General features: G+C 44.2%; 1 protein-coding gene across 3 annotated transcripts; it reads right to left on the bottom strand.

Annotated features, from left to right (window-relative positions):
- Positions 1-65,643: 65,643 nt before the first annotated feature.
- On the bottom strand, positions 65,644-254,434 carry SYNDIG1 (synapse differentiation inducing 1). Of its 3 annotated transcripts, none has more exons than XM_055321329.1 (5): positions 254,349-254,434; positions 170,855-171,413; positions 140,139-140,276; positions 115,600-115,653; positions 65,644-66,820 (listed from the first exon to the last, which is right to left on the bottom strand). In XM_055321329.1, exons 2-5 carry the CDS (start codon positions 171,332-171,334, stop codon positions 66,662-66,664), a joined length of 831 nt encoding a protein of 276 aa, XP_055177304.1. In that variant the 5' UTR covers positions 171,335-171,413; positions 254,349-254,434; the 3' UTR covers positions 65,644-66,661. The 3 variants fall into 3 exon arrangements, with proteins under 3 accessions (XP_055177304.1, XP_055177303.1, XP_055177305.1); XM_055321328.1 differs by lacking the exon at positions 254,349-254,434 and adding an exon at positions 253,850-254,031; XM_055321330.1 differs by lacking the exons at positions 115,600-115,653; positions 254,349-254,434 and adding an exon at positions 253,850-254,027.
- Between the last annotated feature and the right edge of the window lie 31,247 nt (positions 254,435-285,681).

Here is a 285,681-nt window from a genome sequence, read left to right as displayed (position 1 = left end):
AGGCAAGATTTTCCATTCTTACCACTTCTATTCAACATGGTTCTGGAAGTTCTAGTGACAGAAATAAAATAAGGAAAAGAAATAAAAGGCATCCAAATCAGAAGAGGTAAAGCTGTGAATATTTGCAGATGACATGATACTACTATCGAAAATTCTATAGTCTCCACCAAAAGACTGTTATAATTGATGAATTCAGTAAACTTGCAGAATACATCAATATACACAATTATGTGGTATTTCTATATACTAATAACTAACTATAAGTTGGTTATTTGTAAAGCAGTTTACAATTGCATCAAAAAGAATAAAAGATATAGAAATAAATTTAACCAAGGAGGTGAAAGACTTAAATCTATAAGACATTCAATGGTACCTAAGTGTCTTAGTTGGTTAAGCATCTGCATTCTGCTCAGGTTATGGTCCCGAGGTCCTTCCTAGGATTAAGCACTGTGTTCTTCTCCCTGTTTAGTGAGGAGCTTACTTATCTCTCTTCCTCTGCCCCTCCCCTCAGCTTGTGCTCTTTCTCTCTCTCTCATAAATAAATAAATTTTTTTAAATTGAAAAAGAAATGTAAGACATTGATGAAAGAAATCGAAGAAGATACAGATTAACAGAGAGATAGCCTATGATCATGGATTGGAACAATCAATATTATTAAAATGTCCATAATACCCAAAGCAATTTACAGATTCAATACAATCCCTAGTAAAATTCCAATGACATTTTTTTATAGAACTAGGACAAATAGTTCTAAACTTTGTATGAAACCGCAAACGATCTTAAATTGTCAAAGCAATCTGGAGAAAAAAAAACAAAACTGGAGGTATTATGCTCCCTGATTTCAAACTATGCTACAAAGCTATAGTTATCAAAACAGTATGGTATTAGCACAAAAACAGACATACAGATTAGTAGAATAGAATAGAGAAATAAACCCACATATATATGGGCAATTAATTTTTCCTTTGTCAGAAAGGAGGTCTCATCAATAAGTTGTGTTGGGAAAACTACACAGCCACATGCAAAAGAATGAAACTGGACAGCTACACCATACACAAAAATTAACCCCAAATGGAGACTTGAATTTAAGACTTGAAACCATAACATTCCTAGAAGAAAACATAGGTAACAAATTCCTTGACATTGCTCTTAGAGATATATTTGTGAATGTAACACCAAAAGCAAAGGAAACAAAAGCAAAAAATAAACAAATGTAAATACATAAAACTAAAAAGCTCTGTGCAATGAAGAAAACCATCATCAAAATGAAAAGACAACCCCCTGAGTGAAAGATGTTTGTAAATCATATATCTGATAAGGGGTTAATAACCAAAATATCTAAAGAACTCATAGAGCTTAAACCATTAAAAAGGCAAACAAGCCAATTAAAACATAGGCAGAGGATCTGAATAAACAGTTTTCTGAGGAAGACATGCAGATGGCCAGCAGGCAAAAGAAAAGATGTCCAACATCACTAGTTATTACAAAAATGCACATCAAAACCATCACATCACCTCACATCTGTTAGAATGCAATTATCAAAAAGATAAGAAATAACAAACATTAGAGAGGGTGTGGAGAAAAAGAAGCCCTCCTGCATAGTTGGTGAGAATATAAGTAGGTGCAGCCACTATGGAAAACACCATGGGGATTCCTCAAGCACTTTAGAACAGGCATGTGTGGGTGGCTCAGCTGGTTAAGAATCTAACTTTTGATTTTGGCTCAGGTCGTGATCTCAGTGTCATGGGATCAGGCCCCATGGCAGGCTCCACATTCAGTGTGGAATCTGCTTGAGATTCTCTCTCCTTCTCCCTGTGCCCCTTCTCCCACTTGTGTTCACTCACTCACTCACTCAATAAATAAATAAATAAATAAATAAATAAATAAATAAATAAAATCTTTTAAAAAATCTATCTACAATATAACCCAACTATTGCACTTCTGGGGATTTTTCTAAAGAAAATGAAAACACTAGTTCAAAAAGATATATGCACCCCCATGTTCTCTGCATCATTACTTACAACAATTGAGATAGGGAAATAATCTGAGTGTCCATTGATGCATGGATGAATGAGGATGTGGTATACATTTATAATAGAATACTACTCAGTCATAAAGAAGAATAAAATCTTGCCATTAGAGAGAACTGGGATGGACCTTGAGGGCATTATGTAAATGAAATAAGTCAGACCTAGATAGGCAAATACTGCATGCATTCATTTATATTTGGAATAAAAAAAAACAAATGAAAAAAGCAAAACAATACAAAAACAAACTCAGAGACATGGAGAACAGATTGATGGTTACCAGAGGGGAAGGGAGTTAGAGGTGGGCAGTGGACAAAGTAGATCAATTGTAGGGTGATGCATGGTAACTAGACTTTTTATGGTGATCACTTTGTAGTGTATACAGTTATCAAATTATAATCTTATATACCTGAAACTTATGTAATATTATATACCAATTTCCCCTCAATAAAAAAAGGTTGGAAAAGTTAAAAAGAGAATTCAAAGGAAGGGTATCAGGAGCCCATACATTCAAGTGGCATAGCTGGACTCACAGGCTGGAGGCAGGCTCCCCCACAGACCATGAAAGAGAACTGAAAGGCGGGAACTGAAATAAACCATCTCTCCAGGCTGCCATCTGCCTTCCCTGGGGTGAATGAATCCCACCACTGTTGACTCTCTCACTTTCCTTGAGAGCAGACACTACAGAAACATTCAGCTCACATGTCTGCCCCTTGGCCTGAGGCCTGGTTCTATCAGACCAAACCCAAAGAAGAAAAGGTCATTCCCTAAAAGGAATCGAGATGTGGGTAGGATGGCAAGCTGGCTAACAATAGCCACCTCTCACCTAATGGTGAGAGGGGAAGAATTATCTTTTGCTTGTGAGTTCTATTCTTTTCTACCAGGCACACTGCCACCCCAATATGCCAGCCCCTGCACTGCCTTTCAGTGTGGAGATTGTGGTTCATTTTCCCAATGATGCAATGCCACTGCATCTAAAATCTTGTCACAAATTTTCCCAGCACCGTTTATTGAAGAGACTGTTTTTTTTTTTTTTTTCCAGTGGCACAGGCAACACTCCTTTTGAACTCGGCCACAGTAACTTCTTGCAAGATACATCCATGAAGGCAAGAGAAACAAAAGCAAAAATGAACTATTGGGACTTCATCAAGATAAGAAGCTTTTGCACAGCAAAGGATACAGTCAACAAAACTAAAAGACAACCTACAGAATGGGAGAAGAGATTTGCAAATGACCTATCAGATTAAGGGCTAGTTTCCAAGATCTATAAAGAACTTATTAAACTCAACACCCAAGAAACAAACAATCCAATCATGAAATGGGCAAAAGACATGAAGAGAAATCTCACAGAGGAAGACATAGACATGGCCAACATGCACATGAGAAAATGCTCTGCATCACTTGCCATCAGGGAAATACAAATCCAAACCACAATGAGATACCACCTCACACCAGTGAGAATGGGGAAAATTAACAAGGCAGGAAACCACAAATGTTGGAGAGGATGCGGAGAAAAGGGAACCCTCTTACACTGTTGGTGGGAATATGAACTGGTGCAGCCACTCTGGAAAACTGTGTGGAGGTTCCTCAAAGAGTTAAAATAGACCTGCCCTACGACCCAGCAATTGCACTGTTAGGGATTTACCCCAAAGATACAGATGCAATGAAACGCTGGGACACCTGCACCCCGATGTTTCTAGCAGCAATGTCCACAATAGCCAAACTGTGGAAGGAGCCTCGGTGTCCATCGAAAGATGAATGGATAAAGAAGATGTGGTTTATGTATACAATGGAATATTCCTCAGCCATTAGAAACGACAAATACCCACCATTTGCTTCAACGTGGATGGAACTGGAGGGTATTATGCTGAGTGAAGTAAGTCAATCGGAGAAGGCCAAACAGTGTATGTTTTCATTCATTTGGGGAATATGAATAATAGTGAAAGAGAATAAAGGGGAAAGGAGAAAAATGAGTGGGACATATCAGGGAGGGAGACAGAACTTGAGAGACTCCTAACTCTGGGACGTTTCCACTAGGGGTGGTGGAAGGGGAGGTGGGCGGGGGTGGGGGTGACTGGGTGACGGGCACTGAGGGGGACACTTGATGGGATGAGCACTGGGTGTTATTCTATATGTTGGCAAATTGAACACCAATAAAAAATAAATTTATTTAAAAAAATAAATTCTTTAAAAAATAAAAAATAAAATAAAATAAAATCTTGTCACCACACAATGCTAAGTGTGGGGTGTTCTCTCCTCTGACATGAATTTTTGTTTAAAAAAGTACAATGCAGTCTTTGTTTACCAAGGCTTTAAAGATTGCTAATTTTCTCCCAGCTCCTAATAGCACCAATTCTTTTATTGCTTTAAATATGGAGTTTATAATGGATTATTTTAGATTTTCAGCAACCACATGTATTTAGCAATTAAAGATAGTAGTGCTGCCAAGTGATTTTGCAAGATGCTGGCTTGTGCTGTTTCTGTTAAACAGAAATCCAGATCACAGGGGCTGTATGCCATCCTCTAGTCCCCAAGCTGTCCAATTAGCTGAAAGCACAAATAATACACTTTTGTTCTTATTTAAATAGACTCTGCTCCACATTAATTCCAAAAGGTTTTATATTAGTTACCATATTCCCAAATATTTCAATAAAAAATTATGGGCCTGCGGTCTTCGTCAGAGCCAATACTGTGGGTGACCTGTCCACAAAACCCCAGTTCTTGTGGTTCCCCACCCACCAATGCCTCCCTGCAGGTCCTGGAGACTCTGCCTTAGGGCTTTTCCTGGCCCGGTGGGGTCAGGCCCCAAGAGACAGAGAATTAATGCCCCAGAGGCAGCCTTAGTTGATTAGAAATGGGGCTAGAGAGAGCCCAGCTTCACAGCATCTTGGCCGGAACAGCTCTGGGGAAACTATACACTGTCATCCAGAGGGCCCCCATGGGCCAAGCCCCATGCCCATAGCTTTGCACAGACTAGTTCTTCCCCATCACACTCCTCTTCCCCTCCTGGAGCCCCTGAGTTCTCCCAGATAAACTATCACACTCAAGCCCCTGTCTCTCCTTGTCTGCTTCTGGGAGAACCCACCCAAGCCACCCACCAATTCACCACCACAACTGCCTGCTCTTCATGCAGTCCATAGGAGAAGTGGCCATGTGAGAAGGAGGCTTCCGGGAGACTGAGGGGCAGCAGGCAACTGTTTTGACCCTTCACATGTAGAAGCAAACCCTTCCATCTAGGAAAAGAGGCAGCTGTTGCCATGCAAGGGGATGGGGATTTCCTTAGATGCCCCTAGTTAGAGGACAGCCCTGCTCCTCCTGCAGGAGTTACCTGCCAAATCTTAGCAGCAGCCCTGAAATCTAATCCCCTTCTTTTCCACCCTTCTTTGCAGATACTTAGTAGATCCCTCCCAGGAACAGGGCCAAACAGCAGCTGTCTTTGGAGCACTTGTTTCTTCCTTGCACAAAGCACACGTGGCCTGAGGAGTAATTTGGCATGGGCCCAATCTGCTTGCACCACCACCATCAGCCCGTCACTCCAAATGGCCTGCTCAGAAGCCCTGTGCATCATATGGGCTGCAGTGTCGCTGGGTATCACTCTCAAGCTGAGAAGGCCAGAAAGAAGATAGTCACCTGGCAACAGGGGTGAGGGCCTGTCTCAGAAGCAGGCTCTGCCACAGGGATCTGGTTTATTTGAAAGGCAATTCTGAGGGGCAGAAAGAGGGGGTGAGGAAGCGGGGCAGGGCAGGGGGCAGCCTCTTCCAGTCACTCCCAGAAGACCATTCTCCAGCCATACAGGTCAGACAACTTGGGAGAAACAGGCTGGACCCAACAGTTAACAGGGCAAAAAGCAGAAGGGATGTCAGCCCACATGCCATCCCGCACTGGACTGAAGCAATCCTTGTTCATACCTGGCAAGACGGAAGGACGAAAATTCAAAAACAAAAGTAAAACATAATACAGTAAAAGAACTGAAAGTTCCCAAAAGTCTTCATTATTTATTTGTTATTCTATTTGATATCCCTTCTGCTCTTCCCTTAACAGTATGTCTTGGAAATATTAGCAGAGACAAAGTCCCCTCATTCTATTTATTCATCTTGTCCTGAGGTGTACGCAGAAAGGAAAGTGCACAGACCATAAGTATCAAAATCTGTAGAGCTATCAGAATCTCATTAGTTGATTTCTTAATGATGCACAGCTAAATTTTTTTCTGGTTTTCATTATCACAATAATATTTATACTGGCTTCCTGGCTGACTGGTGTGAGTACAGGCACCAGGCCATTCCCTGGCGGGGTGAGGGCCATTATTCACCATGATGGAGGGCGCCAAGAGCTCCCCAGAGGAGGCCTGCCCAGCGTGTGATCCCACTATGGATTTATAAGCATGCCTTCCGGGGATGCCCACACCAGCAGAGTATCATCCCACCTCTAGCTCTTGCTACTCTGCAGAGGAGTTTAGCTCTTTGTTCTTTTTATTTGCATTTCTTTAATTCTGAGTGAAATTGAGCAAGTCTGTCTTTTATATGCTTATTGACCAATTTCATTTCTATTTCTATGAACCTCCATTTTTCAGTTGGGTTTGTAAACAATTTTCTTATTGATTGATGAGAGCACTTTGTAAAATGTGTTGCTCAAAGAAGCATGTAAGCCCTACACCAGTTGGGCTGCAAATGTTGTCTTCAATTTGTTTACTTTTCCATCACTGGTGATTTTTAAAAATATTTCTAGTCAAATAGATCAAAGCTTCCAGATACATGTCCTGCTTAGAAAGGGATTTCCCACTCACAATTACAAACAAATTCACCTTTTTCCCTTCAGAATGTTTTAGTTTTAGTTTTGTCTTATCGGCAATTTCTTTTGGAGTAGTAAAGCACCGGGTCAGAGTTCAGCATTATTTTTCTCCAAATGACCAATTGTTTCTAAACCATGAGCTGAATAGTCTCTCTTTTATCTCTGATTTGAAACATCAGCCTAGGGATCCCCCGGTGGTGCAGCGGTTTGGCGCCTGCCTTCAGCCCAGGGCACGATCCTGGAGACCCCGGATCGAATCCCACGTTGTGCTCCTGGTGCATGGAGCCTGCTTCTCCCTCTGCCTGTGTCTCTGCCTCTCTCTCTCTCTCTGTGTCTATCATAAATAAATAAAAAATGAAATGTCAATCTACCACAGGAACTAAATTTGAATATTTGTTTATATATATTTTGGAACCCTCTGTTCAATCCATGAAAACCTTCAGTATGAACCTGGCTTAGGTACTGAAACTTCACAATTCATTTTATACCGAACTCTTCTTTCCTCATTCTTCTTTTCCCTCAGTTTCCCTCTTCCTTTCCCTACGTCAACTTCCCCGCATGTAACATGTCAGTATTTGCATTGGAATTAGACTGATTTTGTGAGTAATGCAAGGTTAGTGGTCAATTTTACAATATTGAGCCATTCTCTGGGCAGCCCGGGTGGCTCAGGGGTTTAGCGCCTCCCTTAGGCCCGGGGTGTGATCCTGGAGTCCCAGGATAGAGTCCCACATCGGGCTCCCTGCATGGAGCCTGCTTCTCCCTCTGCCTGTGTCTCTGTCTCTCTGTGTGTGTGTCTCTCATGAATAAATAAACAAAATTAAAAAAAATTTTAATATTGAGCCATTCTAGTAGGTAGCAAGTTCTCTCTTCCCATCTGCCTAGACCCAGATTTAATCTCTTTAGCAGAATTGTCAAGTTTTCCTTCTGCAATCCTTACCATTTCCCTTTTAAATTTATATCTTGTTAATGTCTCACCTAATTGCTATATTTTCTTTTTTAAGATTTTGTTTATTTTTTTAAGAAAGTGAGAGAGAGAGAGAGAGAGCACAAGGGGGCGGGGCAGAAGAAGAGGGAGAAGAAGACTCTCCGCTGAGCAGGGAGCCCAACGTGGGGCTGGATCCCAGGACCCTGAGATCAGGACTTGAGCTAAAGGCAAATGCTTAGCCTACTGAGCCACCCAGATATCCTTCACCTAATTGCTATCTTATGTGAAATATTTTTTCATAATATTTTAGCAAGTTATTTGTACGTGGAAAAGTTATTGAAGGAGTATAATTTTCCTACTCGAGTTTTTGCCTTCAATGAATTCTCAACCAATTCTCCAGACTTTCTAAAGCATACAATCATACCATCCCTGAATGGGGACACTATTGCCTTGATTTCCCAATATCCTACTCTTACTTCTGACTCTTGCCTGATTGTAATGTCAAGTCTTCCAGAACCAGGCTACAGTAGACAGTGAGGGTGCATGTCTTTGTTTGTTCCTGCCTCCAGTGATAAAGCTTCTCATTTTTCATAATGTAAGCATAATGCCAAGGGAAGTTCTCTAAATAAACCTCATAATAACAAAGTGAATTTTATTTTTTCATGAAGATAACTGCTCACAATATGATAAGATGGATATAAGGGGGTGAAACTAAAAGAGAAATTGACTAGGAGCCATGGAGCTGACTTTTGTGAGCATAAGGACATGTGGGCTCCATGCACTGGGCTCTTGGAGAGCTGTCCTGCAAGCTGCAGGATGGCCACAGGGATGCCTTCCTGCAATGGGATGATGAGGCCCTGAACTGCATAATGGCCATGGGCACAATGGGCAGACTTCAGCATCATTCTGAAAGCAGAAGCCACAGTATTTGCAGTCCAGATGAAAAGAGAAAGGATAGAAAGAAGCTGAGGGCCAGGCTGCAGAGTCTGCTGTGGAGGCAGGATGTGAGTGAGAAGGGCCAGATGTAGCCAAGAGTAATGACATGATAGGGCAAGGTACATGAGATTCCCCTGGGAGATTCCGGAGGAAAGTCCAACAGGTCTGAGGGTCAAGAAAGGGACTTGAGGCAGCAGTCAGAGCTGAGGCCCTAATTGTTGGGAAAGAATGGTTACTGTTAATGTGGTGGCCAGCATGGTGCTTAGGATTTATGTGGTGGCCTCATGTTACCCCTGTTAGGACAGTTCAGACAGTTTAGGACCTATTTATCCTGGGGATCCTGGGTACCTGGAAAAGACAACACTGGCTCATGGTGACCAGGGAAATTTCATTGACTCTGGAAGGATAGAACATCTGTGGGGAGCAACACTCTACCTCTAGCTCCTCTACCTGCTGAAGCTGGGGTGGTCTGTTCCCTAAGTTCCTCCCTCCCAGCATAAAGCAGGGGAAGGCTTTAGAGCCATGAGCCCTAATGGTAGCAGCACTATGTCTGATCATCCCTGATCACCTGACAGTGATCCAACACAGTGCTCCCCCATTCTTAGCCCCCAACTCCTGCACTGTCCCTCTGACTCACTCACTGCAGCCACACTCGCTTCCTTACTGTTTCTCAGTGTGACCTCAGGGCCTTTTCCCAGGTTGTACCCTTTCCTTGGAAGGCTCTTCCCTTAGATATCCAAATGGCTACCACCCTCACTTCCTTCAAATATTTTTTCCAATGTCATCTTCTCAATGTGGCTTACTGTTAGTAGTTACTTGGACATTTAAGTAGTCAGGGCCAGGGTCCCCAACAAGAAGATACATAGGACAGCTAAGACAAAACAGCGCTGACATCCTGTTTTGCAGCTGAGACAGAACTGCATTAGCAGCCTTTGCAGAAATGACTGCTGCAAAATGTCCTAAAATAAAACAATTAACCACAGAGCATCTGTCACCATCATGGGGGCAGTTAGCATATAAGCCCCCCGATGTCAGCCAAAAAAGACCATCAGCATGCAGACATTAACCTAATAGGTAGACAGATACGTGACCAAAGCCCTGACTGGCACGACTCAGCATGCCCTGACTTAAGATAGTTCCACAAGAGTTCATAAAAACCCCTAAACTTAGAAACCTCAATGGCAATTCTCTTGGGTAGCCTCCCTCTTTGGGAGCTTTGTACTATTGCTCAATAAACTTTGCTTCACTGCCAACCCTCTTTGTCTGATCTTCCTCTTCATTCTTTGAAGCAATGTGACCAAGAACCATGGACACCAAAGGCTGAGAAATTCTGCATCACTATCACAACCACCTTATTCAAAATGGCAACCTAGGGGATCCTGGCTGGCTCAGATGGTGGAGCATGTGACTCTTGATCTTGGGAATTGTGAGTTTGAGCCTTACATTGGATGTAGAGATTACTTTAAAAAAATAAAACCTTGGGACACCTGGATGGCTCAGCAGTTGAGCGTCTGCCTTCAGCTCAGGGCATGATCCTGGAGTCCGGGATTGAGTCTCACATCGGGCTCCCCACAGGGAGCCTGCTTCTCCCTCTATGTCTCTGCCTCTGTGTCTCTCATGAATAAATAAATAAAATCTTTTAAAAATAATAATAAAATAAAATCTTTAGAAAGAAATGGTGACCTAGCCCACACTCCCACCCACCCTGACCCTGTGCTCCTGCTCCTCAGCTTCCTCCATCTTCCTTTACATCTATAGCATTGACCATCTCTAACTGACCCTGTCATACCAACCGACTCACTGCTGTGAGCAAATAGGCTTCCTGATGGCAGGGTCACCAGCCACTCTGCTCCCACCAAGTACCCGGGACAGTGCCTGGCCCACCAGGCACTCCAGCAATGTGCCCAATGGAGGGACCTGAGACATCATGAGGTCAGTATTGACATCTTCCTCAGATCATCCACCCAGGTCTGCTAGGGCCATGGGAGCTAGAAGCAGGGAGGATATGGGGATGGGCAAGAACACTGTGGAATGACACTGCTCTAGGAAGCAGAGAGGCTCTCCATGAAGCCAGCTGGCCATCCAGCCTCCTCCACCCAAACTGCAAGAAGGAGGGAGTTCCAAAGTTTCCTTACTTGCCTCTACCACTCACCACTCATCCCACCTTGTTTCATAGAAAAACCTCTAAGCTGAATGCACATCAGCAGTCTCACCTGCCATCCCATGGGCTAAGTTATGTTCTCGCTCCATTCTGCAGATAAGGAAGCTCCTGGCCCTGGTGTGTGACACCACCACCAACCCCCCGCCCCCCACCAGGGATCTGAAGACAGCAAGCAGTCTCAGCCCCCTGAGAAGGCAGCCTATCTCTCAGGTCCCCTGGGAGGGGCCGAAGGAGAGTCCTTAACTGTTGGGCTGGTTTTAGGGGCCCTGGCCCTGTGCACAGCTGACTTCCAGCCCTACATCACCTGTGGCACCCAAGAAGGACAGAAAAGGCATTTGGGGGAAGCTCATAGTACAACAGAAAGAATTACAGATTCAGGATGGAGGCATTTCAGCCAACTGGAAATGGCTTCTCGTTTCCCTGAAAGTCATCCTTACTAGAATACACTAAAAGTAGAGATCTCTGAGAGGGGAAGGAGGGAAGTGGAAAAGGTGGCCCCCAAAGATATCCCCATCCTAACCACTGGAATCTGAGAATGTTGCTTTATGCCTCAGAAAAGGATTTGGGGTATGGTTAGGTCAAAGATCTTGAAATGAGGAGATGGTCCTAGATTTTCCAGTGGGTCCTGGAATTCTATCACATGAGTCCTCCTCACCAGAGGGAGAGCTGACCCAGAGAAGGGGTAGGTGAAGACAGAGGCAGAAGGACAGGGTGCCCACACAAGCAGAGGAGCACCACAGCTGCCTTAAAGAAGCAGGAACAGGCTGCCCTCAGGCCTCTGGAAGGGCACCCTCTGACCCCCGATTAGGGTCAGTGATGCCAACTTCAGATTCTGGCCTCCATCTGTCACTTTGAGCCCCCAGATTTATGGCAATTTGTTACAGCAGCTCCAGGAACATAGCACAGTAGGATGTATATAACTCACCACATGCAAATTTGCCCTGATATAGGAAATGCAAATGCTGCCAACATTTATGCTCAGCCTGCCCTGACCCAGCTCCGCGCTGGCTCTGCCCTACCCTTGAAGAAGACAGAGTCGCTTCTGAGCAGTGCTCCTTGACTTGGTCCTGCCATTTGACCTTCCCTGGGGCCACCTGCCAGGACAAGGTGCCTATTTGCCTTTTCATAGGAAAGTACATTTCTCTTATGCTTCCCATTCAGGAGATTGCACCCCCTCTGCCTTAGCATCCTTGATGCAGATCTGTGAGCAGGGGCAGTGCTGCCTGGCTGGATATTCCGTCACACTCCCAATTTTTATTCTTAGCTGGTCACATTTCCAGTTATTTACATATATCCTTTTTTTCTTCAGTACAGACCCTTTATCAGGTCCATCCAATGCCTAAACAGTTTGGATTCATGGAAATAGTTCTCTCAAGTTTGAGAACATTTTTTTTTTAAAAATCACTTCTTGTTTCTCTATGGGAGCTCAGAAATAGGCCACTCTGGTTTTGAGAGCAGGCTCTGGAGCCAAGGAAAGGTGTCCAAGCATGTGGGGTTGGGGGGGGGGGTGCCGGGTCAGGTATCACGTATGTGGAGGAGGGAGGCGCTGGGTCAGATACATGGGGCGGGGGATGGCGGCGGAGGGGGGGTGCTGCCGGGTCAGGTATGTGGGGCCGGGCAAGCCAGCCCAGCCCCCAGGCAGAGCGCTTAGCTGGAGCTGCCAGTCCCAACCCCGCGGGGACCAGCAGGGCAGTAGGGGCACAGCCAGTCCACTCCACAGAGTATAGGCCCAGGCATCCCTCCCTCTACTGGCTTTGTGTCCATTTGCCCCATCCCTATCCCTGAGCCTCTCCATGCCTGAGAAGAACAGAGAAACAATAACATGCAATGCACAGTAATAATACACAGTGACCTACATCTGCAGAGGACAGAGAGCCAGAGATCAGTCTGGGTTTGCTGAAGAGACCTCCCAGCCATAAGGCCCCAGGATGCTGAGAGCGTCCCTATCATCTTTGGATGGAGGTCAGTCACCAGAGTTCCCTGACACGGAGTCCACCCCTCCTACCCTTCCTCTGCTGCAGCTTCCTGGGACAGCTCTGCCCCAGACACAAATGGGGTGAGGCCCTATGCAGGGGTTTTATGTACTCACCTGGGTACCCCAGCCTTCTTTCTCCCCAGCCGGCAGCCACCTTCACACCTACATTCTCAGGCCTGACTAGGAAGCAGAACTTTTTGGCTATTCCCCTCAGACCCAAGCAGGAAATGTATTTTTGTTTTCTGTCAACCCTTTTATCAAAGGGGTGCCTCAAAGGCAGGACACTCAGTTCCCTGCAATGGGATCATTTATCTGTCCCACCTCCCAGTTCTACAGGAAGGCTGACTAAATGCTGATCTCAAGATACCTTGGGCTACTGTTCCTTCTTGATTTTTTAAAGTCGCTTGAGCCTGAGTGCTGGGGCAGCCTGCTGGTGAGGGCCGTGGAGGGCTCTGTCCACCACTGCCTCCGACCTGTCACCCATAGCCCATAGCTCACACACAACACTGCATGGAGAACATTCTCCAAAGAAGGCACTTTGGAGGTTGCTCCTAAGAATGTAAAGTATTCTGCTCACACCCTTGAAAAGTCACAGATGGTTACATGGGGACCAAGTGACACTCGACATTCTGTTTTGAAATTATTACCTCCCATTCATCTATAACCAGGGCTACAGTCTATGGATTAGAATAGTAAGACCTCAAAACCTAACAGCCCATCCCCTGCCCTGCCCACCAGTTCAGCCTCAAGGCGAGGGCTGTGCATGCCATAGTGGTATAGGGACACAGGCCTTGACCCAGCTTCCTTCCTTAGGATGAATTGTTTCTGAAAGATTGATCTATCCTTCATGCAAAGGACTCCTGGCAGGACCACACCTGAAACCTCCATATGGTCTGGAGTCCCAGGATAACTCAGTTGAGCAATAAAACATTATTCTGTGATGAATTTTTTTCCTACCCTGTGCCAGGCACCAGGGCCGGTGCTGGGGGAGCAAGCAAGGGAGAAACGCTCCGCCACTAAAGGTCCGGAGCCCTGGAGTCAGTGCGCATCGCCCACGGAACTTTTAAAATGCAGAATGTTCTCCATTCCAACCAGCTTAAAATGGGGGTCAGGGAGGGTAAGTACTTTAAAAGTTCCAAGTGATCACAATGTGCGGCCAAGCTTGAGAACCAATGCTTTTGCACATTACTTGCATTTTAAATGTTTACTTATTTTTAAAACAGTGCCTTTTAAACTCCATTGTGCCTATGAATCAATGCCCCAGGGATCTCATTCAGGGCAGGCACCGGGTCCGGGTCCGGAGCCCTGCATGGCTAACAAGCTCCCCCGTGGTGCCAGTGCTGCCAGCTGCACACTGTGCTTTGGGTCACGTGGCTCTGAAGTCCTTGTTTCTCATTTGGCTTTACTGGCAAGTCTCTCTGGTGGCTCTTCTGCAGCTGGCACGTTACAGGACCAGATGTTGAGGCTACATGGCAGGGGTTTTAAACCTCTGATGCTTTGTAGAGAAGCAGGGGCGGGTGCACAAAGGAGTGATACCGTGAGTGACATCAATGAAGCAGGTGTCTCTCCATCTCAGTGTGATCTGTGTGCTTGAACCCAGCCCTGCCGGTTCTTGAAATGTTTCAGATTGCTTCAGAGAAAGAGCCACTGGTTCACCGGCCTGTGTCCTCAAGCACACTGTGACTCCACACAGCCACGTAGAGCCTCTAATGTGCTTTCTGAAACCACCAAGACTCGGTGTCCTTTTCCCAACACCCAGATTGCAGGGTCTATGCACATTTCTCACCCAACTGCCCCAAGGAGAATGAGTTCCGGAGATCCCAACAGATATGCTGAGAAGCTGACAAGACAGTGCCCGGTGGCCAAACTAGTTACAGAAAACACTAGGTTCAGCTATATTAGGCAAGCTTCTCCATTCTGGAATTTTCCAGAGTCTTTAAAATTCTAAAGCCCAAGAAGAAGATGCAAGGCAGAACTTTTTGAGACTTTTCCAGGGAAATCTTAGTAATGTCTCCCAGAAGACTCTTGCCTAGGACATAGCTTGGAAAGACTCCCTCAGCCAGAGTCACGCCTTTGATGAGACTTTCTATGACAGTCACAATTCCCTCCTGGGATACACTAGTGCTACAGGCCACTCACCTGAATCCAGGCTGCCAGGTTCTCACATGGGAAGCACCAGCTCTGACCAGGAGGAAGCCAGTATTTGCATGGTGCTTCTCAGATTAGAGAAAATTACAGATTCCCATAAATGTGCATGCCAGGACCCGTCCCAGAAACCTCAGGTCTCAGTCCTAACAAACACCACTGCTAGAATTATAATTAAAGGAATCTAATATCCAGTGTGGATGCGTTTCAGACAAGAGGTTTTGTTGCTGTTGTTTTAAGTAGGCTCCACACCCAACACAGGGCTTGAAGATCCTGAGATCTTGACCCTGAGATCAAGACCTGGGCTGAGATCAAGACTCTGATGTTTAACTGACTAAGCCACCCAGGTGCTCCCTGCCAAGTTTTCTGACTGCACTGTTTTCTCACTGGCTTTCTGAGAACAGCTGCTTTATTTTGACCAGCATTCTCAAGGTGTGCTCTATGGAGCCAAGCATAGGCATCATCTGGGAACTCACTGGAAATGCAGAATCTCAGGCTCCTCCCCGAGGCAGTGAGTCAGAATCTCTGGGTTGTGGACCGGTGGTCTATGCTAACAAGCCCTCCAGGTGATTACTGTGCACTGCGATGTTTGACAATCACCACTTGACCAAAGTGCCCAGTGTAACAGTATCCATCAAGCTATATCCCATCAGCCATATCTTTGGGTTGCTTGTTAGTCTTATTTTCTTTGCAAGTTTATTTTACTTGGTCTTTCCACCACCTGCCCCTCATCACAAAGAAATTGATGCAGAGCCACGTGTGTGTGCTACAGAAAAACCATGCATACAAACTCCCCAGAGGCCTTTAGGTAGGGCACTTACAGGATGTCCTGAAGAATACACCCTGTTTCTAAAGCCTCTTAGTCATATTTGGGGCCATACTTCTTCCAGTTTCTAACTGTGCTCTTGGTAGAATTGTTTTATTCCCTAAATCCCCAAAGTGGGTGCTCTGACCCCATTTTCAGTTCCCCTTGGCTAGCTCTTAACCACTGATGAGCATTGCCTTCCCTGTGGGGCAGGGGAACCATGCTGGCTGCACAGGCAGCTCACCTGGAAGATATAGGCAGAGCATCACATAAGCACTCCCAGGGAGGGGAACTGAGTACTGAACAGTTTTAAAAGCTCCCCCATTATTCTAACATACAGCAGGTTCGAGAACCTAGTGTTAGGATTTAAAGCCTGAGAAAAACAAAACAAAATGCTTTGGAAACTGCCAAGGGCCAAACTGATCATGGCTGAGAAAAACATAAATGAAGCAAGGAAGGTGGGTCCCTGGTGGGATGGGGAATGAAACCTGTGTGGGGACTTTCCACAGCCTGACCGCGTCTACTGGTTCTTGTACAGCAGGGTCAGGGTTCACTGTCATTCAGGTGCCAGCATGGCCTGGGTCGATGGTGTCTGTGTCCTCACTACACCAGCCCAAACTCCTGGGTCAGGGCCAGGTGTAGAGAGGAGTCTGGATCTAGGCCATGATGCTGTATGTGCTGTCTCAGATATGCCCACAGGTACCCCCTGGCAGGTCTCATGGGCCCATTGCCCTCCCCACAGAGGACTGCTGCAGGATGAGGGCACTGTGGTGTCTGCAGGGCACTGTGGTCGGGACTCAGCACACCCTCCCCTGCTGCCCGTGTTCCTCTGTACATATTGCAGATGTCTGCATTCCTTGTCTCGGCCTTTGGCTAAGGCACTTCTCCTGACACAATACACTTTCACTCCTACACTACCCCATGCCCCCAGGGTCCATAAAAAGGCAGGAACCTTCTGTCTGGGGCTGCTTGGCAGGGAGATGACCCTACCACCACCACCCCCAGCCTGCACCGTGTGTGATCTGACCCTCACTGAGGGATGTTCCCCGGGGAAAGGAGCGGCTGGAGGGCTAGCACCTTCTTGGTTGAATGTGACTGTATTTGGAGGTGGGGACTTTGAAGAGGTGATTGAGTTGAAAGAAGGCCATTAAGGTGTGTCCTGACCCAGGATGGCCAGTGACCTCATCAGAAGAGATCTGAACACACAGAGATACCAGAAGAACGGCTCTGTGAGGGTACAGCAAGGAGCAGCTGTCTGTAAGTCCAGGGACACCAGGATCTTGAACTTCCAGACTCAGAACTGTGAGAAATCATATCTATGTTGAATCCCCACATGCGCGCTGCCCTGTCATGGCTGTCCCTGTGCACTCACACACTCAGCAGCTAGGCAGAGGGACAAGCACAACACTTACAACAAAGCTAGAAGGCAAGCTGCACCCACACCCAACAACAAAAGGGGACAAACACCCACAGCCACCAGCCCCAAACAGTGGGATGAAGTGGACTGCCAGGCCTGAGGAGAGAACCCCAACAGGATCAGAGGGCTTTGAGAGCCAGTCTGAAAACAGCAGCTGAAATGGGGAGGCCTTGTCCCATTCACCAGGGAGGGCCAGGGGTCCACAGTGAGGCAAGGCAGGCAGGCCGGGCCATTCCAACCCTGCACCCGGGCCCCCACGGCTCCCATCTAGGACAGAGCCCATGCTGGGGGGAACAGAGAGAGAATGGAGCAGGATGCCCTCAGCCACAGTGGTAAGGTGTGCAGGCCATCTGGGAAACTGTTGTTTGACATACAGCAGAACACCTGGAGTTAGACATGCTCTCCTCTGAATTAAAGGTTCAGGAAAACTTACTTCATTTAAGAAATGAGCAATAGAAATGAGTCAAGTCCAATACTCCACAAAATTAACATAGGAAAAAAGAGAGTAAGGGCAGAATAACATGCCCACCAACCAGCAGAGCATGCCAGAAATCAAAGCTAAGACCCATTCTTCCAACACAGACTAAGACATTAAGCACATTAAGTAACACGAACACCCTTCAGTATTTTTGGAAAAACTCACAAATAAGGTCAAAAAAACAAAACAAAAACAATTAGAGATAAAGGAACATTATTTCAGATGTAAAGACTAAGTTATAGGAATGAAGAACAAATAAACACAAGGACTTTCCTTAAAGAAAGAGAAAACAAAAGAGGAACTTTATAAAGGTAAGAACCATGGACAAAAATCTCACATAAAGCAGATAAGAGCCAGAGGAAAAAAATCAGAGGAATGGAAGATAATATCAACCCAGAATGACACTATCAAAACCTATTCAAGTAAAATTATGAAACTTTAAAGGAAAAAGATAAAAAATCCCCTGGGCATCCAGGCAAAAAGAGGAAGTGACTTGTAATGGAAAGGAAAAAGAATTATCACCAAACTTTTCTACAGCAACACCTGGCAACAGAAAAAAAGATAGAGCAGTATATTTAAAAGACTCATGAGGAAAAATGGGAGCCAAGCATTTTATAGGCAGCCAAACTGATTTAATTATAAAGACCACAAGCAAACAGCTCTCATTATGCACCAACTCAGGAAATGACATTCTCTGGGACACCTCCTGAGGAGTCTACTAGAAGGAACTTCAGAAGACCAAGATGACTGCAGGGTCATGCACCTGGGAGCTGGTGGTGGGCATGGGATGCATAGTTACCCACAGGACCAGAACTAGGTAGGGGCCACGGGAGTCTGGAGCTGAGCCAACCAGCGAGTCCCGTGCCATCACAGGGAGTTGGAGAACTCAGAGTGCACGCCGAAGATAATTCTACCTGGGCTGGCAATCATACTGGGAGCAGCAATAATCAGTTGTTATTCTTATTTTGTTGACTTATAATGTGGAATAAAACAATAATTATGGCATACTCTAATTTTGTGGCCTTGAGAATCAGGATTTTTGCTACGGGAGAAATGAGACAGCTAGAATAGAAAAGAGGGAAGTAAAAGTCTGTAAGTCCTAAATTTGGATCGACAATGGCCCTATGGACTCATTAGCTATTTTACCTTTAAGATAGATAGGTAGAGGGGTGCCTGGGTGGCTCAGTCAGCTGAGCATCTGCCTTCGGCTCAGGTCAGGATCCCGGGGTCCTAGAATAGAGTCTCGCATCGGACTCCCTGGTCAGTGGGAAGTCTGCTTCTCCCTCTCCCTCTGACTCTTCTCACTGCTTGTGCTTTTGCTCTCTCTCTCAAATGAATAAATAAAAAAATCTTTAAAAAAGATAGATAGGCGATAGAGAGAGAGAGAGAGAGAGAGAGAGAGAAACAATAAGCCACCCAGTAGCAATGAATGTGTTTAGCTTCAAGAATATGATCTTCATAATAATTTTGTGAATTTATTGTTCACTTTTTGAAGATACATGAAATCAATGCAGTGTCTTTATTTTTTTAATAATAAATAATGCAGTGTCTTTAAATAAAGGGAAAGCATCGACCATTTACTCTCATTTTCTTATACAAATCATACATCTGGGAAATCTGTAGTAGGTAGTAAAAATGTCTAAAGCACTAAGCATCAGCTGCTGACCTTACGAAAAGAGAACCCTTTTGAGTTTCCCTCATTCCTCCTGATGAAAGAACACACCTGCTTGGTCTGGATGGTGAGATGACCCCATGCATCGGATCAGACTCTGGGTCCAGCTGTGAAAACCAAGCACAGCAGAACCATTACTCCACACACTTACATTCTGCCTACAAAACCCAGCCTGGGAAACTCAGGCCAACGAGGCCGCATCCATCAATGGAAAGGAAAAGAAGTATGGAGGGGGGACTGTAAATTAAGAGACAAATCACGTTTATTTTTAAAGATTCAATTCTGTTTTTTTTAATAAATTAATTTTTTATTGGTGTTCAATTTACCAACATACAGAATAACACCCAGCGCTCATCCCGTCAAGTGCCCGACACCCATTCACCCCCACCCCCCGCCCTCCTCCCCCTCCACCACCCCTAGTTTGTTTCCTAGAGTTAGTCTTTATGTTCTGTCTCCCTTTCTGATATTTCCTACCCATTTCTTCTCCCTTCCCTTCTATTCCCTTTCACTATTATTTATATTCCCCAAATGAATGAGAACATACAATGTTTGTCCTTCTCTGACTGACTTACTTCACTCAGCATAATACCCTCCAGGTCGATCCACGTGGAAGCAAATGGTGGGTATTTCATTTCTAATGGCTGAGGAATATTCCATTGTATACATAGATCACATCTTCTTTATCCATTCATCCTTCAATGGACACTGAAGCTCCTTCCACAGTTTGGCTATTGTGGACATTGCTGCTAGAAACATCGGGGTGCAGGTGTCCTGGCGTTTCATTGCATCTGAATTAAAGATTCAATTCTTAAGCAATCTCTACACCCAACGTGGCTTTGAACTGACAACCCTGAGACCAAAAGTCTCATGCTTCACTGACCAAGCCAGCTGGGGGCGCCAAGACACATCACATTTAAACAGAGGAAGGGGAAACTATAGTGTCCAGGAAGTACACATAGTTGCTAAACTAAACAGTGCAGTGAGATGATCCCAGGTGGGCACAAAAGGGATTCTCGGGGCTAGCAGATCCGTGCCATCATCTGTGTGGTACTTTGAGGGTGTCTGCCTAAAATCATTTACTAGGCCATATATTCAATGGAGTCTTCTGCACCTGTGTTTTATTTTATGACACAAAAAGCTATACAAGAGAAAGTCATATAATCACCTAAAGAGCTTATAGATTCAGAGAATTTCTGGTGTGGTGGATCTAAGCTGGAGCCTGAGAATTTACTGTCCTACTTAGCTCAAGAGCAACATTGACTCTCCTGGTCTGCACACCAGACTCCAGGTAACGGAGACAGAGAGCAAGCAGATCATCTACTAAATTTATGGATAGTATTGAATAACAATAATAATATAGTGTGTGGCCACTTTGCATGGATTCCAGCTCTAAGTACCTCATTTTGCTTACTTATTGCAAATGCCCTGAAGTTGATATGTGCCTTTGAAACATGGAGCCACAGAAACGGAGAGGATAGAGTAATGAGTGCAAAGACCAAGGGAGTTGTTCTAGGGTTCACAGCAGGTACATCCAATTCAAAAGCCTGTGACCCCCAGTGACTCCCTTTGGATCGGAGCCATGATTTGACACTGAACGGTAAAAGTAAGAATGTAAAGCTGGTTCCGTTCTTGAAGCATCTTCAGGTGTTGGGAGTTAACCCATGTTTGCCAAACCCTAATAACTAAGAAGGCGTGGGGTCCTGGCTCACTGAGCACCAGCTCCCACATACCTGGTAAGCTGTTGTGCAGTGACGTTTCAGTTAGCTGTGCTGTGTGACAAAACGCCAAGACTTAGTGGCTTAAAACAATAACAAGTTCTTATTTCTTGTGATTCCATGGTCAGCTAGGCTCCTCTAGGTTTCACTCCTAGGCACTTACCTGGGACTGGATGGCATAAGATGGCCTCAAGCCCGAGCCTGGAGCCCAGGTGCTAGCTGCCAGCTGCGCCTCACTCTCCTCTCAAAATTTCATAGTCTAGATAGACTTCCAATGGGACAAACCCTGATTCACAAGACCTGTCAAGCCTCTGCAGACGTGGGGAGCCCAGTGTCCACGTGGGGAGCACTACACAGGTTGTGGATCCTGGGAAGCATGGCTTATGGGGGGGCCCCTAATGCAATGCACTCCCCGTCCCAACGCGACCAGGGGAACACTCGGAGCCTGCCACCATCCCTGGCCCATGCAGCAACAATGAAGGAAGCACTGCCCAACCACAATGTAGCTGGTGCAAAATTGTCCAAGCGGGCTTCAGGGCCACAGTCTCCAACTACAGCTACAGAAAATGATGGCTGGGGTGGGGTGGGGGGCTTGAGGCAGCTGGCCCCACAGGGTCTGAACTTGGCTGTGCACAGACCCACTGGGCATCAGAAGGAATGCACAGCACCACCTCCAGTGGACTCACCAGCATCTGTCTGAATCTTACCGGGGCCGGAGATCACCCCCAGCTTGCAGGAAAGATGGAGCAGAATCATGCTTGCACCTCTGCAATCTTCCTTCGAGTAGCCTCCTCCTCAAGTGTGGTCCAAGGACCAGCAGCCCCACACTGCCCCAGAGCTGGCTAGATACACAGAATCTGTATTTTAACAAAATCTGCCAGTGACTCATGTGCATAAGAAAATTTAAGAAGCTGTAGAGACCATGGACTTAGTTCCTTTAGCAAATAAATTTCAAAGACACACACACACACACACACACACACACACACACAAAAGAGAGAGAGAGAGAGAGGAAAAGAAATCCATAGATTAAGAGATATTTGAAACATGCCAATAAAATGCAATAGGCAGACTTCCTAGGGATCCTGATTTGTATCAGCCAACTATAAATACCTGAACAGGATACTGGATGTTAAGGAATTGTTATTGATTCTTGAGTGTGATAATGCTTCATGGATTATGTTAAAAACCCTCCTCCTTTAGAAGCATCAAAATGTTTACTGAGAATACAGTAGGATGCTTGGAATAGGCTTTACAAGGATCCAGTGTGCAGTGTATGCATGGGGCTGGATACAAAGATTGCTTGCATTGAGCAGCTAGCAGTGCGTATGTAGGGGCCCAATAAACTCTCATCTCCACTGCTGTCTGGATTGTAAAGCTCTCACAGGAAAATGGTCTTTTACTCTCCCACTGTTTTCATAAGAAGTTACAGACTCCTCATTTTCAGTCCTCTTGAATCTCTCTCTGAAAATTAGGCCCTGAAAAAGATTTTTGTTGTTGTTGTTGTTTGTTCTTATACTTCCAGACATCCTTTCCTGGTGCATTTGGTGCCAGGGCTGAGGTCTGGGAATCACTGATTGAACTCCAGTGTTGTATCGAGAAATAGTCAATCCCGCAGAAGCTCAGCACTGTATCAACAGGGCAGCCAAGAGAGGCAGAAGTCAGGAATATGGGGTATTGAAATAACCATGATAATTCAAAGATGGAAATAAGTCAGCTTCTTTCTTAACAACAGAGCCAGAAGAGCCTGCTCATTTTTGTCAGATTCTAAGCCCCAGGAAGTGTGATGGAGAGGAAACAGGATGCCAGCCCTGGGTGCTCTGCCACCAGCATTTGTGCAGCATGCCAGGCAGTGCCCAGGACCCCACAGTTTAACACAGGAGGGAAAATCTGACCTGTGATACTCCAGGCAGGATAACCAAGCTGAAAACCACAGTCCTACCACATTCCCTAAAATTCAGCCATTAGAGAGTCATTCCTTTTGAGTTAACAAGCATTCTCATTTAAAATGCATATGCCGGGATCCCTGGGTGGTAGAGCGGTTTGGCGCCTGCCTTTGGCCCAGGGCGCGATCCTGGAGACCAGGGATCGAATCCCACATCGGGCTCCCAGTGCATGGAGCCTGCTTCTCCCTCTGCCTGTGTCTCTGCCTCTCTCTCTGTCTCTCTGTGTGACTATCATAAATAAATAAATAAATAAATAAATAAATAAATAAATAAATAAATAATTTATTAAAAAATAAAATAAAATAAAATAAAATGCATATGCCTCTGGGAACATTAGCGCAGATATTGTACTCTGAACAACCTTTTTTAAATAAGATCTTGCAGGACTTTAGCAAATTCAAATGCCCACAGGATAGAAACCAGTTACATAAATGTGGAAATCTGGCCAAGAAAGAGAGCATAGAGTTGGCAGAGGCAGAAGAATTAGGACTGGTTGTCCCACTAAAAAGCCTTCAAATTAAAAATGGTGATAATGCACAGTGCTTAACAGTGACAGAACAGACATATCTGCCAGCCAATTTTCCACCCCTAAAATGCAAAGGGGCCTGGGTTAATGCTAGTGGTGTAACCCGGATGGCAAGTGATGCAGAACATTCTCTCATGTGCTTGTTGGCCATGTCTGTGTCTTCCTCTGTGAGATTTCTGTTCATGTCGTTTGCCCATTTCATTATTGGATTGTTTGTTTCTTTGGTGTTGAGTTTAATAAGTTCTTTATAGATTTTGGAAACTAGCCCTTTATCTATTTCGTCATTTGCAAATATCTTCTCCCATTCTGCAGGTTGTCTTTTAGTTTTGTTGACTGTATCCTTTGCTGTGCAAAAGCTTCTTATCTTGATGAAGTCCCAATAGTTCATTTTTACTTTTGTTTCTTTTGCTTTCGTGGATGTATCTTACAAGAAGTTACTGTGGCCAAATTCAAAAAGGGTGTTGCCTGTGTTCCCCTCTAGGATTTTGATGGACTCTTGTCTCACATTTAGATCTTTCATCCATTTTGAGTTTATCTTTGTGTCTGGTGCAAGAGAGTGGTCTAGTTTCATTCTTCTGCATGTGGATGTCCAATTTTCCCAGCACCATTTCTTGAAGAGACTGTCTTTCTTCCAGTGGATAGTCTTTCCTCCTTTATCGAATATTAGTTGACCATAAAGTTGAGGGTTCACTTCTGGATTCTCTATTCTGTTCCATTGATCTATGTGTCTGTTTTTGTGCCAGTACCACACTGTCTTGATGACCACAGCTTTGTAGTACAACCTGAAATCTGGCATTGTGATGCTCTTGCTGCTATGGTTTTCTTTTTAAAATTCCCTTGGCTATTCGGGGTCTTTTCTGATTCCACACAAATCTTACAATATTTTGTTCTAACTCTGAAGAAAGTCCATCGTATTTTGATAGGGATTGCATTGAACGTGTAAATTGCCCTGGGTAACATTGACATTTTCACAATATTAATTCTGCCAATCCATGAGCATGGAATATTTTTCTATCTCTTTGTGTCTTCCTCAATTTCTTTCAGAAGTGTTCTATAGTTTTTAGGGTATAGATCCTTTACCTCTTTGGTTAGGTTTATTCCTAGGTATCTTATGCTTTTGGGTGCAATTGTAAATGGGATTGACTCCTTAATTTCTCTTTCTTCAGTCTCATTGTTAGTGTATACAAATGCCACTGACTTCTGGGCATTGATTTTGTAACCTGCCATGCTACCAAATTGCTGTATGAGTTCTAGCAATCTTGGGGTGGAGGCTTTTGGGTTTTCTATGTAGAGTATCATGTCATCAGCGAAGAGGGAGAGTTTGACTTCTTCTTTGCCAATTTGAATGCCTTTAATGTCTTTTTGTTGTCTGATTGCTGAGGCTAGGACTTCCAGTACTATGTTGAATAGCAGTGGTGAGAGTGGACATCCCTGTCTTATTCCTGATCTTAGGGGAAAGGCTCCCAGTGCTTCCCCTTGAGAATGATATTTGTTGTGGGCTTTTCGTAGATGGCTTTTAAGATGTCGAGGAATGTTCCCTCTATCCCTACACTCTGAAGAGTTTTGATCAGGAATGGATGCTGTATTTTGTCAAATGCTTTCTCTGCATCTAATGAGAGAATCAGGGATCCCTGGGTGGCGCAGCGGTTTGGCGCCTGCCTTTGGCCCAGGGCGCGATCCTGGAGACCCGGGATCGAGTCCCACGTCGGGCTCCCGGTGCATGGAGCCTGCTTCTCCCTCTGCCTGTGTCTCAGCCCCTCTCTCTCTCTCTGTGTGACTATCATAAAATTAAAATAAAAAGCAAATTAAAAAAATTGTTTAATGAGAGGATCATATGGTTCTTGGTTTTTCTCTTGCTGATATGATGAATCACATTGATTGTTTTACGAGTGTTGAACCAGCCTTGTGTCCCGGGGATAAATCCTACTTGGTCATGGTGAATAATTTTCTTAATGTGTTGTTGGATCCTATTGGCTAGTATCTTGTTGAGAATTTTTGCATCCATGTTCATCAGGGATATTGGTCTGTAATTCTCCTTTTTGGTGGGGTCTTTGTCTGGTTTTGGAATTAAGGTGATGCTGGCCTCATAGAATGAATTTGGAAGTACTCCATCTCTTTCTATCTTTCCAAACAGCTTTAGTAGAATAGGTATGATTTCTTCTTTAAACGTTTGATAGAATTCCCCTGGGAAGCCATCTAGCCCTGGACTCTTGCGTCTTGGGAGGTTTTTGATGATTTCTTCAATTTCCTCCCTGGTTATTGGCCTGTTCAGGTTTTCTATTTCTTCCTGTTCCAGTTTTGGTAGTTTGTGGCTTTCCAGGAATGCGTCCATTTCTTCTAGATTGCCTAATTTATTGGCGTAGAGCTGTTCATAATATGTTTTTTAAATCGTTTGTATTTCCTTGGTGTTGGTAGTGATCTCTCCTTTCTCATTCATGATTTTATTAATTTGAGTCTTTCTTCTTTTTAATAAGGTTGGCTAATGGTTTATCTATCTTATTAATTCTTTCAAAGAACCAACTCCTGGTTCTATTGATCTGTTCCACAGTTCTTCTGGTCTCAATTTCGTTGAGTTCTGCTCGAATTTTAATTAACTCTCTTCTTCTGTTGGGTGTCGGGTCCATTTGCTGTTTTTTCTCTAGCTCCTTTATGTGTAAGGTTAGCTTTTGTATTTGAGTTCTTTCCAGTTTTTGAATGGATGCTTGTATTGCAATGTATTTCCCCTTCAGGACTGCTTTTGCTGCATCCCAAAGATTTTGAACGGTTGTATCTTCATTCTCATTAGTTTCCAAGAATCTTTTTAATTCTTCCTTAATTTCCTGGTTGACCCTTTCATCTTTTAGCAGGATGGTCCTTAACCTCCACGTGTTTGAGGTCCTTCCAAACTTCTTGTTGTGATTTAGTTTTAATTTCCAGGCTTTATGGTCTGAGAATATGCAGGGGACGATCCCAATCTTTTGGTATCGGTTCAGACCCGATTTGTGACCCAGTATGTGGTCTATTCTGGAGAAAGTTCCATGTGCACTTGAGAAGAATGTGTATTCAGTTGAGTTTGGATGTAAAGTTCTGTAGATATCTGTGAAATCCATCTGGTCCAGTGTATCATTTAAAGCTCTCGTTTCTTTGGAGATGTTGTGCTTAGAAGACCTATCGAGGGTAGAAAGAGCTAGATTGAAGTCACCAAGTATTATACCTAAGTATTTCTTCACTTTGGTTAATAATTCGTTTAAGTATTTGGCTGCTCCCTCATTCGGGGCATATATATTGAGGATTGTTAAGTCCTCTTGTTGGATAGATCCTTTAAGTATGATATAGTGTCCCACTTCATCTCTCACTACAGTCTTCGGGGTAAATTTTAGTTTATTTGATATAAGGATGGCTACCCCTGCTTTCTTTTGAGAACCATTTGAATGGTAAATGGTTCTCCAACCTTTTATTTTCAGGTTGTAGGTGTCCTTCTGTCTAAAATGAGTCTCTTGTAGACAGCAAATAGATGGGTCCTGCTTTTTTATCCAGTCTGAAACCCTGTGCCTTTTGATGGGGTCATTAAGCCTGTTCATGTTCAGAGTTACTATTGACAGATGTGAGTTTAGTGTCATCATGATATCTCTTCAGTCCTTGTTTTTGTGGATTGTTCCACTGAACTTCTTCTTAAAGGGGAATTTTAAGAGTCCCCCTTAAAATTTCTTGCAGAGCTGGTTTGGAGGTCACATATTCTTTCAGTTCCTGCCTGTCTTGGAAGCTCTTTATCTCTCCTTCCATTTTGAATGAGAGCCTTGCTGGATAAAGTATTCTTGGTTGCATGTTCTTCTCATTTAGGATCCTGAATATATCCTGCCAGCCCTTTCTGGCCTGCCACGTCTCTGTGGAGAGGTCTGCTGTTACCCTAATATTACTCCCCATGAAAGTCAGGGACTTCTTGTCTCTTGCTGCTTTAAGGATCTTCTCTTTATCTTTGGAATTTGCAAGCTTCACTATTAGATGTCGAGGTGTTGAACGGTTTTTATTGATTTTAGGGGGGGGATCTCTCTATTTCCTGGATCTGAATGCCTGTTTCCCTTCCCAGATTGGGAAAGTTTTCAGCTAGGATTTGTTCAAATACATATTCTGGCCCTCTGTCCCTTTCGGCGCCCTCGGGAACCCCAATTACACGTAGGTTTTTCTTCCTTAGGCTGTCATTTATTTCCCTTAATCTGTCTTCATGGTCTTTTAATTGTCTGTCTCTTTTTTCCTCAGTTTCCCTCTTTGCCATCAACTTGTCTCCTATGTCACTCACTCATTCTTCCACCTCGTTAACCCTCGTCGTCGTTAGGACTTCTAGTTTGGATTGCATCTCATTCAATTGATTTTTAATTTCTGCCTGATTGGATCTAAATTCTGCAGTCATGAAGTCTCATGAGTCCTTTATGCTTTTTTCTGGAGCCACCAGTAGCTGTATAATAGTACTTCTGAATTGGCTTTCTGACATTGAATTGTAATCCAGATTTTGTAACTGTGTGGGAGAGAGGACTGTTTCTGATTCTTTCTTTTGAGGTGAGGTTTTCCTTATAGTCATTTTGCTCAGTGCAGAGTGGCCAAAAACAAGTTGTATTGGGAAAAGGAGAAAAGAAGAGAAGAAGGAAAGAAAAAGAAAAAAGGAAGAAAAAAGAAAAAAGAAAAAAGAAAAAAGAAGAGAAGAAAAAGAGAAAAAAAAAAGGGGGGGGAAGCAAATGGAAATCAAAACGCGAAAAAAAAAAAAAAACAACAACAGGGGGAGTATCCTCTGGTTCTGTATACTGTAAGTCCCTTGACTTCCCCTGGAACTTCCAGTGCTGCTGGTCAATAATTGTTTTTCCCTGTTCCTCTATCTGGTCTTCTGGGGGAGGGGCCTGCTGTGCTGATTTTCAGGTGTGAGCACTTGGGGGAGCTGCTCAGCCCCTGCCTGCTGCAGGGCTCGTGAAGATATTAAGCTGTTTATCGGTGAGGCCACTGTGAGGCTCAGTGGGGTTGTTTACCCCGTGAGGCCCCAGGAGGAACAACCGCAGTGGCTGGGCCAGCTCTGCAGCCTGGAGTCAGCTCCCGCAGTAACCCCAGAGCTCTCGGTCTGCAGGGCCTGGAGGCTCCGGGGCGGGGCCACTGATCTGCTCAGCTCGGGACAGGAGCGTCCTCGCTGTCCTGGGCCCTCCCGGCCTCTGCCTGTCCCGGGGGAGGCCGGATCCTGGGCTGTGTCCCGGCGCCCTGTGCTCCGGGGACTGCGCTGTTGGATTCGGCTCCCGCCCCGCAGCCCCCTCCGCGGAGCCGCCGCCCGAGCCCCTCCGAGCTGCTCCGGCCCCGCCGTGCGCGCTGTAGCCCTTAGGGAGCTCGGCGCGCTCTCCCGGGGCGCAGGTGTCTGTTAGTGTCCCCGGGAGCCCGAGGGCATCCCCGCCCTCCTGGGTCCTGCTCCAACTCCCTGCGGGCCCCTTTCCGCCCGGGAAGGTTGGTGCAGCTCCTGCTCCTCCGGGACGGGGCTCTCCTGTCCTGGGGACACTCGCCCCGGCCTCAGCCCGGCTCCTCGCGGGGCCCCTCCCCCTCGGAGGCCTTTTGTTTCTTTATTTCTTTTTCCCCGTCTTCCTACCTTGATAGAAGCACGAACTCTTCTCACTGCAGCATTCCAGCTGTTCTCTCTTTAAATCTCAGGCCGAATTCGTAGATTTTCAGGATGATTTGAAGGTTATCTAGGTAATTTGGTGGGGACAGGTGATTTGGGGACCCTACTCTTCTGCTATCTTGCCCCTCCTCCCATTTGTATGTCTTTAGAGAAATATCTATTCAATGTCTTTTGCCCATTTTTGGATAGGGCTGTGTTTTGTGGTTGTTATTGCTGAATTTTAGGAGTTCTCTTTATATTTTGAATATTGATCTGTTATTACATTAAGGGATTATATCCTTTATTAGATTAACATTATCATAATTTTAATCTTGATTGCTTTTAGTAATATTTCTTACAAGATACATATCACAATTTATTTGTCAGTGATTTTTATACTGTTTCTTATAACACATCTACACGTTTGTTTGAGCTGAGAAATGACATATGCCTTCAATCCAGCAGGAAGTCCCACCTGGCAGTTGACTTGAGCCAGTCAAAGCTGTCATGCCCAGCTTTCTAAGCACACCATCATCAGTGACTCTCCATCATTTGGGCTGGCTAAGCCTTAGCCTCAAGGTCTTGAAGAAAATATGTTTAAAATATATGATAAAATAAGATATAATTCTCTCTTCATAGGTTGAACCCAGTGCCTCTGAATGAAATCAGACAGGCCTCTCTGATGCTCCTCTGTGAGTCATGTAATGGGACCTTTGTGCAGATGTCCCAGACACTGAGTAGTAATTATTTGAACGACTTGGTAACAAAAACCTTTCTCAGACAGGTGGTTTCTAATTATTTGCTTTCAACAAAATCAATAAGAGATCTAATTGCTATAACTGAGAAGGAGTTACGAGATCTGAGTAAGTTGTTGGCTAACAAAATCTTCACCTACTCTCAGATGTGAACAAAGTTTCTCTGTGTTTATAGGTATAAAACAAAAACACAAAACAAAAGAGGACAATAAAATTGATGCTAAATTTGTCTTGCTGAATTGTAGAAATAAGCAAAGTTCATCCATGGCAAGGCCCTCATTGAATTTAACCAAAGACGTGTAAGGCTTGTATGCTGGAAAATACAAAAAATTATTGAAAAAAATGAAAAGAATACCTAAGTAAATGAAAAGATACCCCATATTTATAGATTGGATAAATTTGTTAAGATGGCAATACTCTTCAGGTTGATTTGCAGATTCAATGTCCTCCTTGTCAAAAATTTTTTTCCCCAAAATGGGCAAGCTGATCTAAAATATTTATGGAAATGGAACATTGAACAGTGAAAACAGTCTTGAAAAAGAACAAAATTAGAAGACTCACACTTTCTTGATTCAAAACTTACTACAAACCTTTAGTAATCAAGACAATGTGGTACTATAGATCAGTGGAATAGAATTAAAAGTCCAGCAATAAAACTATGTCTCTATGATCAGTTGGTTTTCAACAAAGGTGCCACAACCATTTAACGAAGAAAGAATAATCTTTGCCACATCTTTACCACAGATGGTGCTGGCACCATTGGTTTTAGGCAAAAGAATAAAGTTGGACCCCACTTCAAACAATATAGAAAAATTCGCTCAAAATAGATTCAAGATCTTGATGTAAGAGCCAAATCTATAAAATCTTCAGAAGAAAACATAGAATAAATCTTTGTGACCTTAGACTAGGTAATAGATATGACAGATAAAAATCATAAAAAACAAAGAAAAATAAATTTGACTTTATAAAAATTAAGAATTATGAGCATCAAGGGACTGTCTAGAAAGTGGAAAGACAACTCACAAAATGGGAGAAAATGTTTGCAAATTATATATCTGATAAGGATCTAGTATCTGAAATATGAAAAGAGCAAGTAAAAATACAACAATTTAAATAATGGACACAGAACCTAAACAGCTATTTCTCCAAAGAAGATCTGCAAATATCCAACAAGTACATGCAAAGATACTCAAATAGTCACCAAAGAAATGCAAATCAAAACCACTATGAGATATCACTTCCTCCACACTAGAATGACTATAATCAGAAAGACATAAATAAGTATTGATAAAGATGTGGAGAAAATGGAACCCTTGTACACTGCTGATGGGAATGTAAAATGGTGCAACTGCTGTGGAAGACAGTTTGGCAGTCCCTGAAAAAGTTATACATAGAGTTATCAATGAGCCAGGAGTTTTACTTGAAGGTGTCTATCCAAGAGATCTGAAAACACATATTCCCCCAAATACTTTGTAAACAAATGTTTATAACAGCATTATTCACAATATCAAAATGGAAGACAACCCAAATAATAATCAAATGATAATGGATAAACAGTAACAATGAAATATTATTTAGTTACAAAAAGGAAGAAAGTACTGATACATGCTACCATTGATAAACCTTCAAAATACTATGCTAAATTGCAAATGGCTGATACAAAAGACCACTATTGCATACCCATGCCATTATGTAAAACCTTTGATATCTAAGGCATTTATATAAAATGTCCACAATAGGTAATTCCACAGAGACAGAAAGTAGATGAGTCGTAGCCAGAGACTAGGGGTAAGGGAGAAATAGAAGTGACTGGTAATGGGTATGTGTTTTGGGAGGATAGGGGATGATGAAAATATTCTGGAACTGGATAGTGGTTATGGTTGCAAAATCTTGTGAATATACTGAAATGACCTGAATTTTACACTTTGAATTTTATGTGAATTCACATAAAATTTTATGTGAATTTTACCTCCAAAAGAAAATCTCTGCATGTTGTGATGATACCATTTTCCATATCCTGAGTTGCTTTTCCCAGTAAAGATCTTGGTTTGCCTAAGCTCTAGGAGGATATATAATAGACAAATTTATGATTACTTTCCTCTTTGACCATATGTCATTTTCTTCTTAAAGGGCTTTAAGCCCAATGCTGGGAAATCATCCTATGCCTCTGTGAGTAAAACACCTTGCCTAAGCCTGTGAGAATGTTCTTCATTGTGAACAAAGAGGATATGGCCATCTCTACTTCTCCTTCAGGCAGTACCCTGTGTGGTATTTGGCACAGAGTGGTGCTTAATTGCAGGTAACTTCCCAGATGTCTTCACGGCATTCATTCATTTACTTGTTTGCTCCATTCCTCCCTCACCCATACCTTTCATGTCTTTAACACACATTATGTGTCAAGCACTGACATTTTAATTCAATTCAGCCAACATTTATTGAAGCACCTACTGTATACCAGATGTCATGTGTGGGGTGTTCAGGAAGTACAGTGGAAGCAGAAATAAGACCCTCCAGTGGCTCATAAGCAAAGAAGGGTAGGCAGTTACAGACCCAACATAGTTTATACTAAAATTAAGGTGAATAAAGATAATGGTGTACATTAAAAGAAGTGCCATGGGACCTGAGAAAGTCTAGCTTGGGCAATTGGGCCAATCGAAGAAGAGATTCCAGAAGAACCTCTGGAATCTCTCTGCTGTTGAAGTATACAAACCAACAGTTACCAATTGGTTACCGAGAACTCAAATCTCCTGAGTTCAATGCTCTGTTGACTATGACCCCCAGGTAAGGTCTTTCTCTGCTATACATAGAGATGAAGTTTTACATTCAATTTTGAGCTCATGGGCAGGGGCAGGAATGGTGGCATTTTCTAACCTCAGGAAGGGACAGGAAATATATACAAGGACACATCTCCCCATAACATACTATGAGGAAGGTATCATTACTCATCCTCACTCTACAAGTGAGGGTTGGGAGACTCAGGATGACTTGCAGACCTTCACAAGACCATCCAGCCATAGGTTTCAGTCCTAGTGCAGCAAGTGGCACTGGCTAATCCTTGCCAAGCAGAGGAAGGGATGCAAACTGAAGCTCATCAATGTCACTTTCTCTAGCACCTGGCCCAATTTTCCCCCAATTTCCCCCCAAATGCCTAAAACACCACTACTGAGAAACCTCCTAACAATGGGGGACCCTCTTAGAAAAATGGAGCATTTATTCAAGGCTGCAGCATGATATCTACATCTTAAGTAATTGATCCCATTGAATTTTAAAAATTATCATTTATATATTACCTACTTGCAGACAGGATTTCAAGTGGTTTATAGAAAGATTTCAAGTAGATATCTACATCATAAAAACATCAAAAGTAGCATTTTTGAGAGTGAATATAAAACCTAGAGTTACTAAAAAAAAACCCCTACAGTTACTAAAATTGGCCTTTAAATGTTGTTTTTGAGCTTCTTAAGAGCTAAGGGAGTAAAAAGGAAGCATAATGAGTTATAGAAGCACAGCAGCCTCTTCTTGTACTCAAATTCAAAGTATTTAATTACAATGGATCCTGAACAACTGTGATGGATAATTGGCTTCAGTACCAACTTAATTGTTTGCACTTGAAAATGCCAATATAAAATTATTTATATTCTATTACTTAGAATAAATGGAGAATGAAAAATGAAAATGAAAAAAAAATGGAGAAGAAACCTCTATGTTCAACTAAACTAGAAAAAGAGCCACCAACTCAAACCACACACTGTGAAGAACAGCCATAAAATTGGGATCTAACAAAAATTAAAAAGCACAAAGTAATGATGACTACCCAGGTGGAGTAAAGTGAGAGCATACAGAGCCACCAACACATCAGATTAGTTTAAATTAAGTAAAAGTGAAGTGACCACAACATGAAATTATGCTCCTGTGTTAGATTAAGTTTTACCAGCCCAGTTCATGTCCTTTCCCTCCTTGATCTCTATCCCTTCCTTCAATGGGTAACACTCAGAAAGCACCAGCATCTAATGCAGTGATACTATTTCCAAAAGAGGAAAGAACTTAACAAACAAGGGTAATGAAGGGCACATGTCTGAAGACTTGAGCTATAAAATAGAAGGGAATTTTGGATAAACCCTTGTGAAGTATGTTGGCTACCAAGCTGTTTCCTCTTGGCTGTGTGTCCCTTGCCTTTCTATTGCCTTTTGATGCTAGGGCTGGGACTCTGCAGCCACATTCCTGATCCATCAGTGGCTCCCCATTGGGCTCTGCCAAGAAGGGGTTGTTAGGAAATTTTAAGGCTGTAGGAGGGACAAGGACCTACTCCTTCCCTCCTGGACACTTCCTGGTCTTGTCTGCATCACCCTAGCAAACTTTCTTCACTCCAGCAGTAGCAATTCCTTCCTATAGCAGCAGCTGAATCCTAATAACAGTTTTTTCACATTCACAGAACCTCCTGCCATAGAGATGCAGGCGGCACTCAGCTGACACCCCCCTCCTTTGAGTCTGGACCATAGTGCCAGGAAGCCCCCTCCTGGTACCATGAGACCCTGATGTACAAGGACTAGCCAACCACTGTCTCTTCTCTGGTCTTTGGCCTCAGCTCATTGGGCATCTCCCTAACAGGTTAAAGACATCAGCCTCAGACAGACAGCACCCACTCATCAGGAGTCTTGGCCCCAGTACTCTCCTCTCAGTTCCTAATATACTAGCACTGGCCAACCCACCCCACCCAGAGATATCTGGGCCATAGGACCTTAGAAACCTTCCATGGGCTTGGAGACACCAGCATAACCAAGCAGCAACACCCACCCAAAAGTAATCTGTACCCAAAAGATTTTAGGAGACATAGGGCATATGGAAAAGATCTAACATTTGTTTAATTGGAGCCTGGAACAGAGAACAAAAAAATAGAGTAGAAATAATATTAAAGAGAATTGCAGAAAACTTTGCAGAAGTGGTTAGACATCAACCCACAGATCCAAGAAGTACAAACTATGTAAGATATATATAATAAAAACTACATCTAATAAAAAAAGAACATTATAGAAAAACTACCGAAAAACAAAAACTAAAACAAAATCTTTAAAGTATTTAAAGAAAAAAGTTATACTTTAATATGACTTCCCAACAGACATAATGAGTCAGAAAACAATGCAACAATAAATGGTTAGGAGCTAAAAAAAATAATTTCCAATCTAGAGTCCTATGTTTAGTGAAGATATCATTTAATAATTAATATGAAATAAAGATACAATCAGAAACATGCACAATAATAAAATAAGTCAAGTGCAGACCTACAATAAGAAAAATACTGAAGGGAAGAGAAAGATAATCCCTGGAGAACATTTGTAAATTTGGTGAGGAATGAACACACACTAGGTAAATTTATGAAAATTTAAATAAATATTGACTGCATAAGAATGTCTTTTGGGGTTTAAAGTATATAGTGAATATATACAATGAATCTATTTAGAGGTTGGAGTAAATAGAATTAAAATGTCCAAGTTCCTAGAATTGTCTGGGAAGAAGTAAAAACAACAAAAATATGAGACTTTGATAATGATATGTAGTGTAATTTCTATGGCAATCATTAAGCATAGTAAAAGCATGTATAATTATCAAAATAATAAAAATAGGATTGTGAAGTAATAAACATAATCTAAAAAAGGCATGAAATGAACAGAGAACAAATTAGAAATACAGAGACTAGAAATGTGGTAGATCACATCCAAACATATCAATTATTTCATTAAATATAAATGGAAAAAATTCTCCAATAGAAAAATGAATAATTTTAGGTTGCATAAGGAAAATAAAGCATATGTTGCTTATAATAGACCAACCTTATATATAAAGAAAAATATTAAAAACAAAAGGATAGGAAATATATAAATTAAATCATAACCAGAAGAAATTTTATAGTTAATATTGGTCAATATGCACTCTAAGGTACAAATTATTTATTAGAGAATCATTTCATAATAAGAGAATATGTAATTATTCTAAATTTATATATACCTAATAATATAGCACCAAGATATAGGGCAAAATTGATAGGACTAAAAGGAAAAAATACAAATCCACAATTTAGTGGGGGAATTCAATATGCCTCTTTCAGTTGTTGATAGAAAAAAAAAGACAAAAAGAAAATGCAGTAGGGAAATAGAAGATTTGGACAACATTGAGAATCTGGTCAGACTGATATATTCCAGTGCACAGAGAATATTAACATGGTTTGCTACTGAGGCACAAAGATGTCTCCTAAATTTGAAGGACTGAGATCATTCAAAGTATGTTTTAGCTGACTTAAGATAGAAAACAATAAACAATATGACTAGAGAATCCCCATATATATGGAAGTTAACTTCTAAAATACCCATAGGAACAAGAAGAAAACACAGTAAAAATTTGGATATATTTTGAAATAATTTAAAATTTATAACATATTAAAACTTGTGGAGTTGGGATCCCTGGGTGGTGCAGCGGTTTGGCGCCTGCCTTTGGCCCAGGGCGCGATCCTGGAGACCCGGGATCGAATCCCACGTCAGGCTCCCGGTGCACGGAGCCTGCCTCTCCCTCTGCCTGTGTCTCTGCCTCTCTCCCTCTCTCTGTGACTATCATAAGTAAATAAAAATTAAAAAAAAATACAAAAAACTTGTGGAGTAAAGCTAAAATATGATTAGATGGAAATTTATAGCTTTAAGTAGATACATTAGGAAAGAAGAAAGGCTAAAATTTGTGATATTAGTATCTACCTAAAGAAATTATTAAAAGAATTGCAAATTAAATTCAAAATAAGTGAAAGGATCAAAATAGTTAAGAAAGCAGCAACTACTAAATAGAAAATGTGCATGTAATAGAAATAATCAACAAAATCAAAATTGCTTTCTTGAAAGATGAATAAAATTTAATAATCCCAGAATGACTGGTCAAAAGTAAACCAAAATCAGAAATAGCAGAGAATGGAACTTTAGAAATAGCTTTAGAAACTTTATATACTAAAAACAGAGAAGACCATTATTTTCGATTATTTGTGGAGTACTTACAAAAATTCTCTTAGGACAATTTAAACTCTTAGGACAAGCACTGTATATATCAAAAGTTCTATTTTTTTAACCTTTACTTTCTCTTCTTTAAAGAACTAACCCCACATTCTTTGACCATAATGCAATAATTTCAACTTTGATGACTATCTAGAAAATAGTAAAAATAATTTCATGTAGCTGAATCTGCCCAGATATATTTTTTTAGCCTTGAATATCTTGTTCCCAAGAGTGAAGAAACCCCCCCCAACAAATTTAGCCTTAGATAAGACAAGGCAGTGAATTTAGTAGGCAGAGATTGATGAATTAAAAACAGAAAATGAGCAGTAGAAATAATCTCAAGTGCCTATTTGAAAATCATATGCATACATATTCACAAGCTCCTACGTGTGCACGTGTGGTATACATGGGCACATAAGCCCAGGCACACACAATCAGTGCAGCCAATTAAAATGAGGACAATTCGGGGGATCCCTGGGTGGCTCAGCGGTTTAGCGCCTGCCTTCGGCCCAGGGCATCATCCTGGAGTCCCGGGATCGAGTCCCACGTCGGGCTCCCGGCATGAAGCCTGCTTCTCCCTCCTCCTGTGTCTCTGCCTCTCTCTCTCTCTCTCTCTCTCTCTCTGTCTATCATAAATAGACATAAATAAATCTTAAAAAAATAAAATGAGGACAATTCACAAGGAGAAAGTGGAGGAAACCACTTTCCTGTATCCAGATACAGATACAAGTTTTCCAATTCCAATTCAAAGGAATACTTCGCTTACTCTATGTAAATAAATTTGAAAATTCATATGGACTGGATTGATTCCAGAAGACCCAAGAAACCTAAAGAGATCAATAGCCAATGGCTATGTCTACAGGTGAGAAATTGCTCAGATTATCTTCAAGAGGCATCATGCATGAAAGGAGATTATGATCAGGAAGAGGGAGTTATATGTGTCGATATGGGAAGGTCTCCAAAGTGTCCTGTCAATTTGAGCCTTCAAGGGCACACAAGTGCACACCCACATTTAGGGTGGGCTGCCGTAAGTGTAAATCGTGAACATTTGTACACAAACATGAGCATTGTAGTGTATGCATGTACATCTTCTGAGTCCTCAGTCCTTCTTGCACTCAGGAATACTGGGGTCTGGCACACAGGCTTGTATGGTGACAGGAAGCTGATTTTTCATTGCACTTCCTTTCCATTCATCTGGGTCATTTTTACCGTGCTCTTATTACTTTGTAATGAAAAAAATAGGGGCAAATAGAGTCTTACAGAAAATGCCAGAGGAATCTCCCCATGCCTATTCCTTAAAAACAACCCTGGGCACAACTGCAGGAGAACTTTGAAATGTGAGCTGGCAGGATAGTTTCTGAAATGAGAACAGTGATTAATACGCACAGCTGTCAGTCTTCAGCAAAAATTTGTCATATTATACAAAGAATTAAATTCATCATCCATTAAAAAATATGACTAAAAGAATTATTTTTTTGTTTTTTTAAGAATTAATTAATTTTCAATGTAATAACTTAAGCAAGCAAATCTTGCATGACAATGAGAGTTTTTGAACTTCTAATGAACTGTTTAAAACATTTAAATAAAGCTGAATTCAAAAAGCAGCTCTGATGATAATTGTTAAGATCCAATACTCTCGAGGGAGGAGCAAGATGGCGGAAGTGCAGGGTCCCCAAGTCACCTGTCCCCACCAAATTACCTAGATAACCTTCAAACCATCCTGAAAATTTACGAATTCGGCCTGAGATGTAAAGAGAGACCAGCTGGAACGCTACAGTGAGAAGAGTCCGCGCTTCTATCAAGGTAGGAAGACGGGGAAAAAGAAATAAAGACACAAAAGGCCTCCGAGGGGGAGGGGCCCCGCGAGGAGCCGGGCTGAGGCCGGGGCGAGTGTCCCCAGGACAGGAGAGCCCCGTCCCGGAGGAGCAGGAGCTGCACCAACCTTCCCGGGCGGAAAGGGGCCCGCAGGGAGTTGGAGCAGGACCCAGGAGGGCGGGGATGCCCTCGGGCTCCCGGGGACACTAACAGACACCTGCGCCCCGGGAGAGTGCTCCGAGCTCCCTAAGGGCTGCAGCGCGCACGGCGGGACGCCGGAGCAGCTCGGAGGGGCTCGGGCGGCGGCTCCGCGGAGGGGGCTGCGGGGCGGGAGCGCGAATCCACCAGCGCAGGCCCCGGAGCACAGGGCGCCGGGACACAGCCCAGGATCCGGCCTCCCCCTGGGACAGGCAGAGGCCGGGAGGGCCCAGGACAGCAAGGACGCTCCTGCCCCGAGCTGAGCAGATCAATGGCCCCGCCCCGGAGCCTCCAGGCCCTGCAGACGGAGAACCGAGAGCCCGAGCCCGAGCCCCGTAGTTCCTGCGGAGGCTGACTCCAGGCTTCCAGAGTTGCCATAGCAACTGCGGCTGATCCTCCTGGGGCCCCACGGGGTAAACAACCCCCGCTGAGCCCTGCAGCAGGCAGGGGTAGAGCAGCTCCCCCAAGTGCTAACACCTGAGAATCAGCACAGCAGGCCCCTCCCCCAGAAGACCAGCTGGACGGACCAGTGATACTCCCCCGTGTTCCAATACAACTTGTTTTTGGCCACTCTGCACTGAGCAAAATGACTAGAAGGAAAACCTCACCTCAAAAGAAAGAATCAGAAACAGCCCTCTCTCCCACAGAGTTACAAAATCTGGATTACACTTCAATGTCAGAAAGCCAATTCAGAAGCACTATTCTACAGCTACTGGTGGCTCTAGAAAAAAGCATTAAGGACTCACGAGACTTCATGACTGCAGAATTTAGATCCAATCAGGCAGAAATTAAAAATCAATTGAATGAGATGCAATCCAAACTAGAAGTCCTAACGACGAGGGTTAACGAGGTGGAAGAACGAGTGAGTGACATAGAAGACAAGTTAATGGCAAAGAGGGAAACTGAGGAAAAAAGAGACAATCAATTAAGGGACCATGAAGACAGATTAAGGCAAATAAATGACAGTCTAAGGAAGAAAAACCTACGTTTAATTGGGGTTCCCGAGGGCGCCGAAAGGGACAGAGGGCCAGAATATGTATTTGAACAAATCCTAGCTGAAAACTTTCCCAATCTGGGAAGGGAAACAGGCATTCAGATCCAGGAAATAGAGAGATCCCCCCCTAAAATCAATAAAAACCGTTCAACACCTCGACATTTAATAGTGAAGCTTGCAAATTCCAAAGATAAAGAGAAGATCCTTAAAGCAGCAAGAGACAAGAAGTCCCTGACTTTCATGGGGAGGAATATTAGGGTAACAGCAGACCTCTCCACAGAGACCTGGCAGGCCAGAAAGGGCTGGCAGGATATATTCAGGGTCCTAAATGAGAAGAACATGCAACCAAGAATACTTTATCCAGCAAGGCTCTCATTCAAAATGGAAGGAGAGATAAAGAGCTTCCAAGACAGGCAGGAACTGAAAGAATATGTGACCTCCAAACCAGCTCTGCAAGAAATTTTAAGGGGGACTCTTAAAATTCCCCTTTAAGAAGAAGTTCAGTGGAACAATCCACAAAAACAAGGACTAAATAGATATCATGATGACACTAAACTCATATCTGTCAATAGTAACTCTGAACGTGAATGGGCTTAATGACCCCATCAAAAGGCGCAGGGTTTCAGACTGGATAAAAAAGCAGGACCCATCTATTTGCTGTCTACAAGAGACTCATTTTAGACAGAAGGACACCTACAACCTGAAAATAAAAGGTTGGAGAACCATTTACCATTCAAATGGTTCTCAAAATATACCCTAAAAACTATAGAACACTTCTGAAAGAAATTGAGGAAGACACAAAGAGATGGAAAAATATTCCATGCTCATGGATTGGCAGAATTAATATTGTGAAAATGTCAATGTTACCCAGGGCAATTTACACGTATAATGCAATCCCTATCAAAATACCATGGACTTTCTTCAGAGACTTAGAACAAATTATTTTAAGATTTGTGTGGAATCAGAAAAGACCCCAAACAGCCAGGGGAATTTTAAAAAAGAAAACCGTATCTGGGGGCATCACAATGCCAGATTTCAGGTTGTACTACAAAGCTGTGGTCATCAAGACAGTGTGGTACTGGCACAAAAACAGACACATAGATCAATGGAACAGAATAGAGAACCCAGAAGTGGACCCTGAACTTTATGGTCAACTAATATACGATAAAGGAGGAAAGACGATCCACTGGAAGAAAGACAGTCTCTTCAATAAATGGTGCTGGGAAAATTGGACATCCACATGCAGAAGAATGAAACTGGACCACTCTCTTGCACCATACACAAAGATAAACTCAAAATAGATGAAAGATCTAAATGTGAGACAAGATTCCATCAAAATCCCAGAGGAGAACTCAGGCAACACCCTTTTTGAACTTGGCCACAGTAACCGGAGAAGGACAAACAGTGTATGTTCTCATTCATTTGGGGAATATGAATAATAGTGAAAGGGAATATAAGGGAAGGGAGAAGAAATGTGTGAGAAATATCAGAAAGGGAGACAGAACATAAAGACTTCTAACTCTGGGAAATGAACTAGGGGTGGTGGAGGGTGAGGAGGGTGGGGGGTGGGGGTGAATGGGTGACGGGCACTGAGGGGGACACTTGACGGGATGAGCACTGGGTGTTATTCTGTATGTTGGTAAATTGAACACCAATAAAAATTAATTTATAAAAAAAAAAAAGATCCAATACTCTCCTAAATGAGCTATTTGGTGAGATAATTTCCAAGGGAATTGATTTTGAGATAAAGACTGATGAATAAGGACAAATGAAGAAGGGAATCAGAGTTTGGAGGTGATAGCAGGCTATTGTATTTGTGGCCCATGAGCTACCCTTCCTGATGACCTTGCCTTGTGTGGCCATGGGCTTGGGGCACATTATTTGTTCAGGATGGGTTATTAAGCAAATATGATGCCAGCAGAGGCTTGATAAATACTTGCACATGGGGTTTGTCTTCTTAGAATGCTCCTTCATGGAAGCCAGCTGCCATGTAAAAGGTTCAAGTGGTCTGAAGCCACCACGTTGTCAAGGAATCTAAACTAGTGGGAGGTAAGGTCACTTGGAGAGAGAGCTGTGTCTGATCCGCTCTGAGCTGTTCTAGCTCTCCTAAATGGAGTACCAGATAAGTGAATGTTGAGTGCCACAGCCCTAGCTGTGTCCTACCAGCATGGAGGAACCACCCAGACAAGGCCAGGTGAAATTCATTATTGTTACTTAAGCCGAAAAGTTTTGAGGTGTCTTGTTAAGCAGCAAGAGATGAGTGAAACAGAGAACTAGGGATCTGAGCTGGGACACCTTGAGGAAAAGGCAGCAGGCACCAGAAATTAATATATAAAGAGTGATAGTATGGTCCCCACACTAGCAGCATTGACATGCCCTGGGAGCTTGTTGATTTCAATGAATGAATGAATGAATGAATGAAGGAATAGTTCAGGCCCTGCCCCAGACCTGCCAAATCAGAACCTGATTTTTTGTAAGATTTCCAGATGTTTCATGTGTTCAAGTCTGAGACACACCGGTCTGGATAAAAGAGTAGCAGTGTGGGTCTGGATCCCCATCTGAGAGCCCCCAGCGATGCCTACCTAGCTCTGAGCAGCAGGCAGGTGGAAGCATGCACACACACACACACACACACACACACACATACACACACACACACACGGATTTGACATGTCTGTCTCCTTTGGAGGCTTCTGAAAGGGAGTGAGTCATCCACTGAAGGTCTCACTGCCACCTACACATCAAACAATCAGCCTCTTACATTTTAGACTTATAACTGTAACTTACCAGGCCACTGTGGCTGTCCTTAGACGTAGTCAGTCTATGGTGCTCTTTGTTAACTGTTTAAGCAGAGACACTATATTGAGCAAGAAAGGGAGGTGAAGGTGGAAGTGACCTCCACTTGAGCAGGGACTTGAGGAGAGTGGGAAGGACAATGGCGGAGGGTTCCACAGTCTCTCAGCCCCTGCAGGTGTGGGGTGAGACCTGAGAATCTACACGTTAATAGACACATAGTGACTAAAAGTCGATGTGGGTGACTCCAGGACTGTCCTTTCTAATTTAATTTTAGAAGTAAAGAAATTTGACCAACCAGGCAGTGGTGTGCTAGTAAACCAGCAATCCAGAGGAGAATAATCCACAAAGAAACCCTGATCTGTAGTGTCTTCTGATCTCTGTGGTGTAAACACTCCTACCAACAGTTTAACAATTGGCTATGTAACAGGTGGCACTCACACTTACCCAATAAACCATGTGTAAGAGTGTTTTTTCTTGTTGCAATATTCATGCCGATAGTAACCCTCATGCTACCAGCCAAGAGTACGCCATAAGTTCACTGTGGGCAGGCAGCCTGCAGATCTCCCTTCCGCTCCCCTGGCCCTGATGACAGCCTACAGGGGCAGGGAGAATGAAGGAGGTTCAGGCCTCACTCAGGCTCCCAGGATTGGTCCCCTACTAAGTGAAGGGGTCTGGGCCTTGGTTTTCCACTCTGCGGCACTGCTGACCGTCCAGAAGGATCACCTGGTCCTACCTCATCTTTGTAGGCCTCAGAGTGGAGGTCTCTGTCTGCAGCTCCATTGCCCCCTGGTGGCAGGGCTGCAGTGCCCAGTGCTCAGTAGAGGGCACAGGTCTGTCTTGGGATTGGATCTGGTCTCCCTCGCAGCTGCCTGGGGCCTTACATCTCACAGGTGGTGAGAGGTGGCTCTGATTAGTGGGAGACAGAAGCCAAAGGGTGATTTCTCCTTCTTCTTTCCTCTGTTTCTCTCCCACTTCCCCAAATTTTTCCAACACAGCAGAACACATGCCTCCTTGCAGAAGTCAGGAGACCTATGACTTGTGGCCAGCCCACTAAGGTAGCTCTTTGGGTCTAATTCTCCCTGCCTCACTGTCCACCCTGCTCATGCTGCTTCCCTCAGGTTGTATTTTCCAGGGAGATGTTAGCAGGGATGCCTTTGTCTCAGGTTCTGCTTTACAGGGCACCGAAATTAAGACCAGTCCCAATTCCAAATCAGGTGGTTTTATTGGGAGTATGAACGTGTGCCTGCTGTGCTGCCAGCCTCCCCTCTCCCTGGTAATGATGTGGGGACTTCACAGAGTTAGTGTCCCTGCTCTGGCCAGGCACCCCTTCTCCAGCTGCCAAACCCCACTTCTGGCAGGACCGACCTCAGGAGCCGAGAAAGGAGCAGTCCTGCTCACTCCTGAAAGCCCCAGGGTTAGGAAACTGAATGAGGCAAAGAAGTCTTTCTTCCTAAAAGCCTTTTAATAACGTCTCAAAATCTCAACTAGTCAAATATATGTAACATATACATGCATGTAATCATATACAATGTCTAATTTTGTGACATGTTAATGTATAATATATAACCTGTTATGTAGTCCCAGGTTCCCAAATATGTACATGAATAATTATACGTATGTATTTGGGAAGCTGGAATTTTGAGAAGACATTAAAAGACTTTTAGGAAGAAAAACCTCCCTGCTTAGGGAGAAGTTCCTAAGTTATAAGAAAAATGCTCTCTATAATTTTGTCCAAGGAGAATCCCACTGGTGGTTCAGTGCATATTTTGCTACAGCTGTTCTCAAGTGATTTACGTATGCCTCTATATTACAAGGTGGTATGGCTTCTGCAGCCTCAGATTTCCTTAACCACCTGTGTCAGCGTCTTTCCAGAGGCATGTGAGCGCCAGCACCATCAAGGGCCCATGATGTGCCCTTCAGCAAATGCCTGCAACACATTTCGGGTGTGTTTCATCAGCCCCTACTGGGAGGCCCCTGGCGTCACACTTCCCACCCGTACCTACTGTGCTGCTTCCTGAGCAAGCACATCCCAACTCAGAAGTCCGGACGGGGGCTCAGTAGGAGACCCCAAGACCCCAGGCTGGCTCCTTGGCACCTCCCAGGCCAGACTGACATCTCTGTCCCCCTGGGCAAACCCCACCTTGAGAAGATTGTGAGGTGACGTACCCGCGTGCAAGCTAGCTCCCGTTATCTGTTTTAAGCCGAGAACACACTGCCATGCATTTCTTGTTCAGTTTTGCATGTCTGTCGTGCTGTTACTGGCCATGGAGGACTCAGTGACGCAAGGAGAAAGCCCCATCACATTTGGACCCAGAGATATGAAGCAAGGACCAACAGCTGCCTGGGAGAGGAGCTGCCACCCCCCCCCCCCCCCGGCCTTGTTAGAACGGACTGTAACCGCCTCCTGGCTCACCACCAGGGCTTCCCCACAGGCCCCAGGCCCCAGGCCAGGGGAAGCTGTCCTCGGAGACACTCATTGCTGAGGAAGCTCTCTCCGCAGAATAGCCACGGGGGCAGCTCCACGCTGCAGTCTCTGCAGACCTCCGTCCTCTAGTCCTCGTGTGCCCATCTCACTGCAGTTATCTGTGGCTTCTTCTTGGGGTTTGGCTTTTCTTCCACCTTCTAGGATGTCACACGTCCTCTTGTGACTAGAAAGGACTCTGAAGCTTGGCACAGTTTGGGTTCAAACAAAGCCACAACCCTTGCTCCTGATGTAGAAGAGGGAAGGTAGCACCCACATGAGCCTATCAGTGATAGCTTCGTGAATGAAGTGGTCGGTGCTATGGGTAGAGGGGGCCGGTGGCTCACTGAGAAGGCAGGGTGGCAGGAAGCAGGGAGGCAGCAGCGTGTCAACTCAAGTGACTGAGAGCCTTGTGCCCCCAGCAGGCAGGAGCCTGGGGAGCAGAGCCAGAATGCTGCCTGCAGGCCCAGCCTCCAGCAACCAACAGCCTTGCCCAGAGCTGAGCCAAATGGCTGGATGGAGGCCCATGAAAGCCATGTCCCTGCCTGGAAATGGAAATGTTTGTACTCTTAATTAATTTAGCTGTTCCTCAAATGGAGCTGCTGATGGAGTTGCCATGGCCACTGGGCTCTGGCGAGTGAGGAGCCCTTCGGGCTTTGATGCCATCTCTCCATACCCATGCAGAGTTTAGGCAGCTCATGCTCTGAGCACTGCCGCCTACAGCAGGTAGCGTGAGTTACCCAGCACCTGTTCCTTCTGACATCCAGAGAATCACCCTGGTGTCCCATGGCTGGGAATCAGTGACACCAGGCAGCTGTGGTGCATTTGTAGCCAGCTTCTGTGTATCCTATGTTCCTCATAGCACCACCACCAGGGATGGCAGGCCAGAGGCTCTTCTAGTCCCAGGCAGAAAAGAAAATGGAGGTTCATAGAAGATTGGTGACTCACCAAGCTCATTTCTGATTTGTCAAGGCCTCAGGCCTTGTGAGGATGCTGATGCTATGGGCAGGTCTATGGCATCAGGTGCTGAGCTGGAGCGTACATTATCCCACCCAGTACCCCAGCAATATGTGAAATAAGTACAGATATCATGGTTGCTTTACAGGTGAGAAGAGAGGCCTAGAAATGGTGAGCAACTTGCAAGTGAATGGCTGAGCTGGGATTCCAAGGCTGCCAGTTCCCATGCTTGGGAGCAGAGATAGGGTTCAGGGTGTGTGGTTTCCTGTGTGTGGCCCAGTATTAAGAAATGGCCCTGGCAAGGATCACAGCAAGGATGCTAACCACCTGCATCCCCCACTTCCCATCCCCAGTGTGTTGCCAAGGGAGAAGGCAGGGGAAGGGGGGATTTTACCACAGTCCATGCTTGGGTACATCTGGGCTTGAGGCACAGCCTAGAGCACATTTCAATCAGTTACATACTCCAACTAGAACTCCCCTGGTTGAGAAGTGAATTCTGTTCAGAAGGCTGCTGTGTCTCCTTCCAAAGAGGGTGAGTCTTTCTGGCTTGTGCCAGCGCATGGGGACCACACAGGAACCAGGCCAGATGTGTGGCAGGTCCTGCACCAGCTGTGGATGTGGTGAGGAACATGCGGGGGCCGGGGGAGGGGAGTGGACAGTGAGCAGCCTGCAGCTGTCAGGAGTGGCACCAACAGCTGGGCCTGGGTCCCTGTAATGAATGCCGCTTGCCCTGCTCTTCTTGCCTCCTAATTAGAGCATTCTCCTGCCATTTCGTTCAGATTTTTTCTTCACCAGACTAAGTAGGGCTATTAGACCTAATCATATTATGTGATTCTGGTAATAATCACATGGTCAGACATTTATTCTGGGAAGTTAGGTCTTCAGAGCAGGGAACAGTGGCTTAGTGCCCCACCTCTGAACCTGTCAGGTTTAAGGAAGGGCTGTGAGCCCTGGGCTGGGCTGAGCTGGCATGAGGTTTGTTCTCTTGCCTGAGGCATGTGCTTGTCTTGGACTTGACCAGATCATAGAGCACAGCCCTTTCTTCTCTTCTGAATCCCCTTGCTTTGTTCACACAGACAGGTCTCCCTGGCACCTGTCTCCTTGTAAGAACTTCTACAGATAATTTGGGTCTGTCTCAGGGTATACTGGCTGCTGTAGCAAAACGACCCACAAATATCCAGTCTCAAAGACAGAGGTTTCTTGCTTATTCATTGAAAAGTCCAGAGTGCTGACTTCCTGGCTGGCAGGTGGCTCACCTCTATCTGAAGGTTCCTGCTAGGCATCTGTCCTCTGTGTCCTCCATTCCCTAGGGCCTCATTGTCCACACCTGGATCCAACTGCAGAAGGGGAAGGAGCATGGGGGAGGCACAGCCACTTCTTAAATCCTGGACTAGAGATCGGCTCACCTCCCTCACCCACATCCCATTGGCAGGAACTCTGGTCAACTAGCTGCAGTTGCCTGCAAGGAAGGCCGCTCTCGGTCTGCCGGACACTGAGGAGGAGGAGCAGGGAAGAAGGTGAGCAGGCCCTCCTTCTGGAGCACCTCACGGCACAGCTGTGAGTGAAGAAGAGTGGGAGGGTGGAAGGCAACTCATCAAGGACTGCTGGACACCAGCTGCTCTCAGCTCTTTGCCTTGTGTCTCTGCCTTTCTTCATGACCCACTAGGTGGGAGCTCAGAATGCCTCTCAATACACAGAAAAACAAAAAGCTCAGAGAGCTGACCCAGATGACACAGCTAGAAGCAGCAGAGTGGGTTTGTATGTCCTCTTTCTGGAACATGACCACCGCTAGCTTCAGGGCACCTGTCCACCCATGAGACAGGACAGTTCACTTGTTCAGCCTCTATCCCTTGTACAAGCAAAAGTCTGAATCACCGAAGTTACCACAAATCCATTTGGTTACTTTCTGGTGCCTACATAACTCAAGAGAGGCAAGTGGATCTCCCTGAGTGGCCCATCTGGAATAGGTGGGAAGCCCCTGAGGTCAGGATGTTGGAGGTGGGCCACGAGGCTGATTGTTCCAGTGGCTGCACAGATGCGGCTCTCTCCCTGAACCCTGCAGGGCCCCCATGGAATGTCTCCGTGAGGCCACACAGCAGAGTCTGCAAAGACGAAGCCCACACAGCACTGCCTCTCCGCAGTTCAGACCCTGGGCAGACAAGGAGCATCTTCCTGCCTGTTGGACTGCCCTCCCACCCCCAGACCCCTTCCTGTGCCCAAGGACCACCTTGCCCTTGTCACTCCTGCCATTGCTCCACACATGGCCCTCACTTTCTCGGGATCCGGCTCAGAGTCACTAGTAGTGCTCCAGGCCTTCCATCTTCCCTTCCCCCTCCACTGTGTCTTTGACTTCATCCCGGCATTTCGCCCATGCTTTTCCCTTTCTGGCAAGTACCCCAGCTTAATGACCCCCATCTCTCACCACTAATCAATTTTACTTCCTTCCGCCACTCCCCTGTGAAGCCTTCCCCATAGTTCTACCCAGAAGGGCCTCCTGCCCCCAGCCCTGAGTACCTGCCTGCCCCCTTCCCATGGCCTCTATCACTTCTCTTGGCCAAGAGTGGAGTAGAACCACCTGCAGACTGCATGTTTGCCCCAGCCCCATCACATGGACCACACCACGTGTTCAGCACACACAGGAGCCACTGCCTCTGATGTGCAGAATCAAATGAATGTGGGTTCCATTAAACCAGACCATAGGGTCCTGGTTCTAGCTATAGGACATTTGGAGGAGGACGAGGGGTTAATGGTTCAGGCTGAATTCAGAGGAGGTTACTGATGGACTGTTTCCTGCCTTTGACCTCTGACTGCTCCCAGCTCTTCCCTTCGTCCTCCTTCTGGCAACCATGGAGCCCCACCATGGATGGTGGATCTGTGTTTGTCTTGGGGACTGCTCTGGAATGCTAGAAGGCTTCAATTTCTCACAGAACATCCCATGCACATCTCTTAGGGCAACAGTCTCTTTTTGCTGAGTCATTCATGTTTGCTTCATTATATATGTATTGTATAATTCATACATAATCATACCACACACAATCACTCATACGCACAAGACTGACCATTCCTCCTCTTTCCTCTCTCGAAGAATCCACCTAGTACAGTGCCTGGGACATGGCAGGTGCTCAGTTGTATTTGTTGAATGAAACAATACAAGAGTGAACGAATGAAAGAATTCACTTGCCAAGAATCAATGTATTTTTAACTCTATTTTGATATCCAACTGCAACTCAGCAATCAGGGGTATATTTAACCTGTTATTCACTCTGCATATTGTGCATTTTTCCTATGCCTGGCTTTAGAAGAAAATATGATTGAGTTGGCATCTGAATTAAATTACACTACAGCCAGCAGAGTCCCCTGTCTGATTGCATCAATGATCAGCTCTGCAGGATGTGGTGATTCCAGTGCTGGTTGGAAACTGAAGCAAGCCAGGCATGCAAGGGATTTTTTTGGAAATCAAAGAGTAGAAACAGAGGTAAGAAGGTCAGGTCTTAAGAAGTCTTGTTATTAGGCAATGAAAGTTGCTTTAGGACAGCCCTGGTGGCTCAGTGGTTTAGCGCCGCCTCCAGCCCAGGGTGTGATCCTGGACACCCGGAATCGAGTTCCGCATCAGGCTCCCTGCATGGAGCTTGTTTCTCCCTCTGCCTGTGCCTCTGCCTCTCTCTCTCTCTGTGTCTCTCATGAATAAATAAATAAAATCTTTAAAGAGAAAGAAAGAAAGAAAGTTGCTTTAGATATTGCTTGGTTTTCTTGTTTTGTCTCATCAACATTCATGTGAAGGAGTAAGAGGAAGATGCCATTTCTTCTTGCCTCCACTCCACCTCATCATCCTCATGATGAACATTATTCTTGCAGTTGAGATGTCCCTGGCACAGACGGGTCGGCTGTGTAATGATGTCTACACATCAAACAAATGCCCATTGGGACCCATTGGGTCCTTCCTGGTGTCCTCACTGCCCAAGAAAGTCAAACAGGACACTTGCCTCTGGGAACAGATGTCTTGAAGTTCACTCATTTTTGCTTTAGTTGCAGTGAGCATACTTTTCTATTTCTTGAAGATTAAAGGAAGAAGTTTGTTATAGCAAAGTCACAAAGCAGAGCACTTCCAAAGAGACTTTTTTTTTTTTAATTTTTAAGCAAAGTATTTTCCAAGTGAAGCTAGTGTCTCCAGTTTCTCTTTTAGGAAACTGAGGTTTCTGATGATGCTGGCAGGTTGGTTTTCATGTGAGTGGACAGCAATGCTGGACTTTCTTCCCCAGTGTTTTGAATAGTTTTCTTTTTAAGTTTGTGGTTGAAATCTCAGAGGCAGAGAAAATCCACACTCTTTCAAAAGTAGCCTTCCTATTTCTGCATTTTCCTCTGTCATAAGAGGAGCCACCTTGTCTGCTGAGAGGAGATTCCATTTGACCTCTCTGAACCTCAGTGTCCCCACTTGTGAACTGAAGAACAAATGCACCACCTGACTACTTCACAAGGGCATTTCTTGAGAGGATTAAATTTAGTCAGATTCATAAATAATACTTTTTTTCTCAAATGACCAATGCAGAGGGACACAAACAAATGCATAAAAATAACACATCTGTTCTAAAAAAATGTTAAAAGATAGAGGAAGCTATAGTCATGTCAATAATCATGATGCAGGGCTGAGTTAGTAATCTTAATGACAACAGCAACAGGATGGTGCTGGCTTTTCTTCTGCAGGCTGTTACCCGCCTCACCTCATCCTTTCCTTATGGCGCTTCTGTGGGAGGCAGGCAATGGGCCCTCCACCTTAATGATGAGATCGAGGCTCAGAGGTGTTCAAGAACATGCCATCTAGGACCCAGGCTCGTCTCACCAAGCCTGACGCCTGTGAAGGGAACAGCTCTACTTCCCTAAAGTTCATAGCAGTGGCAACAGAGAGCCTCTGAGCAGAGGGGCTCTCTCTTCTTCACCTCTTTATGCCTCCAACCCAGCAGTGTGCGTGGCACAAACCAGATCTTTGACTGTTTTTTTTTTTTTTTAAACCATGAACTGTGTCATATATCCAAGTAGTATGCATAAGGTAGAAGCTGAAGAGCAATCACCATGGAGCCCCAGCCAGCCTGCGAAGTGGATTGGCGCTGGCTCCCTCTGCTGACCGCCCTCCACCACAGCCCCCATGGGATTAACCACTATTGTGAATTGTGTGATTTCATGTTCCAGTTTTTCATTATAGTTTTAGCATGGAGGCATCTTTCATTATGGTTCAGTTTTTTCCCTTCTGAACCAGATCTAAATGGATCGTAACATGTATCTTCTGTGACATGCGTTTTTTTTTTGCTTACTGCCATGCTAAGATTTGTTCAGTAGATATTCCCTTGTTTTCAGGGCACTGGAGTCCCTCCAGGGTGGGATTAATGGCCATGAGTCTGTAATAAATGCTGTTGAGTAAATGAATGTATAAAGGTCTATATGTGCCCCAGCATGGAAGAAGGAGAGAGAAGTTCTGAGTCTGTAGGCAGCCTGAAGGCAAGGCTCGGTGGGTGTCTGTCTGCATTTACCTGGACCGCTGGGAGTGCACCTATCTGTGATGTGTACCTGTGCAGGCTGGGGATGATGTGGAGGGGATGGTGGGGGACATAGGCAGGACTGGGCAAGCCAGACTCAGGGATCAGCATGACCAAGGGCAGGGGCAGGGAAAAGAGCAGTGAGAGCAGCCTCCTAGGGGACAGAGTTAGGATTTCAGTTCCCTGTTCAGATGCTGCTCCCTACCCTCTTCCGAGGAGACTCCTAGATGTGTGCTTGTGAGGGGACAAAGGCCAGGCCCTGACACCTCCTGATTCCACAGTCTCTCTCATCTCAGAGCAGGAGGACTGAAGTGCATGCCTAAAGTTCTTCTCAGTTCACTGAGAAGGTTTGAGTCACCATCGCCAATATTTGTAGGTGGGCCATGGATGTAGCCATTCACAAGGTCTAGAGAGATTCATCCTACACGCTTTCTGTTTTTTCCTGTGCATGCCGATGTTCCCAGCTTTGTGCCCATCTATGGCTTTCCTTAGAATATCTGTTCATGGACACTGACAAAAATCCTGGATGGTCCTGGTCATGCCAGCAAGTGAGGTCCTTTGGAGTACAGCCTCTAGGGCTGGTGTCCCCAACCTCTGTGGATCTCTGTGTTTTCCTGTGGGATGGTTTCTGCCTCGGACCCCACTCCAGCTTCATGTTTCCGAGGAGAGGACTGAGCCCCAGACCTTAGGGTTGGGTGGGATGGACTTGCCCCTCAGGCTGAGGAGATGAGACTCCATTCTGCAGGAACTGTAGAAGGTTTTTAAGCAGAACCGTGATATGCCATGTGTGTACTCTGTGATCTTGTGAGTGTGCCTGTCAGGGAGAGAAAGAGACGCAGTTTGCTTCTGGGCCCCAGGGAAATATTCACTTTTAAGTCATTTATTGAGCAAAAACGAATAACCTCAAACTTGAGAAAAGTTAAGGAGCAAATTGGTGGCTCAGCGAACTGGCTGCAGGGGTGAATCAACGGAAAAACCAGAGGAGATCACAGCCACTTCCCCTTTGTTCTCATTGTTCAAGCTGGGCAAACACTGGGAGGGAGTGGTGCAAAATTAGCCCCTGGGGGACGTGAGAAGTGGGAGGTGCGGGGGCAAGGTGAGGAGGCATGTCCAGGTGTTGGCACTGTCATCACCTGTTTCTGCGTGCACGTGGGGGGCAGGGAGGGCTGTAGTCACAGCAGAGTCCACACACCATGGCAGGAAACTAATCTCACTGGGTGTGGTCCCATCTTGTCCATCTTCCTCTATAATGAGGTTAAATGCCCTCTCCCCAGTGTGTGCATCTAAGAAGGAGAGATGGAAGGGAGCCACCCCCCTGCACTCATCCTCACCAGAACCCTGTTCTCTGAGTTCCTCAGCTGCTCAGGGCCACTTCCACATGCTCCGCTTTTGCCAACAAGCCACTAAGGTTGCTGAGAGGCTGCCTTGGGGAGTCTGAAATAGAAGTCCCTTCCCAATGTTTCAGCAGAAGTTCATTTTATTTGGAATCAGGAGGCTTGGAAGGACCAGAATTCAAACTCTGAGAAATGCTGAGAAACCAGGGCTGAAGGCAGGATCGTAAGGTAACCCCAGAGCATGGAGTGCTCTCTACTCACCCTCCAGACTCCTGAATAGAGGATGCTGACTGTTGTGACGAGGATGATGGGAAGGGCCACTGAGACAGTCCCCAAGAGTGATGATCCATTGACATTTCCTGTGATTCTTCATTCCTGAGACCTGTGACCTTCATTCTCCAACTTCCAGCTCTTACTCATTTTAAGATGGGCCTCTCGTTTTGGTTTGGACAAGCTTAGCATACCACTCAGCTGGAGAGGATGGGCTATGCATAAAATTGCAAATACAATTTAATTAAATTCAACAAACATTTAAGGGAAGCCTTCCCTCCACGTCATTCTATACGTTACAGCAGAGTTCCACCATCAAGGTATTTAACTGACCTGTACTCCATGAATGCAAAGAAATAGAGAGCTTGGGAGGTGGACCAGAGGGAGGACACTCCTTAAATAGGTGCCCTCAGTCAATGAGCATTTATCCAGAGGACACAAATGCAACCAAGCCTGAAAAGAAATCAATGCATTTAAAGCCAACTGAGGGGAAGAATATGAGTGATTTTAAGGTTCTCTTGCCATAACGAGGGGGTAGAAGAGGTACTTGAGGGGATAGCCAGTGGGTGTGAGGTGAGGATTCAATATTATCAAGGTAGAATCAAAGAAGCAACTGGTGGCCTACAGAAGACTGGCCAAAGGATCAGAAAACCTGACTCATCATCTCCAGGTGAAGGGTGCTGACCACCAGTAAGGGCTGGCCCATTGGAACCTCCCACACTTGCAGCATTATCCCTAGCAGCGACACCCTGAGATGACCCTGTGATGAATGGGGTCCCTCCTGTGGTGAGATGAGCTGGGCTGTGTTGTGCACATGATGCTGGAGTGTTGCTGTGGGGAGCTGTGAGTCCAGCTCGTGATATCAGCTAAAATGATGTACGTCTTTTACATTACACTCTGTTTATAGGATCCCCACATTGTACATTACAAAATTTCCAGGGTAATTTTAATCACATGAGGTGGTTAAAATAAAATTTTACTTTATGCTCTTTTAGAAACTATTTCAAGATGCACCTCCAAGGTATCACCTGAGATCTTGTTATACCCAAATATAGCCATTTTTTTCATCTGCATCATCAGTGATTATTACCAGAGCTGGCATTTGTCACCACCGGGGCATGACAACCTGAACTCACCCCTCACCCCAGACCTCCTATCTCTTCTCTACAAGCCTCCCACATACTTTGCTGATGGTCACAGAAAAGGGGGCAGGGACAATGGGTTATGTCCATGACTTTGTTAGGAAGGAAAGACACTAGCCTGGGGCAGAGGCTCTTTTTTTTTTTTTTTTTAAGGCCACTGACATTATTGATTTAAAAAACTTAACAAGGGCAGTGACTGTTCTGCCAAAAAAGGAGCCAAATAGCACAAAACAGACCAGACCAGTGGGGGTGGGGGTGAGGGAGGGGCCAGGAATCTACTCGGAAAAGCTGATAATTGTTGACATAAAACTGGCAGGGGAAGGAGAGGGGAGATGCATGCGAGAGTGAGAATTTTAAAGAAGTTGAAATGGTGAGGGGACGAGAACTCCCAAAGACCTTGAAGGGTCAGTGTTTCTCAGAATTTGTACATCAGAAGTGAGTACAACAATAGCAATCTCTTCCTTTGTAGAGGAGAGGAGAGAAGTCCCCAGGTGGCTGCAAACTTTGGAGACTCAATGCTGGGGCTTGGGACTGGGGGCTCCCCAGAGAGCCTCATAAGAAGATGTTGCACCACCTCAAAGGAGTCCCAGGACTGCTTGGCGATGGCACCACATGTGTCCTTCAGCCATTTCCGGAAGAGCTCTTCATCTTTAGCACCAGAAACTGGCCAAGGATCACATAGGCCTTGTCAAAGCCCCTTTCCTCCAGATTCTTGCCCAAGACTTCACCAATCCCAGCCAGGCTCCCCATTTGCTTTTCCCCCATGGGCTTGGCCATGAAGTCTTGGTGCTTTTGGGAGGTTGTCATTGTGATCAGCTTAATTAGCAGCTCTGGCTCCTGTAATGGCTCCTTCCACACCTGTGTGTGATGCTTCAGCTGTCACAGAGGCCAGCATGCCTGGACCACCACCAGATACCTCCTAGTTGCTTACCTCTGGGGGAGGGGAGTGTGGGGAGAATTCTGAGTTGACCTTTGACATCCCAGGGCAGTGGTGCCCAGAGTGCCGTGTAGGCTGGTGCAAAACCTTGTCTTATGAAATATGGACCATGGCATGAGATCTCTACTGGAAGTTTGGGTCTGGAGGGCCCCTATTGGTTGCTAAGGGAAAGCCACAATTTGTGGGGGTAGAGTGGGCAGGGCTCAGGGGGCTCCTCATATCTGAAGTTTCTTGATTAGGGTGCAGAAAATGCTCAGGGGCTGCTGAGTAGGTGTGGGAAGCAGAGCCCAGTGCAGTCCACTTGCTCACGGCCTCTTTGCTGTAGCACATTCCTCAAGATCCATTCTTCAGGCTCTGTGGCTCAGCTGTGGCTGGGGGATCTGGTTCATTGTGCACGGAATCAAATTTGCTTTTGATTTTAAAGCAACTTTTAACTGACAAGCGTATTTATTTTTCTCTTTGACACACAACTCAGAAATGATGAGAGTTTTTCCTGGCTGCACCACTGTAATCCAGTCCTGCTCCCAGGACAACCGAGCTGGGTTTTAGTCCAGAGGGGGATCTCTTTTACATTGATAAGCCAGTGAAAATTGAGGAAGTTTAACTGCACGAGGAAACACAGAATGAAAAATTCCATGGCTCTGCAAACCGTGGTTCAGCAAACATCACACTGAACATTAGCTGCAACTTTTCTTTGCTTCACGGCTAACAGTGGCCTACTGCCTTTTGTGGATGGAGAGAAACAGAAGTTTGCACTGTGCTGTGGAGTCTGTGTGGACTTGCTCAATCTGTCAGATCTGTCTCACTCAGAATGAGTGCTGAACACTGCCAGCCCCTGGGGCAGAGCCCAGGGGAGGTGGGGCACCCTGTGGCTGTGAGTCCTGGAGCTGTGGGAAGAGGGGAGGCTGGGGTGCGTTGGGATAGGAGGACACTTCACAGAGAGCCGTGTGGCTTATGAGTGTGATGGTGGGAAGAGGGAGGCACCAGTGATTAGTCTCTAATGGCTCATGAATTCTCGGTGTATCTTTTTGCTTCTCTGGGCATCAACTTTGTACATCTGTGTTCTTGTTTCCCAGAATTCACCAGCAGGGACTGTTGCCAGCTACGTTCTCCTGGAAGCAATCCTAAGATGGGGGGTAAAGGTGTTTACTGGGGAGTGAATGTTTGTGTGTGAATGACAGAGGAAGCTGGACTGCACAGCCATTGGGCACCCGTGGCCAAGTCAAATGCTCACTGGGGGCACGGGTGCTGGATGGAAATGGCCAGGCCCTGTCCCACCACCTGACTCAGCCCTCGGCTGGGGCTGTCTGGGGAATTCTGTGGCCACAGCTCCCATTCCCACAGCAGCCAGCCAGGGTCTTAGCAGAGCTGTTGAAGGAGTGTTGGCTCCTACCCTCAGGAGCTAAACTGAAAGTTTGACCTGCCAAGTATTTCCGGGGATTCCTCAGAGGCACCTCCCTGTGTCAGCACTTGCAGGTAGCCATCCTTTCCAATTTCCCTTTCCGCCCCCCTTGGGGGTGGACCCATGTCCAGGCTTCTTTCACTTGTGTTCTGGTGGGCCCCACTATTCCCACCTGACCCAAGGGGCTCCATACTGAGGCAAGAAGAGCCCCAGCCAGGCCAGGCCCTTGGAGCCATCTGATGGGGCTCAGCAGTGGCTGGACAGAAGGCAGGCCCAGTGAGAACTCTCTGTTTCCTTGGGAGCTTCATTGCTGTCATGAGTCAAACCTGGCTCCTTCTTGTCTCAGATGCTGATGCTTCCTCTGCCCGCAGGATCCCGGGGGGGCCTGGCTCAGTCACACAGCCTCGTCAGGATCCCACGCAGGTCCAAGCTAGGTTTCCTGTTGTGGGGACAGCAGTGTCTGGGATACTGAGCACGTGGGAAGCTTGAGCCTGTTGGCCATCACACACAGATTTGGTTGAGACCTACAGGTGCAGGTGGACAGAAGGGGAGACATGGCTGGGGCTGAGGCTGGGGTGGAGGGGCGGAGCAGTGAGGAGGCCGGGATGACTATGGGCAATGTGTGGCCGCAGGGCGGTGGTCACAGGGATGGGAGGTGCACAGGCTTTGGTGGTGTATGGGCTCAACTGTGTCTCCCTCAAGTCCATGTGCTGAAACCCTGGCCCCCATTACCTCAAATTCTGACTAAGTGTGGAGATAAGGCCGTTAGGGAGGTAAGTAAGTTAAAATGAGGTCTTTAGGGTGGGCTGGTGTCCTTATATGATTGGTGTCCTTATAAAAAGGGGAGATGAGGACACAGACACGTACAGGAGGCAGAGCAGATGGAGACCCAGGGAGAAGGCAGCCATCGGCAAGGCAAGGGCAGAGGTCTCAGAAGAAACAGCCCTGCTGGCTTCTTGATTCTGGACTTCACCCTCTAGATGTGTGAGGAGCAGTGTCTGCTTTGCTGCCATCCCGTGTACGGGGCTTTGTGCCTGTGGTCCTAGCACACCAGTATAGGCTGTGACTCTTCAGGAATACAGTCGCTGTCCCAGATGCAGGATTTCAGCCTGGTGCACACGTTCTCAGTGATGTCTTATTCCTCTAGGGCTTCCATGCCTTCTGTGGATCCTTACCTTCCACTCCTGCCCAGGCAGGGCCCCCCAGAGGTGCCCAGGCTCTGTTCTCTAACTGATGAACTGATGCACAAGCAGAGATGTCACTGGGGAGGAAACAGTCCTCCCATCTGAACCCTGGCTCTGGCCTGCTGTGGATCAGCTCTGTTGTACAGGCAAGGTCCTGGTCCTCAGATCCCCTATTTCCCTATCTGTATGGTGGGAATGAAGAAACTGCAACAACCAGGAAGGGTTGAGATGGGATTTCAGAGAGAAGGAGCACACGATGGTGTCTACTACCCATGGAACATGTGCTGGCCTTAAGGGCACAGCCTTCCTCCTTCCCTAGGGCCACTACATCTTACAGGGATGTGGGGACATGGGTTTGATTTTCCCAGGCTCCAAAGAAAATAGGATCGATTCTATCCAAGGAAGGGGAAGGGGCCAGAAATCTCAGGCCAGGGCAGTGAAGAGAGCATGCCAGACCTTCTTGGTCCTGGGACTTTGAATTCAACACTTGATACTGATGAAAAACTAGAAAGGCCACCCTCTGTTTCTCCTGAGCACCAGTGGCAAACAAACTGGATTAAATTGTAAAGCATGTCTTGAGGCAGTGAAGGCCATGAACCTTGGATTCAGGTATAACTATAGCATAATTCAGGTTTTTGTTATTTGTGTGACTTGGGACAAATTCTTTCCCTCTTTAAGTCTTGGTCTTCCTGCCAGGATATGGGGGTCACAACAGTATGCAGCACCCAGCCCCTGGCATGGACAGAAGGGAAATCCTGAGAGCTTGGTGACTGGCAGATGCCCTGCTCTCTTTAATCCCTTGTTAACCTCAGTGTGCCAGCTCCCTTGGGCTTGGACTGACGTGTTACTCTTGACTAGAGAGGGACAGCCCAAACCAATTCTTCAGCCTCCAGATTATTCTTTGTGGGTGGCATTCTTAGTCTGTAGGAAACAAGGCCTCAGCCGTTGGCCATGCCCACCACAAACAGATGTGCGTCGTGACCATCTGATGAGCAGATGAGAATACCGTTAGGCTTGGAGAACGTCTCCACCTTGTGTACGAGGCTGGGCCGGAGCAGGGGAATCCACCATTCACATGGGCGTCAGTGACGGTGTGCTGTGGGCCATGTGCTACATTCATGAACAAATGTACACTGCAGGTGCAGGGACAAGCTGCCAGGAAGGCGGGACGAAAAGGTGGGTCTTCACTGAGGTTGCTGCCCCAGGCCTGAGAAGCACCCCCACTGCCACAGGCTTTTGGATTCAGGTGCTCTTCAGCCTGGACTTTGCCCCACCCCATCCTGTAGCCCATGTCCTTGGGCACTGGTACCCAGTCTTGGCTTCTACTCCTGTACGGCCTCTGTGAGGCTGTGTGCTTCCCCAGACATATCCCTTTATGTCTTTGTCACCTGAGGGCCCATCACAGCCTTTGTACATAGTGGGGTGCTCAGCAAATGCCTGTGGCTCTGCCCTGACTTGAACGAGGCTTCCCCAAGGGATTGAACCTCTGGTTCTGCTCCAAAGCCATGTCTAAGGGTTCTGAATGGGTGAATCCTCTGGATAATGAAGTTAAAGCCCACAGCTCCCCATGGCTCCTCTGAACTTTGTCCAACCTCCGTTTTCAAACTTGGTCCTCTCCTTCGTCACTGAGAAGAGATGGCACCCTTTCTGTGACCAGCTCTAGCCATGTGGATCTGACTTCCCAGCTGTGAGCTGAGCAGTGGAGGCATGTGGGTCCCTAATGGCACCTGGATCCGTGTCACAGAAATGACAGTATACCTGGTCTGGCATGACTGCCTCCTGGCCCACACGGTGGCAGAGCAGCAGGGGAGGGAAGCTTGGCCGCCAGTGAGGAGACCTGAGTTCTCTTTACCACAAACTGACCATGCTGAATGGAGTCAAGTCCCCTCCATGTAGAACCCTGACCCCTTCTCCCCCGAATGGGCCCTCGGCCTCTTCAGAAGCAGAGGATGGCTATGGGACTCAGAGATGGAGCGGGCAGGAAAGCTTCCTTTACCAACCCCAAGTCCTGTGAAGTGGGAGGGGTGCTATGGTTGTCCTGTGACTGTTTCACTAGGACTGACAAGGGCTGATAGAAGCAGGTGGGTGGGTGGCTGGGCAGCTGCTCTGAGGTTAGACTCAGGAGGCTCCTTCCAAGAAGCAGGGGCACCTGCCTATTTCTCCCCACCTGCCTTTCCCGTGTAAAAGTCCTAGTGTGACTCTGAGAAGGGGTTGCTAGTGAAGTGTGGCTGTTCAGTGAGGGATTCCAAGCTCACGTGGCTGGTCGGTGCTCCACCTGAGTGGTGGCTAACACAGACTTGGTTTTCCAAATGTTTATGCTGCTAGTGACTGAAGGGAATAATGGAGTGCAGGGTTCTCAGCCCTGCTGATGCTTGGGGCTAGCTGACTCTCTGCTGTGGGGACGGTCCTGTGCATTCTAAGATGTTTGCCGCACTCCTGGCCTCTACCCACTACATGGGCACTGGTGACAGTCAAAAATATTTTCAGACATTACAGATGTCCCTATGGGGTGGGGGCAGGGGAACTGTCCTTGTTTTGTTCACTCACTTGCTGCCAGACCTGGACCAGCTCTGTGCCCATGGTAGGTGGTCAGGGTCTTGGCTTCACTTTCTTCAGCCTGTGTGTCTCTGGCCTCATCCACTGCTGCCCCTACTTCCCTGTGAATTGGCCTCTGACAGCCCTGGGCCTCGGGTTAGGAGAGGTTCCCTCTCTGGTCTGAAAAGCCACACTGGCTCCAGCTTCCACTCTGCCTGGCTTTTCCAGCTTCTGGTAAGTGTATCAGATCCCCCAGCCAGGCACCTCCTTGCCCAGGCTCCAGGGAGGCTCTAGCAGAGCCCTGCAATCTCCTGGTTGTGGCAGGGAGGATGTTGGGCCTGACGCTGCCTGGCTGAGCCCAAGTCCAGGTTGTGTTCCTTTCTCGCCAGTGATGTTGGGGATGATAGCCTTCTGAGCTCAGTTTCTGCATCATGTCGGGCCTGGAACAGGGTTGCTTTGAATATGAAGCTGGATCCATTTGCAACACCCTCTCTGAATTTAAGGTCCGTGTTATTTTAAAAAGACCTATTATCTGAGAATGCACAAGATGCTAGATGGAGATTGATCTGGGTCACTTGAATTGCTGCATCTATTCGGGGATGATAAGGAGGGGAACGTCACCTGAGGACCTCCACACTTAATTCCATTGAGGACAGAAATGAAGGGTGAGGGATTCTGGAGTGGCCTGATTTCTGGTTCTAAATCAGGCACCATTGCTGGACAGTGACCATCTCTTGCTTCCAATGCACAAGGACCTCTTGAGAAAGTAATTGAAATAGAAAGAACTGCTTCAAGGTACCCAGCAGAATGATAACTATTCCCCATTTGATACAATCTACACATCTTGATTAGCTTAATAAAATAGTTTGAATCTATGTATGGATTCTCTGGTGTAGACAGACAACAGATCCACATCACTGTTTTTCAGCTGAGTCATAAGCTGGATTAGGTGACATGAGGTGTCATAGCCAGCAGCCTGAGAGAATGAAGAGCTATATGTGGTGTGGCCCCATGATGTTTTGAGTCCTCCCTCTCTCGAAGATGTAGTGACATTTTATCTATCATCTATCTATCTATCTATCTATCTATCTATCTATCTATCTATCTAATCTATCATCATCATCATCATCATCATCATCTATCATCTACTATCTACCTTTCAAATTGGCCCCAAATGATCTGATTTCAGTGAAAAACCAGGCACTGTCCCCTAGAATCCATAGGGATGCAGTGGATGCACTCCCTGGCACTTGACCAGCCGCTCACAGAATGCCTTGCATTCCATCAATTCCTGCTGGCCAGTCAGGCACATGACTAGGTGCTGAATTGAGACAGATGAGCCTGCCTCATTGGTCTGGGTAAGCACAGCTCTGAACTCACTGCGTGCTAGAGGAAAGGGTGTCTGGGTGGCAGAGGGAATGATGGCAGTGCTTGGTTCAAGGGACAGTCATCTCCAAGTCCAGAGCCTAATCTGCCTCGGTGGCCACTGCACGGTGGGGCCTGGTGGAGTGGCAGTGAGGACCATGGCCTGTAGATCAGAGGAGTCACAGGACTGATGTCAAAGTCAGTGAAGGCAGATGAGCTGAAACGTGTCAGACCATGCCTTGTGCCTCTCAGCACTGTCTTTGGAAAGCCCTGGGAATGTCCCTGGTCTGGTGCTTCTCCCCGGAGGCACCCACATTCTGCTCTATTGCCCCAATGATGCTTGATGAGCCAGCTGCCCTGTCTTTTCCACCTGGTGGATTTGGGCAAATTTCTTGGGCCCCCAAGTGCCTACCCCTGACCTAGATGTACTCTCTACTACTCAGGCCTGTGTGGCACTCTACTCCCCCTGGTCACCATGCCCTGCTGTGTCAGGCCGCTGTACTCACTCTCCTCATTTCCCTGGAGTGTGTTCAGAGGCTGCCGTGAGCCGTGCCCCCTCTGTTATCCCTGCAGCACAGGGCAGCTGCTGGCCCACGGACGCCTGCTGTACCCTGAGCACAGGATGAACAGTTCCCGCCCTTCCCTCCTCACCCATGTGGAGCTTTGACCCTTGCTATGGGGCTCAACAAGACAACAAATTGATTATTCGTTTTACATGCTTGTCTGGCAGGGAGCCAGCAGTCTGCAGGCCCCAAGCATCTGTGGGTTTGGTGTCTACACTGCTTTGTTAGGTTGAGCAGAATCTTCAGATGAAGCCCCAGGGGAATGAGGTCACCACTCCTTGGGCATTACATCCCATCCTGAAGACCAGGGAAGGGCTTTCAAGAGGTCATGAAAGAGGGGACATCACAGCCACAGTGTCTTTCCACTTGGGGTTCTATCTGAGGCTCCCAACATCAAAGGCAAAACACAGGTATGAATGTGGCCTCTAGGGAAGAGATGGGACAGCTGCATTTTCCAAGAGGGCAGCCTCAGCTCAGGAGCTGAATTTTACACTTAACGGTTTATTGGGTTACCAGAGGTCAACACCCATGACAACGAATACAGGTGAACTTTGAGGAGTATGAACCGTCCTCATAAGGGCTGGTGCTCAAGCCACTCCACAAGGGGCCCCTAAGAGACCCTATAAAACTTCAAAAGCAAGGACAGAGGCCCTGAAAAGCAGCACTGGCCTGGGACTCAGCTGCTGTAACCATTTGGCATCTGTGTGCTGGAGTGATAGCAGCTATTGGCAAACAGGCTGATGCATTTTAAAGCCAGAGGCTGCTCTGAATGAGATTTCCTCTAACATCTCAAGAGGTACATGGTGACTGGCTGGGTGTGAGGAATGTCCTGTCCCAGCTTCTGGAGTGTCTGGTCCTGTTTCCTAGTTAGAGCTGTGGGGCCTGACTGTGACATCTTGGGCAGCTGCTGAGGGCACAGTGATGGCCAGATGCAACCTCTCCCGCCAAGTCCTCCTTGGGAGCTACCATCATTTCCTGGGGAAAGCTGGACAATCTGGTCAGGTAGGGACACCTGTTGAAGTGGAGATCGTTGGTGAAGCCAGGACACCTGATGAATACAGGGTTGCCCAGTGAAGCAGGGGCAGAGAGGAGCTTAAGGGAGGTGAGATAGGCAGTCTGGGGATGTCTCTAAGGATGCGCGAGGGAGATGTGTAGAGGAAGATGACCTGATCTAACCACCTGTACCAAGGTTTTCTTCTCCAGGGAAGTCACCTCAGTTCCTGTCACACCCCTACTTGATCCCACCACCCTCTGGCAAAGATGATGCTGTGAAACAAAAACCAAACTCACTTTTAAGTTCCAAAGAGTCTCGGCTCACAAACAATGTGGTCTATGCCCAGATGAGATTGTTCTTGCTTGGTAGAGCCACAGCCGAGGCAGTGTGGTTTTTAAGAGGAAGCTGAGTGGGCTTCGGATGTGATGGTCAGGGTTGCATCTTGACTTTGCTATTTCCCCGGCATGTGATTTTTGGGGGAGAATGACTTATAAAATTATTGTAGTAAAGAGTTTTTGCAAGATTGCAGGGAGTTGCTATGGGGGGAACTTCACCTGCGGCCAGGGGCGAGCTGGCAGGTCCTACCTGTGTGTGTGTGGGCGGTGCCAGGCTGGGCCTCCCATCTTTGCTCTACAGCTGCCGCTTACATGGTGCTGGCTGAGCTGCCTTCTCTGAACTTCAGTTCTGCTGCCTGCCTGCCAGGGTTTGTGGGACCACGTGAGCTGCTGTGGGTCCAGTGCCCAGGGCAGGGCTTGGAGAGGACAGTGCCTCTTCTGTGGTGGCTACACCAACTAAGGAAATGTGAGTCTAGAAAGGTACTCACATTTCCCGCCACACCAAGAAGGTTGCAGTGCTAAGCAGCAGTCACCAATAGAGCCACCAAGGATGGCATGCAACCACCCCTGCAACACCAATGCCAAGCCCGTTGTAGGATGGGGCCACACCGGGTCTCCCTGTCACAGGAGCTTCAAGGCCACACATGCTCATTCAGTTGTCCTCTGGCTGGTTTGGCCTTGATCCTAGCACCCTAACTCCCAGGGCCATCTGCCTTGTGTGGTCTTGTGCTGGTTCTTGGGGAAGACTTCACAGAAACTGAGGAAGTACAGGGAGGCCTGAGTCCTTTTAGCCTAAAGCTTTTCCATGTTGAAAGACAGGGGGCTAAGAGAAGACGGGAAGGTGGTCTAGTGGGAGACAGAGCACCTGCGCACCAGAGGCGGAGATATAGCACCCATGACGGTGGTGGGGAAGACATCCGGCGTGGACTCTACTTCTTAACCAAATGCAAAGATATGGAACTTTGGGCACTTCTTGAACTTAAAATGGACTGATTTAGGAGAAATACAAAGGCCATTTTGCATAAGGCCGCTCACAATGAATACACCCTGAGATACTGGGCAGAAAAGATGTGAGGATGCAAACAAGTGACAGGATGAGCTATCCAGGATACTGAGAACCACTATGGCCACCCCATCTCCAGTACACCAACCTGGGCCAGGCATTGGCCTATGCCCGTGAATTCACCAGCAGTCCTCAGAAGTGGGCTAGAGATGAGATTCAGAGATGTGCACTTGTATGGATCACACAGAGGGCTTGATCCCAATCCATGTGTTCTATCACCAGGTCACTCTGACTCTTACAGGGAGGTTTGGGCTTCTTCCATATATTCTTCATTGAGTTGAGTCTTAAAATATATTTCTGGAACATTCACTAGAGACATAATGCTAGATGGATCTTGGATTTGGCCCAGGAAGGCAGTGCTAAAACTTTCAGAATATTAAGCATTTCAGGTCAAGGGGGAGAGGGACAGGTGCAGGAGACCAAACAGGAGTTCTTATTCCAGGACATCCCAGGACAGTGATTTCTGACTTATGCTGAGCACTGGAACCACCAGGCAGTAGCTCTGGTCAGTGACATCAGGATTTCTGAGGCCAGGATCCAGGTAGCAGGGAGCTATTGTCGTGGATGAATCATGGTCTCTGAATCCCTTAATATTATTAGTAGGATAAAGATACTAAGAATGTCCAAGGTGAAAACTTAAGCAACCAGGGATGTCATGACTCTCATCTTAGGGGACCTGCCTACTCTTCCACCAGCTGAGTCCTGAGTAGCTCTGTGGTTATTTAAAATAAGTGAAAAGTAGAAATGAAACCCAAGAGTGGATATTCATCAGAAAAAAAAGTCTTAAGCAAGAAAGCTAAAAGATAATTTCTGTTAAATAATGAACACTCATAAAACAGCAGTGTAATGGTATTAAAATGTCTGATTACTTATTTCTCAGCATTCGTCTGATAACTTAAGCAGCATGAAGCAGTAGTTGCACTTAAAAAAATGACAAGAAAATAGCTATTCATTTAGTTGACAGGGAAGGTTCATTTCCTTTTCAAGATCACTGGTGTCACTGCTTATTACCAGGGTGAGTGTCAACACAGGTGTCTTTATGCTGAGACGGTGTCCACAGTTCCTTTGCCTACAGTTCCTGGAGTGAACCTCGGTCCTTTCAGGAGGGGTTTTGGGAGGGGCTGCGGCCTGCCCCCTGCCCTAGATCAAGTAGGCCCCAAGACTGCATATTGCTGCGTGATGGCTGCTGAGTTTGGACACGTTCCAAAGGAGGCCTGATGTTCCTAGGCTGGGGGCAGCATGGAGGGAGTGTCTGCTGGGCCTGGGGCAGGCCCAGTGCTATCCTGGCATTGCATTCTCAGGGCTGGACCCTTCTGAAGACCAATGACAGCTGGGAATCCTGCCAGCAGTTTTTTCTTTCTTCCTGCCAGCCCCCTTTTCTTCCTGCAGGGAAGGTTCATGGACGGGGGAAATGCCGGAGGAGTCAAGCAGGGCCACAGACAGAAGTGACGTGTCCCCTGCCCTCTGCCTATTGCACCATATTTCATAAAAAATAAACACATTTGTACTGTTTATATATTGCTAATGCTATGGCATCCCAGGTACTGGCAGCTGCAGAGAGAGCTGCACTGTCATGAATCCACCAGAATCCATCCAGAGACAGCCTTGCAGGTCAGGATCTTTGGAGCTTCCCTTTGGACGGGTCAGCAGTGCTCATCTGCCTCGTGCTCTACACAGTGCTGTGAAAATGAAATTAAGGGATAAAAACAAAAGAAATCCATGGGTAGAAAATCCCAGGGCTTTATGGAGTTGTTTGGCAATAACTTATAGTGTACAGCATCGCACAGGTGTGTCTACCTGTGTGTCCACCCCTTGCCAGCCCTGCCTTCTCTGCATCTGTGTAGGACTGGCCCCAGGTTCTTTCCCTATGCGCCTGGATGAAGCTCATAGGTGGTTGTTCTTGGAGAGGTAGGCGATGAGGGCCACGGCCACGCCCACGTAGATGCCTGTTCCGATGGTGATGGACAGCACAGCCAGGAACAGGGCCCGCCGGGAGCTCGTGCTGGCTTGGTGGAAGTCCCCCTTGGCTACGGCTTTGTTCGTCTATTGGAGAGAAAGGAGGGAGGAGAAAAGGAAGTCAAGAGGAGCAAGTGGAAGCAAATGAAGTGAGCGTAGTGCTCACCTCTGGCGCCCTCCAGCCTCGAACTTAGCTGACACCAGAGAGGGAGGACTCATTACGAGGTAACTGGGCATGCTCCCAGCTGTGGTGGCGGCGGTTCTGTAACTGGTGAAGAAGAAATGCGGGGGCTATTGCTCCCCTACACTGCAAGGCAGTCAAAGCTTTAAAAAAGGAAAGGGGGCAGCCCGGGTGGCTTAGTGGTTTAGCGCTGCCTTCGGCCCAGGGCGGGATCCTGGGGATCCAGGATCGAGTCCCAGGTCGGGCTTCCTGCATGGAGCCTGCTTCTCGCTCTGCCCGTGTCTCTGCCTCTTTTTCTGTCTGTTACTCTCATAAATAAATAAACAAAATCTTTAAAAAATAAAAAAGGAAAGAGCCCCCAGGAATACCCGTGGCTGGCATCGCTCCATCACCAATGTGGGGCCCAGGACCCTGGGCATCAGGATGTGAGGGACAGAACAGATATTACATTCTCATTTCTACCGAAGGATGATACTTTCTTTCATTTGAATAACACTGAATTAAAACAAAAATATGTTCACACTTACCTGATTTAATCTTTACATAGTAGGAGTGTGGGGAAGGAAAGTCTAGTTCTCACTTCCCAGAGAAGAAACTATGGCATAAGATCATTAAGTCGGTTGCAGGACACCTAACACTTCCACTGACGATGGGATCATGCATTCCTAACTACGTCCTTCCTCACCATAGCTGGAGTGGATAGAAGTGAGCCATGAATAAAATATTTGATATAAGACCAGTACCCATATTTTTGTTCACTCAGTTGGTAGTTGCTTTGATAAGATTCATGTTTCTTGGGGTCACAAGGTGGATAGGCACATGGAGGTTTGGGACAAAGTGTCTGGTAGTGTATTTTGTAGCAGACCCCATATACCCACCCTCAATCCCTTCCTCTGTTGTCCTCCTCCACAAGTGAGATTCAAAATGTGACACAAGAGTGTAGGAACCACCATGTGCTTCAGCTGTAACCATCCTGAAGAGATCAGCTGAGTAAAATGGTGAATTTGGCTGATGGGAGTGGAGGCTACCATGGACCCTAACCCCTGGGAGGGTCAGGTGATGCTGTGGAGAGCTAACCCCAAGCTGGCTGGGGCTTCTTTATGGTCAGGATAAAGGCAGAACCCACTCCCCAGGTAGATAGCCTAACTCATTCTCTGGCCCATCTCCAGAAAGCCAGTTTTTCACTGGGTCGCATCTCCACATGTCATCAGTGGTATTTCTGCACTGTGAAGGCTGGTATGAGAGACAGTGTGTTGTTTACTCAAACTAAAATATGCCACCTCATCTGCAATGGATCACAACGGGTCAGACTCAGAGGTAACTCGTGAAATGAATTCCCACCCTCCACAGTCCTGGCCCTGATTGATGAGCTATGGAGCTCCGTGTCGGGCTGAGAAGGCACCTTGGTCTACTTGGTGGCCTCTCTTTCTCTACCTGCTGGATGCTGGAGGTCAATTTTTGCTTTCCTCTTCTAATTTTCTGGTTTGGAAGGGAGCTTGGGAGATCACTGCCGGCAGTTCTTGATGAAACAGAGCTCAGGGAATGCAGAATGGGAAGCCTCCTAGGACAATACCAATTAATTAATTAAGCCTTAATTAGCTGCATTTCATTTTATCTAGCGGTACTCCCAAACACTCCAGTGTCCCATAACATCATTCACTGGAAATGCCCTTCCTTAGCCGGGTGGCCACCCTCCATCGGAATGGGTTTTGCTGCTCTCTGGCATTATCACCACCCTGGGCCCTGTTGCAGGAGAGGACACAGATGTGCAGAGAAGAAGTCAGGGCACACTGGGCACTCCTTCCCCCTGAACATGGGCCCTGCCCGGAGCGCCTTTGTCCCAACTGGCCTATGCATTGGAGCTGACCCATTTCTATAACTATGTGAGTAGCTGCCTTCCTGGCTCAACTCCAGAGGCAGGTCCTTGTCTGCTTCATCCATGAGGTGTGCCTTGGAGCCTAGAGGAATGGAGGAACTCACTGAACACTTGATGAATGACCAGATGAGTGGGCTGTTCAAGATTAGCTCCCTTCAAATGCTCCCAGGTGCATGATCCTGGTTCTCTGGAGGCCTCTGTGAGGAAGGTAGTGGCAGGGGGCAGCCTTAACCTAAGCTGTGGCCCAACTCCACAGGCCTCCCCTCTGGTGCCTTCTGAGCCCACAGTGCCAGCGCTCTCATCCTCAGGAGCCGGAAGTGTCTGCTGGGGAATCCACAGTTTACTCTCACGGTCCAAGCTGAGAGAACCCCATCAACATTTTGTTTGGTTATAGGGCAACTGTCCCAGCAGGAAGTGTGTTGTGCTGGAGATGCTATCAACTGAAATATGTCAGAAACATCAAACAGATAGATCCCCATTGATAATCAGGCTGCTTTTCAGCAATGCTATTCAATGTCTGCATTTTGCAGAAGCTCCTGGAACTAGCCACACTGTTTGCACTCCACAGACTGGGCATCCTGGTCTAACAAAGGTGGTGTCCGGCACATCCTTTGTTGCAGACAATGGATCCTGTGGCTACAAGGCAGGTTGTACATCCTTCTGAGAGGCTGCAATCTCAGAGAAATATTTCCATCCTGAAAACTTCTGGGCTATGTGTCCAGGCTCTTCTTGCTATGCAGGAGGGCAGGGGTTGTTGTCCTGGGTCCAGGGGTCGACAGAGACCTCATGTTGAAAGCAAGACTGTGTATGCATGTGCGTTTTTATGAGATGAGGGTCAGCCATGCTTGCTGGATTCCCAAAGCAGCCACGTTCTCAGCTGCCCTGACTGCTGCATTGGGGTGGGGGGCTGTGGTGAGGAGGAAAGGAGGTATCAAGGAACAGCCAAGCTGGCAACTCCTGGTAGGGACAGGAGGATGTCACAGATGCTTCTTGGCTGGAATAAGCAGATGTTGTTTGCTTGTCCCAATTTGGAATATAGACTTGTCTACACCCTGGTCTGCACATGCAGCCCATGGTTTGTAAGTGAGCATGCTGTAGGCACGCTGAGAGCCCTCACTCAGGATGGCCCATGGGTATCGTTAGCTTAAACTGTGCCACATCAGACAGCTCTGCAACAGGAGTCCCCAAACCTGGTGCACATTCCAGCTGCCAGGGAGCTTTGTGAACTGTGCCCTGGTGGCACCCCGGCCAGGGAAGTCAGAAGCTCTGGCCTGGGACCTGGCTTCTGTGCCTTTCATGCTCCCAGGTGATTCCAAAGTGTAGGCAAGATGGAGAGCAAGGTGGCCAACTGTCCTGGTTTGCGCAGGACTAAGAGGGTTCCTGGGACCTTCAGTACCAGAATAGGGACAGTCCAGGCAAACTGGGATGAGACTTTGCTTCGCAGGAAGACAGCCCTGGATCTGGCATGGAGAGCATCCTCGTGACCCACATTTTTCCAACAGAATCATTGTTTCATGTGAGCAGGCTCGTGGTAGAGGGAATGATATTGGGGGAGTTGAAGCTCAGGGGGTGAGCTCAGCCTCTTGCAGGGTACTGACAACCTGAGGTCCGCCCTCATGTTTGGTTGTGGGAGCTGTGTGCCCTGATGGCCTGTCTGACTGGTGTGCATGGCACTGCTTTGATTCGTACAACTGGACGCTTGCAGGAAGAGAAGCCACCCACACCCTGGGCCCTCATAGTTTTGTTTTTACCTTGGAGGGTGTTATTTCCAAACCTCATTTCCTCTTGACTGGTGTGTGGCCCCCAGGAGTTTATAATTTGCTGGTATTTTACCTCCTGATAGCCTCCTTTCTAATAATGGCAGCATCGGGCTCCCCCTGTTTTTGCAGGGCCATTAAGCCCTGCAGGTGGGGGCCGCATCCCTAATCCTAGTTTGTCCTCCTAGGAAAATGCCTCCTGCCGTGGCAGGTAATGAGTGCCAAAGGAAACAGAAGGCTGGTCCACTTTATGCACTTTGTTCTTGGACATTGAAATGGCTTCCTTGAGCAGTCTTGGGCTTGTTAGGGGATCCTGCCCCAGGTTTGCCTGTACCTCTACCACTTTCTCCAAAATGCTGCCCATGGCAGACTTGCTCATGGGGTCTCTGGCAGTGCCTGCTGTTGGTCCCTATGGCCTGCTGCATGGCATGTGTGCTTTCTGACCCTGGATCATTTCCTGCCTAGCCTCATCTCCTCCCACAGTGGGGTGGCCTGCCACCAAGGCCCTCCCATCGTGGGGTCCAGGATACTACCAGTGTGTGACTTTACTTCAAATCAAATGCTCCACTGACTTTAAAAGGGGAAGAAGGACTCTGAGACTCAGTGTTCCCATCTGTGCAGTGGGCCCATGGGACTGAGGCAGGCCTGGTCAGTGGGGGCTCCGATACTGCCTCCTGTCCTTTGCCCTCTGGACCCATGCTCCTTCCACGTGGCTTGCCTGTGGCCAGGAGGCTGCCCTGGCTCTTTCTCTGGTCCCCAGCTTCTCCCTGAGTACTGCCCAGCAGCTCCATCAGACTAGAGGAGGGGATGGGCTCACCATTTGTGAAGGCCCCAAAACTGATACCTCCTGTGGGTTCTAATGCTCTGTCCTACTCTCTCTGGCCCTCTGCGTGGTGGTGGCTCTGATGCACCTGCCCCAGTCACTGCACTGTCCCTTGAGGCCCCAGGCCAGCCACCTTTGTAAATCAGTCCCCCCAAATGATCTAACTGGGGTGAACCATCTATTTCCCTGAAAGCAACAGCTACAGCTACACTGCTGATAAGATGTTTGCATCAGCCATGATCTGGCTGTGAGGACCTGACCTGTAGGCTTTTTGTCGCCGATGAGATGCTTTCTGGCATCTGGGCACCCAACCAGCCTGCTCTCTCCTGATGGCTGTGGTCATCATCCACTGCCGAGAAACACTTCATCCCTAACTTTGTGGTTTCAGACAAGAATAAACACTGATTTCTCTACCAGTTTCTGAGGGTCAGAAATTTGAGAACTGCTCAGTGGGGCAGCTCTGACCTGACCTCAGGTGGGCCTGGGCTGTATCTCCTCAGCATCCTTACTGTGTTGTGGGCTGAGGCAGGCCACCAGGCTGGAGGGGAGGCAGGTCTCATGTGCTCATAGTGTCCTCCTGCTGAAACCTTCTGGGCTCCTTCCTCATGGCCCTGTTCACATCTGGTCTGTTCAGAGTCCCCTCCTAGGACAGAAGGCCTCCTTGGGGCATCTCGGGATCTGTTCCTGGGTGCCCCTCATGAAAGTGCAGCCATGGCTGATGCTGGCTCATGCTGGATCCTGCTTGCACAGGTGAATGTAATCTCCCATGAGGCCATGGGATGCACCGATGATGTCATAGTCCGGGGCTCCTCCAGCCAGAACAGAATCCAACTGGTGCCATCTTTCAGGGCAGTGACGATTCTGGCTCCCGGGACTAGGCTAAGAGGTGCTTCTCTCCATTGAGCTCATGTTCCAAGGGCAGGTGCCTACAGGCAGCTCTCTCTCAATGTCACCTCTGTCACTCCTGAAGGCCGAACTACAAGGGAGAAGGAAGTTTGGACACTGGACAGAAGGAAGTTTGACCCTGTGAGCTGGCCCCTCTGGCCTAGTCTGCAAACAGCCATTCCCATTCAGGCCCCTGCAGAAGACAGGATGTCCACCTCCTCCTACTTTGGGCTGGGAAACTTATCTCTTGGGACTGGCTTTTCTTCCTCGCCCTTTCTCCCACAGGTCATGAATGAAGTTTGTTACTTTCTCTTTGGGCCTTTTGCTTAGAAAACAGGAAGTGCAGGTGGCCGACAAGGTCCTAAGAAGCGCCCAGCTGTACCGTCTGTGGGGTCCAGACCTGCACCCCCTGGAAGGCAGCCAAGAGTAAAAGTCCCAGGGGAGTGGGAGCATAAGCATCTGCAATCAGAAGTCAAGAAGCCCTCAGGCCCCAAGGGGCACCCTGGGGCACTTTCAGCCACAGCCCTGATGGGGAGGTGCCCTCCAAACCTGCACCCAGAGGTGCTGACCTCTTCCACATGCTGCTGGACGTCGCACACTGAGACATTACATGTGCACTCTGGATCTCTAGTTACACAACTACCTTCACTTATCTGGTTGTGAAAATACACAGAAACCCCCACTTTTAAACCTAAGAGCACAAAGAACACATTATTGCTACAAGTCAGGAAAACCACTGGCTTCCGTTCCTTCCCCTCGAGTGAAGGGATTTACACTGAATCAGTAAAAATCACATCACCAAAGACTGTGCAACCAGGACGAACCCACTTTGGCTCGGCATGAGGTCAGTCATGCCATTGGGTCACTCCTCCTGAGGTGGGGATAGGCACCGAGTCAAGCCACCATGTCAGGGCAACATATCCTTCATCACAAGGCAGGAAGCTCCTTACATTCAGTGGAAGCTCATCCTGCTCAGGTTTTCACGAAAATGGCCAGTGCACAGAGGAATGGAGGCAAATTGACATTCTTTGGGGGGCACTTTCGAATGCTTATACCTATTTATCACTCTCTCTGTTGCTGGTGACAGAACCTGCCCTGTGGTAACTTCTAGGAGTTTTAGCTGCAGGGACTGGCCTCTTCTTGGGGTCTCCAACTAGATTCGGGGCACTGCTTTCCTTGGATGCTTCCAGTGTGTCCAGATCCTGCTGGGGCCAGGGACCAGCCGGGCTGTCCCATTGTCCTCCACTTCCTGCTGTGGCTCCCTTCTTGTTGCTCAACCAGCTCTGGGATAACCTGAGATTGATCTTGGCATTTGTTGGCATGCTGAAGCCCGTGACTTTATTTGTACCCTGTTGCTTGCCTGCCTCTTTCTGCTCACTCACAATAGCTAGAAGTTTGGTCTGAGGCCCGACATCACAAGAGACATGGCCCACCATGGTTACACAGCTCCTCGTCAGCATTGCCAATTTTCAGAATGGGTGAGGAGAACCCAACTAGACGTCTGAAGCCCCGTGCCCCCACGGAGTTGGGTATTTGGAGGCCAGGAAGGGAATCTGAAGGGACCTTTGAGCATGTGGTAAGACCCAGTCCTCTCCGTTAGGAGGGGAGATGTTGGCCTTCCACCCTAGGAGAGGAGTCTAAATGGGGCGCTGAGGGGCCTTGTCTGAGTCCCCTGCGCAGAAGGCACAGGGCCAATTCCTGCCTGGAGAATCTAAAAGGCAGAAGGGGGCTGGCCAGGGACTTCTGGGTCAGAGCTGAAAGGAGTGCTGTTCTGTGGGGACAGGCCAGGCCCTCCATTGAGGACCGGCCAGGGTGAGCTGCCACGGGGACTGTCTTAGATCCTGTCCAACACAGACCACCTAAGAGGGAAGCAGACCTCCACAGAAAATGCTGACAGGAAATGCAGGGCTTGTCCCAAGCAAACAGTAACTGAGGATGCAGAATGTGCATGGGGTCCACTAAGAACCCACCAAAACGCACAGATGGGAATGAAAGCCATCTACAACCTCCAGGCCTGGAGGGCACGAGGCCTCGCATGACAGGCTGAGTGTGGTAAGACTGCTCTATCCCCTACCTGGGCACGCTCACCACACCTCACTTCAAGGGGGCAACAGCTTGGCTGGCAAGCTGGAAGAAGGGGAGGTGGAGGTAGAAACCACACTTGTCCTTCCTGTGCGTGCAGGCAGGGCCCAGCTGAGTGCATCTTGGAAGAACAGTGCTGCATACCAACTGCCAGGCTCAAATGGAAAAGAGACACAGTACCAAGTATTGGTGAGAATGTGGAAAAACCAAATTCTCATACAGTCCTGGTAGGAGTGTAAATTCTTATCACTACTTTGGGAAACAATCAGTACTTCTTACAGCAGGACATATGGACACATTATCCAACAATAAATCTACTCTTAGTAAATATTTGAGATATTATTTATATGCTTGCCAAAGCATATCTGCAAAAATGTTTGTAACAACAATTGTCATAATACCTCCAAACTGGGAACCACCCAAAGGTCCAACAGCAATAAAAAAAGATAAACAATAATGGTATCCAGTAATGGTAAATATATCAATCTCAGAAACATAATGTGGAACAGAAGAAGCACAAAATAAGCTAAAGTAGTCTGTGCAGTTGGCACAGAAGTCAGGTTACTGGATATCTTTGGGGAGGGTCAATAACTGGAAGAAAGCATAATTAAAGAACTCTCCTCTTTCACTCCAATGATTCAAATTAAGTGATCAGAAAAGAACTTTTCATAAAGAATAGAGAAACTCATTTTATGAAACTAGTAAAATCTTGATATCAAAACCAAAAAAGGGAAGTAAGAGAGAAGGAACGGAGATGCTCATTTCTCCATAAACACAGACGCCCATCAAGGGTCAAGTGTGCTCTGGCTTCCCTCTCCAGACTGCTCTTTGGCCTCTGTATTTGCAGTAGCTTCTTAAGCTCCTACCTCACCTCCCATATTCTCGTGGGAGCCTTACCTGCCCTGCTGGGAGAGGGACTCCTGGGGGTCTGGTGCTCAGCACTCCGGCACCCCCTATAGCTGCACATTGCAGGAGCCTGGACAAACTCAGCACACATCGCTCAATGAATAAAGAACAGAGGATGGTGCAGCCTTTTCTCCCACTGTTCCTGAGTGCAAACATGCTTTGGTCAGAAACATTTCCACCTTATACAGAAACCCCCTGGAGGTATCCCCATGGCTGAGAATCCCTGGCCTTATACAAGGTCTACAAGCTGATAAGGAAGATATAAATCAGGGGTATCCAGAGGAAATATTTACAACCATGGCTCCTTGCTATGCAAGGTGAAGCCTACTTGGCTCTGGTGCTGAGCACCAGGCAGGACTTGGCTGTTTAACTCTGGGCATGATGACAGAGGGAGAGGGGTTCGCTGTTCCTCAGGGAATCCAGGAGAGGAGGGGGAAGAGAAGAGCCAGGAAGAGCGTCAGAGGCTGGATCAGAGAGTGACTATCTCAGTGTATACCCTGCAGGAGAGTTTTCTCCTGAGGATGGAGGTATTCTATGTCTGTGCTGCTCAGTGTGGTGGCCATTAGAACATGTGCCTCGTGCAACCGTGGAATCTCTCATGGCCACATGTACTGGCCCTGCTAGGCCACCATCTCCCCTTCTGGAGATGATCTGGAATGTTCCAAAGGGCCTGGGATCTGGCCTTTCATGGATGGGCCAGGAACCTTGGGCCAATATTTCTCTTAGCTATGGGTTGGGTTTTTTACAAGCTTTGTCAACACCTTCACTTCCTTTAGCTGGAAGTGTTTGGGTTTCTAGTACAATCATGATTTCCTCTGAGAGACACCTTGCTGGTTTGTTTCTCCCACACTTATTTTGTGGGTAAGAATGGATAAGGTCAGATGTTTCCACATTCCATGTCACCCATGGACACATTCGCTCCATTCCTGTTGAGGAGCAGGGTTTAGGCACAGCTAGGAGGACCTGAGCAGAAGATGCCAGCACCTGACACCAGCCTCCAAAAGTTGTGACAGGCTCCCAAAGACACCTGCTGTCTCCAGAAACATCTCTGAAAATTTTTAGCACTTTGGATGCTTTATGGCTCATTTTTTCTCTAGTTACCAATGTCCATCTGGCTGGATTACATTTCTTTGCATTATTACAAAGGTTATCTCCTTTATTTATAACTGTTAACATTTGCTATGCACTGACAAGGTACTCAGAGCTAAATTCAAAGAGACAGTCTCTATGTAATATTTTGAATGAGAATAGCAAGATAATTTGGAGCTAGGCCACAAGGATGGAGAACCTCTCAGAGGCAGGCAGTCTCACACCAATCCTCAACACGCGTGTTCCTTTCCTCACGTGTATGTAGTTCTGCATGTGTATTTACGATTTCCCCACTTTTAAGCAACTGTTCTATTTTAAGCCATTTAAGACCATGGATCTTCTGTTGCTAGTTAGGTCTGAACAGCAGAAAAGAGACTGGTTGTGAAACAAATGTACAACTGTGTTAGTGTAAAACCTGACTCAAACCTCAGTCACCTGGGTGCGGGAACGAGCATGGGCCTTCCCAGAACCACCCCACTGTCCTTGATTTGGGCCACTGTACTTGGGGCAGAACTTCCTGCAAGGATGTCTGAGGGCCCCATCGTCAGAGTCATTTCTTCTTGGATCTCATCTCACAGAAAACACCACACACATCAACAGGAACAGCAATCACCCTGCTACGCTCGTGTAGGGCATGGGAGCTACTGTCATCTCGCATTCTCCATGGTGGATTAGAGAAGCTGTCAAACCCTGGAGAGCACCCAACTCCTAAGAGGCCTTCCCAAGGGGACTTCCACCTTGCAGCCTCCAGCTAGTTGATGCTTTCTCCCCTACAGGCTGGCCTCCAGTCCCAACCTGAGAGAAGCTTGCTGTGGTTTCCCTTCACACTTGTTTTGTTTGCCTGTGAGAGGAGGGCTGGAAGGCTGAGACTCCTCCAATGTGATCCCAGGGAACCTGAGAGGGACCCAGGCAAAATGGGAGCCCCTGGGGAAGCTGAGGGGGGCCTTCTACTCTGCCCTGCCTCCTGATGCCTCCGACTGCCACCTCCCTGCCCAGGCTGCCGCTGTATGCTCCTACCCAGTGCCCTGGCCCCTCCTGCTTCTTCTGGGGTCACAGGTGCTCAGAGTGCAGATTATTAGGGAATGACAATGATCACAAGATCATCGAAGTTCTATTGTTAGTCAGAATTAGAGATGAAATCAGAAGGACTGAAAATTGTCACCTTCTCCATTCTCAGATTTGAACAGCAGTAAATGGCCATATATTTGCATATTTCCTTATTCTGTGTCTTTCATTCTTTTTGAAAATGTGTCTATATAATACATATGCATGTCTGTACATACAGAGATACACATGCGCCATATATGTATTATATATACACACATTAATATATAATACATATACCTATACACACACATCCTCCCTAAATACAACATTTATAAGGAAAAGTGCACAATTCATAAACGTACAGCTTGGTGAATTTTCACAACATGCACACACCTGTGTAACCAGCACCTGGATGGAGAGCAGAACCGAGTCACTACCTGGAAGCTTCTCTGTCCCCTTGCTGTCACTCTCCCTAGCAGGAATCACTGCCCTGTCTTAAAATAGGCTATGTGAGCTTTGCTTTGGAACTTCTTATAATCGATCCTGTAGTGTAGATCCTAGTGTGTATGGCTTTCTTCACTGTCTGTGATTCATCCCTATAGGGGTACATAGATAGTTGATTCTCTAGTGTCTTACTGTATGAATATTCAGTAACTTCTTTGCCAATTATCCTATGCAAAGGTAGTGTCTAGTTTTCAGGTATTTATGAATAAGACCGCTATAAACATTATAGTACCTTATTTTTTTTCTTGTACCTTATTTTAATGAACATATATACTTATTTTTGTTGGCATACAGCCAGGAGTAGACTTGCTGCTAACAGAATATGCATATATTCATCATGTAAAATAATTTTTAGTCAGAGTAATGTGCACAGAGGGTTTTCTGATAAACCAATGTTAATACTTTATCATAAACTAAAGTCCATTTTTTTAAGACTTACTGTCCACCTTCTGTCCTGCGACCCCATCCAAGATACCACATTGCATTCAGATGTCAGGTCTCCTTAGGCTCCTCTTGGTTGTGACAGCTTCCCAGACTTTCCTTGTTTTGGATGACCTTGACAGTGTTGAGGAAGACTGGTTAGATGTCTTGTAGGATGCCCCTCTACCGGGAGTTATCTAATGCATTTTTGGGAGGAAGACCACAGGGGCGAAGTGCCCTTCTAATCACTGTAGTCAGATGGATGGTGCTGTGTCAGCGCGGTTCTCTCCTGGGTGGTGGACTGACGGAGCCTCCTGTTAGAACAAGGAAGCCAAACCATCTTTTGAGCACCCTCACTCATTATAGTTATCATTATTGTTTCAACTGAGAGATCTGCACCCTGTTGGATGTGGATCATCTGAATAGGAACATGAGCCCATTTACCCCAAACACAGATGAACAGACCAAATAGCCGGCTTTCCCACCATGAGCCAGCTTTCCTACACTGCCAGTCCGGATGCTGAAGGCTGAATAGGCACGGTCTGTTCCCGTGGCTGCAGCTCCCACTTTCAGTGGAAAGTGCAGCTCAGCAAGGAAAATCAGCCCTGGGCTCCAGAGAGAGGAGGGAGAGAGGATGAGGGAACAGGAATGGAAGGAAGCAGGAGGGAGAAAGGCCACCCCAGTATGTGAGGCAAGCCCTTAGCCTTGAGCAGGCTGTCTGGCAAATCAAATTTCTGCAAGTTGCAGATCTACACCTGAGCTCAGAAAAGTGGGGGCAGGGGAGAGAGAACCTCAAACCATCAGTATATATTGCTACCACTGAATTTATCTTGTCTTTGCTGGGCTGAAAATTCTCAGCAAATCTTCATGTGATACCATCTCAACAGTCTTAGGAACCAAAATATTCAGATCCTGGTTCCCTCTGCCCTAACCCAGTAGGACATATGAGAATTCCTGGTGCTGGCCAGCTGTAGATGACAGGCTTTTTTCCTCTAACACTGGCTGGCAGGAATCAAGTCACCCTCTCTCCACCTGGACAGAAGCCAAGCTTGAGACTCAGCTGGGGATGGATCTTAGCATATACCCTTGTTGCACACAGAGCTGCTTCCATCTGCCTTAGCCTCCGGGAAGCTCCCATGTCCACATCTGAGCTCTCTTCCAGTCAAATTCGATGTCAGAGTAGAGACCTGCCCTTTGAAATTCAACATCTCATTTTGAAGCCCCCAAATTCATGTCCAAATGCCATTCTAAGGAATCCATATGTCCCCCCTGAGACTGGGAGGGCCTGTAGACAGCCCAGGAAATGGGTATATACCCCTGAGTTCCACCACCTCTGTGAAAGGGTAGTTTTGAATTACTGGCATTAGAGGACTTTAAAAAAATTCCCCTATTCTTTTAAATCCAATAAAAGGAAATTTCTTGTCTTTGCTTTTTAATTAATTCCAACCAAGCAGTTTCTCAGTAGCTTGCATCCAACATCCGGCACTTCGTTAGAAGGTCTAACAAAGAAGTCAACATCAGCATATTTGTGATTTTGCACTCTGCTCCCAGTCAGGGGGCCTGGAGGAACAAAGTGAGGAGTTGGTGCACACGTGGGCAAGGTGAAGGATGCCCCATTCTCTACAGCTTGAAATCCATGCATCTGAGCTGAAACGGGGTGATGCAGTAGAATAAAGGGGTGTGTGTGTCTGTCTGTTGTGCACACATATCTCGTCAAATCATGCCTCAGAGGCAAACATTCTCAAAATAGGGAAAGGAAAAACATAGAAACATCCTCTTTGAACCAAACATTTCCCAAAATGTGGCACAGGGGATGTGGCCCAACAGACATTTGTGGGAAAGAAAGCTCAGCTCCTTTTTTCAGGTTGAAATATCAGGATTCTTCTTAAATGATAACTGTCAAGGACTCCGCAGGAGCAGGGGACATCTGGATTATTCAGAAAATAATCCCAGTTAGGACGGCTGGTCCAGCTGGAGCCTGGTTTCCAAATGGAAATGCCCTTTTTCATTTGGGATTTAAAAAACAAACAAAACAAAATTTGGGAAATGAGTGGTTTATGCTCATAATTAGGTACATACAGGAAGGCCTGTGGGAGTTTGGGGATGGACCAGAAAGTTTGTATCTTAGCTTAGGTTGCTGAGACACATTATCATAGATCTGGCACTCATCTTCCTCACAGTTCTGGAGTCTGGAAGCCTGAGATCAGGCTCTGGTGAGGACTTTCTTCCTGGTTTACAGATGGCTGTCTTTTTGCTGTGTCCTTGCATGGAGGAGGGAGAGCACTCTGGTCCTTTTGCCCCTTAGTAGGGCACTAATCCCATCATGGGGCTCCAACCCCATGGTCTCATCCTAACCTGATACCTCTGGAAGGCCCACCTCTGAATGCCATTGCACTGCGGGCAGGGATTCCACATTTGGATTTGGAGACACCAACACTCAGTCTTTTGCATTCTAGTTCACAGGCATGTTTCTGGGGAACAAAAAGCAGTCAACTGAACCAAAGATCCTGTCTTGAAGTGGAGAGAGGTGGTTTGTAGAGGCTCCTGTGTGATTTACAACTCTTATCCCTTAGGGTGTACTCCAGGGTCACGTCCAAGGGATGCCTGCCATGACCACCTCACTTTCATTCCACTTCACTCAAAAATAAATTCTGAGACTTGACTTCCTTTTTCCCACTAAGTCAGCAAACATTCAGGAGGTGTTTTATGTCAGGAATTCTTGCAGCAGGGAAATAAAAACAAATTATAAGCCCCTGAGGAAACAGAATTGGAAAGTGCACATCCTCAGCTGGCAGGCCTTGCAGCAAAACCAGAAGGCAGCGAGGTTCCTCAAGAAAAGGCCAGACAGCCAGGAGTGAGACCCAAACAGGGACCAGCACAGGCTACTCACTGGCAGTAGATGTGAAACAGTTTTAGCAAGTTCAAATCCAGCCCCTTGCTAAGCAAGCCGTCATAAGAGGCCTGACAATGTTAGAAATAAGGGAGCAAGCCAAGTGCAGCCGCACAGAGTCCCAGCCTTGGAGAGCCAGATGCAATCTCAGCAGTAAACACTGTGATGCTCACAGATTGGGGGCGGGGGGACATGTCTGCGGGACGCATCGTAACTGTATTCACAAGTCAGCATGGTGTTTGAATTCAGGATGGAAAAAGGTACCGATTCACTCAAGTTTTGGGGATAGAACTGCAAAATCATTCCTTAAAATCCTTCACTCGTTAAAGGAATATTTTTTTAGTGTCGCCCTCATGTAAGGTGCTGTGTTAACTCTGAAGGTAAAAGGGTGGGGAGTATGAACATTAATGTCGTAAATAGTTCCATGACAGTGCAGTGTGGAGGAGTATGGCTGGACCCAGGGGCCAGAGAAGACTTCCCTGGAGATTCAGGGCTTGAGTTTGGAGATGCCTTGTTGTGGGAATGGACAGGGGATGCGGGTGGAATACAGAGAGAAAGGACTGGTGAGGCCAGAGAGGAGAGAACAGAATGGAGATGCAGAGAGGCCCAGACCATGCAGGTCTGGTGCACCCTCTAACAATGGAGGCTAATGAGGGTGTGCTTGAAGAAGAGGGAAGGGAGTGTGGGTGGGAGAGCATGAGATATGCATCTTTCAGATGCTCCCCAGGCCTCTTCTGGGCCAGCCCAAGTGTGTGACAGGGACAGAAGACTGGCTAGTCAAAGGTGACACCAGTGAAACAGGGGGAAGTGTGTAGATTTGGGGGGTGGTCAGGGGCTGGCAGGGTGACCGCAAATTTGACCTCGGGCTCTGGATATCCAAGTAAAGACACATATTGGTCTATATGCATCTGGGCTAGAGTTATGAAATCAGAAATTCACTATATGTGAATAGCAGTCAAAGCTGTGGGCAACAATGAGATGGTCAGGGGTAAAACAGTTAAATCAGGAGATGAGGGGCTTACTGCTAAGCTTTTTGTTGATTCTTCCAATCCAAGCTCTACAGCCCCACCATGATGTGTCCTTACATGTATTCAGCTTACTTTTTTCTGCTCAGGACTCAGTGAGCTACTTCAGTCTGATGATTATACTTGTTTCCACTTTGGACAACTTCCAGCCATTACCATCTAAAATATTATTGTTACCCCATTCTGTCCTCATTTCTCTCCTTCTGGAATTCCTATTGGCTGCATGTTGGAACTCTTCTTTCTGTGTGCTGTGTCTCCTTCCTGTTTTCCATTTCTTTTTCTGTGCTTACTTGGATGATTCCCATGTATCTATCCCCTGGTGTACAAAATTCTTTCTTCAGTTGCAACTAGTCAATCTGCAATCTGCAACCAGACCCACTCATTGGGTCTTTTATTACAGGTACTTTCTACTTTCCAATTCTAAAAATTCTAGCTATACATTTTCCAAGTTTGAGTTTTTAAAAAAATTTAAAAGTTTGAGTTATTTACTTATTTATTTTCATTATAGTTAATTTATTTTTAATTATTATTTTTTTATTGGAGTTCAATTTGCCAACATATACCATAACACCCAGTGTTCATCCCATCAAGTTTGAGTTTTTAAAAAATTTTAAAATATGATCTCTTATTCTTTCATATGGATTTTTATTCCTTCTTAATCACTTAAGTGATTTCAATTATTTTAATGTCACTTAGATTGCTGTAGAATTCTATAATAATCTCAAGGAGATTAAAAATAAATTGATTTGAGATAATTGAATTCTGAAAGTAATAATTCTGTTTTGAGAGGAAAATCTGCTGACAACCCTTTTGTATGACTTTGCCCCTTATGCAGATTAAAATGTTCTATTGTGGTTTTATCAAGAGCTAGGATTAATTTGTCTCCTTGCTGGTTTGCAAAACTGTCAGTCCTTAGAAATCATCTTTTTATTGTCCGTGGTGTAAATTCTGAATCTATGTGTACCTTAATTTCTCAGCACAGTGCTTGTACCATGCCTTCATGTAAATTCAGGCCCCACATCTAGGATTAGCCTGGCCCTGAGGTGCTGACTGTGTTCTGATGGTCCAAGACAGACGCAGAGCTTACTGCCTAGTTTCTGAAGCCTAGGGGAGAAGTTCCTAACCCCTTTCATAGATGGCATGCTCTGAGGCTATGGATTTCTGCATGGTCCTCCCTGGCCAAACACCATATTCTCCCTTCCCTCAAAAGATTTAGAAACCCAAGCCACACCAGACTAATCTCCTGGAAATAAGTTACCCTTGATCTGCATGCTTTTGTGTCTTACCATGTTGGCCAGTTTTCCATCTTGCTGGAATGCAAGTCATCGTGCTGTGCATAGATAAACATATGACGATAGCATGTGTTGCAGGGATAAGTACTCCTGAGAGCAGACCTGAGATTTAAGAAATAAAGCACAAAGGAATCCAAAGGAACCCCTAAGATGAGGTTAAAGGGAGGGCATCAAAGAGCAGTCAACTTAAATCAGAACAGGAAGACAGAAGACACTAGGAGTGAGGTCTCCAGGAAAATAAGGAATCCATAGTTTATCTGATACATTTGGTCATATTATGAGATACTGTAGTTAGAGGCTATTGGTGAGTATGGTAGAGAGAAAAACTAAGTCCATGAACTACAATAACTGAGGCTGAGAGGAAAGCAATAATCCCAGTACACTTGTCTGGTGTAGATAATGAGTTCATGAGACACCGTGATAACCTTATAGGTGGCCACAGGGACAGAGGACTTTTGTATGAAAGGAGTCTTCACCCACCCCAATAGCTGGCCAGTGACAAATAAATGGTAAGCTGACAGATTAGGAAATAAAGAACTTTTATAACTTCTTAAGAAATTACTAAATACCAGACAAATCCACTAATATGTTCTAAATGTATCTGTGAAAGGGGCCTTGGCAGTTGGGAAGTACTGTCAACATCACTATTGATGCTTAGCACTGCAAACCTTTTGTGCAGTGTGTCTTATTTCTTAGTTGTGACAAATGTACTATGTCCTAAGATGTCAACAAGAGGAGAAATTGGATGAGGGGTAGATGGAAACTCTTTGTCCTGCCTTTGTAAATTTGTATAAATCTAAAACTGTTCTAAAGTAAAACATTTATTTATTTTTTTTAAAAAAGGCCAGGCTATGAGATGGGAGCAGGTGAGAGGCTGAGAACAGTGACTACAGACACAGGTCTACCTTCCTGCACTCTGTCCTTGGGGATCTGGAAGGCAGAGCAGGGCTCTGGGAGAGACACTCCTGGCTCAAATCCAGGGTTGGCATGAACAAGTTCAGCCCTTGCACTACTCACTAGTTTTTGAGTATCCAATTTTATTTTTCTTCCTAAACAGAGTTATGATACCTATTTAGCTGGTTGTTGTGACAAATATTAGCAACAGTAACACACAGACTTACTGCTTTATGTGAGACACCATGTGGGCACTTGTCCCATCTCATTCCTTCTTTGCATTGCACCATAAAATATGTGCCATTATTATTTTTTTTTAATTTTTATTTATTTATGATAGTCACACACACACACACAGAGAGAGAGGCAGAGACACAGGCAGAGGGAGAAGCAGGCTCCATGCACCGGGAGCCCGACGTGGGATTCGATCCGGGGTCTCCAGGATCGCGCCCTGGGCCAAAGGCAGGCGCTAAACCGCTGCGCCACCCAGGGATCCCGATAACCAGTAATTAAATTGCTTTAATTATCTTAAGAAAAGTTTATTTTTTAAAAAAGGAAAAGCTTTTTTCTTAAGAAGTGACAGTAAAAACTAGCAAAGACTTAAGTAAAAAATGGAAAAAAACCCACAGTGTTATTTATTAGACTGTAAAATTGGGGAAAATCTAAATGCTTTAAAAGGTAATTAAATAATTATGTTAATTCTCTATGGTGAAGTATTAGGTAACAATTATGCTCACTGAGCATTGCTAATTATATGAAAAATGTTCACAATATCAGTCACAAAATGGTAGACTTTAGGACTTAGTTTTACTTATATATAGAATAATGCATAGGAAAAGGGACTAGAAGGAACAGACTAAATTCTTAGATGTAGTTGTGTTTAAAGTTCCCCCCGTTGTTTTCATAGTTAATGCATCATCTAAGATTTCAGTGTGAACAGAAAGCAGGGACCATTTTCTCCCAGACATGCTCAGGCCAACCTCTGTCATCTGTGAAGTGTGTGCATTTGGGAGGTGTTAGGGTGGGTCCTTGGAGGGGGGGCGATTCAGGTGTAGCGACCCCCAGTGTTCCTCCAGCACTGTGGATGCTAGGACACAGCACAGAACCCAGTGCCCTGGGATGCCCCGGGGGCTCAGTGGTTGAGCCTCTGCCTTCAGATCCCAGGGTCCCAGGGGATCGAGTCCCACATCAGGCTCCCCACAGGGAGTCTGCTTCTCCCTCTGCCTGTGTCTCTGCCTCTCTCTCTGTGCCTCTCAAGAATAATAAATAAGAATCTTAAAAAAAAAAAAAAGAACCCAGTGCCCTGTTGTCTGAGCATCTGATCCAACTATACTCTTTTTTTTTATGTATATATTTTTTATTGGAGTTTGATCCAACTATACTCTTCTGACTCTGGTACATAGCACCTGCCTGGATCCTGGGGTGTGCCTCCCCTGGGGATGTGGGCCCCTTGCTGGCCATCTGACAGCCCTCTCCTGAACCTGGTCACACTCTCCTTGGCCACCATTTTCCTTGCAAAGACATACCTCTCCTGTCTCTACATTTCAGATGGTGGCATGTGGCTCTGGTATAATCATGTGAGTGTCTCTGTCACTCTTGCCGTGAGAAGCACACCTTCCTCACCTTTGCTTCCTGGACCCCCTGTTCATCTTCCTGCACTGGCTTCCCCTGGAGAGAGGACACATATGTGAGGAGGAAAGCAGAGTGGCTTTCCAGGCCCATGTGGTCTGTTGATTCAGGGCAAGGCTTTTAACCTTGGGCATTTGTGGGCTGTTGGGGGGATATTTCACAAATAACATAGTTTGTGCACTCTGTGCACTTGGAAGAGAAAAGAATACTGTCCCCGAGCTGAGAGTCATGGGAAGCCCAGGATTCTGGTTTCACATGTACTACGCCATTTATGTGCACAACTGCCCGGACTTTTTCTATGGGTTGGTTGGTTGGTTTCAGTAGCAATCACATCTATATTCATCCAGGGGCACATCTACAAAACACACCAATTCTGTTTTTACCTTTCACCATGTTGCTGTTATCGATAAAATTGGCACGTTTGTTAATTTTTGTCCCTTTCTGTAAAAAAATCCTATTTTGCAGCTGCAGCAGAAAAATGAAGACTGGTGAAGAGGCTCCTGTGCTCCAGGGGGTGACCTCACCTTGCGTGCCAAGGTGAGGAGCTGTTCCGCAGCATCCTGGACCTTCTTCACCCACTGGGTATTTATTCCTTTCCTTGCAGCTCCTGTTCTTACCAAGATAGGGAGGGAGGGATATGTTACAAATAAGGTGTTCTCATGGCAACACAATGCCAAAGGGCCTTTGGCTCTGACTCCTGTGTCCTGTGAGGTGGAAGTGAGGTCAGCTTTTGCCTTCTGAGTCTTAGGGAGTCACCCTCCCTGGAAGCCCTGCTCCTCCTGGCCCATAGTTGTATGCCAGGGGCCAGTTCGGGCTTCTGAGTCCAGGACCCAGCTCTTTGCCAAGGCTTCACAGGGTGAACTGTGACCACACATCCACCAAACTGGACAGCACTGGAAAGTGGCATCCATCCCACTTTCTATGGGAACTAACTTACTTGTCTCTGGGGTCTCTGTCACCATCTGTCCCTTTCAGCCTGTACTGTCACTGAGAGGCTCAGCTCCAATATGAGGTAGCAGTTCTGGGTTGTGCTGGTGGCTTTTCTTCTTTGCTTAGGGGACCTATTTGCCTTCCTGTTTTATGATCCTTGTGAGGTTATGAAATGTGATGTCTGTAGGGAGCACTCTCTCTGACACTGGATAGGCAGGCAGTAGTCCTGGCTTGGCCATTAACCAACTGTGGGCTTGGTCAAAGCATTTAACCTCACAGGGTCTCAGCAGGGTCTAAGATGTTTCCATGATGGCCCTGGATTATGTCCAGAGAGTTTTGACTGCAGAGTATCCACAGGAAGTGGAGACATTTTCTGGGAAATGGGATGGAGGAACTGCACAGTGAAGCAGGTAAATAGAGAATGCATCCAGCCTACTTGGTAGGTTAGAAAATGAACCCTACCTGCCCTGTCTCTGTTCCTGCAGCCTTCCCTCCTGGTGAGACCTCTGCCTCTGGTGCTGGATCTCTGGATAGTGCTTGTTGGGGGAGCATTTGTTTTGCTCTTTCCTTGCTTGTTTTGTTTCTGGAACATCTGCCTTCTCCTGTCCTTAATTTGGAATTGAGGACTTTAATGACTTGGTATGTATCACATCGAGGGATATCAGCATTTGAGAAAGCTCTCCTCTGTGGCAGGAGGCTAGCAGAGCCCACATTTTTCTGGGTTTGTCCAGGTTAGTAAGAGGCTTCTGAAGATGATCTGATGGCCAGGTGGGACATGAGGACATCCTCTCTGAACTCTGGGATTGTCATTGCAGGTCCACTTTCCCTCCCATCTTGACAGTGTCTTTACTTTTTGCTGTGGAGAGACTGTTCACGTGAGGGACGGGGACAGGGGGCAGAGGAAGGGTCTTACGGAAAACATTGCTCTGAGTGGAAGGGATTTTCAGTGACCACATGAAATACACACATGCATAGTGTGTTTTGTTGCTCAGTCTTCATTCACTGGCCTGTTCACTATGTATCTGGCACCTCTGCTGTGTGTGGTAGATCCTGTGGGTGCTGTGCCCTTACCCCTGGACCCCTCCTCAAGGCTAATACCCCCTCTTTGACTGCAGGAAGAATGGGTTGCTGATGGCTCCCAGGGCACAGCCTGCAGCTGTAGGGAACTGCCTTACTCAAAGTTCCCCTTCTGTGGAAGGTTGACCAATGCCTGGCAGCTGTAGAGGGGGACATTCTCAAGAGAGTTCCCTGTAGGACTGACCAAGATCAGGTTCCCTTATAATGCTACATTAAAATTGCTTTCAAAATATGTATGATGAAAAGGAGTTCATTGTTTTCCTCGATAATGGAAGGATCCTACTTCCAGTTTAGTCTTATATATCGGTTAATAGGGATATAAACTTTCACCATCTCTTTGTGTCTTCCTCAGTTTCTTTCCGAAGTGTTCTATAGCTTTTAGGGTATAGATCCTTTACCTCTTTGGTTAGGTTTATTCCTAGGTATCTTATGCTTTTGGGTGCAATTGTAAATGGGATCGACTCCTTAATTTCTCTTTCTTCAGTCTCATTGTTAGTGTATAGAAATGCCATTGATTTCTGGGCATTGATATTGTATCCTGCCACACTACCAAATTGCTGTATGAGTTCTAGCAATCTTGGGGTGGAGGCTTTTGGGTTTTCTATGTAGAGTATCATGTCATCGGCGAAGAGGGAGAGTTTGACTTCTTCTTTGCCAATTTGAATGCCTTTAATGTCTTTTTGTTGTCTGATTGCTGAGGCTAGGACTTCCAGTACTATGGTGAATAGCAGTGGTGAGAGTGGACATCCCTGTCTTGTTCCTGATCTTAGGGGAAAGGGCTCCCAGTGCTTCCATGCTCATGGATTGGCAGAATTAATATTGTGAAAATGTCAATGTTACCCAGGGCAATTTACACGTTTAATGCAATCCCTATCAAAATACCATGGACTTTCTTCAGAGAGTTAGAACAAATTATTTTAAGATTTGTGTGGAATCAGAAAAGACCCCGAATAGCCAGGGGAATTTTATAAAAGAAAACCATATCTGGGGGCATCACAATGCCAGATTTCAGGTTGTACTACAAAGCTGTGGTCATCAAGACAGTGTGGTACTGGCACAAAGACAGACACATAGATCAATGAAACAGAATAGAGAACCCAGAAGTGGACCCTGAACTTTATGGTCAACTAATATTCGATAAAGGAGGAAAGACGATCCACTGGAAGAAAGACAGTCTCTTCAATAGATGGTGCTGGGGAAATTGGACATCCACATGCAGAAGAATGAAACTAGACCAGTCTCTTTCACCAGACACAAAGATAAACTCAAAATGGATGAAAGATCTAAATGTGAGACAAGATTCCATCAAAATCCTAGAGGAGAACACAGGCAACACCCTTTTTGAACTTGGCCAGAGTAACTTCTTGCAAGATACATCCACGAAGGCAAGAGAAACAAAAGCAAAAATGAACTATTGGGACTTCATCAAGATAAGAAGCTTCTGCACAGCAAAGGACACAGTCAACAAAACTCAAAGACAACCTACAGAATGGGAGAAGATATTTGCAAATGACGTATCAGATAAAGGGCTAGTTTCCAAGATCTATAAAGAACCTATTAAACTCAACAGCAAAGAAACAAACAATCCAATCATGAAATGGGCAAAAGACATGAAGAGAAATCTCACAGAGGAAGACATAGACATGGCCAACACGCACATGAGAAAATGCTCCGCATCACTTGCCATCAGGGAAATACAAATCAAAACCACAATGAGATACCACCTCACACCAGTGAGAATGGGGAAAATTAACAAGGCAGGAAACCACAAATGTTGGAGAGGATGCGGAGAAAAGGGAACCCTCTTGCGCTGTTGGTGGGAATGTGACCTGGTGCAGCCACTCTGGAAAACTGTGTGGAGGTTCCTCAAAGAGTTAAAAATAGACCTGCCCTAGGACCCAGCAATTGCACTGCTGGGGATTTACCCCAAAGATTCAGATGCAATGAAACGCCGGGACACCTGCACCCCGATGTTTCTAGCAGCAATGTCCACAATAGCCAGACTGTGGAAGGAGCCTCGGTGTCCATCGAAAGATGAATGGATAAAGAAGATGTGGTCTATGTATACAATGGAATATTACTCAGCCATTAGAAACGACAAATACCCACCATTTGCTTCGACGTGGATGGAACTGGAGGGTGTTATGCTGAGTGAAGTAAGTCAATCGGAGAAGGACAAACAGTGTATGTTCTCATTCATTTGGGGAATATAAATAATAGTGAAAGGGAATAGAAGGGAAGGGAGAAGAAATGGGTAGGAAATATCAGAAAGGGAGACTGAACATAAAGACTCCTAACTCTGGGAAAGGAACTAGGGGTGGTGGAAGGGGAGGAGGGCGGGGGGTGGGGGTGCCTGGGTGATGGGCACTGAAGGGGGCACTTGACGGGATGAGCACTGGGTGTTATTCTGTATGTTGGTAAATTGAACACCAATAAAAATTAATTTATTAAAAAAATAAATTTATTTAAAAAATAAATAAATAAACTTTCACCAAAGGCTCATAAACTGAAACTTTTTTCATAATCTTCCCCTCGAAAAAAACAAAACAAAACAAAACAAAACAGAAAGAGGAGATGCACAGTGGTGGAAGACAGTTGAATACATTACCAATCTTCCTGTAGATTTCTGCATGGATGTTAAAAAGAGTAATATGGGTTTAGTAATAAACTTTGAGTGTTGGGTAAGTGTTGTCAGAGAAAACACCGAGACGCAGTAAGTGTGTCAAATCTTGCCTAATTTGAAATAAATGATAGGACCCTCACACAGGTAGGTGTGCTTGGTGCCAAAGTGCGTAGATGGGCACATTACAAATGGCTGAAGATAGAGGGGCTATGGTGGGCAACTGAAATGGTTAACACAGATGCCTGGTGAGGGAATTAGTGTGGGGACCCAAAGATCACATGAAAAAATAAGGAGTATGTGTAAATAATTGCACTGGTTCAATTTTCCAAAAATTATGTATGCTTTTTAAATGAATAAAGAAAAAAAATAGAGGCTATAAAAAGGTATTCCATTGGCATCCTCATCAAGATGTTTTTCTAATTTAGAAACACAAGTATTTAACAGGAGGCAGGAGTGCTGGGGGAAAGATGATGCAGCCCCCAGAAGATACAACATTATCCATTTAGGAAAATGAGCAATGCTCACCAGCATCCCTACTAGCCTTTGTCATGCCCATCACTTCCATTCTTTAGCAGCTCAGCTGGGAAAAACTATCAAAGACTACCAGGGAAGACTACCAGTCAGAAAAGTGGAAAGTTAAAAACCAGTGAATGATAAGCAGTTTCTGTGAAGAAAACGCAGGACGTGAGTGTAGAAGTAAAATGTGAGCTAAGCAATGGCAGGATGACTGGGATATTCTATACAACTTTCTCCTTTTCTGCCCTCATGAGGGAATAAAATGCACTCAATTCCACATGAGTTTATAATTCACCAATGTGAAGGAAGCCCAGCATGGAACCAGTGGCGGTCTTCACTACTTTTCTTCCCACATCCTGGAGGACTTCCTACTGGTGGGGGTGGGCAGTAGGAAGCCCATGTTTTCCTCCCATCTGAGAAAAACAAGAGGCTATGGAGTCATGAAGCCAGGGTGCCCTTGGGGCTGCTCTGTAGGAGATGTTCATTCAGATGGAGTCTGTGAGATTCCAGTACAGCCTTCTGCTTTCTGCTAGGCTGTGGTGAGATGCTCAATAATCCGCCTACATCAGAGATGCTCTCTGAGTTTCCTTCCTATTGGAAGGAATACAGAGAGATCTCAGGACTTCTCTGTATGGCAAACACTGTCATTAATAAGTCTGCTGGGAGAAAATGTGATAAAGCTAATGGCCAACAGGCTAATAGCTATAATATGAAAAGAGTGTCTGCAAATAAATAAAATATAAAAACTCAATAAAACATAGGTAAGCATATGAACTAGCAATTCATAGAGGAAATGATTAAAACAGCAAAGATGTTTAACATTGTAGTAACTGATGAAATGCAAGTTGAAAAATGGTAAGATCTCTATTTTTATCTATCAGAGGAGTGAAAACTGAACCTTGAACCCAGATGGGGAAGATAGCAGTCAAATCTTCTTAGTGGATAAAAATTGGCATAGACTCCTGGAGGTCAGCTTACAGTATCTATTAGGTTTACATGTGCGTAATCTTTGATTCAACAGGATTTCACTTGTGGGTGTGCTTGCAAAAGAAGAAATTGAAATGCGTTGTAGGCTTATTTTTAGGGAAATGATTAGACCGTGCACATTCATATACAAGAACACCACAGAATCACTAGAAACACTGTTGCTTATCTCTACATATTGATAGCAAAAGTATTTACCTTATGTGGAAAAAACAAATTGCAATGCTTGTCAGTCCTCTTTTATTTGTAAACCCAAACTGCATGTGTGCATATTATACACAGTACAAAGAGGTCCCCTTAGGGCGGCTTGGAGGAAGGGGCATGGAGAGGGAGATTCACTTTTATCCTTGCTCCTCTATTCACCTCCTCTTTGTGTTTACCGTAGGAGTGTGTTAGTCAGGTGTGATGACTGAATGGTGTCATATACTCATGGGCCTCCCTAATACTTAAAGGAAAATGAGGCAGAGAGTGGAAGGTTCTGGGGACTTAAAGAAGCCAGATCTGGAAAGTACCAGGTGACAGTGTGATGATGTGAGCCCTCTACCATGTCCCAAAACAGGGCATCTGGTTCAGGGTATAAACCAGTCAGCTCCCTCTTCTCATTTCCTCCTGGTGAAATGGGGAAAGCAGAAGAATGCCACTCGAAGGCTCACTGACAACTCGAACTTTGGTTTTTACTTTTGTCATAAAGTTTCTTTTTTTATACTTCTGGGCAGTATCTTCAGCAAGAAAGGAAAAAAAAAATAACATTACTTCCCCTCACCATATAACTAATAAAACTGACTGTGAAAACTCATTTCTCCAACTCAATACTGAATTGAGTCCCAACCATGTACTGCTCCCAAAGCCATGGGAGCAGATGACAGGACACCTGAGCATGGGAGCCCACTCCATCTCAGGTAGCCTAGAAGTGAGAGCAGAGAACCACATCCTGCATGACAGGGCTTTGACAGGAGCCTGTGCAGATCACCAGGAACAGGTGTTGGGGACACCTGAATCAGATGGGGTAGAGGAGGTCAGAAGGCTGCCTGCAGGAGGTGCTCTCTGAAACGAGTCCCACCATTCTCATAAGGGCCAACCTGGTGATGAGGGAGAGAAGGAATTCCAGAAGATAACCCAGCAAGAAAGTCTGGAGGTGAGGGAAAGTTTGGCTGGCCTGACATCTAGCTGAGAAATGTCAGGGTAGGGTGCAAAGGGAATGCCAAGGGGTGATGTTGGGCAGGAAGGCAGATGCCAGTGATCCCATATTTGCATTTAAGGCTGTAACACATGCTCTATAAACTGGCAGGGGAAAGGTATTCTTGGTCTAGGGATGATCTTTGATCAGTGTGAGACAATTTCTGGACCTGCCTACTCACCAAGTATTTATAATGGCAGTAAACTTGCCACGGGTTACCAAACCACATTGTATCCGTATTAAACACAATTCTTTCATCACTTCTGAGTGTCCTAGGGAGACAAGGACCAGAACAGAGCATGAAAGCCACTGGAAATGATGGAAAGATTACTCTGTGCAACAGAAGCTGACAGTAAATTTACTGGCCAAGAAAAAATAAACATCACATCATCCATGCTGTATGCTTCAGGGCTTTTGAAATGCAATGGTTTCTTTCACATTGTTTTAGCTTCTCACAGATTTATTCCAGCAGGGAGGAAACTGGTTATGAGACCCTGTCTCTAGAAGCCTGTGAGGTTCTCCCACTCCTCTCTCCTTTCTCAGTGCTCAGCTCCAGGAGACTGGCTTCCTCATAAAGGCACAACTCTTTACTGCTCTCTTCCCCAAAACACTCACAAAATACCTGACAGTTTCCTGCTGCTTTTCCTGGCTCATCATAGCCAAATTACCCACTTGGTAGCTGGACTTTCAACAGAAGAGGAGGGGCCAGGGTCCCTGGACAGTTTTGATTAAAATTTCATTGAAATGATGCAATTAGCATTCTCTATATTTTCACTGGGGTTGTGGTGCTGTAATTAAATTAGGTGCTAAGTCTAGGTGGCAAGAATTCCATATGACTGGAAAGGTTTAAAATGAATTGATTTCTGAGCTCCTCACTGCCCAAACCACCTTCACCCCATGGCCAGCAGCCTGCACTTCAGTGGTACGTTTGGAGAATGAAGAACCATTCTGGTCTTGTCTGAGGGCAGAGAACATGACCAAAGGGACATATGAGGCAGACAGTGGTGACCTTTTGCCCACAATTTTCCAGAATCTTGGTTGGTGTAACTACCAGAAATCTAAACTGTCTTCCAAATTTTGGGTCACTGGTTCCAGAAACCATCAACACTGCAAGTCCACTACCAAAACAAAAGTCAGGTAATGGTAGAAACAGCCAAGGAAGTTCATGTATGACCATTCTTTAAACGGTCATTGAAAAAAGGACTGACTTAACAGGGTATGGTTTTGCATATTATCCACAGAGAGAGGTGCTGGAGGCAAGGGGAGTCAGTCGTTAGGCTCTTTTCTGCAATTTTTATTTGTTTGTTTCCAGGTGAGACACTTAACGGTCCAGACATGCCAACAGATCTTACATCATGAAATTATGCTTTGAAATCCTTTCCAGTGTATTCCTGACAAACTAATATTATTTCACCTCATCCATAATGTAAAAAAGTCCCTCCTTTCTTTTTTCATATGTATACATTTTTATTGGAGTTCAATTTGCCAACGTATAGTATAACACCCAGTGCTCATTTCGTCAAGTGCCCCCCTCAGTGCCCATCATCCAGTTACCCAATCCCCCCGTCCACCTCCCCTTCCACTACCTCTTGTTTGTTTCCCAGAGTTAGTAGTCTCTCATGTTCTGTAACCCTCTCTGATATTTCCCACTCATTTTCTCTCCTTCCACTATAATCCCTTTCACTATTTTTTATATTCCCTGTATGAGTGAAACCATATGATTGTCCTTCTCTGATTCACTTACTTCACTCAACCTAATACCCTCCAGTTCCAACCATGTTGAAGCAAATAGTGGGTACTCATCCTTTCTGATGGCTGAGTAATATTCCATTGTATATACAGGTCACATCTTTATCCAGACATCTGTTGATGGACACCGAGGCGCCTTCTACAGTTTGGCTATTGTGGACATTGCTGCTAGAAACATCGGGGTGAAAGTGTCCCAGCGTTTCACTGCATCTGTATCTTTGGGGTAAATCCCCAGCAGTGCAATTGCTGGGTCGTAGGGCAGGTCTATTTTTAACTCTTTGAAGAACCTCCACACAGTTTTCCAGAGTGGCTGCACCAGTTCACATTCCCACCAACAGTGCAAGAGGGTTTCCCTTTCTCCACATCCTCTCCAACATTTGTGGTTTCCTGCCTTGTTAATTTTCCCCATTCTCACCGGTGTGAAGTGGTATCTCATTGTGGTTTTGATTTGTATTTCCTTGATGGCAATGATGCAGAGCATTTTCTCATGTGCGTGTTGGCCATGTGTAGGTCTCCTTTGGCGAAATGTCTGTTCATGTCTTTTGCCCATTTCATGATTGGATTGTTTGTTTCTTTGCTGTTGAGTGTTTTTTTTTAAGATTTTATTTATTTATTTATTCATGAGAGACACAGAGAAAGACGGAAAGAGGCAGAAACACAGGCAGAGGGAGAAGCAGGCTCCATTCAGGGAGCCCCAAGTGGGACTCGATCCCGGGTCTCCAGGATCACGCCCTGAGCTGAAGGTGGCACTAAACTGCTGAGCCACCCAGGCTGCCTTGCTGTTGAGTTTAATAAGTTCTTTATAGATTTTGGATACTAGCCCTTTATCTGATATGTCATTTTCAAATATCTTCTCCCATTCTATGGGTTGTCTTTTAGTTTTGTCGACTGTTTTTTTACTGTGCAGAAGTTTTTATCTTGATGAAGTCCCAATAGTTCATTTTTGTTTTTATTTCCCTTCCCTGCATAGATGTATCTCTTGTAAGGAGTTGCTGTGGCCAAGTTCATAAAGGGTGTTGCCTGTGTTCTCCTCTAGGATTTTGATGGATTCTTGTCTCACATTTAGATCTTTCATCCATTTTGAGTTTATCTTTATGGTGTAAGAGAATGGTCCAGTTTCATTCTTCTGCATATGGACGTCCAATTTGCCCAGCACCATTTATTGAAGAGACTGTCCTTTTTCCAGTGGATATTCTTGCCTGCTTTGTCAAATATTAGTTGACCATAGAGTTGAGGGCCCATTTCTGGGTTCAAATCTCTTCTTTCTTTGAAAATAAAAGTTTTGGGAAATGCTTTCCAGAATGAGGAATGTTGTGTTGGAGGCGGAGTCCTGGGGAGCTGTGGCCAATGGTGCTGTTTTTTTTTGATAAGACAATTAGACTACCGTGGCTTTGGGTGTGGGGCAGCTCTGGCTGTCAAGGCCTTCCATGGCCCTCCATGACCTTCTGCTGTCCTTCCACCCTCTGTAGCTCTCAGAGCCATCCAGGGTGACTTCTGCTCTGCACCAGAGCCACTGAGCTGTGGCTGAAGTCATGGTGTGGTTTCAGCCTCACCTGGGCCCACAGCCTGGGCATTCTATGAGCCTGTTTTCTGATTTCCTCCACTGTCAATTAAAAGCCACCTGCACCATAGGCTCTGCCAGGTGTGCCAGTCCAGTGCCAGCACTTCCACAGCTTCCCTTGTACTTCACAGATAGGTAGAGGCTCACCAGGTGAGACTTTTAGGGGAAGTACTGAATTCTCAACATTATCCTAGAAACAGTAATGCCCTGTAGAGGACACAGGAATCTGTGACCTCCCTAGTTAAAAATCTTTCCTACTTCATATTAGTGGCATAGCTAGTAAGTCTTTTGGGACCCTGTCATTGTTGGATCTGGCTATCCTCTAATCTTTATAGTGTTATTTTTGTCACGCTTGACAGCTTTTTCCTTAATGTTTATTTGTCTGGTATTAATATTGCTGCAATTGAATGCTTCAGAACCACCTACATCCTAGAAAGGAACTCCGTGACTCAGGGCTTCTTCTAGTAAAGCAATGTAAGGGAGGTAGACCTCAGAGAATGGGTGGCCCAGAGTGGTTAACAACCAAGGTGCTGACGGATGAAGCCAGTGCCAACTCTGAAGGGTGGAGTACAAGAGGTTCCAGGAACCAGTGTCTCAGGAGCGTGGGCACTGCTGCATGTAGCCCAAGAAGGGATCCTGCTGTCTTTGAAACAGAAAGGCTCAGCAATCCCAAATAAACTGACCTGCTTGGTGAGCCTCTCTCTGGTCATGGGGGCTTTAAGTCAGGCCTCTGGATGATCGTGGACCACCAGGTTGTTCCCAGTTGGGTCTATGATGCACGAAGCTGCTAAGAGCAATCTTGTACAGGTCTTTCGAGTCCTTGGGTCCATTTCTCTAGGGCAAATATCTGGTTGTGAAATATGGCGATTGATGTTTACATTTATAAGAAAATGTCAGAACATTTTCCACAGTGGTTGTAGCATTTACACTCCTGCCAGCAGTGGGTTTGGATCCCAGGGATCCACATCCTCACCAGTGATGTGATGTCAGCATTTAATGTTAACCATTCCACTGTGTGTGCAATGGTGGTTTTCATTTGTACTCCTCTGATGATAAGTGATGATGAGCACCTCCTGTGCTACTTGGTCCTTCACATATTCTCCTCTGTGAATGAACTATAAAGGTCTCTATTGTTTTATCACTGAGTTGTCAGCATTCTGTCTATAGTTTCCATATTACTGTTTTTACATAGGCATCATCACTGCCAGCAGCATCTCCCATTTCATGGATGAGTACAATGAGGCATAGAGAAGTGAAGCATCCATACAGCTGGTCCATGTGGCACTGGGCTTGTGATCCAGCTTATGACTGTGTGACTGTGCATGGCCCATCCTGACCACACAGCAGAATGTCTGGTGTGGAGCCAGGCAGAGGGGTGGGTGTTCCTGAGCAGTTGCATTGTCTACCTTGATTCCTGATGCTATGTCAGCTCCTGGAAGCTGCCTGTGCTCTTCACAGTCATCCACCTCCCCGGACATGATGAGCTTCTTTTCTGTGGCATGGTTATACACTGTGGACTCTAGAAAGTTCTGGAACACTGGAGGAGCTAGGGTGCATGTATTTTCTTTCTGCCTGATTTCTTCCTCCTCCCTACCTCCTTTCCTCTCCTCCTATCCCTGTCTTTCTCTTTGGTACACTGTTATTTTAAAACTGCTATCACTCTTTGAAAGGCCCTGACATCAAAGGCATTGTTTTTGACTCCTGCCTAAGAACTTGGACATGGGACCCGTCATCATCCCAGGACATGGCTCAGAAGTCTTGCCAAGGCAAGTAGCAGGCACCATCCATGGAATTTTAGAGGAATGCTTCCCTTGCTCTGGGGAGGTCTTTTAGGTTTTGGTGAGGAGATTTGTACCCATAGGTAAGTAACAAAGTGAGTCCTTGCCTACCCTGCCTTCAGAGTGGCTCACATGGAACAGGCTGGAACCCCTTTTTCTCATCTAAGGGCAGTGTGCAGCTTCTCATCCAAATGTCTACTGCCGGGGCAGCCTGGGTGGCTCAGAGGTTTAGCACCTGCCTTTAGCCCAGGGAGTGATCCTGGGGATCCAGGATCGAGTCCCACATTAGGCTCCCTGCATGGGGCCTGTTTCTCCGTTTGCCTGTGTCTCTGCCTCTCTCTCTCTCTCTCTCTCTCTCTGTGTGTTTGTCTCTCATGAATAGATAAAATCTTTAAAAAAAAAAAAAACAACAAAAGAAAAAAAACAAATGTCTACTGACACCACAGCTCAAACACTGCTTTCATTCTGCCCCACCTGGGCCCTTTACATGACATTCGATGAGACAGATACAGAGCATGGTGGTGGGCACAGCTCTGCCCCTCAGGGTCCTATTAAATCTCTAAATCCCATAGTTGTTTTCTGAGTAATGGCAGAGGTTTCCTCACCAACCTGATTGGAGCTGTATTTCTAAGGAGTATTTCTATCTCCCCTTGGTATATGTGCTGGCTCTATTTTAGGGAGTATGTTGGCCTTTGTGTGTAATGTCAATCCACCAGGTTCCCATGGGTCATTGCCAGCGTCCAAAGCTCTCTGAGAAGGAACAGCAGAGGCAGGGCAGAGCAGATGCTGTGTCAGGGCACCTCTGGTCATGTGGCCTTGGGCAGTCACTGATAGCATCTGCTGGGATCTTCTTCCATATGATGGTTGTGGGCTCCACTTCACTCCCCAAGGGCTCTTCCAGCCAGTGTGTGAGTGGTTCTGGCTGGAGCAGGTCCCCAAGCTACAGAGCAGTGCTCCCTTGCTTGCAATGACTACTACCCTCAGAAAATCACCATCCTTTATCTTTAGGGTCTAGATCTTGCAGTCCACATCGGGACTTTGAAGAGTGTACAGTATGTGCTTGACTTGTTTCTTGCCTGAGCTCTGACCGCTGAGGCTGGCTTTCACTTTTGGCTGGAATGACCAAGGGAAGACTGGAAATTCAGCTTCATAGAAATATCATGAGCCATAGAGAGCCTTCTTTACTTGGAAATCTTTTCAACCTTTCCGCTATAAAGCAATGAGCCGTGGAGTGAGGTAGCCCCAAATGACGGCTCATATGTTAATACACAAATATCAGGGTGCTAATTTTTCTGCTTTTTCTTTTTTATCCAAAGATTTTTTACATGCTGAGGACAGCCCAGTGGAGAGTTGTGCTGAGAGTTTGCCCGTTGGCCTCTATGTGCAGTTTTCTTGTTCTTGGTTGGCGACCACCCCCTCTCATCTAAGTGCCCTAAATACAAATGATTAAAAATGATTTCACATCCACATTGTACACCCACGACATGAATAAAAGATCTGAAGATACTGCCACAGCCACGAGCAGTTACTGTTCAATTTTTAATCACCAACTTTGCTCTTGGGACCCCAGAGACCCTGTGCTAAGCAACTGTGAACACTTTATTCCATAATGCGATGTTCATACACATCTGGGTGAGGAGGTCTTGCTCATAGGAAGTCCTGAGAAGGTGTTCCCTTCATGGTTCCTTTGCCCCTGTGCTCAGTATAGGGGTGAGACCATAGAATAAAACACAGGCTCACAAAGGGCTTCCTTTTTAGTTTGGCAGCAAAGCATTTTGCTGAGAATGGATTATTTCCCATTTCCAAGGCTGGTGATAAAAATCAACTCTAATCACTGCAATTTGGGAGACTTCATATTTTTAACTAGTGAAGATTCACTAAGAGAAAAGCTCCTGAAGAGCAGGGAAACATCACTTTGCTCAAAGGACACAGGAATGTGGAGACACAGGAAGTAGTAGTTTGGTTGGGCATCTCTATTACACAGGAAGTCCCCAGCCCAGGCCCCATTCCAGCTCCTGTCCCCAGCCACATAAAGATTGCCAGGAGTGGGACTTAGGCATCAATACATTTTCTAGTTTCTCAGGTGGTTCCAACATGCAGCCAAGCCTGAGAATCGTGGCTTTTGTGGCGGTAGGGCAATTCAAGTTCTCTATCCATCCTTTAGTTAGTTTTGGCAGTTTGTTTTCAAGGAATTGGTCCCTTTCATCTAAGTTATTGAATTTATGACCATAAAGTGGCCCGCCATTGGTTGAATTCTCTTGTTCTCCAAGGCATCAGTAGTAGCAGCTGTCTTTCACTCTTGATACAGATCATTTGTTTTCTCTCTCTCACTCTCTTTTATTGGTTAGTTAGGATACAGCTTTATTAATTTTATCAATCTTTTAAAATTGTACTGGTTTTTCTTTTCAAATCCTTTCAAAGAAGCGACTTTTAATTTTGTTGATTTTTTTCTAGTGAAGTGAAGTAAGTCAATCGGAGAAAGACAAACAGTGTATGTTCTCATTCATTTGGGGAATATGAATAATAGTTTGCCTGTTTTCAATGTTATTTTTCTCTTCTCTAATTTTAATTATATTCTTCATTCTTTTTGCCTTAATTAATTCTTATTTCTTGAATTTTCTAAGGTCAAAGTTTAGGTTATGAAATTTAGATCTATTTTCTTTGCTTATATAAGCATTTAATGCTATAAATTTCCCTTCTAAGCACTACTTTAACTACAGCCTACAGATTTTGTTAGGTTTTATTTTCATTTCTATTTAGTCAGAATCTTTTAAGATTTTTCTTGAAACTTCTTCTTTGACCCATGGGTTCTTGAGAAGTGTATATTTTTAAGTTCTAAACATCTGGGAAATCCCTAGCTATCTTTCTCTTCGTGGTTTCTATTTTGGTTTCTGGGTGGTCTAGGATGTACTTTGAATTTTTTGTATTCTTCAAAAATTTTGAAGGGTTGTTCTGTGGCCCAGAATGTGGTCTATCTTATTGAATGCTCTATGTGCCCTTGAGAGCAGGTACGTTCTGCTTTTGTTGGATAGGGTGTTCTTTTAATGTCAGTTGGGTGAGGTTGGTTGATAGTGTTCAGGTCATCTTTGTCTTTACTGATCTTCTTTCTGGTGGGTCTATCAAGCAATAACAATGGTGCTGAAGTCTTCTACTGTAATTGTATCCAATTCTCCTTTCAGTTCTAACAGTTTTGCCTCAGATTTTCACTCTGTGCTTAAGTGCACACATATTTGGGGTTGTGATACTTTCCTGGAGAGTTGACCCTTTTATCATTAAGCAATGTATCTCTTTATCCCTGAAAATCTTCCTTGTTCTGAAGTAAACCTTGTCTGAAACTCATACAGGTATTTCTGCTTTATCTTGATTTGTGTTAGGATAGTATGTTTTAATTTTAATATTTATTTTAATATATCTGGTTCTTTACATTTATGGTAGGTTTCTTTAAATACAGACCATACATACTTTATACTATGGACAGCATATCATTGGGTCTCTTTTTTTAACAAGTCTGACAATCTCTGTTTTTCAACAGGTGTGTTTAAACCACTCATATCTAAGTGATCAGTAATATAATTGGATTATAGCTGCTATTTTGCATATTTATTGTATCTGTTGTTTCTGTTTTCCTCTTTGTATTTAGCCTTCCTGATTTTAATGGACCATTTTATATGATTCCATTTGATATCCTCCTGACTTATGATTTACACTCAGAAGTCCTAGTCTCAGCAATCAGACAACAAAAAGAAATAAAATGCATTCAAATTGGAAAAGAAGTCAAACTCTCCCCCTTCACAGATGACATGATACTGTATATAGAAAACCCAAAAGACTCCACCTTAAGATTGCTAGAGCTCATACAGCAGTTTAGCAAAGTGGTAGGATACAAAATCAATGCACAGAAATCAGTTGCATTTCTATACACTAATATTGAAACTGGAGAAAGAGAAATTAAGGAGTCAATCCCATTTATAATTGCACCAAAAACCATAAGATACCTAGAAATAAACCTAACCAAAGAGGTAAAGAATCTATACTCTAAAAACCACAGGACAATTGTGAAAGAAATTGAGGAAGATGTAAAGAGATGGAAAAATATTCCATGCTCATGGATTGTAAAAATAAATATTGTGAAAATGTCTATGCTACTCAGGGCAATTGACACATTCAACGCAATCCTTATCAAAATACCATGGGCTTTCTTCACAGAGTTGGAACAAATAATCTTAAGATTTGTATGGAACCAAGAAAGACCACAAATAGCCAGAGGAATGTTGAAAAAGAAAACCAAAGCTGGGGGCATCACAGTGCCTGACTTCAAGCTGTATTACAAAGCTGTGATCATCAAGACAGTGTGTTACTGGCACAAAAACAGACACACAGATCAATGGAACAGAATAGAGAACCCAGAAATGGGCCCTCAACTCTATGGTCAACTCATCTTTGACAAAGCAGGCAAGAATATCCATCCAATGGAAAAAGGACTGTCTCTTCAATAAATGGCACTGGGAAAAATTGGACATCCATATACAGAAGAATGAAACTGAACCAATTTCTTACACCATACACAAAGATAAACTCAAAATGGTTGAAAGACCTAAATGTGAGAACAAGAATCCATTAAAATCCTAGAGAAGAGCACAGGCAACACCCTTTTTGAACTTGGCAGGAACTTCTTGCAGGACACATCTATGAAGGCAAAGGAAACAAAAACAAAAATGAACTATTGGGACTTTATCAAGATAAAAAGCTTCTGCACAGCAAAATAAACAGTCAACAAAACTAAAAGACAACCTACAGAATGGGAGAAGATATGTACAAATGACATATCAGATAAAGGACTAGTGTCCAAGATCTATGAAGATCTTATTAAACTCAACACCCAAGAAACAAACAATCCATTCATGAAATGGGCAGAAGACATTAACAGACATTTCTCCAAAGAAGATCTACATGTGGCCAACAAGCACATGAGAAAATGCTCTGCACACCTTGCCATCAGGGAAATACAAATCAAAACCACAATGAGATACCACTTCACACCAGTGAGTATGGTGAAAATTAACAAGACAGGAAATAACAAATGTTGGAGATAATGTGGAGAAAGGTGAACCCTCTTGCACTGTTGGTGGTAATGTGGACTGGTACAACTACTCTGGAAAATAGTGTGGAGGTTCCTCAAGAAGGTAAAAAATAGAGCTACCCTATGGCCCAGAAATTGCACTACTCAGTATTTACCCCAAAGGTACAGATGTAATGAAACACCAGGACACCTACACCCCAATGTTCATAGCAGCAATGTCCACAATAGCCAACTATGGAAGGAGCCACGATGTCCTTTGACAGACAAATGGGTAAAGAAGATGTGACCTATATACACAATGGAACATTACTCAACCATCAGAAAGGATGAATACCCACCATTTGCTTCGACTTGCATGGAACTGGAGGGTACTATGCTGAGTGAAGTAAGTTAATTGGAGAAGGACAATCATCATATGGTTTCACTCATACGGGGAATATAACAAATAGTGAAAAGAATTATAAGGGAAAGGAGTGAAAATGAGTGAGAAAAATTAGAGAGGGTGACAAAACATAAGAGACTCTTAACTCTGGGAAATGAACAAGGGGTTGCAGAAGGGGAGGTCGGTGGGGGGGATGGGGTGACTGGGTGATGGGCATTGAGGAAGGCACTTGACGGAATGAGCTGCTATTTTGCATATTTATTGTATCAGGAGTAACAGGCTCCAGGATCGAGTCCCACATCCGGCTCCCTGCATGGAGCCTGCTTCTCCCTCTGCCTCTCTTATGAATGAATGAATGAATAAAATCTTAAATATATATATATATATATATATATATATATATATATATATATATATAATCTCAGTGGTTGTCTCAAGAGTTACAGTATCAGTTTAAATCAATCCAAGTCTACTTGCAAATAATAACACACTGTCCCATGTGCAGTGCAGGTATCTTATGAGAAAATATTCTCACATCCTTCCTCTCTTAGCTCGTGACAAGCTTTTGCTTTCACATTCATTTATGCTATAATCACCTGATTTACTGTTATTATTCTTGCTTCAAACAGTAAACTTTGAGATAAATTTAAAAAATAAAGACATTTAACTTTTATTTATTCTTTTTTTTGCTGTTCTTTTTTTTATATGCAGATCTGATTTTCTAGCCTGTATCATCTTCCTGTTGCCTAAAGAACTTTAATATTTCCTGTAGACTGTCAAGAAATTCCTTCAATTGTTTGCCTGAAGCAGTTTTTCTTTATTCTTGACTTTTGAAGGACATTTTCACAGATCTCTTTTTTGTTGAAGGAAATACAATTCTAGGTTTGCAGGATCTTTTTATCCTTTAACACTTTAAAAGATTGCACTCAACTATATTCTTAATTGCATGGTTACTGATGAGAAATCTGTTCCAATTTTTATCATTGTTTCTCTATAGTGCAGGTGTTTTTATTCACCTTCAGGAATGTTTAAGATTTTTTCTCTTTGTTTTCAAATTTTTACAGTTTAAATATGTCATATCTACTTCTTGGGTTTTTTTGTTTGGTTGGTTTTTGTTCAGTTCTGCTTGGTCATCTCTGTAGTTCTTGGAACAGTGGTTTGGTTTCGGTTATTAATACTGGAAAACTCCTGGCTATTATTTCCTTAAATATGTCTTGTTTATTCTTCTTTTGGTATTTCAATTACATTACACATTACATCATTTTCTACAGTTCTTTAGTTCTTTGATGTTCAGTTCTTTCTTTCTCTCATTCTTTTTTCCTCTTTGTGTTTTAGTTTGGGTGACCTCCTATCTTCAAGTTCACTTATTCTTTCCTTGACTGTGTTAAATCAACCAACAAAAACATTCTTCATTTCTGTTACTGTTTTTAACTTCTACCATTCTTTCTTTACAGTTTTCCTCTTGTGTGCTCATTACCTGTCTGTTCTTGCATGTTGTCTACCTTTTTCATTACAGCTTTAACACATTGATCACAGTTTTAAATTCTCTGATAATTCCAACTGACATCTGAGTCATATTTGAGTTTGGTTTTTATGATTAGTTTATCTTTTCAATCTTTTCTTGATGTCCAGCATGCTTTGCAATATTTTGTTATATAGGCAGTAGATATTGAGGTAAGTAAGCCTTTAGTGTGAAAGTTTTTGTTAATTTGGCCAGGAGTGGAGCATCTTTGATATTTGTTGTAGTTTTAGGTATGAAAAATGCTTCAAAGTCCTCTAATGTCCTTCATCCCCCCTCTTAGCTTTGGAGTTTCTCTATATACTACTCTTCAAACAGAGTTTGTCTTTCATCTTTTCCCACTCAAATACATGGTTATTATACTGGAGTCTTATGCAGCAGGGGCAGGATGTGGTGGGACGGGGTGTTCTCTGATCTTCTAAGTCTCAGTTTTGCGAGTGCACAGTGGGCCTGCGGTACACTGCACAAAGAGTGATAAACTCTTTCTGGCACACTTCCAAGGTAGAGATATCCCCCCTATCAAAAAAATGCCAGAGATCATCTTGTAGCAGATATGAATACAGAGGAAGCAACGAGACCATCTCAGTCACATCATCAAAGAGGCTTGGGCCTAAATAGCAGGAGTTATTTAAAAATATGAATAAGCAGAGTGTTGACTTAGAAATGCAGTATTTCAGCAAATCTGAGAGGATGCATTTTGTAAATGGTCACTTAAAACAAGAGAGTGTGCCAAAATTGGTGTTAACTTTGTGCTAAGCCAAGCTCAAATCTCTGAAGCAAAATGCACTTATGACGTGATAAATTATTTACTTAGGCAGCAAAAGCAAATAGGATAGGTTTTCCTGGCACTTTGATTTTAGAATAATAAATGAAATCCATGTTGAAGATGAACAAATGCTTAAGGTGGCTCTTTTGTTGACACAATTTGTTTTTCTTTTCTTTACATACACATAGCATCAGGTGGCAGATATTTAAAGAAATATGCCAACTTGGCTTAGTTTTTAAATCATTTAAAATACTTAATGATATTATTTAGCCTTACCAATATACTGCTATTTGCCTTGCTTGCTGATCAAAGATTCACAAGACTCTCAGCCCTTCTATCTTCATTAGGCAGTATGTTTATCATCATTGTTATGTATGACAACATGCACTGATAAGTATAATAGCTTCTGAATAAAGATGCCTGTAATAATGCCGTGACCTCAGAAAATAGAAGGAATTTTAGGTCTCAGAAGTGTTGTTAATTTGACATATTCTCTTTGAATATAATATTTAGGAAAGAAAGTCATTCTGTCAATATTCATTTTCTTATAAACTTATAATACAAATATGTTGTGTGTCTAATTTTTTTCATCTTTACAAAGCATCTCTGACAGACAATATTTTCCCCCAAATAGCTGCTGCAATATTTCCCATCCTTCATATTCTTCTAGAGCCTTGATGTCTATGTTTTCTTCCACGAGTCTGGATAGTGATGTACAAGTTCTACCCATGAAGCCACCACATGATTTTGGAGGCTGGATCATACAAGCCTTATGCTCCACCTTAATGGCTTGAGATACTTGCTTTGGAAACCTACCTGCCATGCTATGAAGGAGCTCAAAGTAGTCCATGTGGAGAGACCTCATGGAAAGGCCATGCAATGGGCACTCCTGTGGGCAATCTGCTTAAAGTCCCAGCTAACAGCCAGCATCAACTACCAGACTTGGGGTGAAGACACCAGAGGTGTCTGTGTTGCAAAACCAGCCCAAGCTGGGAAGCCTTCTCAGCCTCAAGCCTTTTCAGACATTTAGTAGCAGAGACAAACCATTCAAATGGTGCCTCCCAAGCTCCCAACACACATAAACCACATAACCACATAAACTCAACACACATAAACCACGAACATAGTGAAATGGTCATTTTCTGCTTTTAGGAGTAGGGTGGTTTGTTTTCCAGAAATAATTGAATCAGCAGCTGAAATAAAATGTAGAGGTTTATCAGAAAACTGGGAGCAGTTGTTGCATGTAAAACTCAATTTTCACTGTAAAACCAGGAAGAATTAGATGGTGGAAGTTTGCAGGAAATGATATAAGGCCCCTGAGGTAGAAGAATTCATCTCCTCCTGTAGAAGTCCTAGGGAAATTCTCCTCTTATTAGCTGCTAGGCTTTTGAGTCCATTTTTAACTTGCCTGGCCCTCAGCTGCCTCACATGCAGAACCTGACAGAGTACCAAGCTCATGCGGGCTTCATGAATGCAAGGGTTACATCCATTCCCTCTCTTCCACCCCAATGATATTCTGAACCAGAGAATACTGAACTGTGTGAATTTAGACAAGAAATCTGGGTTGGGTCACACCATGTGAGGTCAGGGATATGGAATGTTCTGGTTGCTATCTAGGAGATGCCGTCCCTTTTATCCCTGGAGATTTATTGTCTGATTAGCTAATGAAAATATTATAGCCAGTAAGGGTACACTATTATGTGATCACAATGTTGCATTTATTTGACTTACAAACATTAAAAATATATACAATGTATGGTAAGATTCTAAACTGTGTGTGTGTTCATGGTTGTGTGTGTGCTCATGTGCAAATGCACATTCCTTTATAGATACCAGCTTCTATCTAGGAACAGGAACACCTGGATGGCAGGTAGAGGGAGAAGGAGCTGAAAAGAGGATTTTGAGGGGTGTCTGGGACTCATGAAGCTTCCTTCTTGCTCTTCCTTTGTTGTGTGGTTGCGCCTTCCAGAAGCCTCAACATCTTTGCCACCCTCTTTCCCATTGTAAGAAACAAGAAGAATCTCCAGAAGAAAAGGCCTTGCTTGCTTGGAGAATTAATAGAGAGAGAATACTTTAACCTTTGCCCCTTCCTACTTCCCACTCCCTTAGAGATCATTCTTTTTGGTAAGTCCCATGCCAGGGCCAGGTATAAAAAGGCCGACCTCTGTCTTGTTTCTCTCATCACTTCCTGGATGCTGAGGAATGAAGGAGACATGATTAATGCTGTACAGGTGACTTGCTGCCTCCAATTCCCTTAATAATGGCACCATTAAAAGAACAGACTTAACCATGACAAGTGACAGTTGAGCATGAAGTGGCCGGGGTGCCTGCTCCTCAGAGGAGGCACAGTCCAGGCAGCTGCCCACGAGGGTGTGTAAGGATATGCTTCCCCTGCCCAGTCTAGGTCCTTCCTACCCAACCTGGTTAAGGAGCCTTGGAACCCAATGACGGTTAGGTTCAGCTGGGGTTCCAGTAAGTCAGACTTCCAGGCTGAACACCAACTTTTACACTGTTCCAGCATTCAAACAAAGTGATACATTATATATGTGAAATACGTCAATTTTATTTATTAATTTTGCCTCAATAAAGCTGGAAAGAAAAAAAATGATAAAGCCAAGACCACAGCCTCCCTCTACACCTTTTGGCAGATCTAAATTACAGGAGGCTGATTGAAACAAAAGCCCCCCAACCTGGGGTGTGAACTGCACTCCCAGCTGCTCCCCAAGGTCTGAATCTTCTCATACAAGAGCCTGATACTTTGCAGAGGCCATAACTGGAGGAAATGAGTGCTTTTGTTGCCCTTTATATTATCTGATGGTTTTCTCTGTTGTTATTGTTGCTTCAACTGAGGAAATACTAATTCCAGAAAAGGCCCTGGTTGCTTGGCTATAGGGGACTGACATCCAAAATGAACAAAACAAAACAAAACAAAATAAAACCAAAGGCAAGGTGGAGGGAAGGGAGTGAGAGAGAAAAGAAATAAGAGACTCTTCCAGAAAGAAGAAAAGGTCACTGTGTCTATTTTCAGTGTGTAAAATATTCCATTAGCTTTATTATGTGGAGGACATTAGCATTATGCACTGCGGGAAGGAACATTTTAATGCAGAACATCTTTTCCTAGCTTCAAAAGACAAGAGTAAAATATAAAGGTAATGAAAGTGCTGTTGGGATGATGTCTTTCTCCTTGGGGGCTTTGTATGTTGGCAGAGGAACAGGCTAGCAGGAGCATAATTTGCCAGATCAGGAATAAGGTTGGCAAGAGAAGGAGAGGCAGGCGGGGCCCTCCGTGCCAGTGAGACCCGGGGCTCTGACTTGCAGAGATGCGGCAGGACCACACTCTGGGGCTCTCCTTTGCCCTTGGACAGAAGGAACCCAATAGCTTTCCTGGGAAAGGCTGGGGACTCTGATCCTCTCCTGTTCCCTTATGATAAATGGGCCTTCCCCTGGGGCTTTTAAATTCACAAAATAAAATGTATAAGGTTATAATAGGAACCAAATACACTGAAATAAATCTGTGAAAAAGTAACTGTGATTATATTAACAAATTTGCTACTTTATGAAGGCAATAAATAGTAACTAGTACTTGGGTTTTCAAAGTAGTTATAAGCATAAATAACATTTTAGGATGTGGAGACATTGTGGTTTCTACTGATAATGTAGCTACAACAATGTGGTTTGCTGCCTACATTCATAATTGAAGGAAATGCCATATTTTTAAGATGTTGGTAAAAATCATGATGTACTTCATTTCCCATCCAAGCTCATAGATGCTCTGAATAATATCCACCAACTTCTTAGGAGTCCAGGGACCTCCTCTCTAAGACAAGAGGAGAAGGGGAACTAGCCTCTGCTCTCTGTGTTAAGAGGAGGACACTCAGCATTCTGAGGAGCAGCATGCTGGATGGATGATGGAGAAGAGAAAGACCCGCTGATCCTCTGTCCAGGGACAGCCAGTTGGGGGTAAACTGAGGGCCTGTGTCTTGTTTGCAAAGGTGCCTGTGAGGAGAGACCACCAGAAGGGGGGTCCAGGTGTGTTCTGGACAGGGAGGAAGCCTGCTGAGCCCTGGGCCACAGGGAAGACGGAGTGGGTGGAGCAGCATCTGGGTGCTCCCAGGCCCCCTGCAGGGTGTCCAGAAATTCAGAAGTGGCCTCTCACAGTGGGGTAGGAGTCCGGTTCAGGGAGAGGAAGGGGCTGCAGAGCAGACCTCAAAGGAGGCAGGACCTAGGGTAAGAAGACCTTGGCCTGAGTTACCACCTAGGGACTCCAAATGGGTCTTGGAGTCTTTGATTTTCAAAGTTGTGTCCCCTGCCACACTGGAGAGATCTCTTGTCCCCTGGCTCATTTCAGATGGCTGTCAGGGTACCTGCAGCTTTGTGAGAGTAGCAGAGGGGAGGGGCAGCTTTATTAGGAGAAACAAAAACCTATGAGGACCAATAAAATGGATGTTAAAATATCAGCAAGGACGTGGCCTTACTACTTCACACTAATGTATGTAAGAATTTGATAAACATGTACAAATTGTTTGTTAATTTTGATGATTGGCTTTCATTTATTAAAGTAGGCCACTGAAAAAAACTCCTTTGAAATATAAACTATTTAATTGCCAGCTGCTAGAAGTCCTTGAAAGTAATAGCACTGCATTTAAAATATCTCACCATTCATATTTTTTGAAGCTTCTCCTGACACATTGCCCAAACTCTAAGCTATTGTTACATTCTGTTCATTTTCCTCAACACGTCCATGTTGAAAAAGAGGGCTTCTGTGTTTGAGTTACATTAATTTACACATGATAAATATTCTAAATATATTCTGAGCATTTAAACAGGCGAAGCAGGACTTCTCTTTGATGACAATTTGTCAATTAGTACTTTAATCATATTTATGTCTTATTTATACCCTGACAACCTCCAAAAAAAGATCCCAGTGGAGGATTAGCTCATTTCCTGTGTGTAAGTGATCCTTTCTCACTGCATTTTGCTAGCCTCAATTTCTAAGGTCTAATTGAATAGATTGCCTTGATCACTCCAGAATCTTAAATTAGGGACCTTAAAATTAATCCCTCCAAGTTGCCTTTTTCAGCCAATGAGAGTGGAAGGCTTTTGGGAAAAGCGCTCTTACATGCCAAGTCCCTCATAGATGCTGCCTCCATGTTTTAGTGTTTATGCCAATCCGTCAGACACACAGAGGAGTATTTACTACACTCCTTTGCCAGGGCACAGGTCCCTTGAATACTAAACACTCTAGTGATGTATGTTAAGGTTGTAAAGGGATGCTTAACTCCCTGATCACCCGTGTGTTTTGTCAACTTTAATCAGCACTGTGAGCAGCCCTCACCCCATTTGGGAGGCAGCATCCCCTTTCCACCAAGCCACCCCCAAACCTCATAAGCCCATCCTCTCCTGCCTCCAGATACTAAGAATGCAGATTCCAACCTTATTTATATCCTTGTCATCTAGGCATCATGGGCCCTTTATCTAACTGGAGAAGAGCTTCCTGTCCAAGGAGCTACACGGCAAGGCAGATAGCAGAACTCAGCACTCAGGGTCTTCGGAAAGATGTTAGCAGGGAGGTGCTGCTCACTCTCATATAAGCAGGTGTTCTTGCATGATGACAGGAAGGGAGAGCCTCTGGGTGGGGCCTCCGAGATGGGGTGGGGCAGGTGGTTTTGGCAACTGCAATAAGTGGGAGCATGAGGCTGGGTGAAGGCAAGACATCGGGGCAGGCTGTAGACATGTCCTCACCTTGGCAAGCTGAGGAGTCTGTTCTATCCTGCTAGCCCTGGAGAGCCCCAGTGTTTCTCAGCAGGGAACCCACGGGCAGGCAGGTATCTTAGAAAGCTGACCAAGGGGCCAGCCAGCAGATTGCATGGGGTTGGGGGATGCCCTTCTGTTCAGAGACCTGTTCATATTAGGCAGATATGGACATGGAGAGGCTGTCCAGGTATGAGATGGCACCATTCCACTGACTATGCAGAGCATGATCACCTGCTTTCTTCCAGGGCATACAACAGTTCTGTCTGTGGTGCTGGGATGGCACCACTGCCTTATCTGATCTGATCTTCTCTTATCTTAAAGGCCACAGAAAGGTAACTATCTCTGGGTCACACAGCTGAGATGGTCTTCTAAATCCCAACCTCAAACACCTAGACCCTTCATCTGCACAGCATAGAGCTATGGTATCTTCCAGTTTGCTTTGCAAAGAGTTGGGTTATAGACATGTTGAAAGTGTCTGCTCTGACACAGGTCTCCCAGCCCAGGTCTGGGTCCTGCTCATTGGCTTTTATGGGGCCTCACACCAGTTACTCAATCTCCTTGAGTCTCAGTTTCCTCATCTGTAAAGCACTTTTTTCCATCAACTAAGAATTGTCAGGGGACATGTGTGATAATGCTCATGAAATGTCTAGCCTGTGCCTGGCACATGCAAATGCTTGGGAAACAATGGCCACTGCCACTATTTCTGTCCTTGCTGTGGTGCTGGGTGACACGCCCTGTCCCTGCGGGGCAAACAGCGATGTTTCTGGATCAGGGAACCTCCCCAGGCCCTGAATGCCTGACTCATATAATCATCTGTTTGTCGACCCCCATGAACTAAAACCCTTAATTCACGCTTCTTGATAGTGACAAACTACTATTAAAATTCTCTGCTAGGGGGATCCCTGGGTGGTGCAGCAGTTTGGCGCCTGCCTTTGGCCCAGGGCGCGATCCTGGAGACCCAGGATCGAATCCCACGTCGGGCTCCCGGTGCATGGAGCCTGCTTCTCCCTCTGCCTATGTCTCTGCCTCTCTCTCTCTCTCTCTCTCTCTGTGACTATCATAAATAAATAAAAAAATTAAAAAAAATAAAATTCTCTGCTAGGAGCTGAGGGGGACTTGTTACGAGTTAAGATATATTTAGAAGCACACCTAAGGTTGATTCTGCTTTAAGCTTTTCCCCCTAAGTTTGGAGTTCTGTTAAGTTCCTGAGACATAACATCAGTCATTTTGCAAGGTAATGAGAAATTGTGCCAAGATCATTTGCAAGCCCAGCTCTCAGAGCCTTCTTTGGTTTTCTGGCTTGTGATGCTCCATGTCACACAGGATAGGTGAGCACTTCTTTCCTCCTTTGCTCTAAGATAGAAGCACCAGGAGATCTATGTCAGAGGGCTAGTCATCATCTTCCCAATCAGAGGGGGGCTGGTGTTTCGGGTGCACTTAATTTCTGTCCTGGCCATATAGGGTTGAAAACTAAATCAAAGCCACTTCCTCTCCATTACCTTCACCTGCAATCAGATTGCACTTCTCTAGTGAAAAAGCAGAATTTATCTGGGGAAGAGCTCACTCGCAGGTGAGATATACTGTGTCACTTTGGGGCCTCCCTGCTCCTGAAATGATAAGGAATGATAAAGAATTTTTGGAAAGAATTGGTCTTTCTTATGAGAAGCTGTTATGCCTAGAATGGAGGCAAGCAGAACTCACCTGCACATAACCAATCATATCATGCGCTTAGAGAACTTGTCAGATGAATTAACATAATATTCACCAGGGCAATAATTTTTTGCCACTGTCATGAAGAGGTTATGTAAGCAGCACAGTCATGCAATGGACTTGGATAAAACAGGAACACTCCCACGAAGACGTAGGATTACAGGGCAGCAGTGAGGATTCCGTGTACTCTCTGTATTTTATGTTAGAACTCCTGAATTACACGTGTATCTCCTCCTGGGGATCACATCTGACATCCACAAGAAGATGGGTCTGGCCCAATTCCCTGTAAGTCTGGAGCCAAGCTGTTCCCCTCACCCATGTGAGATGGGCACCAGGGAGCGGAAACACCTAGAAAGGCCCAGGGCGTTTCCCTGGAGGGGCTACACTACATGAGAGCCTAGTCACACAAGATGGGGATGAGAGAGCACCCAGGATGGATTTCTGCAGACCATGTGGGCAGACCACAGGGTAGGAGGAATGAAAGCTCCTGTGGGAGGTGGCACAAGGGCCATGAGCAGATCTTAGGGCTGATGGGAAGATGGGCTGCTGGAGGTAGAGACCCGAGTCCAGGCAGAGAGGCTCTAGTCTGCTCTACAGACCAGCGGGAGCCCTGCAGTCTGTGAGCTAGAGCCAGGCATGGGCTTTACTGACTCAGGAATATTGACTTGGAGCTTTGGTAGATATATTAGAAAGGGAGGCTATGGAACAGGGTCATGAGCTGGAACATGTTTCACGTATCAGAAAACAGGTCATGAGGCCCTAGAATCAGGCAGAGGGACTGAGGGAGACACTAGGACAAGAGCTTGGGATAGAGAGGAACTGAGGATTTCCAGAGGATGTGGTGGGCAGAGGCTAGGGAGCTTTGTATGTGGGCAAATGCAAATTGGAATTCTGTCCAATTTCTAATTGAACAGAAATCAAGAGAACACTCAGGTAGCACCCAGAATATCCTAGGCATCTCAAGATTCATGCGTGGGAGCAGATTTCTAGATAGTCCTCCAGGATTTGTGCTTGAGCACCCACCGTGGACAGAAAATGTCCCTCTAACTCAAGAATTGAGATGCCAGCCCCTCTTCCTCATGTAATGGGGTGGAAGGGCCCTCAGGGAAGCGACAAACCTTCTTCAGAAGGCCAAATTGCCTGGAGCGACTTCCTTTCATCTGTGGGCACATCACCCACTCCCTGGGAAGTGATAAACACCCCTCCAAAGGTCAGACATTACATGGTCTCATTCATTTGGGGAATATAAATAATAGTGAAAGGGAATAGAGGGGAAGGGAGAAGAAATGGGTAGGAAATATCAGAAAGGGAGACAGAACATGAAGACTCCTAACTCTGGGAAATGAACTAGGGGTGGTGTAAGGGGGGGAGGGCGGGGGGTGGGGGTGAATGGGTGACGGGCACTGAGGGGGGCACTTGATGGGATGAGCACTGGGTGTTATTCTGTATGTTGGTAAATTGAACACCAATAAAAAATAAATTTATTATTAAAAAAAAAACACCCCTCCAGCAAAGAACACCCATGGGTACTGGGTACCTGAGCACCCATGGGAGAGGCCAGGCGGCTGCATTCAGGGCTCTGGTCTCCTCTAGACTTGAGCATGTCAGCTGAACTTTGAGTAACTCCATTTGTCATGATTCAACATTCATGCATAATAAATCATGCCATGCTGTGAGTGTTCCTTGCGAGATATCTTGCCAATTACCTAAAAACCAGCTTAAGGGCTGGAGCAATCAGGTGCTGCATAAATCTGAGCTTCTTTGGTGGGTGGTGTGTGTGACTCAGGCACCCTGCTGTGGAATTGGAGATGGTGCTATTACCCAAGATCTGGCTGATTAGTGCTTGGCTCCTTCGTGTGCAATGCTACATGCATAAACATGCACCCAAGTGCCTCTGTCAGGGTGACTCCAAATTGTTGTGTGGACACAGATGGCTCTGGAAGGAAGATATGTCACTTACAAGATTCATTTGGCTTTCAAATTCTGCGTGCCATTTCCAAAGAAATGCAAGGCACTATAAGAACCAAGAAAAATATCAAAAATCATTTCAGGAATGCAGAGAATTATTTTATTTTATTTTGATTATTTTAAAATATTTTTATTTTATTTATTTGGGGGAGAGAGGCAGTGTGAGAGACCATGAGTGAGGGGGAGGGGCAGAGGAAGAGGGAGAAGCAGACTCCCCACTAAGCAGGGAGCCCAACACGGGACTCAATCCCAGGACCCCAGGATCATAACCTGAGTTGAATGAAGGCAGATGCGCAACCGACTGAGCTGCCCAGATGCCCTGAGAATTATTTTATTTATTTTTTATTTTTATTTTTTTTGAGAATTATTTTATTTTATTTTTTTTATAAATTAATTTTTATTGGTGTTCAATTTACCAACATACAGAATAACCCCCAGTGCTCATCCCGTCAAGTGTACCCCTCAGTGCCCATCACCCATTCACCCCCACCCTCCACCCTCCTCCCCCTCCACCACCCCTAGTTCATTTCCCAGAGTTAGAAGTCTTTATGTTCTGTCTCCCTTTCTGATATTTCTCACACATTTCTTCTCCCTTCCCTTATATTCCCTTTCGCTATTATTCATATTCCCCAAATGAATGAGAACATACACTGTTTGTCCTTCTCCGGTTACTGTGGCCAAGTTCAAAAAGGGTGTTGCCTGAGTTCTCCTCTGGGATTTTGATGGAATCTTGTCTCACATTTAGATCTTTCATCTATTTTGAGTTTATCTTTGTGTATGGTGCAAGAGTGGTCCAGTTTCATTCTTCTGCATGTGGATGTCCAATTTTCCCAGCACCATTTATTGAAGAGACTGTCTTTCTTCCAGTGGATCGTCTTTCCTCCTTTATCGTATATTAGTTGAGCATAAAGTTCAGGGTCCACTTCTGGGTTCTCTGTTCTGTTCCATTGATCTATATGTCTGTTTTTGTGCCAGTACCACACTGTCTTGATGACCACAGCTTTGTAGTACAACCTGAAATCTGGCATTGTGATGCCCCCAGATATGGTTTTCTTTTTTTAAAATTCCCTGGCTGTTTGGGGTCTTTTCTGATTCCACACAAATCTTAAGATAATTTGTTCTAAGTCTCTGAAGAAAGTCCATGGTATTTTGATAGGGATTGCATTATACGTGTAAATTGCCCTGGGTAACATTGACATTTTCACAATATTAATTCTGCCAATCCATGAGCATGGAATATTTTTCCATCTCTTTGTGTCTTCCTCAATTTCTTTCAGAAGTGTTCTGTAGTTTTTAGGGTATATTTTGAGAACCATTTGAGTGGTAAATGGTTCTCCAACCTTTTATTTTCAGGTTGTAGGTGTCCTTCTGTCTAAAATGAGTCTCTTGTAGACAGCAAATAGATGGGTCCTGTTTTTTTATCCAGTCTGAAACTCTGCGCCTTTTGATGGGGTCATTAAGTCCATTCACGTTCAGAGTTACTTGAACTTCTTCTTAAAGGGGAGTTTTAAGAGTCCCCCTTAAAATTTCTTGCAGAGCTGGTTTGGAGGTCACATATTCTTTCAGTTCCTGCCTGTCTTGGAAGCTCTTTATCTCTCCTTCCATTTTGAATGAGAGCCTTGCTTGATAAAGTATTCTTGGTTGCATGTTCTTCTCATTTAGGACCCTGAATATATCCTGCCAGCCGTTTCTGGCCTGCCACGTCTCTGTGGAGAGGTCTGCTGTTACCCTAATATTCCTCCCCATGAAAGTCAGGGACTTCTTGTCTCTTGCTGCTTTAAGGATCTTCTCTTTATCTGAGAATTATTTTAAATTGAGCTCTAGGGACAGTCTCAAGATGCCTCATCTCTCTCTCTCTCTCTCTCTCTCTCTCTCTCTTTTTAAGATTTTATTTATTTATTCATGAGAGACAGAGAGAGAAAGAGGCAGAGACACAGGCAGAGGGAGAAGCAGGCTCCATGCAGGGAGCCTGACGTGGGACTTGATCCTGGGTCTCCAGGATCACGCCCTGGGCTGAAGGCGGAGCTAAACCACTGGGCCACCGGGGCTGCCCAAGATGCCTCGTCTCTTCACCAACCCATTGTGTCTCTACTGCATTTAGAAGGATTTCTGCAATGACCACAAGGTACTGCTATTTGTTTTTGGTGCTTTCTATGCCTGTAAACCATCCCAGGACAGCCTGGAAGCTTCTGTGGCTCTCTTGGTGATAAAGAGACCACCAAGACCCCATGTGGTGGTGATAGACAATGTGGACCTAGGAGGGGGCAGGTGGCCTTGGAGGGTAGCAACTTAGTAGGATGCTGGGCAATAATGGCAGAATAAGAGTAATGGGGAAGCCATGCGGTTCATGTTTGCTTTGAAAATGCCCAGTGACTTTGAATAAAAGGGATAGTATGAGGGAGACTCCTGTAGGGTGATACTGTCCACATGGATGTTGGGCCTTGTAAGGGGAGCTCAGATAGGAAGGCTAAAGGGGTCCCGAATGATGGAGCTTGCTGAAGAGCCAAAGTTTTGCTGAGATGAAGGATGGCAAAGGTCCAAGGCATGGCCAAAGGAGGTGACTGGCCCCAACGGCTGCTGACTCATATTCATTAATTCACCTTGTACATTTTACTATGCCCCAGTGCACAGCCAGTTCTAGAAGATACCTCTCTCTGCCTGCATATCTTATTATTGCCTATTCCCAAAAGCTAACTGCCATCATGTCATTCAAGAACTCATTGCTTCATCATTTATCTTTAAATGATTTCTGGGACAACCAGCCCCACAGTTCTTCCCTACCAGCTCACGAGCTTCGCACATGGGGCTCTCTGTTCTTATGTGGGCTTGCAAGTCACAGTGATGCAAAGCTCAGATGGATAGAGATGCAGACCAATGTAAACACATTCTGCAGTCGTGCTTCAAAGACTCCTTACTATTTTATATACAATCCAGATAGGTTAAGAATATAGAGGGCTCCATGTAAAAGAGGAGGGAAAATCAAGGCAATCAGTATAACACTCAAGCTCTGTAGGTCATAGTACATGCTGTGCTCAGGGTCATATTTTCAGATCTAAATCCAGCATCTGCTAAGCTCTATGTTGGGGATTCATGTGATTCTCAAAGTTTCAGAAAATGCTAAAGCTCATCAAGGAGGTAAGACAAGAAGGAGGTTGCCAAGAATAGCCACTTCCAGTCATTAAGCAGGGTCCTATCCTCTTTCTGTACCACTTTTTTATGCAGAGGTGCCAATGGCAATGTTATAAGTACCTTTAAAACACACACAGATCGTTGGCCTCATGAATGAGGTAGCCTGGTGAGAGGTTCTCTGTCAGAGGGAGAGACTGACTTCTACAGATGTCAAAATGGAAACATCAGAGACATACCAAAAATGGCCCTAGATTCCCATGAGAATGTATAATGCAATCATCAACCCACGATGTACCACAACCCTTGCTGAACTGATATGCTCGGCATGCGTCAATATACATGTAAGCTGAAAAATATGAAATTGCTGCCCTCTGTGCAAACTGGCACTTAATGCTATAAGTAGCAAGGTGGATCAGTAGCCTTGGCCTTTCCCTAATTCAGGAGGGGCAGGGGCATCTCACTGACCATTCCTGACACACGTGGTACACCAAAGCCTGACGTGAGGCCATCTGAGGCTAACAGATACTGTCCATTTAGCTGCCTCCTGAGACACTTGCGGTGCCCTTCATTACCCTTCTCATGGACCAGTGCAGGCCTGGCCAGGCCAGACCCCGCATTCCCGCACCATGGCCAACGGCCACTGCACAAAACCAGGAGCCCCTGGCACTGCACTTCTGTTTTAGTTCTCAGGAGGTCACAGGACCTGTGTAGGGGCCTTAATCTTAAAAGAGATGCGAAAGAAAAGGAGAGGGGCCAAGATGGCGGAGGAGTAGGATCCTCAACTCACCTGGTCCCACCAACTCACCTGGATAACTTTCAAACCATCCTGAACACCTACGAATTTGACCTGAGATTTAAAGAGAGAACAGCTGGAATGCTACAGAGAGAAGGGTTTTCACTTCTAACAAGGCAGGAAGGAGGAAAAATACAAATAAAATAAAATAAAAAAATCAAGTGGGGACGGAGCCCCCATGAGGAGCCGGGTGAAGGCCAGGTGGGCAGGAACCTCTGGGACAGGAAAGTCCCGCCCCGGAGACGCAGGAACTTTACAAATCCGCACTGGATTCTTCCGATGGAAAAGCGCTCAGCAGGGAAATTGGGCAGAACCCCAGGAGGGGCAGTGGAGCCTCCAGTTTCCCGGAGTCACTAATAGAGGAAGTGCACCCCCGGGAAAGCGCACCGCACAGTGCAGGCCGATCTCGGTAAAGGTGGGGCCTCAGGGAGAAGCTGGTCGGTCAGGCAGGGGAGGGGCTCGGGCAGAGGGGTCTGCGCCCTGCTGCTTTTGGGAGCCCTGCCCTGGGAACACAATTCCATTAGTGCAGGCCCCAAATCCCAGGGCGCCGAGTGGATGCAGCCCCTGATCCCGCGTTCCCCTGGGACAGGTGGAGATGGAGAGGGAACAGGACAGTGAGGACTCTCCTGCCGCCGGATGCCCCCAGGCTGTGCAGGTCCCACCCCAGGAGCACCTTGGCCAGTGCGGACTGGGAGACTGTGGTAGTTACTGTGGGGAGCTGACTCCAGAGCTGGAGACCTGGCCGCCACCAGTGCTGTTGTTCCTCCTGGTGTCATGGGTCCCTGGGAGAGGCCGGGGCCCCAGGAAACAGAGGCCTCATAGGGTAAACAGCTCCCACTGAGCCTGGCAGGGGGCGGGACATCTCCCCCAGGTACACACACCTGAGAATCAACATAGCAGGTCCCTCGCCCAGAAGACAAGCTGGAAGGACAGAGGAAGAGCAAGTTCCTGACCAAGCAGCCCTGGAAAGCTCCAGGAGAAGTTGAGGGATTTATAGTATACAGAACCAGAGGGTACCCAGCCTATTTATTTTTCTTCCTTTTTCCAGTACAACTCGTTTTTATATCAGACTGAAATTTCCAATTTTTTTTCTCTTTTCCCACCTTAACTACAATATTTTACCAGATCTTCATTTTTTAAGTTTCTTCCTTTTGGACTTTCATATTTCTACAATCGCAGGTCTTCTAGATGCCCTTCAGCATACTCAATTTAATTGTGGGATAAATACAAGATGTGTTTCTTGTTTTGCATTTTTTGTTTTCTCTGCCTCATTTTGTTCTACAATGGCAGAAGTTAATACCTTCTAAAACATGACCAGCATGCACCCAGAACCAAGTGGTATACTGTGCTGGGTCATTCTGTGAGATTCCTAATTCCTATTCTGTCCCCCTCTTTTATCTAATTTATGTTCTGGTGATCAATGTTGCAGCTCTCTACAAGTATTTCTGGTTTATATAAATTTGGGACTGAGCATCTTCTAACATACAGAACTTAATACACTGAGAACCAAGAGGAGAACCCTCTAGGACCCCTCAGGTATACTACATTGTCCCTCCACTATAACTTCATCACCACCACCATCTCCCAGTACCCCCCCTTTTTTCTTTTTCCTCTTTACCTTTTTTTTCTTTGTTTCTTTTTCTTTTTTCCTTTTGCTTTGGGATTTTTGGTCTTTTATTTTTTACTACATTGTTTTAAAATTTGTTTTTCACTTTAGTGGTCCTTTTGTTTTATTTTGTTCTAATCTTTGTTTTCATTTTCTGGTCTCTGACCTCGTCAAAATCATCTAGGCTGAAATTTACTTAGGTTGTGGTTGATATTCTTGACTCAGCCCATTCATACAGCCACTCTGTACTGAACAAAATGACTAGAAAGAAGAATTCACTACAAAAGAAAGAATAGGAAACAGTATTCTTACCACAGACTTACAAAATATGGATTCATTGTTAGAAAGCGAATTCAGAAGCACAATTATAAAGCTATTGGTGGGCTCTGGAAAAAAGCATAAAGTCTAGAGACTTTGATAATGCAGAATTGAGATCTAATCAGGCCAAAATTAAAAATAGATTAAATGAGATGCAATCCAAACTGGAGGTCCTAATGACAAGGGTTAATGGGGTAGAAGAGAGAGTGAGTGACATAGAAGACAAGTTGATGGTAAAGAAGGAAGCTGAGGAAAAAAGAGAAAAGCAATTAAAAGACCATGAGGAAAGATTAAGGGAAATAAATGATAGCCTCAGAAGGAAAAATCTACGTATACTTGGGGTTCCAGAGAGCACTGAGAGGGCCAGAGGGCCAGAAAGCATATTTGAAAAAAATCATAGCTGAGAACTTCCCTAATTTGGAAACAGGAATTCAGATCCAGGATATAGAGAGGTCCCCCCCCCTAAAAATCAATAAAAGCCATTCACACCTCAACATTTAATAGTGAAACTTGCAAATTCCAAAGATAGAGAGAAAATCCTTAGAGCAGCAAGAGACAAGACATCCCTAACTTATATGGGGGAAATATCAGATTAACAGCAGCCCTGGCAGGCCAGAAAAGACTGGCAAGATATATTCAGGGCACTAAATGAGAAGAACACGCAGCCAAGAATACTTTATCCAGCAAGGCTGTCATTAAGAATAGAAGGAGAGATAAGGAGCTTCCGGGATAGGCAGAAACTAAATGAATATGTTACCACCAAACCAGCTCTGCAAGAAATATTAAGGGAGACCCTGTAAAAGAAGAGGGAGCATAAAGAAACAATCCACAAAAACAGGGACTGAATAGGTATTATGAAGACACTAAATTCGTATCCTTCAATAGTAACTCTGAACGTGAATGGGCTAAATGATCCCATCAAAAGACGCAGGGTTTCAGACTGGATAAAAAAGCAAGACCAATCTATTTGCTGTCTACAAGAGACTCATTTGAGACCTAAGGACACCTACAGCCTGAAAATGAAGGGTTGGAGAACCATTTGCCATTCAATGGTCATCAAACGAAAGCAGGGATAGACATCCTCATATCAGATAAATTAAAGTTTACCCCACAGACTATAGTAAGAGATGAAGAGGGACACTATATCATATTTAAAGGGTCTATCCATCAAGAAGACCTAACAATAATGAATATTTATGCCCCTAATGTGGGAGCTGCCAAGTATATCAATCAATTAATAACCAAAGTAAAGACACACTTAGATAATAAAACACTATTAGTAAGAGACTTCAACATGGCACTTTCTGCAAATGACAGATATTCTAAGTATAGCATCACCAAAGAAACAAGGGCTTTAAATGACACACTGGACCAGATGGATTTCACAGATATATACAGAACTTTGCCTCTGAATGCAACTGAATACACATTCTTCTCAAGTGTACATGGAACCTTCCCCAGAATAGACCACAATACTGGGTGACAAATCAGGTTTCAACCAATACCAAAAGATTGGGATTGTCTCCTGCATATTTTCAGACCACAATGCTTTGAAACTAGAACTCAATCACAAGAAATTTGGAAGAAATTCAAACACGGGGAAGTTAAAGAGCATCCTAGTAAATATGAATGAGTCAACCAGGAAATTAGAGAAGAATTAAAAAGATTCATGGAAACTAATGAAAATGAAGATACAACCATTCAAAATCTTTGGGATACAGCCAAAGCAGAGGGAAATACATCACAATACAAACCTCCCTCAAAAAATTGGAAAAAACTCAAATATACAAGCTAGCCTCGAACCTAAAGGAACCGGAGAAAGAACAGCAAATAAAACCTACACCAAGCAGAATAAGGGAGATAATAAAGAGTTGCGCAGAACTCAAGAAATAGAGACCACAAGAACTGTAGAACATATCAACAAAACCAGGAGTTGGTACTTTGAAAGAATTAATAAGATAGATAAACCCCTAATCAGCTTTATTAAAAACAAAGAGAAAAGACTCAAATTAATAAAATTATTAATGAAAGAGGAGAGATCATAACCAATACAAGGAAATACAAATAATTTTAAAAACGTATTATGAGCAGGTATATGCCAACAAGTTAGGCAATCTAGAAGAAATGGATGCATTTCTGGAAAACCACAAATTACCAAACCAGGAACAGGAAGAAATAGTAAACCTGAACAGGTCAATAACTAATGAGGAAATTGAAGCAGTCATCAAAACCTCCCAAGACACAAAAGTCCAGGGCCAGAAGGCTTCCCAGGGGAATTTTATCAAACGTTTAAAGAAGAAACAATACCTATTCTACTAAAGCTGTTCCAAAGAATAGAAAGAGATGGAATGCTTCCAAACTTGTTTTATGAGGCCAGTATCACCTTGATTCCAAAACCAAAGACCCCACCAAAAAGGAGAATTACAGACCAATATCCCTGATGAACACGGATGCCAAAATTCTAGACAAGATACTAGCCAATAGGATCCAATATTATATTAAGAAGATTATTCACCATGACCACGAAGTGCAATTTGTCCCCGGAATGCAAGGTTGGTTCAACACTCATAAAACAGTCAACGTGATAGGTCACATCAACAAGAGAAAAAACAAGAACTATATGATCCTCTCAATAGAAGCAGAGAAAGCATTTGACACAATAGAGCATCCATTCCTGATCAAAACTCTTCAGAGTGTAGGGATAGAGGGAACATTCCTCAGCACCTTAAAAGCAATTTATGAAAAGCCTACAGCAAATATCATTCTCAATGGGGAAAACCTGAGAGCCTTTCTCCTAAGAGTAGGAACACGACAGGAATGTCCACTCTCACCACTGCTATTAAACATAGTACTAGAAGTCCTAGCCTCAGCAATCAGACATAAAAAGAAATCAAAGACATTCAAATTGGCCCAGAAGAAGTCAAACTCTCCCTCTTTGCAGATGACATGATACTGTCCATAGAAAACCCAAAAGACTCCACCCCAAGATTGCTAGAACTCATAGAGCAATTCAGCAGTGTGGCAGGATACAAAATCAGTCCCCAGAAATCAGTGGCATTTCCACACAATAGCAATGTGACTGAAGAGAGAGAAATTAAGGAGTCAATCCCACTTATAATTGCACCAAAAAGCATAAGATACCTAGGAATAAACCTAACCAAAGAGGTAAAGGATCTGTACCCTAAAAACTACAGAACACTTCAAAAGAATTTGAGTAAGACACAAAGAGAGATATTCCATGCTCATGGATTGGAAGAATTAATATTGTGAAAATGTCAGTGCTACCCAGGGCAATTTACACGTTCAATGCAATCTCTATCAAAATACCATGGACTTTCTTCAGTGAGTTGGAACAAATCATCTTAAGATTTGTGTGGAATCAGAAAAGACCCCAAATAGCCAGGGGAATAATGAAAAAGAAAACCAGAGCTGGGGACATCACAATGCCAGATTTCATGTTGTACTACAAGCTGTGATCATCAAGACAGTATGGTCCTGGCACAAAAACAGACACATAGATCAATGGAACAGAATACAGAACCCAGAAATGGGCCCTCAACTCTATGGTCAACTAATATTCGACAAAGCAGGAAATACTATCCACTGGAAAAAGGACAGTCTCTTCAATAAATAGTGCTGGGAAAATTGGACAGCCACGTGCAGAAGAATGAAACTAGACCATTCTCTTATACCAGACACAAAGGTAAACTCAAAAATGGATCTAAATGTGAGACAAGAATCCATCAAAATCCTAGAGGAGAGCACAGGCAACACCTTTTTTTTTCAAAACCCTTTTTGAACTTGGTCACAGCAACATTTTGCAGGACACATGTATGAAGGCAAAGGAAACAGAAGCAAAATGAACTACTGGGACATCATCAAGATAAAAAGCTTCTGCAGTGCCAAAGAAACAGTCAACTAAACTAAAAGACAACCTACAGAGTCGGAGAAGATATTTTTAAATGACATATCAAATAAAGGGCTAGTATCTAAGACCTATGAAGATCTAAGATCTATAAAGAACTTATTAAACTCAACGGCAAAGAAATAAACAATCCAATCATAAAATGGGTAAAAGACGTGAACAGAAATTTCACCAAAGAAGACATAGACGTGGCTAACAAGCACATGAGAAAATGCTCCGCATCACTTGCCATCAGGGAAATACAAATCAAAACCACAATGAGATACCACCTCGCACCAGTGAGAATGGGGAAAATTAACAAGACAGGAAACAACAGATGTTGGAGAGGATGTGGAGAAAGGGGAACCCTCCTGCACTGTTGGTGCGAATATGACCTGGTTATAGCCACTCTGGGAAACTGTGTGGAGGTTCCTCAAAGAGTTAAAAATAGAGCTACCCTATGATGCAGTAATTGCACTGCTGGGGATGTACCCCAAAGATACAGATACAGTGAAACGCTGAGACACCTGCACCTCCATGTTCATAGCAGCAATGTCCACAATAGCCAAACTTGGAAGGAGCCTCGGTGTCCATCGAAAGATGAATGGATAAAGAAGATGTGGTCTATGTATACAATGGAATGTTACTCAGCCATTAGAAATGACGAACACCCACCATTTGTTTCGACGTGGATAGAACTGGAGGGTATTATGCTGAGTGAAGTAAGTTAATTGGAGAAGGACAATCATCATATGGTCTCACTCACACGGGGGAAAAAATAGTGAAGGGGACTATCCAGGAAAGGAGGGGAACAAGTGGGGAAAATTAGAGAAGACGACAAACCATGAGAGACTCCTAACTCTGGGAAACAAACAAAGGGTTTCAGAAGGGAAGGTGGGGAGGGGGTTGGGGTGACTGGGAGATGGGCCCTGAGGGGGGCCGTTGATGGGATGAGCACTGGGTGTTTTATTATATGCTAGCATGTCGAACTTCAATAAATAATATTTGAAAAATATGCAAAAGAAGCATGAGTAACCCTGCTTTTAGAGGTATGCTCTATCCTCAAATCTTTATATACATCACCTAAAAAGAAAAAGTTTACACATTTGGAAATGTAATTTTAACACTAGATTCATAATCTGCTGGCTTGTTTCAGCTCTGTCCTTGGACAATCAACCTGTAGGTTTCTCTGTGCTGAGAAATAATCACAAAATCAAGATACTAATTACTGAGACAATGCATCTTCTATATCTGAAGAAATCCATATAATACAGTGTAGGGAACAAAACAGACATGATGTATTTGTTCATTTATACACCAAAACTAGATAAAAATCAGTAATTTGTATCCAGCATTAGATTCAAGGCAGAAAAAAAAAAAAACAAGAGCTCAGAAATCTGATTTGTCTTGCTGCTCCAGATTATTAATATTTATAAGGAATTGTTTAAAGTTGAAAAACAACTCTCAGAAGCTACAATCAGCATATTATATGTACATATGGAGATAGAGATATCCAAGGAGCAGGGGATAAGGAGAGAGGAAAAGAAAGAGGGAGAGAGAGAGGAAGGGAGAGTGAGATAGAGTGGGAAAGAGGGAGAGAGGGAGAGAGAGGGAGAGGTCTTTGGATGGCCATCAAGCTGCCATGCACATTTTCCTAAAAGAAGTTGAAAGGTATCCATCTGATATAGTGATCCCATCCCTCAGTCATGTTTTTAAATCATTTGTCTGCAAAGTCAACTCTATTTTTGTGCCTTCCTGGGCTCTTGCAGCCTTAGAGCTCCCTCCTCATAACTGACATGGCACTCACCTTGGGAGGCTGAAGTGGACCTGTTCCACAGTCCTTCCCATTCTTTCTGTCCCTTGGTAGCACTTTCCTTCCCATGTGGCCCCTTCACTCCTGTTTCTCTGCACCTCTCAGGCTGTTACATGCTTTGCCAGCTCTTTTGCCCAGACTCTAGCACAGGTTTTGTAGCTTTAGTAGTTAACCCGCTGAACCAGAAAATCTCTAACATTTTGCTTATTACCTTGGATGAATGGTGACTCTCAAGTGGAAAGTTGGATCCTAGGCTAATTTAGAATCTGCTAGTGCCCACAGATGCATTCACTGGGTGGTATTCAGTTTACTATGAATCAGGGGACATTTGAGAATGAATTAGAGGACAAAAGAGGGGATGGGGAAGTACATAAAACATGGACTCCAAGATGTGCTGATGATTATGAATAGCATCACTAAGTGTGGAATATGCAAGCATCCAGTTTTATGTAAATGCAACTGTTCTAAACACACAACTTTGGAGCATAAAGAGTAACAATCATTCAGAAGTCTGTCCTTGTGACAAGGAGATGGGAGAACATGAAAATGCTGGTTTGTTTTGATAAGAGAAGTGGTTAGAAGATGGACATGTGACAGCTTCTAAAAACACCCAGAGCATTTTTCTTCAAATGTTTGAAAAGGTCCCAGTTCATTTTCACACCAGTCAAAGGTTTATTGTGACTCTATTTCTGGCTGACGGGAGGGTGGAGGGAGGTGAATGGCCCCGGGTCTTCCTCCATCTATCTCCAGTGACCCCAAGTGTGTACAGGAGACACCCACAGAGACCTCCAGTGCCTGACAAATGTGTCTTCTCACATCCTTGTGAAATGATTTTTTAATGTAAAGATGAGTCTATTTTAGAACCTACTGCTTCCATACTGTGCTTCCCAACTATCCTTCATGGTGTTGTACTTCCAACCTGTTATTCTCTGACTTAAAATGCCCTGTCAACAGACAGTCTTCTCGGTATTCAGGGCTCTCTGGTCCTTCCTGCCTTCTCAGTCCTATGTCTGTCGACTTAAAGTTTATGTCAGTGTGATTTTCTCCTTCCCTGACCTTCAGTCATCTCTGTCCTTATCATTTCCAGCTCTGATGCAGAAACAAGCTAGATGGGCCAGAGAATTAACACTCCCTAATAGTAGGCCTCATTCCATGACTGATGCCCCACCCCCTGTCGGTGGAGCACCTTAGAGGAGCGAGATGGGCTCTGTCTCCCAGGGCTTCTATAGTCCCTCATGGGGCATGTCCCCAGAGTATAGTTTGGAGGCCTGATTTGATCTCAGTCATGGCCAACTCCCTCCAGCTCTGTCTGGATACTCTTCAGGAGATACTACATTTATAAGCTACATGACTCATCTTTAGGAAATGACCAAGCAGTACATGGGTGTGCACATCTCTGCATCAGCACAAAGGCAACCAGGACTTAGTGAGCATCTAAGAAATGCCAGACCCTGTGCTTGGTTTCATTTACACAGGGATGCTACCTCCTCTGAGTGTGAATGAGGCACCCAATCCTGTGAATGGGCTTTGTCCCATTTTCTCACACACTTGTCAACCTCAGTAGTGTTGTACTTGGTCACTCATGCAGAGCAAAGAGCCAGTTCAGCTTTCTGTGGGCACCAGCAGGAGTGGGAATTCAAGCAACAGAAAATCTAAGTTTTCAATGGAGCTGTCAATTTTCTAATTAAAAAATTCCTGTGATGAAATAAATATATTCTCTATATAAACAATTAATGAAAGAGAGAAATGCATACCTCTGTTTCTGGTTAGGTCTCTAGTAAGTGCTCTGCAGTAGACAGCTAAAAACCATATTGAAAAAAAATTTAAAAGCATCTAAAAGATGAGGAAATGAAGGGTTATTAGGCTAAGGCCACGGGGAAGGCAAGAATCTGCAGGGGTAGGCCAGGCACAGGGAGATACTTCTGCCCTGGTGATGTTTGCTGACCCACAAGAGGTGCCTGAGAGGGAGTGTTTTGGATTACTTTTGGGACTCAGAGCCCACCAAAGAGGGAGATCCTGGAAAACCAGTCCCCACCATAGGATAGAGCACCAAAGAGCTATCATTGAAGAAACAATGAAGTAAAAGTATACCCACCCTCTTATGAATTATAACCTGGCTTTGCATCCACTCAAAACTTGAGCTTGAGGGTACTTGGGGGGCTCAGATGGTTAAGCGTGAGCCTCTTGGTTTCAGCTCAGATCATGATCTCAGGGTTGTGAGACTGAGCCCAATGACAGGCTCCATATTGAGCTCTCCATACTGAGGTGAGGGTAGAGTCTAATTGAGCTTCTCTCTTCCTCTGTCCCTCCCTTGATCATGTACACATTTTCTCCCAAAATAAAATAAATAAATCTTAAAACAAAAACAGAACAAAACAAAAGTTTGGACTAAGGTAACCCTGAATTCTTTGTGCCCCACGTCCTAGTAAAAGCAAAGAAATACTTATCCAAAGGAAGGAGGCATCACTCTAATCCTCAAAATATTCCATGATACTTTTTTTTTTCTGAAAATAATGACCAGAATGCAACAACAAAAATCTAAGAAAAAATGTCATGAGTGAGAACAAAGAGAAATAAAAAAAATAGACTCACAGGAGTCCCTGATATTATAATCATCAGGTATAGATTATAAAACACCTCTGCTTAGTATGTTCAAGAAAATAAGGGGTTTCAAATTTAACAAGTAATTGCTATAAAAAAGTGTTATAGCAGATCTGAAAAAGAAGAACAAATTCTAGAACTGATACATTAAAACGAAAAAAATATTATAACTTGGTGAATGGGTTTATCAGAAGTTTCAACACAACTGAAGATGATATTGCCACCCAGAATTCTATACCGAGTGAAAACACCTGTAAAAATATAAAGTAATAAAACAATATTTTCAATGACACAAAACAGATAGCATTTCACCAGCAGACCCATATTAAAGGAAATTCTAAAGGATGTTCTCTAGATAAAAGGAACACTATTCAAGCTGAAAGGTCAAAGATTTAGGAAGGAATAAGGAATGAACTAAGTGGAGTATGTGGATACATGCAAATAAATACTGACAATATAAAACAGTAACAGTAATATCTTCTTGGAGGTATCTGTATCTGTCTATCTATCTATGTATATCTAAAAAAGGAAATAAGAAAGGCCCAAATTCATACTTTGAAAAGATTAATAAGTTTGATCATGTAGATGAAACTGACAAAATTCTAGAAAAATACAACTTTCATTTATTCATCAATATTAAATACATTAAATCAGTAATTAAAAGTTTTCCTACAAAGAAAACTCCAGGCCCAGATAGTCCACCAGTGAGTGCCATGAAAGAGACAACAAATAAACCATTTCAGTTTTATATAAACTTTCAGAGATCAGAAGAACAAGGTAATGAATGGAGGGTCGGTTTAACATTTTCCAATCAGCCAGTGCAGTTTAACCTCATTGTAATCGAAGGAAAACACTCACATAATTTTTTCATTTGACAAAAAGCTTTTGATAAACATCCTTTCATGATTAAAAAACAAGGTATCTGAAAGATTCTACATTACTATTGAGGTTGGAAATCTTCCCGTAGACACCCAAGACAGGATGAGGATGTCACTTAAATTCAACAAAGCTTTTGCAAGTACAGTCTGCAAAGATAAAGCAATGAGGGCTTGGGGATATGAACTTAGGTGATAAATAACAAAGATATGCAAAGAAGTAAGTCTTATGACAGTCACCCCAGTGCTCACTGGTGGGGGCGGGGCCAAGATCAGGAAGGATGTGGCAGGGAGGACACTGGGGATAGTTTATTTCTTGACCCAGGTCGATGGTTACTTGGCCATGTGCTTTACAATAATTTGTAAAGCTATAAAATTATGTACGTGTACTATTTTGAGTGTTATTTTCAAACTAAGAATGTTTTGAAAATCATCTTCACATTAATGCTGTTAAAAAAAATAGGAGCACCTGGCTGGCTCAGTGGGTAAAGTATGCAATTCTCAATCTCAGGGTTGTGAGTTCAAGTCCCACGTTGGGGATAAAAACCATTTAAAAATAAAATCTTTAAAAAAAACCCATAAACCCCCCCAAAAAACAAACACAAACACACTTGTGTGAAGGAGGAGAGAAAATCAACTACTTTCTGTGTAGTCCTTTTCCATTTTTCTGACTTTCAGAAATGTATAACAATATATCTCACACCTGGAGAGCTCAACATTATAGTAAATAAAGACATAAAAAAGAAATTATTCGGCTGATTCTTCCAACAAACAACCTGGGATAATTTTTAAAGCCACAAACTGGGTCTTGTTGGAAGGATAAATGGGGACTGATAAGAAAGTTAGTAAAAAGTAATATTTACATGGGATCCCAAATCTATCAGCATTAAATCGAAAAAAAAAAAAGTGAGCATGGTTGAGGTTGAATTAGAATGCCTAGGCACCAATGTGGGCACAGCACAGAAGAATTCTCTTGGCATCACAGTGTTTCCTTAGGACCTCTCCCCCCGGGAGCCCCTTCTGGTGTGCAGTTAACCTACTGCTGTGATCCTGAAAAATTTAAACAAACGTGCTGAGCTTCAGCTTCCTCACTTGCTGGGCCAGAGAGAACCTACCTGGCTGTTGGCCAGTGGTTCTTGCAAGGATGAAATGTGATCGACTGAAACTTATTCTGAAGTGGCTCTGAGTGTTTCTGAAGGGTTCATAAATAGCACAGACCGTGATGTGAACAGGGTCTACCCACCTTTTTCATCTGTGAAATGGTGATAATACTGGTACCTGGTTTCATAGGGCCTTTGTGATAATGAGGTGCCCATAAAGCATTTTGCACACTGCCCAGCTCAAATTGAAGTCAATGCCCTTACTGTCTTCCTGGTTCCATGGGAAGGTGCTGCTTTCGACCAGTAAAGAAGAAAGACTGGATGTCAGCTTATTATATCACCTACTTTACTTCTGGAGTCAGGTCTGGTTCAGACCACAGGGAGTCTTCAATGCTCCTGTGTCCTTGGAGGAAGGGTAGTCCTTGGGGATAACGGGATAAATTCTCAGGTTGCTGGATGCCCAGGTGACTAGCTCAGTACCTGTGCTTCCCAGAGAAGGGACACAAGACACATCTGTTGCACATCAGAGTCCCTCAGCCTCCTGCCTCAGGCTGCTCACCTCCTGCTCTGCCCCAGGGCTTTCCCCCCACTACAGCCCAGGTAGCCACCTCACTCTACCTGTGCGTGGCCATGGGAGTGGGGCAAATTCCCTCTTCAGTGGCCCCTGCCAGAAAGGTCCTGTGCTGAGAGGTGGTGGCCAGCATGCTAAGGCACTTGCATTTCTCTCCTTCCTTCTGTGCATTGTTTCCATTCTCCCTCACTTTCATTGGCCTGGGATTGTAGCTCTAAATGAAGCATTAGCCCCTCAACTTTGCTGAGGTTCCATGTCTAGGGAGCCTGGGGCAAGTCCAGGAGGCTGGCAGACCCCTCTGATTGGTGCCTATCAACCTGTGCAATGGTGTCAGGCATCTTCTGGGGCCCCACAGGGGAAGCAATGCCTACGTACAAGCCCCCATGGGCCAAGCCAGGGCCTCACTCGGCCACCGCAGCAAGGGCTTGCCCCCTTGCAGCCCAGCATCTCCTAGAGAATGAGGCCAAATTGATATACTGAGGAATAACTGTAGTTCTTTCAAAATCAGGCATAACATGGAATGGCGCAGTCCCCAAGGAGGTTAAAGTATGTCCTGAAATATTAGAACAGAAACAAGGAAAAGCACATGCAGCCAGCCTTTCCCATAACATAAAACCAGAATCTCTTCTGTGTACACTATTTCTTCCCTCCTGGCTTGCATGTTCAGCTGCAGACAAATGCACAGTGGTCATCCATCCTCCATCTTCTGAGTAGTGCTGCCAAGATGGCTCCTCTAAATGCATTCTGGAACACCATGAGAAGACCTTGGGTGAAAAGCTGGGGGTAATGAAGGAAGGAGGAGGAAATTCAGGAGCAATCTCTTCCCTGATCTCCCACGGTGGAAACAATGCCATTGCCTCAGCATGCCCCAGATACCCTGAAGCTCCCTGCATCCCTGGAACAAGAGCTGGTGCCCCTTCACTGTCTGCCTGAACCACACGTATGGGCAGGGAGTGACATCCCTGTGCTCTACAGCTGGCACAGAGACTAAAACATGAAGGTGTCCAGCTAATGGTCATTGATATCTGCAGGTGCCTGGAGGGGGGAAGGGCAAGGACCCAGAAGCCACTTGTAGGTAACCACCTGTGTGGGTGCTATGGAGAAGCAATGTTACAAAGAAAAAGACGTCTTCACATTTAATCATCTCTCCATGTCCCTCTGGTAAAATAAACACACACACAGCATGGGAATCATTTCAGCTGCAAGAGGTCAGAAGTCTAGGCAATGAGCACAAGTTTCCTGCTTCATGTTTTTAAATCATCTGACCAATGTCATTTTTCAAAGGGCAGATCAGTTTGTTCTTTCGATATCAATAAAGTGGAAGATGGGGCAAGTTATCCAAGTCCCGATGGTCCCGCAGGGTGGTTCTCTCAGCTCCAAGAGAGAATTGGCTCAAGAGCCACTTGGACGTTGGATGAAAGCAAACCCAACAAATAGCATTATTTGGCAGACTGCAAGGAAGCCATGTCTTCACTCTCTTTGAGAGGCATGATGTCTTGAGAGTGATGATAGAAAAGTTTGGGGTGTTGCTGGGAAATGGGGTGAAAACATTGACAAGAAGCCTATGAATCAGCCATAATCAATTAGTATTAATGTCCAAGGTGGAGATTCAGGAGGGAAGCATTCCAGTCCCGTTGGACAGTGATCGCGTCTTCTACCAGGGCCAATCTGAGTGGCAGGTTTTCACACCCCAGATGCCATGATCGTTTCCCTCCAGCTTTGCAGAATTTGTACAGTCACTTATTCAGAGGGAAAAAGTCTACAATGTACTTGGCTTGTGTTTCCACTCTGCTAGGCAATTCAAGTTCAGGAAAAATAATAAGTACCTTTAGGGAATATTGTTACTCACAATTGCCTGGTTCTCTCCCATGATTTAATATTATCCAGTCCTCACAGAGTCAGAAGGGGGAATGGCAGACATATCCCTAGGAGCTATAATCAGGGCTGTTATTTCACTAAGAAAACAAGAGGAGAGGATTCTAGACTTACCTATTTCTTTCCTATATGAGTATTTATAATGTCTAAAGTAAGGCTCATGGTTTCTTCTAACACCCGAGCCCTATTTGGGGGTAATCAGTCACCAAGCATATAGTTACTGAGCACAACCTGGAGATAGGCAGTGATGCTGGGTGGGGAGCTAGGAGCTGACTCTGGCTCTGCCCCTGGACATGTGACTGGGACTGGCTACTTGGCTCCTCCAGACCTATTTCCTCACTTGAGGATGGGGATAGGAGGACTCTCCTCAGATGCCTGCCATAGGGAGGAGTGAAGGCACGGTGCCTGAGCCCAGCAGACACATGGTGCTGCAGCACTTCCTGCTGCCCCCTCCCCCTTGCCCTCACACCCTCCCTTCCCTCCTTATTTTGTCAAGATTCCATAGCCTGTCCTCACACCTGCTTCTCTGCCTACATACTGAGTCCCTACAGCTCTTGCTCTGTGGTCTTCCTCAGGCCTGGTGCATCCCCTCTGCTTGGGCCCTGGAAGGGGAGCCCTGCACAGGGCCTGGCTGCCAAGGCATGTGCATGGGATCAGGCACCACAATCCTGCCAAGCTCTACCTGGCCTCCAGGTCCCCAGACATCAACCCCTGCTCCTGTATTAGCTTCATGTGCTGCTGAGGGCCCTGGGGCCCATCCACCTCCTGTGGCTCTGCAGGAGCCCATGCACTCCTAAGAATGACAACTGCTTCTGCTTTTCATCCTGTGCCCCACCCCACTTGAGATCATCTCTCCAGAAAGTCTCTTCCCCCCCTCTTTTGGATCATGTTCATTAGCATACAAATATGCTACCATGTCTTCCACTTAAAAGGATTTTTCTTAACATCACCTCTACTATTAACTACTCCCCCTTTCTGTTCCTGTTTACAGCAAAACTCTTCAAAAGAGATGACTTGGTACACCATACCCAATGGCTATCTCCCCATAATCTTTTTAAAAAAGATTTATTTATTTATTTGAGAGAAAGAGAGAGAGAAACACAGAGACAGAGAGAAAGAACGAGTGGGAGGGACAGAGGGAGACAGAGAGAGAGTCCCAAGCGGACTCTGTGCTGAGTGCAGAGCCAACATGAGGTTCCATCTCATGTCCCCGAGATCATGACCTGAGCTGAAACCAAGAGTTGGGCTCCTAACTGACTGCACCCAGGTGCCCCCTCCAAAATCTTCCAAAATCCAAAATCCAAAACTCTCTTTAAAAACTCTTTGGTTAAAGTATAACATATCTAAAGAAAAGTGCACAAATCAGTAAATGTGATGCTCAATAAGTGAGTCGCTCTTCACTTACTGAGTGTTACACTCGTGGGGATGCTGGCAAAGCAGAGCATTCCCAGCACCACAAGCTCCTCTCATGCCCCCTACACAGTGCCTGCTGTCCTGGTTTCCAGAAGCACATATCAGCATTCCTGGATGGTTCTCTCTGTTTTCTCCTGAGCCCACCAGCATGGCCTTTTGCTGCTAGCACCCTTGAAACTGCTCTTGCCAATGCTGTCACCAGCCTCCTCATCGCTGGAAGCTTAATGCTTAGACCTCATCTTACATTCCTGTCCTCCCTCAAACACCAAATGTGCACAACCAGGTGCCTGCTAAATGTCTCCATTTGGAGGCTAACAGGCATTGCAAACCTGCCAGTGTCAAAGCCCAGCTCCACCCGCTCCCTTAGAACACAGTATACCCCTCCAGCCAGCAGAACCCATCTTCCAGAGGCTCCTTCCCTTATCTCTGCCTCATGCCCACAACTGAAATCTGTTGGCCATTCTTCCAAAAGCCATCCTGGTCTCTCTCCTTCTCACTGAATTCCCAACCATGACTGTGGTCCAGACTACCCTGGATGATCTACTCTTGGATGATCATACCAGCCTCCAGCACGGTGTCCCTGCTTCTACCCTTGCCCTCCACATGCTCCCCTGATAGAGTGTAGACAGGTGGTGTCTTTCCTCTGCTCAAACACTTCCATGGCTTCCCAAAGAAAAAGCCAAAGAAAAAGCCTGAGTCACTGTGATAACCTAAAAGGCCCTGTGAGTTCGGTCCCCACCTGCTCCTCTTGGCTCATTTCCTCCTCCACACCCAAAGGGCACCTGCTGAAGCCACGCCGGCTTCCACATTATTCCCTGTATGCACCAGGCATGTTCCTCACACAGGGCCACACTGGCTGTCCCTTGGTCCAGGATGCTCTTCCTCAAGAGGTCTGCATGGGTCAGCCTGTAGTTTCATTATGAGATGTCACAGCCTCAGCAAGCCTTCCCATGGCCACCCTATTTAAAAATGTATGCTCCGTATCTGTTTCCAACTTTTCTTCTGTATAATGTATCATTATTGGACACTCTATAAATTTACTTTTGCATGTTCTCTACTTCTCATCATGAGAATGTCAGCTCTGTGAAGCTGCTCCGTTCACTGCTTCGTTCTGCACCAGAGCACACAGTAGGTGCTCAATAAATATCACATGAATCACTGGATTTTAAGGAGACTATTACAGGCCAGGTTGGACTCTTGTTCTTCTAGGTTTTATACGATAGAGAGATCCCCCCCCCCACCCAATTTGTCCAATTCCCTTTGCTGGTGCTATTCATAAAATTCATAATCTGATTCTTAATACCCTTTTCTCATTTAATTACTGTTATAATATTGCAGTTAGTAAAAGAAAGAAACATTTTATAAAATGAAATGAAATCAAGACATAATAAATACTGGAATGTAGACAACCTTCGCAGCAGATGCAGCACATGCAACCCTCTGGCCTGCACAGGTCCTGACCCAAGGCCTCCTCAGGGATGGTCCCTAGCCTCTGTCTCACTAGTATCTGCCCTGTGGAGGTGATTGAGGACGCTGAGGGCAAGCACCACAATCCTGTCTAGAATGCACCTTTCTCATTGCAACCCTCTGCAAGCAGGGTGGGGATGGTGGATTTAGAAGCAAGTACTGCACTTCTATTTTTGTTTGCAAACAGATAATTGTCAAAATTATACTGCAGAAGATTGGATTTTAAGGATTAGAACTATCAATATTTGTATCATGTACCCATAGTTGCTACCTCTCCAATTTCTATACATCATTTAATCCTTTGAAATTTCAGTTTTCTCATCCATAAAATGAGGATAATAACGGCCCACTTTTCAAACTCATTGCAAAAATTAAATAGAAAAAAGTGTGTGTAATAACCAGCCCACAGCACTCACTCAGCAAATTAGGGATTCATTTCTATCCTCCACATTATTCAGAAGCATCAGTTCCTAGATGGATCTCCCCAAACTGCACAGAACACTTTGCCCTCCATAAATTGGTTTATAAAACCTGCTTGCATTGAGAGCTGGATTGAACAATTAATGCAGCTGGAGAAAAATAAGGTTGGGGATGACTGCCATGCCCATTCCTCCACGGGCCTCCATGTCAAGTCCTCCATCCTGACGGCCCAGCCAGCCACCTCATCCAGAGGTGGTTCCGCACCAGGCCCTACTGGGAATCCCAGATCACTGCCAGCCATTCTAGCCTTAGGACACCATCTGACCTCACTGCCTCCAATTTCATGCTTATAGAGTTGTATGATGGTAGTGTTGAGTCACAGACTCAACTGTGGGTCTGAGTCTCAGCCCAGGGAGAAGGATCTGGACACGGGCCATGTGAAGGGCATGCACCCACACAGAGCTCTCTATGAAACGTGATACTTCTTCTTGGCTGGGGTTCCACTGAAGGAAACCCGTGCTCATAGCACTGTAAAAGGAGGGACTGGGAGCCTGGGAGCCAGAGGGACCCCAGAGCCCCTCTTCTAATTCCTCTGCCGCAGACAACCCCTGAACTTCTCAAAAGTACTTCTCACTCAGAGCATTGTGATCCAAGGCTTCCATAGACACTGCTTTGCACATTCGACATTAAACAAATAATCAGAATGGTCTTTACCACTGAAGGTGTTAAATGTCATGATATATCAGCCCCAAGTAAGAGGTTCTTAAGTTGTGAAGAATAAAATTACTTTCTGAGAAAGAATCTAAATGCCAGTCTTGGCAATTGGGCCTCAGTTTTTATTAAGTGAACATTCCTTCGAAGACTCTGTGCACAACTCGCAGAGAGTACTCCCCACCTCCTGCCTTCCAGCCTGGGTGGGTAAAGAGCTTTCTCAGCAGGGTTGGCCCAGGAGGTGGGGAGTGACCCTCTCTACCTCACCACTCCAGATGGCAGAACCAGGATGCAGGGGAGTGAGCTGATGTCACACATGCAGCTCATGGGAAAAGCCGGAATGGCCTGTGATGTGTGATGTGTAATAAACTGATTTTCTGTGCCCCACACCCCTGTCCCTCCCTTTCTTAGTGAAACTAGCCTGGCCTATGTGCAGCATGCTCACCAAGGTTCAGAGTACAGTTTACACAGGAGCGGGCAGGCCCCAGGCCTTGGGGGTCTTCCTCAGAGCATGTTCCACACACTGGGGGCATCTGTGCACATACCTCTTTCCAGATCTTACTGTCTTCCCAATCCTCACTCATGCAGTAGGGCTCATGTCCCCCTCCTGGGGACAAGGTACACCTAGGACTGACTCTGCCCCACAGCCAGCCACCCCTATAGTCTTGCTTCTTGGCCCACGCTCATTCCCCCAGACAAGGGAGTCTTTGGCATTTATGGGACAAATTCACAAAAGTGAAGTTCAGCTGGAGCCTCCAGGCCAAGCTGGATATGGAGCTAGGGTTCAGCCCAACCCCAGCAGTGCAGGATCGCTCCCCTCCTCCATCTCACCCACCACCCTCTAGAATCAGGACAACAGAACACTGCTGGGCAGAGCCCTGCTTCATCCCTCCTGGAAGGGCCTCTCCAGAGTCCCTGCTAAGAAGCACCTGCTCTCCCCTGATCCTCTGTGACATCATGGAAGGTGGAGGAGAGAAAGAAAAATGTATCAAGGGACTCTGCTCTCACCAAAAAAAAACAGGGCTTGGCCATGGGACCTGTTTTCAAGCCAGAAGAAATAAATGTTTCAAACACAAGACCTGCCAGAGTTGGCTGTTTGCAGCCGGACCCCAAAACCCTAGAAGCTGGAGACCGAGCCCCGGTCACTGAGGGATGCTGGGCATGCCCCAAGGACACACATGAGTGTGGGTGCCACACTCACCCCGCTGACCCAGGGAGCTGTCTTTCCACTGGTCTGGTTGGGATGACCAGGTGGGTGTGGTGATGTCAAAACACTGTGACTGACAGCCTCAAATGTGTCCTTTTGATGAATAAAAACCAGTACAGGGCCAGTGTCTGCATGAATACTCTTCATTTGCTAGAGAACATTTTTCAAAGCCTGGCTTCCATGAAGAAACAACAGGGAGGATGCTTTGCATGAAAAAGCCCCCCCCCCCCCATGACCTCCAGGAGCCCTCACACTGGAGGAAGGAGAGCAGGACTCAAGGTAGGATGCACCACTTCCTCTAACAGAGCTTTAGCTATGGAGGAGTAGGCACAGGCTGCTGGAAACTAGAACCCATTTTATATGAATGAGGCTGTCCACAGAGAGAACCACCCGTACCCACACCTCCTTTCCTGGTAAGTTGCAAGTCTTTGCCCTGGGCATAGCGCCTCTCAGCCCTGGGTCAGTCCAGCAAGCATAACCCAGGTGCCTCCTCCAAGGCAGAACTCCCAGCACATGTCTGGCAGGAAGCCCTCTTCCTGAAGGCCGCCCGTCTTGCTCTGGGGAACCTGGGGCAGTCCCAGCATTCTGTGTTGAGGCCTCTTGGCCTCTGTCAGCCTGTCCTCTGACCATAAAGTGTCCCACGATAGCATGGGCTACAAAGGCTTCTTGGGTTCTCCTTCTCAGTGACCTGGGTGTGCTGCATGTGGGACCGACCGAGACAGGCTTACCTCATGAGACAAGTAGAAGGCCGCGATACCCAAAGGCCAGAAGCAGCAGAGCATGGAGAAGACACTGAGGCCCAAGTGGTCCCTTGGGGGCATCATGAGAAAGTTGTCCTCACTCTCTGTGTCACTTGAGTAGTCGCTCTGCAAGAGAGAAAAGGGTAGGTGTGGGACAGGAGAAGAGAGCATTAATAACAGAGTCCCTGTACAATGCCCTGGACATGGGTGTTGACCCTGGCACAGAGCAAACCCTCCTGGAAAAGGTCAGTGTTGTTATCACCTGCAAGTATACCTCCCCCTAGAAAGGAAGCCCTTATTAGGAGATCCTTATCAAGAACAAGAGGAGAAAAATACCAAGTACTTGGTTCTTGGGTTGTTCCATAGAAGACCAAATTCTATGGAAGTCCAGTATTTCACAGATCTTTGGGATCCAGTGACACATAGTAGGAGTAGAGGATTAATCTATGCAAGGATGGGATGGTCACTCCCAGAGGGCACACACACCAACATGTGGACTCCTCCCTTTATTCTAAGACTTCAAACCGGTTCACAGGGCTAGGCAGGGCCGGCGTGGGGCAAGGAGGCACTCTCTGAACCCCTTTTCTTTCCTTAGACTCTGATCTGAGTTAGGACACTGCTGAGCCTAGTGTCAGCCCTGGGTGTTCATGCTCCTCTGGAAGCATGAACTGCTTCCGTGAGAAAGCTCCTCCAGGACAAGGCTGCTTGGTGGGCCTGTGGGTTCAGATAGCCTCCCAGAGAGTCTGGTGCAGGAGTTGACAACTGGCACAGGGATTTGTAAAAAACAGCTCAGAAGACTTCAGCACTCACCAGCAATGGGAATCATGGACCCAACATCCCTGGGGAAAGCTCACCAGCTCCAGGATGCTAGATGGCTGCTGTCCTGCCAGCACCCCCACCTCTAGATGCCATGCCTAAAGGACGCTTTTGGCCTCATGGATTATTCCATTTTCTGGGCCCCCATAATGAATTTTCTCTCCTCATCACAACATGGCACACTCAGACTGACTCATTCAAAACCAGGACCAGCCTATCTATGTGCTTATTTTATGCAAAGATGGAACTGCATTTTACTCCAGATTTTCTTTCCTAAAAAAGAAGCGGAGCATTTCTTCCTGAAAGAGGGTCATTAGCTTCCTCACTCCCTTTGCCAGCGCCAGTGGTTGTTAAACATGCAGCCTGAGGATGCAGGGCAGAGGCATTTGGTGCATACTGCAAGCACACTGCCCACTTCCTCAGGTGGCTTCAGGGGCAGGTGGTGACCTGAGGCACCAAACACTCAGGCAGACACCATGTGTGAACACTAAGCTGCACGGAGGGAGGCTGTTGCTGCCAGGACCACCCCAGCAGTGCCTCCATGTGCCTCCCCTGACATTCCCACACACAGATGGACAGACAAAGCCCCCACGGGATCATGGGTCCCTCCCTATTTTGGTTAAGTAAATGCATGTATCACTGCCACTCAGAGCCTCCAGACAGTGTGCAGACAGCCGTGGAGCTGCAGGGAATTAATAGAAACTTCCCTCTAGGGCTATTTCTGTGTAGTTATGGAGAACAGGCAAATTCTGAAGGTCTCATTCAAATTACAAACAAGGACCCCAGAGGGCTCATGCTTGAAGTGGATGATGCACTCTCTATGCAGCCCCCCTCCACCCATCATACATGCACACATGCACACATACTGTAGGGACAGTGGGTCAGGGAGCCAGGAGGCATCCCTTGTCACAAGGTCTGGCTCCTTCCTGCCAGGGAGGCCCTTTGACCCGGGGAGTCACTGGCCACTGGGGTCACATCCCCTCTGTGAGTCTCGAGCCGCATGGCTTCCCTTCCATAGAGCCTCAACTGTGAAATTACTCTTCTTTTCACTCTGTAGCACTGCTTTCCATGTGGTTTCCCAAACAATGAAGGGAAATGAAAATTATAGTCCTTATGTCTGTCCTGGAAGGGTACTAGGCAGCCCCAGGAATGCACAACTCACAAGTGAGACCTGGGACAGGAGGGCTGGTGAGAGAGAAACACACATGTGCCAACCTGCTGGGAAGCCACAATCTTTGATCTGAATGGAGGAGTGCAGTGTTCCAGGCTGAGCCTGAGCATCCTCACGGCTGTGGTCTCCAGACAAGCAGCCACATGTCAACACCTTGACCTCTAGACTCTCACTCTGGATATAGGACTTGGCATTTCAGAGCTGTGGGGGTGGCTTTGCGGCTCTGTCTGAGGAGCTGGCGAGGGCTGGGAAGGGAGCCTACAGTGACAACAGCAGGGCAGGCCATAGCCACGGAGCCCCTGAAAGGGGTGGAAGACCAAGTATAAAGGGACAGCACTTCTCCCAGTCCTAGATTCAGACACTGAGCTCCTGAACTTCCCACCCACAGATCAGGATGCTGCTGGTGGATGTGCTTGCACACAGCCAACAACCCATAGACTATGGATAGTTTAGTTTCTTGGCTTATATTGGCCTTTCTGTTTTAGTTTACTAAGAGTTTTAATATCTGTGTTGGCTGGATTCTCACAGCAACTCTAGAAATAGGTATTGTTACTATTTTTATTGTTATTTCTATTTTATGAAGGACAAAGCTGGGCCCTGAGAGCTAAAAGTCTTACTGAATCACAGAACTATGTAGTCAGTGGCCACTCTTTCCAGAATTCCGTACTGTAGGCTGTGCTGGGCAGCAACCGCTTGGCAAAAAGCAAACCCTACATGGGCTCAATTGCCCCTTGCCCAAAGGTAAGGTGCCTCTCTGCCCCGCCCACCGTAGGGATTCCACTAACTGAATCCAGACTGGCTGTTCCACAGTGATGAGGGGGTGGCCAGTGGCAGCAGTCGGCAGAGAGAGCTTTCCTTGTCGCGTGGCCAGTGCCTTGTGAACTGTTGCCGCAGACCACCTAGGTGCGCTGAGCTCCGACTTCCATTTTCAGAATCTGCTTAGAATTACACCACTAACCCCATGAAGCAAAGAATTAGATTTCAGGGCACTCCCCCAAAATCTTCACAGATTTTTATTTAGAAGCAGAAGGGAATCACACTCTGTAAATTGCAAAGTTGTGGCTACATGGTACCAAAATAATTAGTCAATTTTGATTAAAATAGATTTTAAAAATTCAGACAAATTACAGGGCAGAAAGAAAACAGCCCAGTTCATTTTATGTTCTGTCTTCTGTCGGTGGTTGTTCTGTGGGTATAAGCAGCCATGGGCATCTTGCCACCATATGGGGAGGGGAGGGGAGGGGAGGGGAAGGGAGGGGAGGAGGCCAGCCTAGGTGAGGCTGCATAGATACCAATAAACCAAACAGGGAATACATTTTCTAAAAATCCTCTTCACAGGTCATCAGATCAGAGCACTGCAAGGTATACTGAGAGCATTCCTCAAGGGGGTTTACAGCTCTTGCGGAGGCCCCATTCTGAGGTGGTCAGCATGCAGTGGGCACGGGCAGAGGAAGAAGCTGCCAGGTCCCTCGGCTGTGCCTGTTGCTCCACTGGCACCCACAAAATGGCCCATTCTCTGCCTATGTCCATTGCCTCCACTCAGACTGGCAGCTCTTGTCCACTTGGGGTTTCCTTCCTTTCCCCTCCACTTGGGGTATTTTAATAAAACAGTCATAATGCAAAGCATGATGCCCCGGGGTTGACACATCTGCCAACCCCTTGATGCTGCTTACTCATCTGGAGAGCGGCTCTACGTGGCCCCAAGGGAGAGTGTGGAGGCACACAGAGCAGGATGGGACTGCTGTGGGCCTTGGGCCGGCAGCTTGAATTCAGGGCTCCCCACGGAGGTTCCCTTTCCAGGCATGTAGGGGTGTTTGTGCTAGAGTATTCTTGACAGCACTGTTTAAAAACAGCAAAATCACAAAAGAATTCTACAATGAAGTCTATATATTTATGGAAAATCATGATATTAACATTTATTTGTTGTCCCAGAAAGTTTATAAAAACTCAGGTGAAAAACTAGAGTAGAAAGTGGAATAAGTTATATTTTGTGCAGAATGTCAGAAATTAGATGCTTCTGGATGATGAGGATATTGGTGATTTTTTTTCTTTCTGCATTTCTGTGTCAACAGGTGCGGGGGCCTCTGCCATTCCTTCATTCTCACATAGATCCCCGTGGAATATGGTTTCACTGAGGTGAGGGATAGAGAAATCACATAACGTGGGCACCTCGCCCAAAGAGCAGGTGGCAGAGCAGGATAGGAACACCTGAGCTTGCTTGCGAAGACACTGACCTCACCACTGGTCCCTCAGCCCCGCCTCACTGAGGGTCAAGACCAGAGGCCTCAGAATAGCCAAGACACACATCTGTGTTGACTAGCATGGCAGCCATAGCCATATGGATCTATTTAAACTTAAATTACCTAAAATCAAATACACCAAACGATTAGTTCCTCAGTCAAATTACCACATGCCAAGTGCTCAGCTGCCACAGGAGGCTAACGCCCATCACACTGGACAGCACAGATGTACAACATTTGCAATATCTCAGCAAGTTCTACTGGACAGCACTGTCTTAGAGGATCTGACCACTATTAACTCTAACCTCACTGTCTTCCACCCACAGGGAACTCTCTGCGATTCCTGCAACATGCTCAGTGTGTATCTGCTTCAGGGCTTTAGCACTTGCTATTCCCTCAGCCTGGAACTCTCTACCTCAGAGACACACATGACCAGCTTCCTCACTTCATCTGGGGCCTCATTCAAAGGCCACTTCTCATCATCACCTTCCCTAGATACCCTGTAAGACTATTCTGCGATCCCCTTACCTACCTGCTGTGTCTCCTTTGCAGGTGGCACTGGCTCCTTTACTTTAACTCTCCTCCTTGAAGCATAAGAAGGGCAGAAAATTTTGTATGTTTTGCTCATGACTATCCTAAGAGCCCAGAACATTGCCTGGCACATAATAGGCACCCAAAGCACATGTGTTAAATGAAAGAAGAATTTGCATGTGCATGTAGCTGACATGGACAGTACGAACTGAAGCAGCAAAGCTCCCAGAGTTGGCCCAGATGCGCTGGAGTAACCAGGAGATTCTCTCCATTTGGGCTATTGGTGCCCATGGATATACTGCCTCCAGCCCCGCTGCCCTCCTTGGCTCCTCTTCTTTCCCACTTGGAGTGCCTTCCCTGTGCACAGCAGAGTGCACATCCTAACTATCCATTCAGGCGAGACTGCAGGGATGGTGGGGAGAATGATGACTTGGTCAGGTTCAAGGCTGACTTAGGGCAACTAATGAGCAGAGCGGAGGCGAAGCCACCATGAGCATGCAGGCCGGTGGATGCAGCTCCTCTGTGTGTCTGTCAGATGCATATTCTATGGTCTAGCAGCTGCACACAGTGTGAGATCTCATCAATTCAAATTATTAACTAATTATTTTGGACGTATAATTGAATTTCTCCTACTAGGTAGGAATTGTTTTATAGACACAGATTATTTCCTACACGCATTGGGGGTAAGTATAAACCAACAAAATCTTCTACTCCAATAGTGAAACAGCCTCTTTGGGCCACTTTGGAAGAGTTTGTTTGCTGAACATGTTGTTGCATTTGGATGGCCCAGTGGAGAATGGGGCAAGGGGCTGGGAAGAGCCCCACGGCTTTTGGGCTCCCTTGGGAAGCCTGGGTGGGAGGAGTGGAAGGGGAACAGGAAGGGAAGAGCAAGAGGTCAGGGGTGTCACAGGCCTGGGGTACCACTGATGGAGGGCAGCAGGGCCTGGCAGTTGTATTCATCATCATGTGGGTAGAGACTATCCCAGAAAGAATCTCAAGTTCATGTCTGTCACTCCTTTTCCAGGGTTTGGCAAGGGCCAAGGAATTTGTGAGCTCAGAATTTGGGAATCAGCCCAGACATGGAGCAAAGCAGATTACGAAGACAGAACCCCAGCCTTTGCCCCAGTCTCTTTCAAGTATGTGATGCTTGGAGCACATGCTTCATGGAGTAGCTCCCTACTGCTCTGCATGGAAACAGTTCAAGGCAGAGACAACCAGATTTTCCCCAGCAAAGCTCACCAGTCATTGCCCCAAACTCACACCCTGGGCTCATCATTGGAAGATGAAACTATGTGCTGTGCCAGTAAAGTATCACACGTACTTCACTCTCTATTCTAATCCCTAAAACCTGGGAATTCCATTACTTTTTGTTCAACTCCCCACTCATCAAGGCAGTTCAAAGAACAGAAACACAAGACTTTCTGGTAGATACATATGCTTCATTGCAACATGTCTGATTTTGCTCCAGTAATGACAGTCTGTATTTGTTTTTTGGGGGAACATCACTGTGTGCATGACAATGCCAGTGGTGCATCATTTTTCACTTAATAAGGGGGGTGTTTCCCATGCTGCAGTTCATGCAGTGGGCTGGGGGCTTCCTGATGGGGCAGGGGAGGGGTGAGGACAGCCCTCAGACACCTAACCCACCTTTGCCTAAACAGCTCCACCTCTTTCTGTATGCATGTTGGGTTCCCAAGTAAACTTTAGAAAACAAATGGCTCTCAGCTAAAGAGAGAAAGGAAGGAAGGAAGGAAGGAAGGAAGGAAGGAAGGAAGGAAGGAAGGAAGGGAGGGAGGAGGGAGGGAGGAAAGATGGAAAATCAGTGAATTGATGCATCACTCAGAATTTTTTTTTTTTACCTCCTGGTAGTATCTGTCACAATATTCTCTACATAATTTCACATTCCTTGAGGAGGGAGGTATTTTTAGAAGGCAATAATCCAATTAAGAGCACAAAAATATGAAATTTTTCTGAAGACAGAGGGAAAATAAAGTTAACTCAGGAGGGATAGTAAATACCACAGCACTGTCTGGGGTGTTCTAGAATGAACAAGACCCACTTCCCATGATGCACAGTCCAGAGTACCTCTGTGAAAACAGGTGCACATAGTGCTGGGTCAGCCACCCCTCAGTGCTCACCTCCCACCTTGCCTGTCTCTTCAGGAAGCTCCCACTTTGATTCCAGGGTTAGAGCAGATGACCATAAATAACGTAAGGAGATTATTTGCAGGAGAGTGTGTGGAATAGAGTGGCCCTGTGTGCAAGCATGGGATGGTGGAAACTAAAGAGACACCCCTTGCTCGAGCACCTCTAAGAACCATGCTCTTTGTTCTATTTCTTCCAAGTTTGTGTTCTCCTTTGTGGTAGGGGTTTCGGCTCTTAGCTCCTACTATAGTCCCATGAAGGCTATGTTCCCAAGACCAATAGATTTGATTTCCTTGAGACTGCAATTACCTTTAAAAAGGTCCAGCCTTTGGAGGCGGGCTTCAGGTGTCCAGAGGGCAACTCCCGGAGGAGCTCCTGCCAGGCAGCTGCATCTGGCATTCATTACCTTCAGACAGCAAACTCAGTGAGAGCGACCAACAGATGAGGCTGGGAACACCCTGGCAAGGTTTCCAGCCAGGTCTGAAGCACCTGGGGAGACTGGCATTCCTCCACACAGAGCAGTTATTGAGAGAGAAACTTCTGCTGATGGTTACTTGTCTTGGACAAAGTGCAAACTCATCTCTCTGTCTCTTTTTTTTAAGATTTTGCTTATAAATTCGTGAGAGACGCACAGAGAGAAGCAGAGACATAGGCAGAGGGAGAAGCAGGCTCCCTATGGGGAGCCCGAAGTAGAACTTGATCCCAGGACTCCAGGATCATGACCAACCACTGTGCCACCCAGGTGTCCCGCAAACTCATCTCTGGTCTGGGAAGTGTCTAACTATCATCTAAGGGTGGTTGAAGCCTTAAGTTCTGTAATGTTCTGGAAACAGGAGCTGAATGAAATAAGGTTCATTAAGATTTAAGTCTGGGTATTGCTCCTGGTTTGTCCAAAAGTGGGGTGTATTGGTAAGACATGATCACACTACAGGGGTATTCAACATGCCCATTTCATTTTTATTAATTTAAATTCTTGTTTTCTAACTAGATACAGGTACTTTTTCCAGTGGTTAGGATAGGAGGACCAGCTCCCTCTATGACTTCCCCCACCAGGTTAGGTCTTCTTGAGGTCTGGAAGTACTCAGGGGCCCTGGGAAACAGCTTATAGCAAAATGCTTTCTTGAGACACATTGTAGTGTGGCTCCCCTTAGAAGTAGATTTTGAGTAAAGGATTGAGGTGCGTTGTTTTCCTGGGAGATGACTGCAGGAGATAATGGCAGGGAGGAGAAGTAGGACACATCTGGGAACACAGCTGATAAACGATGTGTCATTGAGGCAGGCACCTGTATGACCTGGAGCCTGGTTCTGCTGGGACCTCAGAAGGCCAGAGTGAGACCATTCCCAAAGTTAGCCCCAGGAGGAACCATCTCCTGGTGGTTATCAGGTGAGGGGACCTGGGGGCAGATGGTCCCCCAGTCCCCAGAGAAAGTCCTCAGGCAGAGGCCAGACCAGGGGGTTTCTTGGTCCTCTTCTCCTGAGGAGCTATGGAGAGGGAGCACCTGTTACGGAGGCCATGGAGAAAATGAGGATGTTAGTAGATACCCTAAAAGTCTGAATGAGGGCAATACCAGATGGAGCAAGATTACCACACTCAGTGAACACCTGGGAGGAGATGGGGGCCTATAAGAAATGTGGGTATCCAGGATGATAAACCCCACCCTGCCACACAAGTAATCACAAAGCACAAATGTGCATCATGCATGTAAGACCCGGTGTCCAAGAACACCACACGAATCAGGTAAAACTGATCTGGGCACAGCAAGCAACCACTGTGTTGGTAATTAGGTTACTTTTTCACTTTCATGTTTTTGTGTTTTATCCACAATATAGATATAACTGAGTTGTACACTGGATTTCAGATTTTGTGAAGAATTCGAGGTTCCTGTCTGAAGGCCCCTTGCTCAGTAAAGGACTTGGGTACAGCATGTGAAAAGGCCCTGGGTCAGGAGCACTGTACATGCACAAGACTCTAGATAGTGAGGGAGAAGTGGGAGAGAGAGGTGCTCACAGCCAGATCATGCAGAGTGCTGGCCACTTTCCATTGCTTAAGAAAACCAGGGCTTATCCTACATCAGCCAAGTGACTGGGAAATAAACAGGAACCTAATCTTTAATGGCTAACCCAGAGGGCTGGTTTACAACTGCAAACCAGCCTTAGCATGTCAAATTATCATTAACTGCTGGCCCAGGTTCTGAAGGCGCATCCCTACTTCTAATTTGTGCTATTCGCATGTGTGATTTTCTGCACAGAAGAGCTACATACATTATTGCATAAGGTGATGATTGTCCTTTTTAGATCTCCTTGCTTCCTGTCTACATTATATTTGTCTGAGGAACTCCAAACATAATCCACTGACTTCCTTACTGTTTTCAAATGACAAGTTCAAATAGCCAATTTGACTGGTTTGAAGGTCAAGAGGGGACCTAGGACTGAACTCCTAGCCCAGCCTCCTTGGCACCGTGGTGGTCCTCATTGTCAGAGTCCCTCATGAGCACAGCCAGCATCTGGGATGGAGTGCCTCCTGAACTTCATGGCCTGGGCACTCTGCCTGCCTCACCCTAGTCCAGGTGGAATCATGCTCAACCTCACTCACAGAAAGGACAAGGAAAGCTTACAGCAAGACACTATTTTTTACCTTTCGAGTTGTCAAAAATTAAAAAGCACAATCAACTGTATTATTAGTCAGGCTGTGGGTAAACAGGCTGATTGGGATGCAAATTGGTGCAACCTTAGAAAGCACATTTGTCAATATAACACAATTAAATATGAATTGATTTTTGGCCCTGTAATCTCACTTCTAGGAATTTATCCTGAAGATTCACCTCCAATAATATGAAAATACATATGCATGAAGTTATTTGCTGCAGCATTGTATGTAATTGCAAACTACTGGAAATGACTTACATGCTCATTCAAAGGAGAGAGTTCACGTAAACTGATGTACACCCACACCATGGAATACAATGCAGCTTAAAGCAGCATGAAGGGCACCATGAGATCTGAGTGAACTGGAACTGAGGTTATCAGTTTCCATCTACTCATAAATAAACCAAAGGTGTGTATATGTGGATGTACACAGTTATATAGATACATTTATGGAATATATGCATCAAATATTTCCCAGCTCGTTCTGCCAAGAGTGCCTGGAAACATTGATCCTCCTCCCCACAGGCAGTGAGCAGACTTAGCACCCAGATGTTGGTTTCTAAATACCATTCTCCAATAAAAGCAGTCAGAGTTCTTTGGAGAAATGGCTAATTTCAGGGCTAGGGTTGCCAACATGTAAGACACATCTAGAACAGCTTGTTGCACCAGGAAATGATGATGAAGATGATTAAGGAATGTTGATGTGCATCAAAAAGCCACAGAAGCAAAACTGAAAGGGCTTTTGAGTACATAACAAAGTAAGCATCACAATAAATACATAATAAAGTGTAATAAATGGAATAGTACCCCACGGAATAAAAGAAGATTCAATGACCCAGCCTGAAATAAGGTTCTAAATGAGGGAAGCAATAACTATGGGGGAAGGAAAAACCATTTCACAGTGGAATGCCAACCAAGAAACACAGAAGGAGTTATGGGATTACTAGTCATGCTAAAACCAGTAGGTGTGTGGGGCACCAGTGGGACACAGGATGTCCCTATAGTCTCATTGTACCTCCCTGCAAGATACTGATTGATTGCAAAGGAACACCATCCCTGGCCAGTGAGAGACTTGGCCAGTACCACAGTCAACAGGTGACCAAAGTTACAGGTCATCCTGACACTACGGGCCTCCTGATGTCCTGCGCTGGGAAGGGCATGGCCTCACTTCTGTGGTGGTCTTGCCAAAAACATAGGTCAAAAACTACCTGGGTCAAAGAGGTGGATTTTTTTCAATAAATACAGTGTGTAAATGTATTTTCTCATGATTTTCTTAATAAGGTTTTCTCTAGCTTATATTATTGTAAGAATACAGTATATATCACATACAACAAACAAAATAATTGTTTATGTTATCAGTGTTATGTAATTGGTGAGGCTTCTGGTCAACAGCAGGCTACTAGTAGTTAAGTTTTGGGGGGGGTGTCAAAACCTATATATAAATTTTATGGTGTGGGTCAGTTCCCCTCCCCCCGGTGTTGTTCAAGGGTCACCTATATAGGGATAGAGAGAATTAGAAAGCAAGCATAGTGGACTATTGAGAACAAAGAAAACAGGGTGACAACATACAGAGTTCTTCATATTGGTCTTGCAGCTTTTCCATATGTCTAAAATTACTTCAAAAATAAAAAGTAAAAAAAGAAAATCCTTCCTAAATATGCCATTTTAGAAGGTGAAAAGTATATTTTAAACTAATTTTTTTTCCTGTGGGGCTTAAGCATTGCATACATTGTTTTCTTTCTTTGGTTGTGCTTTAATGGAAACACTGCAATCATTATGGGAAAAAAATGAAGAAATATTGAATTTGCTTTTTTTATGAAATGTGAATAATTCATTTTACATTGCAATTTGGTATTTCATCAAGCTTGTCCTTTTTATGTTTCCACAGAGAAGCTACTTGCTGGCCTTTTGGTATCACACACCTGCCCACAGGAGCACAGCATGTTGAACACCTCATAGAGGTCTGGCTGAGCTAAACAAGCCCAAGAAGGCTTCCAGCATAAAGCATGGGCACTATGCACAGCCAGAGGCATCATCTCACAGGGACAGGTCAACTGAGGGCCACTGCTAGGGGCCATGGTGGCAAAAGGCTCCTGGGGGAATCTGGCAGAGGATGGCTCATTAGTGCCCACGGTGATGCCATTCCCAGGATGCCCCACTTCAGGAGCTCAGGGAAAAACAATGGATGAAATTTCAGGCTGAGGAAGGTGAGGAGGGACAGGCTAGGAGCCAGAGGAGCTTGGCAGTATGTGAGGCCTCTTGGGCACAATGAGCAAGCTTGGGGGAATGTGACATCATCCATCCAACTATCCATCTACCCAGCAAATAGTCTAGGTGTCTCTAATAAGGGATTTCTCTAGACTCTGTGGGAAGAGTGTGGGTGAACACCACAGTACCCCTTCTTTTAAGAGATCACTGATCATCTCTGCTCCCCCTACCCTGCCCAGCCCTGTCCTCCACCCCAGGGTACCAGAAACCTCCTTTGCTTGAGTGAGAGGCATGTCCATCTTACTCCAGAATGGGTGGAATGTGGATCACCCACCTCACTTATTCAATGTCTCTTCTGTCCTCTCAGAGTTTCAGGCACTGGTTAAAGTCACCAGCCCTGATTTACTGTGAGTCCCTGAACCTACATCTTCCATCACTACAATGAGGAAATCCAACTTCCTGAAACATGGGATCAGAGAGACTTAACCCCCTGCCTGGTCTCTCTTAGCTCACTGAGAGCCCGTGGACCACAGCCTCACACATCTGGGAGCACCTGTGGCCCAAGTAGGCTCCATAGTTTGTAAGAAGAATTAAAACATTTCCCAAACCAAAGACTGTTTCTGCACAAAATCCAATTATAGTAAACCTCTGGCTACATATCAAGGGACTGACTGGGATGTTCTAGGTAATCACATATCAGTCCTTTAAAAAAAACCAATAATTTCCCCATTTTCTCTAGTGTTCTAAAATATTCTGCTTTACTGAAAGGAAAGCATGTATATAAGTTGTATTTTTAGCTAGTTTTTGAGACCTACAGGGAGAATGTGGAAATTCATTAAAAATGACCTCATATAATATGCAATATGTGTATATATGTGTATATATGTATGAACTATTTCAGTGTGTGTGCAATTGAAACAATTTTAGACTCACATAAAAGTTTCAGAAATAGAACAGAGTTCCTGTAGAAATTGCAAAGATAGAACAGAGAGTTCCCACATACCCTACAGTGCCTCTTACATAAGTGCGGCACATTATCAAAACCAGGACATTGACGCTGGAACCAGGCTAAACCACAGACCTAAATCGGATCTCACAGCTTAGCCATGCCCTCTTTGGTTGGTTTGGTTGTTTGTTGTCTACAGGGCTATCAGTTTGTTGCATGTGATATTATGTAACCACTACAATAATCAGGATGTAAGGAAGGTCCCATCACCTCCAAAAAACTCCTTCTTATTATTCCTACCTTTTTATAGTTACCTGCCTACCCCAACCTCAACCCCTGGCAACCACAGAGCTGCTGCCTGTAGCTACACTTTTGTCTTTTGGAGAATGTCAGAGCAATAGAATCAGACAGTATGCCACCTTAGAGACTGGCCCTTTCTACTCAGCACAATAACCAGCCCAATACCTGAGTGTAAAAGCAATGCATTCCTTTTATTCCTGAGTAATATTGAGTGGCAAGGAAGTGCCCCCATCCATGAATGAAGCTCATCCATTCATCCACTGGAGGACATTTGTTTTGAGGTTTTGTTTACTACAAATAAATGCTGTGATACCATTTTCTTTGTGGATGCATGTTTTTATTTCTTTAGAGCAAAATATCCAGGAGTAGGATTATTGTACCATATGATATTTGTGTAACTTTATAAGATAATGACAGACTTTTCCAGCTTGGCTGTAGCCTTCTGCATTCCTACCAGCATGAAGGAGGGTTCACTGCTTCATCCTCACCAGCGCTGGATAGTGTCTGTGGCTTCTATGTCAGCCATTCTAAGAGGTGTGCCCTGCCATCTCATTAGGGGCTGAGCCGCTGGTGTCCCTGAGGGCTAACGAAGCTGAACGTTTCCCTGTGCTTACCTACCACCTGCACACCTCTATTTGGTAAAGTGTTCTTTTGCCATTTTATTTTATTTTATTTTATTTATTATTATTTTTTTCTTTTGCCGTTTTAGAAGTTAGATTGTTTAACTGCGTACTTTTGAGTTTAGGGAGTTTTTAAGTATACTCTGGATACACATTATTTGTCAAACGTGTTATTTGCAAATATTTTTCCTGCAGTTTTCTGCTTATCTTTTCATCATTTTAAGTGTCTTTTTCAGAGTAAATTTCTAATTTTGATGAAGTCAAATTTATGTATCCTTTTTTGCTACCATTTGTGCAGTAAGTTAACTCAACCACAAAAACACACTGGCCTGTCAGTAAATAAAAACTCCAGAAATGAAATGAAATGAAATGAAACACTGGGATTGTTGTATGATAACTGTGAAACAGATGGTTAAAAGTGGATTAGTCAATAAATGGTACGGGGACAACAGCTTTCTTATCCTTGCATCAACATGCACTCTAGCAGATAAAACGTATATGACAGTGAAAGGAAGTATATAGTGAACGCACACATATCCTTCACTCAGATTCTACTATTAGCATCATTACTATATTGGGTCTGATACGTTTACCAATCTGTTCATCCTTCTATCCATCCATCGTTTATTAGAACCTTTGTGGGATGCATTTCAAAGTAAGCTGCAGACATCAGTACATGCCCCCTAAACATTGCAGGGTGCATGTCACCAACTGAGGTTCAGTATTTGTTTTCCAGGGTAAAACTGACAAAAATAGATTTACTAGAAAGCTGAGGTTTCTGCTTCTGACTTAGATAATTTAATCAGCATGACCCAAAGATACAAGTGAGTTATTATGGTAGAATGGAGAAAGTATGGGATTTGGAGTTCAAGTTTGGTCTGTGTCTCCTAGTTGTGTCACCAATGTCCTGGAGGCTCCCTTGGGGGCTTCAAGATTCCTGATGCTTGGGTCCTTTGATGCTCTATGCATCAGGGATTCTATATGCATTTTATACATGATTATAAGCTTTATATGTGATTCTAATGTGTAGCCCAAATGGAAAAGCACTGTCTGGAACCTCAAGTTCATGATCTGTAAAGTAGGGTTGCCCAAGCTAGTGAAATCTTCCTGACCAAGCTAGTGAAATCACTAGGGATGGAGGCACACAGGATGTGACTCACTTTTTCTGCCATATACCACCTACCACCTGAGGTGTTGAATCATTTCTTCTTGCCTGTTCTGCCCCATATAGAAATTCTTCTCATAGGTCCAAACATAAATACCCTTAAAAAGTTGAGGGCAAGGAGGCGGGGGCAACTGTCAGTTTGCAGACATTCCAGCATCAGACCTTCCAGCATTTATATTTCTGATACCAAGAAACACCCATTTCTCTTTCAGCAGGTTGGCTCTTGTAGGGTGCACTCTGTTTCCTGATGGGGTGAAACAGTTTCAATGAGTAGATTTTGTGATGAACTACAGATATTAATCGTGCCATGCACCCTCCCCACCACTGCCACACTTTCTTGGGTCTTTACAATGAGTTATGCACTTATATTATCTCAGAGAACTCCAGTTTATCATGTAGTGGACTTGGTGACTCCTGACACTTCCAAGGAGAAGTGTGACCAGTGGGTCCAGGACTGTACCATCTGTTCAAATGAACCAGTTTAAGCTGCAGTGAATCTTCTGAAAGAGGATTACAAAAATGTACTACCGACTTTCTTGTTTTGTCCTCAGCCTAGAAACTAGCCCTCACTGATAGAACAAATACTATGACTACCTTTTACTTTCTGATAGTACATTTTGAGTGTTTATGGGAATACAGGAATTGTTTTTCAAGATTTATTTAGAGAGAGAGAGCGGGAGGGAAGGCAGGAGGGAGGAGCAGAGGGAGATGGAGAGAGTCTTAAGCAGACTCCCTAGTGAGCACAGAGCCCAACATGGGGCTTGATCTCAAGACCCTGGGATCACAACCTGAGCTGAAACCAAGCTGGGTACTTAACTGACTGAGCCACTCAAGCTCCCCAATACAAGAATTTATTTACTTTCTCATGTTTTGAAAATCCTCTCTGCTGCTTCCAGATCCATAGAGATGACTGGGATAACATGTGCCTCTCATTTTCAAAGCCTTCCTCACAGTCCATATCCCTTTATTGTGGGACTTCCGAATCCTGAAGTCCTGCCAGTCAGGGTGATTCCAGGCGCTGTGAGAAGGACATCAGAATAGGGAAGTCAGAAGTCAGCCTGCTAAAAAGACAGCCTCCAGGGGCACCCAGTTCTCGGAGCCTGATAGTCATACCTCTTCCCCAGTGTATGCTAACAGACAGATGGGGCTATTAAAGGACAATTTCAGCTAGAATAATATGGCCCAATCTGCTAGCAAAGCAGAGAGACGTATCAGTCCCTTTTATGAGCACATTTATTTCCTCCAGGCCTGAAGTAAAGATAAAGTTCAAGCCTCTAGGAGCTACTGTACAAAGATCTCATCTACTTCTTCCATAAAACTGGACCAGTGGCCGGCATTTTTAGAAGCACGAGAGGAGATGGTATAGAGAATCCAACCCCAGTTCCACCCACTACATCAACATGTAGGCTGAGTGTTAAGCAGTGTGAGGGGCCGACCCCCATTGTAGGAAGAGCAGCAGTGGCAGGCAGAGTGTGGCAGGGAGGGAGCAGATCCCGCCCGGATGGGCACAAGGCCCTGGCACAGCTCACCAGCCACAGACTGTGGACTTGTCCCAAGGAGGAAACATTCAGAAGGAGAGGGAGGGGGCTCCAGCTGGCTTCACGCAGGTCAGGTCACATCTGGATTATCCAATTCTCAGTTCCTCTCCTTCAAAAGGGATCCCAGCGACCTAGATGGCCAGATGTGGATGGCCAATGTCCTATGAGGAAATGTGGAGACACTGGGGTGTTCCATCAGGGCCTGGCGCCTTGGCCAGGGAGGTGAAGGGTGTGGGGGCCATCTGAGAAGATGGCAGACAAGGATCCCCAGGCTTCCACAAAGGGCTAAAAGGGGTAGGTCCACTCTAAACACGGAAAATGCTTCCAGTAAAGGTCGATCTTGAGCCTTCTCTGATCAGCTGTGGGGATTAGCTGTGTGGAGCACTGATTAGGGAAGCTGTCTGCCCTTGCTGCTGAGTGTGCTGCTGCTGGGGAACTTGTCCTCAGTGACTTCATCCTGCGATGTGATGCAGGTCCTCATGACAGGGCCTGGCACAACTGTCATCAGGCCCCTTGCTGCCACCAGCTCACCTGGCACACACCAATTGGCTAGGGAAGAGCCAGGAGTGTGTGCCGTGGCACACTGGTGTAGGAGGTCAAAATAAATGGTATTTTGAAAACCAAAAGGCTCAGGGTCTCATTAGCCCCAGAATCACTGTGTTCAAGTCAGCCACATGAATTTTGGCTAAGACAAAGCTGACCTGTAGGACTTGCGGGCTGTAACTTTATAGGAGTATCAGGAGTTTCCAAGCATTGCCAAACCTCTTCTGTTCTCGCAGCTGAGCATTCTATTGGAACACACCTTAGGGAATCTGTGCCAGGGTTGGTGCCTGCCTCCAAATCCACTTGAACAGGCCCACAGTTCACAGGGTAAGACATCCGAGAACAGCTGGCCTGGTTGACTGTGGCACAAACAACATATGGACACTGTATCACACTGCGGGGAGGACCCTAAACTAGAGCCACCTGCGGCCTTTTACAAACATTAATTGGTTTGGGGTGTGACCTCTGATTTAAAAGCTGGGGAGGACATGGGTGCCAGCAGGGGTAGGGCTCTGGACTGAGCCCAGTTCCAGGGACGGTTTGGGGGCGTAGCATGTCTGGGCCCCCATTGCCTTTCGGTTCCTCTGGCTTTTCTGTTGCTTCTTCCTACTCTGTCATCCCCAGAGTAAGTCTACCCGGGTAAGATCACCGTGGGGTTTCTCCTTTCAATGAAACACCAATGGTGTGTCATTTATAATATTCTTCATGTCGTGCTTCCTCCATATTCCTTATTGGGAGCCTGTCTTTGTTTTTGTGGTTTGTGAAAAACACAATCTGCTCTTGTGTTGTAACACAGTGCTGAACATTGCTTGGGAGCAGTTTACCATGTGCCGCTAACCAGCAGTCCCCGAGACAGGAAGATTCGCTAATGCTCCTGCAGATAGCCCACCATGGGCCAGGAGGCCCGTTCTATTTCTGCTTCTTGTGCTTGACAAGAAGCAGAAATTGGTTTGGCATGTGACCACCAAAGGTGGTCAAACCAAAGGTGACTTTGTAAAGAACGTACTGAGGTCAACATTGCATAAAATTCTTGTCAGGAAAATTCTTAAGGAGCTTGGGTGCTGAAACAGTCTGGCTTCATTTTTATTAAAAAAAAAAAGTCTTATGAGGGGCACTTGGATGGCTCAGTCAGTTAAACATCTGCCTTTGGCTCATGCCATGATCCCAGGGTGCTGGGATTGGGTCCCTTATTGGGCTTTCTACTCAGCGGGGAGTCTGCTTCTCACTCTGCCTCTGCTTGTGCATGCTCTTTCAAATAAATAAAATCTTTTAAAAAACCTTATGAAAATGATCTTAGAGTTTTCCTCCCTCTGATAGATTCATTTTTTCATTAATAACTTAATGAGCACAAATGCTAACTACGTGCCTACCCTGTAGAAGCTGTGGGCTAAAGCACTGGAGACTTGCAGGAGTTTATGCCTCTGTTCCTCACCCTGGAGGATGCAAACCACTCACTTACAGCCCCTGTGAGAGAAGTGGTCCTCGGACCCCTGGAACACAACTCACACGCAGGCCTCCCAGGGCCATGCTGGGGCCCCCTCGGTGGCACTTAGCTTAAAACCCCACCTCCTGGCTGCCGCCCCCCGCCCCCCCCACCTTGGCTGGCTTGTCGTCCCTGAGACCATTTCCTTAGCCAATCTCTTGTTCTTGAATCCTCACGTTGCTGTCTGCTTCTGGTCAGCTCACCCTAAGACAGCTGTGGCAAAGAAGACAAAATAAAATAGTAGGTAAAGAGATGATGAATCGAAGCTGCAACCTGGATCCTAAGAAGAAGCCAGCCCAGTGACCGGTGAGGGAAAGAACACTTCTAGGGCATCAGAAATGGCTGCAAAAGCCCACGTGATGGTTGAGAGATTGAAGGAGGAGGCCCCCACAGCTGGAAGTGGTGAGGAGGAAGCGAGGTGTGTGAAGGCCTTGGGAAAGAGTGCTGCCCATGTCTCCCTGAAGGCCCACAGGGAGTCTGTGTTTTATTGAACTCTGTTTGGGTGATCTGCTACCTAGTGATAGTTTAAAAGCGATAAAAGCAAAAGTCCTAGAAGAGGAGATTCAGTGAGGGATGAATCTATCCAAAGGCTTGATTTTTCCTCTATTTTCTAGAAGCAGCTTCAGAGTAAAATTCCCTGCCAGCTACCATATTGAAACCCATTTAGACTGTACCCAGCCAGCATGACATGGACAGGTTGCTAGAAAGAGGGCTATCCCCTAGGATTTGACTTTGGTTTAGAGATGACCCGCCCCTTCTTGTCCTGGTCCCTCCATCAGGAAGCCTCCCTGAAACACCTCTCTGCTAACTATTCTTATATTTATATTTCACAGTCTAGACCTCAGTGGGTAATATCTTCTATAAGGACATAAGATTCCAAGCAATGTATTCTGTTTGTAAATATATTTCTCTTCATTGTGAGGAATGTTCCCGGACTCCACACATTGTATTGGCTTTACGATCGCACAGACTTCCACCATATCCCCTGGTAGTTCTCGACTTTCCAAGCATGAGGTTTCTAGTTACTTGTCATCTGATATGTGACATCACTGTAGACTGGCTGTGAGTTCTGCTCACAGGTACTTTACTTTTGAGGCTCAGTGTGAGAACTTACTGAAGACTTAGATGAACCATATGAAGGGGATGTTTTCAATTAGCATCACTGTACAACAGTATATACCTCTTATTTTGTAGATTCACTTGTTAAAAACTGGACAGAGGCTATTTATCCTAATGTAACCTAGCATTTCTCTGGTGACAGGTTCATAGTGCACAATGTGATTTTTATCACCTAGGAGAAACATCTTTTCTTCTGAGATCTTCAGCCAGCTCCAACTTTCAGGACAGCCAAGGTGGCATTCTTTTGCTTCCTTACAATCACAAACGAGAATACAGGCCTTATGAAAGCTGAGCCTGGCCAGAACCACCCAGAATACTTTCCACGGTCAAGGCTTCCTTCTTCCTTCCTTCCCCCTCTGTCTCCTCCACGTGCATAAGGCACAAGCCATGTGTACCACTGTAACTGGTTCCATGGAAGAAAGTTGTACTTGTTCTTCCTCCGTGAGGACAGAGCCTTCTTCAGCCTTGTAATGACTGAACAGGAACACATCCTTGAACCACAAAATGCCTCTTGTCACATAAATCCACACTGAAAAAATCCCAGCACACTGAGAGGTAGCAGATGTGCCACATTACAGTTTTCTTTCTACACAGGAATGTTGCTGATGCACTCTAGACCATCTATGTTTTTTTTGTGTGTGTGTTTTTCCTTCTATTTTTAGGAAGCACTGGAATGGTTTGTTGGAAAAAAAAGTGAAAAATATTGATTCATATAAAAGTTGGGCGCCATCGAAAGATGAATGGATAAAGAAGATGTGGTTTATGTATACAATGACATATTACTCAGCCATTAGAAACGACAAATACCCACCATTTGCTTCAACGTGGATGGAACTGGAGGGTATTATGCTGAGTGAAGTAAGTCAATCGGAGAAGGACAAACAGTGTATGTTCTCATTCATTTGGGGAATATGAATAATAGTGAAAGGGAATATAAGGGAAGGGAGAAGAAATGTGTGGGAAATATCAGAAAGGGACACAGAACATAAAGACTCCTAACTCTGGGAAATGAACTAGGGGTGGTGGAGGGGGAGGAGGGGGGGGCGGGGGTGAATGGGTGACGAGCACTGAGGGGGACACTTGACGGGATGAGCACTGGGTGTTATTCTGTATGTTGGTAAATTGAACACCAATAAAAATTAATTTATTAAAAAAAAGTTGGGCTCATCTCGGATGTTAATGCTGTATCTGTCATGGCTTCCTGGTAGCATGATTCATGGATGCTGGGCTGTACATATGTAAAGACCCTGCTTCTCAGCACATCCTCATCACCAACACTTCAACCTCAAGGGATATGTCTCTTCTAACAAACTTTAATGCTTGTCATTACCTTCTTTTTCTTATGGCATTATGATATGGTAAGAAGGGGATAATGTTTTTATCAGCATTGGTCAGGGTTAAACAGTACTCCCAAGGTCTCAAGGCTAATCCTGGCTTTACACACTTATTAAAGAGTCACCCAAACACTGAGGTTAGTGAAGCCTGGAGAAGAAATGTTTTTATAAAGTATTGTGCAAATCTATATTACACAGATCTCTAAAAATCCCATCTGTACTGGGTTTCATACAAATGAGTATTAATAGAGATAAGTGGTCCTTCAGCTAAGCTTGGGGAAACTTTATTAAAATGCAGTTGGGTTTAGAAAAAACATTTTGCTGGTATTTGTTCAAAACGGAGTATAGCCGAGATTAATCAGAAGCTTGAGTCCTCTCTTTGCTGGTATTCAGACTACATTTACATCATTTAGCTCACAGCTACACATAAATATATCAAAGCTAATTTCATTAAGTACAGTCTTACAATGACAGAAGATTCCAGTTCTCTGGCACTGATTCCCGTCATTAAGGCAGCTATAGATAAGACAGGCCCCTACTCAGCCACAATTGCGACCTAGGCTCAGAAGGCTCACTCAAGAAATCTGGTCAGCACAAATTGGAAAAATTAAAAAGTCTTTTATTTATTTGACATATGAATTGGGTTTGATGCCCCTACCCTTTTATGTGTTGAAAAGTATTTCAGAGGAATATGAAAAATGATCAGCTTGTATTATTATGACAGATGGATTTATTATCTTGGAAGATTCTCTTTCCATCTAATGGCTATAATTACACACTCCAGTGCCTTTTACTGATATATAAGATGAGAGTATGTTAGACGAGAATATAAGAGATTGATTTTTATTTTTTAAGAAACATGCCTTGAATTCCACATTTAAATGAGTTATACTTGATACAGAAAATTAAAACAAGAAATGGCATACTATTATGCCAATCACGTTTATATTTCACAAATATTTTTGAACTTTTCTTTGGAATGGTGAATTTTCTTTGAAATGGTGGCAAATATTTCATGAAAGTAAATTTAATTTCTAGATGAGTCAAACTTACTCCTACAGCTCCACTTTGCCGAATAAGGTGGTTGTTGCAGTTTGGGCAACACAAAATGACTTATGACTGTAAAGAAATAAAACTATTCCCTTGTGTAAGTGATCCACAAGGTGTATACAAAAGAAACTAGAATATCTACATATATTTAATTACAGACTGCCACAAAGGAGGGAAGTTATAATTTAATTTTTTAATGCTTAAAGCAAATATGACATATTATTTAAAGATAATTAATTTGATTAAAATTCTTAACCTAATTGCAAGCCATCTGTGGACTTTTGAACACATTCTTTGTTTGAATCTAGTGATGCTAGAAAATGTGTGTCTAGCACTTCAGGCAATATCCTGGCAAAATGTCTCATATGACAGTGTCAGGAGGTAGGCCTATCTTGTCTTCTAGAAATAACTGGAAAAAACTGTCAATACAGCCTTAGAAAGGCTCTCAACACTAACCAAAGGCCAATAATATTTGAAAAGTATTTATCTACCAACCACTGCTGAAATCTAAGTAAGAATAGTGGTGGTCTATGCTTGGCCTCCATGCTTGGCCCATGAAGTATTTCTGATAAGGTGGGGCTGCCATGGGAACTAGTCACTTCATTGTTGGAAGGGGATTAATTGATTGGAAGTAGAGTGGGAACCATTCCCACTTATGAATGGGTAAAGCCTGAAGCTCTCCCAACCTATGGTTATAGTCCTGGTTGGGTCAAATGGTAGGTTGGAGGACAACCCAAGAATTTAACAGAGAGCTCCTAAAAATGAGGAAGTCACAGAGGGGCTTAGGAAGTTCTCCTTACATCCCTGGCTGACATGGTGGCTAACACTACCAAGGCAGGAAGAGGAATAAAGTAAACAACAACAATACCAAGAAACAGGTAGAAAATAAAAATCAAAATGGCAGACAGAAATCCAATCATATAAGTTACATTTTGTGCAAATGTACTAAATATTCCAATCAAATGACAGACTTTAAGACAATAAAAAAGAAAAAAACCCCCAAGATCAACCACATGCTTCTTATAAGAGACATACTTTAAATTCTGAGACAAAAATAACTTCTAAGCAAAGAGATGGAAAAAGATGTATCACACAAACAAACAGTAAATAAAAATAAAGTAGGAGTGGCTATATTAATATAACACAAAATAGACCTGAAGACAAGAAATATTATACATAAAGAGGAACATTTTATTTTATTTTATTTATTTTATTTTTTTTAGAGGAACATTTTATGATGATAAAATGGTCAATGCCTCAGCAAGATATAATAACAATAAAAATAATGTCACTTGGGTGGCTCAGTTGGTTAAGTGTCTCTTAGTTTCAGCTGAGGTCATGATCTCATGGGTCATGAGATTGAGCCCCTGTTGCGCTCCACACTCAGCAGGGAGTCTGAAGATTCTCTCCTTCTGCCCTTCCCTTTGCTCTCTTTCTCTTTCTAAAATAAATTAATAAATCTTTAAAAAAAGTTAATGTGCATGCACCTACCAATGGAGCCCCAAAATACATAAAGCACAAACTGACAAAATTAATGGATTAATTAGGCAGATAAACATCAAGGACAAAAGACATGAACAACACCATCAGCTAACTTGACCTAACAAACATTTATAGAATACCTCACACAATGACAAAATACACATTCTCTCACAAATGTGCATGGCACATTTCCCAGAACACATTATCAAGCCTCAATAAATTTAAGGGAGAAATTATACAAGCTATGTTCTTCAACCATGTGAAATTAAATGAGGAGTAAATAATTAAAAACATTGGGACACTTATGAATATTTGAAAAATTAAACACTTTTATTAATAACCCTTAGTAAAAAAATAAATCAAAATGGATATTAGAAAATCTTTTGAACTAAATTAAAAAGGAAAACAACATATCAAAATTTGTATTTAAAACACTGGGAGAAAGTTATAGCTTTAAACATATATACTATGAAGGAAAAAAATCTCAAATCAGTAACTAAGCCTCAGGTAAAGGAACTATAGAAGGGCAAATTTAATGCAAAGAAAACGGAGACAAGGGTATCATAAATATCTGAGTGAAAAATCAATGAAATAGAAAAAAAACTGAAGAGCAAGAGAAAAATCAATGCAACCGGAAGTCAACTACTTGCAAAGATCAACAAAATTTATAAACCTTCAGCTACACTGGCTAGAGAAGAAACAAAAAACCTTGAATTTCCAAAACTTGTCATGAAAGAGGAGAGAACACCAAACACATAGAAAGTAAAAAGATTTAAATTTAATATTATGAACAACTGTATGCCAGCAAAGTACAGAATTTGGATAAAATGGACAAATTTCTAGAAAGACACAGATTAATAAACCTGACTCAAGAAGAAAAAAAAAACTTAAGATTTTCTTTAAAACAATAGATTAAAACAATAAAGAAATCGGATTAGAGGGATCCCTGGGTGGCGCAGCGATTTGGCGCCTGCCTTTGGCCCAGGGCGCGATCCTGGAAACCCAGGATCGAATCCCACATCGGGCTCCCAGTGCATGGAGCCTGCTTGCTTCTCCCTCTGCCTGTGTCTCTGCCTCTCTCTCTCTCTGTGTGACTATCATAAATAAATAAAAATTAAAAAAAAAGAAATCGGATTAGATTTGTAATCAAAACTTTTCCCACAAGAACAGCCAAGGCCTAGATGTCTTCACTGATGACTTCTAATAAATATTAAAAACAAAAACAAAAAAAAATACTATGCGGAATCTTTCAGAAGCTAGAAGAGGGAACACTTTATAATTCATTCTATAAGGCCAGTATTAACTGATATCAAAGCCATGAAGAAATATCACATGAAAAGAACGACAGACTAATATTCCTCATGGACGCAAACATAAAAATTCTTAGCAAAATGTTAGTAAATCAAATCAAGCAATATTTAAAGAGGAGTATATGCCATGACCAAGTGGGATTTATCCCCCAAAGGAGACTAATATCTGAAAATCAGTTGGTATAATAGATCATATTAATATAATAAAGGACAAAAACAAAAACCTACACATGATAATCTAGATAGAGAAAAAAGCATTTGACAAAATTAAACACCTATTTTTTATTTAATAAAAAAGACCAAATTGTTCAACAAAGTTGTGATGGAAGGGAACTTCCTATCCTTGATTAAGAGCAAGGCAAGAATCCTTCCTGCTCACCATCTCTCTTCAACATCATATTTGAAGTTCTAGCCAGTGCAATGAGGAAAACAAAGAAAATCAAATCCCAAATTCCCTGCTGCAAATCTCTCAAGGGAGATTAAAAATATTTTTTATAATATTGTCAATTATTTTCTGAATCATTTCCATTTCCTCTGGGTCAACATCTCTATTGCTGTTCTGTCTCATTCATGTTTTTGAATTTTCTTCAAGTATTTGTTGAGTCCTCCCTCTTTGTTCATATTTAGGAAAGGGGCACATGTCAATGTGATATTGCAGTTGTGAAATTCTGTCTCTCCTGACAGGCTTCAAGTGTGTAAATGGGAGGGCAGACACCTGGTCTTGGGAAGATCCAGCTTCAGGCTTATGGCAATGAGGATGTGGTTTGTGACCACTCTAGCTTTACCTTCTCATGCTTTACCTGTGGACTCTGAAACAGCAGTTCCCTGTAAAACACTTTTTTTTTTCTAATGTAGGAGGTACAGCAGCATCATAGGAGGCAAGAGTCTGAAGTCAGCAATCTCATATCCAAGAGCTGCCATCACAGCCAACTGTGTGACCTTGACACCTCTGAAGTCTCAGTGTCCTAGTGTGCAGGGTGAGCCAAGACCAGCACCTGTGGCCCAGTGCTGCCTCGGGATTATGTGACAGAGGGTGCATGAAGGGCCTGGCATAGACAGATGCTCCATCAATGGTGCCTGCCTTTCCCTTCGTTCCTGTGGTGAAGAAAAGGCTCCCCGCATCACCTTGAGCACTGTTTCTAAGTGATGACATTCCATGTATTCTAGGATCCCCAAGGGGTTGCACTGTCACAAATAAATGGGTAATAATTGGCCTTTCCACATTTGATAAGCACCTCTAACAGCAGGGGACTGTTAGGCCTCTCTAGCCATTAACTTCACCTATTTTATTTCAAAGCTTTAAACTTAAATTTGCTATTTCATAGAACTGCTTTAATCCCCATACCTGAAATCTGTTTGAGTTTCTCTGTGTGAAAAGGAGAAGTGGTTTCCTATTGGTTTTCCTGAAAGCTGTGGTCTGGAAAGTGCCAACAAATTGGGTGTGGACTGGATGAAGTCACGGACAAACACCAGGGAGGAGGCCCTAGGGCTGTAGAGCACCAGGCCCCAACTCTGCACCCAGAGTGGCCTGAGACTCCCCAATGGAGGCCTGTCTGGTTACACTGAGTGCAGTGCCGCCGTATGATGAGTAGCCACTTCTGCATTCCTGTGATCCCTCAGAGGCTCCCTGAGATCTCCTTATCTGATTTAGAGCCCCCAAAACTCACTATGACTAGCAGCTCTCTCTTGGATAGAGCAGGACAAATCTCAATTTCTGAGGTTTTTCCATAAAGATCCTTGAAATTAGCTATAGAACCTATTCACATTAATATGATCTTGAAGGCTCACTGGAAACTCCACATATTCTTGCAGAAATGCATGTCAGGTGAGAAAACCTCTCTGGATCAGGATGTCTCCAGGATAAGTGCCAGGGATGAACCTCTCTAGATAGGGTGATAAGGGGACAGGTAAGAGGCAGGTTGCCTGGTACACAGGAACTCCAGCAACAAGGACCCCTGCTCTTCATCAGTGTAATGGCTTTCTGAAAACTGCAATTTTGGGGAAATAGTATCAATTTGTTATAGACCAAATGAAGCTACAGGATTCCCAGAGCAGTTAAATTCTTATTTTTTGTTGTTTTGTCTGAAGTAGTACTATTGTCTACTGGGAAGATCTCCAGATCAATTGTAGTATTTTCTGTTTAAGTCATGACATAAATGAGCACTGGGTGTTATTCTGTATGTTGGCAAATTGAACACCAATAAAAAATAAATTTATTATTAAAAAAAAGTCACAACATAACTATGTTGTCACCATGTTCAATTAGATGATCTTAAAAAAATACAGGTCAGAGAGGCCAAACATTTTTGCTCTGTGGTAGACTACAGGCTACAATAATCAGCACCCAATTTGTTGGCACTTTCCTATATTGTCATCCTAAAAAGTCCCTCCCACGCTTACTTTGGACTTAGCTGTGTATCTTTCTTTGGCCAATAAGACAATAATATGTGTAACACAAGAAGACTCAGAGAAGCCTTGTATGCTGGGACTCACCCTGTCTTGATGCTTTTGGAATCTCTACCGTAACTACCATGTGATGGAATGACCCGCTGGATGATTAGAGACATGTGATCCAGACACTTCTGTCACCCCTACCAAGGGCCAGCCAGCATTCTCAAGTACAGCTGTGCAGCTGAGCCCAGTGAGGGGACCTAGCTGAGATAAGCAGAGCAAGAACCACCCAGCTGAGACCCATTCCAGTCGTTGACCCTGAGAATCATGACCTAAATAAATAGTTGTGTTAAGCCATGAAGTTTTAGGGTATTTGTTATGCAAGAAATGCTAAGTGACACATGCCTCTTTATTATTTTATGGAATGGAAAAACAATAAACCTTAGAACAGTTGCTGCATGCATGCTGACACTTTTAACTACTCATTAGTTTTTCTTTATAAATAAAGACCACCATGGCTACACCATAAGAATGTTGCTGAGAGAATACTTTGTTTCTAAGAATTCCTCATGGACCAGGCCAACCACTCTGGAGCCCCCCCTGGAATCCTCCATGGCTGTACTAAACAGAACTGAAGGAGGGACACAGCCACACTGTCTTGATCCTTTCCCCTCAAAACCTGTGAGAAGAGCCACTTCTTGGTCAGGGTTTGCCAACCAGAAAGTCTCCTATGCGGTAGCCCAACTTCTAAACAACTGGTTCCACACATGTCACTGGGTATGCCCTTTCTGGCTCAGGCATAAATGCCCATATGCTCCATCTTACCACTGCAGTCAGAGGTGACTATAAACACAGTAATACACAGTAGGTACTATAATCATGAGTAAAGATTCCAGCTGCTGTATCATTTACGTTAACTCTTTCTGATGGGCTATTGCTACTGTTGCCAGCACAAAGAAACAAACTGGGTGGCAGGCTCACTTCCCTGGAAGCCTGCACTATCCATCAAAGCCCTAGACAGACCAGGTAGAAAGGCCAGTTGCACCAGCCACCCACCTCCTAGCATTTAATTTAAAAGACTATGTCGGGATCCCTGGGTGGCACAGCGGTTTAGCGCCTGCCTTTGGCCCAGGGCGTGATCCTGGAGACCCGGGATCAAATCCCACGTCAGGCTCCCGGTGCATGGAGCCTGCTTCTCCCTCTCCTATGTCTCTGCCTCTCTCTCTCTGTGTGTGTGACTATCATAAATTTAAAAAAAATTAAAAAAAATAAAAGACTATGTCTAAGTGGGTTCTGGTTGTTTGCAGGGTTCCCAAAGCCACATCTATTAGCTGAGGTCACTGCATGAAGACTGTTACAAGAAAATGGATTCAGTAACTGATTGCCAAAAATGTGGACTAAGACATACTATGTAAAGAACACTTGCATTTTAAAAAATGGCTGCATTTATTTGCAAGCTCAATCTGAACTCCACGCAAGTCTTAAAGAAAAAGGAATACAATTCCTTTTAGTGTAGTTCATTATGAAGTCACAGAAAGGATGGAGACCAAGGACTAAGAAGATGTGTTATTTACCTGTTCATCCTCAGTGACCCTGCTGGAATATAGTTATTTAAGGATATGGACTTTAAGTGTGTTGATATAAGGAGAGGGATGGAGGAATGAAGCCAAGACATATGACAAAGTAATGATGGTAACATTCATGAATTTCTTTTACATTTTTGATCTAGTAACTATCCCAAACTTTAAAATTCTGATGTATATTATATATTGGAGCTGATTTTCCAAATATTCCTAACAAAGCTGAAAATCCTCTGCTGACCAGTGTGTCCATTTGGAGGCTAGGGACATCTCTGCATAGTTCAGGGCTGACCCCTCCCTTTCCATCATTTCTGAACGATGGCAAACTTCACTTTTTTAAGTATTTCTTCACTTCTACTGCTGTCCTGATTCTCCCTCTCACCATCTCTTATGGCAGGTCCCAACAGTCTCTGTGCATCCAGTTTGGTCCTAGACCCACACTCCTCCCCTCTCCCCATCACCTCTCCATTCTGTCCCATTGTCCCACTCTACAGCCATAGCAGCTTCCAAAAAATGAAATCGGACCCCAGCTCTCCTTTCTAAAACCCCTCACCATGGTTTCCACACTCATGATCCCCATCCAGGTGCCTAGCAGTGTGGCCTATGAGGTGCAGCAAGCACACCCGAAGCTATAGATGGGTAGGCTGGACTCCCCAGTCTCAAGCTACTCCCCAACATAGGACTCTTTGATGTTATTTGTCCTTCCTTCTTATAGGCATCTGAGTTTGTGACCTCGCCTAAATTCCAGTCTCCCTTAGAAGGCTGATATGGTCCTAAGTTAAGGGACCTCACTTCCGCTTGGTCCTGTCTCCCTAATTTCACCATGATCCATAGGTTTTAGCATTGGTAATCAGTTACTGTTCCCTGCAGATCTAAGTTAGATGTCTTTTTGTTTTATCTGCTCATGATGTTCTCTTGGACCAGAGTTCTCTTGCCACCTCCCCATGAGCCTTCTTGCTCATAGTCTGGTTCTCCTCCTCAAGATGCAGTGCAGGGGTGCTGCCTCTGCAATGATTCCTGACCCCCCACATTATGCCGAGTCCCATCTCCTCCCCCTTTGGATGCTCTCAGAGCAGACTGGGTACTCTACCATCATAAATCCTGTGCTATGTGAAAATTGCACTCTTGCATATTTGCTTCCTGAAAGCATGCAGGTTAAGTTGCATTTATACTTTCCCATTTAGCAATACCCTCAGGCTTGGAAAAGAGTGGACACATGACAGAGGCTTGTGAATGAAAATCAATGTACTTCTCACAGCTTTCTCAAAACTTTGGCACTGTCAGAGCTGACACCATCTTCTTCCTCTTAACAAGTGTCACCAAAGGGTATGAAGGTCTGCTCCAGTGGCCTCTACAACTTGACTTCTTTGAACTCCCTGCCAGTTGGTTTTCATGGGCTCCATTCACAGGAATTGCTACAGAACATTTCTCATTTCTGAATTTCCTTTCTGATCAAAACCACCTCTTTCCAGTTGCTTTTGGTTTTCATTGCACCTCCAGGCCTGATGCTTCTGGTCTCCTTGGCTGCTGTGCTGTGTTATACTGTGTCCAACATGTATGTTTCAAAGCAGGTAATCCAAATGCCCTTACCTGCTCTCCAGTCTACCGAAGAAGTAACTCTTATAACTACTGACCTCATCTTCCCTTTAGGCTAGCATTCCTATTATTTTTTCCAGCAGGTTTAGCAATACCAAGGATCCCTTAATAGAAACTTTGGAATGCCAAATTAAGGAAACTGAATATGGCAGTGAAAACACTTCTCAAATTGTCCCCATGCACACCTTTCCAGCCTCATGTGGCCCCAGGACCATGTGCACCCCTATCACCTTGATCACTGTTGCCAATGACCCTTCTCTCCCAAATAGGCAGTGTTAGCTGGAATCCCCAACTGGCTTCTCATCCTGACAATTCTTTAGTCCACCAGTAGCCCCATTCTCATGGCCATCACCTTGGGATGGGCTGAAACCCCTACCTATTGCTTCAGGTTCTCTGCATTTTTGCACCCTAGTGCATTTTGCACCCTCACGAGTCCCCACCCAATCCCCAGGCCCCGTTCCCAAAGGCTGATGACAAACACATCCTCTGACCTCCAGCTCCTGGAATTCCTCCTCCTCCTCCACGTCATAGGAGAGGGTGTGGATTTTGATGTCATCAGCCGAGAGGTCGATGAACTTCCCATCAGGGTACTCCAGACTCTCTTTGGTGGGTGACCGGTCCTCAATGAAGGTGGTCTCACAACAGTCGGTAGCCACACCATCCCCCCAGGAGCGCAGCACACCCTCCGAGTAGAGGATGATGTTGGGCCGGAAATGGGACTCCACAGACTGCTGAAGTGTGTTGGGGTCCAGCAGCTGCTGGACCGGCTCATTCCTGCTGCCATCCAGGCTGGCTGGTGCTGCGCTGCCCACCACCCGGCAGCTCTGGTACTGTGGTGCTGAGTAAACAGACACCAGGCCATCTCTGCTCTCAGCCATGAAGTTTCTTGTGTTAATTAAGCCATTTCTCTTGCCAGCATCACTGATTTTACTGTGCACCAGCATGCTCTTCTGTTCAATTATGCCATCCATGATGCTCCTTCTCCCTGACTGCGCGTCAAGCTGGCGGCCACACTCCAGGGTCACACTTGCCTCATGGGACCCATTTTTCCTGGAGGAGGAGGAAACAGAGATGAGACAAGAAAATCACACCCGTAAAAAAGCAAAACACCCAGATCCTTGCTGTTTCAGTTTGTACTAGTCAACCGATATGCACAGAAGCTGGGGGAGCCAGATGATATTCTAATTCTATCTATTCTACCAATTTTTAAAAGGCTCTATCAGGGCAGCCAGTCAAAAAAACCCCATAAATTGATTACTCAAATCCCTGTAAAGTTTTTCTTCCAAATAAAGGAGACTGCAGAAATTTGAACCACTGCAGCTCTAGAGAAACCTGTGATCACCAGCAGACATCTTGAAAACCTCTGGTAAATCCAATCACATTAGCTTTGGGTCAGTCCACAGGCAAAATAAGACTGTAAATCTGTAATGGGGATCAACTCTTCCCATGCCCATGGCCATTCATTCAAACAGAAAACACACCCCCAAGAAGAAAGGGATTAAAATAACGTCCCACACAGATTTAGAAGATAAATGACAGGAAAACCCACACCACTAGTTCTATAGATAGATGAAATTCCCAAACAGAGGAAACACTCACATGTACATTGTAATGTATGTATGAGAATTAGCTCAATGCTCACATATGCCTCCTGGCATTCCAACACAGCCCCAGGTATTGAATTAGAAGTTCCCCTGCCTTAATGGTATACAGCTTAGAGAAACATCTACATATATAAGATACAATTAAGAGGCCCTCTAAATTGTTTCCCCCTAGATTATGTTATTTTCTAGGGTTTTGAATGTTCCAAAAAAAAAAAAAGGAGAAGGAAAAAGAAAAAGATACCAAAGATTTTGGAGATAATGCATTTACTTTCACAGCCAAGGAAATCACCAACAAACAAAAAGACAATCTACCACATAGGAGAAGACATTTGTAACTGATATATATAAGAGGTTCATGTCCAAAATATATGCAGAACTTACACAGCTCAACACCAAACAAAACAAAACACACAGGAATCTGATTTAAAAGTGGGCAGAGGACCCAAACAGACATTTTTTTCAAAGAAGACATACAGATGGTAAACAGACAAATGAAAGATGATCGACATCACTCATTATCACAGAAATGCAAATCAAAACAATGGTGACATATTACCTCATACCAGCCAAAACAGCTAGGATCAAAAAGACAAGTAATAATAAGTGTTAGTGAGGATGTGAAGAAAAAGGGACCCTTATGCACGGTTCATGGGCATGTACATTGGTGTAGCCACTGTGGAAAACAGTATGGAGGTTCCTCAAAAAAATTAAATATAAAAATGCCATATGATCCAGTAATTCCACTACTGGTTATTTACCCGAAGAAAATGAAAATGCTAATTCAAAAAGGTATATGCAGTCCGATGTCCACTGAAGTATTATTTACAATAGGCAAGATATGGAAGCAATCCAAGTATCCATCAATAGATGAGTGGATAAAGAAGAATGTGGTATGTGTGCACATGTGTGTGTATATATGTATATATGTGTGTGTGTGTGTATATATATATATATATATATATATAATGGAATATGACTCAGCCATAAAAAAGAATGAGATCTTGCCATTTATGACAACATGGATGGACCTGGGGATTAGGAGGTACAATTTTCCAGTTATAAAATACACAAGTCACAGGGAAGAAAAGTACAGTAATAACACTGTGTGGTGACAGATGGTGACTCCACTCATCATGGGGAGCACTGAGTAGTGCACAGATTTGTCAAATCACTATGAAACCAACAAGGTATGTCAACTATAATAAAATAAGAAATAAAAAATATTTAAATTTTTTTAAAATTTTTAAATAAAATAATTTAAAAGCACTTGAATAAGTTTCCTATAAGGAAAAAACCTAATGATGATTTAAGGACAACTTGTACATTTTCTCAAGATTTATAAATGTTTAGACTTTCCCTAACAACAAAAAGAATGAATTTCCTCAAGTGTTTCCTCTCTGTAAGTTAGTAGCTATTATGTAAAAACATTCCATCTTAGGGACTTTGAATACCCTGGCTTTCTATGAGATTTCAATTTTTTTTTCTGATATCATAACTGCTTTATTTGGTGATAGCTACAAGATTTTAAAATTTCAGACCAATCAAGACATAGAGAGGTAACGTTTACAACTAACTGGAAAATAACATTTTAGTAGAATTGACAAATGATTACACTACAGCATATGTTCGGAGAGATGGTGGGTGTTATTTATGTGATACTGTGTTAGATTTAAGAGAGGTCAAAAAACACACTGCCACCTCTGCTGATGTGGCACTAAGAAATACGTAGCTCCAGGGGCACATTTACAATCTGAGAGCTAAACCATTAATTAAACTATTTGGGTAAGATCTTTTGAGTTCCTGTAACATGCAAGGCACAACGTTGTGTCTGAACGTCATCTCTGGGACTGCTCATCTTCCAAGCTAGAGAATATGCTCACTGAAGTGTTTCTGGTCCAAACCCTCAACTTCTCTAATCTCCTTCCACAGAGAAGCCACGGGGTTGATCTCAGAATTGGGACCCTCATATGGTTTGTGATTGCCATATGTACTACCAAACCTAACATAATCTTCTTGACACATAGTTTGGTTTCTCAGATTGAGCTCCTTCTCTTCAAATCTGTTTTAAGTATCTTACAAAAGACATGTGATTGCATCTGTTGAAACTCCATCTCTTCAATGGAGTAGCAGGCTCTTGCCCAGCCAGAAGGACTTCCCCCTTTTCTGGTGTGTCTCAGCTGCTGTGTTACAGTTTCTGTTATGGCTCCTATTGCGTCCTTCTCTGCAAACATGACAGCTGTTAATGTCAACATCCTCCTCCAGCCCTTGCCCCTGTTCCTGTCCTGGTGCTCCTTGAGACTAAAGGACCAGTATTATCTCTTCCCTTTCTAGCACCTGGTATGCAGCAAGTACACAATGAACTGTTGAAATAAAGTTTCAAGTGTTATGTAATTAGAATAATCCCTACTTAGTGATCTCCTTGAGCTGTACAAGCCCCAAGTGAGAATCTGATATTATAGCATCTTGAGGCAGGCACAGCTTAGGTCTCTGAGGGGCTGTCCACAAATTTGACACCTAAAGTAGCTGAGTACTGGCAGCATCAGCACCACCTGGAAGTTTGTTAGAAAGGTGGAACCTTCAATACACTTGGAATAACTGAATCAGAATCTGCATTTTAACACCATAGCAAGTGATTATTCTGAACATAAAGTTGAGGCTCTTTGTTCTATAGAATATTGTGAAAGTTTTGTTCTGTTGTACAAGTTAGCTCAATTGTATGATGGATTATTTGATATCTTTTTAAAAAGTCTTTAAATATATTTAAATAACTTAGTTTTCTTCATGGAGTGAATTAACCAACTTTGAGCATCATAAATTATGATTACATTTGAATGAAAGAAGCTGAAATCAGACAACAAAAAGAAATAAAAGGCATTCAAATTGGAAAAAAAGAAGTCAAACTCTCCCTCTTCACATATGACATGGTACTGTACATAGAAAAACCAAAAGACTCCCTCCAAGATTGCTAGAACTCCTATAGTAGTAATTCGGCAGTGTGGCAGGATACAAAACCAATGCCCAGAAATCAGTGGCATTTCTATACACTAACAATGAGACTGAAGAAAGAAAAATTAAGGAGTCAATCCCATTTACAATTGCACCCAAAAGCATAAGATACCTAGGAATAAACCTAACCAAAGAGGTAAAGGATCTATACCTGAAAAACTACAAAACACTTCTGAAAGAATTTGAGGAAGACACAAAGAGATGGAAAAATATTCCAATGTCATGGATTGGCAGAATTAATATTGTGAAAATGTCTATGCTACCCAGAGCAATTTACACGTTCAATGCAATCCCTATCAAAATATCATGGACATTCTTCAGAGAGATGGAACAAATCATCTTAAGATTTGTGTAGAATCAGAAAAGACCCCGAATAGCCAGGGGAATATTGAAAAAGAAAACCAGAGCTGGAGAAATCACAATGCCAGATTTCAAGCTGTATTACAAAGCTGTGATCATCAAGACAGTGTGGTCCTGGCACAAAAGCAGACAAATAGATCAATGGAACAGAATAGAGAACCCAGAAATGGGCTCTCAACTCTATATGGTCAACTAATATTCAACAAGGCAGGAAAGACTATCCACTGGAAAAAAGACAGTCTCTTTAATAAATGGTGCTGGGCAAATTGGACATCCACGTGCAGAAGAGTGAAACTAGACCACTCTCTTTCACCATACACAAAGATAAACTCAAAAATGGTGAAAGATCTAAATGTGAGACAAGATTCCATCAAAATCCTAGAGGAGAACACAGGCAACACCCTTTTTGAAGTTGGCCATATCTTCTTGCAAGATACATCTATGAAGGCAAGGGAAACAAAAGCAAACTGAACTATTGAGACTTACTCAAGATAAAACGCTTCTGCACAGCAAAAGAAACAGTCAACAAAACTAAAAGGCAACCTACAGAATGGGAGAAGATATTTGCAAATGACCTATCAGATAAAGGGCTAGTATCCAAGACCTATAAAGAACTTATTCAACGCAACACCCAAGAAAAACAGTCCAATCATGAAATGGGCAAAAGACATGAACAGACATTTCTCCAAAGAAGACATACACAGAGCCAACAAGCACATGAGAAAATGCTTGCACCACTTGCCATCAGGGAAATACAAACTAAAACCACAATGAGAGGGTTACTGGGTGGTGGACACTGAGGGGGACACTTGGCAGGATGAGCACTGGGTGTTATGCTATATGTTGGCAATTTGAACTCCAATAAAAAAATTTTTTTAAATAAAAAAGCAAAAAAAAAAAAAAACAAACCACAATGAGATACCACCTCACACCAGTGAGAATGGTGAAAATTAACAAGACAGGAAATAACAAATGTTGGAAAGGATGTGGAGAAGGGGGAACTCTCTTGCACTGTTGGTGGAAATGTGGAGTGGTACACCTACTCTGGAAAACTATGTGGAGTTCCTCAAAGAGTTAAAAATAGAGCTACCCTAGTACAATTGTACTACTGGGTTTACCTGAAAGGCACAGATGCAGTGAAACGCCGGGACACCTGTACCCCAATGTCTATAACAGCAATGTCCACAATAGCCCAACTGTGGAAGGAGCCACAACGTCCTTCAACAAATGAATGGATAAAGAAGGTGTGGTCTATATACACAATGGAATATTACTCAGGCATCAGAAAGGACCAATACCCACCACTTGCTTCGATGTGGATAGAACTGGAGGGTATTATGCTGAGTGAAGTAAGTCAATCAGAGAAGGACAATCATCATATGGTTTCATTCAGATGGAGAATATAATACATAGTGAAAGGGATTATAGGAGAAAGGAGGGGAACTGAGTGGGAATAATCAGAGAGGGAGACAAACCATGAGAGGCTCCTAACTCTGGGAAACAAACAAAGGGTAGTGGAAGGAAAGGTGGGTGGGGAGATGGGGTGACTGGGTGACGGGCACTGAATAGGGCACATGATTGGATGGGCATTGGGTGTTATACTATATGTTGGCAAATTGAACTCCAATAAAAAAAAGAATGAAAGAGGCTGAAATTAGTGGAATCTTATTTTTATCACTTGCAGCATCCTTCAATATCCCTTTAAATACAGACCAGCTTATTATATATATTGTATTTCACTTCATAATTCCTATTAGCTCATTTCCTCTGTGTTTGCTTCCACTCTCTTTTACCCGATAACAGATTTATGCCAGCTGGAGCTGAGTAGCTCAGAGAGAAAATGCTGCTACTCATTCGGGTAATCTACCAGCATCCTTGCCACTGCTTTCTGGAGTCTTACCCAGTGACGGCTGTTCTACCCAGGCGTTTTAGAACAAATATATATTTATATAATAAAACTGGTTATATTGTATGACAAATAATACTTTGCCCCCCCCCTTTTTTTGGTCCAGATCCAGTGGCTGCCTCTCACTTGACCCTTTATCTTGCTTAAACAGCCTCGACTATATCTTGGATGCTGCCTCCTGTTGACAAAACTTTTTCTGGAGTGCATTAATGGCCAAGCTCCCAATTTCACTCCCTGGGTAAAGTCTTGGAGGCTGTTTCTACGAGTTCAGCACTGGAAGCTGGTTGAAGGGCATCACCAGTTATGCTGCACCTGCTGCTTTGATAATTGCTGGCAGGTGGAGGGAGGAGGAGCCTCCATGTGTCTGCCTATTATACCCAGCTACTCTTCCCTTGTACTTGCTAATTTACCACTGCTTAAAGAACCCTCCTGTCCACAAATTTGGATGAATACCAGGCAGATGAGAAAACAGATATGATGCAGCAGTTGCACTACTAGATATTTACCCAAAGGATACAAACATAGTGATGTGAAGGGGCACATACACCCCAATGTTTATAGCAGCCATGTCAACAATAGCCAAAATATGGAAAAATCCCAGATGTCCATCAATAGATGGATAAAGAAGATGTGGTATGTATTACAATGGAATATTACTCAGCCTCAAAACAAACGAAATCTTGCCATTTAAAATAATGTGGTTAAGACTAGAGGGTATTATGCTAAGTGAAATAAATCAGTTAGAGAAAGACAAATACCACATGATTTCACTCATATGTGAAATTTAAGAAACAAAACAGGGGAAAGAAAATAGGGGAAAGGAAGGAAAAATAAAATAAGATGAAAGTTGAGAAGGAGGCAAACCACAAGAGATGCTGAACTCTAGGAAACAAACTGAGGGTTGCTGGAGGAGAGGTGAATGAGGGGTGGGGTAACTGGTGAGGGACATTAAGGATGGCACATGATGTAATGAGCATACCAGAAAGTCATGCCAATGTTAAACTGGAATCTGATATTTCAAAATAAGCTAAAAGCAACTGAGAAAAGGATAGATTCTATGAGAGAACAACATATATCAGAACTGGGGAAAAATCAGAAGCAATGTAATTTGAGAATAGAAAGAGATACAAAAGGAACTTGGGAAAGAATTAGAAAGAAAGAAATTTCAAAAATTAAGGCTAAACCAGAAGGGACACAGTGGGTCACACCTCAAGAGAAACATAACATGTAAAATATAAGAGCGTGTTAAATTAAAAATGCATGAATATGTCAATTTAAATGAAATTCAAGAGCAAACAAAGTATTGTCAAGGCAAACGAAATCTTGTTTGGCTCAGGGTGGGAAGGGCTCTGCCATGGAGAGGGCAAGGGAAAAGTCCTTAGGTAATACGTACACTCTGTATCTTGGAGGAGCAGAGATTACAAAGTGAATCAAACCATAACACTAAAGATTTGCATTTCACTGTTTGCATTTGAAGTGCTGAAAACATTCTGAAAGAAAGTAACAAATATAGACTAAAGAAAAAGAAACCAGGACATGTAAATAAAAGGACACTTTAGAGAAGAAAATAAGCAATGTATAAGAGTAAGTACTAAAACTATGATTTAAGAAAATTTTCCTGTAATTAATGTTGAAAGGGTACACCAAGTACCTGGGAAAATTGACCCAAATGACCAAATCCAATATAAATTATAGTAAATCTACTAAACTTTAAAGGAAAACAAACAAATATAAAAGCACCTTTGGTGGAATATTACTCAGCCATTAGAAACGACAAATACCCACCATTTGCTTCAACGTGGATGGAACTGGAGGGTATTATGCTGAGTGAAGTAAGTCAATCGGAGAAGGACAAACAGTGTATGTTCTCATTCATTTGGGGAATATGAATAATAGTGAAAGGGAATATAAGGGAAGGGAGAAGAAATGTCTGGGAAATATCAGAAAGGGACACAGAACATAAAGACTCCTAACTGTGGGAAACGAACTAGGGGTGGTGGAAGGGGGGGAGGGCGGGGGGGGTAATGGGTGACGGGCACTGAGGGGGACACTTGACGGGATGAGCACTGGGTGTTATTCTGTATGTTGGTAAATTGAACACCAATAAAAATTAATTTATTAAAAAAATAAATAAAACCATAAAAAAAGCACCTTTGGTTATTCAGGAATTAAAACAAAACAAAACAACCTGAATCCTAAAAAGAATAAGAAAACCAGATTATCATTAGACTTGTCAATAAAAATGCTTAACACAGAAGCAAGTGGAGTGAGGTCCTGAAGATACTCAAGGCACTAAAACATGAATTGAGGATTTTACACCTAGTCACTGACCTCCAAGTTACCAAAGTCAAAATGACTTGGCAAAACCTCAAAGCATGGGCTCGGTTTCTGTCCTGAGCACACATTGTACATTTGCATCATTTAAAAAAATAACCAAAAAGGAGTATTTCAAACACAGAAATAAGAAAAACAAACAAAAAAAATCTTTCCTGGTTCCATAAGATTAGAATCCTACATCCATGCACATAATAAAAACATATAATTTTCTGGAATGTCCTTCATCATGATAGCTTGTAACTCTTTATATATATATCTATATAAACAAACAAATATATACAGCCCTGCGCCAAATGTTCCTTCCTTGGTGCACTCTTTTCTTTGGGAAGATTATGTATCCCAGGCAGCTGTCCTCACTTGGGTTTCAATAAAACTCCTTAACTCTCTCTTTAAAATTTTTTAAAAAGGTTTGTTCATTTTGTGTCAACACCCACAAAAGTCTTCTTGCCAAACAAAGCAAAATGAAACAAAGCACAGCCTTATTTTAATCAAATCACTATATCTAACTACCAATTATAGGAAATTCAGAGGACAGGGGAACATGTCAAATGACATCATTGTTGTATGCAATCAGTAAAATCTAGAATGTGGACAGCTCTACAGGAAGAATGATCAGAAAATGTTAAGAATTAAGAAACAGAGAGAGAGAGAGAGAGTGCAGTGGATATTCTATAAATTAAAGAGACTTAGAAGACATAGCAACTAATTGTATATATTAATCTTATTTGGATCTAAACAAATGAACTGACATGTTTTTATATGTAAATATGTATTCACACAAACATATTTGTACATAAATGTCTCTCAATATTTATGCAAATATTCACATACATTTCTATATCAGACATTGAAGGAATGAGAGCACTGGCTAGATATTTGATGACACTAAGGAGTTCTTGTCATTTTTTTAGGCATTGTTAATTTTTGAAAGCATATGATGAGGATTTTAAAAAGCTACCTAAAAAAAAAGAGCTATCTACTTGTAGAGGTTCATATTGAAATATTTGCAGACTTAATAAATGATGTGATGTTTGGGACTTGTTTAAAAGCCATCTGTTTTGGGAGGATGAGTGAGCAGCGTACGGAGAAAACAAGATTGGCCATGGGCTGATCATGAGAGAAGTTGGTTGATGGGTACATGGGGTCCATTTTCCACTTCTTTCTACTTTCACATAGGTTTAAAGTTTTCCATAATAAAGAGTCTTTAAGAAACCAACAGGTAAAGATGTATAAGAAAGATGTAGCCAGAGGGAAGAGCATGAGGCCAGGCAAAGGGGCAGGACGCATGCAGGTAGCATTGGAGCAATTCTGGCAGAGGAGAACCAGGAGATTAAGTTGAAGGTGGATGAGGGGCTTTATTATGAGGATTTTGAATGTCAATATACAGACAAACTTCACTTTGGCAATGGGCATTGTGTAAGAAAGGCCCTTGAATGGAATTTGATAAATAGGGAGGCAGCTGGGTCTGTGGAAAGCATGGAGGATGGGTACAGGATAAAGGGCACCAACACTGGTGGTCTGGCTCTGATGCACAGCGCACTCACTCTACGCATGTTCAGCAGGCCTCAGGGCAATGGGGAGGGGCCAATGTCCTGCAGAAACCCTCAGGGTGGCATGAATCTGGATATCACTGATTATGATTCCTGGGTTTTGCGTTATTTCATCCCCTTGACAAACTGATCATAAAGAGGCAATAGGAGTAGTGACATCAGTGGCCTGAGGATTCTTAACCCCCAGCTCCTGTGCTGCTGCTGTCAGAGCAGATGATGAGGCCTCCCTGAGGGGCCCAGAGACCTTGCCGAAAGCATTCACTTCTCATAGTGAGTCCTTCCTATTTTCTTTGAAGATTTTATTTATTTATTTGAGAGAGAGAGAGAAAAAGCACAGAGGGAGAGAGAGAAACAGACTCCCCACTGAGCAGAGAGCCCAAGGCAGGGCTCAATCCCAAGACCTGAGATCATGAACTGACTTGAAGGCAGATGCTTAACTGACTGAGCCACCCAAGTGCTCCGTGTGTCCTTCCTATTTAACTGAAGAGTTCATGCTTGGGGGTGTCTGCACAACACAGGTGTGCTGAACCCCTCTCATTCATCACAGGTAGAAGTATGACCGTTCTCCCGGCTGTGGGTGGTTTTCCACTTTTCAAAAGACTGTGTTCAGCTAGGTTTGCAAATAGCATACAGGGTTTCTACACTGAGGTGGCTGTGTGGCCTGGGGCTGTCTCCCTGAAGTCCTGGGAGAGCTCCAGGGCCAGGGGCACAGTGCTCACTACCCAGGAGCACTGAGCTGGATCCCTGGGTCGCCCCCACTCCCAACAGACAGGGCAGCCAGCAGCCTTTTTTGCTAAGGGAGGTCTCTGAGGATCACAAGCTGAGTACTGACTGCAGCTCATTCACTTGTCTGGAGGCAGACTGGGGCTCACCGAGTGAGCCGGTGAAGGCAACAAAGCTGGTCCCAACTCCTATTGCTACTCAGGTCAAAAAGACAAGGATTTGCCCAAAACTGTTTCTTGAATAATTCATGGAAAAATAGTTGTGAATACCCTCCCAGATAGAGGAGCCACCTAGGAAGAAAGAACAGCCAAAATGGGTAATAATGAGGAAGAGAGGTGGGGCACAAAAATTGGGAGCACTGCTCAGGGTAGAGTTCTTGATCCCCCTGGACCATTTTGTTGCTGTTTTTTGTCTGTTTGCTTGATGTTTGATTCTGTTGCCAATAAACCGACTTTCAAAATCACTCTCCACAGAGCTCATCCCTCCAAGTTTAGAAGACACTCTCAACTGTACTCCTCCCTCTGCTGCCTGCAGTCACTAGTTCTGTGATCAGACCTCAGAGATACCCCTCAGATGCAGGCTGCCTAGAAAACTGTCCTCAGCTGGTGGCCAGACCAAGGTCTCCCAGGCCAGGCAGGAAATGCTGTCTGTCTCAGGACAGCTGCAGGCTCCTGATACCTGCTGTCTCTGTCTCTGCCAATGTGTGTTTCTATGCTACCACTTCTAATTTTTCAAAAGACACTGTGAGTGGAGATGTTTATGAAAAATCTCCCAAATGTGTTTATACTGGCTCATCTTTGTACACACATTGTGAATGGTGCTCTCTGTGTTGACAAATACTATTGCTCACTAAATCCTTCCCCACTGTTGGTGTGAGGGCTGGGATTGCACGGGAACCTGTGATGATGGCTCCTCTTCTGGGAGGCTCATGTGGATCTACTGTCCATACACCAGGCTTCAGAGTAGACTGTGAGGCCTGATGTCCCATGTCTCACTTTCCTGAAGGCAGATTTATGCTCTGACCTGGCCTCTGCAGGTGTTAAGCCCACTGGTCCTGTCACCCCCTCTAGTCCCTGCTCTCCTCTCCCTGGATTCCTGCTAACTCCACAAGTGGTCTTTGCCACACATCACCTCCCCAGTGGGGCAGTGTCCAGGTCAGACCTCTGTGAGATCGCCCACAATGCCCACCCTGTGATTCACCTTGGACAGGGCCTTGCCTCAGCTGTTCTGTGAGCTCTTCCAGGTCAGAGATTCACAGTCCCACCATCCTTGCAATCCTGAAGATGAGTCTGGGACCATCCATCTGGTCCACAAGGGCTTGACAAATAACTAATGATGTTTTGCCAAAGGAGGCTGCAACAGAGCCCTCAAATACATGTGACAAGAACTTCACTGATGGCAACAAAATGTTCTTCTTTATCCATTGAGAGAAATTACCTATAGAGCAGCTAACCTAAGAAGTGGGTATTTTAAGAACTCATCTGTCTTACACTCAGTTATTGAATGCTATGGCTTTTCTTGATTTATATATAATCTTTTCACTTAAGAAGTTATTGCAGCCAGAAATTCTATATCGTATGGGGGAAAGCATATTTCCACACATTTGGTGATGAGGGTTCAATTTTCATCACATATTTTCCTAGAACTTCCCTTGGCACAGAAAGCAAGCATTCTGTTCTCCTCTAGAAAGTTTTTGCACATAAGTCAGCAATAAACTAGCAAACTACATGAATCCTTCTCCCAAGCAGGTAATGATTCCCATCCCATCCCTATTTTAATTAAAGATAAATGATGCCTACAGATAATAGAAGCACTGTTTTCCTATGAGTCTGGATGCTGAAGGCTTTCTAAGCTGGACCAGCAAACACTTGCCATCCAAAGCAACAATGATCTCTCAGTGTCTGAGGTTGGAGAATCAGGCTCTGGGGGTGGGGTGGACGGAAGCCAGCTGTCCAGAGCAGATGATATCCTGAGCATAGGTGGCCTTGAAAAGCTTCAAAATGGAATTTGAATTCCCTCCCCCAAAACCAGGGAAGAAGGAGGTCAGCATGTATTTAGCACCTAGCATATGGTGAGCATGTACCAGGCATTTCCATGCATCCACCTGACAGGCATTTAGTGGGCACAGGAGAAAGACTGTCTGTGCATAAGCACTAAACTGTACCCAGTGCTCTAGGCAAGGACAAGCCTGCCTTTAGAGAATACACAAGAAACTGGGTGCAGTAACCCAGGCTGAGGATTTAGAAAAAGACTCCTGTGGAGCTGTCATTAAAGGTTAAGACCTAAAAAAATAAATAAATAAATAAAGGTTAAGACCTGAATGGTGAGGAGGAGTTAGGGGGTCAAGGCAGAGAGAAAAGGGAGATGTGTTCCTGGTGTCAAATGCTTTGGGGCTGGAGGCAAGGAACCAGCAGGACGGAAGGCAGTGCAACTGAATGGAGCAAGGGCTGGAAGAGACAAGAGGGTGAGGATGGTGGCAGGAGCACTGGAACCTATCCTGACAACCTCAGGCAGCTAGTGAGATGTGGGATGGAGACGGAAGCCCTGGAGGTGTATCTGAGCTGGCTGGAAGCAGGAATCCCAGCTGAGGGGCTGGTGACCTCAGAAAGGGCCATGAATGGAGAGATGTATGCAGTTCTGGAAGTATGTCGGAGGCAGAGTCAACAGGCCTGACTGCTTCCTTGGATATGTACAATGAGGCAAGGAAGTGGGGAATGTGGGGATGAAGCACCCCTCCCTCTGGCCCAGACCCCTGGTGGACTGAGAGGCTATTGCCAAAGTAGGAAACAATGGGTGAATGATGGATTTGGGAATATAGGTGGGATGATGATGAGTTCACATTTACTAGATGAGCTAAATCCATGGGTTCCCCTGCCCATGCCTTGGTTCCCATCATTCCAGAGCTGATGACCTCATTTTGGCTATCACCGGCCACGTCAGAGGAATTAAAGCCTGTGGTGCAGTGTCAACTGATGACAGATGGGAAGTTGATGGATGAATGCTCAGCATCTTTGTCTCTTGGTGGGACAGTCTGAGGCAGGTGTCCTGCACACTCTCTCAAGGCCCTAGCAGGCCTGTTCGCCCAGTAGCTGAGGGGTTATCTTGATGTGCAATGCACCATTTTTTGGCACTTTCCATTCCTGTCTCACTTCCACTCTCCTCTACTGGTCCTCTTGAATTCTTATCTTGGGGCCTGTTTCTTGGGGAAGAAATCTAAGGCATCAGAGTATTGTCCAACAAGCCTTTGAGGTGCTGCCATCACTTCTGTAGAGACAAGAGAACCAAATGAGCCACTTTGTATTCTACAAGCTCACAAGTCTATGATATTATTGAATGGCTGAGCTCATTTCCTTGTCAGGACTTGCAGAAGAGGTACCTATTTGCCTTTACATACCCAAACAGAAGCCACCTAAAGAGATGGAAGCCCTCCTAGGCCAGTCAGAGCAAAGGGTACCATGCTGGTTTGGATGAACATGTTTTAAAACCAAAATTAAAAATAGACTTATGAAAGTCAATTCTCTTTGAAAAATCAGAAGCCGCCTTATTACAGGGATGGGGTGTGTGGGATCATTCCCACAGGCCTGGTGCTTTTGGTCCCCAAGAGAGGGATTCCTCACTGCTAATTGATAAATTTGCAATCTGGCTACTGAGAACAGTCTCAGGTAGGATATTGTAAGCCTGACCTCTAAAAGATGAATTCTCTCATGAGTTGGGAATCAATTAGGTTTTCTGGCCTCTAACACACAAGGTTAAGACTGATTTGTCAACTCTTTGTCAAGAAGATGAATGCCCCCCCAAAATTTAAAAAATAAAAAATAAAATAAAAAAAAAAAGAAGATGAATGCCCCCAATGGCCTCAGGGATGCAGAGACCATGTCTCTGGTGGTATCCTTCATATTCTACAAGGTCATCAATCCTCACAGTGAATGATCTAAATACAACCAGAGAGGATATGTCAGTGAAGGAGAGGAATGGGTGGAATTTGAACCCAGGTGTATTGGTCTCCTCACTCAGCTAGAGTCACAGTGACACATCACCTGAGAAGCTGGGAAGACTGCAGACTGAAGGCCCTCACCATCTGCTCTCACATCTGAAAGGTATGCAGTATTTCAGGAGGATTACAATTCTGCTGCTCTCTTTTGTTATCACTAGTAGTTTTATTCATTTAAAAAAATAGCAGCATTATTCAGATATATCACACACTATAAAACTCACCTACTCTTTGAAGTGCACAATTCTGAGAGTTGTAGGATATTCACAGAATTGTGCAACCCTCACTGTTATCTAATTCCAGAACGTTTTCATCATTTCATATCCAGTAAGTAGTCACTCCCATTCCTCCCTCCCTCAGCCCCTGCCAACCACTGATCTACTTTCTGCCTCTATGGATTTGATTATTATGGGCATTTCATATAAATGGAATCATACAACACATGGTATTTATGTCTTCCTTATTCCACTTCACATAATGCTTTTCATGTTGTTGTATGTATCAGAACTTCACTCCTTTTTATGGCTGAATAATAATCCATTTGAGGGATATACTGCATTTTGTTTACTACTTCCACTGGGGATGGTTGTTACCACTAGAGTCCTGCGTTACAGGGAGCTAACTATGATTGATCTCTTTTGTTGAATGGTTGATAAAAGAGTACATTCTTCTTCCAGCAGATATATCATGAGATTGAAAGTGTCTTAAAAACAAAACAGGGGATCCCTGGGTGGCGCAGCGGTTTGGCGCCTGCCTTTGGCCCAGGGCGCGATCCTGGAGACCCGGGATCGAGTCCCACGTCGGGCTCCCGGTGTATGGAACCTGCTTCTCCCTCTGCCTATGTCTTTGCCTCTCTCTCTCTCTCTCTGTATGACTATCATAAAAAAAAAAAAAAAAAAAAAAAAAAAAAAAAAGCAAAACAAACCCTCAGCCTGCACCTCTGGAGTGAGGAAAAGGCATTTCACATATGGCTAGGAACACAGAGTGTCAGACAACATAGATGTTTGGAAGCAGAGGCGGGGTCTCTCAAACATTAGCTGGACCAGAGAAGCCTCACTGGCAGGCAGGCCACGTGACCTGCTGATGGAGAAGACGCTGCAGACTGAGCCTGCCTCCTCCCTGTGAAATAGAACATGCAGACACTCGAATATAGAAGATGCTTTTGTAGATCTGAGTTTCAAGTCAGAATAAGGCAGCCCATGCTGCAGCCAAAGCCGCCACTATGAACAGGATCTGAACAATTTTATGTTCTATCTGCTTCTACCCCTTACAACATACATCATTTTTAAAGAATCCTAGCATGCTCCACGAGGAATTATACATTATGAATACGGTAGAATTACACATGGAGAAATTGGGATTATACATTACAGGTTGCATTTTTCTCAAACTTGTCTCTAATGTTTAATTGATGCTTTGCTCTTAGGAAATAACTAGAAAAAATAAAATGTAAGTTTTGAGAACCAATGTTGTAAGTATAGTGATTTCCAAACAAAGGCATGGACACAGAGGACAAATGGAAGTACTCTGTCTCACTTTTTTTTTTTCCTGAGTCTGTAACAATTCTAGAATAATTCTGTCTCCTGCCCCCTCCCCCCTCCACATTCCCCTCCCACAGGAAGATTTAAAGATCTGTACTGTTGAGCTTAGGATTTGCTTAGTGTGGAGTGTTTTTACAAAGTAGGATCTAATATCTGTACCTCTGCAGCTGATTAACAACCTCATATGCCAAAGATTTTGTGTAGTAACAGTTACATTTAATACATAAAACAACTTTTAGGAGCAGCATCTCCAAGTAGAAACAGAGCAAACTATGCAACTGATGTGGAAAATTAACTAATTAGCAGATTAAGCCAGGATGCTTCGGATGTCTGACAGGCATGGATTGCTTCTAACACTTTTAATCCCTTCTCATACAGCTCAATTAAGGAAACCATTAGGGCACCAGGTGCTGGGTCTTCCCTACACCCCAACACTGTTAGATACCTTTTGTGTAAACAGAAATACTTCCCTCCTGCTAAGCAAATGATGTATGTGTTTCTGCCAATGCCCAAGTGTTGAGAGAAAAAAGCTGCTTGCAAATCCTCATTAAAACAATTAAAATTTGCCTTTGGCAGAACACATAGAAAAGCCTGTGATTTGGCAGTGGAAACAGTTAATGAAGCATTCACAGCCAGATCAGTTACTGTTATTTAACATTTAAGTGGCCCATTACAATTGCAGAATGCTGTACCATGGAACTTATCACTTTTGGTGACTTGGGTCTTCCTGTACACAAGGCCAATCCAAATGTCTACTAGTAAGTAAGGCTTTGTCACAGTACCGCCAAGGAAGAGTCTGTAGGAATTCTAAATCTGGTTCATTAATGATCAGGGAAGTGCAGAAGAAATGCTGTGATACTGGAAATGAGAAAACCTGCGTATTAGGGTTCTTGTTGCCTATAAAAGCTATGCCAACTTGCTTTAGCTTTGTGAGTCTCCATCTCAGTTTTAAGGAATATGTTAAAGGAAGGTGGCTTCCTCACCAATAGCACCTACATGTCCACTTCTACCAGTTCTATCACACTCATCACCTTTAGTAATGTCATCATCCTACAATCACCACCACTGCCTTCACCACCACTGCCTTCACCACCACCACCACCGCCACCACCACTACCTCCATTACTACTTAGTAATGTCAACACCACCACCATTATCATCATCACCACCACCATCATCTCCATCACCACCACTACAATCATGACCCCTACCATCACCATCATCACTGCCACCACCATCACCACCACTACCACCATCATCATCATCACGACCATCACTACCACCACCATTTTGACCACCATCATCTCCATCACTGCCATGACCACCTCTACCTTCCTCACCTTCACTAAGACTTCACCATCTTTATCACAACCACTATCATCATAACCACCATCACCACCATAATCATCATCCTCCTCAACACTAATACTACACCAAGAATTGGCAAACTGTAGCCCACAGGACACATCCAGCACACACGTTTGTATAGTTCACAGGCTAAGAATGCTTTTTACATTTTTAAGTGGTTGAAGAAAAGAAGTATATTCCAAGACACATGAAAACCATAAGAAATTAAAATGTCAGTGTCCACAAATAAAATTTTACTGAACCACACCCACATCCATTCGTTCATATATGCCTATGGCTATTCTGCACTAGAAAGGCAAAGTTGAGTAGTTGTGCAGAGGCCATATGGTTTGCAAAGCCTAAAATATTTATCTGGCATTTTACAGAAAAAGTCGTCTAATTCCATAACCCCTCCCATACCACCATTACCACTACCACCACCAAAAATCACTGCCATTACAATCAACAGCAGTGACACACTGCTTCCCCAACACACACACACACACACACACACACCACTCTATGGTTTGGAGATATAGAGGCTACACATGTGGTGTCAAAGAATTCAGTGAGAAGACTGTGAATGTGGATACATGCTCAAGCAAGAAGTCTTCCTTCCCACTAGTGAGTGAGAGAGACAGAAAGCCTTGAAGTTATTCTTGTCTCTAAAATTCTTGTGGGTAACCCATTATTTCTGGAGGGTGCTAGGGTGACTTCACCTCTGAGAATTTCTAACCACAAGCCTGCAGTCACACTTGGATTTCACTCTAAATGCGCCTTGAAAAATGCAGTTGAACACTTCGTTTGGAGTGTTTGGGACAGAAAGTTTTGCACCCTACTTGGTAGAGGCAAATGCAAATCCTTTCTGGAAGAATGTGTTAAAGACAGGCCTCAGAAAATGTCCATAGACACTGTTAAAAAAAAATCTCAGTTTGAAATTAAATATTTAAGAAATAAGCCACAATTAACAAGAGAGAGAAAAAATATCACCAAATTAGATCTCCATGACTGCAGCTATTGATACTATCAGATAAAGGTTATAAAATAAACATGCATAATATGTTTAGAAACAAAGGACTGAGAACCCTAGAAATAAAAAATACATTTGTCAAATTAAAACCTCAATGAACAGAGTGTTACTTGTAGCATTATAGCTGACTGGATGCTCTGAGGGCTCCCTTACTACAAAATAAAACCCTGGATTAGAACACACTTTGAGATACCACTGGTTGAGAAAGAAACAAGATTACCACCATCCCATAAAACATTACTACAAGGGGCAGAATTGCATTGATTTAAAATGCCAATGGTAACAAGGATAGTAAATTATATAGTCTTGGTAAAGACACAAGACAAAGATGTTGAGACTGAATCCCCATGCTCAGCTAAGATTTTTTAATGGAAGTTCTCAAATTCAAGCATGCCTTAGAATCACCTGGAGGGATTGTTAACCATAAAGGTTACTAGGCTTCACCAGCAGAGTTTCTTAATCACTGTGGAATGGTAACAAAATTTTTCGCTGCTAAGAAGTTCTGGGTAATTCTGATGCTGCTGATCCAAGGTCCAGACTTTTAGAATCCTAATTCTGAAGGTTCTGACATAGTGTTAAGTAGCCCCTGGCTATCACAGAAATAGAATCAAACCTCTGTGGTGAAAACTCCCCAAATTTAATCACATAATAAAATCAAGCAAAGAGCTGACAATTAAAGATCACTATGCACAAAAGACTGCATGGCACTGTGAGTGAGAATCAGTAGGAAAAGCATAGCTTTGAGCAATCAAGGATTTCATGTATTGGAATAGTAAGAATGTAGAACAAATAATTTATAAAATATTTATAGAAATAGGTAGAGATACTTAAAGGTGAGCGAGTAAGAAGAGACTATCAGTAATAGGAAAAAAATGAAAATGGATTGAATTTTAAAAACAGAAACATTTTCAGTTGAAATAAAAACATAAAAGAATAACTAAAATTTAAAGAGCAAAATAGAGATAGCTGGAGAAAAAAATATAACCCAGAAGGTAGATTTATGAAAAATGTAGGCAGATCTCAGAGATATTGTGGGTTTGGTTCCAGACCACTACAGAAAAGCAGACATGCAAAAAAGTGAGTCAATTGTTTGGTTTCCCAGTACATACAAAAGTTATACTTATACTGTATTATAGCCTATTAATTAGGTGATAGCATTGTTCTAAGCAAAAAACAATGTATATACTCTAAAAATAAGTTATTACTAAAAAAATGATAACCATTATCTGAGCTCTCAGCAAGTCTTCCTGATGGTGAAAAGTCTTGCCTCGATGCTGGTGGCTGCTGACTGCTCAGGGTGGTGGTCACAAAAGGCTGGGGTGGTTGTGGAAATTTCTTAAAGTAAGACAACAGTGAAATGTGTCACATTGATTAACTTTCTTTCATGAGTGATTTCTCTGTAACAGGTGATGCCATTTGATAGCATTTTACCCACAGAAGAGTTTCTTTCACAAATGGAGTCTCCTCTCAAATCTAACTGCTGCTTTATCAACTAAGTTTACATAATATTTTAAATCCTTTATTGTCATTTCAATAATCTTCACAGCCTCTTCATCAGTAGATTCTACCCCAAGGCAGAACTTTCTTTGTTCATCCAAAAGAAGCAACTCCTTATCTCTTCAAGTTTTATGAGATGGCAGCAATTCAGCTCCATCTTCAGTCTTCACTTGTGATTCTAGCTCTCTTGCTGTTTACACCATGTCTGTAGTGGCCTCCTCAACTGAAGTCTCAGAACCCTCAAAGTCATCCATGAGGGCTAGAATCAACTTCTTCCAACTCCTAATAATGTTGATATTTCCATAAATCACAAATGTTCTTAGTGGCACCTAGAGCAGTCAAGGCTTTCTAGGTTTTCTATTTATTTTGCCCAGATACATCAGAAGGATCACTATCTATGGCAGCTAGAACCTAATGAAGTATTTCTTAAATTAGAAAACTTAAAAATTGAAATTACTCCTTGATCCAAGGATGTTGTCTTAGCAGGCATGAAAACATTAGTCTTGTTGTACATCTTAATAAGTCTTGAGTGGTTAGGTGCATTGTTAATGAGCAATAATATTTTGAGATGAATTTTTGTTTCTGAACAGTAGGTCTCAATGGCATGCTTAAAATAAATCATGTTGTAAATAGATGCGATGTCATCAAGCTTTGTTGTTTTATTTAGACAGTCCAGGCAGAGTAGACATAGCATAATTCTTAAGAGCCCTAGGATTTTTGGAATGGCAAATGATCACTGGCTTCAACTTAAGTTACCAGCTACCAGCTGCATTAGCCCTAACAAGATGGTCAGCCTGTGCTTTGAAGCTTTGAAGCCCAGGCATTGACCTCTCTTCTCTAGCTATGAAAGTCCTAGATGGCATCATCTTCCAATAAAAGATTGTTTTAATCTACATTGAAAATATATTATTAGTGTACCCATATTTTTAATTATCTTCATGAGATCTTCTGGATAACTTGCTGCAGCTTCTACAGGAACACTTGCTGCTTTATCTTGCAGTGTCATGTCATTGGGACAACTTCTTTCCTTAAACCTTATGAGCTCAACCTCTATGAGCTTCAAACTTTTCTTCTGCAGCTTCCTCATCTTTCTCAGACTTCAAAGAATGAAAGAGAATTAGGGCCTTGCTCTGTATTAGGCTTGTTGGCTCAAAGGAAGAAATAATAAAGAAAAAGTTTGGAATAGTATGAGAATTAGCAAAATGTGACACAGAGACGTGAAGTGAACAAATGATGTTGGAAAAATGGTGCCAATAGATTTGCTTTACACAGGGTTGCCACAAACTATCAATTTGTAAAAAAAAAAAAAAAAAAAAGCAGTATCCATGAAGAGCAATAAAATGAATGAGCAATAAAAATTATATCTGTATCCATAATGCATCATTAAGCCAAAAAGAATTAGATAATATAAATAGGTTGTTAAGAGTATGGAGTTTAGAATAAGAAAGTTCAAGCTACATCTATGAGGAATCCCAGAAAAAAAGAAGAATCTTGGGGAAAAGAGAAGTAATACTTGAAGGAATGTCACCTGTGAAATTTTCAGAACTGAGGAGAAACACAAAATTACTGATAAACTCCACACTGACATGCTGTCTTTAAACTGATGAACACAATATTGAAAGGTGATCCTAAATGCAGTCAAAAGTAAAGGGCAGATAATTTACACAGCAATGACAGACATCCAGCAATTATAGAACCCAGGCCACAATGGACTAGGATCTTTACTATATTGAGAGAAATTACCTGTTAGCTCAAAACAGTATACAATAAAATTATCTTTCACAAAATGAAATAAGACATTTAAATATAGACTTAAAAAATCCCAATAGACTTAAGCCAAAGGAATTTTAAGGATGCACTCCACATAGAAGAAAAATAATGCTGGCCCATTGCTTAAGATGGAAAGACTGATGAGCAAATAAACCAATAATGCCTTTGTGAATTCAAACAAATAATGACTATATATGCCCCTTCCAATAGTGAGGTTTATTTAAAAAGTTAAACTAAAAATAAATAAATAAATAAATAAATAAATAAATAAATAAATAAATAAATAGTTAAACTATGTAAAAAAAATAGTATCTCCATCAGCACATGGGTGATTCTAAGGTCCTTTAAATGTTTCAGAAGTTTGTTAAAATATTCACGTTTCGACTTAGATCAAATATAAAAATAAATTTCGAGGATAAGTGCAAAATGAATTGAAATAGTTTTGTACATTTCAAACCAGGAGAGAGAAAAAAAATCACTAAAAGTGAAAACAAAAAGCACAAAAGTGAATAAAAACAAGGTAACAACAAGTAAAATATATTCAGATTCACACTAGACAAATACTAATTAAAATCACCAGTTAAAATAAATTTTTAGTCTGGATTTAAAATGATATCCAGAAATATGTTATTTATAAGAGACATGCCCAAAGCATAAGTGCACTGAAGCACTGAAAGGAAAGGATGGAAAATACATGTACAAGAACAACAAAAAAATCCTAAGCAAAAGATAAGGAGCCCAGCAGAGTTTACTGAATCTAAAACAAAGCAGATATTAAGTAGAAAATGTTACTACATAGTTGCTACATAGTAAGAGGTTCAATTCATTAGGTTGAATTCTCAACTTCGACGCACATCATCCATTAGGATCATAGTATATACATAACAAAACAAAATTGACAGAATTATGTGATATCTTCACCAGCAGAACAAGAGACTTCAAAACACTCTCTCAATTATATTAGGAAATAAAGAGACCAAGAATAATAAAGACATAGAATATTAAAAAAAAAAACAAGCAGTAATAATTTTCAGCAAATGAACTCCTATAAAACTCTGGATCTAACAATTAGAGACTAGAGATTCTTCTAGGCACCTGGTTTCTTTCTTTCTTTTTTTTCTCTGTTTCTCTTTATCTTTTTTTCCATCCCTTCCTCTGTCCAGCCATCCCTTCCTCCCTTCCTTACAAAAATTGATCAAATAGTAGGCCACTAAGTGCCAATAAATTTCAAATAATTACTATCTTATAGACCACTTTCTCTAATCACAACACAGTTAATATACAAGTCAATACATTTCATAAAAATCATATCCATTTGCAATTGAAAAACAAATGCTTTCTTAATACCGGACAAAAAAAGAACCAAAACAAAATGTAAAATTATTTGGAATCATACTACAAAACTACGTATTAAAACAAAATACATATCAAAACCAATAGATGCAGCTGAAGCAATACAAGAGAGAAACGTAGGCTTAAATGAATATATGAGGGAAATAAAGGCTAAAAAGGAGTGGATATCCAAATATATAAATTAGATAAAAGGGAAAGAATATATATGACAGATGGTAATAAAGATAAGAGCAGAAACTAGTGAAATACTAAGCAAAGATACAACACAGAGAATCAACAAAGTCAGAAGTTTTTTCTCTAACACCAAGCCTCCGATGAAACTAACCAGAGGGACAAAACCATATCCATAAAGGAGCCGTGATTCTTTGCAAGAGGGAGCACTGAGCACACATCACTTTTCTCCCTTCTCTTAAAGACCTCAATAAGATGTTCATAAAAGATTTTAATAGAAAGGAAAACAGTAATAAATACTTAACAAAATAAAGAATTTTAAAAAGCCACAGTAGATGTTGAGTTGCACCAACTGCTGAAGAAGGAAAGTCAGTGGAAACCCAAAGAGGCAGCTACAGCCCAGACTGCAAGGAGGTGGCTAGTGGCTGAGGGCATAGAGGCATATAGGCTGACATTGTACTTTCCATTACAACAACCCATGCTGGAAAGACAACCCAATATTTTCTTGTGAGCTGTCAGAAAAATCTGTTAAGTTATGCACTCAACCAAACAATCACCCAAGTGTGAACAAAATTAAAAAAGGAAACAAAACATCAACGACAAATATTTTCAGCACTCAGAAAATTCATTTCACACATTCTCCATAAATAAGTAACTTACAAATTTACTCCAGAGAAAAATACATAGTGGACACCAAGGAAGTGGAAAATCAGGGATAAAATACACAGTGCATAACTCCAGAAACGAATAAAAAGAAACCTCTGTATGGCAGTTGTCTATCAACAGTCTGTCCAACTTAGGACAAATCTGCAGACTTTCCAAAGGCCATCTTCTGAGTAGGAAAGACCAAATAGGTGCAAAACTGGAAGATACAGTTATGCTGGGAAGAGGGTGCAAGTTTCTTCCCTCAATGTTGAAAGAAAGTCATTTAGGGATCCCTGGGTGGCACAGTGGTTTAGCGCCTGCCTTTGGCCCAGGGTGTGATCCTGGAGACCCGGGATCGAATCCCACGTCGAGCTCCCTGCATTGAGCCTGCTTCTCCCTCTGCCTATGTCTCTGCCTCTCTCTCTCTCTCTCTCTCTCTGTGTGTGTGTGACTATCATGAATAAATAAAATCTTTAAAAAAAAAAGAAAGAAAGTTATTTAGAAACTCCAGAAAACACACACACACACACACACACACACACACACGCATATACACTCACATTCAGAAAAATTGTTTAAGAGTTCCATGGATCCAAATACAAAGCAAAAGCAAAAGACATCCACTTGACCTAGACACGAAAAATATCTTTTTTCTTCTGGTACAGGAGGGTCATAATACCAGAAATCAGAATCAAAGAAATATAATTTCATCACTATGACTTGGGTTTACAATCCTAGTATTCATAGAATCATGATGATAACTGTTTAATAATTTAAGATTTGGAATCTACATAACTAAAAAACATATTTTAAAAGTTACGAGTTCCAACAAAGTCACCATCATCATCATCATTTTGACCAGACACCTAAGTGCTAAACACTGTGCATCTTTATGAAGATTACCTTGTTTAATTTTCAAAATAACCCTGAGAAGTTATTTATTGCTGTTCTCTTCATTTCACTGATGTGAAAACTGAGGCACCAGGAAGCTAAGTAACTTGCTCAGTGTCTCCCCCCTGTAAGCAGCAGAGTCAGATTTGTTTCCAGGAAGACTGATTTTAGGGTTTGACTCATAGCCACTAAGCTAGACTCATTCATCCTAATGTAAAAGTGAGGATACAGCCAACCTTAATGGGAAGGCAAACAGGAACAAAGGAGGCAGAGTTAACAAGCCTGCCACTCCAGCCTCATCCTGTCTGGTAGGAAGACAGGAGATGGAAGTTTAATGATGTTCACTTAAACATATACTAGAACCTATGGGAGAACTCACAATTATACAACACCGAAATGTTAGAGGAGATGGGCAGTGGTGTTAGTGAACCACATACTAATGTTTCCTGTCCTGTCAAAGTAGGAAACCCATTGGACAGAATCCAAAGTCAACAGATCAAGAAGTAACTGGATGAACACGGCAGTCAAGATATGGCAGTAACTGTCAAAAGAAAAAGGTGAACAGGAGTTGCCTCTGGGAAGTAGGTTGGGGATATGGAAGAGTATGTTAGAGTCAAGGTGAGAGGTTTAGAATTTTCATTATTCTTTTTTGCATACTACTTCATATTTTATATGCCTTTCTTATCCTAGCCAAAATAGCCACACACAAAAATACAAAGAAAATAATTTTTTAAATCATTTCATCATGGAGAAATGAAGTGTATTGCTAGTATATAAATGTAAATGTAAAACGGCACAGATCCTGTGGAAAATAGTCTGGCAAGTCCTCAAAAATTAGGCATAAAATTTCCTTAAGATCCAGGAATTCTATTTCTGGGTATATACCCCAAATAACAGAAAGCAGGGTCTCAAAGAGATACTTATAGACCTTGTTCATAGCAACATTATTCATAAGAGTCACATGATGGAAGCTACCCAACTTCCTATCAACAGATAAATGAATAAACAAAATGAGAGATATCCATACAATGGAATATTATTTAGCTTTAAAAAGGAAGGACCCTAAGACACATGCTACAATATGGATGAACCTTGAAAACATTATGCTAAGTGAAATAAGCCAGACACAAAACAAATACTATATGATTCCACTTACATGAGGCATTCAGAATAATCAAATTTATAGAACAGAAAACAGAATGGTGGTCATCAGGAAATGGAGCAAGGGAGAAATGGGGAGTTATTATTTAATGAGGACACAATTTCAGTTTGCAATGATGAAAAAGTTCAAGAGATGGTCGGTGGTGATGGTTGTACAATGATGTGAATGCACATGTGTCACTGAACTGTACACTTTAAAATGGCTAAAATGGTCAATTTTATGTTACATATATTTTACCACAATAAAAAAAATCACTTTCTTCAAAAGCCAATAAAATATGGTACCTTTGAACTTATTTGAATTTAATATAAATTGGCTCTTTTGCCATTTTCTGGAAAATACAAGAAGCTTTGAACATGTTAATTCTTTTTGTTTGAACATGTTAATTCTTATCACAATCCTCCAATTTAGCACTACTATCCTTATTTTAAATTATATATAATATAGAAAATATTGTTAGTTATAATCATACTAAATACATATAATTAAACCCTGTAATAACTTATTATTGCTTCATACAGCCAATATTAATTTAGACTTACCCATATGCATAAAGCCATGCTCAAGGAAAACCTTGTCATATTTCATAAAGTCTCAGTAGCTGTAGATGGTAAGATGCATCTATTTCAGAATTTCAGAAATATTAAAATGTGAAAGGAATGTACATGTTAAGATTGGAGAAATATGATATTAAAGAGAAAAAAGCTAAAAGAGAGAAACTCAGACTGTAACATTTACTTAGAAAATGAGTTAGTTACTAAATAGGGGTCATCTGTAGCAATTATATTCTGTGTTTTGTGTGGTGGTAGGTGTGTGTGTTTGTGTGTGCAGGAAAAAGAGAGGAAGAGGGACAGGGGAGAGGGAGAGAGGAATCCACTATGTACCAAGGGTTCCTCATAGATCAGAGTTTCATGAGGAATATAAACTATCAAAGGATCAAAGAAACCGCTTGGCCATCTCTCTGTGTCAATAGTTAAGACACAGCACAGAACTGGGATAGGGAATGGTTGTTGCTAGGATCTATTCCATGGAAAAGGGTAAAAAAGGAAATTGCAAGAATAATATGCTTCTTACCTTCCCAAGTTCACATAAGTGAATCTCAACGTGAAGACATGACCATCCCATCATTCACATCAAAAATCATCTACTAAGATACGTAGGATGCAGCTTGAGATTCCAAGAACCCACAAAAAAACAAAATGGTAGAATGATTTGCTATTTCCCATGTGCCGGTTTTACTAAACCTCAGATATGCTAAAATAAACTAAAAGCAGAAAAACTAAAAATGATATTACCTTGCAGTGTTCTAATAACTAAGTGCTTCTTTAATATAGAAACACAATTCCTTTATTACAAAGATTCAGAAATAAATGCACAATCTCATGGGTGGCATCCATGGTCTATCTTCCAATTAATTAGCATAATAAACTTTCAGGCTGCTTCCTGAAATTTCATGCCAAACAGAGGGCGAGCTCAGCCTGAGAAACACATACGAAAAATCAGTAGCTGAAATTAATTCATCAGAGTTCTGACACAAAAAAATGAGTCACATTTCAACCAACTGTTCCTATGCTAATATTTCAAGTTTATGCCCATGGCCATTTACTCTTCAGTTATTCTCTGCCTGTCAGTGATGGCTTTCACAAACCTAGTGAAGGTCAAGGAACACAAATTGGAATGAGGCACATGCTCCAGAGAACCTGCTGGGCCAGGCTTGGTTCATACTGGGGTGTTTGGACCCGGGAAGGGTAAATAAAGGCTTTAGGAGAATGGGGTGGAGATGGCCCTCACCACAGGTCCCCTGGCTGCTTCAGTGATTTCATTGCATTATCAACAGATAGGAGCTGGTCTTTTCATAGGTGAATTTCTTAATGTTCTCTGGACTAGGCCTTAAAGAGGGAAAACATAGTGTTAAGAGATATATTCAAGCAGTGAATATGTTGAGTCATATATATGACAGCTTTATGGCCCTTATGAATCAGAGCTCGGCAGGAAACCAGAGACTGGGACATGGGCAGGGACAAGCAGCTAGTTGTTCCTGCTGAAGGAGCTTTAGAAGAACTGAGCTTTCATTTGGAATGAGGGATTTCTCTTTGACAGAAATTGTTCACCCCCAAGAGGTAAGAATACTGAAGATCAGCCCTGTTGATTGCCGGTGCTCTATTTCCAAGAGAACATGGAGAACCCCCACAAACCATGTTTCTGCGCAAGAAGTCTACTGCAGTTACAAAAGTCTTTACTTCTGAGCAAGTGCTCATCTTACCAGTGGTGGTCTCAGCTTTGCTTGGTTCCTTTGCCTCCTGCACACAGGTTACTGAGATATCCAATTATTGAACTCCATGTGCTTCTCCACAGTATCACACCCATGGCTGCTCCCTCCCCAATTGCTCCCGAGAATTATTTAGCACAGCCTCAATCCTTTAAGAACTTTCTCCTTCCTACAGAGGATGCTCCCAAGATTCTATGTTGTCCATCTGACTTGCTGCAGTAGCTCAATATAAGCAATTTCATTTGACTATAGGTGCTCCTGTTCATCTTCAGCTGGTAAGCCTTGACAGAAGTGAACCTCAAAGTTAGAAAAAGGAGGCACCATATAATGCTGGACTATAAATGCTAACACAGGGATGAGAATAATATTGCAAGCGTCAACTTAGAGACTGAACACAGAACACACTCCCCCGCCGAAGGTTCTAGCCTATTTCAGTCCTGCTGAAACAGACCTGTTGTTGCCAGATCTTTGGATTTCTCAGGAGAAATCTGCTCTAATCATGGCGGCTTACTATACAATGTGAAACCCTCCTGCGACACAGTATCTAAGCATGTTATGTAACACAGCAAAGATTCCTTTATTTTTTTTTTAATTTTTATTTATTTATGATAGTCACAGAGAGAGAGAGAGAGGCAGAGACACAGGCAGAGGGAGAAGCAGGCTCCATGCACCGGGAGCCCGACGTGGGATTCGATCCCGGGTCTCCAGGATCGCGCCCTGGGCCAAAGGCAGGCGCCAAACCGCTGCGCCACCCAGGGATCCCCAAAGATTCCTTTAAAGGCATAGATGAGCTCACAAGAAAGGTAGGGAAATATTCAGGGGCAAAAATTAAAGAGAAGTGAAATCGAGAGCCTGAAATGCAAACTGATGCTTCTGCATCCTTGGGGGGAGAGAGGTCAGTCTTGGTTAAAAAACAAAACAACAACAAACCCAAGAAAACAAAACAAAACAAAATACATTGGGTTTTAGTGATCATGTAGACAGAGGAGACAGTCTTTAGATTTCCTCAGAGAGAGAGTAGGACCTGAGACCCCACATAAAAATGGGAACCCCAAAGGACAACCATATCCAGTAAAAGTGCTCACTTTGTCCCATCAGTGCAATGAGGAAAAAAATAGAGCTTGGTCCACTTGGCCTGAGACTGGGAAAGTTCTCTGCTGGAAACTCAATATTACGTGGCATTGGGGTTTGGAATTTTACTGCGCATGATAAGGAAACCACAAGCTGAGAAACTACCATGAAATAGTGGTCTCAAGTCAGTGATCCCCAGGGGGCACCTGTGCCACAATACCTTCACCTCAGGGAATCCTCAAGAGAATTATCTGCTTGAGTTCCAGTGAAGATGGTCAGAATTTGGAAATCTAAAATTTACTAAGAAACAGTCCATGATGAGCCTGAGTCAGCAGATAGAGCAGTCGCCCAAGAACTTCAAATAATAAACACTAAGATGGAGGTGACAATAAATCTCTTTGAATATATTCAAGAAATACAGGAAGGAACTAAATCCACATAGAAAAAAACCCCTACGTGATCAAGAGGCAAGGTAATTTGGAATGTCCTGAGATAAAAATATATATTTAATTTAAAAGATGATGGGCAAGCAAATGAGCAACTAGGAACTATCTGGTGAGGGAATTAATGAACTGGAATGTGGAATTAATGATAACTGGAATTTAGCATAAGATGGAAAACATGAAAGACAGATTAAAAGGTAGGAAGATAAAAATGGCAATGTCCCTCAGTCAACCGGTAGAAACTCTAGAATAGACTGGAGATTCCAGAATGAGAGAACACTAAGATTGGGGAAGAGGCAATGTCTAAAGAGATTTGAGAATTTATCAGAACCAATGAAAGATGTGAATTTGCAGGTCCAGAAACACAAAATACAAATTAAGTGAAAGGTATTCCACACCTATAGATCTCATAGTAAAATTATACAAAAATATGATCTTAACTGGAGAAAAAATATATGGTTTTCCTATAGGAAAAAAACAAACCAAGAGTAGATTTCTCAACAACAGCCATATGAATTACACAAAAATCAAAAATAGTTTCAAAGTTCTGGAGAGAAAAAACATTTTAAACCTAGAATTCTCTACCTAGTTAAACTATTAATTCACCAATAAGAATAGTCTTTGGCCAAAGACTGAGAGAATAAACCACTGAGAGATCTTCACTAAAAGGACTACTAAAATGTGTCCTCTGGACCAGAGGAGATCCAACACAGAAGGCAGAAATTAGATGCAAATATAAGGCAATTGAGGAATAGGAGTAATCTTTAATAAGCCCTTATAGAAAATAATAGCAACAAGAGTGACAATAATAATGATGAATTTTAGCATGACAAAAGTGATGAGGAACTAAAATGGTAAACAGTAATGTAACATGGAGGGATGCCTGGGTGGCTCAGTGGTTGAGTGTCTGCCTTTGGCTCAGGTCATGATCCCGGGGTCCTGGGATCAAGTCCCACACTGGGCTCCCTGCATGGAGCCTGCTTCTCCCTTTGCCTGTGTCTCTGCCTCTCTCTCTGTGTCTCTCATGAATGAATGAATGAATAAATAAATAAATAAATCTAACATGGAAAGTGGATTCTAGGATCCTTATACTCTCAAGGAGAAGGATGTTGATGGCATTAACTCTGGAATTTGTACATTAAGGAATGCATATTAAAATTTTAAGAGTAGCATCTAATGATATAAAAAGTATACATTTTAAATAAGTTGAGGAAGAAGAGTGGCACCTGGGTGGCTCAGTTGGTTAAGCTGACTCTTGGTTTCAGCTCAGGTCATGATCTCCGGTCCTGAGATGGAGCCTTGAGTCAGGCTCTGTACTCAACCAAGGTATCTGCTTGTGGATTTGATCTCTCTCTCCCTCTGCCCCTCCCCCTGCTCTCTCTCACTCTCCCTCTATCTCATTTTCTCTCTCTCTCTCTCTAAAATAAATAAATGAATACATCTTTAATAAGCTGAGGGAGAAGAAAAGAATAGAGTTCAAGAGAAACTAGGATCTATATTTTAAAATGACAATTGAAGTGTGTGTGTGTGTGTGTGTGTGTGTGTGTGTGTGTGTACACGTGCACGTGTGTGCACACATCCCTTGAATCTGTCTAGGAAATAAATAAAATACACCTATAGAACATCAGGTTGTAAACTCTAAGTGACAGATGTCTGTACCAGGGTTTCTGCAAAAATTATGGGGACCCAAGGACATCATACAAGAAACACACTCCAGAGAGATTTACACATCAAGCCAATGAAACCCTTCATATATTTTATTTATGGTCTTTTTACACTCTGTTAGTTTCTTAAATCACTATGAATTCATTCTGTTGCAGGACTTGGCATCTGGAAAATTGAGTTTTTATTTCTTATTGACCTGATAGCAATAATCTTAATTTAATCTTTAGGCTCCTTACTTCTCCATCTATTTACTTCTTCCCTCCTTCAATTCTCACAATTATTCCACTGTGTGCCTGTGGGACAGGTGGGCTGGGAGCCGGAGCAACTATACCTTTTTTACTATTTTGAAGAACTATATGTATTTAGTTCCTAATTCCTAGTCTTGTTTTAACATTTACTTCCTCATTTGGTTTTTGTTTTTACTTTCTTTTTTTAAGATTTTATTTATTGATTGATTGATTGATTGATAAATTTATTTTTTATTGGTGTTCAATTTGCCAACATACAGAATAACACCCAGTGCTCATCCCGTCTACAATCTTTAACTTCTGGGTTTTCCCTTTTGTTGGTTCAATGGATTTTTTTTAACATTTATTTTAAATCTCTTTTATTTCATAAACCTTTTTCTTCATTAGAGCTTTTAAATTATCTGACATTTAAATATTATCCCCCTTAATTTTAACTTTCTACTCACCCATTGTTACTATTGTGTTAATGTCTTCACTTTCTCCCACCTTTCTTTATCCCCTCCTCCTCTCCCGCAGTTTTTTCCTTTTTTGCTGTTTTTTTTAAAGCACACATTAAGTGCCCTGAGGAGATCCAGAGCCTTCCCTCTACTTGTGCCCAAGTGGCTCCTTGGTGCTGAGGTCCTTATGAGGGAGCACAGCTGCCTGCTGACCTACCTCCTGCTTAGCAGTTCTTGGATCTGTGGGAACAGTGCACCTTCTAACCATCGACCTGGCCTTTCTTGGCAACGAGCTCCTTGTGTGGGATCCACATCCTGGGCAAACTGCCCACAGCATATCTTGGACAAGGAAGAGCAAGACGGCCGAAAGAGGCCAGCACACACTGCTTCTCTCCTGTTAGGATGGTGGAGAAGGCTTGGCCAGGCTGCAGGTAACCTGCTCACATCTGCTAATGTTTCTCTCTCTCTTTTCTCCATTGGAGAAGCCCTCAGAAGCCATAGGAGGAATCTATCTATCTCTCACTCACACCTCTCTTGTGTGTTGAATAGGCACTTCCTTGTGGGCCTGGAGGTGCATCCCTCTGGGCCCCCATGCCCCCATGCTCACACCAGTCCAACCATGGCAAGGTTTGGGTTCCTGCTGGTGCCCAGAGATGGGCTAGGAATAGGCCTTCATGCAAAGGAAGAGCTTAAGCAGTGAGCTCCAACAGCATCTCCCAGAAAAGCCTGGGCTTTCACCATCCAGGAGTAAAGTGATACTATTATTCATTCGCTCCTCCCTTGAGAACCACTCGGGAATATAAATGATGAATTGAAAAAAGTTGAGGCATTTCTGGTGTTGTAGATGCTGATGGTCCCTGCCTGTACACTCTCAGCACACCCCCCACAGCATTGCCCTGATGTACCCTACTGCAGTCAATGGAAGGTACTGGTCTTGGTCCACATGCTTGGTGAACTCGGGAGGAAGTCCGTACCCCTAGGAGCAGCCTCAGCCACTGTGGACAAAGAGGTGGAGAATAAATATACCATGCCTGGACTGTAGGTGTCAGAACTCTGAAGAGGTCCTATTCCATCTCCTAGAACTCACCCAGCAAGACTGACCCCAGCTACCACTCACCTGTGCCGATGGTGACTCTGGACATAGAGCTATCAATTGCTCTCCCTTTCTTGCTCACTTTTCCACTCTCTGCTGAGTCATTTCCCAAGAAAGCCACATACACACAAACTCTTGTCCTAGGGTCTGTTAGCCCAATTTCTCCTCTGGACTGGATGAGGGGCCAGGCTGTATGTTGCCTCGCCCCCTACCCAGCTGTTCTCCTTGTTTGCCTCGCCCCCTACCCAGCTGTTCTCCTTGTTTGCATCTGCCCCTCCCATGTGACCTGGGTGACAATGTACAATCTCTGTCAGTTCTGGGAACTGTGTGGTCTGCTGTGGGCCATGCTCATTTGGCTCAGTAAGTTGAGGAAGAGCCACTGCCCTGAAAATCACAGCATAGCAGACTTTAAACAAGCCAGAATGAAACAGCAGGCATTTTGGTTTAGGTGAGGAGTTTCTGGATTGCTGGCCACAGATCCTCTGCAGCAATAAGGCCAGACTGAGACTGCAGCTTCCAGATGAAGGCCTTTCCTGGTGGGTATTCATATTATGTGACTTCCAGAGACTTGAATTTTGGAAAGTTTATAGTTTGAGACCTCGTTTCTCTAGCTTTCAAGGAGAAAAAGGGTGACTATATACCAGGACATTGGCCACTCTAGTGGCATCAGGAGGACTGCTGTCACATTCTCCAGGTCTTCAAAGAGATTTCTTTCTTTCAAAGCTGGCTTGGTTTGCTGATGACTTGGATGTACCACTTCACTTGCATTTTTTCTTTCTGGGTATGAGAGTGTGCTGTTTGGACACATGGCATGTTTTGGGTAAAGGTTTCACTTTACCTTATTCCATGTATCCTTGGTCTCAAAACCTGATAAAAATAGGGATGTCTAGAAGACAGACCTCTCACTAGGTGTGCTTCCAGCCACAGCTGCATCAACCTAGATGGAAAACTCCTCCTGGAGGTTACTGATGAATGGAACTAGGTGGTGGCAAATTGAAACAATGGGATAAATTGAGGGTATGGAGGGACTAAATTATACCCCAGGCTTCATGGTCAGCATTAAGATTATATCATAGGTCTCTTTTATTTCTGCCATGCTGGGACACTTATTCTGGACTGGTTAAAAAAAATAATCTCCCTGTAGCAATGTTGTTCTGAAGCTGGCTTCTGGCTGGGCCATGACATTCAGCAGGATATGGAGAGGGAAGTCATTGAGAAATGGTGAAACTTTTAATGATGTGTTACTATCCACACACTTAAAAACTTGCTTCAAGTGCTACAGGGTAAGGTCTAGCCTCTTAGGTCCTGTGCTGGGATTTCGATCACCTCAATAAGCCCTGGCCTCACTATGCTGTGGTGTCTATTTCTGGTGTCCTCAGGAGGATGCTTTATTCTGCCATCAGCAGACACACCTTAACCTGGTGGATGGAATACTGTATGAAACCACAAATGTGCATGGAGGTCACTTGGGATTCTACTAAATTTAAGTTTTATTAAAAATGTTGCAATGCCACTGAAAAATCAATCCCATGGTATAAGAAAACAATGTGGATACCTCAAATCTACCCAACTTAGCTTCAAGGTTAAGTGAAGAGGGCAGATCTGGGGCAGGAGTGTATAGGAACTAATATGGTTCCCTCCCCACCATTCCAATGAGAGAACCCATGGCCTAAATGTCAGTGAGTCAAGAAGATACCTCACAATGCTTGACTTTCAGAAACACATGACCCCTTGGCAACTTCCTTCTCCAGATAATTTTGCCCATGGCTTCTCTAGCTGCTCTGTCTCCTGTGTTTCCTGCTCCCTCTTCAGGTCTTCCAACATAGTCTCTACCAGGTAATTCTTCTCTGTCCAGCCTTCAAATGTTGGGTTTAAATCTTGTCTCACTCCTCAGTATCCTTGTCATCCACGGTGCCAAATACCACCTGTGTGCCAATAACCACCAGGCCCCTAGAATCCCCACTGGAACCTTTCAAAAGCATCAGACTGAGCACCAAACCCTCGACTGGTCCTTCACCTCACCCTGTGTCTGTGAATCACTACCTGTCCGAGTCCCAAACCTTGAAGCTCTTTGTTATCACTACCTCCTCAAAATCATGCCATGGACAAGTCTTGTTGATTCTTCCACTCATCTCCCTTGTCACCCTGTATCAAACTATTACCATCTTTCACCCAGACCATCTCAACATCTCCTAGATCTTCCCTGACAGCCATTGCTATGCAATAGCATAGGGGTCTTTCAGCTATGTGATCAATTTTGTGACACCCCTATATACATTCCTTCAGTGACACTGCTCCTATTGTGTGCCTCAAAGACCTTAGTGTACCTTAGGAGACCCAGCATAAACCAACCCCTGCCTTTTTACCTCCATCCCCACCCCCTTGGCTCCACTTCCATCCCCAACTTTCTGTTGGCCCCCACTGCCCTTCTTTTACTACTTTGAAGTGAAAGTTAGTCTTTATGAACTATAGATTTCAAGTTTAAAGCTTGATCTACCCTTAAGAAAACTGAAAGCTAAGAATTTCCATGCAATAAACCCTAGGACCCAGCTCACCAGGAGCCTTACAGCCATAGACAGAGACCCACAGCCAAGGTTAGGACTGGCCAGAACACAGGTTGGCTGATGGTTGCCCAGCCCAGCTTGCAGGGGTCTCTTCCATTTGTCTCAGTCTCCACTATCTCCCATTTTCTTTCAATTGGCTTCTTTAAACATTTTTTTGTTATTAATGTGCTATTACATATGTCATCTATTTGATCCTTGGATGAGATACACCACAATGTACAGTGCACTGAAACAAGCCATCAGAGACCCACACACCATGAATGTCTGCAGAGCATAGAACTGCCCTCATTCAATCCCACGGATCCACTTTGTAAGGAAAACCCCTGATGACATGAAATTTCTTCAATCCAATTATTCAACAAATACACACTGACCACTTGCCCTGTAACAGATGCTGTCTCCATGTCGGGGGTACGTCAGGGAGCCAGCCAGGGGCCTTTGTCCTTGCCAAGCTTATGGTATACCTAAGAATGGGATACAGACCATGAATTTAATTAGCTATGTAGATAAGGGTCATGAAAAAGCTAGAGCAGGGTAAATGAGACTGGAGAATTGGGGGAGGTATTCCCAGTGGGGTATTTTGGGGGATGCTGCTTATTGCAGTGCAGTGTTGCTTCAATGAGAACTTCACATCTCATCTCGGGAACAGAAATAGATGAGCTTCTCATGAGTCCTTGATCTATTTTTACCACTTGGACACTGTGAGTCATGTTGCTGATTGTGTCTCCCTCTTTGCATTGCTGCTGGTGAGCTTACAGCCAGTTCTGGACATCAAAATATATATTTAGAGTACTGACCTCTCCCCTGGTTTTATTTAATTTTACCCCTAATCTTTCCCTTCACCTTGTTAGCATCACCTATGTATTTAGTTGGCTGGTTACCCCATCTTGTTATATTGCCACATGTCTTTGTCATGCCCTGGGTGATAAATACCATTTGTTAGCAACCCACTCCTGAGGTAGATTTCCATATATCAGCAGCCCTTTTTCTAGCAGGAGAAGCCAGCCTTCTCCCACCATTCTCTGAAAGGAGCCAGTGAGAGGAAGGGAAGAGGCCCTGGCTTGCTCACCAGCCTCACTTGACCACAGCTTCTGAGACCTGACCATGAATCTGGGGCAAAGGACCATACACATATCTGGGATGAAGGACCTTTGAAATTTGGAAAACAAGTGTAATATGCTTAATGCTATGACTTCCAAATGAGCATTGAGCATAATTTTGTATAAGTCCATATCCAATGAAGTTCTTAACTAGTCAGAATTTAAAGTAGAATAAATATAATTATAGATAAAACTCTTTTTTTAATTAAAGATTTTATTTATTTATTCATGAGAGACACAGAGAGAGAGAGAGGCAGAGACACAGGCAGAGGGAGAAGCAGGCTCCATGCAGGGAGCCTGACATGGGACTCGATCCCAGGTCTCCAGAATCACACCCTGGGCTGAAGGCGGTGCTAAACCGCTGAGCCACCTGGGCTGCCCACAGATAAAACTCTCTTGAAGATGCTTTCTAGGTACATCAGAAACATAGGTCTGATGACACTTTATAACATGGTTGCTAGTATGCTACCTTACTTCAATGATCTTTTATACTACTTTTATGGCCAGAAGACAGACCTACAGGCCTTCACACCTTTCTGATCAGAAGCCAGATGGCAATGCACTGTGGTGGATATGAATTTGATCTGGGAAAGCAAATTAGTATGTTCTCTCTTTTTTTTTAATATTTTATTTATTTATTCATGAGAGATACAGAGAAAGAGCGAGAGAGGCAGAGACATAGGCAGAGGGTGAAGCAGGCCCCATGCAGGGAGCCCCACGTGGGACTCGATTCCACAATCTCCAGGATCAGGCCTTGGGCTGAAGGTGGCGCTAAACCGCTGAGCCACCCGGGCTGCCCATCAAATTAGTATGTTCTTAAGAGATTTTCGATGATACGTCCATGGAAGAGGGAATGACCCTCTTAAAAGTCATTAAGATAGCTACCAAGTTCAAATGAATGTTTCAAAGTCACATTCTTTCCTATTAGATTCTACAAAGGAACATTAATTTTGAGGATCCAGAGAGATTCTCTCTCCCTGAGATTCACTCTTGTGTGTGCCTGGGTTGTGACTCACCCTGAAGAGGTTGTGAATCGGAGCAGCACCAATGCATGAGCAAAGTCACGTGACACTGTCTCCCAGGGTGACACATCAGTCCCCGCTTCCTGCTGGTCCTGGGACAGAACTCATTTGGTAAGCAGAAGGGAAGCACATATACAGAACAATCTGATCATTTCAATAAAGCTATACGATTCCTATGTCCACAGTGGTGCCCAATACATGCTATTAGCAGCCCTAGAAGGACTGGAATAAAAATCATTTATTTTGGGGGTGGTTCCAGGAAGTGCTGGACAGGTAGTGGTGAGTAAGGCAGGGAACAGAGAGAAGCCAAGAAAGTGTGTGCTATTATAAAGCCAGTTTCTGCTGCAGGCAGCTAGGGCTCAATCTTTCTGGGGAAGTCTGAGACACTATGTCAAACATTGCATTCAGAATAGTCTGACGTGAGGGGCAAGGGAACTGGGGCATATGTACACCAACTCCCTGTCCATCACTGGTCAAGAGCTGATTCCAGGGCATTCATTCTCTAGCCCTTGCAGCTTGCCCTGGGATAGGCTGAATGATCTTCCACTGTTGGGAAACTGGTAGAAAGTTGGAGGTGTTAGCCTGTAAGGAGTTTTGGGCCTGTAGAGGTAAGTGTGCAGAAGGTACACCTGGATGAGACACGATGAGTGAAATTCTCTTTAGCTTCATAAGGTACAGTCTATAGTGTGAGGGATGGATAATATCAGAAGCAACATGGACCAAGCATCCCCTAATTCCGTATGTCACAATTGTATCCTGTAAAATGGTCCTTATTATTACTATCACCATTTCCAGAAGAGGATGCTGAGGTAGAGAGATAAAGTCAGGTCTGACGGCCACACAGATAACAAGTGGCAAAACTAGGATTTGAACCCAGCCAGACTGGCCTCCGAACCCCTACCCCAGCCTCTGCTCCATACTACCTCCCATCAGAAACAGTAGGCCATGCAGCAGCTTAGCTGTGCACAGCTTAGCTTAGGGCCCAAATAAATGGGATCCAGCAAATGGGTGGGAAAAGCCTCCATGAGTTGCTACTTCTCAGCAGTGTCACATATATGACACCTTAGCTACAACCCAGGGCCAGTGTACTGTAGGTATTGGAAAGTCCTCTTGGGCTATCAGCAAAACACAGAGTAACAGCTTAAACAGCAGACATTTATTTTCTTACAGTTCTGAAGCCTGGGAAGTCCAAGGTCAAGGTGCTGGATGATTTGCTTTCTGGCGTGGGTCTTCTTCCTGACTAGCAGAAGGCCTCTTTCTCCCTCTGTCCTCATGTAGCCTTTCCCAGGTGCATACCCATGGGGAGACAACAACAGTTCTCTCCCTTACTCTTGTTATAAGGTACTGATCCCCTCATAAGGACCCCACACTCATGACCTCAACTAATCTTACTTCCCAAAGGCTCCATCTCAAAATACATTGAGGGTTAGGGCTTCAACACAGGAATTCTGGGGGGACAAAAAACATTCATCCATAGGGCAATGGGATAAGGACTTTCAAGGGTCTTAGTATAGCATCTGTAGAAGTACAGTTTTCAGAGCAAAGCACATACTGTTATATAAAGTACAAAACAGAATTTACAACATAATCAAATATATGAAATATGCAAATATGTTATATAACTAGATTAGTAAATAAATAGATATATTTCTTTTCCTAAAAGCTTCAAATTATTTCAGATTCTTGCTAGTTTGAGGAAATCCCATTTTTTCCATTTTTAAAAAATGTTTATAGAGGTGGTAAGCAACCTGCTTCCATTTTCAATATACCTTCAATAATTAGAAAATCCTCCCTTGGCTCCCCCCAGCTCCCACTTGGGTCTGGAGACGGGTTCTAACTGTCAGCATCAAATCATGAGCACGATTCATTTTGCTTTATGGGCAACAGATCTCCCACGGCACAGACTTCTGAGTAGAGACCCCATATTCTTTGTCACATGGTCCTCTGGGTCAGTGCTGATGCTCTGACAGACAGGTCTGATATGATCAGCATTTTAAAAGCTGCGCTTTAAGTAAGCATGTGTTAGAGCTGGACATCAAAGCACTATAAATAATAGGAAGGGGGCACATTGCCTGAATCGAGACAGAGACAAAAAGAAGAGTATTTGCTTTTTTTTTTTTTTTTGCCAACTAGAAACATCAGATTCTCTAAATTGACACAGAAATGCCCAAATAGCCCAACATTCCGTGAAAATTCACAGAAAAGGGATTAAGAACTTGGAGGAAAGGAAGGTGCTGGCTCTCCCTTTTTTTGTAGCATATGAGGTATTTCTAGTTTTTCTGGCATTTTATTCTAATTGTATTTATTATAGTTGCATTAAGATCTTCAAGCAGTATTTGTTCATTTCTAACAAAACATTACAGTCACCATTTGGCATCTTTTAAAATGCCATTTGTGGGGCACCTGGGTGACTCAGTTAAGCATCTGCCTTGGGCTCAGATGCTCCTGGGGTCCAGGGATTGAGCCCAGCATCCAGCTCCCTGCTCAATGGGGAGTCTGCTTCTCCTTCTCCCTCTGCCCCTCCCCCCTGCTCTTGCTCTCTCAAATAAATGAAGAAAATCTTTAAAAAAATTAAACAAAAGGCCATTTGTGACCTCTAATGGGCAAGCTGAAATACTCCTGGAGGTCAGGGATGACATGCAGTCCCTGAGCTCATCTTCTGTCAGCACAGAGCTATAGACACTGGCTCCTCAGTCCAGACGGTGAATGGAGGGCTTGCTGGTCCTTGTGGTCTTCCTTTCCTGATACCTGCTGGCCATCTGACTTCCTGTCTGACCTCAGGAGAGGACTGGGCATGCAGTGGGAGTGACAGTGGCATTTTAATGGCAGCTATTTGTATTAGGAACATGCTTTGCTCAGAATCATTAAAATTAATGGCACAATTCATGAGGCATCTATTATACCTGTTCCCTCAGCTGATTATCAGAAATCAGCTTTTTATATATTTTCAACCATATGTAAAGATTTGCACCTCGTTCTAGAGATTTTCTTAAATGACAGGAGAGGGGTCACTCTTTGCTCTATCAGGAACGCTTCTTTCCCTTGTTTCTCTCTCATCAGTGAGCAATTCCTGCCTGCACTCACACTACTGTTTGCATGGTTAAGATTCTCTGCAAAGCTCATAAATCTGGACCAGTACCAATCCATCCTTTACATGTGATTTCTAATAACACTAACTGGAATAAAGGTTTATACCACGCCAGGCCATTTTACATGAGCAGTTCTCACGTGCTCATATGGCCTCTCACTGCAGCCTTGCTCAGGACAGCAGAGGTGGGCACTGGAAGTGAGCTCATTAACCTTCACTTCTACCTGAAAATAAACCTGAGCCCCTAGGTGTGAGACACCTCATTCTTTTGTTCCTCTTCAGAGCATGCATGATTATGAATCAGATCAGGAAGGCCTTCCATCTTTCCCTAAAGGGTAATGCTCATGCCCATCAACATGCTCCTTTAGGATCTAGGTTGTGAGGTCACCACAGTGAATAGGACCTGGCAAGGAGGCTGTGAGAGCATTAGCTGTTTTTGTTTGTTTATTTATTTATTTATTTATTTGAATTTATTTTTTATTGGTGTTCAATTTACCAACATACAGAATAACACCCAGTGCTCATCGTGTCAAGTACCCCCCCTAGTGCCCATCACCCATTCACCCCCACCCGCCGCCCTCCTCCCCCTCCACCACCCCTAGTTCGTTTCCCACAGTTAGGAGTCTTTATGTTCTGTCTCCCTTTCTGATATTTCCCACACATTTCTTCTCCCTTCCCTTATATTCCCTTTCACTATTATTTATATTCCCCAAACAAATTAGAACATACACTGTTTGTCCTTCTCCGATTGACTTACTTCACTCAGCATAATACCCTCCAGTTCCATCCACGTTGAAGCAAATGGTGGGTATTTGTCATTTCTAATGGCTGAGGAATATTCCATTGTATACATAGACCACAGCTTCTTTATCCATTCATGTTTTGATAGACACCGAGGCTCCTTCCACAGTTTGGCTATTGTGGACATGGCTGCTAGAAACATCGGGGTGCAGGTGTCCCAGCGTTTCATTGTATCTGAATCTTTGGGGTAAATCCCCAGCAGTGCAATTGCTGGGTCGTAGGGCAGGTCTATTTTTAACTCTTTGAGGAACCTCCACGCAGTTTTCCAGAGTGGCTGCACCAGTTCACATTCCCACCAACAGTGCAGGAGGGTTCCCTTTTCTCCACATCCTCTCCAACATTTGTGCTTTCCTGCCTTCTTAATTTTCCCCATTCTCACTGGTGTGAGGTGGTATCTCATTGTGGTTTTGATTTGTATTTCCATGATGGCAAGTGATGCAGAGCATTTTCTCATGTGCTTGTTGGCCATGTCTATGTCTTCGTCTGTGAGATTTCTGTTCATGTGTTTTGCCCATTTCATGATTGGATTGTTTGTTTCTTTGCTGTTGAGTTTAATAAGTTCTTTATAGATCTTGGATACTAGCCCTTTATCTGATACGTCAATTGCAAATATCTTCACCCATTCTGTAGGTTGTCTTTCAGTTTTGTTGACTGTATCCTTTGCTGTGCAAAAGCTTCTTATCTTGATGAAGACCCAATAGTTCATTTTTGCTTTTGTTTCTTTTGCCTTTGTGGATGTATCTTGCAAGAAGTTACTGTGGCCGTGTTCAAAAAGGGTGTTGCTTGTGTTCTCCTCTAGGATTTTGATGGAATCTTGTCTCACATTTAGAACTTTCATCCATTTTCAGTTTATCTTTGTGTCTGGTGCAAGAGAGTGGTCTAGTTTCATTCTTCTGCATGTGGATGTCCAATTCTCCCAGCACCATTTATTGAAGAGACTGTGTTTCTTCCAGTGGATAGTCTTTCCTCCTTTATCGAATATTGGTTGACCATAAAGTTCAGGGTCCACTTCTGGGTTCTCTATTCTGTTCCATTGATCTATGTGTCTGTTTTTGTGCCAGGACCACACTGTCTTGATGACCACAGCTTTGTAGTACAACCTGAAATCTGGCATTGTGATGCCCCCAGATATGGTTTTCTTTTATAAAATTCCCCTGGCTATTCGGGGTCTTTTCTGATTCCACACAAATCTTAAAATAATTTGTTCTAACTCTCTGAAGAAAGCCCATGGTATTTTGATAGGGATTGCATTAAACGTGTACATTGCCCTGGGTAGCATTGACATTTTCACAATATTAATTCTGCCAATCCATGAGCATGGAATATTTTTCCATCTCTTTGTGTCTTCCTCAATTTCTTTCAGAAGTGTTCTATAGTTTTTAGGGTATAGATCCTTTACCTCTTTGGTTAGGTTTATTCCTAGGTATCTTATGCTTTTGGGTGCAATTGTAAATGGGATTGACTCCTTAATTTCTCTTTCTTCAGTCTCATTGTTAGTGTATAGGAAAGCCATTGATTTCTGGGCATTGATTTTGTATCCTGCCACGCTACCAAATTGCTGTATGAGTTCTAGCAATCTTGGGGTGGAGGCATTTGGGTTTTCTATGTAGAGTATCATGTCATCGGCGAAGAGGGAGAGTTTGACTTCTTCTTTGCCAATTTGAATGCCTTTAATGTCTTTTTGTTGTCTGATTGCTGAGGCTAGGACTTCCAATACTATGTTGAATAGCAGTGGTGAGAGTGGACATCCCTGTCTTGTTCCTGATCTTAGGGGAAAGGCTCCCAGTGCTTCCCCCTTGAGAATGATATTTGCTGTGGGCTTTTCGTAGATGGCTTTTAAGATGTCGAGGAATGTTCCCTCTATCCCTACACTCTGAAGAGTTTTGATCAGGAATGGATGCTGTATTTTGTCAAATGCTTTCTCTGCATCTAATGAGAGGATCATATGGTTCTTGGTTTTTCTCTTGCTGATATGATGAATCACATTGATTGTTTTACGAGTATTGAACCAGCCTTGTGTCCCAGGGATAAATCCTACTTGGTCATGGTGAATAATTTTCTTAATGTACTCTTGGATCTGATTGGCTAGTATCTTGTTGAGAATCTTTGCATCCATGTTCATCAGGGATATTGGTCTATAATTCTCCTTTTTGGTGGGTCTTTGTCTGGTTTTGGAATTAAGGTGATGCTGGCCTCATAGAATGAATTTGGAAGTACTCCATCTCTTTCTATCTTTCCAAACAGCTTTAGTAGAATAGGTATGGTTTCTTCTTTAAACGTTTGATAGAATTCCCCTGGGAAGCCATCTGGCCCTGGACTTTTGTGTCTTGGGAGGTTTTTGATGACTGCTTCAATTTCCTCCCTGGTTATTGGCCTGTCCAGGTTTTCTATTTCTTCCTGTTCCAGTTTTGGTAGTTTGTGGCTTTCCAGGAATGCGTCCATTTCTTCTAGATTGCCTAATTTATTGGCGTATAGCTGTTCCTAATATGTTTTTAAAATCGCTTGTATTTCCTTCGTGTGGGTAGTGATCTGTCCTTTCTCATTCATGATTTTATTAATTATTATTATTTTATTTATTATTCTTTCAGTTTCTGCCTGTCTTGGGAGCTCTTTATCTCTCCTTCCATTTTGAATGAGAGTCTTGCTGGATAAAGTATTCTTGGTTGCATGTTCTTCTTATTTAGGACCCTGAATATATCCTGCCAGCCCTTTCTGGCCTGCCACGTCTCTGTGGAGAGGTCTGCTGTTACCCTAATACTCCTCCCCATAAAAGTCAGGGATTTCTTGTCTCTTGCTGCTTTAAGGATCTTCTCTTTATCTTTGGAATTTGCAAGCTTCACTATTAAATGTCTAGGTGTTGAACGGTTTTTATTGATTTTAGGGGGGGATCTCTCTATTTCTTGGATCTGAATGCCTGTTCCCCTTCCCAGATTAGGATAGTTTTCAGCTAGGATTTGTTCAAATACATATTCTGGCCCTCTGTCCCTTTCGGCGCCCTCGGGAACCCCAATTAAACGTAAGTTTTTCTTCCTCAGGCTGTCGTTTATTTGCCTTAATCTATCTTCATGGCCTTTTGTCTCTTTTTTCCTCAGTTTCCCTCTTTGCCACCAACTTGTCATCTATGTCACTCACTCGTTCTTCCACCTTGTTAACCCTTGTTGTTAGGACTTCTAGTTTGGATTGCATCTCATTCAATTGATTTTTAATTTCTGCCTGATTACATCTAAATTCTGCAGTCATGAAGTCTCGTGAGTCCTTTATGCTTTTTTCTAGAGCCACCAGTAGCTGTATAATAGTGCCCTGAATTGGCTTTCTGACATTGAATTGTAATCCAGATTTTGTAACTCTGTGGCAGAGAGGACTGTTTCTGATTCTTTCTTTTGAGGTGAGGTTTTCCTTCTAGTCATTTTGCTCAGTGCAGAGTGGCCAAAACCAAGTTGTATTGGGAAAAGGAGAAAAAGAGAGGAGAGAAAGAAGGAAAGAAAAGAGAAAAAGAAAGAAAAAAGGAAGAAAAAAAAGAAGAAAAAGAAAGGGAAAAAGGGGGTGGGAGAAGCAAACAGAAATCAAAAAGCAAAAAAACAAAAACAAAAACCACAGGGGAGTATCTTCTGATTCTGTATACTGTAAGTCCCTTGACTTCCCCTGGAACTGGTCTGTCTAGCTGGTCTTCTGGGGGAGGGGCCTGCTGTGCTGATTTTCAGGTGTGAGCACTTGGGGGAGCTGCTCTGCCCCCTGCCTGGTGCAGGGCTCAGTGGGGGTTGTTTACCCCGTGAGGCCCCAGGAGGAACAACCCCAGTGGCGGGGCCCATTCTGCAGCCCTGGAGTCAGCTCCCGCAGTAGCTCCAGAGCTCTCTGTCTGCAGGGCCTGGAGGCTCCGGGGCGGGGCCGCTGATCTGCTCAGCTCGGGGCAGGAGCGTCCTCGCTGTCCTGGGCCCTCCCGGCCTCTGCCTGTCCCGGGGGAGGCCGGATCCTGGGCTGTGTCCCGGCGCCCTGTGCTCCCGGGCCTGCGCTGGTGGATTCGCGCTCCCGCCCCGCAGCCCCCTCCGCGGAGCCGCCGCCCGAGCCCCTCCGAGCTGCTCCAGCCCCGCCGTGCGCGCTGCAGCCCTTAGGGAGCTCGGCGCACTCTCCCGGGGCGCAGGTGTCTGTTAGTGTCCCCGGGAGCCCGAGGCATCCCCGCCCTCCTGGGTCCTGCTCCAACTCCCTGCGAGCCCCTTTCCGCCCGGGAAGGTTGGTGCAGCTCCTGCTTCTCCGGGACGGGGCTCTCCTGTCCTGGGGACACTCGCCCCGGCCTCAGCCCGGCTCCTCGCGGGGCCCCTCCCCCTCGGAGGCCTTTTGTTTCTTTCTTTCTTTCTTTTTCCCCGTCTTCCTACCTTGATAGAAGCGTGAACTCTTCTCACTGTAACATTCCAGCTGTTCTCTCTTTAAATCTCAGGCCGAATTCGTAGATTTTCAGGATAATTTGAAGGTTTTCTAGGTAATTTGGTGGGGACAGGTGACTTGGGGACCCTACTCTTCCGTCATCTTGCCCCTCCTCCAGATTTTATTTATTCATGAGAGAGACAGAGAGGAGAAACAGGCCCCATGCAGGGAACCCAACATGGGACCCGATCCCAGGTCTCCAGGATCTCGTACCGGACTGAAGGCGTCACTAAACCGCTGAGCCACCTGGGCTGCCAGGAGCATTAGCTGTTTATTTCAATAACCTGTTAGGGCATCAGGCTGAGGACAAATTCCACCCCACACAACAGCATGTACTCTTTCCAATGAAAAAACAGATTTCGACAGTGCAGGTTGGGAGAGCTGTTTCTGATAGTACTTAGCCATCATTTTACCTGTTGCAGAAGTGAATGCACATGTCACATTTAAAATCAGCATGGCATATGATCTTGAAATTCTCCATAGGGCTGTTAGCCAAACTCGGCATGTCTGCTTCTGCTGCTGACATTCTTCACTAGCTCATGAGTTTTCTGTCTAACAGCAACAGTCCCCAGTGTTGATTAAAAGCCCCAGTTTCTATTTAACTTTGAAAAAGAGACCCAAAGTTCCTAAGGAGGTTTTGCTTTTCCAAACCATCCAACTGAGTGCCAGTGGAGCACACACCTCACTGTGGTGTGTGAAGTGTGGTGCATATGGGAAGACAGCGTGTCTTTGCAAGGCCAGGTGGTCAATCCTTGCACAAGAGAAAGACTAAATTAAAAGAAGGGGAAGAAAGCTTGCTTGATTTACAGGGGCTGGGCATCAATCACTTCACATATTAAATATGATAAAATATATTTAAATATAGAAGAAAAGAAGAATTCTGATAAAATTCCATGCTTCTAAGAACATATGGGCTGGTAATGAGACATTAAATGAAGTGAATTGCATTAGTGCGACTTTGGAAAGATAGAATTCTTTAATAAGCCCACAAAAGATGAATATAGGTCAAAGAAACTCAAGGGGATTTTTTTCTGAGAGGGAGAAATAAAGAATTAGAAATAGGTAAAAATTATAACACTGAAGAAAAAGAAGGGTGAAAAACATTTTTAAATGTCTAACATACAAAAAAAGTAGGCAGGTGTTTGTCCCCTAACCATGCTGGCAGTATTTTGATACAGCACACGTAAACAAGATGTCACGTGTGGAACAATAACAGGTCTTACTGCAGATTTAATAAAGGAAGAAATACAACTAATATTTGCTAGCACTGTGCTGTGTGCCTTACCTGAGGTGATCAGCTTGCCTGTCCCAGCAAGAATGAACTGGGACACCTGCTTTGCAGATGAGGAAACAGATGTTCAGAGGACACCGGTATCTTGCCCAAGGTGCAACACTAGTCAGTTAACAGAGCCAGAATTTACACCCAGGTCTGTTGGGTGCCAACACTCATTCCATTATTGAAAACGTCACACTTTCAGAATCCAGAAGAATAAAATTCTCAGGAATACAAAAGACATGTAAGCTTCCACACCAAAAGCTGTAAGATGTCATTGAAAGAAAAGACATATAAGAGTTAAATAAACAGAAAGGTGTCCTTTGTTTGTGAACTGGAAAACAATATTGCTAAAATGGCAATAATCCTCAAACTGATCTACAGATTCAACAAAGTCCCATCACATTCCAGCTGGCATTTGGGCAGAAATTTACAAGCTTACCTTAACATTCACACACAAATGGAGGAGACAGGATTCCTGTCATGCTGCTCCTGCAACATGCAGTTAAATCTAACAGCTTTTTAATATAAAAATAGTAACAATCCCCTTTGCCAGGCAGTTACCATCAGCCTGGGGAGTTAGCACACTACCAATGTGTTCTTGATTGAGTCCCCTCATCCTCAGTATTACATTATTCATTTTATGTTTAAAGCAAGTGTGGCTCAAGTCCCTGGATTTGGTTCTAGTTTTGTCCAAATAAACTCCCACTGGCATTGTTACAGAGGGGCATTCTCTAGTGTTTACTCCAACTGTGACCAGCACCATTTAAGGTTTGCATGGTCAGTCTGGTATGTCTTAGAGGAAAGCAGTGTATCTTATCCTGCTCCTGGGAACACACGCAGCCTCACTGTCATTACTCCACAGGGAATCAGTCAGCGTAGGGAATGGAAAGACATGTACTGCAGCCCAATCCTACCCCACCCATCCCCAGCATCCCTAGCACCCTGCTCACCCACAGCTGTTCCCTATTTGGACCAGGTCAGTCACCCTCCACCAGAGTCCCCTTGCGGCTTCATGTCCAGTGCTCTCTGAGCACAGCAAGATGGCCCTAGAAATGCTAACCAGCCCATCTCCTTCCTCTGCTTATAGCCTACAAGGGCCTCCACGTGTATTTATTTATTTAAAGATTTTATTTATTTATTTATTTGAAAGAGAGTGAGGGTGCCCATGAGCAGGCAGGAGGGGAAGAGGAAGAAGCAGATTCCCCACTGAGCAGGGATACCAATGCGTGACTTGGGATCCTAGGGTCATGACTTGAGCCGAAGCTTAACCAACTGAGCCGCCAAGGGGCTCTCCCTGTATGTATTTAGAATAAAATCCAAACCTGTCAGCCTGGCCTGAAATCCTGCACAATCCAGCCTCTGCCAGTTGCCCCTGCCCCATTTCTTATTTCTGTACTCCTTGCTCTTGGAGATTCTCCAACAGCAGCACCCACACCACTGGCCCCTTGGCACCTACTCCCATTATACTTGTTTGCTTCTGGTTGGGTCCAATGCCACAGCCTTTGCATTGGTGCCTGGATCCTTTGCACATACCTTGGCATAGTTGGATCCTTCTTATTTCAGGATCTTAGCTCCAAAACCATTTTCTTAAAGATGCTGCCCCTGACTACCACATACAATGGTCCAGTCTCCCCAGTCAACCCGTCACTTGAACTTCTATTCTTCAGATCACTTACCACAGTCTAAAACGTGTTTGTTTTCTGCACCTACTTGTTTTTTGTACCTGATTCTCTACCTGCTCCAAGGGAGTGTGCACTCCATGATAGCTGAGACCTTGTCCGACCTACTGTATCCTATGTACCCAGAACAGAGCTGGGCACATAAAAATGCTCAACAGTTGATGAAATAAAAAAAAAAAACCAAAGTCTTTCTGAGAGGTACAAGCCCACACTTTTTGAGATGCCTCTTCTACTTTTACTTCATACCCTGAGCATTTGCTTGACTCTGGTATGTTCATGATTTATCATCCAGACTGGCCACTTCTGGGCATGGGAAGGGCAGTGACCAGAGGGACACTAGGCATACTAGGTCATGAGGTCACCCATTTGGGCCTGCTCTCAACCAGTCTAGTTAGGAGCATGGGTGTTCATCAGGTCTGTGATGACAGCAGCACTGGCTTTACTTCTTCACGATTCTCCTGGGCTCAGCATGCCATCAGGATGGAGTGGGAGCTCACAGCCCCTTTTCCAGTAGAGGAGGAGAGTAAATTACAGACCAAAGTAGCCCTATGTGTGAGACTTTTATGAAAGATGTTATGTTATATAACATATATATGTTATATGTTATGTTACTATGTTAATATAACATATGTTATATGTTAATATGAGAGGTTATTTTTCCAAAGAATATTTGATATTGAGGGAAAATCCAGTTAAAATAAATTCACTTAACCCAGGAACCAAACTTCGCAATAGTGTGCATGTGCACACGTGGGATTTATGCCAAAAAAGGAAACCCAAAGCTATGTGAGTTCATTTCATTTTTAACAAGATTTAGATCATAGTTACAAATGTTGCTAATTCTCAGAGCAAAAAATGATAGAGCGTTGTTTAGGGTTACTGGTGTAATTAATTCTTCAGGTGAAACTGACTTTGATAATAATTAGGAAGAGAATGATTCCTGGGAAAGGCTTCCCTAACTTCTGTGAGGTTATCTCAATCCTTGGATAGCTTTGTATTGCAAAGTGCCTAACCTGTCCAAAGGTTGTCACTTCTGTTAATGGGTTAGCACAGTGGGACTGTCATAATCACTGCTTTGTATGAAGCCAGCACTCAGTCATCCACATTGATGCCATGAACTCCTGCCACTGTGCAAGTTATGTGGTTTCCTGGTGTCTGTTTGCTCAGAGGATCTGGCTGGCAGCAGGAAGCTCCTGCCGGATGGCAGGGAGAGGTGCTGGCACAGGAAGGGCAGGGCTGCCTGAGGGTGCTCATAGGCAGTGAGCTGGTCAGTGAGCCCTTCTCTGTGCAACCCTGTGACCAGGGAGGATTTTCAGACTTCAAGGAGGTGGGGAAGCCACTATCTAGCCATCCTACCTGCCACTGTTTTTATACTATCTGTGCTCTTGGGTACAGAACAGGGGACTGTGTGAAACCTGACTCAGCCCATTTTGTGAAGAAAACAGAAGGGCACTGAGGGGGGCACTTGATGGGATGAGCACTGGGTGTTATGCTATGTTGGCAAATTGAACTCCAATAAAAAATAAATAAAATAAAATAAAATAAAATAAAATAAAATAAAATAAAATAAAATAAACAGAAGGCAAAAAAAAAAAAAAAAAAAAGAAAGAAAACAGAAGGCATTCCTATCCTTTATCCTGCACGGGGGTGATGGCTACATTTTATTGTTTGTTTTTCCTTTGGGACTTGGAGCTTTACCAAAGTCTCCCAAGCCAGGATGGAAATACACATGTCCCCTGGAGTGGCCAGCAGCAGATCTCAGACCAGACAATGGACAGGCATCTGGGCCAAAGCTATAGCTTAGCTAAGCTGAACCTGCTCTTCTTCTCACTCACCTGCCCTGCCTCTCTTGTCTAGTGATTGCCCACCTTTGACTTCTCTCTCAAGGCAGAGCAGGGGGGGCAGCTTCCTGGGTTCAGTGTCACTCTTGGCAGGGCCCTGACACTGACAGAAAACCATAATGCCTGCCAGGAACTAGCAAAAGGAGTTAACACATTCTGAGAAGCATGGATGCAGAAGCTGCTACTCGGTGTTTGTGCAGGAGTCTGGAAATTCACCACCAGCACAAAGGCAGGAAGCATGGTGGTCAACAGATTAGCTCTAGCTGGGCCCCCTCCTACCTGGATCTCCTGAGCAGACCTGTGCCTTGCTGAGCATCAGGCACCCCATCTGCTAAACAGAAGTACAGTATCTCGTACCACACCCATAATGGAGTATCTATTGAAGCCCTGTTTTTGTTCCTTTTATCCATCCTTGGCATTTCTTATTCTTATTTTTTATACTTTTTTTGGGGGGGTTGTTTTTTGTTTTGATTTCTTTTGATACATTTGCATCAAAGAAAACTATCTACTTCCTGAGGGAAGGTACCACATCTTCTATTTTATGTAGTAGGTACCCAATGATGGGGCTCAGTGAGCAAATGAACTGAACCATCCTCATTCATAACCATACTTCTAATTCTCTTGAAATACTCCCAATGCTGTGAGGTTGCTGTCCTTTGCCAACATTTGATTAGGTTTTCTGCTCTATCATTTGATCTTACAGTAAATGTTAACATGGGGAGCCCACCTGGGAGCCAGTCCTGGCAAGCACCTCACATGTGTCTTCAGGAATCCTTGATGGTCTGTGCCTGGGTCTAACATGGGAACAATGCTAAAAGCACCTTCACATGCAGTGAGCCTCGTGGCTGCACCACCCTTCTGTGGGCCCGCCTCTGCGATCACTGTCTCTGTCAGAATCAGGTGCTGATAATCAAGCATTAGCACCTGAGATGTTCCCGCTTTAATCCACCGTACCTGTCAGCCTGTCAACCTGCGGAGAGCACGTGTGCATTGTTCCGACATGACCTTTACTTTGCTTTATTTAGTATTCCACTCGTCATCATTTGCACATTCAAAAAACTCCCAGAACTGATTGTAACTGACCTCACATTCACTTGGCCAATAGGCTGGCACCTTAAGGACTAAATCCACAGGGCCTGTTAAACGAAACACATTTGGCCTATTGAAACCTTATTTTCTGTAAGTTGTATGATCTTGGCCCCATGAATGGCTTCACCTGCCCTCACTTGCTGCAGCAATCAGACCCACAAGACAGTGAAGGGCCATGACCCAGTGGCACCCCACCATGGGGCCCAGCCCTCTCTGCAGGGCTCGGGAAGGTTGATCTGGGCCAGCTCCTCTGGTATTTGCTTCCTCCCTGGCTCTGCTCCCACTCAGATGGTTTGAGTTTATGGAATCGAAGTGTGGCATCTCCCTCCTCACCCTCTGTGTTCACCCGGAACCTGGCCTCCCAAGCCCCAGCATCCCCTCGTCCACCATAGTAAAGTTTCTGACCCGTCCATCCTCTGGAGCTGGCCTCTGTAAGGCCCCAGATAAGCAATTACTAGTGACAACTATGCCATGCTGGCCCCAAGCTGGCAGACTCTGCCAAGGGCTGCTTATTTCTCACCTTCTGTTATCTCCATGACAACACATGCCCAGGCACCTGATGCCTCCTCTTTATTCACAGGGAAACTGAGGTACAGAGAGGCTGAATGATTTCCCAGAAAACAAGGGATAAGCCAGATTCATACCTGAGCAGACTGAGTACAGAGGCCCCAGGCACAGACCCACTTCCTCCCCAACCTATTTTCCTCTCCTCTGAACCCAGACCCCCCCTTCCCCAAGCCACTGTGACTTGGTTCCCCTCCTCTCAGACTCTTTGCATTTCCCAAATGTTGCAAGCAATCCCATCCTTTTAGGCCCATGGACAAAGCATAACTAGTATTTTAGGTGAAACACTCTCTGTAAATAAAAATCAAGAAGCCACAAAGATAAGCTCTTCATAAAGTATTTGGGGAACTGTAATCTCTGTGCTTTTTATTCAGAATAGAAGCAAATGGATCTCCCCAAAAGAACCAAACACAACAGAAGAATTCCCCCTTTGCCCCCTGCTCCAGTCATTATGAGGAGCAAAATGTAAAGAATCCACTTACACACAAAAGCCCAGAGCCCCCAATTTACCCTATGGTCCTTACCTGACAGCTTATGCTCTCAGGCTCCTAACTGCTCTCTCTCCCTCCCTGCCACCCCTCTGCAGTTATTTCTCAGCAGGGTTGTACTGGATCCATCTCTGGGGACTGTGTTTAAATCCTGCCAGCTATATATGAGCCAGGGGCTCAGATGCACCCTGGGCAAGGGGTGCTGCTTAGTGAATATGTGAAACACGACATGAGGCTTCTTAACACAGTCCAAAGACTGTGGCCAAAAGGCTTATCCTCGAATAAGTTTATATCTCTGTCCCCAAGTGCTGTCCACTGGCTTGCTGCCTGCCAGGCTCCCCAGGAGCAGCTCATGCAGCACTGATGTTCATGGCAGCTGGGTTTACTGCTCAGGGTATTTGTGAGCATGTCTGTGTGCATCCGTGTGTTAATGTGTGTGTGTGTGTGTGTGTGTGTGTGTGAGTAGATGTACCTGTGTATGTGTGTTGGTATGTGAGTGTGAGAGCCCATCTAAGTAGGTGTGTGCATATGTGTGTCTGTCTGAAGGAATGAGAATAGGAAGGTGAGTTCCATATGTTGAGGATATTGTCTCATAAAAGAAGCTGCACATCCAGTTCTAGGTCAGGGCACCTGCAGGAATCTCGGCCTCCACAGGCAACTTAGACTTGCCAAGACCATGAGCAGGGCTGAGTCACTGCAGGGAAAATGAGGATTAAGACAGAAAAGGCTTTTTATGTACTAAGGGGGGGCATCCTGACCCAAGAATCAATGTCCCATTCTAGAACAGCAGAGCAATGTCAACCGTTTCATCCCAGAGCCCAGTAATGACCTGACACAGATTTGGTGTTAAGGGCCAAGGGCATATCCACAGTGATGTCTCTAGCTAAGAATCCTGGCAGAGGGTCTTATTCCATATTTACCTCCTATTCTGCAAAACACTTACACCTTGGTCTCACTTAGCTCACTGATAAGGGATAAGACCTGCCCGAGGAATAGAGAGTTCTCAGCAAAGGCTGAATAAATGGACTCCTTGCACCCACGTCTACAGGTCCCAGAACAAAGGAAGCCTGCCCCTCATCAACTTGCTGCTGGAGTGTGGAAATGGTCTGGAGAAGGGCTCAAAGTGGCTGATTTGTATCACTCTGTTCAAGTGCTTATCTGTCTGGTCTACCTTGTTCTCAAACACACCACCAGGCAGTGCAAACCACACCTAGGTGACAGTGGACATCAAGTGTGGATGAGAAGGACAATGACTCCACAAGGCATCGTTTTAAGCACTTGGTATGTAGGAAAGATGAGATATGTCTGCTTGGCTTTCTAGGGACTGCTTCAGTGGGAAGGCAGCAGTTTGCATGGTTCCAGCTTGGACTCCTTCACAAGCCAGTGGATGAGGTCCAAACGAGTAAGTTCAAGTTGTGAAGCCTTCACAAATCCTGGACTCAGAACCGATGCACTGCTACTCCTACTTCATTGTGTTGGTCAAAGTCAGACATAGAGCCATACAGACATTCAAGAGGGAGGGGGGAATGGATTCTCCTTGAGGGGAGGTGTGAGCATGTTACAGTGCAAAGCAGGGTATGTGGGGAAATAAGAGGACTCACTGCAGCCCATGTTTGCAGACAATCTACCATGCCTCACAGGAGCAAAATATTATGGAGGGAAGGAGAGGGTAGGGGACATTGGCATACATATATTCATACATGTACTCACACATGTATGCACACACATGTGTAGATACATGCATAAGCATACTTCTATAGGCAGATATGTATTCATTTATTCATTTAGCCTCATGCATACCAAGAAGTGTACTAGACCCTCTGAAAACTTCACATTCTTTGAGATAACAGCACTTGTCTCCAATTTAGAAGTGGAAAAACCAGAGCATAGAGATTAATACCTCAGAAGAGTCCTGGACTGGTCCCTTCTGAGCCTGGGCTCTGACCATGTCTCCTTGCAACACTCGCCCTAATAAACCCAAAGACACAGTAGTCGCCAACTCTTGCATCTGTTTTGTACCTCTGAAGATTTTAATAAGAGGGATGCTGAAAATTTGTTTTTAATTATATAATACATAAGACAAACTTCAAGCGTATTATATTTCTTGACCCCATCCAGGTTATGTAAGTTTACTTAAGACAAGTGATACCATATGTAACATCCCTCAGCAAGCCTACGCTGCTGGCATCGCCAGCTGAACAGCTGCTACACTCTCTTAGACCAGAGACAATAGAGGTAGCCTACTCTTTTGTGCCTCACATATCTCCCATCTCCTCTCCGTATCCAGTCCCCTCACCTTAGCCCTTTACTACCTGGCTGCTTAAAGTGAGTGTGAGCCAGGAACCAGGAGCATTATCATCACCTGACACTTGCTAGAAATGCAGGGTCTCAGGCTCCAGCCCAGACCTGCTGAACCAGAATCTGTGTCTGCAAATCTCCACGTGTTTTGTGCATGCTTCAGAGTTTGAGGAACACAGCTTTTTAAAAAAGCTTTTTTATTTACTCATTTGAGAGACAGTGAGAGAGAGAGCCAGCGAGAGCATGAGCAGGGGGAAGGTCAGAGGGAGAGGGAGAAGCAGACTCCCCCTGAGCAGGGAACCTGATGCAGGGCTTGATCCCAAGACCCCAGGATCATGACTCCAGCTGAACGTAGAGGCTTAACTGACTGAGCCATCCAGGTGCCCCAGGAACACAGCTGTAACAGATGTCTCAGTAAGCAAAAGTGATTCAGCTGCTCCTTTAATATTATTGACCCAACTCAACTCAATTTATATCCTTTACATTATTTGTGTGCAGATCAATTTTTCAATATCCCCAGCTGAATCTACAGTGCAGTCAAGTCTGAGCACCACCTGGACCTGGGCTACTCAGGTGAGGCAACAGCATAAGCTAGGGGTGTGGTGAAGGTGCAGGACACCCCCCAACCCCTTTATCAGAACCTGCACTTTACCCATGCCCCAGATGTGCTCACTTAACCTGAGCAGTTCTGCTTGGCCTCAGTCCAGGTCCTCTGCTTGGCTTCCCCAGCCCAAGCTCAAGGTTTGCCATCTCTCTTTTATCGATCTGGCTGCTGTCCCTCCCACACACACTATGTACAACGTCAGTGTCACCAGCACCCCACTGACTGTTGTTTTGTGTTCACAAACATCCACATTCTGGACTTCCCTTCCCACGTCTATCCCATAATGTGCCTTGGGATGGGTAACAGTCATGGTCAGAGTAGAGAACCCACCCTAAGATATCACCTTTGCTTACCTTCACCTGGAGGCAGGAGAGTTAAATCCTCATCCTGATCCCAGGCATTCTTATAACCAAGAGTGGCTGCAGACACAGCGCTAGCCAAAAAAAAAAAAAAAAAAGCTGTGGACAAATGTCTTTGGGGGATTCTATCAACTTCTCCCACTTCTTGCCTTCATTTCAGACCTGAAGTCTTGGGTTGCAGCAGCCTTCTGGGGCCCAGGAGGATGGTAGATCTGCAGCCCTGACTGTACCAAGCTGCTGAGTCTGCACCATCCACCTCCAGCATCTTTAGCTGAACAACTGCTATCCTCTCATGGATCGCACAGGGACAGCTGATGCAGTCCTCCTCTCATAGGCTGGCATCACGTCAGAATAATAAACCCCTGTTCCCTGGTTTTCTGTTATTGTTGCTGTTTCAGTTTGTGAAACTGAATAAAAGAACCCTCATTTAAAATAGAGCTGAGAGAAAGGCAATTTACCGAATGGGAGAAGATATTTGCAAATGACATATCCAATAAAGGATTAGTATTCAAAATCTATAAAAAAAACTGATACAACATAGCACCCCCAAAACAAATAATCCAATTTAAAAATGGGAAGATATGAACAAATGTTTCTCTAAAGAAGACATCCAGATGGCCAACAGTTACATGAAAAGATGCCTGACATCACTCATCATCAGAGAAACATTAAATCAAAACCAAAATGAGATACTGTCTCACATCTGTCAGAATGGTTACAGCAAAAGACACAAGAAACAAATGTTGGCAAGGATGTGGAGAAAAAGGAACCCTCTTACACTGTTGGTGGGAATGCAAACTGTGGAAAATAGTATGGAGGTTCCTCAAAAAAGTTAAAAATAAACCACACTACAATCCAGTCATTTACATTACTTGGTATCTACCCCCAAAACACAAAAACACTAATTCAAAGGGAAACATGCACCCTTATGTTTACTGCAGCATTATCTACAATAGCCAAACTGTGGAGGCAGCCCAAATACCCATCGACTGATAAATGGATAAACAAGATGTGGTATGTATGTATGTATGTATATAGCACATTGTGTATGTGTATATACACACACACATATGTAAATATATATATATACACATACATAATGGAATATTACTCAGCCATAAAAGGAATGAAGTCTTGCATTTGCAACAACATTGATAGAGCTAGAGAGTACTATGCTAAGTGAAATAAATTAGAGAAAGACAAACACCATATGATTTTACTCATGTGTGGAATTTAAGAAACAAATGAGCAAAAAAAGAAAAAAGGAAAGAGACAAACTAAGAAACATTCCTAACAATAGAGAAAAAACTGATGGTTACCAGAGGGGGAGGGGGGATGGATGAAATAAGTGATGTGGATTAAAGAGTACACTTATCAAAAAAAAAAAAAAAACTAAATTACATTAAATTTTAAAATAAAGAAAATATTGGAGACTGGCCATATGTTTTTAATAAATTTGTTTTTTTTTTGGTGTTCAATTTACCAACATACAGAATAACACCCAGTGCTCATCCCGTCAAGTGACCACCTCAGTGCCCATCACCCATTCACCCCCACCCCCCGCCCTCCTCCCCTTCCACCACCCCTAGTTCGTTTCCCACAGTTAGGAGTCTTTATGTTCTGTCTCCCTTTCTGATATTTCCCACACATTTCTTCTCCCTTCCCTTATATTCCATTTCACTATTATTTATATTCCCCAAATGAATGAGAACATACACTGTTTGTCCTTCTCCGATTGACTTACTTCACTCAGCATAATACCCTCCAGTTCCATCAACGTTGAAGCAAATGGTGGGTATTTGTCGTTTCTAATGGCTGAGGAATATTCCATTGTATACACAGACCACATCTTCCTTATCCATTCATCTTTCCTTTTTTTAAAATTTTTTTTGTTTTTTATTTATTTATGATAGGCACACAGTGAGACAGAGAGAGGCAGAGACACAGGCAGAGGGAGAAGCAGGCTCCATACACCGGGAGCCCAACGTGGGATTCGATCCCGGGTCTCCAGGATCGCGGCCTGGGCCAAAGGCAGGTGCCAAACAGCTGCGCAACCCAGGGCTCCCCTCCATTCATCTTTCCATGGACACCGAGGCTCCTTCCACAGTCTGGCTATTGTGGACATTGCTGCTATAAACATCGGGGTGCAGGTGTCCCAGCGTTTCATTGCATCTGAATCTTTGGGGTAAATCCCCAGCAGTGCAATTGCTGGGTCATAGGGCAGGTCTATTTTAACTCTTTGAGGAACCTCCACACAGTTTTCCAGAGTGGCTGCACCAGTTCACATTCCCACCAACAGCGCAAGAGGGTTCCCCTTTCTCCGCATCCTCTCCAACATTTGTGGTTTCCTGCCTTGTTAATTTTCCCCATTCTCACTGGTGTGAGGTGGTATCTCATTGTGGTTTGGATTTGTATTTCCCTGATGGCCAGTGATGTGGAGCATTTTCTCATGTGCTTGTTGGCCATGTCTGTGTCTTCTTCTGTGAGATTTCTCTTCATGTCTTTTGTCCATTTCAGGATTGGATTGTTTGTTTCTTTGGTGTTGAGTTTCATAAGTTCTTTATAGATCTTGGAAACTAGCCCTTTATCTGATACGTCATTAGCAAATATGTCCTCCCATTCTGTAGGTTGTCTTTTAGTTTTGTTGACTGTATCCTTTGCTGCGCAACAGCTTCTTATCTTGATGAAGTCCCAATAGTTCATTTTTGCTTTTGTTTCTTTTGCCTTCGTGGATGTATCTTGCAAGAAGTTACTGTGGCCGAGTTCAAAAAGGGTGTTTCCTGTGTTCTCCTCTCGGATTTTGATGGAATCTTGTCTCACATTTAGATCTTTCATCCATTTTGAGTTTATCTTTGTGTCTGGTGCAAGAGAGTGGTCTAGTTTCATTCTTCTGCATGTGGATGTCCAATTTTCCCAAAACCATTTATTGAAGAGACTGTCTTTCTTCCAGTGGATCGTCTTTCCTGCTTTGTCGAATATTAGTTGACCATAGGGTTCAGGGTCCACTTCTGGGTTCTCTAGTCTGTTCCATTGATCTATGTGTCTGTTTTTGTGCCAGTACCACACTGTCTTGATGACCACAGCTTTGTAGTACAACCTGAAATCTGGCATTGTGATGCCCCCAGATATGGTTTTCTTTTATAAAATTCCCCTGGCTATTCAGGGTCTTTTCTGATTCCACACAAATCTTAAAATAATTTGTTCTAACTCTCTGAAGAAAGTCCATGGTATTTTGATAGGGATTGAATTAAACGTGTAAACTGCCCTGGGTAACACTGACATTTTCACAATATTAATTCTGCCAATCCATGAGCATGGAATATTTTTCCATCTCTTTATGTCTTCCTCAATTTCTTTCAGAAGTGTTCTGTAGTTTTTAGGGTATTGATCCTTTACCTCTTTGGTTAGGTTTATTCCTAGGTATCTTATGCTTTTGGGTGCAATTGTAAATGGGATTGACTCCTTAATTTCTCTTTCTTCAGTCTCATTGTTAGTGTATAGAAATGCCACTGACTTCTGGGCATTGATTTTGTATCCTGCCACCCTGCCAAATTGCTCTGTGAGTTCTAGCAATCTTGGGGTGGAGGATTTTGGGTTTTCTATGTAGACTATCATGTCATCGGCGAAGAGGGAGAGTTTGACTTCTTCTCTGCCAATTTAAATGCCTTTAATGTCTTTTTGTTGCCTGATTGCTGACGCTAGGACTTCCAGTACTGTGTTGAATAGCAGTGGTGAGAGTGGACATCCCTGTCTTGTTCCTGATCTTAGGGGAAAGGCTCCCAGTGCTTCCCCATTGAGAATGATATTTGCTGTGGGCTTTTCGTAGATGGCTTTTAAGATGTCGAGGAAAGTTCCCTCTATCCCTACACTCTGAAGAGTTTTGATCAGGAATGGATGCTGTATTTTGTCAAATGCTTTCTCTGCATCTAACGAGAGGATCATATGGTTCTTGGTTTTTCTCTTGCTGATATGATGAATCACACTGATTGTTTTACGAGTGTTGAACCAGCCTTGTGTCCCGGGGATAAATCCTACTTGGTCATGGTGAATAATTTTCTTAATGTGTTGTTGGATCCTATTGGATAGTATCTTGTTGAGAGTTTTTGCATCCATGTTCATCAGGGATATTGGTCTGTAATTCTCCTTTTTGGTGGGGTCTTTGTCTGGTTTTGGAATTAAGGTGATGCTGGCCTCATAGAACGAATTTGGAAGTACTCCATCTCTTTCTATCTTTCCGAACAGCTTTAGTAGAATAGGTATGGTTTCTTCTTTAAACGTTTGATAGAATTCCCCTGGGAAGCCATCTGGCCTTGGACTCTTGTGTCTTGGGAGGTTTTTGATGACTGCTTCAATTTCCCCCTGGTTATTGGCCTGTTCAGGTTTTCTATTTCTTCCTGTTCCAGTTTTGGTAGTTTGTGGCTTTCCAGGAATGCGTCCATTTCTTCTAGATTGCCTAATTTTTTGGCGTAGAGCTGTTCATAATATGTTTTTAAAATCGCTTGTATTTCCTTGGTGTTGGTAGTGATCTCTCCTTTCTCATTCATGATTTTATTAGTTTGAGTCTTCTCTCTCTTCTTTTTAATAAGGTTGGCTAATGGTTTATCTATCTTATTAATTCTTTCAAAGAACCAACTCCTGGTTTTGTTGATCTGTTCCACAGTTCTTCTGGTCTCGATTTCATTGAGTTCTGCTCGAATCTTTATTAACTCTCTTCTTCTGCTGGGTGTAGGATCTATCTGCTGTTTTTTCTCTAACTCCTTTATGTGTAAGGTTAGCTTTTGTATTTGAGTTCTTTCCAGTTTTTGAATGGATGTTTGTATTGCGATGTATTTCCCCCTCTGGACTGCTTTTGCTGCATCCCAAAGATTTTGAACGGTTGTATCTTCATTCTCATTACTTTCCATGAATCTTTTTAATTCTTCCTTAATTTCCTGGTTGACCCTTTCATCTTTTAGCAGGATGGTCCTTAACCTCCACGTGTTTGAGGTCCTTCCAAACTTCTTCTTGTGATTTAGTTCTAATTTCAAGGCATTATGGTCTGAGAATATGCAGGGGATGATCCCAATCTTTTGGTATCGGTTCAGACCCGATTTGTGACCCAGTATGTGGTCTATTCTGGAGAAAGTTCCATGTGCACTTGAGAAGAATGTGTATTCAGTTGAGTTTGGATGTAAAGTTCTGTAGATATCTGTGAAATCCATCTGGTCCAGTGTATCATTTAAAGCTCTCGTTTCTTTGGAGATGTTGTGCTTAGAAGACCTATCGAGGTATAGAAAGAGCTAGATTGAAGTCACCAAGTATAAGTGTATTATTATCTAAGTATTTCTTCACTTTGGTTATTAATTCGTTGATAGTATTTGGCAGCTCCCACATTCGGGGCATACATATTGAGGATTGTTAAGTCCTCTTGTTGGATAGATCCTTTAAGTATGAGATAGTGTCCCTCTTCATCTCTCACTACAGTCTTCGGGGTAAATTTTAGTTTATCTGATATAAGGATGGCTACCCCTGCTTTCTTTTGAGAACCATTTGAATGGTAAATGGTTCTCCAACCTTTTATTTTCAGGCTGTAGGTGTCCTTCTGTCTAAAATGAGTCTCTTGTAGACAGCAAATAGATGGGTCCTGCTTTTTTATCCAGTCTGACACCCTGCACCTTTTGATGGGGTCATTAAGCCCGTTCACGTTCAGAGTTACTATTGACAGATATGAGTTTAGTGTCATCATGATATCTATTTAGTTCTTGTTTTTTGTGGATTGTTCCACTGAACTTCTTCTTAAAGGGGAATTTTAAGAGTCCCCCTTAAAATTTCTTGCAGAGCTGGTTTGGAGGTCACATATTCTTTCAGTTCCTGCCTGTCTTGGAAGCTCTTTATCTCTCTTTCCATTTTGAATGAGAGCCTTGCTGGATAAAGTATTCTTGGTTGCATGTTCTTCTCATTTAGGACCCTGAATTTATCCTGCCAGCCCTTTCTGGCCTGCCACGTCTCTGTGGAGAGGTCTGCTGTTACCCTAATACTCCTACCCATGAAAGTCAGGGACTTCTTGTCTCTTGCTGCTTTAAGGATCTTCTCTTTATCTTTGGAATTTGCAAGCTTCACTATTAAATGTCGAGGTGTTGAACGGTTTTTATTGATTTTAGGGGGGGATCTCTCTATTTCCTGGATCTGAATGCCTGTTTCCCTTCCCAGATTAGGAAAGTTTTCAGCTAGGATTTGTTCAAATACATATTCTGGCCCTCTGTCCCTTTCGGCGCCCTCGGGAACCCCAATTAAACGTAGGTTTTTCTTCCTTAGGCTGTCGTTTATTTCCCTTAATCTGTCTTCATGGTCTTTTAATTGTTTGTCTCTTTTTTCCTCAGTTTCCCTCTTTGCCATTAACTTGTCTTCTATGTCACTCACTCGTTCTTCCACCTCGTTAACCCTCATCGTTAGGACTTCTAGTTTGGATTGCATCTCATTCAATTGATTTTTAATTTCTGCCTGATTGCATCTAAATTCTGCAGTCATGAAGTCTCGTGAGTCCTTAATGCTTTTTTCTAGAGCCACCAGTAGCTGTATAATAGTGCTTCTGAATTGGCCTTCTGACATTGAATTGTAATCCAGATTTTGTAACTCTGTGGCAGAGAGGGCTGTTTCTGATTCTTTCTTTTGAGGTGAGGTTTTCCTTCTAGTCATTTTGCTAGTGCAGAGTGGCAAAACCAAGTTGTATTGGGAAAAGGAGAGAAAAGGAGAAGAAAGAAGAGAAAAGAAAAAAGAAAAAGAAGGAAGAAAAAAAGAGCAGAAAAAGAGAAAGAAAAAGAAAGAAAGGTAAAAAAAGGGGGTGGGGGAAGCAATCAGAAATCAAAAAGAAAAGAAAAAAGAACAAAAAAAAAAAATAACGCGGGAGTATCTTCTGATTCTGTAGACTTTAAGTCCCTTGACTTCCCCTGGAACTGGTCCTCCAGCTGGTCTTCTGGGGGAGGGGCCTGCTGTGCTGATTTTCAGGTGTTAGCACTTGGGGGAGCTGCTCTGCCCCTGCCTGCTGCAGGGCTCAGTGGGGTTGTTTACCCCGTGAGGCCCCAGGAGGAACAACCCCAGTGGCGTGGCCAGTTCTGCAGCCCTGGAGTCAGCTCCCGCAGTAGCTCCGGAGCTCTCCGTCTGCAGGGCCTGGAGGCTCCGGGGCGGGGCCGCTGATCTGCTCAGCTCGGGGCAGGAGCGTCCTCGCTGTCCTGGGCCCTCCCGGCCTCTGCGTGTCCCGGGGGAGGCCGGATCCTGGGCTGTGTCCCGGCGCCCTGTGCTCCGGGGCTTGCGCTGTTGGATTGGCGCTCCCGCCCCACAGCCCCCTCCGGGAGCCGCCGCCCGAGCCCTCCGAGCTGCTCCAGCCCTCAGCCCCTCCGCGGAGCCGCCGCCCAAGCCCCTCCGAGCTGCTCCGGCCCCGCCGTGCGCGCTGCAGCCCTTAGGGAGCTCGGCGCACTCTCCCAGGGCGCAGGTGTCTGTTAGTGTCCCCGGGAGCCCGAGGGCATCCCCGCCCTCCTGGGTCCTGCCCCAGCTCCCTGCGAGCCCCTTTCCGCCCGGGAAGGTTGGTGCAGCTCCTGCTCCTCCGGGACGGGGCTCTCCTGTCCTGGGGACACTCGCCCCGGCCTCAGCCCGGCTCCTCGCGGGGCCCCTCCCCCTCGGAGGCCTTTTGTTCCTTTATTTCTTTTTCCTCGTCTTCCTACCTTGATAGAAGCGCGAACTCCTCTCACTGTAGCATTCCAGCTGTTCTCTCATTAAATCTCAGGCCGAATTCGTAGATTTTCAGGATGATTTGAAGGTTATCTAGGTAATTTGGCGTGGGCAGGTGATTTGGGGACCCTACTCTTCCGCCATCATCCCTTCTTCCGACTGGCCATATTTTTAAATAAATGGTAGCATAATCAAAATTTGATCTTAACTTGTAAAGAAATGACCATATGTATATTTTATTTTTTATGAAAAATTCACACAATTGGAACAAAACAACTGACAATTACATGTTTTCCTAGGCAAATTATGGGAAGAGAAGCACAGTATGATAGTGACTCCTCGTATCCTACACCTTCCAGAGCCTCCATGCTGTAAGTGATAATGTCTATCAGTACAAACTAAACCTAGTGTGAGGCAGTCTATGCTTTCTGAATTGCCACTATATTAGGAATCATCTTAGTTTAGCTGTATTTAGTTGTTTTCTAATGGTCATAAACCAGATTCCAGATAAATTAATACTTTTTTGTTGTATGGACCTTTAGAGATTATGGACCTTTAGAGATACTTTATAATTCTAATGAGTAGAATACTACTTGCAAGGTAAGTGACAACCTACAGCCCAACCATCAGAATGCATGTCATCATAAAAAGAAAAAAAGACAAAATGGAGCCAAGAGGCCAGAGGGGAGCACTCACGCTCTCACACTCCTAAACTTCAGACCTGAGGAGGAAGGCACCTTGCATTTTCCATCAGTAAGAAGTCTATTTTACTAGATGCAGGAGTGGGGAAGATTTTCTCCTTGCCTCGGAACAGTCCAGCCAATGAGAAACTGCCACAACTCAGCCAATGAGAAATCATCACCACTGTAAAGGCTCATCCTCCTTCAAAAGACTTTGATAAAAGCAGCCCCTCTCAACTTCTTTTTCTCTATAAAGTAATGGTTTATCTCCTTTGTCTTCCAGACTTGCCTTTAGTTTGGCCTTAGCCTGCAAGTCTCAAATTGCAATCCTTCTGCCATTCTCAAATAAATCTATTTTGCTGGTCAAGTATCTCCCTGTTATTTTTTTAAAGATTTTATTTATTTATTCATGATAGACACAGAGGGAGAGGCAGAGACATAGGCAGAGGGAGAAGCAGGCTCCCAATGTGGGACTCGATCCTGAGACTGCGGGATCATGCGCTGAGCCAAAGGCAGACACTCAAGGGATAAGCCACCCAGGAGTCCCTAACTTACTGTGTTTTGTGAAGCTTGGCCATTTCTAACCTATATACTCACACAATTGCACAAAGAGGTCTTTGGATTTTGCATGTCAATTTAAAAAAAAAAAGGTTAAAAGGAAAAAAAAAAACAAACTAGATCCAAATCAGCTTTGCCGCTAATTTCTGTGTAAATTTGGAGAAGTTATTACACATACAAGTGCATATAACATCCAATTTTTTTCTTACCTTTCGTTTCTATCTTTTCAGTAAAAATATTGGAGAATGATGGAATAGAACCAAATTTCTAAGACCTGCAATTCACTTATGTAATAATGAATCCATACAGTGTACAATACTGGTGCTATTAAAGCTATGCCCAGTTTCTGACTGTGGACCTAACAGAGCATCACACTCTAGAATATAATTTTGATTTATTTATGTTTTTTTAAAGATTTTATTCATTTATTCATGAAAGACAGAGAGTGGCAGAGACAAGGAAGAGGGAAAAGCAGGCTCCATGCAGGAAGCCTGATGTGGGACTCAATCCCCAGACTCCAGGATCACGCCCTGAGCTAGAGGCAGATGCTCAACCACTGAGCCACCCAGGCATCCCTAAAATATACTTTTGAGATGTAATTTAACACACTAAGAATTTATATTGATATTGGGAAATAAGTAAGGAGCTATGGAAGAACCCACATACTAAAAAGGTGGATCATTTGATGTTGAGAAAGGGTTCTACTTTCCATCTATTTGTGATCTAAAGACCTACAATATAGAAAGCACATCCTTTGAGTATTTTACTTTTCAGTATTTGTGTCAGATCATATTTTGCAAAAGTGGACATAACAGTATTTTCCATACCACAATTATTTCACAATATGTCCTTAGTGCTCCTGTCATTGGGAGGTAGGGGCCCTGTCTCCTTTCCTGAATCTAGGCAGGCTTGTGATTCACATGTAATTGATGAATATGGTAGGAATGCCATTACGTGATTTCTGAGGCTAGGTCAGAAAAAGTTTGTGTGACTTGTGTCTTCTGCTGAAAGACTCACACTGGAGTCCTGAGCAGTCATGAGGAAGTCCAACACCTCAAGCCTTCCATGCTGCAAGGAAGCCCAATGCAGCCCACAAGGAAAGTTCCTGAGGTTGAATAGAGCTTCCCAGTTGATGCTGGCTGTCCAAGTTTCCTAATCTTCCACCTCTAGAGACCCTCTGACTGCATCCTAACAACAGACCAGAGTTGCACGTACCCAGTTGTCTTCTTCCAAATCGCCTACCCTCAGAAACTGTGAGCATCTTATACTAGTAAGTTTGGGGGCAATCTGCACGCAGCAATAGGAAGTCACAGTTATCTGTGTCTTAATCTGACTCTGTCTGCAGTTTTCCATCCAGTATTCTAGACTCCAGTAAACACCACTGGTACAGATCAGGTTCTGAGGCCATACAGAAATACCAAATCCTTATCCTGAAATCTCTGCCTAGAAGATCCCTTCTTTCTAATTCTCCTCTGTTCTAACCCTTCCATCCTTTGAGTTTTGGCTAAACCTTGCCAGAGCACCCCTACCTCTTGCTCTGACTGAGGAGTCTTCAAGCCCCACAGTCCCTGTACTCATCTGTATCATCAAGCTTGCATGCATGCATGTAGAGTAAGTGAAGTCTTATCCATTCAGACAAGCCCTTGAGGGTACAGTGAAGGTCCCCAGATTTTCCTCTCTTATCTCTGACATCTAACACAAGATACAACACATGGTAGGCACTTGAGATATGTTGAACGAATTAATTCTAAAGAGTCTCCACTGTTGTGGGCTGTATAGCCACGGGAGAGGGCTTGCTAGAGCATGTGTAGAGGAGAGGGTGGGAACTCACTCAAGCTGAGGATGCTGGGCAGGAGCACAGAAAAGATTTTTCCAGAGGAGGGCATGGGGCTGAGAGGAAGTCAATGAAGGGCAAACATTGGCTGAGGTTCTCCTACTATGTGCCAGGCTCCTACTGTGTGCCAGTTTCTCCTACTGGGTGCATAGGATATAGGAATACAGAAGGAACAAAATAACATCTCTTCTAAACTTAGTTTGCTCTAGCCCAAATGGTAATAACTCATCAATTAGAGCATTAGAAGAACATATGAGAAGAATAAAAATCTGCATACAAGGCCGGGATTTCTTCTCTAGTCTTTTCCAAACATGCATTTTTCTCCCTCTACATGTAAGTACATGCAGTTTTGAGTCTTGCTTCATCACTGCAACTTGAGCGTGCACCACTTACTTTGCACAAACACCCTTCACCCCACTTTTGAAGGCCCCAGGTTTCCCACTTCCCCCAAAGCATGTATGAGCATGGATCCAAAAAACTTTATCCAGACTTCTAATTATTTCCATAGGATAGATTTTTAATTTTTTTATTGCAAAAGCAATACATGTTTATTTTTATAAATTTACTTTTTCCCAACTATTTATTTGCTTTTTTCAGAGTTAGATATCATGAGACTCACATTTCTAGTGTCTTTAAACTTTTGGATGCTTGTCCCCCAGTGCTTGCACAGAGAAGAAGGTGGAGGGAGGGTCTAGATCCATGGGCACTCCTTGGGCTTCTGCTATGGCCCTCCCTCCAGGGGCTTCTTCTGCTGTGTCCTTTCTTACGGCTGTTCTTGTTCCTAACATCTTGGCTCTCCTAAATATCTGTCTTTTTGAAGGTAGGAAGTTAGTTTATTCTCATGACCAGAGTCCAAAGAGATTTCTACATTCTACTTTTCCTTTCTTTGCAGTTCCCTGTGTAAAATCATACAGAAAATAGTATCTACACAAAATATAAATTCAAACCATACCAATGTGTATAAAGTAAAACAAAACAAAAAACCACGAAAGTTTCTCCTCCTGCTCTATTCCTCATAGCTACGTACTATTGATAATTTGGGGAATAGCCTTCCAACATGTTTTGAATGGATTATGAACTATACTCACATATATTAACACATTCACACAATTTTTAACATATTTCTCTCTAGATTTCCATCTTTATTAGCTTGTCACAGACATGCGTCCATATAAATACATACCAGGCACAGCCCTGGTCAATGTACCAAGTATTGAGTCTACCTTACTATTTATCGGAAGAACTTCATTATTTTACATGTTTATTCCCTTCATGACAGGCATTTAGGGTTTTTCGCAATATCTCATTACTTCAAGTCTAGATGCATGTATTTTGCAGTATTTAGAATTGCTGCTTAGTGGATTCATGTGTGGGATCCAGGAGGTAACAGAAGGACCTGGATGAAGGGCTAACTCAATTCTCCCACACAGAGAACTAGAGCTCACATCTTCTTCAGGTGTCCTTACTGACCTGAGCAGCACTATCTTTGACTCCATGAAATTGTTTTGGAAACAAGATGTGTCTTCTCAAACTAAATTTCATATTTTCACAAGTGAGGATAAGTGCTTTTGCATATAATTACATGTTAGTCATTTCCATTTCTTCTCAACTTATTCTCCATGGCCTGTGCTCAGTTTTCGATGAGGTTGTTTGGGTTCTTATTGCTTGCTCTACAAGGATGAAACATTTATTACATTTGTCACAAATGTTTATTTCCGGGTTATTTTATGCTTTTTAATTTTGCTCACAGTGTTTGTTGCACAGAATGAATAACATATATTTGGTTAATCTTTATCATTATTCTCATTTAGAAATGCTGCTAAGATATTCAACTGCAGGCTGAATTTATGCTTTTTATTATTTATTTATCAATGCTTTTCTTTTTATATTCATTCAGAAATTTTTATGATATGGAGAGATATAATTCAATTTTATACCCAAACAGCCAACTTCCTAAATCTATTGACCTATTTGGCTCTTTCTCTGCTTGCCATTCTGCCTTCACCAATACAATAAGCTCTGGAGGTCAGAATCTATTCCAGAGATCTCTATCTTACCTATCATGGCAGACTGAATGTGGTAACAAATTCTGTGACATGTGTCCCTTTAGGAAGTTGAGTCTAATTTTTGTCTCCTTCAATATGGGCTTGAGACTTGCCTCTAACTGACAAAATGGGGTTGGGCTGAATAAGCTTATACACTGTGCATCACTCATGATCACTCTTGGAGTACTGGTCAAGGCACATGCAATCTGTCTACCTTGAGTCCACCAGCTGTGAGGAAGCCCCATGGAAACGCCAAGTGTAGGCACTCGAGGTGAGATGACGGTCCTACCTGGGTCCAGCCTTCTAGTGAACCCAGCCCAGGAACGTAAGGTATGGAGCAAAGTAGCCCCCAGTGACTCCTGCCCCAGCCATTGGAGTCTTCAGAGCCGAAACCCCAAACATTATGGAGCACAGGCAAGGCATCTCTGCTGTGCCTTCTCTGAATTTCTAACCCACATATCTATGAGCACTAAGTCTGGGGGTAGTTTATTATGAACAGTAGATAACTAGAACAATCTGTCAATTATTTGCTAGTAATTAGAACCTTAGAGCTCCAATGAATGTGAGGTTGTCTTTATTGTGATAAAAAGACACAACAAAATTTACCATCTTAACCATTTTCATGTACAAAGGTCAGTAGTGTTAAGTTATATTCACATTGTGCATTAGATCTCTGCTACTATGTTGAATCAAAGTGGTGAGAATGGGCATCCCTGTGTTATTCTTGATCTTAGAGGAAAAGCTTTCAGCTTTTCACTGTTGAGTGTGATGTTAGCTGTGGGCTCATCATATATGGTTTTTATTATGTTGAAATACATTCTCCTTATACTCACTTTGTTGAGTTTTTATCATAAATTGACATTGAGGGGTGCCTGGTTGGCTCAGTTGTTTAAGTGTTGCCTTTGGCTCAGGTCATGATCCTGGGATCCTGGGACTGAGCCCCACATTGGGCTCCCCACTCAGCAGAGAGTCTCCTTCTCCCTCTGACCCACTCACCCCACCTTTCTGCTGTGCTCTGCTCTCTCTCTTTAATAAATAAACAAAATATTTTAAATAAATAAATAAATGTTGAATTTTGCCACATACATCTGCATTTTTCTGCTTCTTTTGAGATGATCTCTATTTTTTTTTTTTTTTTACAAATTTTCTCTATTTTGTTAATGTGATGCATCACATTGATTTGCAGATACTGAACCATCCTTGCATCCAGGGACAAATCCCACCTAATCATGGTGTGGGATCATTTTAATGTATTGTTGATTCTGGTTTGCTAATATTCTGTTTAGGATTTTTACCTATGAGTTCATCAAGGATTTTGTGATTTTCTCTTCCTGTGGCATCCTTGTATAGTTCTGGCATCATTGTAGTGCTTGCATTATGCAATGAGTTTGGAAGTGTTCCCTCCTCCTCCTCCCCCTCCTCCTTCTCTTCTTCTTCTACTTTTTTGGAAGAGTTTGGGAAGGACTGACATTAATTCTTCCTTAAACCTGGTAGAATTATCAGTGAAGTCATCTGGTCTTGGACTTCTGCTTGCTGGGAAATTCTAGAATTTTTTCATTTTGCAAATCTGAAATTCCATACCCATTAAACAATTCCTCCTTTTCCTTATCTCCCATCTCCTAGTAACCACTGATCTATATTTTGTATCTATGTATTTAACTCCTCTAAGAACCTCATATAAGTAGAATCATACAGTACTCTTCTTATAAGTGGCTTATTTCACTTAGTAAAATTATTCAAGGTTCATTCATGTTGTATGTAGTATGGGCCAGAATTTTCTTCCTTCTTAAGGCTGAATAATATTCCATTGTATGTCTATACCACATCCTTTTAAATCAATTCATCCATCAATGGACACTTGGGCTGCATCCTTGGGTTCTACCTTTTGGTTCTCTGCTATTAACATGAGTGTGCAAGTATCTCTTCAAGATTCTACTTCCAATTCTTTTGGTTATATACTCAGAAATGGGATTGCTGAATCACATAGTAATTCTGTTTATTTTTTTTGAGGAACCTCCATGCTATTTTCAATAACAATTGCACCATTTTAAAGTCCCACCAACAGCGCACAAGAGTTTCAATTTCTTCACATGCTGGCCACCACTTACTTTTTAAAATTTTATTTTATAGTAGCCATCCTAATGGGTGTAGTTTTGATGCTTAGTTTCATTATCTGGGAGGACAAGTCCTCCTTCATCCTTCTTCATTAAAAAAAAAATGGTATCACAGCTTGATTATTCTTTCATGAAGTTTTGAATAATTGTGTCAAGTTCAAAAGGCAATTATAACATATGGATTCTGACTTAAATGGTATTAAACTTATAAATTAACTTGGTGAAAATAATGTCATCTTATTACTATTGAGTGTTCTTATCCAAGAGCATGGTATTTTTTTCTATTTATTCAAGTTCTCTTTTTCCTTGAGTAAAATTCTATATATTGTACAGCTCCTATATATTTCTTGCCAAAATTATTTCTAGATATCTCTTACTTTGATTGTTTTGCTAATGCCACACCAGAACGAGGTGAGCCCAGGTAACAAGGAAGGCCCAGGGGCAGGGACACTGAACTTTAAAGGAAGGGGTCCAATAATGGCCAAGCTGAGCCTTGAAGGAGATTAGCAGGAGGTACCAACCAATATAGAGAGGGCCATGAAAACATGTAGTGTGCACGTGCCTGTGTGCGTGTGCGTGTGCGTGTGTGTGTGTGTGTGTGTTGGGGGCAGGAATGGCCCAGTGTTCTGGGAACCCAGAGAGGTGAATCTGGAATGAATCTGGAAGGTGGACAGGACTGTCATTGACAGCCTGCTATCTTCTCCAGGCAGCCTATCCTATTTTACTGGAGAGGAAAAGCCAATGAAAGGCTTTGAGATGAGGACCACTGAGGCAGAGGTGTGCTTTAGAAATCTCAGTCTTCAATAGTCCTAGAGGATGGAAGTGAGAAGCACATGGAAGCAGACTTTGCAGGAAGCTGCTGAGAGAACGCAGAAGTAGGTGAGTGTCTAGACAGGGCTAATGGTGGAAGAGATGCAAGGGAGAGGTAAAAAAAAAAAAAAAAAAAGTACTGAGAAGAAAAGAAATATGCTGACAAGGAAGAGGTAGGAGCCTAAGAAGCAAACAGTTTTGTGGCATGGCTCTCTGGGTCACCATGTGTCATCACCAGGAACAGCAAGGCCAGGGAGCTAGAGGGCCTGGAAGAGACCAACGGGGTGTTCCCTGAGGCTGATACTTACAATGGAGATGCTAAAAGGCACATGGATAGACAAAGCTGAGCCTTGGGAAGTCTTAGGGATAGAGCAAGAAATCTGGGAGCCAGCTGCATATATAAATCACAGTTTTGTTAGTTCAGATATGGGGAGTATGAAAAACAGTGGGCTCCTGCTAAGGCTCAGTCCATTCTCAGTCAGAAAAGGCCTCGTAAGTGAAATCAAGGAGAATCAAGGAGGGAAGAAAGAGTCAGAGAAGAGAGAAGTGCACGGTCAGGACTGTGCTCCCAAGACATCCTCCTGGCTAAGCCACAGCACAGTGGAGACAGAGTCCATTTGATTTGTGCCCCAAGAAACAATGAAGTTCACCTGCATTTCACTCTCTTTTTTTTTTTTTAATTTTTATTTATTTATGATAGTCACAGAGGGAGAGAGAGAGGCAGAGACACAGGCAGAGGGAGAAGCAGGCTCCATGCACCGGGAGCCTGACGTGGGATTCGATCCCGGGTCTCCAGGATCGCGCCCTGGGCCAAAGGCAGGCGCCAAACCGCTGCGCCACCCAGGGATCCCTGCATTTCACTCTCTAAGAAAAGCACCAACTTATGTCTTAAGAGAGACAGAGTCCAACTCTCTGGCATATATTTTTGAAATATATAAAGTTCTGAATACAAATTCCAGGAAGACCAGCATTTCTGGGCAGCATTGAAGGAGACAAGACATTTGCATCTTCTGGGAAAAGCGTCATGCTGAGAGCAACAAGAGAGCAAAGTGCCCACAAGGTCTCTCTGGGTCACCTGCTGTCCTATTTAGTTTATTTTGATGCTCTCTATAAATGTCTGGGGCCTATGGCATTTAGTGGAAACAGATTTTCCCCTCTGATCACTCTATGTTCTGCAGGAGATTTCTGTTCTGGACTTTTTTAGGCACACAACTCCCTGGCCTGGCCTAAACCTACTTTCCCTTCCCCCACACCATGGGTCACAGATTGCTGACTTGCTGTAGGCACTATCCTCCAAGGAAACCACCAAAAAGCACAGATGGAGAAATGACCTAATTACATTTTGTACTCCTTGGGGTTTGTTCCAAAGTGGAAGTGTCTGCATCTGTTTGTCTGTCCCACTATTGCACAGAATGTATTATTGTCCTAAGCATTATGCTAGGTACTAGCAATGCCAGGAAAACTGAGTGTCATGTGTAGCAAAGCACGAACTTTAGACACAACCACAGAAACTAACAAACCCTATGCATGTGCAGAGGCCCTGCAACTAGCAGTAAAAGGTCACAGAGCAGGTTGTGTATCTCCTTTAGGTCTCAGCCCACCAAGTATATAACGGGGGCATCGCAGGAGGTTGCTAAGGAAATGAAATGGAACAATAGACACATTTCAAATCTTCACCCCTCCTCTCCCTTGTTCTTCCTTTCCCTTGCTTTCCTGGGAGAGAGATATGGATAATATAGTAAGATATAAGCAGTAGAAGGCATCCATTGGTTATACTAGTAACATTCATGACAAGCTACAAAAAAAGCTCTACAAGGTTTATTCTGGCCTCCAGACTTGAGCTCACTCTGCTTCTCCAAATTCATTCACTCCCCTCCACTTCATCCAGAAACCAGAACTGTGAGGCTGCCCCTCTCAATGCAGCCAACCTGGCTTTGCTGTGAGGTGCCAGTGGGTACAATTCCTCACCTCAGAGAGAGTGAAAAGTGAAGGTCTACCATACGTGGAGTGGTGTCCACGTCCAGCCCTGAGAGCCAAATCCTGAGGTCAGGAAGGCTAGAAGACTCATTGGTGTCATAGGTCCAGTCGGGCCAGCTGCTGGCGTCTGAAATATCTGCAGCCTTGCAGAAGTGAGGTCATCCCTCAGCCTGGGTATGGGCCTGGGCTTGGCTCTCCATGGATCCCTGTATCACTCACCCCTTACTGCCCAGCCCCCAGCCCCAATTTCCACTAAAGTGCTAATGCCTGCAGAGCCCATGGCTGCATCTAACCCACTTCTCTGGTACTCACATTCACTGTAGCCAAGGGAAAGTGGGGCACCATGTGCCCCATCAAGATTCACTGTTTCCTGCTCTCCCAGCTGGTCAGGTCTCTGCCACCTGCCACATCCACAGTCTGGAAATTCATTGTCATCACTGAGCACTTCTGCTCCTAAAGTAGGCTGATCTCACCTTGACACTGCCACTCCTCAGTCCTTGCATGCAGAGAGCACACAAGCATTCAAGGCCTCTGGGCCCTTGCTTAGAAGATGGAGAGACCCTTTCTTGGTCTAACGATGTTCCAGAGAGGTCACACAACTTTTTCTCTGGAGTGCACAGGACAAGCCCAGGAGCATGAAGCCTGAGTTTGGGGTGGCCTGTCAGGAGTCGAAGCTGAGCTCCCAATCTGCAGAAGCACAGAAACTCAAGGCTGTGGGGCCTGGGGCAAGAGTCAGGAACTGTGCTGTGGGAAGGCCTTCAGAAGCCATCAGAAGAATCTACTGGTTCACCTGGATGCCTAAGGGCCTGGGGTCCCTTCCACCAGGCAGTTTCTCCAGCCCTAGAAGTAAGCCTAAAATCAGACATATCTTGCAATTCTTGGTTGGAATGGCAATTTCTGAGGGTCATCAGAAACTGCAGGTAGCAAGGTACATCGGAATTGGTAGAGCACAAGATATGGGGAGGCAAGACAGTTCTATATGGGTTACAGGTTGGCTAACTCATCCCTTATCAAGGGGTCACCGGGAAACCCTTTGCTCATACCATCTGTGAGTTTGGTAACTATAGTCCTGGGTGCACAGAGCAGCTGGAGACAGGCAGTGCTGAACTCTGAGTGGAACAGAATGGCAGTGGACCATTGATGGGAGGTAGTCTTTTCCTGCAGAGGAGCTCCCAACTGAAGGAATGCAAAAAACTGTATAGGAAGGGAGGAGGGAGGCACCAGCCAGGTGTGGCATTCCAAAGCATGAACTTTCCAAAATAGAATGCTGGTGTTATGAAGTTCTTGAACACAGGAAAATACCTCTGCCCTGGCAAAGAAACAGGGTGTTTGAGGCTGGACCATGGTCAAACTCCAATGGAAAGAGGGTGCCACCATGCTGGTCACACCTTGCACTAGAGCCACTTACTGAGCTGACATGTGCTGTAAGGCCCTGTCGGCCTGCAGTAATTACTACAGAGCAATTCCTAGATCTGGAATGGAAGTACATGCTTGGGACTCAGAAACCTGAAGTATGTTTTTTTTCCTGGAAGGGTACTTGGCAAATCAGCTATTCAAGGTCTCCTATCAGGAAAGGAAACTGCATTGTTCTGCACATTTTGAGTCAACAAATATACTTTTCCTTTTGCTTTAGAATAGACTATGATGTTCCAAAAACATTCAATGTTTCTATTCATAACTAATATAGCTACACCAAGAAATATTCAGATTAACCATCGGGCCAATGAACATCATGCAAGAGGATCCCAAAAAGAAGGGTCAAAGGGAATGACAGAAGGATGAAGACTGTCAAAGGAGCAGCTCCCCTTATTCTGAGTCACTGAGTGGAACATGGTTACATGGCCTTTGCCCCTCCCAGAGGCAGTAGGAAGAGAATTTCAAGAGCCTTGATGATCTCATTCAATAAAGAACAACAATGTGGTTGCCCGATGTATAAAGGGGGGATACTTATGTTCATGGCTTTAAAAAATTATCAATATAAAAATAAAAGGCAGAGAATGAACTTAGAAATAGCAAAACAGATGATTCCCCTTTATTTACAATTGGGTTTCAACCAGAAGTCCACATTTGGGAGGGAGTTTAGTGCAATGTACTACACTGGAGTGCTGATAATAAATGTGCTGTGTCTCTGGGTTTAGTGTAGAAAGAAAAGCTATGAAATAGTATGCATATTAATTAATCTGCTCATAGCTCTTTGTGGAGGAACTGCTTGTACCAAAGGACACTATGGGAAAGGAAAGGGATTGGGGGAGAAACGTGAAAATAAGTTGCATGCAGGCAAGAGACACTGGGACACATTTCAGAACTGAGCTGGGAGTGCTGGGCCCAGCCAGTGCAGGGCTCCGTCCACCATCTGTGTGCACACAGGGGCTACAGGAGATCTGGAGCAGCTGAGTGGCTCTTAAAACACATCCAAGGATGTCTGAGTTACCAGCACAGGCCAGGCCCTATGCACACTCTCAACTTTCCTGACTGCCCTCCAGGACGTGGCCCCATTATTCCAACTGGTAAGCTCCAGGTCACTTCTAAAGGAAACACATAGGGGAAGGTGCCAAGGCAGAGATTTCTGATAGAAAGCTGCCTACACAAATGCGCCCCCTTATCTGTGGTTTCACTTTCTGCAGTTTTAGTTACACACTACCAGCTGAGGCCTGGAAGCAGGTCATCCTTCTGACACACAGTAAGAAGGTCCACAGCAGCCTACATCACAATGCCTACCCCATTCAGCCCACCTCACCTCGCCTCATCACATGGGCATTTTATCATTTCACAGCATCACAGGAAGGGTGAGTACAGTCTCGTAAGATATTTAGAGAGAGACCACATCCACATAACTATTACTACAGTATACTGCTATAATTATTCTATTTTATTATTAACCATTGTTGTTAATCTCTTACTGTGCCTAACTGATAGGCTAAACTTTAACATAGATATGTATGTATAGGAAAAAAGCAAAATTTATACAGGGTTTGGTACTATCCAGTGTTTCAAGCATCTGGGTGCTGTGAACACATCCCCTGCAGCTAAGGAGGAACTACTGTACTTGATTTATTTTTTTAAGATTTTATTTATTTATTCATGAGAGACACACACACAGAGAGGCAGAGACACAGACAGAGGGAGAAGCAGGCTCCATGCAGGGAGCCCAATGTGGGACTTGATCCTGGAACTCCAGGATCACACCCTGGGCCGAAGGCAGGCGCTAAACCGCTAAGCCACCCAGGCATCCAGTACTTTATTTAAAGGCAATTTTGACACTGCAAATAATAAAATAATTGGTAAAAATCTATGGCAGGTGGTGTTGGACATCCTCAGGGTCTCCTCTAATGCTACTGGCTTTCCTAGCCCTGTTCCAGGACTTAAGCCCACTAGGACCCCCAAAATAAAACTTCTTATTTCAAACACCTACACCAACTGAGAGCCTGTATCACCAAGTCTGAGGATAATGTCATATCAATATGTTAAAAACTGCATATTGTAGGTGCCCCTGGGTGGCTCCGTGGGTTAAGTGTCTGACTCTTGATTTCACTTCAGGTCACGATCTCAGGGCCATGAGATCCAGCCTCAAGTTGGGCTCTGTGCTGGGTGCAGAGCCTGTTTGAGATTATTCTGTCTCCCCCTCTCTCCCCTTCCTTCCTTGCTCACACTCGCTGTCCCTCTCTCTCTCTCTCTCTCTCTCTCTAAAAAATAAAAGAATAAAAAGAAAAGGAAGGAAGGAAGGAAGGAAGGAAGGAAGGAAGGAAGGAAGGGAAAGAAAAGAAAGAAAGAAAGAAAGAAAGAAAAGAAAGAAAGAAAGAAAGAAAGAGAAAGAAAGAAAGAAAGAAAAAGAAATCCTGCATATTGTACACATGGCAGAAAGGGGAGTTTATGTGACATTTTTTTCTTTGCTTCCCTATGCAGAAGTGAAGCTCCAGAATATTTGAAGTAAAATATTTTTTCTCCTTCAGAAGTATCTTTAAAGTTCAGGCAATGGAATAAAACATTTGTAGTTCTAACTGTCTGAAATGTTCGTTTGCTTTTTTGTTTTGTTTTGGACACTGACATTCCTCAATCAAGAAGATTAAAGAAGAAACAGAAGAGAGGCACATTTGAAAGTGGTTAACCAATGAGTCTGAAGGTTTAAGAAGCAATAATTTTTTATGATATGAATCTAAACTAAACTGGCCCTTTCTGAAAGACTGACCTTGTATTCAGGAACTACCTTCATTCCCTCTTCCATGGGGTTACACCCCTAAATGCCACCACATTACAGAATTATAAAGACCTAAGTTTCAAATGACTGTGAATAATACAAGAATCGATTAAGAACTAAAACCTCAAAATGTTTCACATCGACTAAACATTGATTTGAACCTCCAGGGCAAAACTTCCCATCTCTCTGGAATAATGTTAACTGAACTCCTAGATAAATTTTTCTCATGCGAGTAAATATCTAAAGCTGTCCACTGGGCTGGTCAGAAGTATGCTTCCAGAAGCAGCTTCTACCTTCTGTATTTTCTGTGCATGTGTATTGTTTCCTGTTTGTGTTATGCTTGGTTCTGTATCTTGGATCTCAGAGTTCATTTGTTGCTCTTGGGCTTCAGTATTTTAAGTAATGCAACTTAACAGATTATTTATCATAAAACAATTTAAGATGACTAGGATTTTTGATCTAAGTAACATTTGTACCTTAAATCACCATGTGCTTTGGTGCTTTGTGGCTTGTTGATAACCGATATTAAAATATTTTCTCCTAGAGAACATGCATCATATAATTTTTATAATGTGATATGAGTCAAAACTGAGTTGTGTTATGGATATATTTCTGCTCACAGTCTTTCCTGTATATTCCCTCTAAACCCCACCCGACATGAACATCTATACCACTCAGGCACATTCCTACAGGAGGACGCAGGCCCGCATGGAGGAACACACGCTGTCCTCACTCTGGCTCTTGCTGAGGATGCAGGTGCAGAGCAGGGCCTGGTCCGGAGCTCTCCGAGGGCCATGGGGATGCAAATGCACCCCAAGAGACTTGCAACTAAGATACTCAAATGTTCTCAACTCCTTTTAAAACTTTTTAAAACTCTCTTCTAAAACTTTTTAAAACTCTCTTTTAAACTCCTGTTTAAAAAACTGTGCCAACCATAACCATTTTGTTTTCAAAATCCTGGAAAAAAACAGGATGAAAAGAAATAGACGGTCAGAAAAGGTAAGTGAGCAGACTAAGATCACCCAAGAAGCAAGTGGCAGAACCCGGAGTCTGAAACCTAAGTCTCCTCACAGGCCCTCCAGAAAAGGCAGTGGGGAGGGCAGCCACAGACACAGCAAAATCCCAAATGTGTATCCCCATTCCCTCCCCCTGCATCCTCAGCTGAAATCCAGTACACTGGCTGGCCAATAAAATGTAGGCATCAATTGTGGCCCAGTGCCTAAAAGAGTTACCCAGCCCCTTCTTAAAACATACTTATGAACTTCAGGAGTAACTGGAAATGTCTTAGTATCTTGCACAGTGCATGTTGAAAAATCACATTCGTTAAAACCACCTGCTACTACCTTCATTCTTCTAACTCTGGTGACATCGGTAGGAACCCGGTCAGCCTACCTTTAAAATTTGGAATTTTTAATGTATGCATATCTTCAATGTTTTGCTTTTTTAACACGTTGGCCTAATGTCTCCAGTGTAGTGATGCCAGGCCAAGAGCTATGGCTCAAATACCACCTCATTTCAGTCTGTTTTCAGCAAAACAGCCTCAGGACTTCTCATTGAATGAACAAGTTGTCTTGCTACTCAGCCCTGCTGCTTTGCTGATGCTGACAAAGGAACACCCTACCCTTCAATCCTTGCCACCTTCATCCACTCATTCCAAGAATCTTGCTGGTAATGTCAAGTCTGCTCAAGCTAGAGGTCAGTATTGCAATTGGCCCGTGTTGGTCATGAACATCTCCAGTGCGCAATGGGGGCCCTGCAAAGGCCAAAATGAGGGGCTCAAGGCCATGTTGGTACCATGGAAGGACAAGGTGTTATTTAAACCTGCTCACATACAGGATGGTTATTCATATTGCAAAAGGTTAACTAAGGATGCCTTTAAATAATGCACTTTTTAAAGGTATTCAAAAGTCTGAATCCTCCAAGAACGCTGACAATTTTTAGGAGCAGCTTTTATAAAAAGGAAGGCACAGAGGTGGCAGGGTGGGAGGGAGCCATGTAGGAATGGGGGCAGTGGGAGCACCTTCCCATTGTCTCTGGAGGCCTCACCATGCCATTTCTCTCCAGCCAACAGAAACCACATTTTGACTCAAATCTGAGCAAGCAAGAATATCTCCCTAGAGGGTGTATCAGATGTGACTGGTGTGATGACCAAACATTTTCTAATTGAGAGATGAAATATTCAGTACTGCTCATAAACCCCAGAATAGCACCGACTAGTGTCTTAGATAGAAAACTTACATAAGAAAATACCTTTTTATTCTCTTATGATAGAAATAACTCCCTAGAAAATACGGGTCAGAGTTAATGAGAAAGAGGAGTCAAGTCCAGTGTGTAACACTTTTAATTTATGTCATGCTAAATGTGGAATAAATTAATTGCTTATGATTTATGGATTGAGTTTAAAGTTTTTGCCAAAAATAAAGTAATTATTTTGCCTCTCCTGGTTCAGCTTGAATCCAGTTTATTCCCTGCACATCAACTGGTATGAGCCAAATCCAAGGGTTTCAAATGTTTCTTTTTCTCAGGATCTGGATTTCTCCTCCCTCCTTCAATCCCCCCTATGTCTCAAGGAATGTCAGTAGGTTTCCTTTTATTACCACAAAATGGAAATGGGAGTGCCTTCATTTCTACTTTAACATCATCTAGGTTCTAATAGAATCATTTAAAGCAGTCTTTTCTGATGATAGGTGAAAATGGGACAAAACGTCATTAGCTGGAGCTACATGAGAATGCGTTTAGAGGTGAGGTGGGCTTGGAAGGGGTCTTTAAATACTTCATCAAACACGGCCTCCAAAGCCCTGAGGAGGGGTGACTAAAAGAGATCAGGGTAAAGGGTCAGTGAGTGTGGTGCAGGATGGAGGGTACATTGGGGGTTCAGTATATTATTCTCTCAACTCTGGTGTACCATTGAAATTTTCCATGATAAAAAAAAAAGCAAAAGCAAAACCAAAAAACTTTACAAACAGATCTTTCCATTTTCTGCCTTTTCTTTAACAAGGCCCTCTCGGTCCTGGCGATTCCATTCTCATGCAGTAGGCGGGGGCGGGGTGGGAGAGGGCACCGGACCAGCTGTGAGCCAACATTTATTTGCTCCTTGCAAAGGGGCTGGGGTTTTGGAGAGAGAAGGGCTCTTCCTCACAGCCTCTCACAGGCTTGGCACCTGTGGTCTGATCCCCAAAAAGCCACTCCACACAACCACCAGGCACACACGGTGTGCGAGAATTCGTTCGAAGATCTGGCTCTGGTTACTTCCTGCCCTAGCCAGGGGGGACATCAGCCTGCCGGGGGCCACCGGGAGGATCTTGGAGTCGGAGCCGCCCCTCCCGGAGGGCCGCGGCCAGCTCCGACGCGGGCCGTCCTGGCGATCGCACCGCAGCCAGGAAAAGTTGGCCGGCTCTGGGGTTTGTTGCCAGGCTGCTCACCCACCGGCTGAGGGTCTGCGCAGCCCGCCTCTCCCTCTGCTTCTGGCTACACCCGCGGGCCAGTGGGGGGGACGCGGGAAGAGGCAGGCACGAGCACGCACCACCGCCCGAGCCCGATTCCAACCAGAAAGCCGAGCCGCCCAGCCTCTGCCCCTCAACCGGTTCAGCCTCGGCTGTGTCTGCTGCGCTGCGCCCCGGGGCCGGCCAGGGACCGCGCGGACACCAAGCCCGGCCCCGGCCCCGGCCCCGGCCCCGGCCCCAGCCCCGGCCCCAGCCCCGCGGCGCCCGCGCATCTGACGCCGCAGAAGGGCTGCGCTCCCTGGAGTCTGGCGGCCAGAGCCCGGCTCTGCGGGCAAGGGGAACCTGCCTCCCCCCCCCCCCCCACCAAGGGAAAGAAGGCGACCCGATGACGCCTTCCCCTGGCCTCTCCGAAAAGCCAGGCGACCCCACTGGCAGCCTCCCCGAAGCAAGGCTGCAAGCGCCCACTCTACCGGAGTCTTGCAGAAAACGCACGAGCGACCGAAGCCCCTTCCCTCAGAAAAGTGCCCAACTCCGCCGTATCCGTTGCCCCCTCCGCAGCTCGGAGAGCGCACGCCAAGGGGCAGAGATCATGCCTGGGGAAATCGGGACTGGAACTTGATCCCCCAAAGCGGTCCACGCGGTCCACGCGGCCCCCTGTCTGAGCCGGGGCTGCGGCTCCCAGGGACCAGGCACTCGCGGACGCAGGGGCTCCGGGCGTCCCCGCCTGCGTCCCGGCCCGGGGCTGGGAGTCCCCGTCCCAGCGCGCTCGCGCCCTCGCCTTCCTTTTCCCCTCCGCTCGGCGAGGGCAAGCCAAGCCGGTTTACCTTCCCGGTCCCGTCCGGACCTCGGTCCCCAGCCCCAGCCGGCCTCTTCTGGGTCGCTTCGGGGCTCGCCCGAAGCCGCAGAGCCCCTGCGCGCCGAGCGCCCTCACGGCCTTGGGCGGGCCCGCTCCACCGCGCCCCGGGCCCGGGTCTCACGAGCTCCCACCGACTTCGCACAGCAGCCCCTCCGCGCCGCCGGGGCGCCCAGGGCGGCGAGACGCCAGGCTGCAGCCGGGGCTCACAGCACCCGGCCCCTTCCTCCGCATCTTCCGCGCCTGCTCTGCTCTCCCCCGGCTCCCGGCGACCCCGCGCCTCCCAGGTCGCGCCGCCGCGACCCCCGGACTCACCGCGGGCCCCGCGCCGCCGCCGGGTCTGCGCGCTCCGAGGCGGAGCCAGGGCGCCCTCCCACGCGAGCGCCGCCCCCCGCCCCCGCGGCCCCCGCCCCCCGCCTTCCGCCCCTCCGTCGGCCCGCGCTGCAGGGGCAGGGGCGGTCGGGACTCACCTCCCGGACAAGGTGACCCGGCCAGTGCGCCCCGGCGGCCGCCCGCGCGTCTCCGGAGCCGGCGAGCGTGCGGGGCGCGGGGCGCGGGGCGGTGCGGCGCCCGCCTCTGCTCCGGCTCCCGGCGCTCTCCTGGGCCCTGCCCCCGCCTCCCTAGCGCCGCTCCCCGCCCTGAGCTCGCCGCCCGCGCCCCCGGCTGCCCCGCGCGCGCTAGAGCGCCGGGTAGGGGCCGCGGCGGCCGCCGGGGGCCGGGAGAGCTCGCGCGCGGAGGCGACGGGGCGGAGCCGAACCTCCAGCCCCGGGCAACCCAGCGGGTGCGGGGAGACCCCGCGGCGCGCACCCGGCCTGGGACGCGCCGCTGGGCTCGGCTCGGCTCGGCTCGCCCGGCCTGGTGACCCGCGTGCTGGCCGCGGTGGCCACGGGCTCCAGGGGAGGGTGACGGCGAGGGCGAGAACGGCCCCGCGCGAAGGCAGCCGCCAACTTTGCCCCCGGCCGACAGGCCCCCCGGGGGTGATCACGTCCATGGGTGGCCCGGGGCCAGTGTCTGGGACTGTGGTGGCTTCAAAGACTGGGGGTGGGAGGAGCCCCTGGCTACTCCGAGGCCCGGGTAGCAGGCTGGCTCCAAGAGGAGATGATTCCCCTCGGTCCTAAAGGCCTCCCCAAGCTCCTGTAAGGTTTTGAGGTTCAAAGGACCCACTTTACAGGTCTGGCATCTGTTCGAGTACTGGCCAGCCAGCTATCCAGGTGAAACCAGGTGCGGCCCGGATTCTGAGACACCCTGCCCAGCCCCAAACACTGTTTTCTTCCACTGGCTGCCCCTTGGCAATTGGAAACTACAGCTGTGGGGGAGGGCGGGTTGGGGGCCATAATTCTGGTTAGGAGAGTGGGTATAGGGGAGCAGAGCTGAGGAGGGCCACCTCCCAAGATATTCTGCATTTGAAGTGTTGGGGGAAGGGAGTATAGTGTTTTTAGTTTGAATTGCATAGAGAAAGAACCCCGAATGAAAGATCTATCCGAAAAGGAGTGAAAGTGACTTAGGAAAATAATCTGTGAGCCCATTTTTACCCCGGGTGCAGACCTGCTGTAGACTCCAGCCTTGCTGGCCAAGGGGCCCTGTTAGTCAAGGCTGGTCATGCCCGCAGGAGACCCTCCCCCTTGCCCTAGTAACCAACCAACCCTTTGCCCCCACCCCCCACCCCCGCCCCCAGAAGGCACTGCTTCCACTAACAGTACCTCTGGTAGAATTTCCAAAGGGCAGGAGTTAGAGGTGGTGCAGGAAGGATGGGTCCCTCACTGTGTTCCCTTGGGGGGCAGTGTGTGTGTATGTGTGGGGGGGGAGTCTGGCACCTGTGGAACATCAGCAACCCAAAGAGAATGCTGAAGTCAGAATGGTACTGTAAAAAGACTTTCAAGTGGAGGAACAGGTCAGCAGAACCAGCACTATCTATGCTTTGCCTTCATCATTTGAATTGCAATCCAATCTCCATCTCTGCAGCATGGCAAAGCAAAACTGGAGGTTCTTCCTCTAGATCCTCAGAGCTACAAGCTCATGGTTTGGTACATCTCTCCCACCTAGGAGAAGTTCTCAGATGGGAGGGAGATGCCCCCCACCCTTACCTTAGTAAAGTTGCTAGTCCTTTCCTGAACAGAAAATTCTCTCATCTGAACCACTGGGTTAAGAAGGTGTTGTTATACTCATCAGAGGTGAGCAGAGAATCATTCCCATTTATCAGATGAAAAAGCTGAGGTTTTTCTTTAGAAAGGCTAATTGAGGTAGTTGTAGCTACAGAATATACAGAAGTAGCCTGGAGCACAGTTTGTTGCCTTTCTGCCAATGCCGCTTTTGCTTATCTGGGTTTTGGGTTGAATTTTGGAGGGCAGTTTTGTTTTGCCAAGAGAGAACTTTGACTCTAGGTACTATCTGAATTTTAAGTTGGATTTTTCCTAATAGGACAGGAGGCACCTTCCTTCGTGCAGTATAAAACATGATCACTGATTGCCTGTGGAGTGTTCCCTCCAGAAGTGAGGATTGCAGAAGTTAAAGGAAGAAAACACCTTTGAATTTTGTGGACTATCTGTATATCCTAGGTACTTTGAAACTTTTCAGGTTGATACTCTGGAACTGTGTACCCTGGCTCATCTTGGTGATGTGTTGAGCATGGATATATTTGTAGGGAGTGTGGGTGGTATGGAATTGCATTTCCTAATATTTTCTAAGAGTTGGTTTCCATAATGTGCCTCAATCAATTTAGCATCTAAATATTTACAATTTTCTTTTGTTGTGGAATGAATATGAAACTTCTGACAGTTTTATGGGTGAACTCCCTTAAGTCACTATGTTCTATGTTTGTAAAGCTCTTTACTTTGGATGCTTTGCAGGTACTGAAGAAATACTCAGCGATTCATAATTGTTGAAAAAACCACATTGGACTGTGAGATCAAAAAACAGATGTCTCTGAAGAAAGAGGGTAATTTGAAAGAAATGGAACAATTCATAATGTGGTATGAACATTCCTCTTCCTCATCTTCTTCTTATTAATTTCTTCCATGCCACTAACATAGCTTCAAGATCCCCAGATACACGTTGTCTTTTCTTGACACTACCCCATACACGCATACACACACACACATATACACACACAAACACACTCCTTTTAGTGTTTCTGCAATCCTAATGGGCCCTACTCTTCACTGCAAAAGAAACTTGCCAGGATCAGGAGTCTAAAACCCTGAGAGGGGTTGTCACCTGCTCCCAGCAAATGTGGCAGCTCTGGGAGGAATCCAGGGCTCTTGGGGGCACCTCAGTTGATTTGGAATGTTAACTGTGCACATAGAGCAGTTTGTCTTAAGTGTGGTTCCCTGCTTGTGATTGGAGTGTTAGCATAACTGATATAGGTGATGAAACACTGAAATGAAAAAGCAAATGAGGGACTGCCACATATTGGGCAGTGGGACACAGTAGAAATCATCAAATCTCCTAGAAACTGGGTAACCTTCTCAATGATTCTTATCTCTTACAAGAGATTATAGAACTTTTCAGAGCTATGGACAGTTGGTGAGGCCAATTCACATGTTGTGAAGAACTGTCACTAAAGCACCAAGCCAGCTGTCAGTCTTCTCAGTGATTTTCAGGAGAAGCTGTTACCTGCCCAGAGGTAGGTGGACTTGATGAGAGGAAATACAGATTCAAGTTTTTAAAAATAAGAAATATTCCTTAAAATGTCTTAAACTGAAAGGCTTTAGATCAAGGGCTATAGTACTATGTGTAGTGTCTGGGGGTCAACAGAGCTCATTCAGAAACCCATCTTTAGATCAAACATATAAAGTGCTCTGTCCCAAATGTTGATTGTAGTATTAAAGATGAAGAATAGGTATATGCAATTTTAAAGCACTTTAATTAATATAATACAGGGTTTCTTTTTTTCTTTTCGCTCCCCAAAATCTATTACTAAATTGTTTGTCTTAAGTTGATGACATCCAGGAATTGAAAAGCTGCAATGTCTTATGACAGTGGAATCCTTTTTGACTTAGAAGGACAGGAAGATGAGCAGTCAGATGTTCAATATAGACATGAGAGGCAAGGTTCTAAGAAAAAAAAACATGAATGAATCAGAAATAAAGGGAGAAAAAGCTAAAACCTAGGGAGATTTCTGAGGCCACGTCGAATGAGAGTTTAGAACATGAAAAAACTTGCCAAAGAATGTCATAAACTTGGAGCTGGAGGAATTCTTGATGACCACCCTCTGATTTTCCCCATGAGAAGACAGTTCTAGAAGGGCTGTGTGGAAGGGCAGTCAAGCCACATTTGGGTTACTGATTTCCAAATTAGCTGTTCTGCCTCTGCATCCATTACATCGCTTTGGAAAGAATCAAAGAAGAGAGAAAGTGAATGTGTTCTAAGCAATTTCTATAGTGCCAGAGTATCTCTTATCTATTGTTTCCCCCAAACTCAGTAGCTTAAAATGATAATCACTCACAATTCTGAGGGTTGGCCAAGAGGGCTAAGCCCACTGAGATGGATTGCCTCTGTTTCACTTGGTGCTTCCTGGGCTCACTCAGACCTATCTGTGGTCAGCTGGCAGTCAAAAGCCTGACTCACCTATCTAGGGGTTGATTGGTGATGGGCCAACAGGCCACGCTGTAAGTCTGCCACCCAGATGGCTGTCCCAGCATTCCTTACAAAGTGGTGGCTGTAGGGTGCCCAATGGCAACAGCTTCAGTGCACACAGATTTCCAGCAGACTTCACACTAGCTATGGTCTCATTAACCAAAGCAGGTCAGGTGCCCTGTTCCAAGGCAGGAGATGGGGAAATAGCTTTCATGTTTTGATGGATGGAGCCATAAAATCACATTGGCAATGAGCATGTATGTACTAAAGGGTGGAAGGAATTGAGGGTCATTTTTGTTATCTGCTGCACCTAGAAAAAAGGTAGGTTCTTTCTATACATAACCTCACTGAATTCTGATCTCAGCTCAGTGGGGCTGGGAGTGATCCCAGGAGCCGAAGAGGCTGAGAATCAGGGACTGAAATAGCTCACATAGTTAGTGAGAGGAGAGGTAAGGTGCAGATCCAGGCTGTCTTCTTTTTTTTTTTTTCTGGAGCAACATTTTTTTTTAATAATAAATTTATTTTTTATTGGTGTTCAATTTGCCAACATACAGAATAACACCCAGTACTAATCCCGTCAAGTGCCTCCCTCAGTGCCCGTCACGCATTCACCCCCACCCCCCGCCCTCCTCCCCTTCCACTACCCCTAGTTCATTTCCCAGAGTTAGGAGTCTTTATGCTCTGTCTCCCTTTCTGATATTTCCCACACATTTCTTCTCCCTTCCCTTCTATTCCCTTTCACTATTATTTATATTCCCCAAATGAATGAGAACATACAGTGTTTGTCCTACTCCCACTGACTTACTTCACTCAGCATAATACCCTCCAGTTCCATCCATGTTGAAGCAAATGGTGGGTATTTGTCATTTCTGATGGCTGAGTAATATCCCATTGTATACATAGACCACATCTTCTTTATCCATTCATCTTTCGATGGACACCGAGGCTCTTTCCACAGTTTGGCTATTTTGGACATTGCTGCTAGAAACATCGGGGTGCAGGTGTCCCGGCGTTTCATTACATCTGAATCTTTGGGGTAAATCCCCAACAGTGCAATTGCTGGGTCGTAGGGCAGGTCTATTTTTGACTCTTTGAGGAACCTCCACGCAGTTTTCCAGAGTGGCTGCACCAGTTCACATTCCCACCAACAGTGCAAGAGGGTTCCCTTTTCTCCGCATCCTCTCCAACATTTGTGGTTTCCTGCCTTGTTAATTTTCCCCATTCTCACTGGTGTGAGGTGGTATCTCATTGTGGTTTTGATTTGTATTTCCCTGATGTCCAGTGATGAAGAGCATTTCCTCATGTGCATGTTGGCCATGTCTATGTCTTCGTCTGTGAGATTTCTGTTCATGTCTTTTGCCCATTTCATGATTAGATTGTTTGTTTCTTTGGTGTTGAGTTTCATAAGTTCTTTATAGATTTTGGAAACTAGCCCTTGATCTGATACGTCATTTGCAAATATCTTCTCCCATTCTGTAGGTTGTCTTTCAGTTTTGTTGACTGTCTCCTTTGCTGTGCAAAAGCTTCCAGATTTCAGGTTGTACTACAAAGCTGTGGTCATCAAGACAGTGTGGTACTGGCACAAAAACAGACACACAGATCAATAGAACAGAATAGAGAACCCAGAAGTGGACCCTCAACTTTATGGTCAACTAATATTCGACAAAAGAGGAAAGACTAACCACTGGAAGAAAGACCATCTCTTCAATAAATGGTGCTGGGAACATTGGACATCCGCATGCAGAAGAATGAAACTAGACCACTCTCTTTCACCAGACACAAAGATAAACTCAAAATGGATGAAAGATCTAAATGTGAGACAAGAATCCATCAAAATCCTAGAGGAGAACACAGGCAATACCCTTTTTGAACTCGGCCACAGTAACTTCTTGCAAGATACATCCACGAAGGCAAAAGAAACAAAAGCAAAAATGAACTATTGGGACTTCATCAAGATAAGAAGCTTTTGCACAGCACTGGCTGTCTTCTACTTCCTCAGTAGCCAACATTAACAGAGGGAGTCTGTTAGGAGTCAGCGGAATGCTAACCATCAAGGTTGGGAACTCAGATGTTTACCTGAGCTCCAAGTAAGCATCTGCTGCTTCCTATCGCTTCTGGATTTCTGCATATCTAAAATGGCATTGTGTGAGGCGTGAATGTGTTCAATACACTCAGCATGTTTTCCTGACCAGAGTTGGCTGGTTATTGTTCTTAAAGACAGTTGGTGAGACAAGGTTGCTGGGTACTTTTTCCAACAAAGTGGCCAATTCTGGATTTTTGGCACAAAACAGATGCTGGTGCTTGGGAAGGCCCCTAGAATACTACATAAGAGGAGTGATTGATGTTATCTCTCTCATTCAAGGTACTTGTTTTGAGGGGGCAGAGGCTGGGTGTGGCCAACACCCTTGCATCCCTTCAGATCCCCCTAGATCCCTTTGGCTGATTCCATCTGCCCACTCTCCAGCTTCTGCAGAACTTGCTGCTTATGACTCATACCGACATATTTCTTTGACATTATGCTAATTCCTGGGACAGCCTTAATTTCTCTTGTAAGAGCATGAAAACATGAGTTTTCTGTTCCACTCTTCCCCAGGCCTTTAAAGCCAGAGACTGAGAGACATCTGAGCACATCTAGGACCATGGGGTGCAACCATGGTCATAGGCATTCAGCCACCTCCTTAACCTCTTGAAATATCAGTTTTTCCATCTACAAAGTGGATATAACAACATTTGCCATAGATTTCTAGCACTTATAGCAATGGAGATGCTAAGGAAGATCTGTGGTTGTTAGGGGTTTTGGGAAGATGTGCCAGCAAGGTATGCTCCAGAGTTCTCCCTGCTTCCTCTAAGACCCACTAAAGCCAAATAATAGGTTTTGCTACTTATTCTTTTGGTGTCCTGATGCCCATCCTCTTTGTTGGCATAGTTTTCCTCAGCGGAGTTCATGATTTTGCATACCTGAATTAGAGAAGCTGGGCCACCTCAGTAAACACAAGTGCTACCTAATCCAGAATGGTAGCTTGGCCTGGGTCTCCTTTTCTGAAACCAGAGCCTAAGGGTGCAGTCAGACTTTTATTGGGGGAACTAATCCCAGGGACAAGATGTGAAGACCACCTATATGGTCCATGGGGAGGAAGAGGGAGCCAGTCTAAGGGAGAAACTCCTGAGGCGGTCACAGTAGGTGACAACCAGCTTTCCATCCCCTGGGACCATCTGATGAATGAGAAGTGTTTCTCAAAATCAACCAGGAGAGGGATGAAGAGGCTATTCATATCCCTGAGCCTCCATCCTCCATGGGCCCAGGAGGCATTGGCACCCACTTTTCTAGGTGGTGTCTGAATGTGTGTCAAACAAGCTTCCTTTTGCACAAGAGAGGACTCTAAGTAGGATCCTGGAAATTTTTGCTGCATGATTTACTGTGTGATATTCCTGTATCATTCATGTCTACTTTAAGGATCTGCCTTTTACTTCAAGATGTTAGGTGTCAAATTGCTTTTTCTTTGAATGTGGCCCTGTGTTGAGAGCCACAAGCTGCTCATTTTTGTGGGTTACATCAGATAAACACAGAGATAGGTTTGGTTATACCATCCAGTTGAGATAGATCCTGTACCTTTCCCAGCAGCCAGGCCCATATACATCATGCAGCCAGAGGTCAGTCAGGAAAGAAAGGTCAAGTTCAGGGGCTCCCTCTGTGCTCAGTGCAAATATTGTGGATCCTTTCTGCTGTTATCTGCTTGTCTCCCACCCTGAATTTATTCCATCTCCCAACTTTGACAATTCACTTCTTCTTCCTATACTGTCACATACTCTCTTGGGCATTTTTGGAGATGTCAGGTAACAACCCAGCCTGTGCACACCAGAGCCTCCAGCCCCTGCTCCCTGTGTCCCCAATGTGGCTGGTCCTCGTATCCCTCAATACCACTTCATCCCTGTCCTGCCTTGGCAGATGGCTTCTACTTGAATTTTATCTATTACTAATTTCCTTGATCTAGTTGATCCATAACACAAATCTATTATTATGACAGAGTGCAGTATCAGAATAAATCAGTATCTTTGAGAAAATGTATTTGCCAAATGTTGGAAAAAATGGCTGTTTCCAGGACTGTTAAAGAGGAGAAAAATTAGAAGAAGCTTACCTTTACAAAACCTTGCTATCAGGATTGACTGTGAAGCCAGAATTTGCAGCATGTGCTCTAAACACTAGTCTCAAAAAATAGATTCAGATGTCCACTTCAATCTACGTGCTGAAGTGGACAGGTCAATGTACCATCTTCACTGAAATGGAAGGAGAGCATGTTTTCCTTGCTGCACAAGAGAACTACATGTACTAATGTAGCTCTAACATAATGACAAAATAAGAGGTCGGGATCATTGAAAACATTGCTTGTGCAGAACTAAGCATTTAAACATGACATTAATTATTAGAATGATTTCTAGCATTTTCTAAAAGGCCTAAGAACTTGTTTTTGGCACAAGAAAATATATTTTTTGCTGCACGTGCTTTTTTTTTTCTTGGAAAAAAAGAGATTCTATTATAAAAATAACCACTTCTGTAATTTTGCAGGATGTGGAAGTGGAGGGGAAAAGCACAAAGGTAAGCAATTTCCCTTTCGTGATTCCCAGTTTATCACTCATATTTCAAAAAAAGAGTGTCTCTTAAACAAAGAACCTGTCTCAGGCACATGCCAGAACCAACCCGCCTGGCCTTCTGTGCTCTGCAGGCACATTCACTGAGTGATTGTCATGCACATAAGCAGGGGCCTAGAGAAGCAGGACTTGGCAGTGCCACAACTGTCCCAGCAGCCAGTCCTGCCCAGTGTCACTGAAACATGGTTTGCTTGATATCAGGGCACCGGGATGCCATGAAGATCTCCTCCTATAGCAGGGGTTGAGCATGGCCACACAGAATCTCTACAGCTTGGGGATGCAGGACTAATAAACAACTCTGACTGGTGGCATGAAGGAAAGTACTCCCTTGGTCCCAGGGTCCACCTGACAATCCAAAATATACTCAAAAGGGTTTTGTCACCTATGGTATAGCTTGTCAAGTGTACTTAAATTATGTCCCCACAGACATGGAAGGAATAGCAAAATGAAATGTTTAACAAGTAATGGAAAGCAGGAATATTGCAATAGTAGACTGTTTTGGGCAGTCGACTGGTTGGGTCTTTCCTGGCCTGCGACCTTGTCATTGGTTCAGCAATGTCTGCTTGTGTCTACTACTGGGCAGGTATGAGCAATGACGGTGGAGAACCTGATAGGAGAGGAGGGGGGCTTTTCCCTTAAGGACAATGAACAGCAGCTCTGTAGATCCATAGTAGTTCTGATGGAGAGGGGGGGCAGCCCAAGGAAACTGGAAGTAATCAGAACAGCTGAGACCTGAGTGTGGAGCAGGAGTTAAGGGCTTCTGTATGGGTGCTTGTGCACACTGGGGATGGGGCAAGGGGTCCTCCAGGGGCTGAGATGCTTTTACAGGTTTTTAGGTCAGAAGAAGCATGGAGCCCCAAGTGTAAGGTGGGTGAGTTCAGGGGATCAGTCTGGGGAGGAGGGCAGTGGCCTGATCACTAAAGGCCTCACACAAGGTTTAAGGAGGTTAGACTTCATCTTGCGGCCATAAGCAGCATTCAACCAGAAGAATGACAGAATCAAATTTGTATAGGTAAGCTGTGGGTAGATCTTTCACAGGTAGCAAAGGAGGAAGTCAGCTTCTAAGATTCTTCAGGTGGCTTTGAAATCATCACATATGATCCTACACTTTTTGCCATGTGTGCCACTTTTAGAAAATTATCTGAAGGTAAATGTCGTGACTCCCTTGTTCAAGGTCATAGCAGGAATTCTGTCACTTTGTTTGGACTCCTGGCCAGGCATGCATCTCCACCTGCCCCCTCAACTGCCTTACCACCGGCTGCGTGGCCATGCCACCCACAGGCAGGCTTGTTTCCAACACCTCCACTCCCAGAACACAAAATCGGGGCCATGACCTTCTTTTAAGAAGGGAATCTCCTTGGTTTTAGATGCGGGGCGGGGGGGGGGGGTGTGGGATGGGTAAGAGAATGAGAGAACAAAGTACTACAAGGAGAAAGGGTCCAGTTCACATGAAGATTTGTCCTTAATAAATAACTTCATAAACTGTGGCCTTCTTATCCCCAGAGCCAGTGACAATGTATTTGTCATCCTCAGAGATGTCACAGCTAAGCACCGATGAGGATTCTTTGGACTGGAATATACTGGCCCCATAAGGTGTTCTCCAGGCATTCAGAAGGTTGTCCTTTCCAGTGCTTACGAACCATTTGCCACAATGGGCAAACTTGAGTGACAGTACACAGCTCTCATGGAGATGCAGCTGATATTTATCTGGCTTGGTGACATGTAGCACTTCCACGTTACTGTTCTCCATTCCCACTGCCAGCCACTCTCCGGTTGGACAGAAGCTCAGAGAAAAGATCTGTGAGGTGTCCTTGCTGTTGAATTGTGAATACTCGGTAAGAACCTGAGATACCAAATCTTCAGCTCTCTACTTGGAAGAACATGGAATAACCATACTTAACAGTGACGAATTCTTTAATTATGTATTATATCTGTAATATATTTATTTTGTTTAAAGAAGGCTTTTTAACTTTGAATAAAGCTGTCTGCTCCTGCATTGATAATGAAGATGCGTTGTATTTGATACCCCTCCCCCCCTTTTCTGGCAAAGGAGGGGAAAGGAAAGTTTAAAATAATTGATGAAAAATGTCACTAAATGTAGACTAAGGACTGTATAGAGATGTGAAATGTATAATTACATATGGAAACAATATGTTGCTGTGTTGTTAGATTTTTTTGTTTTCTACTTATTTTAAATGTTTGAAGATTTGAACAATTAGGACATGACAGGCCACGTTGTATTCATTTGAGTCTATTTGGAGAACTTTAACCAATATATCTATAGCTTTAGATTCTATTTGATAAAAGTAATTGGACTTTTTTCTTTTTTGACTTGTCGACAAGTGTCTTTGTAATAAGTTTTTAATTCCTTTTTTTATTGTATTATAGACAGATGAACAAACTAAATTTGGCCTAAGGAGAGAACTTAATCCCTTCTGGATATTTTTGCCACGTTTCTTTGCAAAGGGAGATGTATACCTTTGGGCAGTTTTGTCATTACGAGAAATTACAGGCTAATTTTTGGCATGTTCTTTGGGAACTGCACAGATTCAGGGGAGGATTCCTCCTGCTGTGCAAGTCAAGTCTTTTACTAAACAAGGACAGCAGAGGAGATTTGCAAGGACCTCCCTCTGAAACCAGAAAGATTGGACTCTCACCTGAGATGAGGACTTGCTTTCTTTACCTCCGGTTCTTTCCCTGTCTTAGTTGGATGTTCCCAAGATGGACACAGGCTGTGCCATTGTGCCAGAAACATTGTGTTATCTTTTATGTTGTTGTTGCTGTTCAACTATGATATGTGACTCCTTTTTTTATTATTATTATTTTTTGTTTGAATACTTTAAAAATCTTTTAAGTCTGTGGATCTGCTGACGTACAGTGCCTTTGCTGCTGTGGATCAAAATAGAGAACTGTGTAGATAAACTTTATTTTATAAGTAGAAAATTACTTAATTTCATACTAGAAACGGATGGATGCTGCAAGTTGAAATGGACTGTCCATTGACGTTCTTAATGTGGTAGCAGAAAAAAATGGTGTCTTAAGTGCTTAGTGTTTGATGTCATTAACAGTTTCGTAAAACTCTACAGTGTAGAAAGATTTTGATACTAAACTGTGCATTGTACATAGTTCTAATGCTTCGTACTGACCACCAGTAGTACTTCTATAATGGTAGATTGTGCATTCAGACTTTTAAGCATTAAACATAAATAACTTCTTAAAAAAAAAAGGAAATCTCCTCTTTCTGTCTCTGTTGGCTGGACCACTTCCTACCTGGAGCACTGTTCTTTATTTGCCTTACTTATTACACTTACTGGACAGGAAGCTCTTAGCAGGTAAGGATTGCATTTGCGTGTGCACACATATGTGCATGGACCTGTGTGGAGGTGAACATGGGTGGGGGGAGTTATTCTGCACTTTCTGTGTTGTGCATCTGCACATTCCCAGCAGCAGCCACCCTGAATGCTGTTTATGGTAAAAGCTGATAAGCATTAGAGAACTGAGTGCATACTATTTGAAAACTATGAGACCTTCTGGCTGCAAACAAGTTTACTTATTTCCTAGAATTTATAGGAAAAAATCTGGCTTTTTTTTCTGCACAAATATATTTGATAATTCAACACTTGCATTACCTGTAACAACACTTCCAAAAAATTTTTTTGTCAAGGTTTTCATTGCTGTGGGCTTTCAGCAGGGGTAACTGGGTCTCCCACTAACCAGGCAGGCAAAACAAGTTGTGCACTGGAATCTTCAGCAGGGTCTGCTGGAGTCAGGCCTGCCCCCTCTTAACTCACACTAGCAGGCTAGCTGTGTCCATAAAAATGTATTTTATCTTGTGAAAAAATCTTGTGTAGGCACCAGAGATGTCAACAGCTAGAAAAATACATTTTATTGCTTCACCAAAGGCACTGAAAACACACTTTTCAATAGAAATATGTCTTTTACCTGCTAATCAACTGTTCCCTAATTATCAAGACAAAGGCAAATTCTGGAGGAGCAACAGGGATGCCAGGGTTGCATGGGAGTGGCACCTGTAAGCCTGCATCCCCTGGCCGCCCTCTCCTTTGGCCTCTTCTCAGACAATGTGCTGATGGAGGGGACATGTAGGGTGGAGGCTGCAGGTTGGCCCCTCGTGGCCCACGTGATGGTCTCGTGGCACAGAAACTACAGTATAACATGGCGTGGCTAGAGGCCAGGATGGCATCATGCAGAGAGGAAGCAGCTGTGACACTTCTGATGCTGGCAGGCCTCTCCACTCCTTCCAAAACTAGCAGCTTAGACAGGGTGTGCTTAGACAGGGTGTTCTAATCTTTGTCTTCCTCTGGAATCTAGTCTGATTTTTTCTTCTCTGTTGCTCTCTAGCTCCAGCCTCTCGGTATCACCTCACTGCCACCCACTGCCCTTCTGACGAGTTCAAGGGGAAAGGGAAAGGAAAAGTCAGGATATGTCAAGTGGACTCCATGCACGCCCCCTCCCACTGCCCCAGGTGGCACAATAGGCTAAATCTCCCAGTTGAGTGGATGGGAGTTTGAAAGAAGCAAAACAGACAGTGCTGGTTTGCCTGAGAAGCAAAGGATGTCTGTGTCTTTCCTTGAAACAGTCTTCAGATCCTTGAGCTCTCACTGTCACAAGAAGAGCTACTATAGCTAAAACTAAAATAGTAGCAGGAGAGTCGGCCAGTGTCTCCACACTCAAATGCCCATGATAACTTCCACTGTAGTTTAAGCAGCAGGCTCTGACATGGGATCTCCTTGCAGCTTGGCCGCATCCTCCTTGCAGGGGGCAGGAAGGGTCATGGAGGGGTGAGCTGCCTGGTGCCCAGAGCAGGGATGCCTGCTGCAGAGTGGCCTTGAACAAGTCACCTCCTCCCCTCCCCACATTCAGCGTTGTTGCGAAGAGTAAGAGGAGTCCACAGATGTAAGAAAAGTAGAAGAGCCCACACTTGAGAGTAGAAGAGCCCAAGCACTTGGGAACATCTGCAGTTTATGGGAGTAGCTGGGAAGTAACAGGGAGTCTCTGCCTTCTCCAAGGCACTTAGCAGAGGCTCCTCACACCTGTTCTCTCCACTTCTCTGGGACGGCCCCTTTCACAGGTGCCATTAGCCCTGTTGGCAGAAGAGGTCCTGGAGGCTGCTCTGCTGTGATAGGGGTTTTGCTCAGAAACATACTCCACAGCTTGTTTTTGCCTGACTCCCCTTGGCTTTTACTTCCCCAGCTACTGGCCAACCTATTTATTTCCATTCCCCTCCCTGGGAAGTCTTTGGACTCATCACCATTTTTCCTGTCTCAGACCCCAGCTTCTCCAGCTGAAGTCCTGATGCTGGACCCTGGCTGTCCTGACCAGCCTCTCTCACTTGGGAACAGGAACCCCATTCTCCCCAGTCCATGTGAGAAGGGGAGGAGGCAGCACTCAGACCTTGCCCCAGCCATGACCCAGGGACCCAGAGCTGGGGATGCCAAATGTTGCATTTGGAAAGTGGCAGGAATGGTATTTGCATTTGCCAAACTGTAGGTTTTCTCCCATCTCAGCCTGCACCTCTACTCCCTTACCTTGGAGGGCTGTGCTTAAGACTGAGAAGTCCCTTCAGCTGACACCTAGGCTTGCACCCAGTGAGCTAGCTGACTGGGTGGGTGATAATGTGCCTGACCTGCTCTAGGCCATTTGTTTCCGGCTCATGGGGCAGTGCCTGGAGTATACATCAGATTCTTTTTTTTTTTTTTAGTATTTTATTTAAATTCAATTTGCCAACATATAGTATAACACCCAGTGCTGAGCCCATCAAGTGCCCTCCTTAGTTCCCGTCACGCACTCACCCCATCTCCCCACCCACTCCCCTTCCACAACCCTTTGTTTTTTTTCCCCAGAGTTAGGAGTCTTTCATGGTTTGTCTCCCTCTCTAATTTTTCCCCACTCAGTTTCCCTCCTTTCCCTTATGGTCCCTTTCATATTTCTTATATTCCACATATGAGTGACACCATGTGATGATTGTCTTTCTCCAATTGACAGTGTCAGATTCTGTACGCCAGAACCCCAGCCTGAGTTCTGAGATTTCTATGCCTCTCCCCTGTGCTCATTTGTCACTCCTTTCAAAGAAAGATCTATCATTTTTATGAAAACATGAAAAAAGAAAAAATACCTATGAAAACAGGCTGAGTGAGGGATGAAGTGCCTTGCAGGCTTGGCTCACAGAATAGAAACTGGAGATTCAAGGAAGGAAACCAGCAGTAAAGTCTGCTTTTGCTCCACATTCAGAAAGTGGAGACTTGATCCACTTCTCAGTTTCCGTATCTGCAAAATGAAGGTGCTAATTGACCAATTTTAGCTTATACAAGGACTCTGGGAGAATGAATGAGCTTGCATTTCCACATGGCACTGATGTGATGGAAGGTGCTCTATGTCAATAGTTGGAAGAAATAGAGTATGAAGTGGATATTCAGGATGCTTGGGTGTCTCTTGATGATACTGTGTTGAATTAAAATAAATTCTGCTGCAACAGATGAATGTTTTAAGCAGCAAACGCCACCTTTTCACCAAGCATGGGCATGCATTCGCATTTAAAGAGCTCTCCTAGTTATTGTGTCATTTGTTCCCAGCTCTGAACATGTCTGTACCCCCCGATGGTACCTGGCAGCAGCCCGAAGAGGTAGGGACCAGAGCTGCTGCCATTGTTTACATGAGAAAGGGAGTTGAGGTCCACAGAGGTTGAGGAATGTCCTGAAGTCATTTAGCTGGCAAGAGCTGTGACCTGGAGCATCCTGATGCCAGGCCCATACTTGCAAAGATGAAACTACTTCCGTTCCCCTCGCCTGGGGCAGACGGGAGGTAGAATGCCTACTTTTCCGGGCTTTGTCACATCCTTGTCTTCATGTACCTCTGCTCCCAAACATGCATCCTTTGGAGAAGCTCAGAAATCTTATTTGCCATCATGCTTTGTACGTCCAATCAAGTCAGGAGGGAGCCCATGCAACACTGCCCAACAGATCCCAGGTGTGATGAAAGCCCCTGTCTGTAGTGCCTTCTGAGGCTGATGGTTCTCACATCACACAGTTTCTTATGCGTCCTGTTATGCATCCTGGTGGCTGTTACTCTCCTTGTGGTAAGCCTGTTTACCTCAATGTCACTGGATCACTATTAGTCTGCTCTTGAGGCTATTAAATATTCAAGTTCTGTCAATCTTTTTTTCAAAATCTATTTCTAATGTTCTTAATCAGTTTCTCTGCATGCTTTTGGGCGCCCTTCCAGTCCCCCCCACTCCCTCGTGAAACCATGGGGCTGTGTGGTATCGGGACCTGCTTCTGGCTTTATGTGAAAGCACTGTACTATTATTCATCAGGGACCCAGTGCTGGGCATCCTGGCAGTCTCCACTTGGACACCACCTGACTCCTTTATCTGATCTGTGCACCCACCCAGCAGTTTCTATATGCTTTTCTCCTAACTCCAGCACATTCATTGTCTTCAGAGGACTTGGGTCCCTGGAGCTAGTTGCCCTTCAAGCTCAGAGAGCAGGGATGCCTGTGGGCTGAGGTCCTCTCTGGTGTCAAGTAAACACGGACAGACTGGTATTGGTGTGAAAGTCCAGCTCCCTTGCTTCCAGGCAGGACAGACTCTGAGGTGTTGCTTATCCTCCATAGCCCTCTGTGGGGTCAGGCTGAAGTTCCCCTCTGAGATTTCCCTGATGTGCTGCACAGGCTTGCTTTCCTCCCTTCCCATCCTCCCTTCCTGCTCCCTTCCTGCCTCTTCCAACCCCCAGGAGCAATTCTTTTATAATCGGTTACTGGTCCATAGATCCTCACCTTGGAGTCTGATTCTGGGAGAACCCAGATAAGACACTTGGGTATCAAGACTGGCTGGAGGTTCAGAAAGCTGTCTGGATCACCTCATCCATTTAATGCCAGCATGCTATTCAGTGCCGCTGTGCTCAGATATCTCACATGAACGGGAGTCTGCCAGTTCTAACTTGCTAAGACTCTACACCTAAGGTTGATAAAGGGAGGCTGCTTTTAGGAGGCATCATAACATCCTGCTCTGGAGGTAGATCTCCAGGACAAAAGGCTGCCCTGCCACTTACTAATGCTGTATATGCATGCCTGTACACATGTGTACCTGTATTTGTGCATCTGTGAGAGCAAGAGAGAGACCTTGGGAAAGCTGCTTAATCTCTTCAGGGCTCTGGTCTACACTGTACAATGGGGAAAATAATAGAGTTTTCATCATATAGGAGGATTACATGGCATCACCCATGTAATGTGTGTGTGGCATGGAGCCTCAAGCTTGTGTGAAAATGCGTTAAACACTCTATCCTTTACACTTTTCCCATTGAAGTCACAGCCCTGGGCATCTGGGAATATTTCTAGAGGAACTATTTCCCAATCATGGATCTCAGAGGCCCTCTCCTGTTCATTGGGGTTGGAACAGGTGGAGAGACTCATACATTAAGAGGATGCTGTTCTTGGCATTCTGCAAAGGCACACAGAGAGCAGGGAGATGCACAGTTTCCAGGGTAAAGGAGGCAGACACCCCAACTCACAGACTGTGAGGCGAGCACAAGCATCTGGCACCCACCTTTGCAAACAGTCAGCAGAAGGATGGCTTCAGCTCTGAAAGTGACAAGAAGACATTTGTCTCCAGGATCAACAATTTTACAAAAAGTGCGGCAGGGGGCGGGGGGTGGGGGTGAGCAATTTACCCCTGCCTTTGGCTCACGCAGCGAGCACTGCTTTATAATTAGAGGATTTTGCCAGGGAAGGAATGTCAGAAATTTATGGCACTAGTGCCTACTCATTGGATGCCCACATATAAGAGAAAAAAGGACAAAACAGGGAAATTAGAAGCCATTTAGAAAATAAATCCCTGGGGAATCTATCGAATTTCAATTGGTATAGGACAACAGCTAATTTTCTACTATACTTTTCTGTCTCTTTCCTTTGCCCTCATCAGGCCACACTTTTAAAGGGAAGGCTGAGTCCTTGGCTATTGATCAGCAGAAACTCCTGAGCTGTCATAAAACCCTGCCTTGAAAAAATAGATTCTCAATCCACAGGTTTCATGCTTTCAGATCAGTAGATAGGCAAGAGACTCAGTTCACTCATTTAATGAGTGCAAGATGTCTTAGGTGTTACAGAGGACATAAAGATGATTACAACAGAGCCTCTGCCTGTAAGGGTTTATAATCTGGGAGTGGGAAGAGGAGACAAAACTCAAAACATCCAAAGCAAAGAGAGAAAGTGCTGTGAAGGAATTGCAAAGCGGGAGACTGAGGTCAAAAAAAGGAAATGTGTCTGACCTAAGGGCTGGGGCTGTGCACAGTTTCTGCCTCACCACTCCTTCCCCACCGCCCCCAACACTTGGCCCACCAGCTGGTTTCCAGGTGGCTGTAAGGGGCTCCTAGAGTCATACTGCTTATCTTCCCATAGAACTTTTTAATTATACATGTGGCCTGAAAACTTTAAAAATATGCATACTTGCAGAGATGGTGTTTTATTTTATTTATTTTATTTTATTTTATTTTATATTTTCAGGTAGCTTTGTAATCAATTTAAATATTTTCATGACATAAATGTTCTTCCACTCTTCCCAGAAAGAAGATTCCATTTCATTGCATCATGAATACAGAAAGTAATCTAAATCAAGATGATTTGATTTGGAGCCCCGTCCAACGAGGTGGCTAGTTAGCTGTTGTTGTAGCTCAATTTGGACTAAGCATTCACCAGCAATTTCCCAATCAGCCTCTGAGCTACAGCATCACATGCTGGTCTTTCCAGATATAGTACAGGTGGCTGGTGGTGCTTCTTTCCTCAGGTTCACCTCTGCATGTGTGCTCCCTTGGCAGAACATGAGGCAAGTAACTACGTATTCTCCTAGCCCCACCACCTTCTGCATATTTTAACAAAATCATATATATATATATAAATATATATATTAAATGTATATATATATTTAATATTTATTTATTTATTCATGAGGGAGGGGGAAAGAGAGAGAGAGAGAGAGAGAGAGAGAGAGAGAGGCAGAGACACAGGCAGAGGGAGAAGCAGGCTCCATGCAGGGAGCCTGACATGGGACTCGATCCCCGGTCTCCAGGATCAGGCCTTGGGCTGAAGGTGGCGCTAAACCGTTGAGTCACCCAGGCTGCCCAAAATCATATATTTTTATGATTTTCTCTAATCAATTTCCTGATTTCAATTTCTAATTGGATGCAGCATCATTATGTTTCATAATTTAGAACCAATCATTGGCTTCACTAATACATTCACATTCTTAATATGTTTCATTGCAAAAAAAAAACATTATATTGATTCATTCAACTATGCTTGATAGGTGGAGTTATATCATTAATCATGTAATGTTCTAACATTAAAATAAAAATTAGTAGCTAACCCAGAGAAGCAGGAAGGCTTTCACGTTTGCTCCCCTGAGGACTGTGGAGTTGTGAGACTGCATCTGCTGAATCTCCAAAACTTTCTTTCCATTTACTCTTTTCTGTATAGACTTCTTTTCCACCCATGCAAACTTGCCTTCCATGTGATTAATGCTGAAAACTGAAACCAACATGATTTCCAGTCCCTGTGTTAGAGTGCTGGGGACACTCAAGCAAATGTGCAGACGTGGTGACAGCAAGGATGTGTACTCCAGGAAACCCCTCCTCCTGGAAGGTAAGGCCTCATAAAGATTCTGCTCATCTGCCTTTCAACAATCTCCATTTGCTAAACCCACAATCCAAAGGTATTGTTTTGCCAACTCTACCCAAATCCAGTCAATTCTTCACTTTTCACTTTTCAAGACTTGCCAAAGAATCACTGGGCTCTGAAAACCAGTATGAATTGTCCCCCACTTTACCCTTCTGAGCACTGCCGCACCATGCAGGTGGGCCTTCCTTACTGTGGTAGATCCTCTCTTGGAATCCCTTTGAGAAGTTGGGAATGGACAGTATTGGGACCCAGGGCTGAAACCTTCGTTCAAGGTGATTCTCAGACTTGGATGCACAACTGATTCACATTTATAGTTTTAACAGATTCTAATGCCCCGGCCCTTTCCTGAAACAAATCGGCAATTTTGAATACGGAGCCCTGGTGTTCATATTTTTTTAAAGCTCCTATTTGATTCTTTTGTGCCTCCAGGGTTGAGAAACACAGATACAGAAGGTTAACATTTGTCACTCAATTATTTAACCATTCATGTAACAGAAAATATTGGCTGCCTTATACATGCCTGGTCACTTTCTGGGCACGGGAAATAAAATATACACAAAACCAACTTGGTCCCTGCTTGTAAGGAGCTTATTATATTCCATTGAGGGAAGAAAGAACACAATCCCATGATTAAGCGTTAGGGGGCCTGGGTAACTCAGTCAGTTAAGTGTCTGCCTTTGGCTCAGATCATGACCCCAGATCAACCACCACATCAAGCTCCCTGCTCAGGGGGAGCCTGTTTCTTCCTCTCCCTCTGCCTCTCCACCCTCTGGCTCGTGCACATGCTCTCTCTCTCTCTCTCTCAAATAAATAAATAAAATCTTAAATAAAAAAGATAGGTGCCTACATAAATGTTAAAGGGTGATGATGGATAAGGGGTGACCAGGGTAAATAGTAAGAAACTTCTGTGAGGTGACACCCTGGGAGCTGAGGCCTCTCATTAGAAGCAGCAGCCATATGAACATCTGCGGAGAACATTCAGGCAGAAGGAAGGGCAGGAGCATAAACCCTAAATCAGGTGTGAGCCTGGATTGTTTAAAGAACAGGGGAACAAAAGTACAGCTGTACTGCATTGGACCAGGAAGAGAATGGCCCATGACAGACTCATAGGCCATAGAAAGAATCTTCCATGTTACTGCAAGTCCAGTGGAGGTCTTTGCAGAGATGTGGGATCAAGGAGAGCTCTCAACAGGGCCATGCCCTGATCTGACTTTTCTAACACAATCACACAGGTTGCTGCTCAGAGGGTGGATGGGAGGGATTGGGGAGGATTTTGGAAAAATAGCCATGAGGCTACTATAAAGGTCCAGAGTGGGATGATGGGAATACTGACCAAGATGGGGCAGTGGAAGTGGTAGGGATACTGGACCTGTCCGACATGTTACATGCAGGCAGAGCCATGAGGTGTCCTTGATGGTGAGAGCAGGGCCTGAGGGAAGGAGAGTGATCAGGAGTGATTCTTCAGTTTGTGGATACAACAACCTGATGCTGATGCTGCCCATCACTGTGACTGTCAGCACTGAGCAGGCAGAAGACATAGGGGCTGACTTCCAAGTCCTTTCCACATTTAGGTGGGGTGTTAGTTAGGGAGGCAAATGTTCATCAGAGAATGCAGGTGGCATTCTGAACCAGTGACTGGAATTTGGGAGGTATGAGAATCTTCTCAATGCATCGACATCCATATCACTTGATGATATCACCTCGGTTAAGAACAGAGATGTGGGATAGGGGCAGCCCAGGTGCAAGAGCAAGAACATACAGGCACATCAACGGAAGGACGGTGAAGAAGAGATCCACAAAAGAGATGGAGGGTGAGTGATCCCAGGGTTGTGGAGGAGGCAAGGGTAGGTCATCCTTACGACCAAGAGGACAGAGGATTTCTGCGTGCAGAAAATGAATAACCTAAGCAGAACGGAGACCCCTGGACTAAGCAGGATGCAGCCTGCCAGTCTCTTGTTTTGCCCGACTCCATGGGGAACCAACACACCTCTCAGTGACACTCCAGAGTGCAGTGTGTGAGATGCTCCCTGAACAAGAGAAGCTCTGAGTTGGGTCTCACAGAGGTCTCTGTGGCCTGGATGACAGTAGGGTCAGGGCAGGGGCAGAGCTGGAACATTAGTGCAGTGGAGTGACAGACAGTGGCTTCTATCTAAAACAAGGGCATCTCCCGAGGGCAACCAGAGCCATGTCTATATAAAAGCAATTATTTCCACCTAGATCTGCCCTTGGAAAGTGGGTTATGTGTTGGACTCTTTTCGAGACAAATCTGGAGTGAGGCTGACAGAGGATCTGGAGCAACAGACAAAGCAGAGGTGACAGCAAGAATTAAAGAGTGAATGCCTCCAGGAGGGGCACACGGTGTGTATGGGCAGACAGTGCCCAGAGTGAAGCAGTGGAGGCGTGTATGAGTGTTTATGGGAGTGTGGGTGGCCATGGGTAATAGCCACAGTGGCAGGAAGGAGGTCTTTGGCTTCATGCCACAGGCTCAGTCCTTGGTCTGTCCAGTCTACCATCTTTACAAACAACCGGCATGAGGCTACCTTACCATATTTAGACACAAATACAAATTCTGGGCATGGAGGGATAGAAATGCATTGCTGATTTTCTCTATTAACTTGAAGGATTCAAAATGGCCTTGAAAAGCCAGAAGTTGGCCCTATATTGAAAAGAACAAATTTAAGAGCATAATCCCGGCTGCTCCACGTAAAGGGGGGGACTGGTGGGGGGAGGGGCAAGATGGCGGAAGAGCAGGGTCCCCAAATCACCTGTCCCCAAAAAATTACCTAGATAACCTTCAAATCATCCTGAAAATCTACGAATTCGGCCTGAGATTTAAAGAGAGACCAGCTGGAATGCTACGGTGAGAAGAGTTCGCGCTTCTATCAAGGTAGGAAGACGGGGAAAAAGAAATAAAGGAACAAAAGGACTCCAAGGGGGAGGGGCCCCCGAGGAGCCGGGCTGAGGCCGGGGCGAGTGTCCCCAGGACAGGAGAGCCCCGTCCCGGAGAAGCAGGAGCGGCACCAACCTTCCCGGGCGGAAAGGGGCCCGCAGGGAGTTGGAGCAGGACCCAGGAGGGCGGGGATGCCCTCGGGCTCCCGGGGACACTAACAGACACCTGCGCCCCGGGGGAGTGCGCCGAGCTCCCTAAGGGCTGCAGCGCGCACGGCAGGGCCCGGAGCAGCTCGGAGGGGCTCGGGCGGCGGCTCCGTGGAGGGGGCTGCGGGGCGGGAGCGCGAATCCCACAGCGCAGGCCTGGAGCACAGGGCCCAGGATCAGGCCTCCCCCCGGGACAGGCAGAGGCCGGGAGGGCCCAGGACAGTAAGGACGCTCCTGCCCCGAGCTGAGCAGATCAGCAGCCCCGCCCCAGAGCCTCCAGGCCCTGCGGACAGAGAGCTCCGGAGCTACTGCGGGAGCTGACTCCAGGGCTGCAGAGCTGGCCCCGCCACTGCGGCTGTTCCTCCTGGGGCCTCACGGGGTAAACAGCCCCCACTGAGCCCTGCAGCAGGCAGGGGCAGAGCAGCTCCCCCAAGTGCTAACACCTGAAAATCAGCACAGCAGGCCCCTCCCCCAGAAGACCAGCTGGACGGACCAGTTCCAGGGGAAGTCAAGGGACTTAAAGTCTACAGATTCAGAAGATACTCCCCCGTGTTCCAATACAACTTGTTTTTGGCCACTCTGCACTGAGCAAAATGACTAGAAGGAAAACCTCACCTCAAAAGTAAGAATCAGAAACAGCCCTCTTTCCCACAGAGTTACAAAATCTGGATTACACTTCAGAAAGCCAATTCAGAAGCACTATTATACAGCTACTGGTGGCTCTAGAAAAAAGCATAAAGGACTCAAGAGACTTCATGACTGCAGAATTTAGATCCAATCAGGCAGAAATTAAAAATCAATTGAATGAGATGCAATCCAAACTAGAAGTCCTAACGACGAGGGTTAACGAGGTGGAAGAACGAGTGAGTGACATAGAAGACAAGTTAATGGCAAAGAGGGAAACTGAGGAAAAAAGATACAAACAATTAAAGGACCATGAAGACAGATTAAGGGAAATAAATGACAGCCCAAGGAAGAAAAACCTACGTTTAATTGGGGTTCCCGAGGGCGCCGAAAGGGACAGAGGGCCAGAATATGTATTTGAACAAATCCTAGCTGAAAACTTTCCCAATCTGGGAAGGAAAACAGGCATTCAGATCCAGGAAATAGAGAGATCCCCCCCTAAAATCAATAAAAACCGTTCAACACCTCGACATTTAATAGTGAAGCTTGCAAATTCCAAAGATAAAGAGAAGATCCTTAAAGCAGCAAGAGACAAGAAGTCCATGACTTTCATGGGGAGGAGTATTAGGGTAACAGCAGACCTCTCCACAGAGACGTGGCAGGCCAGAAAGGGCTGGAAGGATATATTCAGGGTCCTAAATGAGAAGAACATGCAACCAAGAATACTTTATCCAGCAAGGCTCTCATTCAAAATGGAAGGAGAGATAAAGAGCTTCCAAGACAGGCAGGAGCTGAAAGAATATGTGACCTCCAAACCAGCTCTGCAAGAAATTTTAAGGGGGACTCTTAAAATTCCCCTTTAAGAAGAAGTTCAGTGGAACAATCCACAAAAACAAGGACTAAATAGATATCATGATGACACTAAACTCATATCTGTCAATAGTAACTCTGAACGTGAACGGGCTTAATGACCCCATCAAAAGGCACAGGGTTTCAGACGTACTGGCACAAAAACAGACACATAGATCAATGGAACAGAATAGAGAACCCAGAAGTGGACCCTGAACCTTATGGTCAACTAATATATCGATAAAGGAGGAAAGACTATCCACTGGAAGAAAGACAGTCTCTTCAATAAATGGTGCTGGGAACATTGGACATCCACATGCAGAAGAATGAAACTAGACCAGTCTCTTGCACCATACACAAAGATAAACTCAAAATGGATGAAAGATCTAGATGTGAGACAAGATTCCATCAAAATCCTAGAGGAGAACTCAGGCAACACCCTTTTTGAACTTGGCCACAGTAACTTCTTTCAAGATACATCCACGAAAGCAAAAGAAACAAAAGCAAAAATGAACTATTGGGACTTCATCAAGATAAGAAGCTTTTGCACAGCAAAGGATACAGTCAACAAAACTCAACGACAACCTACAGAATGGGAGAAGATATTTGCAAATAACATATCAGATAAAGGGCTAGTTTCCAAGATCTATAAAGAACTTATTAAACTCAACACCAAAGAAACAACCATCCAATCATGAAATGGGCAAAAGACATGAAGAGAAATCTCACAGAGGAAGACATAGACATGGCCAACATGCACATGAGAAAATGCTCTGCATCACTTGCCATCAGGGAAATACAAATCCAAACCACAATGAGATACCACCTCACACCAGTGAGAATGGGGAAAATTAACAAGGCAGGAAACAACAAATGTTGGAGAGGATGTGGAGAAAGGGAACCCTCTTACACTGTTGGTGGGAATGTGAACTGGTGCAGCCACTCTGGAAAACTGTGTGGAGGTTCCTCAAAGAATTAAAAATAGACCTGCCCTACGACCCAGCAATTGCACTGTTAGGGATTTACCCCAAAGATTCAGATGCAATGAAATGCCGGGACACCTGCACCCCGATGTTTCTAGCAGCCATGTCCACAATAGCCAAACTGTGGAGGGAGCCTCGGTGTCCATCGAAGGATGAATGGATAAAGATGTGGTTTATGTATACAATGGAATATTCCTCAGCCATTAGAAACGACAAATACCCACCATTTGCTTCAACGTGGATGGAACTGGAAGGTATTATGCTGAGTGAAGTAAGTCAATCGGAGAAGGACAAACAGTGTATGTTCTCATTCATTTGGGGAATATGAATAATAGTGAAAGGGAATAGAGGGGAAGGGAGAAGAAATGTGTGGGAAATATCAGAAAGGGAGACAGAACATAAAGACTCCTAACTCTGGGAAACGAACTAGGGGTGGTGGAGGGGGAGGAGGGCGGGGGGTGGGGGTGAATGGGTGGCAGGCACTGAGGGGGACACTTGACGGGATGAGCACTGGGTGTTATTCTGTATGTTGGTAAATTGAACACCAATAAAAATTAATTTATAAAAAATAAAAAAAGAGGGGCACTGGTAAATCAGACTCTGCTACAGAGTAGTCATGTGTGGGAAGGATGCATAAATGTGTGCTCTAGGTTGGGAGGATGGGAGGACAAGACCTGGGTGTTTAGCTCACCAGAGACACGGTAAAGAGAGCAAGACAGCAGTGTCCACATGTGTGCTGGGCTCAGGAACTGGACCTTCTCTGCCTCCAGCAGGGTTAGAAGTGCCAGTGACTGCAGGGAAGAAGCCAGCCACAGTAGTGTCAGCAGCTCCCGAGGGAAGGGCTGGTTGTGCCAGCATATCTGATTCTGAACAAGCCACAGAGGCAGTCCCTGTGCTGAGGGGCTGAGAGCTCTCAGGGCCTTTCAACTCAAAGATTTTATTGTTTCAAAAATCCAGTGAGAAAGCCAGAATTCAGTAAATGGAGCAAGTATACAAAACCTTATACCAGAGCCAGTAGAAGACTTGTGTTCAGATCCAAAGCCGTGTGACTCTAGACAAGTCGCTTAACGGCTTTGCAACTTCATTTTCTTTCTTTCTTTCTTTCTTTCTTTCTTTCTTTCTTTCTTTCTTTCTTTCTTTCTTTCTTTCTTTCTTTCTTTTCTTCTTTCTTTTTTCTTTTCTCTCTTTCTCTCTTTCTTTTAAAGATTTTATTTATTTATTCATGAGAGACACAGAGAGAGAGGCAGAGGGAGAAGCAGGCTCCATGCAGGGAGCCCAATGTGGGACTCGAACCCGGGTCTCCAGGATCACACCCTGGGCCAAAGGCAGGCGCTAAACTACTGAGCCACCCAGGGATCAAAATGACTCCATTTTCTCATCTGTGGTGTGATTCTAAGGATTCCAATGATTTCCAACACCTAGGGAAGTGCTTGCAGGGGAATGGTGAAGGGCAGAAGAGCAGTGCAAGAAAAGAAGCAAAAGCTCGGTAGCAGTCAGGCACTGTGACATGCACACAGTGCACAGTGGGGGCTCATTTACTCACAGAGCACAGTGCTGTGAGCAAGTGAAAGAGTGAACAGAGCCTATGTCACATCTCTCCTTTTGGCAATTAAAGTTTCCTTGATGGCCTTCCAGCTTGCCTAACCCTGTTTCATATTGCTGGTTGGAAGACCAATGTTGGTGAGGAGACCCAGTCTTTTGGATTCTGGACCATCTGACAGACACCTCGCAGGGCTCAGGTGGATAGCAATATTTCATTTTTTGTTGGTAAAAGCTAATCCAGAAAACATGGGTTGAAGTTGAGGCCAAAGCAAGGCTTCATATGTCTTGCCCACAAAAAGGAACTTATGCCCAAGCAGGGAAAACGAGCTGGAGCCCTCATGCTCAGGCCACTTTTATAAGAAATAACACGCATCTGCTCTTCCAAAATGAAACACAGGTAATATAATTTACATGTATAAATCATTTCAAATAATTTCAAAATTGAAGTCCATTTAATGTGCTAATTGTAATATGGAGGAGAGGTGAAAGAGAGTAAGTTGTGGTGATCTCCTATCATATAAATTCTTGGGCACAAACATACATAGTAGGGAAATGAAAGTCCACTGATGTGGTGAACATAAGATTAAAAACCAGTCTCTGGGTAAAGCAATTATAGGCCAGAATTGTTTGTATTTGCAAGGGAATAAGGGGGTCCCACCTTCACTGATGGGAGGAGAACAGGGTGGGAGGAAGTGAGGCAGTGTGGTGCCCTCTGAATGTGCTGGGTCTATGCACAAGCATAGAGTCAATGGGATTCTGCACAGCATGGGTAGTGTGGACATGAATCCCTATGGTATGACCTTGGAGAGGGATGAGGAGGATATGGGGCCAAGAAAACATATCTCTGTTCTTAAAACCCCACACCTCTAAGCCTTTATTCAATCTCCAGTAATTAGAGACCCTGTATACCATATCCCTTCACAGCTGGCAAAAATACAAATTAGGTGTTTTCAACTAGACCTATAATAAAACAACTATGGCCCTAGAAGAAAGAAATACATTTAGTATGCTATCCTCACAACCTAGATTTCCTTGCTGTGCTTACATGCATGCTCACTTGCACATATACACACACACATTTTATGGCAATAACATAAACATTTAAAAAAAACTTATTGATGAAATCAAGCAAGATCTCTGCATTTCATTTGTCTCTGGCAACATGAAAGTACCTGCCTGAGTGAAGGGTCTTTAGGTTCCTCCGTTCACAGTGGCCACCAAGACCCCATAGGTCCAACATGAATGTCCCAGCCTATAGTGTAGGGCAAGGAACGGAAAGGAGGAAGGGCAGGAGTGGGACGTGTACTTAAACATTTATTAGCCACATTTCTGATGCAAAAATCAATGCATATCCTTTTTAATTTTCTTTAGAAATATGGAAAATTACAAAAGATAAAGATTCCAATGACCCAACAACATTTAACATCTTTACAATTCTTTTTGTGTTTGTATTGCTCCTTTAATGATATTGGATTCATACTCTATAGTTTAGAATTTTCACAAAACATTATATTATCGCAATTTGGCCACATTACCATTCCTGTATACTTTCTTCTTAGACTATATCATATTGTGTCATCTGATCATACCATATGTTTCACCTTCCACCCTCCTTTTTTGGACACTTCTGTCTCACATAGTGCACAAAGCTTATTTTAAAAAAATACCCTTTATAGGAACTTTCAAGAAGAACATTCTTTGAAAAATATCATCACTTTTGCTGCAGCAGAGCTACCTGGACTTGGTACGTCATCTGGAGCTCCAGGGTGACATTTTTCAGTAGCTGACTAGCTGGACTGCCCCATTTTACTATAAGGAATACAAGCCTCATAGCACTTCAATTAACATTTTTTCTATCTTGATTCCAATTAAAAGCATCACAAAGCACAATAAAAATAAACAAAAGTATCAATTTTTCAAACCAGAGACATCTCAGTAAAAACACAATTAGATCTGTGTGTACCTCCCAGGAAGTGACACAGAGAAATTTGAAAATTTGCTCATACTTCTTAGAGACATCCCACTGCTGGGAGGGCAAATATGTAATAAGAATAAAGTTACATGACTAAGAAATGCTAAAAATTAGAACTAAATTAGATGGTTAAGAAAGTCCAAAGGCCTAAGTATGTGTGCTGTAGACACAAAAGGTGGAGCAGGGCTGTCCCAACCCCTTTAACAGGCATAGAAATGCAACTAGACTCCAAGGCTTTAAAATGCAGAGGCGATATAACACCAAAAAAAAAAAAAAAAAAAAAGCACAGGCAACTAAAGAAAAAGCAAGTAAATTTGATCTCATCAAAATTAAATACTTTTGTGCATCCAATGACATTATCAAAAAAATGAAAAGATGACCAATTCACTGAAGGACAGAAAATATTTGTAAATCAAAGATCTGATCTGATGAGAGGTTGATATTTGGAATATAAAATGAGTTTCTACAAATCAACAACAAAACAACCCAATTTAAAAATGAATAAAGAAAGGCATTTCTCCAAAAAAGATAAATGGCCAATAAGCATGTCTTCAACAGCACTAGTCATTAAGGAAATACAAATAAATACAACTTTTCACCTATCAGAGTGGCTACTAAAACAAAGTTAAACCTAAAACCAGAAAATAATAAGTGTAGAGAAGGATGTGAGAAATTGAAATTGGAACCCTTATACAATGTTGTTGGGAATCTAAAACAATACAGCTGCTATGGAACAATATAGAAATTCCTCAGAAATTAAATATTATCATATGAGAAAGCCGTTCTATTTCTGTTGTACACACTCAGAAGAATTTAAAGCTGAAACTTGATCAGTTATTTGTATATCCATATTCATAGCATCATTATTAACAATAGCAAATGGACAGAATCCAAGGGTCTATTGACAAATGAAAGGATAAATAAAATGCAGTACTGCATATGAAGGAATATTATTCAGTCATAAAAGGGAGGAAAGTATTATGCATACTACAGCATGGATGGACCTTGAAGACATTACAGTAAGTGGAATAAGTCATAAAGAGACAAATACTGTATGATTCCTCCCATATGAGATTCCTAGAGTAGTCATATTCGTAGAAACAGAAAGTTAGAATGGGGGACACCTGGGTGGCTCAGCAGTTGAGTGTCTGCCTTTGGCTCAATTTGTGATCCTGGGGTCCTGGGATCGAGTCCTACATCAGGCTCCCTGCACGGAGCCTGTTTCTCCCTCTGCTTATGTCTCTGCCTCTCTCTGTGTCTCTCATGAATAAATAAACAAAATCTTTAAAAAAGAAAGTTAGAATGGTGGTTCCAGGGACTAGGAGGAGGGGCAACCAGGAGTTGTTATTTAATGGGGACAGAGTCTCAATCTGAGATGTTGAAAAGTTCTGGAGATGGGTGACAGTGATGGTTGTATAATAATGTGAATGTTATTGAACTGTCCACTTAAAAATTGGTAAAATGTTAAATTTTGTGCTTATGTATATTTTATCACAATAAAAATTTCGTGCAGGGTGGTGGGGAGTGTGATGTGCTGTTTCAGTGGTACAACAGAGACACAGGGCGGGCAGTGGGGCAGGGGTGTGTGGATGCAGTCTCCAATAGGGGGTCTCTAAGCCACATCTTCCAGGGAACCACAGTCTGGGAGAAAGAGACGTACAGAAGCTGACATTTAATTTGGAGGAAAGTTGCTCAACCAGTGGGTTTGGGATAAGAAATGAGAATGAGAGCTGGTGCCACAGGCAACAACTTGAGTAAGGGAGATGGGAGGCTATTGTGCGGCTGCTGAGACAAGGCCAGGGGTGTCACAGGATGGCAGAGAATCCAGACAGAGGACAACCCACCTCCACCTCAGCTTGGCAGAGGTCACCTTGCCCTGTGGGAATCCTGCCAGAAACTTAGGTTTGCCCTGCAGCACTGGAGACTCATTTTTCTCAAAGTCTGTACTGACCTTCTACAAGGTCATTCCTATCACAGGGGTACAGTTCTATTGGAAAGGGGATTAATTGCATGATTTAACATGCTTTCTTTTTAATCCTTCCAGATAGAATAAAGTAAAAAATAAAAAGGATAATCATTATATGTAACAGAAATTCACTTTTGAGATTCATGGTCTGTTGAAATCCACATGAAAACGCATGGCTAAAAAGCAATCATCTTTCCTAGGCTTTAGTCATTTTAAGACAATTTTGCTGAATTCCCTACTGGAATTTCTTTCTTTTTTCATTGCAACTAAAAACAATAACATGGCAATCTGCTGTGACTCCGAGGGCAGTTCATATTTACTTTCAACAAGTGTTTTGGCTTCCTCCTTGCACTCTGAAGCTTGCTGATGTGTGTGTGTTTCTTCGGTGCATGTATTACAGAGTTTGTTAACGGTATGTGAGAGTTCATGGCAAGATAGGGCTCCCTGAGCCCCACCCTTGCTTCAAGAGGCTTGAGATGAAAACAGAGCAAAGGATGGGAGATGTGTGGGAGCTTGAGTTGGGATGAAGGTTCCCTGGCAGCTGATGGCCTCCTCTTCCTTTCATGCTTTGTTGGTACTGATGTCCAGAGGTTTTACTTCTTAAAGACCATGAGGACCATGGAGCCACAAAATGGTTGCTTTAGCCAAATTTATTATCATAACAGGACATGAGCCTGACAGAAAGGTCACCCAGAGTAATTCTAGCCTCAGCACTGAAGTTGGGGAGTGGGTGGGTGTCACCACATTTCAGAAGATGACTTGGTCCTTAGTGAAGCCAGAATGGCCTATTGGGGTCCCTCTGACATTCTCTTTACCACCTTGTCAATGTCATTGTTTTTGGCATATTTTTGTAAATAAGCAAA

This window comes from Nyctereutes procyonoides, unplaced genomic scaffold (assembly GCF_905146905.1).
Source record: "Nyctereutes procyonoides isolate TBG_1078 unplaced genomic scaffold, NYPRO_anot_genome, whole genome shotgun sequence".
Classification (NCBI taxonomy): domain Eukaryota; kingdom Metazoa; phylum Chordata; class Mammalia; order Carnivora; family Canidae; genus Nyctereutes; species Nyctereutes procyonoides.
This window is presented reverse-complemented; position numbering and strand designations above follow the sequence as displayed.

Coding starts and splice junctions, on each gene's coding strand:
- SYNDIG1 (XM_055321329.1), bottom strand. CDS start 171,334: ATGGATGGCATAATTGAACAGAAGAGCATGCTGGTGCACAGTAAAATC. Junction 115,654..140,138: donor CCTTCTACTTGTCTCATGAG/GTAAGCCTGTCT, acceptor TGGTTCTTATAG/TGCCTTGCATTTCTTTGGAA. Junction 66,821..115,599: donor TTGAAAGCCAAATGAATCTT/GTAAGTGACATA, acceptor TCTCTCCAATAG/ACGAACAAAGCCGTAGCCAA.